This window comes from Bos taurus, chromosome 4 (assembly GCF_002263795.3).
Source record: "Bos taurus isolate L1 Dominette 01449 registration number 42190680 breed Hereford chromosome 4, ARS-UCD2.0, whole genome shotgun sequence".
Lineage (NCBI taxonomy): Eukaryota > Metazoa > Chordata > Mammalia > Artiodactyla > Bovidae > Bos > Bos taurus.
In genome coordinates, this window is record NC_037331.1 from 81,960,053 (window position 1) to 82,248,410 (window position 288,358).

Genomic DNA, 288,358 nt, shown 5'->3' on the forward strand with positions numbered 1-288,358 from the left:
CTGAGTGACTGAACTGAACTGAACCAGTTCCTGTATGTTATCATTTAAGTCAATAAGAAAAAGATCTATTTGCCAATGGAAAATGAGTGAAGAACAAGAGTAGAAAATGCAGAAAACAAAAGAAAATACCGATTCATCAGAAATCAAAGAAATATAAGTTAAAACAAAAAGTGAAATACTATTTTTCTTCCAACCCAGTTGATGATATTTTTAAGAAAATGATAATCTTGAATGTTTGGTTGCAAAGTATAAAGATTTCATACATAGGTTTTATGAATATAATTATGAGAGATGGGATGTACAAATAGACAGTGGCCAGACCTATACAAAAATAGAATTTTAACCGATAGCCTGCCCATGAAATCAACCCCTTTTCTAGCAGTCTTGGAAGCCAGGCTGCTGTAAATCAGACTTGTAGGCAGTCACATTGCCATCTCTAGTAATAGTCAGGAAGCTAAACAATAACTTCTGTAATAATTGGTCCAAAGTGTCCAAGCCTTGATTAGTAACTAACAGCTTCCTGAAGTTTTGTTTTTACTTTCAACTTAGAACCTGAAATGCTAAATACGCATCCCTAGCTGATCACACAGAATGCCCTACTTCTCATAGCCTGCTTATGGCTTCCCTTGCCATCAGCCTCTAATCAGGGCAGACCTGACGCCTTCCATTTTTTACACCATAAAGCTTTCTCACACCTCTGCCCACCACTGCTGCTAAGTTACTTCAGTCATGTCGGACTCTGTGTGACCCCATAGACGGCAGCCCACCAGGCTCCCCGTCCCTGGGATTCTCCAGGCAAGAACACTGTAATGGGTTGCCAGTTCCTTCTCCAATGCATGAAAGTGAAAAGTGAAAGTGATATCGCTCAGTCATGTCCAACCTTCAGGGACCCCATGGACTGCAGTCTACCAGACTCCTCCGTCCATGGGATTTTCCAGGCAAGAGTACTGCAGTGGGGTGCCATTGCCTTCTCCGACCACTGAGTCTCTGCCAAAACACAGATGAGGGTGGCTGATGTCCATGCTGGAGAAGGTTCTTTGGTTGTCTCTATTTATGTCTATATTGATACCACCTTTTATTATAGCACCTACCAACATTATGCATAGGAATGTTAATTAGATATACACAAAATGTGCAATAAAAAAGAGTTGATTAGGGAATTCTCTGGTGGTCCAGTGGTTAGGACTTGGGGCTCTCAGTGTCGGGGCCCAGCTTCAATCCCTGGTTCCCCGGTTAGGGAATTAAGATCCTGCAAGTCACACAGCAAGCCCCACCCCACCCTCCAAAAAAGAAGAGAGTTGATTATATAAACTATGGCATTTTCACAGAATATAATCTTAATGTGCAGCATTAAATCACATTTTAGAATAATAATTTATAATGTTATTGGAAAATGATCTTGAAGTTTGACTGAGGAAAGCAGATGACAAATCTTGATAGAATTTTTGTTTTATAGAGAAAGAAAGGAAGAGAAGGGGAGAGAGAGAGAATAAATATTTACAAGAAGGGAGAAATTGAGTGACTTCTGAATTTATTTAAAAATTTCTTTGGTATTTTCCCAACTATCTGTCATGATTATGCATTCTTTTTGTAATTAGAAACATGTTTCTTTAAAAAAAATCTAGTGTGGGGTCTCAGGGAAAATTACAATAAGCTGTATCTTAAGATGACTTCTGAAATATTAGAAGGGAACAGGTTTCAGTGGGTACAGGTTTTGAAAAATTAAGCTGCAAAATAAGTGGAGGATTACCAAAATTGATAAGAATAAAAATTACTTTATCTATTTGGGAGAGAAAGTTAAAGCAAGATTAATATCATAGCTCAGAAGTCAATAGCATAAGGTGGTGCAACTTGGCTTGTCACTGCTTGTCAAGAAAGACCTTTAGACTGAAAAAGGCAGCAATCTAAGAAGGAATGGAAGCTAGTGTTTGGGAAAAGATTATTTAAAGCATCATCTAATTAGAAAGGATAAAGGGGATGATTTTTTTTTTTTTTTGCTTTATCTTTCCACTTTGATTTTTTAAGTTTCTGAAAATTAAAAATACTATATTTTAATTAATTAATTATTTATTTATTTGGCTGTGCTGGGTCTTGGGATCTTTTCAGCTGGGGCATTCAAAGTCTTAGTTGTGAGATATGGGATCTCGTTCCCTGACGAGGGATTGAATCTAGGCCCTCTGCAATTGGGAGCATGGAGTCTTAGCCAGTGGGCCACCAGGGAAGTCTCTAGAAATACTATCTTATAATGGAAAATATTAAAGCCCCTCATAGTGTTTAACAATAAAATAGGTTATTACGAATCAAATGACTAAATTTATCAAGTTGGTCAACTCTTTCAGGCCTATACAACAAACATGTGAAACAGAGCCTTCAAGCCAGTGAACTGTTTACAGTACTAGGTCCTATAGACTGAGAATGAGATGCTGAGGCTTACTCTTACCTCCATAACTTGAAGCTGGAGAGAGTGACCTTATGATGGGAAAGAAAAAGTCACTTCTCCATAAAATGAAAGACTGTTAGTCTGAACATTTCTCAGACTTTAATGTACATACCTATCACATGGGGAATTACTAAAGTTCATATTCTTGTTCAGTATGTCTCTTGAGGGGCCCTAAGCTCTTTATTTCTTTTCCTTTTTTTAAAAAAATAATTGTAATATATAGTGAAGCATATGTAACTGTCCTGTAATTTCCAAGTCTCCTGTAATTGTGTTCCTTACTTCCAATATTTAAAAAATGAAAAAGCGAAAGTTTATTTATTTTGGGCTGTGCTGGGTCTTTGTTGCTGTGTGCAGGTTTTCTCTAGTTGCAGGGAGCCAGAGTTATTCTTCTCTGTGGTGCACGGGCTTCTCATTGCGGTGACTTCTCTTGTTGCATAGCACAGGCTCGAGCTGTGCTGGCTTCAGTAGTTGCAGCACATGAGCTCAGTCGTTGTGGCTCACAGGCTTAGTGAAATCTTCTCAGGCTAGGCATTGAACCTGTGTCTCCTGCATTGACAGGTGGATTCCTATTCACTGCACCACCAGGGAAGTCCCTAAGCTCTTTATTTCTAACAAGCTCCAAGCTCCAGTGTGATATGGATACTGCTGGTCTGTGGACTACACTCGGAGTCTCAGGGGATAGAGAACATTCTAGATAAGAGAAACCCCAAACTTTCATTTCACAGGAGAAAACTTGAGGCACAGAGGTCACATATGAATTTCATCTTGTTCACAGGCACAATGTGAACCTGTCAGCCTGAAGGGGCTTTCTTCCTCTAATTCATCCTGCCATATCTTTGTCATTTCACTTTCCAGTCTACTCCAAAGGAAACAGTATTATATATAATACTCATCATATTTTATCATAGTTAAGCCAGTACACCTAATGGGGAATAGTCTTGGGGCAGCCATTGTCTCTGAGGTTGAATGAGCAGAGAATTCTGCTGTACATTTTGACTACATCTTCAATCAAGCACATAACACCCTTTTTGAGGAAGAGAAGGAGGCTGAACATTCTGCATTCCAGAAAAGTAGTAAGACCAGGAAGGCCCAGAGCTGATGACCCGCCTCCAACTTTGCTTTCTTGGGCTGCCATTGGATGTTCTCCACCAAGAGGGTCCCCAGAGCAGAACCTGTGTGGCAAATGAGAGAAATGTGTCCCTTGGAGAGTTTGTGGAGAAGACTCATCCATCACACAGACCTAGGGATCTCCAGCCTTCAAGAAAAGAAAAGGTAGCATATATTCAGAATGAAATCAAAGAGCAGCAGCCCTGGGCAAGGAGCTGATTGTGACTCTCAGAAGATCTTTTCAATAATGGCTTTCCACTGATCCCCACCTCTAATTCTACCATCAACGCGGGGCCAAGTGACAGGGATATGGGAGAAGACTCAGCACAGCTGGCATCAGAGGCCAAGAGGGATTAGGAGGAAGACTGCTGGCCTAGAAGGAGAGAGAGAATCTAGCACCTCCCCAGAATTTTGAGGGTGCACATACTGTTGGAAAAGAAAAACAATTTTTTTTTACTTCTTTCTCTCTTTTTAAAGTATAATTAATTTACAATGATGTGTTAGCTTCAGATGTACAGAATAGTGATTCAGTTATTATATAATCATTCTTTTTCAGGTCCTTTCCCCTTACAGGTGGTTATTATAAGATATTGAGTTTGTTCCCTGTGCTGTACAGTAGGTGCTTGTTATTTATCTATTTTATATATAGTAGTGTGTATATGTTAATCCCAAACTCCTAATTTAAAGAGAAAAACAACTTTAGGAGAACAAGACTTTGTTCTGAATTTCAGTGGGGGTTTTCTCACTTATCTCCAGTATTTAGCCTCTCTTTTTCTGGAAGTGTTACTTGACCTCTCACCACAATAAAACTTAACAATACAACAAGAACACCCTAGGGGCAAGATAGTGGTTATAATCTTCTATTTTCCTTCCTAATCCTGAGCCTATGTTTCATCAAAGCAGAAGAGTTCAAGTACATGTATGGCTGAGATGCTTTGCAGTGCACCTGACACTATGACAACATTGTTAATTGGAGATACTCCAATATATAATCGGAGAAGGCAATGGCACCCCACTCCAGTCCTCTTGCCTGCAAAATCCCATGGATGGAGGAGCCTGGTAGGCTGCAGTCCATGGGGTCGCTAAGAGTTGGACACGACTGAGTGACTTCACTTTCACTTTTCACTTTCATGCATTGGAGAAGGAAATGGCAACCCACTCCAGTGTTCTTGCCTGGAGAATCCCAGGGACAGAGGAGCCTAGTGGGCTGCCATCTGTGGGGTCGTACAGAGTCGGACACGACTGAAGCGATTTAGCAGCCGCAGCAGCCAATATATAATAAAAAGTTTTTTTTTTTTTTTTTTTAAAGCAGAAGAGATTGCCAATTTGGAGAGGGTGTAGCCCTAGAAGTTTATGGGTGGGTCTATGTCCTAATGGAGAAGGAACAATTACAGTGTGTGAGGAAAGTCAGAATGGTAGCGGTCTAGGCTTATTTCTTTTTTCTGTGATGACTCTAATGGGGGCTTCCACAGCCTCTTCAGTTGGTATAAGGATCCTTGTGGGACTGAAAGTCCATCGTGAGTAATGAATGTTTGGTCCTGGGAAGTTTTGTGACAGATTTTAGAAACTTACCAAACTGGAAATGTTGATACTTAGGGTATGGAGTGCTTGGCTACATATACCTAGATACCATGGTGTTGGTGTGTTTTTATTCCCTGTGACTAAGTTATCAGCAAAATAGAAGAGGGACCCCCACAAAACTTGGAGGAAGAAGGTGGAACTAAGGCTCTTTTGGCACAGGGGAGAAGGTAAGTGTCTCAGATGATGTCACCTGGGGGTTGAGGAATCATGGGTTGAGCAGGTTACAGGGAGAGGTCTGGGAGGCAACAGAGTTCTGAGTCCATGATTTCCTACTAGGTCAGAGTTCATGCAGCACAAGAGTCAATAAGTACCGGGCACCCACCAGGTGCTGTCATTTGTGACATTGCTGTCATTTGTGACTACTGTAGATGCCCTCTAGTAGTTCCTACCTCCTGGAGAAGAGAGGAAAGAAGGAAATGCCCATCTTTGGACAGGATACTGCAGATTTTGAGGATTAGGAAGGAGCCTTCATAATGTCCAGAAAAATGGAGAGGGGATCATTCATTCTAAAGGATGGAATTAATACAGTGGTTTTACAGATTTTACCAAGGACAGATTTATATTCTATCTTGAATATTTACCCATGGAATATACTCAGTGAAAACTTAAATAATTAAACAATGGACATTGTTTAAAAGTTAGCATGTCCAGGTGCCAGAAGAGAACAACTTAAAAGTAGCAGCAAAGAGTAGGAGCTAAATATTTTTGGAGGATAAATTGTCTCTGGTTCTTTATTTCAAAAACTGCTTTGTATTCATATAATATACTTTTTTTTTTTTTTAAGCAAGGAAACTTTTAGATGAAGCAGGATTTGGTAATCACAGAGTCTTTAGCATCAGACAAAGCCAAATCCGAACTCTAGTTCTTTCCTTGACTGTGTGACCTTCGAGCCAAGGTGTTCCCCTCTATAAAATGGGAATAACAGTAAAGATTGCTGGGAGGATTAAATGAGACACTGCGCAAAACTCTAAGCTCAGGATCTGATATACAGCAAATATAAAATACTGTTATAGGGTAAGGGAGTTAGAGAAGGCAAGGTTCAAAAAAAGAAAGAGACCAGCACTTTACAGGAACAGATCACCTTTAATGAGACGAGAAGGGGCAGCAGTCAGATTAACGAGCTTCTGCACTAACCTAAGAAATGATTAAGTATATATAGGCATGTATGTGGAAAGTTACTGTCTTAAAGGGGCCTGTTCTTCTCCAAGGTTGTTCAGAGTAGTTATCTCTTAAATGGCTGGGCAAGGAATTCTGGAGATTGGCCAGAGACTGGACTGGCTGGGAGCTGGGCGTAATCAGCCTAATGTCCATTTTTTCTTCAAGTGAGAGAGTTCTTTGTTTTGCATAGAATGGTGGGGAGGACCTGGAAGGGAGTTTTAACTCCAGGCTACCTAGAGCCTTGCAACTTTTCTTCAACTATAGTAATGACGGAAACGATAAGATCGACGATGAAATAAATCGTAGCATTAACAATGGTTATGTTTGGATTCCCCAAAGCACAATTCCATTTAACCTGGAGAATCGGAAGCCGGAATGAAGTCCAGCAGGTTCATCAGCTAAAATAAATTTCTAGGCGCAGATGACGCTAAAACTACATTTCCCAGCATGCCCTGGGTTCCAGGGTCTTGTTTTCTCTCATTTCCGGGTGGATCAGGTGACTCCCCGGCTGCGCCATGGCGGAAGCAGAGGAGCAGGTAAGGGCTGCAGTTCCTAGGCAGGGGAATGGGAGGCGAGGGTGGGGCGATGGGGGCGTGAAGTGGTATTGCTGCGGAGGAGTGGGGCTGCTGCGGGGCCAGGCAGGCTCACGTGGGGCTGGGGTATGGCCAAAGTTCATTTCGGGGAGCGGAGAGGCAAGTGGGATGCAGTCTTTTGGACCGCAGGCGGAGACAGCGCCTCGACACACCCCCAGCATTTGTGGGGCAACCCTCCCTTTGGCTCTAGCCTTATGGCCTGTGTTCTGAGAAATTTTGGCTTGAAGGCAGCTTAGGCTCTCTCAGGGACTGGCTGCTTCTGGGAGGCATCACACCTGATTTGAGTTTTGAGGTCAGGTGACTGAGATTTAAGTTCCTTTCCACTCGAAGTAGGACTGAAAGACCTGATTTGCAGGTGGGCTAGGAAGGCGAAGTAGATGTGCTTAGGTTTGTTTCAGGTCTATTTCATTTGGGTACCAAGCTAGGTCAGTGTTGCATCTGATGAGTTTTACTTCGGGTCAATTTCATTTCCCTACAGAGCTAAGTCAATGTTGTATCTGTTGAGTTTTATTTTGGATCAGTTTCATTTAGTTACAAATCTGTTTTATCTGGCAGTGGTTAAGTGCATCAGTCAGGGAGCAAACAAATCTCAGGCTCTAGCGCTCGTTCCTTTTCTTAAAATGTGACTTTGGGCTAATTGTTTATAGTGATGGAGATAATTATAGTAGTCCTCATAGGGTGATTTAAGAAGGACTGGGTCTAACGCAAATTTAAAGTGCTTAGAAGAAGTTTGGCTCAGTAAAAGTTATGTGGGATAGTTGCTGATTATCAGCTGGCGGTGTTCAGCCTACACCTAGCAGTGTGACACTGGAGTTTAGGGAAAGATTAGTAATGGCAGTTGTTATTTTCATACAGGCAATAGTGGTAGCCAGACATTAGATGAAATGACAAAGTAACATCGAGTACCTCTCATCCCCCACATCCCCCACCCCCCAAAGGCAGGTCGGAATTTGGGAAAGTACCTTAAATTTCCGTTTCCAGTGTTATTTTATCTTGGCATTGTTTTTCCTTATGAATTAACAGGGCCATCAGTTTGCATAATTGCTTGTAAGCAGCGACTTGATGCACTGTCTAGTATCATATAGGAAGTTTATTTACTTTAAAAATTTACTTTGTACCATTTGCTGCTGCTGCTGCTAAGTCGCCCCAGTCGTGTCCGACTCTGTGCGACCCAATGGACGGCAGCCCATGAGGCTCCCCCGTCCCTGGGATTCTCCAGGCAAGAACACTGGAGTGGGTTGCCATTTCCTTCTCCAATGCATGAAAGTGAAAAGTGAAAGTGAAGTCGCTCAGTTGTGTCCAACCCTCAGCGACCCCATTGACTGCAGCCTTCCAGGCTCCTCCGTCCATGGCATTTTTCCAGGCAAGAGTACTGGAGTGGGATGCCATTGCCTTCAACATACTTCAATTACATAATGAAAATTGTCCTGTGTAATTTTCGCACATGCCAATAAATAATAAATTCGCCAAGGTAGAAATTAAGTTTTTGGGTCTTCATTATGTTAACAGATGAGTCTCCTCTGTACCCCTGGAGCCCCCTTTTCCATTTCAAGCAGTTTAGTAGGATATGCTTATTAAGCTCATGTAATTGCATGACTCACAGCTGGATTTGATGATTGTGAGATTGGTTTTCACACTATTCATCTCTCCTGTTAAAAAAAAAAATTCTGTGGCTGCTCTAGGTCTTAACTGTGGCACTCCGGATCTTGGTTGCAGCCTGTGAACTCTTAGTTTCGGTATGTGGGATCTAGTTCCCTGACCACGGCTCAGACCTGGGCTTCCTGCATTGGAAGCGCAGAGTCTTAGCCACTGGACCACCAGGGAAGTCCCTAAAATAAAAATTTTTGGTAGTTTCATTTAAAAGCGAAAAGCCAAGCTCCTACATTCTTAGATACAGTGTCAAGACCAGGGAGAGTTGTTCTTAGTGTTTACAAACTAGTATTTACTAACTAGTGTCTGCTATGGTTTTGTGTAGGAGTTTAGCCAAGCTGTTTGATTAAGAAGACACTTAGAAAGTTCATAGTATAGTAAGAATGGTTTGCGTTTTTATAGGACCTTCCAGTTTAAAGAATCGTCTCATGTTTCATTTGGTCCTTACAAAAGAATTCTGTTGATAAATTTTACTCTGATATGTAAGTCAGATCAGTCACCTCCTATGTTCCAAACTTTCAGGTGGCTGCCTATGCACTCTGGAAAAAAAAAAAAAGAGTCCTTAGGATAGTCTAGTTGCCCTATAGCACCTTATCACAATTGCTCCCCATTCTTGTTCTCAGACCTCATTTTCCACTATTCTCTTCCCTTTCTGTCACTCTGCATCAGCTACCCTGGCTTTCTTACTCTGCTTTCAACAAACTAGGCGTGTACCTGCCTCAGGACCTTTGCTCACGCTGCTCACTTTTTTGGACCTCAGATATTAACAGGACTTTCTCTCACTTCCTTTTTGTTTCTGGTGTTATTTTGTTTCTAGTGTTTGTTCTAGGTGCTATCTTTCTGTGTGAGACCTTCCCTGACCATTCTTCAAAACCGCCTTCTGTGTAATTTTCTCCTTAGTGCTCATGACCATCTGACATACTGTGTTTTTAAATCTCCTTTCTCCCCTCCCTATATTCTGTATATTTTTATATTCATTTTTATATATACTTTCTATGGAATGTAAGTTCCATGATGGCAAGGATTTGTTCATTGATGTATGCCTGACACCTGGAAAAGTGCTTGGTTCTCAATATGTGTTAAGTGATTGAATTTTACAGATAAGCACATTGAAATTCATATGCCTTAAGTAACTTGCCCAGGCTTGTGTCTATAATAAATCTCCAGTATTCTGTCTCCAACGCTCATGATTTTTTTACCAGAATACTCTGCCTTTTAAAAAGTTACTTAAGGGGCTTCCCTGGCAGTTCAGTAGTTAAGACTCCAAGCTTCCAATGCATGGGGCTCAGGTTTGATCCTTGGTTGGAGAACTAAGAACCCACATGCTATTTGGCCAAAAAACAGAAAATAGAACTTACTCTAAATCAACCTCTCCTCTTGACTTTTCTGAGTGTTGTATTTTTGGTGATGGCTCTTTTATCCCTCTTGATTTTAGGAAGAACCAAGAGAGTGGGATATATACTGAGTTAATATAACACAGTTCACAGACTCGCAAACTCAAGATCTCTTTTTGGGGAATATCCTGGCGATCCAGTGGTTAGGATTCTGTGCTTCCAGTGGGAGGCAGGGGTTCTGTCTCTGGTCTGGGAACTAAGATTTGCAAGCTGTGTCATGCAGCCAAAAAAGGAAAAAGATTAAAAAACGATCACTTTTTGGATATGAATGAACTTTTTTTAAAAAGTCATTGGGAAATCTTTGTTTATTCTGAGAATGGTTGAAGTGGTTAGTAAAAATAACTACATATATATTAGTTCACAGAAAGAGCTAATACCTTGCATTGTGCCTGGAAATCCTCTAACCAGCCATTTTACCTCTCGCCAAAATGATTTATAGTTGACCTTCGTAATCACAGATGCCTGACACTATTTGCCCATACTGTGCTTATGAGTGACATTCTGCCCGAAGTCTGGCTGTTTGTATGTTTGTGTATTTGTCTTAGCTCTACTGCAGATTGCTGAGTCCTCAAGATTGAGCACAGAGTTTACTCATGTCTGTATCTCTCACAGAGCCAGTGCTTTACACAGGTACTAGGTACTTAATAAAATGTTTACATGGATTTATTAGGGGGAGAATAGCCTTCTGAATTGAAAACATCACATTGTTAAGCTAGGTTCAAAGAATTTGTGCTGTTGTTTTACCTGAAAGTTTTGAAAGCTTTTCACGTGGATTGTAGGTTACATTTCCTACGTTCCTTACTCTGTCAACTCCCTGGGTACTCTATTTCCTCCCAACCAGCAGGGAACCTGGTCCATTAAAATACTTGGTCACTCAGATCATCTATTCTTTGACCAGATCAGAGAGCTTCTACACTGAGTTTCCCTCTGCCTTTTAGAAATTAGGGACATTCTCTCTGTACTGTAGAGCATTTTAGGATTATGAGATAGTACGTTGGTGAGCAGGTTTACCCTCATGTGATTGTGCCCTGTGTAAAAGTCAAAATCAAGGTGACAGACATTTGAGTGTCACAGGCTTCTTGCTTCAAGCCTGTAGCTTGGGGATTTTACTCCCCAGGATTCTTGTGAGTGTGAAATGAGATAAAGTATGTTACAGTACCAGATTGAAACAATTGGCTTGTAAATAGGACAATGATTTATAACCCTAACTTGGATTGGCTAAGTTGCAGACAATCTTCATATAGTTTGGTCAAGATAGATCTTTTAAAAGCACCTTTACTAATAAGTGGGCTTCTCTGGTGGCTTAGACCATAAAGAATTTGCCTGCAATGCAGGAGGCCAGGGTTTTATCCCTGAGAAGATCCCTTGGAGAAGGGAATGGCTACCCACTCTAGTATTCTTGCCTGGAAACCCCCATAGACAGGAGCCTGGCAGGCTACAGTCCATGGGGTTGCAAAGAGTTGGACACAACTGAGCAACTAACACTTTTCACTTTCACTTACTAATAAATAACTAAAGGAAAAGCAAAGCCCTGAACAAGAAGTTGCAAAAGCATAGGATTGGAGAAGTCTTTAGGAAACCCACTCTTTACCATTATGTAACAAGTATAGTCATGAATTAGCTCAGCCAATGACCTTGGTACCTTGTGAGTTTCTCCTCCCATCTTCCTCTGGCTTGGTTGGCTGGAGGCTGATGGCATCAGCTGATCATTAGTAGCCTCCCTGGCTCCCAGATTACCACCTTGCGGAGAGACCACTCATCAGATCTGGGTGGGCTTCTGTGTTTCATGCAGCTCCCTGCTCATGGCTACTCAGTCACAGTCGCCTTTGTTTCTTCTAGAAACTTGATCTTCCTTAGTGGGTTTTTTTTGTTTGTTTGCTTTATCAAATCCTTGTGAGTCTGGACTCTGATTTATACCTACAGCATCAGAATTTGTGAAGATGGAGTGGATACTAAATGAAGTCAGTCAGAAAGAGACAAATACCATATGATACCACTTATATATGGAATCTGAAACATGACACAAGTGAACTTATCTATGAAACAGAAACAGACTCAGAGACATAGAGGACAGGTTTGTGGTTGCCACGGGGAGGCAGGGGAGGGATGGACTGGGAGATGCAAACTATTATATAGAGAAAGGATAAACAACAATATCCTACTGTATATTACAGGGAACTATCTTCACTATCCATAATGGAAAAGAAAAATCTGTCAGTTCAGTTCAGTCACTCACTCGTGTCCGACTCCTTGTGACTCCATGAACTGCAGCATGCCAGGCCTCCTTGTCCATCAACTCCTGGAGCCTACTCAGACTCATGTCCATCATGTTGACGATGCCATCCAACCATCTCATCCTCTGTCGTCCCCTTCTCCCTCCTTCAGTCTTTCCCAACATTGGGGTCTTTTTCAATGAGTTAGTTCTTCACATCAGGTGGCCAAAGTATTGGAGTTTTGGCTTCAGCATCAGTCCTTCCAATGAATATTCAGGACTGATTTCCTTTAGGATGGACTGGTTGGATCTCCTTGAAGTCCAAGGGACTCTCAAGAGTCTTCTCCAGCACCACAGTTCAAAAAAATCCATAACTATATTCAATAAACCATAATGGAAAAGAAACAAACAAACAAACAAACAAACCATGGAGTGGATTAGCAAATATTAGCCAGTTCCCCAGACTGAGTTTAGATGGCTCTGATGCAAAGTCAGGTTTGGGATGGGGCCAGTAGGCACCAGGCGGGGGCAGTCCTCGAGGCTTTCCTTCATTTGCAGAGTGAAATGAGTGCAGCCGCTGAGCCTGGTGGGTGGAACAAGGTTGGTAACCTGCGTCTTCGGCTTCTGTCAGCTCCCAGGGTATCCTTTCATCTTACTCAGACAGCCTAGTCCTTGTGGGACCCAAAGCTTTCTGTAATGGAAGCTCTGTGCACAAGGATATCAAATACAATTCACACAAAATATTCCTCTTTCCGTGCCTTTGTCAGCTGTCGGAACCTGTTGCACTCTGTCGTCAGGCTCAGCCATGGCACACGGTGTGTTGGGACGGGAGAGAAGGTGGCAGGAAGTGTTGTGTGTTTCACGTCCATCTCCAGCCCTGTCTGGTTCTCTGGGGCCTGGTGTCTCCTCTGTTTCTTCATCCTGCAGAGTTTGGAGCTGGCCTTCCTCAAGCTCCAATCTCCCATTTCTCCCCCAGATTCTCTTCACGGTGCTTAGCAAACTATTCCCTCCAAATTGTGAGGATTTCACAACCTCGGAGGTCCTGGCTTATCTTTCTCTTCCTGGGCTGACCATCTGCTGAACCCCTCCTGGCCTCTGAGGCTGGTGTGCTGTATCTTCTTCCAGGCTGCTGTCACGGGGCCCTGATGGTGGGATCAGGGTTGAGGTGCATGGAAAGACCTTGTTGTGGGGCTCTTCCGAGCACCCAGTTAGCTCCTTCCCGGGGCTGCTGCTAGGTGGTTAACACTCTGTGTGAATCACTCTGTCCTTGTTTGTGCTGTCACCCCTCTGTCCCCCTTCTGTCACTGTCCTGTAGCCATGAGCTAATGAGCTGGAGCAAATGCACTTACTCTTATTCACAAGTGGGAAAGGAACATACAGAGGAGGTACAGTGTTACTGCCTTGGATTAGCAGCTTATTTATTTATTTTTTTTTAAGATTTATTTTATTGAAGTATAGTTGATTTACGGGCTTCCCAGGTGGCGCTAGTTGTAAAGAATCCGCCTGCCAGTGCAGGAAATGCAAGAAACATGGGTTCAGTCCCCGGGTCTGGAAGATACCCTGGAGGAGGAAATGGCAACCCAGGGCAGTATTCTTACCTGGACAATTTCATGGACGGAGAAGTCTGGTGGTCCCTGGAGTTTCAAAAAGTTGGACACCACTGAATGACTGAGCACCATAGTTGATTTACAGTATTTTACTTTCTGCTGTACAGCAGAGTGATTCAGTTTTATATACATATATATATATATATACTTTTTCATATTCTTTAACATTATGATTAAACATTTAACATTAAGGTACTATAGTTCCCTGTGCTATATAGTAGGAACTTGTTGTTTATCTCTTCTATATTTAACAGTTTGCATCTGCTAATCCCAAATTCCTAGTCCATTCTTCCTCACCCCACCCATACCCCAGCAACCACAAATCGGTTTTCTCTGTGATTCTGTTTTGTAGGTTAGTGCATTTGTGCCATATTTTAGACTCCACATGTAAGTGATTTCATATGGTATTTGTCTTTCTCTTTCTGACTCATTTCACTTAGTATGATGATCTCTAGGTCCATCCATGTTGCTTCAAGTGGCATTGTTTCATTCTTTTCTATGGCAAAGTAGTATTCCATTGTATACTGGTAGCATAATAGTAGAAGGCAGTGGCACCCCGCTCCAGTACTCTTGCCTGGAAAATCCCATGGATGGAGGAGCCTGGTAGGCTGCAGTCCATGGGGTCGTGAAGAGTCGGACACGACTGAGTGACTTCACTTTCACTTTTCACTTTCATGCATTGGAGAAGGAAATGGGAACCCACTCCATTGTTCTTGCCTGGAGAATCCCAGGGACGGGGGAACCTGGTGGGCTGCTGTCTGTGGGGTCGCACAGAGTCAGACACGACTGAAGTGACTTAGCAGCAGCAGCAGCAGCATAATAGTACTCCATCTCCTTTCATCCATTCATCTGTTGATGGACATTTAGATTGCTTCCTGTTTTGGCTATGGTAAATGGTACTGCTATGAACATTGGGATGCATGTATCTTTTCAAATTAGGCTTTTCATCTTTTCTGGATATATGCCCAGAAGTGCGGTTGCTGGATCATATGGCAGCTCTTAATTTTTTGAGGAACCTCCATACTGTTTTCCATAGTGGCTGCACCAATTTACATTCCCACCAGCAGTGTAAGAGGGTCCCCTATTCTCCACATTCTCTCTACAGAACCTTATTTCTTCTCATCGTGATCATCAGCAACCAGCTGTTGAATCCTATCCTTTGGGTAGGATAGTTGGAGACAGACAAAAGCCTTTGGGTTTATCCACAGTGAATTTAAAAGGATAACTACTAGGATCAGACAATTAATACTAGGAGAAACAGAGGCCATAGGAGGACAAATCTGGACCTTGTGGCCTGGACTCACTGGAGACAGTTCTGTGAGTGAGGTGAGGGCTAGGTTAGGCTGTGAGGAAAGTTTAGGATTTAGAAACAGCCAGTGAGTTTCTAACTTTTTTTTAGCCTCGCATTGGCAACATGGAAATGGAAGACATACAGTCCAGGCTGTGTTGTTAAAGCAAGATTGAAGGCCCTCAGCCCGACTGTACCTACCTCCTGGAGGTGCTTCCTGAGAATTGTCCTGTGGAGCATGCTTCGAGTTGGAGGAGCACTAGAAAGTGTGCAGAGTTGGGCTAAGGGCCTTCTAAGCAAGGAAGTGCTTCAGGAGGCTCGGCACTGGCATCACAAGCTCAAGGCGGGTGTGTGAAGTGGCCATGAATGGGACTGCCTGGTGTCAGGACTTTTGGGGTGTTGGTGGTGAAGTGCATTCTGTCTCCAGGACCATAGCTGCTCAGCCCCAACCGATGTTCTGTGGAAATGTGGATTTCAGGTTTATCTGAGTTTATGAAGTCAGAAATACAGATTTTTATGTGAAGGTCTTAAAAACACTACCTAGACCAAACAAAACACCTACAGTCAACATCCAGACTGCAAGTCACTCTTGCTCCCAATGACGTAGAGACTTGAGCATGTGATCTCTGGGTGAGAAGTCACCCAGTGTGCCTGGAGGGCCGTGGGTCTGTACAGAGAGTGGGGAGTGAGGCTGGAAGTGCACTGGGGGCCAGATTGGGGTGGGCTTCAATGATCTTGCTGGAGAGCAGTGACCAGTCTACTGTGTGTTTTGGGAAGATGATTCTGTCAGTGGTTGAGTAGATTCAAGAGGTCACCTGTCAAGGCAGTGAGATTTTTAGTTAATGCTGTTTGGACACATGATTAAGTTTAAGGGATTGATGTTCAAAAGAAAGGTAAAATGAAACAGTTGTTGACTTAGTTAGATTTCAGTCTGTTGCCCAGAACTTGTCCAACTATACATTTGTGTCACTAGATGCTTTCCAGCCCTTCGTTTTGGCTTCAAGCAGAGCAGCACATTTTTTTATTATGATAAGATATATATAATGTATACCATTTTAACCATTTTTAAGTGTAAGGAATCAGTGGCATTAAGTACATTCACCTTTGTGCAGTCATTACCACTATCTATCTCTAGAACTTTCTGTCATCACAAAACTGGAACTGTACCCATTAAACAATAACTCTCATTCCCCCGACATCAGCTCTAGGTAACCTCTGTTCAGCTTTCTGTCTCATAAGTGGAATACTGCGATGTTTGTCTTGTTGTGTCTGACATATTTATCTTAGAAGCTAGCACAGTTTTATAACTTACACTTTGATGATTTGAAGGTTGTTTGTTTAGTCTCTAAGTCGTGTCTGATATTTTGTGACCCCATGGACAGTAGCCCACCAGGCTTCTCTGTCCATGGGATTTCCCAGGCAAGAATACTGGAGTGGGTTGTCATTTCCTTCATTGGGGATCTTCCCGACCCAGGGATCAAACCCACATTGCCTTCACTGGCAGGCAGATTCTTTACCGCTGAGCCACCAGGAGTATGTGAAGTTAAAAAAAGAAAATGTTTGGAAGTCACTATTTTTCTATGTTCAGCCTTCTTCTTCTGGGTCACTGGGTACATTCACTTTAGATCTTCTCTAGCCTCTTTCTCTGGAGCATTGAGGCAGTGGGGCTTGATGAATGAAGGATGCTAAGAAATAACAGACCAGGCCAGTTCCTGAAGGCACTTATGCAGGGCTTTGATAGCATCGTGGGTAGAAGTGTCATTTTTTGAGGCCACAGCTCCGTTTGGGAGGTTCATGCTGATGCTGATGCTAAGTCTCTGAGTATCCTGAAATAAATGTTCTTTGTTGATACCAGCAGCCGCAGGAGGGCTGGAAGACTCAGATGTCTGATATTTGCATGCCTTAAGGTATTAGATTCTGCTTCTGCGTGGTTTCTGGTGGGAACAAATGTGTAATTTGATTTTGAGTTTTTGGATTGAAATTGCTGGTTGGGGACTTACGTTTTTGTTTTAATGACACATGTAAGTGGGATGTTTGTCCTTATACACCATGTTTATATTTGAATGGATCGCAAATTAGGAAAAAAATGTTTCCTTCGATTTAGTGTCAGTTTTGGAAAAGAGTAGTGAAGTGTTCCCTGAAAGTTCTAGAGATGGGAGATAGGAATCTTGCCGTGGCTTATTGGCACAACTGTCAAAGCCTGGTTTTGCTCATGCTAATAACTTAATGTGCAGAAACTGTCAGGGATGTTAGAAGTCATTTAAGTTCAAACTCTAAGTCTTTGCATTTTACTTTGGAGGGCATTAGGAAATTTCAAGATACTATGTGTGAAACATTTAGCATCATGAGTGATATATTATAGATGTTGAGTAAAGACATTAGAACAGTGACTATTAATATTAAGTGGAGTGTGTCTGTGTCCAAAATAGAAGGATCAGGAGGTCAGGTACACTAACCAGGGGATGATTAGTGTAGGGGAGAAGTAATTTAGAAGAGTCAGCTTGATCTATTTCATTAACTGTCTGGAGAACTGGCAAGCAATAGAATTAGATTTTTTATGTGTCATAGTTAGAGCTAAGAACAAAACATTGCTGTGGAAAGATCATAGCTCCAAGTTAATGAGGACTTTCTAATATTTAGATTATTTTGAAAACAAACAGGCTATATTAGGATATAGAGATGTTCACATTCATTATAGTTAATGTTATAACTACAATCAGATTCTTAATTACAACTACTATTCATCCCCATTTTATAGATGAACTTGTGAGCAGGGACTGTTCTGTCCACAAGGCTCTTCTGGAGGGAGCCTGCCACCTGCCAGGCTCTTAATGATTTTAGACACGTTAAATTAAAATATTTCACACACCTGGTGTCTGTTTATCCTACAGTCCAATTTGCATTGAGTGATACGTGCATCCACCTTTCTTTAAAATGTTCATTTGTTTGGTCTTGAAAAAAATTATTCTTTGTATCTAAAGTGTCCTACCCACCCCCCCTTTTTTTTTTGTCTTGTGAATGTCCTTGGCCCCCCACCCCACCCTTTTATGTCTCATGGATGGTTGAGAAATGCTTATGTTCACTGTCAGCATGTTAGTTGTAACCTTTTATTGCTATTGATATCTATAAGCACGTTAAGTAAATCTTCGTTTTGCTGACCTCTTTGAAGACGCATGGCATCAGCAGATTCTCTCTTTCAGTGGACAGGTGAGAGATTAGCGGGACCAAGTCCATTTTTCCCCCCTTTTGCTTTGTTTTCTCCAGAGCAGCAAGATTCATTGTTTAGCAAGAGGGAAACTGTTAAATGGCAGAATTTGTCTTCTGGTTAATGGTTTAAAGAGTGGATGTAAATTATACAGCTTGTTTGCGCAGTGCCTGATAAGGTACCACACTAGGGGAATTCTTTTGTAAAAGCTGTTTAAGCAAGACAGTAATTTTGACTCAGCCAGATTAATAACATAATAATTAATAGAAAAAGAGCTTTGAGCTTTGCTGTATAAAAATTGGCTTATGGACAGTTTGAAGTGGCAGTTGCCTCTTCCCTTCTGAGATCAGTAAAGACTGCTTTGCCAGACTGAGTTCCATCTTTAGTGAAGGAAGAGCTTTCTGGGTCCTCCCATAAGAAGTTCCTGGAGTCATTTGTTAAGCTGCTGACCTGTTGAGGGAGGTCACTGGGAGTGACAGATCCATGTGGACCCAGGATGACCATCTTAGCCCTGCAGGGTGTGGAGATGTCGTAGGAGTCTTGTAAAGAGTCAGACCATGTGGAGTTCTTCAAACTGGGGTTGAAGATTACTGCCAAAGAAGGGCAAATAGGTGTTGGTGGTGGGGACGTGGGGACTCTTACTCCTCGAAAATATTTTTTCTTCTTTTGTTATGTGTTCTAACCATTTTCCCCACTCTATGATTTGTAGGAAACTGGATCTCTGGAAGAATCTACAGATGAGTCTGAGGTAAGGTGGTGATTCAAGAGCATGGAAATTTCTAGCTGAGCCAACATCTTGAGCTGGTCATGCCTTGCTAAATGGAACATTCCCCGGGTTTGGGAAGGTAAGGTAGGTCATAGGTGATTAAACCTCAAAAAGGAATATGTTGGTCATCTTTTAAAGTATTAGATAGATTCATTTAAAAAATAAACGAGAAAAGGAGCAAAAAGTGTTTTCCTTATTTTGAACAATATTTTAATCCTAAGCGTGTTGGCAGTGAGGAAATTCATGCCAAATTTTACAAACTAATCTTGACAGTTAAAAACCTATTTTTAAAAATAACCATTGTAGGGTCTGCAGTATTTATTCTTTGTTCTTTTAATGAATATGATGTGCTTTTTAGTATAATTTCTGAATCACGGAAATGATATTTCATAAAAAGGGAAGTAGCTACTTAAAAACTGTTAGGGAGCTCAGTTGTAGTAAAGATTGTATTTTAAGGAGAAAAAGTAATATATAAAGGAAGCCTTTAAAAAATTTCTTCTCAAGGCTATGCATAAAAAAATAAGTTTAAGCATGCTGCTGCTGCTACTGCTGCTAAGTCACTTCAGTCGTGTCCGACTCTGTGTGACCCCATAGACGGTAGCCCACCAGGCTCCCCTGTCCCTGGGATTCTCCAGGCAAGAACACTGGAGTGGGTTGCCATTTCCTTCTCCAATGCATGAAAGTGAAAAGTGAAAGGGAAGTCGCTCAGTTGTGTCCGACCCTTAGCGACCCCATGGACTGCAGCCTACCAGGCTCCTCCATCCATGGGATTTTCCAGGCAAGAGTACTGGAGTGGGGTGCCATTGCCTTCTCCATGTTTAAGCATAACACTGATCAATTAGCTTATTAGTTTTATGAATGGACTAATAATAATAGTTACATTTTTTTTTTCTTATAGTATTTCCTTTGGCTCAGAGGACTATAAAAGTATCTATGATAACTTTTGGAAATCCACACCAATATGCTATTTAATATAATCTATTAAATTTGGACTGATATTACAGATAGTCTCTTTTATGCTTTGGGGAGAAAAGGTGGTCTTATACATATTCCTCTAGAGAACATCTTGCATATTATGCCATCATACATTTGTAGTTTTTCTGTAGAGTTGTAGTTCCTAACATTTTCACTACTAAAGATCTGTGATGCTGTTTTAATCCTGGTAAAGTGTAACTGAAATTACTTATAGATAGGATATAATAATTGTTGATTTTCAATAATGCATTGAAAGCATTTCAGAGCACCGTTTTTACTTTTGGAGAATTCTACTTAATTGAGAACCCTGTGTTCTGAGGATCACTAGTTCAGAATCCTACAGTGTTGGAGCCCTGTCCAGGAATTTCATTTCCAGGGTGAGCAGGATGTTGGCAGCTGTGTCCATCTAAATCTTTCCACCTGTATTTCAGGTATGAAATGATCCAGAAAGAGAGCAAACAAAAGAATCCGTAAGCCATGCCTCTAGCATAATTAGGCAGCAGGGAGCACTGTAAACTTCAAAATAAGTAGGGAAATAAATATTTGAAACCAATAGAGCCAGCTTTAGATTGACTGGAGCTGAGGATCAGATGGATGGAAATGAAGGGAGTGTGGCCAAGCCCCAGTGGTGGCACAAAACAAGGGGAAGTCATGCCCAGTCCCAAGTGGGGAAGTCGTGAGTACAGGTCTGAGCTTGGTGGATCTGAGAACTGATTGTTGAGAATCTAAAGGAAGGAGTTTGAAAATTCGTGAAACACCAAAAGTACAGTATTGGACGGGGCCACTTCTGCAGACAAGGGGGAGGCATTCCCTGGAGGTCTGGTGGTACAGGGAAAAGGAAAAAGCAAGAGATATCAAGGTGTCAGAAGCAAACAATATTGTACAATCAGGAGATTCACCTCTTCTCTCCACACCACCAGAAAAAGGATGCCACTTACTAAAGAAAATGTGGGACTTCCTTGGTGGTCCAGTGGTTAAGACTCAGCACTTCCCGTGCAGAGGGCACAGGTTTGATCCCTGGTCGAGGCACTGAGATCTCACGTGCCCCACACATCATGGGCCATGCCCAAAATTTAACAACAAACAAAATGCCCTTCCCTTACCAGTGTAACTAAGAAACCTAGTAAACCACCCAAACACCTCACCTCTCCCTGGGAGCACCTGATTATGCTGTCCAGGAACATCTGTCATTTAAAGATGATCTGAAATGGTAACATCCATACAAAACTGCTTACAGGATAAAAAAAGTAGTGAGAACCAAAAATTTTCCAAGAGAACACTGGCGTAACACTCCATCATAAGCTGAATATCTTGAAACAAACAAGCACACAAAAAAAACTATCTTAAACCAGAAATTTAAAAATCTCAGAATAGAAATGAACCAAAAACTAGGAAGTTAGGGAATAAAGTTAATGACATTTCAAGAATGAAATGGAAATAAAAGGTATTTTATTGTCGAGAAAACTGAAGCCCAAAAAGTAACCTGACAGTCTAATGTCATAGCTGCTTTGTGGGAGAAATGGGTTCAGATTCTGGTCCCCAGACTCTGGGTTCTTTTGGTCATCTTGCCTTCCAGCCATGGTGCCTTCTCAGGATGGTACCTCGGATTCATCTCTCAGCTGTGCTTCATACTTGCTATGTTACTTTGGGCATCGTGTCAATTCTTCCATTCTTCGGCTTCTTGATGTGAAAAATGGGAGTGACTGCTAACCTCGTATGGTTGTTGTGAGGATTAGAGAAGATTGATGTTTGCAAAGCATCATGTTTGGCGTTTAGCACGTGGGAAGCACTCTGGGAATATTAGTGATCTCCAGCTTCTATTTTAGCTATGGTGCTGGTGGCTGATTTTACAGCCTGGTGCTTCAACCTGAGGGCCTCGGAGAGTCTTCCCACACTGGCTCTAGGAAAGTGGTTACCATCCTAGATATTACCAATTCTAGTGAGTTTATGCACCAGCAGAATAGTTAGGCTGGTGGTAGAGCTGAATGAAGTCCTTGTAGCTATAGTGAGTTGGCTTGCAGTCCAGTCTTTGGAGAAGATTTTCTTAGATTTCTCACTCAGTTTGAACCACTTTCCACTTTTAAGATTGATATTGGTATTGACATACCACTTGATTCCCAGAGAATCTTTATTCTTCCTTTTCTGCCTCTGTCCCTTCTTCCCATTAGGGTTTTTTTTTTTTTTGTAAAGATGTTTTTTATGAGTCTTTATTGAATCTGTTACAATATTGCTTATTTTATGTTATTGTTTTTTCTGCCGGAAGGCATGTGGGATCTTAGCTCCCCCACCAGGGATCGAACCTGCATCCCCTGCATTGGAAAGCAAAGTCTTAACCACTGGACCACCAGCGAAGTCCCCCCTATTTGGTTTTGTAACTGTTAATTAAGCTTTCTCTTTTTGTACGTATAGGCTTTCCTTTATGAATAAGCATGTTTAAGTGCTCAGGTGATTTCCATTTTTGTGAACAACACTTAGTGTTTTCAACCATGTAGTGTAGTAATTTATTTTTCTACCACTTTTTGAAATGCTGCATTTCATATAAACTGGACTTTCACATTATAAGAAAACTACAGTGTTAGGTTATTCTGAAGTTCTTTTATTAACTTTTAATTTTTAAATTTTTAGTTGTAAAATATACATAAGACAAAATATACCATCTTAACCATTTTTAAGTATACAGTTCAGTATCACTGGGAGAAGGCAATGGCACCCCACTCCAGTACTCTTGTCTAGAAAGTCCCATGGATGGAGGAGCCTGGGAGGCTGCAGTCCATGGGGTCGCTAAGAGTCGGACACGACTGAGTGACTTCCCTTTCACTTTTCACTTTGATGCATTGGAGAAGGAAATGGCAACCCACTCCAGTGTTCTTGCCTGGAGAATCCCAGGGACGGGGGAGCCTGGTGGGCTGCCGTCTATGGGGTCGCACAGAGTCGGACACGACTGAAGCGACTTAGTCGTAGTAGTAGTAGTAGTCAGTATCATTAAGTTTATTCACATTGTTGGGCAGCCTGTTTCTGGAACTTTTCTCCACCAATACTTATTTTCCTTTTTGTTTTTGATAGTAGCTATCCTGACAGGTGTGAGGAGATATCTTATTGTTGTTTGATTTGCATTTCCCCCAAAATCAGTGGTGTTAAGCATCTTTTCATATGCTTGTGGACCATTTGTGTATCTTTGGAGATATATCCAGGTTCTTTGGCCATTTTCTGATAGAGTTGTTTGGTTTTTTTGGTTGAGTTGAATCCTTTATATATTCTGAATATTAACCCTTTTCAGGTATAGATATGGATATCAGATGGATACCTGGATATTAATGCCTTATTCAGTAGCTATAAATATAACTCAGCAACCTGTGGATAGCATGGATGGATAGATGGATAGCTAGCTAGGTAGGCAGGTATAGATTTGTGTGATTTACCTGTATTTGTGTGTGTGTGTGTCTGCGCGCTCAGTCACACCTGACTCTGCAGCCCCATGGATGGTAGCCTGCCAGGTTCCTCTGTCCATGGGATTTTCCAGGCAAGAATATTAGAGTGGATTGCCATTTCATACTCCAGGTGATCTTCCTGACCCAGGGATCGAAGCTTGGTCTCTTGTGTCTCCTGCATTCTATACCACAGCACCACCTGGAAAGCCCTACTTACATCCATATCTCTGTATATAAAAGATATTGGTAATACATAAAGAATATATATTAATATATGTATCCCTTTTTAATTATACGATACACAGATATTTAAACGTTTTCTCCCATCCCATAGGTCGGTTGCTATTTCATTCTCTGGAGTCTACCTTTGATATGTAGGCATTTTTAATTTGGATGTGATCCAGTTACCCCTTTTTACTTTTGTTTCTTGTGCTCTTGGTGTCACATCTGAGAAATCTTTGCCAAATCCAATGTAATGAAGCTTCCTCCTGGGTTTTCTTCAAAGTTCTTATTTTAAAGAGTTTGAGAAAAGAACACTGAATACTCAGAACTATCAGTATATTTTTCACTAATCTTGAAAACTGCAGCCAAATGAAATGAATTTGAGGTATGAAGTATAATTAAAATAATTGAAAGTGATATATATGTCAAGATGTCAATCTTTAAGAATTTTAACTTGTTCTTTACACTTAAAGTAGAAATGCAAAGCCAGGTTACAACCAAGATAGGAAGTAATGTTTATTTAATAAGCTACATAGTTAGGGGTCTTGCGATCATGTTAATAATTAATGGAAAATTTGGAAGATAAACTGATCCTCATATCTAGGATTTTTTTTGTTTTTAATATACAGTCATCTGTTTTTTCCATGTTGATATGATGAGCCAGACTATTTTTTGACAGTGTTTCTCTTGTAAAGTTTAACAGAAAAGTATATTATCTTCAAAAAGATTTCATTCTCATCTTGAAGCTCAAAGACCTTTTCAGTTTTTAGGGATGGATGGCTACTGTCGTATAGGTATGATATTTTGGATGATGTTACAGATTTTGGTTTATTCAACTAGTAGGGTAAGATACTGATTTCAGAATCTTTGAACTTATTTTTTATTCTGGAGATGAGAGGATTGTCTAGCTAATGTATGCATGACATTAATAATTTTGATAAAATTCCTGTTTTGTCATAAAATATATATTATTTTAGAATAATAAACATATATAAAATAATGTTAATTATGAGTTACATCCGTTTTGAAAAGTATATCAATTTCTGTGTGCAGAAATTTAGCTTCAAGCATGTTCATTACAACTTTGAATTATAAAAATTTGGAAACAGGCTAAATATCTAGAAATAAGGAATTGTATTATCTTTATAATTTAGAAAAGCTTTTTACAAAAATACCATGCGGGATAGTTGGCAAGCTCTTTTGGTCAGTGTTTAGATAGTAAATACTTAAAGCTTTGTAATCCGAGAGACAATATTGAAGATATTATGTAGGTATGTAACCATATAAAAATGTAAAAGCCCTTCTTAGTTTGTAGATTGTACAAAACCAGGCATCTGGCTGGATTTGGCCATGGACTGTAGTTTGCTAATTCCTGATTAGCATATCATCCAGTTTCTCTTCAACTTCCAAAGTGCACATATGATCATAGGGAAAAATACTACAAGGCCATGTTATCGCTGGGTCATGTGACTCTCATTTACTATTATAATCTGTCTTCATTTTTCTAAATTTTTTATAACAAATATGCATTACCTTTGGGGCTTCCCTGATGACTCAGATGGTAAAGAATCTGGCTGCAGTGCAGAAGACCTAGGTTTGATCCTTGGGTCAGGAAGATCCCCTGGGAGAGAAGGGGAGAGAAGGGAATGGCTATCCACTCCAGTATTCTTGCCTGGAGAATTCCATGGACAGAAGAGCCTGGCAGGCTACAGTCAGTCCATGGGGTTCTAAAGAGTCACACATGACTGAGCGAGTAACACTTATGTGCTTATGTATTACTTTATATACTTAACAAAACAATACAAGTATTCCTTTTTAACAAAACATATTAATGTCTATGCTGCTGCTAAGTTGCTTCAGTCGTGTCCGACTCTGTGCGACCCCATAGACGGCAGCCCACCAGACCCCGCCGTCCCTGGGATTCTTCAGGCAAGAACACTGGAGCGGGTTGCCATTGCCTCCTCCAATGCATGAAAGTGAAAAGTGAAAGTGAAGTCTCTCAGTCGTGTCTGACTCTTAGCGACCCCATGGACTGCAGCCTACCGGGCTCCGCCGTCCACGGGATTTTCCAGGCAAGAGTACTGGAGTGGGGTGCATTGCCTTCTCCCCTTAATGTCTATACATGTTAGAAAAGTCCATAGCAGTTGCTGTTATAGAACTTTTGGGTTGCAAAGGTATGGAACCTGACATAAAACTGTGTCCTTTCCTCCCTACCTCAAACTCAGACAGGGGAATTAGAGGAAAACTTTGGTTTATTTCTTGGCCTCTGTTATTTCAAGATTTTATGTAAGGCCAGAATAGTTTATACTCTAATAAACATTTTTTTTTCCCTGAGATTTTTTTTTTTAAGTGTTAAATTCTGAGATAATTGTAGATTCACTTGCCAAAATAAGAAGTAATACAGAGAGATTCTTTATACCACCTACCTAGTTCCAAAATGCTAACATCTTGGGTAACTAATATTGCACAATCAGATGTGATATGCTGTGAGACTGATATTGGTGCAGTCTTGCAAACCTTAATCAGATTTTACCAGTTTTTTGTGCATTCGTGTGTGTAAGTGTATATTTGATTGTGTGCACTTTTATCACATGTGAAGATGCTGTCACGATATAGAACCATTCATTACAGGGAGAAAAACAAGTTCCCTTGTAAGTCACAGCCACTCCCTCCCCTGCCCCCATGCCTGGCAGCCACTGTTCTATTCTCCATCTCTGTATGTTTGTCATTGCAAGTGTATTATACGGATGGAACCGTGCAGTGTGTTTATCTTTTGAGATTGACTTTCTCCTACTCTGCCAGTCTTGTCTTTTCCCTGGCATGATGAGAACATTTACATTGAAGGCAATTATTGACACATCAGGGCTTAAGACTGCAATTTTTTGTTTTCTGTTTGTTCCTGTTTTTCACTTCCTCTTGTTTCTCTTTTTTTGTTTTTTGTTTTTGTTTCTCTTTTCTTCCCTGTCAGTGAGTTGCTTGAACATTTTCCTGAAATTCTGCATTGATTTATTTATAACAGTATTTTTGAGTACATTACTTCGTGTGATTTTCTTAATGGTTGCTCTTTGTGTTAAAATATGCATATGTAACTGCTCACAGTCTGCTGGTGTCCTCAACATTGTAATATTTCTAGTCATGTGTGGAAACCTTACTTCCCATTTTTTTAAGTACAGTTGTCTTAAATATGTTTCATGTTCATTGAGCTTATCAGTTGGTATTAGACATTTTAATTCAAATATCAAATATGCTTTAAGAAGCTTATGAAAATAGGGATAATCTGCTGTGTTTACCCCTACTCCCACCCATTTTTATGTTTTCTTTTTAAAGTTCTAAACTTTTTTTCTGTTAACTTCTATCTTCTGTTCCTTCCTGTTTAGAAAACTTTCTTTAGCCCATTCTTTAGGGATAGATTTGCAAGACACAAGTTCTTTTAGTCTTTCTTCATCTGAGAATGTCTTTATTTCCCTTTCATTTTGGGGGGATATTTTCATCAGATATAGCATTTGTGGTTGATAGTTGTTTACTTTTAGAACTTGAGAAATTATGTGCCATTGCCTTCTGGCCTCTGTCATTTCAAATGAGAAATCTGTTGTTTGAATTGGTGCTCCCCCATAAGTCATGTGTCATGTTTCCCCTGCTGCTTGCAAGACTTTTTTTAACGTTAGTATTTAGAAATTTAATTAGGATGTCTCTTAGAGTGGATTTCTTTGACTTCTCTTCTTTGAAGTTGGTTTAGCTAATTGAATCTGTAGGTTTATGTCCTTTACCAAATTTGGAAAAAGTTCAGTCATTATTTCTTCAAATACTTTTTCAGTTTTATTCTCTTCTCCTTCTGGGCCTTTGGTAATATGAATGTTAATCCTTTTGTTATTGTTCACAGAGCCCTGAGACCATTCATTTTCTTCAGTCTGTTTTCTCTGTTTTGTTCAGATTGGATAAGTTCTGTTGATTGATCCCTAAGTTCATTAGTTTTATCCTGTCATCTCTGCTGTTGAACCCAAACATTGAGTTATTTGTTTTGGGTATTATATTTTCCAGTTCTAAAATTCTCATTTTTAAAAATAGCTTGTTTCTTTGCTGAAAGAGTCTGTCATTCCATTTGTTTTAAGAGAATTTATAATTGCTTGTTGAAGCACTTTTATGGGAGAAGGCAATGGCACCCCACTCCAGTACTCTTGCCTGGAAAATCCCATGGACGGAGAAGCCTGGTAGGCTGCAGTTCATGGGGTCGAAAAGAGTGGGACACGACTGCGTGACTTCACTTTCACTTTTCACTTTCATGCATTGGAGAAGGAAATGGCAACCCACTCCAGTGTTCTTGCCTGGAGAATCCCAGGGACGAGGGAGCCTGGTGGGCTGCCGTCTCTGGGGTCACACACAGTCAGACACGACTGAAGTGACTTAGCAGCAGCAGCAGCACTTTTATGATGGCTGCTTTAAAAATCTTTGCCAGATAATTCCAACACCTGATTCATTTTGTTCTTAGACATTTTAATGGAAGGCAGTATTTAAATTATGAAGAATCATCAGTCACTTCCATTTTTTTTTCAAGTTCACTTGTGACTTCCATGTGTCGTGCTCCTTGCTTTACATAGATTATTTAATTTTGACTGCAGTCCTATATTAGGCAGGATGCTGCAGTAACAAACAGTTCCAAAATTATAGTGGCTTAACACACCATAGATTTATTTCTGGGTAAAATCAGTGGTGTAGGAAAAGGAAATTGAGGTATTAACAATACAGAAAAAAGGTTTTTCCTATTTGTGGACCAGGTATAATGTGCTGTGGAAAACTTTGTTTATAAAGCTGGAAAAAAGCTGTTCTGCTTCATGGAGATACATATTTTTTAAACCCTGCTTTGAATAGGTTCTTGGTATATTGTTTATTTGGAAGTTTATTCCACCTTTTTGTAGGAGTTTATTGGGTTGTACAAAAAACTTTGCAATAGAAGCATCAAATTGTTAGCCTAACCTTTCAAGATTAAACTTGCACAGCAAGAAGAGAATAACAAGAGGGAAAACATCAGGCTAAATGGGGATAGCAAGGAAAGAGAAGAGCACCAAATGGAAATTGAAATGTAGTGAGGTCTGCTTTCTACTAAGTAAAGGGTTCCAGTGACCTTTTGTTATTCATGAATGCAACTGAATAGTGAAACTAAGACTGATTCTGCCTATAGTGTGTTTCTTTAAATTGCCTGTAAATTACATGAGCTGTGCCTGGGCCATGACATGTGATAACTAATTGTTAATTAGCGTCACTTCTGTCCTTATGATTTTGTTACCATTGTTAGTAAACCTGCCTTCTAAGTGGTGTCCATTTAGATCTGGCTCAGGTCTTCCAGATGTCACAATTAGGAGGCCTTGAATGTGTTAGCTGAATTAATTTTAACAAACCAGAAAGACTCACAGATAGCTGAGCCTATTTAAAATAAACCTATACATAGTTTATGTTGAATGAGGAATTAATTTTAAATGCACCTTCTGGGACATCTACCACAAGGAGAATTTTTTTTCAGCTTTGTTGACATGAAAACCAGTCATTGGGAGAAATCAGCAGATAGGTTTTTTAAATCAAAATGCATCACACAAAAAGTATTTAACCTGGTGGGTAGAACATTGTGAATCATTTATTGAAACTTAAATTGGTTCTTTACATCTATTAATTTTAATAAACAAATTGTCGCAACTAGTAACTGAAATGGTAATGTACCTTGTTATGAGATTGATTGGTGTGAGAAATGGAGCATGGGATTATAATATATCCTTCCAAATAGCCCTTGGATTAAAATTTTGCTTTTTCATTTAATGAGCTATTAATATTAACAGGTTCTGCTGATTATTGCATCATTCAGGCAAGGATAAACATTCTTTATGAAGCATATATTATAAAAATTATACATTTGGAAACTTAGTAGAAACTTTCCAGATGCAAGATTTGTGAATCTGTATTTCTGACGCTTGTTAGCGATTGAGAAGATGAACATGACTTTTTCTGGTATGGTACATATTTGAACAGAATTTATAATTTTACTACCTAAGGAGAAGAAGTTATTTTAGACAGCCAAGATGGATTGATTATTTTCTTTATTCAATGAATGTTTGAGTAGTATTATGTTTTGGATGCTAGGATATACCAGCACTTGATAAAGAAGGCAGACAACAAAAACATATATACCAAGTAATAATTAATGTGGTGGATAAAAATTAAATAACATTGGGTAAGCGGGCTGTGAAGTGGCCTGAGGGCTGTTGTTTTATCCTGAGCAGTTGGGGAGGCCTCCCTGATAAGGTGGCATTTAAGTAAATATTCAAGGGAAAGGTCTCCTCGATAAAAGGAAGAACAAATACCGTACCTACAAGTTGGGTCATGATAGAGGTCTTAGAGGATATGAGCTGGGCTGAAGCAGGATGGTAGGAAGTCTTGATTGAGAAACGCATGACCAAGAGCTAGAGTCTGAAGTCAGCTTATGGACTTTGGTTTTTACTGTAAAATCGGAAACCATTGGAGGGTCATTGTTTTAGTAAGATCACTTTGGATGATGTTTGAAAAAAGTCAGGGAGTGGTGGCAAGTAGGAAGCAGCAAGACCAGTTGGAAGGTTTTGGCAAAACTCTTGCTAGAGGTGATGTAGATTAGGGTAGTTTTAAAAAACATTCAGTGGTTCTTTATTTTTATTTTATTAATACTTATTTATTTAATTCTTTATTTGACTGTGCCAGGTCTTAGTTGTGGCATACAGGGTCTTTAGTTGTGGCACGTGAGATCTTCGGTTGTGGCATGCGAACTCTTGGGGCTTCTCTGGTGGCTCAGACGGTAAAGAATCTGCCTGTAGTGCAGGAGATCCAGGTTCGATCCCTGGGTCGGGCAGATCCCCTGGAGAAGGAAATGATTACCCACTCCAGTATTCTTGCCTGGAGAATTCCATGGACAGAGGAGCCTGGTGGGCTACAGTCCATGGAGTCACAGAGAGTCAGACATGACGGGGCGACCATCACTTTTTCTTTCATGTGAACTCTTAGTTGCATGTGGGATCTAGTTCCCTGATCAGGGATCGAACCTGGGCCCCCTGTGTTAGGAGTGCAGGGTCTTAGCCACTGGACCACCAGGGAAATCCCTCGTATATTTTTTGAAGTAGAGCCAATGGATTTCTTAACCGGGACATGGAAGTGTAAGTGAGAGAGGAATGAGGATGAATAGCTGGAACAATGGAGCTCTTGTTAATGGAGATAGGGGAAGTCCCTAGATAGCACTGGTTTTGTTGCTCAGGGTGAGTTGGTGGTGATGGTGGTAGTTGGGCAGGGTGGACAAATCAGAAATTCCATTTGAGGTGTTTTAAGTTGGAGATATCAATTAGACATCCAAGTGCAAATGTCAAGTAGGCAGTTGGATAAAAAAAGACTAGTGCAGGTCTGGGCTGAAGATAAGAATCTCTGAATCAATATCTGGATGGTATTTGAAAGTGAAAGTGAAGTCGCTCAGTCGTGTCCGACTCTTTGTGACCCCATGGACTGTAGCCTATCAGGTTCCTCCATCCATGGGATTTTCCAGGCAAGAGTACTTGAGTGGATTGCCATTTCCTTTTCCAGGAAGGAATTGAACCCAGGTTCTCCTGCATTGCAGGCAGATGCTTTACCGTCTGAGCCACCAGGGCAACTTTGAAATTGAGTGAGATCTCTTAGGGCATGAGGACAGATACATAAGAGACCTGATGTCTGGACTTAGGGGTACTCTAACTTTTTAGAGATCTGGTATATGAAGAGAAATCTTCAAAGGGGAGTGAGAAGGAGTAAGCAATAAAGTAGGAATAGAGCACTAGAAAGCAGTGTCCCAGAGGCCAAGGGAGGAATGCATCTCGGCAGAAAGAACGTGGTCAGTTATACCAGATACTGCTTGGAAGAGGAATAAGATGAGGTCTATGGCTTCACCCTTGGGTCTGTAAAGGTGAGCCCTTTGGTGTGATCCTTATAAGAGCAGTCATGGTGGCTCGTAGTGGGGAGGTGGTGTTAGAACCTATCTGGAATGGGTCCAAGAGAGAGTAGTTGGCAAAATGTCTCTGCTCAGAGAAATTCTTAGCTTATGTATTACAAAATGTTGATATTAAGAATGCTCATAAAGGACACATTTGTTTAGCGACTGTTTTTGCCTGTCATTAAAAGGTGTTCAGTAAGCATGCTGCTGCTGTTTTGTTATTTTTGTCCGGTTGTATACCAGCTACTTTCCAAAAGCAGGGACCCTGTCACCAAGTTTTCACTAGCGAGGTGCTTGTAAATGAACAAATGAATTTATCTTCACAACAATTACATGAAACTGGCACTGTATCGTTATTTAGAAGATGGTAAAACTAGGGATTTGAGAAGTCCCTTTGCAAAAAACAAGTAGCAGTGACCACCTCTGACTTCCAGACTCAAGCTTAGATCTGTTTTATCCCACCCTATGTCTTCAAGAGGATTGTGATTTTAATTTAGGGGCACGTAACAATAACTCTTTTAGTTTGGGGTTTGGCTTTGGGGATCCAGCAGCATAGTCCATCATCATTTTTATTACCTCTGATCCTTTTATTATTCTCAGTAATAGGCAGAATAATGGTAGCTAGAATAATGAAAATCTTCATCCTAATTCCTGGAAGCTGTGAACATGTTACATATGGCAAAGGGAATTAGGTTGCTAATCAGCTGACTTTAAGATAGGGATATTATCCAGGTGGGGATGAGTGTAGTCACAAGATCCTTACAGGTGGAAGAGAGAGGTAGAGAAGGTCAGAGTAATGTTATGTTAGAAGGACTCAACCTACTCTTGCTGGCTTTGAAGGTGGAGGAGAGAGGGGGGAACCCATTGCCAAGGAATGCAGGTGGCCTCCAGAAGATGGGAAGACGAGGGACCAGACTCTCGCCTAGAGCCTCCAGAGAAGGTTTTCCTGCTATCATCTTGATGTTAGCCCCATGGGATCTGTATTGAGGTCTGTTTTGGGTTGTAAGACAACAAATTAGTGTTGTTTTAAGCCGCTGAGTTTATGGTAATTTGTTACAGTAGCAATGGCAAACTAACACAGTAGATAATGTAATTGTATGATCTTATTCTCTTAGCACTTTTCATTAGTCTTTATTCTCAGAATTTGGGCAGTAAAATACATGCGGCAAGGGAGAACATACAGAAAACAGTTGTATTGAAATTGCTATTACTGTCGGAGCTGTATTTATAAAGACTTATCTTTTCTGATAATTGCTCGAAAATGTTGTTTAAATGATAATTCTACTTGACAGTTAGGGCCCAGTATTACCCTGTCAGGGCTTTAAGGTATTCTTTTCTGTGCAGGCTCAAGAAATGCTATAACAAATCTAAGTAACATGTAGATTTCTTATCATCCGTGAGCTATTTCACTTTGAGTACAACCATTTTTAAATATAGTGATTTACAGACATCCATGTTGTCATATTTCTTTACTTTAGAAAATGACTTTCTTCTCCAAAGACCTCAGTGGAGTAAATAAATCTCTCGAAATAGTATCAGAAGGTTGGGAGTGAGGAAACCCTGTATAAAGCTTAAAATTTTAGTCTGTTGTCATCATTTCCATCAGTGGTTGGGCATTTTTGAGATATTTGACCTGGGATGAGTTACTTTTGATCTTTATAAGCATCCAGGAGTGACTGTTGGCTTAATAAGGAGGGGACTGTAGCATTCCCTTTTACTTTCCTAATAACAGGTTTCACATTTAGGTATGACTGAAAACATGTTCGAAATGATGTGACCAACTCAACAGTAATCAGATCAGATCAGTCACTCAGTTGTGTCTGACTCTTTGCGACCCCAAGAATCACAGCACGCCAGGCCTCCCTGTCCCTCACCAACTCCCGGAGTTCACTCAGACTCACGTCCATCGAGTCGGTGATGCCATCCAGCCATCTCATCCTCTGTCGTCCCCTTCTCCTCCTGCCCCCAATCCCTCCCAGCATCAGAGTCTTTTGCAATGAGTCAACTCTTCACATGAGGTGGCCAAAGTACTGGAGTTGCAGCTTTAGCATCATTCCTCCCAAAGAAATCCCAGGGCTGATCTCCTTCAGAATGGACTGGTTGGATCTCCTTGCAGTCCAAGGGACTCTCAAGAGTCTTCTCCAACACCACAGTTCAAAAGCATCAATTCTTCGGTGCTCAGCCTTCTTCACAGTCCAACTCTCACATCCATACATGACCACAGGAAAAACCATGGCCTTGACTAGACGGACCTTTGTTGGCAAAGTAATGTCTCTGCTTTTGAATATGCTATCTAGGTTGGTCATAACTTTCCTTCCAAGGAGTAAGCGTCTTTTAATTTCATGGCTGCAGTCACCATCTGTAGTGATTTTGGAGCCCCCCAAAATAAAGTCTGACACTGTTTCCACTGTTTCCCCATCTATTTCCCATGAAGTGGTGGGACCGGATGCCATGATCTTCGTTTTCTGAATGTTGAGCTTTAAGCCAACTTTTTCACTCTCCACTTTCACGTTCATCAAGAGGCTTTTGAGTTCCTCTTCACTTTCTGCCATAAGGGTGGTGTCATCTGCATATCTGAGGTTACATCTTCATTTTTTGTAAATAGTGTAAAGCAAAGAGGTAAATTAGAAATGTTATGTTTATTCAATTTTATGTCTGGAAATAAGCTCAAAAGGGAGGATATGAATTATACAGTTTAAATTTGGAAACTGTAATACAAATAATAACATTTTTAGTAACTGATATTCACTGGATACATACCTGATACTGTGCTTTAACTCCGTACACAAAAATGAGCTTAAAATGGGTTAAAGACCTATATGTGAGACCAGACACTATAACACTCCTAAAGGAAAACATAGGCAGAACACTCTCTGACATAAATCTCTGCAAAATTTTTTCAACCCATCTCCCTGAATAATTGAAATAAAAACAAGAATAAACAAATGGGACCTGCTTAAAAGCTTTTGCACAGCAAAGGAAACAATAAACAAATGAAAAGACAGCCCACAGATTGGGAGAAAACACTTGCAAATGATGTGATTGATAAGGGATTAGTGTTCAAAATTTATAAACAGTTTCTGACTGGTAACAGTATCAAAACAAACAACCCACTCAAAAAATGGGCAGAAGACCTGAATAGACATCTCTTCAAAGAGGACATGCAGATGGCCAATAGGTACATGAAAAGATGTTCAGCACTGCTAGATATCAGAGAAATGCAAATCAAAACTACAATGAGATATAACCTCATGCCTGTCAGAATGACTGTCGTCAAAAATTCCACAAACAACAAATGCTGGAGAAGGGACTCTGTTGGTGGGAATATAAATTGGTACAGCCACTATGGAGAACAGTATGGAGGTTCCTGGAGAAGGCAGTGGCACCCCACTCCAGTACTCTTGCCTGGAAAATCCCATGGACAGAGGAGCCTGGTAGGCTGTAGTCCATGGGGTCGCTAAGAGTCGGCACGACTGAGCAGCTTCACTTTCACTTTTCACTTTCATGCATTGGAGAAGGAAATGGCAACCCACTCCAGTGTTCTTGCCTGGAGAATCCCAGGGATGGCAGAGCCTGGTGGGCTGCCATCTATGGGGTTGCAGAGTCGGACGCGATTGAAGAGACTTAGCAGCAGCAGCAGCAACATGGAGGTTCCTTAAAAAACTAAAAATAGAGCTACCATATGACACTGCAATCCCATCCCTGGACATATACCTAGAGAAAAACATGATTCAAAAAGATACATGCACCACAGTGTTCACTGCAGCACTACTTACAATAGCCAAGATATGGAAAGAACCTGAATCTCCATCAACAAAGAAATGGTTAAAGAAGATGTGGTATATATATATATATATATATGTCTGTGTGTGTGTGTGTGTGTGTGTGTGTATAAAATGGAAGTTTACTCAGCCATTAAAAAAGAATGAAATAATGCCATTTGCAGCAACATGGATGAACCTAGAGAGCGTTACATTGCCTAAAGTCAGAGGAGGAGAAATATGTGACATTCTTTAAATGTGGAAAGAAATGATACAAATGTGGAATCTAAAAGAAATGATACAAATGAACTTACAAAAAAGAAAGAGACAGACTTAGAAAACAAAATAATGGTTGTCAGGGGGAAGGGGTAGTTAGGGACTTTGGCAAGGTCATGTACACACTGCTGTATTTAAAATTGATAACCAACAAGGATCTATTGTATAGCACATAGAGCTCTGCTCAGTGGTATGTGCCAGCCTGGATGGGAGGGGGATTTGGGGAAGAATGGAGACATGTATATGTGTGACTGAGTCCCTTCACCATTCATCTGCAACTGCCACTACATTGTTAATCAACTATACCCTAATACAAAATAAAAAGTTTAAAGTTAAAAAAAAAAGACATGTTTGTTCAGTTTTATATCTGGAAATAAACTCAAAAGAGAGGATATGAATTATATAGTTTAAATTTGGGGGCTATACTACAAATATTGGTAATATAACTGACATTCACTGGATACATACCTGATACTGTACTTTGCATACATTTAATACGTTTGATTCTTACAGCAATTCTATAAGGTACATATTCTCCTCCTTTCATGAAAGATGAAGTAACTGAGGTTTTAACTAAGTTGCCCAGTACTCTAGGACTGTGCATGGTGGAATTGGCATAAGAAAACTGTATTTTGACTTATTTTGTGATTGGTCACTTGATTATGAAGTCCAGTAGGTTTTTAAATGATTTCTTTCCTTTCTTCCCCTATCCTTTGTTAACAAGTAACATTAGTGATGTATGGATGTGAGAGTTGGACTATAAAGAAAGCTGAGTGCCGAAGAATTGATGCTTTTGAACTGTGTGTTGGAGAAGACTCTTGAGAGTCCCTTGGACTGCAAGGAGATCCAACCAGTCCATCCTAAAGGAGATCAGTCCGGGGTGTTCATTGGAAGGACTGATATTGAAGCTGAAACTCCAATACTTTGGTCACCTGATGTGAAGAGCTGACTCATTGGAAAAGACCCCGATGCTGGGAAAGATTGAAGGCAGGAGGAGAAGGGGATGACAGAGGATGAGATGGCTGGATGGCATCACCGACTCAATGGACATGAGTTTGAGTGGACTCCAGGAGTTGGTGATGGACAGGGAGGCCTGGTGTGCTGCGGCTCATGGGGTCTCAAAGAGTCGTACATGACTGAGCGACTGAACTGAAACTGAACTGAACATTAGTGAACTTTACCAAGATTTTTTTTTTTTCCCCTTGGCTGCACTACAGAGCATGTGGGATCTTAGCTCCCTGATCAGGGATTGAACCCATACCCCCTGCATTGGAAATGCAGGATCTTACTAACTGGACCTCCAGGGAAATCTCTACCAAGATTTTTTTGATCATCCTTCTTTTTCATCTCTTACAACATCTCCTAGATTTTTTGCTTTCTATTTGAATACCTCCTTGAAAAATATGTGTCATAGTGGGAGTTTGTGCCATGAGTCTTCTGAGCCTTTGTAAAGTGCCCTTGAGGCATATCTACAGGCCAGGCCAGCTCTCTCTGTCTTGGCAAGACAGGGTTCTCTAAAGAAACAACCAATGGGCTATGTTTAGGACCAACAGGAACTGGGGAGGGTATGGGAGAAAAGAGGGAGAAATTTGAGAGAATTCAGGAGGATCTGAGAGAGACCAATAGGATCAGAAAGAGAGAGAGAAAAAGATTTATTGTAAGGAACTGACATGTGTGATTATGGATCTGGCAAGTCCCAAGACCTTCAGGGTGAGTCAGCAAGTGGGACACTCAGAAAGAGCCAATGTTTCAGTTCAAATCCTAAGACAAGAAAAAAGTCACTCACTTGGAAGGCAATTAGGAAGAATGTTTTTACTCAGTGAGAGGGTTTATTTATGCCTTCAACTGATTTGGTGAGGCCCACCCACCACCAAGTTTTCTATTAATATATATAGCGTTTGCTTTAAGGAAAAAAATTGGAGTATAATTGCTTTACAATGTTGTGTTGGTTTCTGCTGTGCAGCAAAGTGAATCAGCCACACATATACATATATCCTTTTTCTTTAATTTCCTTCCCGTTTAGGTTACCACAGAGCATTGAATTGAGTTCCCTGTATAGGTACATTAGGGTCTCATTAGTTATCTATTTTACGTGGAGAAGTGTGTGTATTAATATGTCCACCCCAGTCTCCTGAGCCATCCCACTTCCGTCTCCCCCTTGGTATCAATATGTTTGTTCTCTATGTCTGTGTCTCTATTTCTGTTTTGCAAATAAGTTCATCTATACCATTTTTCTAGGTTGCACATATTTCCACTAATACACAGTATTTTTCTCTTTTTGACTTCACTCTGTATGACATTCTCTAGGTCCGTCCAAATCTGTGTAAATGGTACAATTTTGTTCCTTTTTTAGGGCCAAGTAATAGTCCATTGTGTATATGTACCATATCCTCTCTATCCATTCCTCAGTTGATGGACATTTAGGTTGCTTCCATGGCTGGCTATTGTAAACAGTGCTGAAGTGAACATTGGGGTGTGTGTATCTTTCTGAATTATGGTTTTCTCCAGATGTATGGACAGCTATGAGTTTGCTGGATCAGATGATAGTTCTATACTTAGTATTTTAAGGAACCTTCATACTTTTCTCCATAGTGGTTGTATCAGTTTACATTCCCACCAACAGTGTAGCCGAGTTCCCTTTCTCCATACATTTATTGTTTGTAGAATTTTTGATGATAGCCATTCTCATGGGTATGAGGTGGTACCTTATTGTCTTCATTTGCATTTTTCTCTAATAATTAGCCATGCTGAACATCTTTTCATGTGTTTGTTGGCCATCTGTATGTCTTCTTTAGGTTACGTCTATTTTTTAATTGGGTTGTTTCCTTTTTTATATTGAGCTGCATGAGCTCTTTGTATTTTATGGAAATTAATCCCCTGTCAGTTGCTTCATTTGTAAATATTTCTCCCATTTTGAAGGTTGTCTTTTTGTTTTGTTTATGGTTTCCTTTGCTGTGCAAAAGCTTTAAAGTTTCATTAAGTCCCTTTTGTTTATTTTTGTTTTTATTTTCATAGGGTTTGCTTTATGATATTCTGCTTTACATTTTTACATTTACATTCATGCCTCAGATAACTGAACTATTTTCTTTTTTTTCCTTTTTTTTCCCTTCAAAACTTTTCTTCAAGAGTTTTGATATTACAGTTATGCTTCCCTGCTGGCTTAGCAATAAAGAATCCACCTGCAGTGCAGGAGAGGTGGGTTTGATCCCTGAGTCGGGAAGATCCCCTGGAGGAGGAAATGGCAACCCACTCTAGTATTCTTAACTGGGAAATCCCATGGACAGAGATACCTGGTGGGCTACAGACCACAGAGTCACAGAGTCAGACACGACTTAGTGACTAAGCATGCACATGCAGACTTTGGACTTATTAACTATTTAGTTTTCTGTTTTTTTAATGCATCTTTGCTTTTACCTTTATTTGTGTTCTCTGGTTGCCTGAAATTCTCACCTCCCTGCTACCAGTGTTTTTTCGGTCCTGTAGTGCTTAAAGCTGGGACTCTCAAACCTCCAGGAATGCGCTGTTCAGGTGTCAGCATCTTACAGTCTCTGCCTGTAGGAGGGAGGTGGAAATCGATGGTAGCCAGGGTTGAAGGTGCAGATGTGGAGAAACAGTGGGCAAAAACTGCAGTCACCGTCTAGAAAAAAACAGCCCCTAATGGGGGAGGCAGGTATCTGCTCTGTTGAGTGGGATAGGCTCTGAGTCACGAGCATGAAGCTTTGGTGGTTGTTGTTCAGTCACTCAGTCATGTCCAACTTTTTATGACCCCACGGACTGCAGCATGTCAGGCTTCCCTGTCCTTCACTATCTCCCTGAGTTGGCTCAAACTCATGTCCACTGAGCTTTGGTGGGAGAGCCTAAAGCATCTTTGTGCATTTTGTTCAGGTTAAGTTTTCATGAAAACAAGCCAAGATGTGTCATTAGTTCAAATTCATACTCACCATATGTATCAGCTTTTCCTTAATTTTGGTAATGGCTTATCTTAATTTTTTATTGCTATTTGGGGAGTTTATCTGTATCTGTTTCTTCATGGAAATTTTTGAAAAGCTGTCAGAGGCTTGTGTGGGAGTAGCTAGCCAGGTGTTTCTTTGCACCAGGGATAAGGAAAGATGCTTGAGAGGTATTTAATCTCCTTGCCAACAAACATAATCTCAAAACTTGTGGCACTTTTTAATGTAACAGTAAACCTGTAAATTATAAATCAATGTTAAGTTTTTCATGAAAATTGAATTTGTGGGACCTCTGTGGCTGCTGCTCCTATTTGCTACTGTTTCCCTCTCTTTGGTACCTTCCCCTGCCTACCCCCTCCCCCAGCTGTGTCTGTAAATATTTTACATAATATTGTACATAATTTAGGTAATCTCTCCTATTCCCTGCTGTGGTACGATTTGGATTTTCTTGTGTGGAAATTTAAATGAGAATGTCTCTGAAAAGCTTCTCACTAAACTCTGTCTGCTGTTACGATGTACTTGTGTTTTCACTGGTCTTTGTTAGGTACCCACAGTTTTGTTAGGTGAAGTTCAGAACAACGAATAGGCCTAAACCCTGCTTCTAAGGATCTTGTGATCACCAAGGGATATCGGGAAGAAAGAAAAAGAGGGTTATGTTGGATTTAGTGGCGGAAATTGTCCACCTGAATGGCATATCTTGAAGATTGGTCAGGTTATTCCATATGGCTGGAAGGAAATGAAAAGCTTATTTGCTTTTCTCATTCCCCAGCCCCCCCACTCTCTATATTCTTATCGCTTTCCCAATATAAAATAAATGATGGGAGTCGATCCTGTTTATGGTATGTGGCTTAGGGCATGGAAACCTTCACCTTATTTTTTTTTTCCTCCTTGAATTGAACATGAAATTCTGATACTACAGGGCAAAGGAGAGACCAGGGTTTATGAAGACTGCATATCTTGTGAATCTTAAGTAGACCTCTTCAATTATTAGAGGCTCAACTTTTTCTCACTTCCGTAGGCAAAGTATTGACAGGGGAAGAAGAGTGGTTTTGAGAGAGAAGTCTTAGTTTAGTAGATGTAAAGTTTTTGAAAGAATGTTGAATAATGGCTTGAAAATGTATCAAATACAGTAATTCTATAATAAATGAAATAATTATTTGTTTTAGAAAATTTAAAAAAATTGGCAGTAGCCATGGTAATTTTTTTTTTTTAACTTTTTGGCTGCCCAATGCAGTATGCTCGATCTTAGTTCCCCAACCAGAGATCGAACTCACACTCCTTGCATTGAACGTGCAGAGTCTTAACCACTGGACTGCCAGGGAAGTCCCATCTCAGTAGTGATTTTTAATTGCCGCCTTCTGTAATGGTCACAGCAACGCTGCGATGGAAGTCCTGTTATCACTCCCAGTCTGTATGTGAAGAAAAAGCTTAGGAGGATGACCATGATGTTTGTTTTTCTCATCTACCTCCCACGTGTGTATATGCATTTCTTTAGTAACATTTGGATCGTGCAAAGCAGGTTTTTATGACCTACTTATTCACCTAGTAAGACATTTTGAGAACCTTCCCCTTTGTTATCAAATCGTCTTTGAAAACAGATTTTAAGGTCGGTGTAATATTTAATCTTGTGAAATTTGTTTAACCTGGGGTTTCTTGACCTTGGCACTATTGGCATTTGGGGAGGGAAAATTTTTTGTTTTGGAAAATTGTCTCATCCATTATATAATGTTTAGCTTCGTCCCTGCCCTCTACCCACTAGATACCAATAGCATCTTCTCCGCCAACTCAGTTGTGACAACAAAAATGTCCGCAGACATTGCCAAGTGAGTGAACTGGGGGAACAACATTACCTCCGGTTGAGAACCACTTATTTAACCATATGTATTTTAAGCTTTTAAATAATAGTATATACCTATGAGTAGGCTCATTGAAATTTTCTATCTATATGAAAAAGTAGACCTATATCATCTAGAATACATTTATGAGCTCCTAATTTTAGCTACTTGTTTTTGATTAATGTTTTCAGTAATAGCAGTATTGCTTGAAAGTAAAAAACTTTAACAGCATTATTTGCATTCATATAAGAGTGTAATTGCTTGTCTGTCACCAGTCTGATGGAAAGGCATCGTGGGAGCTTTGACCACAGTTGTTTTATTGTAGATGAATTCCATTATCTCCATGTCACTTTCTTAAAAAGTTTGGTCATTGAGGCAGCTGTAATACCTTGTGTTATAAATGGAAACTAGAAGTTACTCTCTTGGCTTGTTTATGTAGTTTTCTTGATATGTTTTGACATTTTAGAAGGATATATGAAACCAGCTTTCCTACCAGACAGTCATCTTTTTGTGTAAATAAAATCGTCCTTTTGTAATAGCGCTATAACCTATAATAGTTAATAGTTGCACTTGCCCTTTTAAGGAGGTGGCATTCATTTGGGAAGGGCACAAATACAAAATCAATAAAAGTCCTTATTTCTCGATAAGTTTTGAATCTTAGTTATTCTTTTTTTGTACAGTTTTTCTCATCATAAATCTCTTTTTGTAGAAAAGTTTAAGATGATATGACATAGGTGGAGATGTCCTTTATTGGTGACATTACAGTTTCAAATAAATGTATTTGCATGATAACATATATATTTCTTGACTCTATATTAATTGTTGGTAAAAAGTTGATACAACTCCTGTTGTCGTGCAGAGTTCTATTTCTTAAAAATTGGTTAGTTGTATTTTTTGAGACCTCAAATTATGTGTTTTGATTGACTTACAGTATAATTTCAATTATGGTGATTATAATTCTCGAGAAAATGTTCTAGAGGAGGAAAGCCTTTATACCTTCAGACCAATAGCTGATGATTGATTTGCTTTTTATTAACACTTGGTTTTTTCCTGTGGAAGTTCAAGCTGCTCTTTTTTTTAGACAATGAGAATTTTGTTTTGTTTTTGAGGATGTTAGTGTTCCCTATTTTATCTAGCTTTAAAACATTGGATATTTATTAAAAGGAATTTGCCCCTGGTCAGATGTAGTCGATGACAAGAGATCAACGCACCCATTCATCTTATTAAAAATCCTAGAGGTTCAGCTGAGGTCTTTCTCATTGGTGAGTCTAGCTGAGATGAAGGGATCTCCATAGAGTGAGATTATAAATTGTCTAGGAGCACTCCACTGGTGATATTTGTCACTGGCTTAACTTGGATTTTGTAAACATAACATCTCACCCTTCTTGTATATCTACTATTGTTTTGTGGGAAAAGGAAAAAAAATAAAAACCAGAACAAGACAAAACTGTATTTTAACAAAGAACTGATAACCAGAAATAAAATTTTGAGTTCTAGATTCATAAAAGCTGTAGAAAATATAATGATCTTTCTGTTAACCGCTGAATTCATATGACACATTTTTTTTTTTTTTTAAGTAAAATTCGGGTCTTCATTTAGACTGTCACATTGTACATAAAATATACTGATGTGTGAAAGATGTGGTTAGTGTTAAAGCAGGATGAAAAATTGGTTATAAATGCCAGTTTTTTTCTTGTACAGAAAATTTAAATTATCAGATGAAAAGTATGATATTCTTGTTGGTTATATAATTCTAAGTTAGGTGATGGGATTTTCTCTATGTACATTGACTCTGTGGTGTTAGTAACAAACTGTTAAATAGTTTTTGAGACAGAAATCTGTAATTACCTTAGTCTGTTGTCCCAAAAGCGACTTTTTCACTTTCGGTTCAAAACTCAGTAAAAATGACCATGATAAGAAATTTATTTTCAGATGTTTTAGAATCCTACAGGATGATCTAAAGGACTTGTCTTTAATTAAAAGTGTTATCCAATTAGTGAAAGTCCATGTTATTTGAGAATTGATTCTTTTTAAAGAAAAGCTTCAGATTTTCTTGTATGAGTAAATGTCACTCTGTTCATACCTTCACTTAACTGCAAGTCAGGACTTGTACTGTGCCTCTGGGTTGTCATAGAAACGCAGTTAACTGTCATCTCAACTCAGACTATTGATGGTTTTATTTGTAGGCTTGCAAGATTATTAAAATTTAACAAAAATTATTGATTTGATTTTTATTAACACTGAGTTGTTTTCTGTGGAAGTTCAAATTGCATGAAAGTCTTTTTTTTCTGTTTAATTTTTTTTTTACAGTGAAACTCTATATTAAATCTACCTGATTTTTAAAATGTTTTTTATTTAAAATGTGATATAAAGTCTGCAGCAGTAGAATAACCTCTGCGAATTGTATTTTTGAATCACTTTCCATTTTCTTTGTTTACAGCAGGCAGAAAACACCTTAAAAAATTCACCTTTAGCCTGCTTTTAACTTAACATAAAAGATACCTGTCAGAAAAGCGTGAAATGCTACATCAAGTGCCTAATATTGGAGTTTTCATTTTATTTATGGTTTTTGAAGCCTAGCACGAATGCTTCAGTGAGCTGTGCTGTGAAAGTATTTATTTTTGTATACTTATGTGAGAGAAATTATTTAGTTTCCACTTATGAATAAGACAGGCAAACCTTATTTACAGTAACGTTATCTAATGGTCCGTGGTTGAGTGCTTTTATGCAAAATAGTCCAGAGGCTAGAATTAACTTTTCACATTGGATGCACATTTGATGTCCAGACTTGAACAACATGTGGCATCTTATTATAAAGACTAACATTCAGGATTCAATTTGTATTTAACACATTTACTTCAGAATGCACACATCATGCCTTGGCTACATTTAGTGTTAACTTTGTAATGATTTCTCTTTCTCGCTTGTATTAGATATATAAGTAGAAGTGTTTATTAGTTGCTTTTTGTAATTTTCCTATTTCTAGATTTTTTTTAAGACTGGGTTAATTAGCTATTTGATATTTTAACAACAGATCCTATTTGGACATGCAACAACTCATTGGGTTGAGGTGATTATTGTTAGTTCGTTTTTAAAGAAAGGTAGGGCTTTTAAGGAACCATGCACATACTACTTCCTTCTGTGGCTTTTAGTTCTTGGAGTTATTCTTAAAAAGTTAGTAGGTAGACCATCTCTGGTTTTACCACCCTTTTACTAAATAAACAACTACTAGTTTGTGTATACTTGGAGAAGAAAATTTAAGACAGTTCATCAGTAGACATGGAATATTGATTTTTTTATTAAACTAGGTTTATTGCTCTTAAAATTTTATTACTCCTCTTGTAGCTAGTCTGCATGATGCCCCCCGGTGATTCTCACCTCTTATTATTCCTGCCTTCATGTCCTCCCCTCCCATTGAATCATGGTTGGTCTGTATGATCAACATACAGGAATACTGTGGCAGCGACAGCATGTGACCTCTGAAGCTAGGTCGTATATAACCTTAGGGCTTCCACTGTGCATTCTCTTGCACCACTCACTGTGGGGGAAGTCTCCTTTGCCATATCCTAAGGACATTGATGCAGCCCTTTGGAGAAGTCCAGAAGAACAGCGACTGAAGCCTCTTGTCAACACCCAGCGCCAACTTGCCACCCATTTGAGTGAGCCATCTGGGAAATCATTACTCTAACCCCAGTCAGGTCTTCAGATGCCCAGCTCACACCTTGCCTTCAACCCCAGAAGAGATCTTGAATCTCAGGCACCCAGTGAAGCCACTTGTATATTGTTTACCCACTGGAACTCCATTAAATAGCACAGATTTACTGTTGTTTCAGGGCTTCCCAAGTGGTTCAGTGGTAAAGAACCTGCCAGTGCAGGAGACAGAGGTTTGATCCCTGGGTCAGGAAGATCCCCTGGAGAAGGAAATGGTAACCCACTCTAGTATTCTTGCCTAGGAAAGCCCACAGACAGAGGAGCCTGGCAGACCTATAGTCTATGGGGTCACAAAAGAGTCAGACCATGACTTAGTGACTAAACAGCAGTATTGTTGTATTAAGTCAGTAAATGTTGGAATAATATCCATCTATCTGTAACTAATGTACCTGCTAAATAAAGACATCTGACACGTTTCCTGTTGATCACAGTTGTAGTTTTTTGTAGGCATAAAAATCTTGGAGGTGTCTATTGTGATTTGTAGTATAATTTTCCTAGGAGTTTGGGGTAGTATATTAAATGAGGCATTGATGTTAGAGCATTCATAACTGAATTTGAATTTTAGCTTTGCTTTCTATCCACTGTGTATCTTAATGACATTACCTAAAATTTCTGATCATTAGTTTTTACTGAAATATCTGTAAAATGGGATAATGATATTTAACTCACCATAATCTTTTTTTTTTTTTTAAGTCAGGATGAAATGGGATATCTAGTGTTAAGTCTATAGCATAATGGTTGACATATCTCATTCTTTCAGTTTATCTAGAAATGAGCGCCTTTCCATGTGAAGTAGGTCTTTGCCCCAAGGATAAAGATTTCTGTAGGCATCTGAGTTCATAGTCTGTGTGTGATTGTTGATCAGTATTATAATCTTTAAGAAGTCCAGTACTTAACAGTCTACAAGTCATTTTTCTTTTATGTAATTTTCTTTTTACTGTGATGTGCCTAGATGTGATTTTCTTCATACTTATGTTGCTTCAGTTTGCAAAGTTTCTTGATCTTATGGGTTGATGTCTTATGAGTTTTGGAAAATTCTCAGTTGTTACCTCTGTAAGTAGTCTTCCTATCCCTCCTCCTTCCCATTTTTCTATTTTCCTTATCCTTGTGGGACTATATTGAAAAATGTTAGACCCTTTTCACTGTGTCCGAGAAATCGCACATAATTTTTCTGTATTTTCCGTCCATTTTCCTTCCCTGAGCTTCCCTTTGGATATCTTTTGACCTGTTTTCCATTTTACTAATCCTGTCTTCTGCTTTGCTAATCTTCTGTTGAACTATAATATTGAGTTCTTAATTTCAGTTATATTTTTCAGTTCTAAAACTATCTTTTGATTTTTTTTTTTTACAGATTGAAGTTTTGTGTTGAAATCTTTTTATGTATTTCATTCATCTTTTTAAAAAAACATACTTTATAATAATTAACATAATTACATTAAGGTCCTTTTCTGCTAAATCCAGTATCTAGGTCATCCAGGGGTCTGTGTTTTTGTTTTGTTTAACACAGTTTTTTTCTCCTTGATGTTTAGTCATTTGGTCCTGTCTTGTGGCACACCTGGTAGTTTTTTTTAATTGAATTCTTAGTACTGTACGTGAAGAATTGTAGAAGCCCAATAGTATTCTTTCTCTAAGGAGCCACCCTTTCCCTTACTGGACAGATAGGTTGGGGTTGTGTACCTTACTCCAGGCAGGGAGTAAACTGAGGCAAAGCTATAGACAGAAGTTTTGGGAAGCTCTTTGTGTTTGTGTCCTGGGGACCAGGAGTCCCAGATGAGAGGCTTTGGTGTTCACCAGGACCTCATCTAATTTTCTTCCTAACATGTCAAGGCAGTGAGTTTGCATTTTTGAGGCAAGCGTTTTTGTCTCCTGCTTTATGTAGTTTTGGAAATTAGCAGTTTTCTTTTGGGGAAAAGTGGCTGTGTAACAAACTCCCTTCTTTGCCTCTCTCTTCCACCCATCAAGCCTCTAGTCCCCATAAGTACCAGAAAGTGAAAGTGTTAGTCACCCGATCTTATCAGACTCTTTACAACCCCATGGACTGCAGCCCGCCAGGCTCTTCTATCCATGGAATTCTGAAGGCAAGAATACTGGAGTGGGATCTTCCTGACCCAGGGCTTGAACCTAGGTCTCCTGCATTGCAGGCAGATTCTTTACTATCTGAGCCACCAAGAAAGCCCAGAAGGTTTGCTGTTTTCCACACTTCCAAGCGTGGCCATCTATCTAGGCAGAGTCTCAGCCTCCTGTTGATAAATGTCTCCAGGAAGAAAATGACTATAGAATGCCAGCTGGCCTCTCCGTAGTTTCTCCACCACCTTGGAATCACACTTCTAGTTCAGACTGCCTCGGTAGCGCTTTAATTGATGCTTTAGACTGATATTGCTCTATATTTCATTAAACATTCCTAGGTATTCTGGGTGGGACGGTTGATGTACCTCAAACTACCCAAATGTTAGCTGGAAGGTGAGGACCACACAATTATTTTTGAAGGAAATGATGAGTAAACTGTTTTTGTGGACTACTCTTTTGGCCAGTTTTATTCTACCACAGTTATCACTATATGCATATTTCCTTCTCATTGTATATTGATGCAGTAAAATAAATATTTTTCTGAATCATTGTCATAATTTTTATAAGTAATCTTGATTTATTAATTCCTGGCCTTTATAGACAATCTAGATTCCGAACTTTGTAACTCTGAAGATTAAGCATGTCTTATGATGCTATATCAACAGTAAAATTGAACATCTAAAGTTAGTAATAACATGTATAGAAGATTAAGAACATTTTAATGTATAAGTAGGTTTATTCAGATGAGAGTCAACAGTGCATATTGTAACATAAACTAAGTAATAATATCCACTCATGGTTTCTCAGTTACTTAAAATTAATATTAAAATATTTTTATCTGAAGAGTAAGTATATACTTGGCTTTATATAAAATTTCTGATTTTCTTTCATTTTAATTTTTATAATTTTTCTAAGTAAAATGGGATATTCTCAAATCTGACAAAAATTCTTGCAATCTTGAAATACAGAATTCTAGTCTTTTGGAAGTTTATTGTATTCCTGTCTCATTGCTGTGTTTTATGTCCATGAGGGCACATTGACAAGTATTTTGTCTATGCACCTTTTATTGGCTTTTGCCCGAATAGTGGGACAGACAGTTTTGTATTTTTTTGATATGCTGAAGTTGATTACTGTCAACAGAAGGTACATGTAGTCCTCTTTCCAGCTTTCAGATTTATTCTGCCATTGAAGTTGTAGCAGTTGATAGGCCAGTTGGAAAAATGAAACATGAGAATCTTAACCCTTAGCACTGTAGTTGTGGTTGTTGACAGTCATTGAGGGAACCACCTCTGGTTCCACCTTACAGAGTGTGTTTTGAGTCTTTGACTCTTTCAAATATGTCCTTGAGGGCTGCCATCTCTGTTTTCCGTGCAGGAAGAAGAGAGTGAAGAGGAGCCCAAACTGAAGTACGAAAGGCTCTCCAATGGGGTAACTGAAATCCTTCAGAAGGATGCTGCTAGCTGCATGACGGTCCATGACAAGGTACGGTGGCCTGTAGAGGATGCTTCTGTAACTCGTTTCTGTTGTATGTTTGCTGATACTTTGAGGTCTGGTGCTTTGGGTGGTGGTTTTTCACAGTAATTGTGTCTCCCTGCCACTCTTCCTCTCTTCTTTCTCACCAGTGAAAAACTGAAACAACAACCAGAGATATTATATCGATGTATTTGTACACACACACCATCCATGTATCAAATAGTGTATCACCACACTGTAACAAATAGTTGATACACCATAGTGTATCAAATAGAAGAGGATGATGGTTGTGAAAGATCTGTGGCAAGTGATTCTCAGAAACTCTGGTACTTAATTCCTCAGATCTTACATGGTAGAGCAGGACAATGTTGAGATGAGAAATATTCTGGAGCTCATTGCTTTTGTAAGAGTAGAAGAGATTACATTGGAGGCCTTAGGAATCAATAGAAAGGCCCCAGATGATTTTTTATGTATTATATGAATGAATAAATATATTCCACATCTCAGTCTTCACTATAGAAAAGCCCCCCACCAACTTTTTAAGTCCAGACTAAGTACTATACAGGACCCTTATCCCATTATAGACCAGAACAATCCAGGACATAATTGGAATATTAGAAGCAAGGCATTCTCATCATTGCTCCCTTTTCCCCATGAGCTGTACGAGTGAGCCTTGGTACCTCCACTGAAGGCGGGCACTGGGCTCTGATCCACCTCCTGGTTTATCCCCTTCTTTCTAGCAGTATTGCCTCATCTATCTCCTTGCCTCTACCCAGTTCCCCTTTATTACAGATTTCATTCTCTTGTAAATAGATTCCTGCTTTCAGCATGCCAACAGGACCTGTGTTTTCTGTCTCGTTTTTCCAGAACCCTCTCCTTCAGCCCTTTTCATTTCTCTACCCTTAAGGCCACATTCTGGAGGCTTTATGTCTGTCCCTGGAACTTGAAGATATTTTGGGCAGCATTCTTAATCTTTTTATCCTTCAAGCTTTTGTGTTCATCTTCCCACTAACCCTGTTTTGTGACTTGATGGAGCCCTGATCTCTAATCCATTCTTCTTCTTTTCTGTCTCTGTCAAGTGGTCAGCCATTCTAACTTAAGTTTACCAGCAGATTCAATTCTCTAATGGCCCTGCTCTCAAGGACGCACCCCCACCACCCGCCTCAGCCCCACCGCCCCAGCTAAGCTCTCAGCTTAAAGTCAGTGCTTTAAGAACAAGGTCACCTGCCATGTGCTGGTACACCTTGCGTGCGAGGTGTACATGCCACTTAAAGGGCTGGTATTTATTTGTCCATCTTCAGCTCCTTCATCCCCAATCCGCCTTTTCGGCCACCATCCCTTCACTCAGACGATGATGTCATTTCTATTTCTTTAAGAGAATGGAAGCTATCCAGCATGATCAGCCTCAGTTTCTGGCTGTTTGCCCAGCTCATCCTTCCCCTCCCGCTTATGGTCCTTTTTGGCCACATCTGTCATTCACTTCATTTCATCCCTTCTCTCCTAGTGATCCATGCTGAATCATGGAACAGACAACTCTAGCCCCATGTAACCACTGATCTACTTTCTGATTCTGTAAATGAGCCCATTTTTGATATTTCATGCTTTTGTTGTGCAGTCACTGAGTCATGTATGACTTTTTGTGACCCCATGGACTGTAGCAAGCCAGGCTCCTCTGTCCTTTACTGTCTCCCAGAGTTTGCTCAAATTCAGGTCCATTGAGTCAGTGATGCTCTCTAACCATCTCATCCTCTGCCACCCCCTTTTCCTTTTGTCTTTAGTCTTTCCCAGCATCAGGATCTTTTTCCCAATGAGTGTGCTCTTCACATCAGATGGCCAAAGTATTGGTGCTTTAGATTCAGCATCCCAGTTCTTCCAGTGAAGGACTTTCAGTAAAGAGTATTCACTATACAGTGAAGAATATTCAGGGTTGATTTCCTTTAGTATTGACTGGTTTGATCTCCTTGTTGTTCAAAAGACTCTGAAGAGTCTTCTTCAGCACCACAATTCAAAAGCATCAATTCTTGGGAGCTGGTAGCTCTGTCAATAAAGAATCCACCTCAAGAAGATCCTGTGGAGAAGGAAATGGCAACCTACTCCAGTATTCTTGCCTGGAAAATTCCATGGACAGAGGAGCCTGGTGGGCTACAGTCCATTGATTTGCAAGGGTTGGACACGAATTAGTGATTAGGCCACGTCCTTCTTTATGGTCCAGCTCTCATATCCATACATGACTACTGGCAAAACCGTAACTTTGATTATACAGACCTTTTTCATCAAAGTGATGTCTTTGCTTTTTAATATGCTGTCTAGGTTTGTCATAACTTCCCTTCAAAAGAACAAGTGTCTTTTAATTTCATGGCTGCAGTCACCATCTGCAGTTACTTTGGGGCCTAGGAAAGTAAAATACGTCACCGCTTCCACTTTTTCCCCTTCTGTTTGCCATGAAGTGATGGGATTGGATGCTGTGATCTTAGATTTTTGAATGTTGAGTTTTAAACCTGCTTTTCAATCTGGTCTTTTCACCCTCATCAAGAGGCTCCTTAGTTCCTCTTCACTTTCTGTCATTAGAGTGGTATCATATGCATATCTGAGGTTACTGATATTTCTCCCAGCAATCTTGATTGCAGCTTGTGATTCATTCAGCCCGGCATTTTGCATGGTGTACCTTGCATATGAGTTAAATAAGCAGGGTGACAATATAGAACCTTGACATACTCCTTTCCGAGTTTGAACCAGTCCATTGTTCCATGTCCATTCTAACTGTTGCTTCTTGATCCACATACAGGTTTCTCAGGCAGGTGTGATGGTCTGGTATTCCCATCTCTTGAAGAATTTTCCACAATTTGTTGTGATCCACACAAAGGCTGGGGGGCTCATCTTCCATTGTCATATCTTTTTGCTTTTTCATGCTGTTCATGGGGTTCTTGCAGCAAGAATACTGGGGTGGGTTGTGATTTCCTCTTCCAGTGGAGCACGCTCTGTCAGAACTCTTCCCTATGACCCATCCATCTTCTGTGGCCCTGCATAGTGTGGTTCATAGCTTCATTAAGTTACTCAAGTCCCTTCACCATGATAAGGCTGTGATTGATGAACTGGGGATCAGTTCAGCTGAGTTCAGTCGCTCTTTCGTGTCTGATTCTTTGCGACCTCATGGACTGCAGCACACCAGGCTTCCCTGTCCATCAGAGCTCCCAGAGCTTGGTCAAACTCACCTTCATCGAGTCAGTGACACTATCCAACCATCTCATCCTCTGTCGTCCCCTTCTCCTGCCTTCAGTCTTGCTCAGCATCAGGGTCTTTTCCAATGAGTCAGCTCTTCACGTCAGGGGACCAAAGTATTGGAGCTTCAGCTTCAACATCAGTCCTTCCAGTGAATATTCAGGACTGATTGCCTTTAGGATTGACTGGTTGGATATCCTTTCAGTCCAAGGGATCCACAAGATTCTTCTCCAACACCACAGTTCAAAAGCATCAATTCTTTGGCGCTCAGCTTTCTTTATGGTCGAACTCTCACATCCGTACATGACTACTGGAAAAGCCATAGCTTTGACTAGATGGACCTTTGTCAGCAAAGTAATGTCTCTGCTTTTTAATACACTGTTGAGGTTTGTCATAGCTTTTCTTCCAGGAAGCCAGCGCCTTTTAATTTAATGGCTACAGTTACCATCTGCAGTGATTTTGGAGCCTAAGAAAATAAAGTCTGTCACTGTTTCCATTGTTTCCCCATCTATTTGCCATGGACTGATGAGACAATATGCCATGATCTTCATATTTTGAATGCTGAGTTTCAAGACAGCTTTTTCACTCTCCTCTTTCACTTTCATCAAGAGACCCTTTAGTTCCTCTTCACTTTCTGCTATTAGGGTGGTATCATCTGCATATCTTAGCTTATTGATATTTCTCCCTGCAGTCTTGATTTCATCTTGTGCTTCATCCAGCCCAGCATTTCTCATGATGTACTCTGCGTATAAGTTAAATAAACAGGGTGACAGTATATAGGCTTGACATACTCCTTTTCCTATTTGGAACCAGTCCGTCGTTCCAAGTCTGGATTCTAACTGTTGTTTCTTAGTTCAGTTCAGTTGCTCAGTCATGTCCGACTCTTTTCGACCCCGTGGATTGCAGCACTCCAGGCCTCCGTGTCCGTCACCAATTCCCAGAGTTTACTCAAATTCATGTCCATTGAGTCAGTGATGCCATCCAACCATCTCATCCTCTGTCATCCCCTTCTACTCCTGCCTTCAATCTTTCCCAGCATCAGGGTCTTTTCCAATGAGTCAGTTCTTTTCATCAGGTGGCCAAAGTATTGGAGTTTCAGCTTCAACATCAGTCCTTCCAATGAACATTCAGGACTGATCTCCTTTAGGATGGACTGGTTGGATCTCCTTGCAGTCCAAGGGACTCTCAAAGGTCTTTTCCAACACCACAGTTTAAAAGCATCAATTCTTCAGCACTCAGCTTTCTTTATAGTCCAGCTCTCCCATGGCTGGACTGGAAAAACCATAGCTTTGACTAGACAGACCTTTGTTGGCAAATAACGTCTTTGCTTTTTAATATGCTGTCTAGGTTGGTTGTATCTTTCCTTCCAAGAAACAAGTGTCTTTTAATTTCATGGCTGCAGTCACCATCTGCAGTGATTTTGGAGCCCCCCAAAATAAAGTCTGTCACTGTTTCCACTCCCAAGATTTGGTCCATTGGTCACTTGTTTTCTAAATATTTACTTTTCTTGGTTTAATTTCATGATATCTGTGGCCACTTCCCCCCTGACCCTCCCTAGATTAGTGTGCTTGTTTATTTAATGGCCACTTACACAGCTGTACCTTCGGTTCTATTTTTGCATGTAACTCACCATGTCCATAGTGAACTCATTTTTTTTTTTTTTTCCTCTTCCTTCCCTTGCATTTGTTGTTTTAGTTTCTCTGCCCCATTTGGTGGCAGCACCTAAGGCAAAGCTGACTCTCCGTTTCCACCCAGTCATTCCCTAAGTCCTGTTGGTTTTCTCACCATCCCTGCCCTTGCTGAGGTCTTCCACTTCTCCTCCCTATACTCGTGTACCTCTTATTCATTATTATTATTATTTTATTTGCTTTTATCTCTTTTGCCACCTAGTTGCCAGAATGCTCTGTGGAAAATATCAGTTCTGCAACTCAGGTCTGGTTTTCCTCATCTGCTAAGGTCTGAGCTCCTTCATGTGGTATTGATGGCCCTCTGAGATCTTGCCTCCTTGTGTAATTGTTCTGAAGTCTGAACACTTTCCTGCCACAAGTGTCATGCTCTGGCAGCAACCACAGGCTCTTCGTACAACATCTCTTCTGCCTGAATTCTAGTCCGAAGTCACCTGCTTGAATCCACGCCCGTCCTGAGCCAAGGAGCTTTTAGTTCTCCTCTGAACTAATGAAAGTGCCGTGAATCAATCTGTTTTCCTTCAGATTTGATTTCATCCTAATCCATTTATAACATTTTCTACTGAAATAATCTTCCAGGAATTCAAATGTGATTGTCTATTCCTCCATCCTGGAATTCTGTGTTGGCTTCCTCATGTCTTCATGATTTGGACATCCCCGCCTACCCCCCCCGCCCAACTTTGCTACCTTTTATCCTTCCATAATTATTCAGAAGCCTTCTATTAACCAACCTTGTCAGTCTCAGTACCTGCCTCCTCCCCTGGATGCTTCTACCATATAAAACTACTTGTAATTTTTTGACTTGGTCTTGCTTTTTCTGTGACCACATGCCTTTGTGCAAATTGTATCCTTGCTGCCGCAAATGGTCTTTACCACAGGCCTTCTCTCTCTGCCTTGGTGTCTGCTGTCTAGCTTCTCCTTCAGAGTTGACCCTTGAACAACATGGGTTTAGACTGGTTCAGGTCCACTTATACACAGATATTTTTTTCCAAATAGTAAATACTGAAGTACTACACAGTCCCTGGTTGGTTGAGTCTGAGGTTGTGGAACCCTTGATCTGAAGGAACCGTGGATATCCAGGACCGACTGTAAGTTATATGCGGATTCTCAACTGCAGGAAGGGTTGGTGCCCCGACACCTGCTCCCGTCTACCACTGTCTAAAGACCAACTATCTACTGTTGAAAAAAATCTGTGTATAAGTGGATCCTCCCTGTTCAAACCATATTGTTCAAGAGTCAGTTGTACTTGCATTTTAAGGATGCTCTTTAATTTTAATCAATTTTTTATGTCTGTTATTGAACCTTCATCATTTTAAGTCATGCTTGCTTATTGTCTAAGCATATTGTAGGTGTTTTGTGTATGTGTGCTGAATAAACCACAAAATGGATGAAAAGGAAAACAAAGTTCCTCTCCAGAGATCATGTTTCATTGACACCGTACTTAATCCAACTTGCCAAGGAGCCTGACAGTGGGAACTGTAATCAGACTAAGTTTGAGAATATGCACCCTATTTTTTTTTTAATATGGACCATTCTTTAAAGTGTTTATGGAATTTGTTACAGTACTGCTTCTGTTTTATGTTTCGGTTTTTTGACCCCAAGGCATGTGCGATCTTAACTCCCTGACCAGGTGTCAAACCCACACCTCCAGCATTGAAAGGTTCAGTCTTAACTACTGGACCGCTAGGGAAGTCCTGAGTACATGCACTCTTGATCTGAGGCCCATGTCTCTACTTACCAGGTTTCTGATCCAGTTGAGGGTAATTCCTATTCTAGCTCTGCTGTTCATTGACTGTCTCTGGGGAAGTCACATCGACTCTCAGAACTTATTTCCTCATGTGTAATTGTAGGGACTCCCTGCTCTAGTACTCTGAATACCGAGAAACACTAGGCGAAACATAAATATTATTATACAGCTGACCACACTTGAAACGTGCTGCTGCTTGTTTGTTTTGTAGTGTCCGAAAGACTGCTTATTTCTTCTATTTGTTTACTTAACAAAAAGTCTAATTATTCAAAGTGAAAGCAGTTATGTTAGTGGATGCTTCAGAAGGATCGGATGCCCAAATGATAGTTTCTGAGTCAGGTTTCTGTGTTTAAATCTGAAAGGAGCTAATTAAGTTTATTCTTTGTCCATGCTGGATTTTAAGTTCTCTTAGGTTAAAAGGAAAAAACATTTTTCAATAGTTACAAAAGTGCAAAGCTTTTCATGTCTGGAAGGAGGATCATATTTAAAAGATTTATATTGTTTGTGATTTGTGGCCATTTATGCATTTTTTTAACCTGTATTTCAAATAGTCAAAATCACTAGCAAATGAAAGTATGACTCATTAATAGCTTTTAAGGTTTAAATTTTTAGAGAACTATACAATTACCATATCAAATTTGATTGTTTTAAGAGCCCATAGTTATTTCTTTCTAAAAGAAAGCAACAGTAGTTTGTCTAATCCAAAGGATGAGATGTTTTTCTAAGCAAAAAGTAGCTTGTCATAAAAACCGGTCCATTTTTCCCCCAGAGATCTGCTAAAGTAATTATAGTTTTAGGTTGAAACTGTAACATTAAAATAATTCTTTTATATTTCCTATCTTAAACATTAAACGAAAGAAATTAGTGATTTTGAGAAAAAAGACGGGGGAAAGAATTCCTATTTGGATAAAGTACTCTGCATGGAACCTTTAAAATTTTGATAAAATATAATTGGAAGTTCAAGAATAGCCTTCAAAGAGGTATCAGAGAGTGACCCAGTATTAAAATATTTTAAGGATTCAAGCCCCTTAGTTTTTAGCAAACTATCAATAAATACAGTATTTATGAAGATAGTCAAATACCATCGAGCGCTTGGGTGTAGTGTGCTTTAAAACCCATTCTTGGACCACAGATGCCCCAGAATGAAGTATTGTTTGTTCGTAGCTAGTATTACGTGGTGTTTTTCTCTTCAGATATTGCTGGAGTGTCGCTACAGAGAAAAAAATCACACTCCTCTGAGCCCTCTATTTCTGATTAGAATGTTCTTTTGCTTGGGAGGAAACAGCCCTGTTTGGTTTAAATATTCAGGCTGCTCTCCCCACAGAGTTCCCTCTTTCCCCTTCTCTTTGCAGGGCCACGGCATCCTGTTTTCACCAGGCCCGCTGTCTGCCCTGGATGAGTAATCGGCCTGGCACCTGGTGCATTCAGGCAGGCCTGTGCAGCGGAATCGTCACACCTAGTTATGTCTGCACACCTGATGTTTTATTAACCAGTATTGATTTTTTACCCGGGGGACTTTTTTTTTTTCTTTCTGAAAAAAGGCAACCTTGCAGGAGTGAAAGGCATTGCAGGGGCTGAATTTCTAATGAACCCCTTCTTTTCCTTTTTGTGACTCTTTAATGTGGCTTCATAGTTTAAGCACCTGATCTGAAATTTCTTTTTCAGCAATTCCATTTCAAGAAATCCTTTTAAATCTTGACTTTCCGTAAGGTTATTTTTTCAAGATGGTGCTGCTTGACTGAAAATGCTCAGTAGTGCCTGTAAATCTGAGCATTTTGTTCTAGGTTGCGATGAGGCAGGTTCACGTGCAATGAAATACAGAGAATTTGGAACTCTTTGAGGACCTCTTAGAGAAATAAAAGGCAAGAGAAGCCTCATGTCTTATTTCAGGTAGTTCCTAAAGTTTCTTCTCGTTTCTTTAGGGTTAGTTCAAAGAATTAAGTAGCCCTGGGAGTTATGCTCTAGTGTTTTGTGTCATACTATGAATATGTATCTCAGCAGTTATTTGTGTGACAGAAAAGGATTTTTTTTCTTTTTTGCATTCGAAAATGAACATTGACAATATCTTACTTTGAGTGAGGTGTTCTAATGATGATAATATAAATGCATCAGAGTTTTTGCGTCTCTCAATGTGGCATGGATTTTCCTTTCTACACAAGAATACTTTGTTGTGTGTGCATGTCTGTGTGTGTGTTTGTTGAACTTAAATAATAGCACAGATTTACACATTTGCCGTAAATGAAGGGGAGTTTCTTAATCATTCTCTTCAGACGCTGAGTTAACCATAGGTTGAGCGTGCTTTCACAAATACCTTTTAATTTGCTGCCTCAGTCCATCAGGCACTGTGTACAGACTGCATGCGCACCATGCAGTCAGTTGTCAGCAGACGTGGGTCCTCATGAGTCATTCTGACAGCTAGCTTGCACGATCACAATAAAGTAGGCCCTGTTCTGCGATTTCCCTGAAGCTGGAAACAAGCCTTCTCGAAGGAATGTGTATCTTCCACGGCATTGCAGATCACTTACGCATTAAGTGTCTTGACTTTGCAGATGGTTTAATTGCTAATTGTATGGATGGTCCATTAAGAAAATGACCCCTCTACCCCTCTGTTCTTCTTACAGTTCTTGGCACTGGGCACACATTATGGCAAGGTTTATTTACTTGATGTCCAGGGGAACATCACTCAGAAGTTTGATGTAGTAAGTATCCAGTATAAAATAATGTGTGAACTGAATTTCATGCTAAAATTTGTGCTTTGGAATATTTGTTTTAGCCATTTGTTTTAAGAGCATAAAGAAAGGGTCATTATCAGTTAAATCTGAGTGCTAAGAGTTCTACTCTAAACTTTATAGCCCATGCTAAAAATTTTAAAGGTGAACTAAAAAAGAGAGAGGTCTATTTATAGGTATATACATACACACATTGTGTATTTTCATTGGTATCCTCTATATAAATCCTTTTAAAAATGTATTTTTTATGAATCTGTTTAATTGCAGATCTTTAGATAATTGTAGCCATCTATTTGGCTTTAAATGGAGCATTTAAAATACCCCTATGTGTGTTCATTTTAAATTGTAACAATGTGGGATATCTAGGTGGATTGCTATTAAAAGAAAAAATATTACTTTTATTGGTGATACATGGTGCTGATTTACATAGCCAGGGGTGGGGTGGGGTGGGGGCATTGTGGAATCCTTGCAGTGTGAAGCCCCTCATTTGATGACTAATGTCAGTTGTAAGAACATGCACCATCATCTTCTCCAGATGCCAAATGTAATTGAAAATTGATTGATCACCTTGATGATTCAGTTTATCTCTTCTAAATATATAAAGCTAATATTTTATGTGAATGTTTTGAGGGTTGATCTCTTAGGGAATTATATTGATTGAAAGAGAAGACCCAGGCTTTTTATTTAACTGTGATTTGGAATCACCGAGGATGAAAGCAGTGTTGAATTTGAAGCTTCATTTTGGTGTTTAAGATGGGCCTTGAAAGTATCAAGTATCCAAGGCTGTGAGAATGTGAACCTTTGGGATTAAAAAGGTGATGATTTTAGGGAGCAGATATTTCTTTTGTGGAGAAAGACTCAGCACTTGTTGAAAGATTCATCATGAGGAACTGGTATAGTTTACGAAGGAGACCACAGTTTCTAAAGCTGACACACTGTATATGAAAGGTTTCAGGGTGCTTTGTTTTGCTTTAAGAGAACCACAAATAATGAAGGAATCCTTGGAATTTTTGGAATAGTCCAGGGAGAGAAATTGGAGAAGGCAATGGCACCCCACTCCAGTACTCTTGCCTGGAAAATCCCATGGATGGAGGAGCCTGGAAGACTGCAGTCCATGGGGTCGCTGAGAGTCGGACATGACTGAGCAACTTCACTTTCACTATTCAATTTCATGCATTGGAGAAGGAAATGGCAACCCACTCCAGAGTTCTTGCCTGGAGAATCCCAGGGACAGGGGAGCCTGGTGGGCTGCTGTCTATGGGGTTGCACAGAGTCGGACATAACTGAAGGGACAGCAGTTAGGGAGAGAAATATGCACTTTCAGATTGATGTCCATGCTGTCCAAGGGACTCTCAGGAGTCTTCTCCAGCACCACAGTTCGAAGGCATCAATTCTTTAGTGCTTTGCCTTCTTCATGGTCCAGCTCTCAAAATCATATGTGACCACTGGGAACACCATAGCCTTTACTATACAGACCTTTGTCAGCAGAGTACTGTCTCTGCTTTTCAACACACTGTCTAGGTTTGTCCTAGCTTTCCTGCCAAGAATCAAACGTCTTCTGATTTCATGGCTACAGTCACCATCTGCAGTGATTTTAAAGCCCAAGAAGAGGAACTCTGTCTCTACTTCCATGATTTCCCCTTCTATTTGCCATGCAGTAATGGGGCCATATGCCATGATCTTAGGTTTTTTTAACATTTAGTCTTAAGCCAGCTCTTTCATTCTCCTCCTTCACCTTCATCCAGAGGCTATTTAGTTTCTCTTCACTTTCTGCCATTAGAGTGGTACCATCTACATATCTGAGGTTGTTGATGTTTCTCCCGCATATTTTGATCCCAGCTTGTAACTCATCCAGCCTGGCATTTCTCATGATATGCTTAGCATATAGGTTAAACAAACTGGGTGACAGCAGATAGCCCTGTGGTACTCCTTTTTCAATCCTAAACCAATCAGTTGTTCCATACAGGGTTCTAACTGTTGCTTCTTGACCCACATACAGGTTTCTCATCCATTAAAACATGAGCTGGTGCTGGGCAGAGCTCTTTTCACTTTGAAGAAAAAGCTTGCTTGGGTGCTGTCTTAAATTTCCAGCTCCAGTTTAATGATTCTGTTAACACTCTGCTTCTAAGTAAGTCTTTTTAATATTGTATAGAAACGACTTGACTCCTAAGGTTCACAAGACAGACACCGCTGGTTTCATGGCCAAAAGAGAAACCAGGAGAGACGCTGTAGGAGTTTATTCATGTTTCCTTCCTTCCTTCCTTCATGTAGGCTTCTTGTCTGCTCCCTATAAGCCTTCAGCTTTATCTTCTCTGGTGTTAGTTTTATGTCAGGTATATTCTACATCCTTTTCCAGGTAATTCCTGGTTCTCTGTATTCAGTCCTGCCCATATGACATCTTTGAAATTTAAGTTCTTTATAGCTTGCACTTATTTTTTGGTAGGAGAGGAAGATGGTTTGGTGTTCTTGCTGTAGAGAAGTTTTTCATGAGCCCCTGAGTCTGCATGAACCATTATCGTATTAGGTATATGACTTTGAGGTGACAAATTTCAGAATGTCATATTTTGAAAGGAGCCTTAATCTTCACCTTCTCATCTCAGATGAGTTTTCTGCTTTGTTATTTTATTTTCCCATTTCTGATGATGTGGTTGCTTGGGGTGGGTGGGGCTCTGTATCAGTGCTGTTGAAAAAGCATTCAGTTCTAAAAACACCATTATGGCTTTAATTTGTAGATTTTATTTGCAATGATTGCCATATTCAATCAAGAATGTTTTCTTCATTTGAAATGCAACAAGAGTGAAGCAAGTATTAAAAAAATTAGTGAATTACTTCTAGGTGAAAGTAATTTAAACAAATTAAAATTAGATAAAATAATATCTTACACTTGCATAACACTTTTTTTATTTTCTCAAGAACTGTCTCTTTAACCCATGCATTGTATTTATAGTTTTTGATTGAAGTAATGAAGCAGTATTCACAATTCTCATCTATTGATAGGGTTTTGTTTGGGAGAGGATGGGGACATAAAAGAATCTTTATTTTTAAAAGATTTCCCAAGTGATTCTGCTATTTGTATTGGAATAGAGTCATTGCATTAGGTGCTGTATAACTTTACTTTAAATGTATATGATATAAAAGAAGAAATAACTAAACAAATCATTCTGCATGTTGAAAGTGATTTGCTTTCCCATTAATATTTCAGGAGAAATACTGATTAGTAGGTTAACTCTACAAAAGCCAAGCAAATGGCTTACTAATGACTTAGCAGTTCCACTCCTAAGTACACATTCAAGAAAACTGAATCCAGTGCCTATGTCCCCCCAGATATATATGTGTAGAAGAATGTTAATAGGTTAATTTGTAATAACTCCAAACTAGAAACAACCCAAATGTTTGTCCATAGTAGAATGGATAAACCAATGATGGTATATTCTCAGTGATTAAAAAGAAGAAACTATTGCAACATGCAGAAACATGAATGAATTTTACTGTCTTACTGTTCAACCAAAGAAGCCAGACACAAATGTGTACATGTTGCATGATTCCATTTATGATGATCAAGAGAAGGCAAAAATCACACTATGGTGATAGAAGTCAGATTATGATTTGACCTGGGAGAGAGCACAGGTAGAATCTTCTGAAGTATTAATAGTTGTCTCTATCTTGGTGGTTTCCCAGGTGTGTACATGTGTAAAAATCACTGAACCACATATCAGAGATTTGTGCACTTTATTCTGTGTGAGTTATATACCTCAGTAACATGCACATGCACTGGAGGTACTCCACACGTGTGTGTCTCTCTGACCTTGAGCGGTGCTCAAATTATCCTTTGCCTGTTGAAGCAAGCTTTTCCTCTGCTTGTTTCTAAATACCAGCACATTTTCCAAGTTGGTAGCTTGTTCAGAGATCTTTATATAAATGAATCACACCACTGAGATTTTTCTTACACTGTATATTCTTCTATCATTACATGAAAAGGTTGATAGAGAGGAGCCTGTGCTACCCACCCATCTGTGACTCTTTGTGGATCAAAAGTGAAAACCACCAGGGTGATGGTTTATTTTGCATGTTGATGTTGAGATTTCAATACATCTGAAAGGATACTCATTAAAATGCTTTAGTCACATGTGTGTTTTTAAAAGATTTTATCCCTAGGTATAACTTTATATTAATTCAGATTGAATTGATAAAGTTCACTTTTACTTAACTCACAGATTAAAAATTAAAATAGGCCTAGCTTCTCAGGTAAAGGGCTCAAGTTGCTTACAAAATTGCCTGCTTGAATATGGATCAGATCATATTCTCCTGAGTAAAAGTTGTCTTAATTGCTTACACAGTGTATGACATATGACTTCAAAATCCTTAGAGAATCTCAAATTCCTTTTAAGTTCCCACATGGTGTCCATACCCATATGATGTCATTAATCATAGTAGTTACTTTCTCTTTAATAGCCTTCTTAACTGTATTAATTTGTTGTTGTTGTTTAGTCTCTTGGTCATATCCAATTGTTTGCGACCCCATGGACTGCAGCACGCCACGCTTTCCTGTCCTTCACTATCTACCAGAGTTTGCTCAAACTCATATCCATCGAGTCAGTGATGCCATCCAACCATCTTGTCCTTTTCTCCTGCCTTCAGTCTTTCGCAGCATCAGAGTCTTTTCTAATGAGTCGACCCTTTGTGTCAGCTGGTCACAGTATTGGAGCTTCAGTTTCAGTATCAGTCCTTCTAATGAATATTCAGGGTTGATTTCCTTTATGATTGACTGGTTTGATCTCCTTGCAGTCCAAGGGACTCTCGAGAGTCTTCTCCAACACCACAGTTCAATTAGGAATACTATGAAACAGCGAGCAAATCATTAAGTAGGAATACTTACTTTGAAGCAATGAGCAAATTATTTTTGGAGCCTTATTTCACGCATTTTAAATCTTTATTCTTCTAAGTGTGCCAGATGGAGAGCAAAGAACTCTACTGACCAAGCAAATCTCTGCTCTTTAGGTGAAGGCTCTTTTCTTTGTTAAAAATAGAAAATGCAGAGGTTTGCCTCTCATGGCGCCATGGTAGGAAACATTAGTTAAGGACCTTTAAAGTGGATGGTTACAAAAAGAAAGGGATCGGAAAGCAAAGTAAAATTGAACAGCCTTACTGGGAAATTTATAAATATAAAGTTTATCTCTTGAAGAAATGGGCTCAGGGTTCTCTTTGAACTCCATGTAGCAGAGTCTATTGGTATTTCTATTCCTGTTTCTTGTTGTTGTTTAAAATTTTTTTTAACAGAGTTGATTTACAATGTTGTTTTTCAGGCGTACAGCAAAGCAACTCAGTTACACACACACTCACATATATATGTATATATATTTCTTTTTTGCATTCTTCCCATCATAGGATGTTACAAGATATTGAGTATAATTTCCAGACCTATATAGCTATAGAGTAGGTCTTTTTTTGTTATCTATTATATGTATATACACACGTATATATAGTAGTGTGTATATTTAAATCCCAAACTCCTAATTTATCACTCCTTGCCCCTTTGGTGCCTGTGTTTCTTGTCTGTGTCTGTGAGTCTATTTCTCTTTCTTAAGTAAGTTCATTTGTGTCTTTTTTTTCACATTCCTACATACAAGTGGTGTATTATTTGTCTTTCTCTGGTTTACATCAATTAGTATGATAATCTATAGGTCTATGTATGTTGCTGCAAATGGCATTATTCTGCTCCTTACTGCTAATATTGGTACTTTCTTTTGATCACATGAAATTAAAAACCTAGATTTCTGTGAAAACTAGCTCACACTGCAGTAACTTAACACCCCCCTAATCGAAAAAGCAAGAGAGTTCCAGAAAAACATTTATTTCTGCTTTAGTGACTATGCCAAAGCCTTTGACTGTGTGAATCACAATAAACTGTGGAAAATTCTGAAAGAGATGGGAATATCAGACCACCTGACCTGCCTCTTGAGAAACCTATATGCAGGTCAGGAAGCAACAGTTAGAACTGGACATGGAACAACAGACTGGTTCCAAATAGAAAAAGGAGTATGTCAAGGCTGTATGTTGTCACCCTGCTTATTTAACTTATATGCAGAGTACATCATGAGAAACACTGGGCTGGAAGAAGCACAAGCTGGAATCAAGATTGCCAGGAGAAATACCAATAACCTCAGATATGCAGATGATACCATCCTTATGGCAGAAAGTGAAGAGGAACTAAAAAGCCTTTTGATGAAAGTGAAAGAGGAGAGTGAAAAAGTTGGCTTAAAGCTCAACATTCAGAAAACGAAGATCATGGCATCCGGTCCCATCACTTCATGGGAAATAGATGGGGAAACAGTGTCAGATTTTATTTTTGGGGGCTCCAAAATCACTGCAGATGGTGATTGCAGCCATGAAATTAAAAGACATTTACTCCTTGGAAGGAAAGTTATGACCAACCTAGATAGCATATTCAAAAGCAGAGATATTACTTTGCCAACAAAGGTTCGTCTAGTCAAGGCTATGGTTTTTCCTGTGGTCATGTATAGATGTGAAAGTTGGACTGTGAAGAAAGCTGAGTGCCGAAGCATTGATGCTTTTGAACTGTGGTGTTGGAGAAGACTCTTGAGAGTCCGTTGGACTGCAAGGAGATCCAACCAATCCATCCTAAAGGAGATCAGTCCTGGGTATTCTTTGGAAGGAATGATGCTAAAGCTGCAACTCCAGTACTTTGGCCACCTCATGCGAAGAGTTGACTCATTGGGAAAGACCGTGATGCTGGGAGGGATTGGGGGCAGGAGGAAAAGGGGAGGACAGAGGATGAGATGGCTGGATGGCATCACTGACTCGATGAACATGAGTTTGGGTGAACCCCGGATTTGGTGATGAACAGGGAGGCCTGGCGTGCTGCAGTTCATGGGGTCGAAAAGAGTCGGACAGGACTGAGTGACTGAACTGAACTGAACTGATAGTCATTGTTTAGATTCTTTTCCCATGTAGGTCATTACAGAGTATTGAGTAAGAGTTTCCTGTGCTATATATAGCTTGAAAATTTTTAAGGTTTGTGGAATATTTCGTGCACTTAGGTTGTACCAAATTATATTCCCACCAGCACTGGGTGAGAATATGTCGGTATGTCTCATCAAGTTGCATTGACTGTCATCATTCAAACTTTCTTTGCCACTTAAATTTCTAGAAAATGGGAATTAATTGATCTCAGGTATACTTTTTTTTTTGGTTACTAATGAGGCCATGTACTTTTGAGAATTGTTAGTTCCTAAGTGAAGAGGAACTCAAAAGCCTCTTGATGAAAGTAAAAGTGGAGAGTGAAAAAGTTGGCTTAAAGTGCAACATTCAGAAAACGAAGATCATGGCATCCGGTCCCACCACTTCATGGGAAATAGAATGGGAAACAGTGGAAACAGTGTCAGACTTTATTTTTCTGGGCTCCAAAATCACTACAGATGGTGACTGCAGCCATGAAATTAAAAGACGCTTACTCCTTGGGAGGAAAGTTATGACCAACCTAGATAGCATATTGAAAAGCAGAGACATTACTTTGCCAACAAAGGTTCGTCTAGTCAAGGCTATGGTTTTTCCTGTGGTCATGTATGGATGTGAGAGTTGGACTGTGAAGAAGGCTGAGCACCGAAGAATTGATGCTTTTGAACTGTGGTGTTGGAGAAGACTCTTGAGAGTCCCTTGGACTGCAAGGAGATCCAACCAGTCCATTCTGAAGGAGATCAGCCCTGAGGTTTCTTTGGAAGGAATGACGCTAAAGCTGCAACTCCAGTACTTTGGCCACCTCATTCGAAGAGTTGACTCATTGGTAAAGACTCTGATGCTGCGAGGGATTGGGGGCAGGAGGAGAAGGGGACGACAGAGGATGAGACGGCTGGATGGCATCACTGACTCGATGGATGTGAGTCTCAGTGAACTCCGGGTGTTGGTGATGGACAGGGAGGCCTGGCATGCTGCGATTCATGGGGTCGCAGAGTCGGACACGACTGAGCGACTGATCTGATCTGATCTGATCTGATACTTTGTCAGTATGTATGTAAACTTCTAAATTGATTCATAATTTAAAAGTTCATTGTTGTCAAGCAGAAATAACAGCATTGATCTGGGCAACTCATGTGATGTCTCAAAATCAGAAGTCACCAACAAGTCAAATTTAGTAACTTGCAAATAAATCTTTCATTAGCTTGAGTGGGTTATTTTACCTTTCCTTCACTTTCTTTATAAAATGCAGAGTATAGTCACTCCCCTGATTTATGTGACTATTTTAAAGATTCTTTGTAAAATAATGTATTGTAAAATATGTAGTGTAAGGATCAGTCACTGAGAGCCCTTAAGAGGAGTGGGGTCAAGTCAAGAGACTGACTGCATGACATTTATGGCACTTACTGAAGGAGAGCTGTTACTTTTGAATTCATTTGTATGGTTGGCTTTCACCCTGTTCTGTAGAACAGGCAAACATGCGAGAGAGGGAGGAAGCGAAGGAGGGGGGAGGCACGAAGGAAAAAAAAAGAGAAGGAAGGGAAGATGCCCTTGCTCTTATCCACTAATTTGCTTCTTGCTCTGTCAGATCCCTTTTTGTTTGGGGAGCAGACATCTTTTATCATTGGGCTCAAGTAGGCTTACTTCCTTGAAGTTTTAAGAACATGTTTACTTATGTAACTTGGTTCTGCAAATGGATCCCAGTGCAGCTCTAGTGAGTTGACTTCAGGAGTTTCTTTTCAGTGTAAAGACATTGCAATGTGGTCTCCAAGATACTTCTTTCAAGAACTGTTGAGAGATGACAGTCTACTTGGGAGATGACTTAATGGAGATTTGATAAAGTAGTGATTGTACACCAGAGAGCATTAGAACAATAATTTCTGTGGTAAAAGTAGAGGTGAATTTGTGAAGTTTTAAATGGTCTTTCTTCATCTTATGCCTGAAAAGGAACTTGGGCATTTTCTATTTGGTTAATAACTTGGTCTCAGTCATTTAAACTATTTGTACTGCCCTTTTGGGATAAGTGATTTTTTTTTCCCCCAACCTGTGAAAACACAAAGGCTTTACTTTCTCAGAGATTGGTTTTAGATAAAGAGAATGCATCAGCATCCCTGTGCTATTATTAAGTCGCAAATAAAAGTGAGAAGAATAAGAACATTTGTACTCCTGACAGGCTTTTCCTTTATCATTGATGGTTTCGTTGACTTGATATTGAGAAATCAAGTAAAGATACCTGGTGAGATAGATGTTCAGATAGCTCTGTAGTCATCATGAGTTTGCATTGTGTTCACCTTTCTAGAGCAGGTTTTGTTAATGAAGTTTCTGCTCATAGGTGGACTAGCAGTGACATAGCAGACTCTTAGGACCTGGACAATCTTAAGGGATAAGCCTTTCAGACTTAATTTTAAAGACTAGTGATATGCTTATTATTCCTTTTCTAGTTACAGTAAGTCCACTACACACGAATGAGTTCTGTTTCAAGAGTGCATGCGTAAGTCCAACAAAATTAGCTTAGGTTCCCAACTGACACAATTGTCTACATAGTGCTGGACTGTAATAAGTTTATAATACTTTTCACACAAATAATACATCGAAAACAAACACAAAAAAGGTTTTAACTCTTACAGCAGAGTACCTTGAGAAGTACAGTGGTACAGTACTGTACGTTGTTCTCCCACATCATGGCCTGCACTGTATCCACACTGCCCTTTGGCTCTCGCTGGAATGTGCTTTCCTGTCTTTGTGGAAATGCTGTGTCCTTCCCCCTCTGTGATACTTTCCTGATGACCCCACTCAGAAGAGTCCATCCTTCATATTCATTCAATGATGTCTTCTTATTCCTAGCCAGCATTCTGTAAGGATGTGCAAGGGGTATAAAGAATAATAAAACACAGCCCCTGTTCTCGGGTTGAATCAGTTGTGGAACTAGTTACATAAACAACCATCTGTAATCTAAGGTGTTAGATTGTGAATTAGAGGTGTGTGTGAAGCGCTGTGGTCCCAGACTTCGTACACAAACACCTTGAAGGCAGGCCTTGTTTGTTGTTTGACTCTATGTATCATGTGAAGGTTTTGCTGATAAGCCAGTTGCTCTTTTGCGAAGTGCATTTATTAGTGAGTTGTTGTTTTGCATTTTACCCTTACACTAAACTGATGACTTTGCACTTCTTTCATGACTCTGCTTTCCTTTTTTCTTTTCTTTTTTTGGCTGCACAGTGCGGCTTGTGAAATGTCAGTTCCCCAACCAGAGATTGAACCTGGGACACAGCAGTGAAAGCCTGGAATCCTAACCATTAGGTTACCAGGGAATTCCCTCTGCTTTCCTTTTTTTTTTTTTAATTTTTATTTAATTTTTTTGGCCACATCATGCGACATGTGGGATCTTCCTTTCCCTGACCAGTATTGAACTTGCGCACACTTCAATGGAAGCAGAGTCTTAACCATTGGACCACCAGAGAAGTCCCTGCTTTCCTTTTTCTATCACTCCTTCCTTTGTATCTTTATTGGGAACATATGTAAACAAGAAAACTATTGACTCAGGTTAAGACAGACTTCACACATTATATTTCACTATTCGAAAGCTATCAGTTGTATTTCTTTTCAGGTCATTTATATACATAACAGATGTTAATTCCTTCAATAGTGGCTTTCCAGTAAAACAGATTGTTTTTATGGTGGCATCACAGCTCAGCATAGTGTCTGGTACAGATACCAGCAAAAGAAACTGCTGGCTCCTTTGGCTGTTGCTCAGACCGATTTACCTAGAAGCTTCTGCTAAAGTTTTCCTCCCTCAACGTGCGACATTTAGTGTTGTAGACAGCCAGGCAAGTCATCACAGGAAGACTGCTCCAAGGTGTCTTCTCTCAAGTGTTAAGCACAGGGGCATCACACGCTCTGGGGAAGACAGGCTCCGGCTCCAATGTGCTACTCGTCCCTCTCACTGTTGGGGTCCACTGCAGCTTTGTTGTATTCCCGGAAGGTCCCTGTATAAACATGAACAGTGTTCCAGTGATTTGCCAGCTTCCTAAGGGCAAGGATCCCATTTAGCCTGTTTATGACATGCCCCTGACATCTAGGACAGTTCCTTGCAGGTGAATTAAGGGAAATGTGGACCAAAAGGCTGTTTTTGCCTTTTATTGAAGTTATGTTTTAATTGGTGCCAAGATCGTGACTCTCTGTCTTGGTTACATGTTGTGTGCAAGCCAGCCTCCTCCTACTCTTGTGGCAGGGAATGTGGCTGGCACGGGCAGAAGGTGAAGTTTAACAAAAGGAAAGCAGCTCTAGGAATCAGCAGTGTGCCCGCTTCTTAGGAGGCAATCCCTTCCAAATCCTCCCTGTGCTTTTAAAGGTTGTTAGGATTTAGAAAACGAACATGTATCTAGTAAGTCTTCTGCAGTGGCAAGGCCATTCGTGCCCCCACTGTGCTGAGGCTGTGCGTCCAGCAGGTGAACCCTGAGCCTGTCGGGAGCCAGCCACATGCATCCGTCGCCACAAGGTGGGGACAGCAGTGGGCCTTGAGGTGTCAGAGGAGGTTGCAAATGGTCCTTGTAAATTGCCAGCATCCGAGGCACACCCAGTGTGCTCTTATGGGGGCAGTGGTTAAGAATTCTTTTTGGAGAATATTTTTCAAAGGTCAGAAAAAATATATTTAGGAATGTTTTGTGAACAGCAGGACTGACTTATCAACAGTCTTATAAATGCAGAGAATTTAACCTTAAGTGTTCACGTAAAACAGTGGTAACAGTGGATGGACAAAATTCTTTTCAAGCAAGGTAACTCTTGTTCAAAACTATTTCTCATTCCCAGATGATTTTTATTTCTTTTGGATGATGTTCAGGATATCAGAGTTAAAATTAAAGAGTTCATTATCTAAAAGGATAATTTGGTTATTTGATCATTAGAATCGAAGTTACATTTAAGTGGAGAACTAGAGATAATATATATTTTTTCCTATCAAACAGTATTCTTCTTGTGGAGGTTATGAAGGCTATCCAGTGATAAGTGTAGACAGTGGACTTTCCATATGTTAATCATTTCCCATTATTTACATAAATTCTGTAGCATCAAGGGAAAGCTGTGATGAACCCTAAAGTTACTTGAAGCACTACAGCAAGTTCAAAGTCACTGTGAGAGAGAAATCATCTGTAGTTCAATAAATGGTGATATTTGGGGACTCTTTTTGTGCTCTTGTATTAGAAGTATAGCAGACCTCACCTAACATAACAGACATGTAATTGTTTCATATTATTAAAATAAAGTATTGGTACTCTCAATATTGACTAAAATGTAAGTTATTCAGGTAGTTTTCACTGCGAAATGCTTGTATGAATAGGCTGTACTTTTAAAAAAAAAGGAAATTGAGGTATAGTTGATTTACAGTGTTGTGTTTCAGGTATACAGCAAAGTGATTCAGTTTTACATATATATATCTATCCTTTTCCAGATTCTTTTCCCTTATAGATTATTAGAAAATATTGAGTATAATTCCCTGTGTTGTACAGTAGGATCTTGTGTGTGTGTTTTTTAACTTATTTTATATATGGTAGTATGTGTATGTTAATCCAAAACTCCTAATTTACCCTACCCTCCTTTCCCCTTTGGTGACCCTAAGTTTGTTTCATATGTCTGTAAGTCTATTTCTGTTTTCTGAATAAGTTCATTTGTATGTGTGTATGCATCAGTCAGTTCAGTCGGTCAGTTGTGTCTGACTCTTTGTGACCCCATGGACTGCAGCACGCCAAGCTTCCCTGTCCATCACCAACTCCCGGAGCTTGCTCAAACTCAGGTCCATCTAGTCTGTGATGCCATCCAACCATCTCATCCTCTGTCATCCCCTTCTCCTCCTGCCTTCAAACTTGCCCAGCATTAGGGTCTTTTCCAGTGAGTGAGTTCTTCGCATCAGGTGGCCAAAGCACTGGAGTTTCAGCTTCAGCATCCATCCTTCCTATAAATATTTAGGACTGATTTCCTTTAGGATGGACTGGTTGGATCTCCTTGCAGTCCAAGGGACTCTCAAGAGTCTTCTTCAACACCACAGTTCAAAAGCATCAATTCTTCAGTGCTCAACTTTGTTTATAGTCCAACTCTCACATCCATACATAACTACTGGAAAAACCATAGCTTTGATTAGACGGACCTTTGTTGTCTCTGCCTTTTAATATGCTATCTAGGTTGGTCATAGCTTTTCTTCCAAGGAGTAATCATCTTTTAGTTTCATGGCTGCAGTCACCATCTGCAGTGATTTTGGAGCCCCCCCCAAATAAAGTCTTTCACTGTTTCCATTGTTTCCCTATGTATTTGCCATGAAGTGATGGGACCAGATGCCATGATCTTAGTTTTCTGAGTGTTGATTTGTAAACCAACCTTTTCACTCTCCTCTTTCATTTTCATTAAGAGCCTCTTTAGTTCCTCTTCACTTTCTGCCCTAAGGGCAGTGTCATCTGCATATCTGAGGTTATTGATATTTCTCCTGGCAATGTTGATTCCAGCTTGTGCTTCATCCAGCCCAGCGTTTCTCATGATGTACTCTGCCTGAAAGTTAAATAAGCAGGGTGACAATATATATCAATATATATGTTTTATTAATATATAATAATATAATATATAAATATAATCTATGCATATTTATATATATTAATATTTATATATATTAATACATATATATTTAAATCCCACATGTGATATCATATGATATAGCTTTACTTCATTCCCTCTGCTTCATTGAGATATAATTGACTTAATACCTAAATTTAAAGTGTACCATGTTATGCTTTGATGTATGACTTGATACCTATATATGTTGTGAAGTGTTAGCACAGTAAGATTAGTTAACACATCCTTCACCTCACTTCATTGCTGTTTTGTTGTCCTTGTCATGATGAGAACATTAAAGCACTACTCTCACAGCAGTTTTCAAGTGTATAATGCAATATTGTCACCTGCAGTCACCATGCTGTACATGAGATCCCTGGAACTAACTTATCTTGTAACTAAAAGTTTATACCCTTGACTAACATTTCCACATTTTCCTACCCACTGGCTTCTGCAACCACTGTTTTATTCTATTTCTATGAGCTCATTGTTTTTAGATTCCATGTATGAGTTTTTATCTTTGTCTTTCTGACTTATTTCACTAAGCATAATAACCAGAAAATCCTTCCATGTTGCTGCAAATGGCTTTTTTTTTTATGGTTAAGTCATATTATATATAGATACACATCACATTTTCTTCATTCATTTATTTGTTGGCAGTCATCTAGGTTGTTGCCATGTCTTGGCTGTTGTAAATAATGCTGAAATGAACGTGCAGGTGCAAAGATTTTTTCTCTTTGAGATCCTTATTTCATTTCCTTTGAATATATATATAGAAGTGATATTGCTGAATTTTATGGTAGTTCTATTTTTAATTTTTTGAGGAATCGCCACAGTTTTCCTGACTGGATGTACAAATTTGCATTCCCACCAGCTGTGTGCCAGGGTTCTCTTTGCTCCACATCCTCATTAACATTTGTTATTTGTCATCTTTTTGTTAATAGTCCTTTGAACAGCTGTGAAGTGTTACCTCATTGTGGTTTTTATTTGCATTTCCCTGATGACTAGAATTGTTGAGCACCTTTTCTAGTACCGTTAGTTATTTGTATGTCTTTGGAGAAATGTCTATTCAAGGCCTCTGCCCATTTTTGAATCAACATTTTTTTTTTCCCCAGAGTTATTGTATGAGTTCTGTATATATTTTAGATATGAACTCCTTATCAGATATTTAGTTTGCAAACATTTTATTCCATTCTTTAGGCCATCTTTCATTTTGTTTATTTTCTCTTTTGCTGCACAGGAGCTTTTTAGTTTGATGTAGTCCCACTTGTTGACTTTTGACTTTATTCTTGTGCCTTTGGTGTCTTATCCAAAAAAATCATTGCAAAGACCAATGTCAAGGAGCTTTTCTGTGTTATTTTCTTCTAAGAGTTTTACAGTTTCAGATATTATCCTTAAGTTCTTAATCCACTTTTGGGTTAATTTTTGTTAGTGGTATGTAAGAGTCCAGTTTCATTCTTTTACATGTGAATGTCCAGTTTTCCTACCATTTACTGAGGGTAGTGAGTGTCCTTTCCCCATTGAATATTTTTGGCTTCCTTATCAAATATTAGGTAACCTTATGGATGTGGATTTATTGCATCTTTTCCATTGGTCTATGTGTTTGTTTTTATGCCAGTAATTCTACTGTCCTGATTACTATGGGTTTGTAATACAGTTTGAAGTGAGCTTCCCTGGTGGCTCAGCTGGTAAAGAATCCACCTGCAACATGGGAGATCTGGGTGTGATCCCTGGGTTGAGAAGATTCCCCCAGAGAATGAAATGTTTACCCACTCCAGTATTCTTGCCTGGAGAATCCATGGACTGTATAGTCCATGGGGTCACAAAGAGTCGGACATGACTGAGCGACTTTCACTTTGAAGTCAGGAAGTGTGATGTCTCCATTTCTTTCTCCAGATTGTTTTGACTATTCAGGGTCTCTTGTGATTTCATTTGAATTTTAGGAATGTTTTTTTCTATTTCTATGGAAAGGGATGTACTTCTGAAGGTATAAATTTATAAAAGATGATCAGTAGCTGTGGAATAAGGGGTATTCCAGCCATGTTATTATGCAAAATTTTCAATGTAACTTATATGCAGCTATGCTACAGTTCATCACCGTCCCTTCTGTTTATTCAGAGTAGAAAATAAATGACTTTTTCTCAAATTGGAATGAATTGCTAGTGATAATTAAAGCATTGTCCCACATCTGCAGAAAGAGCAGTTTCTATAAAGACTGAAATACCACTTCAAGAACCTCAAACAAATGTAGATATTAAATCTTAGAGAGGTAGGGCTATTGTTAAGACTTAATAAGAAGACACCGTTCTTGTATAGTCATTTCAACTATGAAATATAGTAGGTACCACGAGGAAGTGACTGCTATATGTAAGCCATCAGCTTCTCTTCAGCTTTTAAAGTCTGATGTTGAATATTGAAAACCTCAGATCTTGAAAGAGCAGGGGTGCGTTAGAACTTGACTTCCCGTTGAACTTTGAGGCTTTACCATTCTTTAAAACTTCTCTTATCCTTAGGAAAATAACATTATAGCAAAATTGTTTTGAGTTTTTATCTGTCCTGTTCTTAATTAGTTTTCTTCCTACAGAGCATTTGTTTATTTAACCTGTTTTCTGGTTCAGAGCCTCACACTTGGAAAGACTGGGGTTCTTATTCTTTTGGCAGCGTCATCAAGTTCTTCTGTGCCAGCTGCTGGGCTTAAAGTAGATTTCTGTGGGAATTCCCTGGCAGTCCAATGGTTAGGACTCTGTATGAGGTTCTGGGTTCAAATTCTGGTTGGGGAACTAAGATCCCACAAGCCATGTGCTGTGGCCAAAAATAAATAAGTGAATTTCTGCTCTCTGGGAGCTCAAGTTAAGTGCTGGAGGCAGACAACAAAGTGAGTTATTGTTGTGAAGTAGGCATGCTCTGATCGAGAGAGGTAGAAGGAGAGGACTTATTTTCAGTTGCTCCTGTGGGGTGTGAGGGAGAAGGATGGGTGTTGGATGACCAGTAGGCTCAGGGTCATTTGCTGAAAGTGAGATACAGAAGGCGGCCATGGTTCTGCAGATGCTTGGTTGGCATGGAGCTGAGTGTAGTTGTTGAGTTTGAGTCTATCACTCTAAAGGGAGACTGGAGAGAGGTGAAGACAGACACTAAAGAAGAACTATAGCCAGGGAGCATGACTGAAAGTTGTGATCAGAAAGGCAAAACAGAAACGAGGAGTGGGTATATATGGAAGCCAATGGAGGTGAGTTGCAGATGCCAGAAAGTCATGAGGACCGAAGGACAGCCACTGACTTTGAAAGCTGGGTCTATGTTGGTGACCTTTCCATAAGCAGCTTTGGTGACAGCATTCAGGCAAAAAACCCTTTACTGTGTTAGTGAATGAATCAACTGAAGGAGTTGAAGGGAGTAGACAGTCACTTTTTTCATATACCTTACATGATTGGTTTCTTTTGAGGGTCTTCCTTTGCTCATCAGCTGGCATAAATGGCAGCCCAGCATGTGGTATTTCCCACATCCATGCCTGTGAGAAATGGAAAAGAGGTACAAATAAGGCAGTGAGCCAAGCCTTTTCATTGGTGAATGATTGTGATCAAATTTAAATATATAATTAAAAAAGCAAAACAGTAACACTGTTACTCTTGTATTTTGTAGATAAGTTCTGGACTCTTCTTAGGTGGTTATCATAATTCAATTCTAAGCGTACTTATCGAACAATCTATATGCCTCCAACTTTAAATATCTTTCCTTGCTTCCGAATGGAAACGGGACAGGAAGAGAAGTCACTGACAACACAGTGGTGACGCTCAGCTGTTCAGTGACAGGAGAGGAGAGTCACCTAGGGAACTGATGTGCACCTTTGACGTATAGGCTGGTGAACTGGACCAGAGAGTGTGTAGGTGCCGTCCTGTTCATTATCTGCCCCTGGTGTGAAAAACATTAAATAACTCTACCATTTAAATGAAGGTCATCATCTAGCTTTCTGGCAATTAATTCAATAATTTAAATTCTGATGGTAACTGAAATTTCTCGTCTCCTAATTTTTATCTGTTATTTTAGTGTTTTTGCATTATTTTGTTTCAGTCCTGAACCAGTGTTTTATTGTATGTTTATTCATTATTGTTACTCTTTTGTTTTTGTTGTTAAAGATTTTTAAGATCTTCATTTATTTCATTTAAATTTTATTACTTGGATACGAAGTCACTTCAGTTATGTCTGACTCTTTAACAACCCTTGCATTGTAGCCCACCAGGCTTCTCTGTCCATGGGATTCTCCAGGCAGGAATACTGGAGTGGTTTGCCATGCTGTCGTCCAGGGGATCTTCCTCACCAAGGGATCAAACCCACATCTCTCAAATCTCATGCATTGGCAGGCTTGTTCTTTGCCACTAGCATCACCTGGGAAGCCCGTTTGTTACATACCCAGAATTTATTTTTGCTTCAAAGTCAAACTTCGTCATTTTTTCTAGGATTTTTTTCAGTCTCTTGCCCTAGCCTTTGTCATATGTGTGCACTTAGGATTTAAAGTTTTTTGATGGTTTCTCTTCCTCCCTCATTTTCTTAAAGGAAAACATACTATATTTGTATCTCCTAAACAACATACAGTGGGTTCATGATTATTTAGCCTTTTATTTTTGTAATGTGATAGATAAGAATGATGTATTTTGGTTTTGTCCCAAGATTATAAGTAACATGGAGTCCTTATCTTTTGGTTTGTTTACTGTGTTATTCAACAGTGCTTTATAGCCCATGGTGGTAGGTTGAACAATGGAGAAGGTGTGGTCCTCATGCTGAGGGAAGAGAAAGTTGGAAGGAAGCAGTGGGCAGCAGGGTCATTTGTCACAGAGTGATCAAGCAAACTGAAGCTGAAAGGCCTCCAAGTGCTTCAATCCCAGGAAGTTCTTGGTGGCCTCAGGAGACCTCTTGGCAGTAATGATGGGCCGGGCCAGTTGCCATGGCGTTTAGGAGTGACAGGGACATTGAGAGGATCTCCCAAGGAACGGGCTGGAGCCTTTAAGCCTTCTCTTTTACTTTTACTGAAGCTGTATGCTGAGATTTTCGAGAAAGCTCCACACAGGTTCTCCAGCTTCAGTGTTGCCTCTCTTTGTTTATTCCCCATCTTGATTGGAAGGATTTAAAGCGAACCTAGAGATGAAATCTAAGAGCAGCTAAGAAGATCTGAGAGTTTTTAGTTAAGGTTAGGCCCTTCTGCATTTGCAGCAACATGGATGAACCTAGAGAGATCATACTAACTGAAATAAGTCAGAAAGACAAAAAACAAATACCACAGAATATGACTTATATTCCGCAATGTAAAATACAATACAAGTGAATTTACCTGTGAGAGAGAAGCATAGAGAATATGCTGGTGGTTACCAAGGGGAAGGAAGTGGGAGAGAGATGTATTGGGGAGTTTGGAATTAGCAGATGCAAGCTATTATATATAAAATGGATAAAAAAGATCCTGCTCTATAATATAGGGAGCTGTATATTCAATATCTTGTGATACAAACATAATGCTTGTTCTTTGAAAAGAACATGAAAAATATATGTACACACACATATATGAGTGTGTGTGTCTAACTGAATCACTTTGCTGTACAGCAGAAATTAACACAGCATTGTAAATCAACTATTCTTCAATAAATTTCTTTTTTAAGTTAGGCCATCTAGCCATAGAATAAGTCCACCAGAAAATAAATGTTTCTCTTGCTTCCTTTTGTTGTGTAGATGTGTAGAAAGCCCACAATTAGGTGTATTTTGCAGAGACTTCTTAAATCCAACTGGAGGTCTGGCTTATCACAGGGTGTGTCCTCAGGGGAGAGGAAAATCAGCAGTAAACTGAGCTCTTCTCAAGTCTGAAAGGACACATGTGCTTTTCACATGTGTGATGGAGGGCAGCTTGCTTGCTCACGGTGACTGAAGAGCATGGAGCTGCGTGGGCAACCCTGTGGATGTTGCCATTGCTGAATAGTGGGTCTCCGGGAGAACGTAAACGAAACCCCATCTTCTGTTTCTTATTCTTTCCAGTCGGTGTCCATGGGGATGCAGCATTTGTGAAGGAATCAATTATCCATTTGTTAGTCAGAGGAGCCTTACCAATTATACATTAGCAGATTGATTTCTGAGGTTCACGTTGGGGGACCAATAGCTTAAGGTGGGATGATGAGGAGCATCGGGGGAAAAGAAGTGGCCACAAAGAACACCATTAAAAGCAGCTTTTGAAACGACCGTGAATTTATTCCTAATTGAAGAGCTGACATAATCCATACTAAGTGTATTTATTTCAAGCCTCGTACATTAGGTAATTGATTATCACATGAGGCGGACATGCGGGTGATTTTGCCTTTTCTTTAAATTTAAGACCTTGGGACCACCTGTCGTGGACTTGGCTTTAGAAGGTATGTGCTGGTCCTGGGCCCCTCCTGTTTCCTTGGGCTTCTTTTTTTTTGTTCCATTAAGGAAACATTTTCGTATGTTCTATGGTGTCAGCTTGACGTTATTGATTTTTGAACCAACTCACTTATATTGTCCAGAATTCCAAACATGTCTCCATTAGGAATAAAATTGTAGCTAATGGAAAATACAGCTGAGCCCATTTTTCTTTGGTCTGTTTTCCCTCTGGTTCTGTAACCTTGTCCACATCTATTCCAGTAGTCTATCTTTCTGCAGCATACTCCCTCCATTATATGTATAAAGCAGGCAGATGGAAAAAATCAGCATTGAAGGAAAGCTGAATCTTGCACTCCTGGTTTCCTCCCATATCCTTTCTTATTCCTGTTGTGTTGCTGCTGCTTATTCCTAGTGTTTAGAAAAGACAGATATACATGAGGCATTTGTTCCTGAGTGGAATGATTATGTACCGTTGACAGCTGTACTATTGAAATCTTGTTGTTTATTCTTTATTAAATGTTATGAAACTGTTATAAAAACTAACATGCACAGTTTACTGCTCCAGATAAAAATATATGCTGCAGGTCCCCCAAAGGATGGCTTTAACAAGTAAGATTAATTGTGATTTCTTTTTGTTTTTAGATTCATGGATTTACTATATAATAATTTAAAAATATTTATCTTTTAATTACAAACAAAATAAATATTTGTTGTAAAAAATCAGCAGGGACTTCCCTGGTAGTCCAATGGTTAAGACTCCGCACTCCCAATGCAGGGGACACGGGTTTGATCTCTGGTTGAGGAACTGAAATCTCGCATGCACTGCCACCGCCCACCCCCCCCAAATCAGCAAAACCTAGAAAGGAACAGTATGTCAGCATTCAGATAGAAGTAATGCTAATATTTTGGGAAATCTACTTCTAGACACACACACACACAGATATATATATATATATATTTTTTTTTTTTTTAAATTACAAACAAAATAAATACTTGTGAAAAATCAGCAGGGACTTCCCTGGTAGTCCAATGGTTAAGACTCCGCACTCCCAATGCAGGGGACATGGGTTTGATCTCTGGTTGAGGAACTGAAATCTCGCATGCACTGCCACCGCCCCACCCCCCGCCCCTCCAAATCAGCAAAACCTAGAAAGGAACAGTATGTCAGCATTCAGATAGAACTAATGCTAATATTTTGGGAAATCTACTTCTAGACACACACACATATATATATATATATATTTTTTTTTAATTACAAACAAAATAAATATTTGTTGTAAAAAATCAGCAGGGACTTCCCTGGTAGTCCAATGGTTAAGACTCCGCACTCCCAATGCAGGGGACACGGGTTTGATCTCTGGTTTAGGAACTGAAATCTCGCATGCACTGCCACCGCCCGCCCCCCCAAATCAGCAAAACCTAGAAAGGAACAGTATGTCAGCATTCAGATAGAAGTAATGCTAATATTTTGGGAAATCTACTTCTAGACACACACACACACACACACACACACACATACATATATATATATGTCTATATATCTATATATACACCTGTAAATATAGTAGTGATTTGATCCCTGGGTTAGGATCCCTTGGAGTAGGAAATGGCAACTCACTCCAATATTCTTGCCTGGGAAATTCCATGGAGAGAGGAGCCAGTGGGTTGCAAAGAGTTGACTACAACTGAGCATGCATCCATTTATAAACATTAGATCACATAGCTGAATTATAAGCTTTGAATGCATAGTCCTCTAGGCTCCCAAGTCTGCTGAAGACTTCTGAAACCAACTGCAAGTTCTGGGGGTTCCTAAATCCATCCTCATGTTTCATAATTAGTTAAAGGCCTCCCAGAACTCACTGAACTCTCTTTATAGTGGGGGCTACTCTCTCTGAGTAGCCCCCACTGTAAGACATAACTGTTAGCTATGTAGGTGTGGCATAGATGACTTCCTAGAAGCCAAAGGGAAAGAACAGACCTCTCTTTGATCAAAGCCAATTTTTTTTTTCTATGTAATATTTCTTTTTAGACCCTGATGCTGGGAAAGATTGAGGGCAGGAGGAGAAAGGAACAACAGAGGATGAGGTTGGATGGCATCACCAGCTCAATAGATATGAAAGTGAAAGTGAAAGTTGCTCCAACTCTTTGCAGCCCCATGGAATATGCAGTCCATGGAATTCTCCAGGCCAGAATACTGGAGTGGGTAGCCTTTCCCTTCTCCAGGGGATCTTCCCAACCCAGGAATTGAACCGAGGTCTTCTGCATTGCAGGTGGATTCTTTACCGGCTGAGTCACCAGGGAAGCCCCAGTGGACATGAGTTTGAGGAAACTCCAGGAGACGGTGAAGGACAGAGAAGCCTGGCTTCCTGTTCTGCAGTCCATGGAGTCGCAAAGAGTCGGACATGACTTAGTGACTGAACAACAACAAACTTACTTAAAAAAAAAAGATCATTTAGATGTCTCACTTTTAGAACTATAGGTAATTTCCATTTCTCAGTGTCTTAAAAGAGAGATCTGCTATGGAAAGCATATTTTTGCAAAATAATCTTCATTCTTCTTCTTGGTTGTAATAGGCAGTGCATATTTTAAAGAATATTGATACACATTGCTAAATGATCTTCCAGAGTTTCTCCAAATTTGAATTACTACTTCCAGTGTAGGAGGAGTGTCTATTCTTGTGCTTCCTTTCTAAAACTAAATATTTGGAAAAAATCTTTGTTGATTCCCTGGTGGCTCAGAGGTTAAAGCGTCTGCGGGCAATGCAGGAGACCTGGGTTCGATCCCTGGGTCGGGAAGATTCCCCTGGAGAAGGAAATGGCAACCCACTCCAGTATTCTTGCCTGGAGAATCCCATGAACGGAGGAGCCTGGTGGGCTATATAGTTCACGGGGTCACAAATAGTCGGACACGACAGAGCGACTTCACTTCACAGGTGAAATACTTCACTGCATTACTTTGCATCTGTTGATTATTACTGAGGTTGCCTATTGTTCTGTTTATTTATAGTTTTTCTGTTTCTTTTGTGAGTTGTCTATTTACTTGGTTTGATTTATGTGAGGAAAGAGAATCCAGATTTCTTCAAAAACTATAGAGTATTTTAAAATGTACATAAGCTGCAGAATTGTTTGCAGTGTTCATGCTAAGGGATAAATGTCCCTAATCTATAGTAACCTGTTGTGAATCAATTTTAAAATTATGGACACCCTGATAACAAAACAGTTTCTTCCTCTGGCTTCATGCTTAGAGCATATAGTTTAAGACTGCAGTTTTTATGGATATGTTAACTGGCTTCTCTTTTCAATTCTATTTGAAATGACCTAAGAAATAGAAAATATTTGTATTCTTGTTTTAAAATAAGGAAGGAAGAAGGGAGTAAATAAACATGTGCTAAATACCTCATCTTCTAAATGAGTCAGTTAATACAGTTGCATTTATTTGAGGCAGGAGGAGGAGACATAATTCAGGTATTATAGTAATTTTGAAGATAATCACTAATAAGATGAAAATAGAGTAAACACATCTAAATTCTTTGATAGACCAAGAGAAATGAATTTGAGTAATATAACAAAAGAATAATAATAAACTAGAGAAACATAATTTTTAAAACTATAAAATAATGTAGCAACTGCTGCTGCTGCTACTGCTGCTAAGTCACTTCAGTCCTGTCCAACTCTGTGCGACCCCAGAGACGGCAGCCCACCAGGCTCCCCTGTCCCTGGGATTCTCCAGGCAAGAACACTGGAGTGGGTTGCCATTTCCTTCTCCAATGCATGAAAGCGAAAAGTGAAAGTGAAGTCGCTCAGTTGTGTCCCACTCTTAACTAAGACAGCACTAAATGGGCCAGGTATTCTATTAATAAAAGAAAAAAAGGTTTATCTTTGAAGAACAAATATCCTATAAGCTGATGGGAGTAAAACATAAAAATTTGATCAAAAATATAAAAAGTCAAGCAAAAATTAAGCATCCTGTCAGTAAAAATGTGAGAAAAAAACGAGTTTAAGGCAAAAGATCATTAACCAGCAGAAGGCATACTGTATTGATGGCATATACAAGTTAAAAGGAAAATATAACAATTAGACTCTTATTTTGCCAAATTTTAGGTCATCTAATATCTAGACGAAGATGTATTTGCAAATCAAAGAGGAATGGACAAAAGTACAATTGTAGTGGGAAGTTTTTGAAACATTTCCGTCAGTCTTCTCTAGATAAAGGAGAAAAACATAAATAAGAATGTATAGAAATAAAACAATATATGCAACATGATTGAAAATATATGTATTTTGAGCTCCAAGATAGAGGATATGAATTACTTCAAAATGATGATATCTTAGGTTTCAAAGAACAACCAATTAATTTAACAAAGACACAGATGCAAACTACATATCTGACCATAATTTTAGTCACAGTAGAGTTTTTTAAATAATTTGATAGTCACATAACACCATCACTATCCTTAGAAATGAAACAAAACAAAATACTTTTCTCAAAGGGGGTTATACTTATTATAATTGCACAGTATTTTCTGGTCTCTGATTTGTAGCCATTGCTATACCCAAAGGCAAATACAAAGCATTTGCTTATTTTATGATTAACTAATGAGCAGTTACAACTAATGGGCAATATATTAACTCCAGGAAATTAGAGTAAGGTCAACAAAATTGTTCTAAGGCAAAAAGGGAAAATTAGTATGGAATAAGAGTAGAAATTCATAAAATAGAAAACATTAAAAAATAAAGCAAATTAATGGTAATATTGCATATATTAAAAGGTCAATACAACTGATATATACCTGATAAGGGAAATCAAAGAAAAAAGGAAATAAAATATTAATATGCATGATATCACTATGTATATATTGTCATATTTCCAAATGGTAAAAAGAATAGTACCTATCTCATAGGTATGGGGTATTTGATCTATGAAGATCAAATGATGTAATATTTAATACAACTGTTAGACTAGAGACTGATGCATAAGAAGCAGATAGTAAAGATTTACTTAGTAGTAGTGCTAGTTCCATTACTACTTACTAGAAGTAGTATTAATATCATTGGTATTATTAAAATATTGTAAGAATACAAAATAAAAATATTTTATCATTAAGAATCTGAAATACACAGTTTTCTGGGAAAATATAAATGACCAGAATAGAATTAGTGCATTTGAGTAGCTTGACAGTTATGGGGGGAAATGTAAACCAAGAAATAACCCATTAAAGGCATAGATCCCAGACATTTTCATGAGCAAATTCTTTTAAATTTTATTTAGAAATCTTGGATGTTTGCTTTTATTTTGAAATATAACTCTTTAAAGTACACTTTAAAATGCTCAGTAGAACAAATAGTAATAAAGCAAGCAATCTTATCACTACTGTTCTGTCAAGAATAGACTGTGTGATCCCTTCTCCCACTTCCATGCACAGTACTCTTGGAAGGATCTGCTGTATTGACCTTTTTGGTAATAAATGCTTAGCTTTTCTTTTTTGTTTTATGTCCTCTGTGTACACTCCCTGGACACTATCCTCTGTGTACACTCCCTGGACACTATGGTGCTGGTGCTGCTGCTGCTGCTGCTAAGTCGCTTCAGTTGTGTCCGACTCTGTGTGACCCCATAGATGGCAGCCCACCAGGCTCCCCCGTCCCTGGGATTCTCCAGGCAAGAACACTGGAGTGGGTTGCCATTTCCTTCTCCAATGCGTGAAAGTGAAAAGTGAAAGTGAAGTCACTCAGTCGTGTCCGACTCTTATCAACCCCATGGACTGCAGCCCGCCAGGCTCCTCTGTCCATGGGTTTTTCCAGGCAAGAGTACTGGATTGGGGTGCCATTGCCTTCTCCAGGACACTGTGGTGTAATTTTGCCTATTATTGTAGGTTATGTAAATGGAGTCATATAGTACATATCAGGAATGAGAAAATCCTGCTGACTGTCATTGCTACTCCCAGAATAAAACAAAGCATGATGAGACCTCCGAGGGGAGACATAGGAAACTTTATTCAGAGACGTTAAAGAAGCCTAATAAATGGAGAACTGCTCCATGTTTATGGATTAGAAGAGTCAATATTGTAAAGACAGCAAAAGGAGAGTGCTGAGCATTTCACCTGAAGTGAAATTGAGAAAGTTTTATCCTAACATGCTAAGAATTTTTACCATGAATGAGTGTTGAGTTTCATCAAACACTTTTTGCATCATTGCAATGATCTTATAAATTTCTTCTTGAGATGATCTTATGATATTCCTCTTTTTATTTTATCAATGCAAAAATATGTTAATTTTCATATGTTACATCAGCCTGGTATTTCTGGAATAAAATTGTCTATTCTATATATGCTGCCTTTATTAATATTTTCTTTAGGATTTTTCCATTTTTTTTTTTCATGAGTGAGATTTACTTGTATTTTTTTCTTTCTTCTAACATCCTTTGTTGAGCTTTGTTGTTGTAAGGTTATGCTGTCCTGGTAAAATGAGTCAAGGAGGATTTTCTTTTTATTCTGTTCTCTGAAAGAACTTGTGTATGATTGAAAGTTTGTATTCTTTGAACTAAGTAAAATACATAGTAAAATAGTGGTAAGTTCTAAGGAGAAAAAATACATATAACAGCGAAGGAGCTATGAAATGTTTGGGCAGAGTGTTGAAACTTCAGCTCCAGTGGCCAGAGAGTATCACCAACAAGATGATTACCAGTGAATAGTTGGCAGAAAGCATTGGCAAACAAATTCAGAGATTCTAGGGCTGGTGAAACAGCAAGAAGATCATTGTGGCTGGAGGAGAGAGAACACGGCCGAGGGAGGATAAGGCCGGGCTCTAGCCATAACATTTCAGACTGTTGGGTCATAGTGAACACTTTGGACCTTATCCTGAGATGGGAGGCCATCGGAGAGTTTAGAACAAAATAATCACATTGTCTGATCCACCTATTAACAGCATATACTCTGCTAGTTTGTTGCATTTCTAGGGGATTTCTAGGACAATTAAGGCAGAAGTGGGTCTACTAGCTAGGAGACCATTACAGTAATTCAAACAAGGATGATGGTAGCTTGGACCATGATGGCAGCTATTGGGGTGGTGAAAGTGAGGAAATTTTGTTTGAAGAGGTAGGAATTGCTGACAGATAATAAGGTAAAGTCTGGAAGAAAAGAGTCAAGAATGGATCCAAAGTTTTTTGTCTTGAGCAACTAGAAGAATATATCAGTCATTACTACAGATTAGGAAGACATCAGGAAGAGCCCTTTCAGACAGGAAGCCCTTTCAGAAAGGAAGATCAGACTCATGATTTGGGATGTTTTAATTGTGAAGATCAGCTCACAAGTAAACTGTTGAGGCCTCATTTTCCTTATCATGAGATGGAAATAACCATTTTAAACTGACTGCTTTCCTCAAAAGTTGTGAGGATCAACTAACATGTATGTCAGGTTTTTTTTAAAATACAGTACAATTCTGAGAATCTTAGCACAGGCTATGAGCACAGAGTACAGAAGAAGTGAAAGAAAACAATTTGACAGATACATGGGGAGAAAATATACTTCTGACTGTATGGCACCCCACTCCAGTACTCTTGCCTAGAAAATCCCATGGATGGAGGAGCCTAGTAGGCTGCAGTCCATGGGGTCGCTAACAGTCAGACACGACTGAGCGACTTCACTTTCACTTTTCACTTTCATGCATTGGAGAAGGAAATGGCAACCCACTCCAGTGTTCTTGCCTGGAGAGTCCCAGGGACGGGGGAGCCTGGTGGGCTGCCGTCTATGGGGTCGCACAGAGTTGGACACGACTGAAGTGACTTAGCAGTAGCAGCAGTAAGTTGTACAGAGAGCCTTGTGAAGAAGCACTGCGTCTCAGTCTTGTGGACCTGGAATAACGCTGTCCGTAGAACTCTATGAAATGATGAAAACATTCCATGATCTCTGTGCTTTCTCATACATTATCTGGTAGTCACATGTGGCTTAAGTGCTTGGCATGTGCAGGCACAAGTGGGGAAATGAATTTTTAACTGTGATTGACTTTAACTGATTAAACTTTCTGTATAGTCACATGTGGATAGCGTCCACCACATTGGTCAGGACAGGAAAGCTTGGCAGTGATCGTGTTCTGGGCACCTATTAAATTACAGTCTGAGGTAGGTTATAATCAAATGTCAATTAAGTTACAGTCAGAGGTAGGTGGGGTTTATATTTGCCAAGAGTAAAATGGGTATTAAATTGTTTGATGAACAAAAGGTCAGAATCAGAAAATTAACAGGAGGTACTCAGGAAACAACGTATCCAAAGGAGACTGTCAAAGCCAGTCATTCAGACTCATTGACCAGAAAGAAGTCTAGACATACCAGCCTCAATGCTTTCTCAGTTCAGCTTTTGTTTTGCATCTTCTTTGCTGCCCATCACAAAGTTCTCTTCACTGCTCTCAAGGTCAGAAACTCTGGCTCTGTTATTCTGTTGTGAATCTCATCTGGGATTGGTTTATTCTCTTGTAAATGGATCAAAGATCTGTCTTCAAAGTCTTTTCCTTTTCTAACATTTTAGGAACTTTTAAGGAGATAGCTTAACTTTCATGAGCTGCATTTCAGGAGTGAATTCGAGATCAAAGGGTTCTATAGCCAGCTGTCTCCACCTGTAATGTGGGAATTTCTCCTAGCATCATCAGTCCCTGAGTGGCCTTTCGAGGTCTGGGAATCTTGGTCTGGCCATTACTTTCTAGCTCAGAGATATTTTCCAATAAGCATGGAACAGTCAATTTGGTGTATTTCCATTTTATTTGTATGCACTAACCAGCTTATTTTAAGGTTAGGTATTTTGGGAAACTAATTTGCAGGCTTATATTGTAATGATGAAGGCTTATTTCTCTTTTCATGGTTAATTTGTTCTATCATGTTTTGTGAAAGGTGGTTGGATACTGTCACCGTTTAAGAAGAAAAAGGACTTTCCTGGTGGTCCAGTGGTTAAGACTCTATGCTTCCAATGCAGGTGGCACAGGGTTGACCTCTCGTCAGGGAACTAAGATTGCACATACCACTTGTTGCATTCAAAAAGAAAGAAATTGCAAAAAAATTAAAAAGGAAAAGAAGTGCTTGACATTTTTTTTAACTGTTTTCATCATTTACTGATTTTGACTTCCAGTTAGAAAATCACCTTTGTGAATATTATAGTGAATAAACAGCTGGCTAAATAGAGAACTGGAAATCTGTGTAAAATATTAAATGTACAGTGTGTTTCCTATTGGGAAAATACATCTAAAGTAGAATGCCTAATTCCTGTCTTCACAGATTTTTAAATTTGAGATTACTCCAAAGATTGGAGGATGACAGAGTTAGGATATGACAAATTAATATCAGTTAGACCCTGTGGATTTCCCCCAGAAAGTAATAAGCATGAAGTATAAATAAAAAGTTGATTTTGTAATTTATAAGAGAAGAACAAATGAATTGGCTGGTAAGCCAGATTAAAACAACTGATTTTAGAGTTGCTAATTCAAAAAGACACCTGCATCCCAGCATTCATTGTAGCACCCTTTACAGTAGCCAAGACATGGAAGCAACCATGACATCTATCAACCAATGAATGGATACAGAATATGTGTATATACATACAAAAGAATGTTACTCAGACATAAAAAAGAATGGAATAATGCCATTTGAAGCAACTTGGATGGACCTAGAGATTGTCATAACAAGTAAAGAAAGTCAGAAAGAGAAAGACCAATACCATATGATATCACTTATATATGGAATCTAAAATATGATACAACAGAAACAGACTCATGGACATAGAAAACAAATGTGTGGTCACCAAATGGGAAAGCAGCTGAGGGAATGGTACATTAGGAGTTTGGGATTAGAAGCTACACACTATTTATTATACATAAAATAGGTAAAGAACAAGGTCCTATTGTATAGCACAAGGAACTATGTTCAATATCCTGTAATAAACCATAATGGAAAAGGATATGAAAAAGTGTGTGTGCATGTGTGTATAAAACTGAATGAATCACTTTGCTATTCACCAGAAACAAGCTATACTTCAATTCTTTAAAAAGCTAACAGTTTTCATTACATCATGATTTTTATTTGGGATTTTTGTTCTTTGAATGAATTTGGCTAGGGAAGAATTATAGGACTCTGGAGTAAATAGAACAGAATAAATAAAAAGGCACATAGCAAGTAAGAAAAATACCATTTTAGCTGGACTTCAGAATGCGAAATAGGTAATTTGGGGAAATCTGAGGTTTCTCCCCTTATATGTCTGGGAACAAAGCTATACTTTACCATTTTCATTTGCAAAAGCAAACTATGTCTTGGACTCATACATCTAAACTAATAGCTTGTATCATTTACATTTTACAAAGAGGTGAAACATTTGGCTTCTGATACATAAAAATGTTTTTCATGTTTGTTTGTTCTTTTTTTTTTAAATAGAGTCCTGTGAAGATAAATCAGGTTAGCCTGGATGAAAGTGGAGAACACATGGGCGTGTGTGCAGAGGATGGCAAGGTATGGGGATTGCCTGATCTCATGGAAAGCGCTGCTCCAACCCCAGGGGCTGTGATGTAACCACTTCCAGGGTCTCAGAACAGCACTGCACTTACTGGGTATCTGCATTCGGAGAACCTTGATTATTCTTTTTGGGTATCGGACTTACTCCTGATCGCTCATAATTAAAGTAAAATATATTTTGCGCTAATGTGCCTTAAGGAAAAGTAATTACAAGAATGTCAATAATGTAACTAGTATTAAGCTGATTAACAACTGTGGCAGGGGGACATGTCACCTTAATCATTACTGGCGTGCCACTTAGACTTCAGCGACTGGTCTGCAGTTCCTGCAAGACAGTGGTTTAATGCCTTTCTGCCATAAATCCACAAAATTGGATTTTGTGGGCATGATTTCTGTGGGCCGGTGGTTTTCATTTTCACACAGCAGTTATGAATGTTTCTGTTGAATTATAGAATCTTTTGATAAGCAGTCATAGTTTATCAGAAGAATAAAGTGTCTTGGAATAGCAGCATTAAATAAATGTAAAATCAATATATGTACAGTTTTCTAAAAACCTGGCCCCCACTTCCTCAACCAAGGACATACATCATTTGTGTGGTATATAACTAACAATTATCAGTGCTTCTTGCTGATGTTGAGCTGTGACATTTAGTGGTTGTGGTGATTGATTTTCCACTTACAAGAATGTCTTTTTTGTTTTTCAGTCAATGGAAGGCTTTTCTAATGTTGCTTTGCAATGATAAAATTCAAATGCACAGTGTATTTAAGCTACTCTTCTAAAATAACAGTTTAAGAAGAGAATGCATTAAGAATCATTACAGAACCTTACATATTCTTGTCTGCATACAGCAGATTTCCTAATCTAATTTTATGTTTCTTTATGTGATCTAAATTCAATGGTCCATTAGGATGAGTAAATTAAAAACAGTGTACTCAGTGTAAAAGATTTATACCCATTTAATCTGTTAACAGAAGAAAAATGAAGTCTTCTTGACATACATGAATGCATTTTGATGTATCTAAGCCTAATGTTGCCCAAAGAGTCTTTTGAAAGTCATTGGAACACTTGTGCTTTTCAAAAAGCACTATCAAATTTTACAGTACTTGCTGAAATTCTGAAATGAACCAGACTGTCAAAAGAGCGATAAGGGAAGAGTTGGTTTGTGCGGAAATTGAGAATTATCCAAACCGTTGAAACATTTTGTATTGATAATGAAAGATTATCTCCATTTTTGTTTTCTGAAAGGTAAGGGGGAATTCCTTCTGGGTTAATACCAATTTAATTGTTGAAGGAGAATATTGTTTTTGAATTGTAAGAGAACTTTTAGTAAGCTACTTCATCTAAGAATTTTCAGAGTTCAAATTTTGAAGAATTATTATTTGATAGGATGAAGTGGGATATTTTAACTACTGTGTCTGGTGAATAATGAGATAACCCTCAGATATCTCCTGGTGCACTTCTTGGCAAACACCTCTGTTTTCCTATTTTAGTCAGATTTGTAACTGTCGTATTTTGCTGTAGACCCATGGTGCATTTTTTTTTTAAATAACTTTCTTTTTGGCTGGGCTGGGTCTTCGTTGCTGCATGGGCCTTTCTCTAATTGTGGCCAGCAGGGGCTGCTCTCTAGTTGCGTGAAGCAGCCATTGTGGTGGCTTCTCTCGTGGTGTCAGGGCTCGGTAGTGCATTTCCCAGGCTCTGGAGCACAGACTCAGTAGCTGTGGTACACAGGCTCAGTTGCTCTGTGGCATGTGGGGTCTTCCCAGATCAGGGATTGAACCCGCATTGAACCCGATTGTCTCCTGCATTGGCAGACAAATTCTTTACCATTGAGCCACCAGGGAAGCCCCCATGATGCATTTTAAAAAATAGTTTTTTCATATATTTTACCAGCATTGATAGACTTGAAAAGAAATATTTCAGTGCACATAGTTAATGAAACCTAGCCCTCACCATGGGTTAGTCAGTATTGTGAAAACTGAGGCGGTAATAATATAGCATGATCTGGTAAACTGGTTAGTAATGATAGCAATGTAAAGATTATTAAAAGAATCAACTCCAGACATCTAGATCTCGTGCATCTTTAAATGGCTGTTGTGGTTTTTCTTTCTTTAGTGTGTTAGGATTTCTAGAAAAATCATTACCTTCTATTTCAGAGATGACTCTTCATATTTGTATTCAGTTTTAAAGTCCTAATTCTAACAGTTCTTTAAAATTTATTCTGTTTATTCAGCTGGTGCTCATTTCTAATCTTTTACTTCAGGACTTTTTTTACCTTTGAGTTCCAAATTTTGAAATACAGTCACACATAGAATATGGGTGTTACTGGTGTACCTTTTTAGGTAACTTTCAAGATAAATACATACAAGGTTTATTTTCTGATCTCTTGCCTGTGTTGTCTTCATATATAAACTAGAATTAATTTAATATAGAATTCTGGGTTGAACTATTTTCTCTCAAAGCTTTGGAGACCCTGCTCTCTTTTGTCTAACCTTTATTTTCATAGATATGTCAGAGGCCAGCCTACTTTGTTCTTTCACAAAACCTGTTTAAATTTTTTTTGTCCTGCCTTGGAGCTCAGACTCATCATAATAACAACAACAATACCAACAACAACGAACAGCCCTTGTAATTCAGTTTGCTAAGTTAATGTCTTGTTCAGGTCTATTTTCATTCATTTTGTCTGAAAGAGAGTTAGTCCTTTTGATCTATATACTGAAGTATTGTTTTCATTTCAGGAAAGTTGACTTCAGTCCTGATTTTGATTATTGCTGCAATTCCACGTGTTTTCATTTCTTCAAAGAAACTCAATAATACTGAGGCTGGAGGCGGTATCGCACAGAGGCTAAGAGATTCGCTTTGCACTGCACCTGCCCAGGCTCCATTCCCGCTCTTGCTCTGTTAGGTCAGGGATGTTCCCTGACCCCCAGCCCCCTCCACGGACTCAGCTGGGCAGTGGGCGCAGTGCAAGGCCTGGATGGGGATGTGGCAGAGCCGATTTGGGGTGTGTGGGAAATTCTCAGATCTTTCTGCTTTATTTTGATAACCCTTTTCTTAAACATTGTAGTCTGGCCTCTTCCCCTCCCACGCTGTAGTCACCCTTCTCTTTCGACAATATATTGTGAGAAACCTTGGCCATGTTTTGTCACACAGACACGCAGACACACACATGTGCTTTGCTTTCTCATGGTTTTTATCATCTCATTTCTCCGAAGTCAGGGAGAGTTTCTCTTCTTGTTTGGTCCCTTGGCTGATGTGCTTTGCTTCCAATGTCCATGTTGCTTTCTGGAGTAGAGTTTTATTCTGTTGGGCCATCTTAATTTTCCTGAACTCTTTCGATCTCTCCCAGCTCTTTTCATGTCAGCCTGATCTATGTTTAATTTTCAAAACCAAAATGATGACTTCTTGTGTCATGAGAAGTCTTAGCTCTTAGCGTATTAGAGGTCTTAGGAGTATTAGAGATCAAATGGCTGGGAGTGGAATTATCCTGCCACGCTTGAGCTGTGTGTTGTCAGCTAAGTGATTCAGCCCTCTCTGGGCTTCAACCTGTTTTCCTCCTCTGTAAAAGGGGGTAGTAATGATTATTGCTGTGTTAATCATTAGGGGAAATTAGTTAGTTGATATGTGTCAGTAGTTTGGAATAGTATCTGAAATAGAAGGTACAGGTGGTGATTGTCAGTAGTTATCATCATCACCATCCTTTTCTTCTGCTCCAGATTCATAGAGGTCTCTTGTTATTGAAGTCAACAGTCTTGTAGTTTTTGTTGTTATTGCTGTTACTGTTAACACTAGCCCCCTCCCCACCCTATACCACTTGGCCTATGGGATCTTAGTTCCCTGCCGAGGGATCGAACCCACATGCCCTGAGTAGAAGAACAGTGTCTTAACCACTGGACCACCAGGAAAGTCTCTATTAAAACATTTTTTTTAAAGCATGGTTTTTCTCCCTTGGAGACCTTGAAATTGTGTTCTGCCTCATTCTTCTTATAGATCCTGTGTATGTTTTTGTTACTCTTGTATCCATTCCAAAACAAGGAGACAAGCTCTTTCTGAACCTCAGTTAGCAAACAGATCCAGTGTCCGCTTGCTCTGAGCCCTGCTTGTTATCCTTCTTGGTGTCATCCTGCTGGGTGTGGCAGAATCACACATCAGTTCCACACAGGGTCCAGTTAACAAGCCCCATTTCCTCTGCCTGGAAGTATCCAGTGCAGGCAGCTCCTCCAGTGAACTGGGAGCCTTGCCTATCTTCTCTCCTGGGTCTCTAACACCCTCCATGGGTGGAGAATAGGAAAACCTGCCGTCTCACCTGTGAGGGTTCCTCCAGCCAGACAGAATTACAGCTTATGTGTTTACTCCTGTTTTAATGCTTGACCAGTTGCTATTGGGAAGCTTGGGTTGGGGGTCTGTTATAATGAAGTACCAGCTGAGAGAGTTTCCTGGCCCTCCGGCCGCCCTCCTCATAGTTTCTCTGTGTCAGATGGCCTGCCACCCAGTGTTCTGGTTGGCAGATACAGAGAAGTCTGTGCTAGAGTAGAGACATAGACACCTTCCTGATTGTTTCATGAGGGTAGTAGGGTTTCTGTGTTTCTGCCGGTAAATGCATAGCACATACCTTCTGTGGTCCTCATGTCGCTCTATGGGTTTGTAGTTAATGAGAAATACTCTAGGACTTGGCAGTAGATTGACTATAAGACAGATTGTTCTGAAGTTTCTTTTTCTCATTAGGTATTTTTATGACAAGTTGGGAGAAGTTGTCAGGGCTGCTTTAGGAAATACCCTTATCAAAAGGATCCTTTCAATTTTAACCTTTAAATAAGATTCTTTTCTCCGGCAAGATCTTCCTAAAAGCCAGATCTCTCCAGGCAATCATTCAGTGGATTTCTTTTCACAGTGTGATACTCACTGAGAAAATTTTAAAAAAGAGGAAATGAATGAGAATCATTTTGGGTTTTGTTAGCTTTAGTAGTATAAGTTGTGACTTACTAGTTTGGGTGTCACATTAGTGAAATTAACCAAAATAGCAAAGGTTTTACAATTCACCCTGTTTATACTGATATCAAGTTTATTTTGAGACATTTCAGTGTTTTCCATCCTGAAAGACAAAATAAGGACAATTGAGGAAAATGTTTCTCAGTTAAGCATAGAAATAGAGACTAACCTAAGAGGGATTTCCTTGGTTGTCCAGTAGTTAAGACTTTGCCTTCTACTGCAAGGGGTGTGGTTTTGATCCTTGGTCAGGCAGCTAGGATCCCGCATGCCTCGTGGTCAACAAAACAAAACATGGAAGTGAGGCAGTGTTATAACAGATTCAATAAAGACTTAAAAATGATCCACATAAAAAATCTTAAAAAAAAAAAAAGACAGTGAGAAACACTAACCTAAGAGTTGTAGTCTTGCTTGCTGCCTTCAGCAAACACCCCTCAGGTCTCTATAGTGGGTACTGTAGTGACATTTTGCTTCTGACTAGTTCTCAGGGGCAGTTCTGAGTGTCAGCCTGTTTGCTAAGAACTTGATGACTTGTTCTCTTATTCTACTTCCTTCTTCAGTCAGTCAGTCAGTTCAGTTGCTTAGTTGTGTCCAGCTCTTTGCGACCCCATGGACTGCAGCATGCCGGGTTCATCACCAACTCCCGGAGTTTACCCAAACTCATGTCCATTGAGTTGGTGATGCCATCCAACCATCTCATCCCCTGAAGTCCCCTTCTCCTCCTGCCTTCTTACTCTACTATTCCTTCTTACTCGACTATTATATCTTCATACGAATTCATGATTGTTTTGTTGTTGGATTCACAATTTTTACCCCTGGAAATTTGTATTTTAGTTTTCCCCATAAGGTTCACAATATTTCTAATATTTTCTCACTTACTGATACCTCAGTCTTTTTTCAGCAGTCCCATATTCGTTTGTTTACAGCTCGTGTACTTTTTCCCACAATAAAAGTCACTTAACTTTTGTTCTTCAAATCTATCCTATTATAGGTAGAAGGAAGTTTGTCCATTTGAACCGAATAGTCTGCTGCATTTAATTTCAACTTCTGTGGTAGAGTTGTCTAATTCATAGCCTGATATTCCCTTTCACTTTATTTTGGCGAATATTTGAGGCATTTGAATTTTTTTTCAGTCTTGCTTTTCTTACACTTCATATGCAAAGGTATCTTCTTTATTTACAAATTTTGGACTAGCTCCCATAATGACGGTATATAGAAGAATAGAGCATGGAATAGTCTTCCTGATTTTTAACGACTTTAGACGAGTTGTTTGTTTTGGTGGCTCAGTGATAAACAATCCGCCTGCCAATGCAGGAGACATGGCTTCATTCCCTGGAGGAGGAGGTGGGAACCCACTCCAGTATTCTTGCCTGGAAAACCCCATGAACAGAGAGTGGAGCCTGGCAATCTACTGTCCATGAGGTCACAAAAGAGTCAGATGTGACTCAGTGACTGAACGTCAACAAAGGTGTTTGCTTTCATCCCCAGCAGTCTTGCTATAAGGGTCAAATGAGGGGGTGCAAGATTTTCAGTCCTAGTTACATACCATGAATTACGAACCTTTAAAAATACAGTTTTAAAGCTATTTCTTCTCATTTTGAAGTCCATAAGGATGGTTTAATTCAGAATAAAATTTCTTAAAGAACCAGAATGATACTGACCATTTCAATAGAGACCTTTTTCAGAAGATTATTTCCCTGCATAGCTTGAGAAAACTGAGAAATGGCATCACTTCTTTGAGGAGATGTTATCAAAATACACTTTCCCATTGGAGTCTGAGTCTCACACAGTTGTAACCAAGACTTCCCCATAGGTTAAAATGGAATCAAATTACAGCTAAAAAAATAATAATAAATTTAGAGCTCAGGGGAACATTTAGACATTTCTAGATAGAAATTGACCACTATGAGTGAAATAAATACGTCCACTTGAAAAAAATATATATTTTATCCCACCAAAAAATTTAATTTGTCGAGGATGGGGTCTGGCTATTAGTATCCAAGGATCTTCCAATCAGAACTACTGAGGTAAGGTGTGTGGAAGCATTTTGAGGTCCAAGTTATTAGTCGGAGTATAAGATGTGACACAGGACCATGTTGTGATATAGTTGGAGTGAATAGAAGTAGCTTTATGTTAGAAGAATATAAACTTCCTGGAGTACCATGAATTTCTACTGATGTAATTTTAGTAAGTTGACCCCCTTGTTCATTTAGTCTGTTAAGATCCAGGTGACATAGTACCTGTCTTACTTTGAGCCTGTTTTCTTGGATTCTTTGGGCTCATTCACATTCAGCTTCTTGGGCAGAGTAAAACTTTGCATATAATATTATTCTTTTGAGCTTCTCAACCACCATTTTATAAGAAGTTCAGTGTACCCTGTGCTTAACTGCTGAGTCGCATGTGACTCTTCACAACTTCATGGACTATAGCCCGCCAGGGTGCTCTGCCATAGAATTTCCCAGGCAAGAATACTGGAGTGGTTGCCATGCCCTCCTCCAGGGGATCTTCCCGCCCCGGAGTAGAACCCATGTCTCTTGCGTCTCCTGAGTTTCTAGCTGGATTCTTCAGCAGTGAGCCACCTGGGAAGCCCCCTGGTGCCTGCACATTTCTGTAAAACATGAGCAATGCCCTCTGAGCAATGAGCAGCATGGTGGTAGTGGGGCCTTCATGTATTTGCTATGTCAAGAACACATTTTATCAGACTACCTCAGAGTAGATAATATCCCCTTGACATTACATTCTACGATGTGCTATTCTTGGAACCCAAACAGCATTCTTGGCCTAAGAGTATAAACACACACACACACAAAAAGAGTATAAACACAGGAGTCACAAAATGAGTGGGATATTCTAAAGATTTTATATTTTAGTGAAAGAACATATCTCCCCAGAATGATAATATGAGTACATTTTCCTCTTGGAACTTGCACAGATGAACCACTCACAGCTTACTAAGATGAAAACAAGATATTGAAAGTCTGAAAGGTTTTATGTCTATTTAAAAAATGAATTTGTAACGAAATACTTTCTCATATAGAGCCATTGGACCCAGATAGCTTCACTGGTGAATTCTTACAGAAGTTAAAAGAAAAAAATAACACCACTTTTTTCTAGAGACTAGAAAAAGAGTGAACACATCCCAAGTGTTGGGAAACAGATCTGAGTGCCCCTAATAGCTGGTTCCAAGTGTTTGAGAGCTCCTGGAATTCTTATGCTTTGCTGGTGAGAGTGTAAATTGATCAGAACAACTTTGTGAAAATGTTCAGCTGTCTATTAGATGTCAACAAAGATATAACCTGCAGCTCAACAATCCCATTCTTCATAAATGGATATGTGAGTGGACCAAAAGATTTGGAAAGAGTGTTCATTATAGCATTATTCATTCAGTTCAGTTCAGTCGCTCAGTCATGTCCAACTCTTTGCGACCCCATGGACTGCAGCACTCCAGGCCTCCCTGTCCATCACCAACTCCCGGAGTTTACTCAAACTCATATCCATTGAGTCGGTGATGCCATCCAACCATCTCATCCTCTGTCGTCTCCTTCTCCTCCTACCTTCAATCTATCTGAGCATCAGGGTCTTTTCAGATGAGTCAGTTCTTCGCATCAGGTGGCCAAAGTATTGGAATTTCAGCTTAAGCATCAGTCCTTCCAGTGAATATTCAGGACTGCTCTCCTTTAGGATGGACTGGTTGGATCTCCTTGCAATCCAAGGGACTCTCAAGAGTCTTCTCCAACACCAACGTTCAAAAGCATCAATTCTTCAGCACTCAGCTTTTTTAATAGTCCAACTCTCACATCCATAACATGACTACTGGAAAAACCATAGCCTTGACTAGATGGACTTTTGTTGGCAAAGTAAAGTCTCTGCTTTTTAATATGCTGTCTAGGTTGGTCATAACTTTTCCTGCAAGGAGTGAGTGTCTTAATTTCATGGCTGCAGTCACCATCTGCAGTGATTTTTGGAGCCCCCCAAAATAAAGTCTGCCACTGTTTCCCATCTATTTGCCATGAAGTGATGGAACCGGATACCATGATCTTAGTTTTCTGAATGTTGAGCTTTAAGTCAACTTTTTCACTCTTCTCTTTCACTTTCATCAAGAGACTCTTTAGTTTTTCTTCACTTTCTGCCATAAGGGTGGTGTCATCTGCATATCTGAGGTTATTGATATTTCTCCCGGCAATCTTGATTCCAGCTTGTGCTTCTTCCAGCCCTGTGTTTCTCATGATGTACTCTGCATATAAGTTAAATAAGCAGGGTGACAGTATACAGCCTTGACGGGCTCCTTTTCCTATTTGGAACCAGTCTGTTGTTCCATGTCCAGTTCTAACTGTTGCTTCCTGACCTGCATATAGATTTCTCAAGAGGCAGGTCAGGTGGTCTGGTATTCCCATCTCTTTCAGAATTTTCTGGAGTTTATTGTGATCCACACAGTCAAAGGCTTTGGCATAGTCAATAAAGCAGAAATAGATATTTTTCTGGAACTCTCTTGCTTTTTCGATGGCAATTTGATCTCTGGTTCCTCTGCCTTTTCTAAATCCAGCTTGAACATCTGGAAGTTCATGGTTCACGTATTGTTGAAGCCTGGCTTGAAGAATTTAAGCATTACTTTACTAGTGTGTGAGATGAGAGCAGTTGTGCGATAGTTTGAGCATTCTTTGGCATTGCCTTTCTTTGGCATTATTCATAATAGCCTCTATTTGGAAACAACTGAAGTGATCAATGGAAGGTGGATACACAAGTGGCAATGTACTCATACACTGAAATTTTATACGGCAGTGACAAAGAACCAGCTCCTGCCATATGTACGTAGCAGTGTGGATAAATATCAGAAGGAACATATCCATTGAAAGAAGCCAGTGAAATAGTTTATGATTCTATTTATATAAAATTCAAACATCAGCACAGCTTACCAAACGTGATAGATTTTGGAGGAACAGTTAGTTTGTGAGGATGTAAATGAATGGAAAGGAACACAGGGGAGCTTCTTGGGTTTTGCTTCTTGACATGGGTGGTGGCTACAGGGGTATGTTCATATCATAAACATTTGTCAAGCTCTGAATCTATGATCTGTACCCTTTATGTTAAAGTACTAATTGCTCAGTTGTGTCCGACTCTTTGTGACCCCATGGATTGTAGCCCGCCAGACTCCTCTATCCATGGGATTTCCCAGGCAAGGATACTGGAGTGGGTTGCCATTTCCTTCTCTAGGGGATCTTCATGTGCAAGGGATAGAACCTGGGTCTCCTGGATCACAGGCAGGTTCTTTACCATCTGAGCCACCAGGGAAGCCCCTTTATGTACATTATACAATTGAATATTAAAGTCAGCTGCTCAGAGGAAAGATTAAGATGAAACAATTTTAAGGGAGACACTGATAAGTAGAAAATTAAATCTTACATGTATACGTTCTCAATAGATTCAGGATAAGATGGTAAAAGAAGTGCAATTCTTATCTCTTGCGACTTTGATCTGCTCAGCTGATTTATATATCTGTGACTCAAAGAAGAAGCTCCTTTTTCCTTCAAGGAAAGGAATAATAATTCCTTTAGAAGTAGCCTATGGAAAATTCATTAAAAAGTATTAATAACCTTTCATCTCTGTTTCATTTTTTAAAGCTGACATCTATTTAACAAAATAAATTTGTGATGGGCAAAGGGAACTCTGTCCATGAGATGCTGGTAAAAAAACTTAATTGCAGTGGTATAGTCTCACACTGATGGAATTGTTTTCACTGGATATTTAGTAGAGATTACAAAGACCTTAGATTACTAAGTACTTGACTTTCGTTGATAGTACGTGTTGTCACTGGCTCAGCAGCTTTCTTTGTTACTGTCACGGTGAACTGACAGGATCCGCTTACTTTTTAGGTGCAGGTGTTTGGACTGTATTCTGGAGAAGAATTTCATGAGACTTTTGACTGTCCCATTAAAGTAAGTATTCAGTAAGTTTTTACTTTTTCAGAGGATTTTTCTCAACAAAGGCAGTAAGAAAACTAATACTTTGAGCACTACCAATCTTGCATTAATTTTGTCAGTAAGCATCCATCAGTCAATGTACTGGATACTATTTGATGCCTTGGAGGTGCACAGAATGTATATTATGTGACTGTGACCTCAGTGTATCCTCCAACTTTTGTTGTAGTGGGTGAGATGATAAACACACACTGTGTGATTAAAGACTCAAATCACACAATCTGTGATTAAAGACTCAGAGGTAAAAACAGTGTTGAGGCTAAAACTGAGAGGAGTTACTTCTAGCTGTTCTTGTTAGTGATGGTTCCCATAGATGGATTAATGTTTGACTGGGCTTTAATAAATGGACAGGACAGAGGGAGAAAGCTGACTTCCCATGCAGAAGAACAGTATAATATAAATGAAGAGGCTGGAAAGTTCAAATTGTGTTCAGGAAGTGGCAAATAGTTGAGTATAGATGGTACATAAAATACTGACTTGGCAGGAAAGCTGCATGGGCAGATTGAGGTGGCTTTATATTTAGGCTAAGAAATTTGTCTGGTAGATAAGGAGAAATTATGGAATGCCGAAGAGCAAAGAAGTGGCATAAAACTGAGCTAAGCCAAAAGCAAAGTAATACAGCAACTGTATTCAGTATAGATGAGAAGGCTGACAGGCATGAGGCAGAAGGCCAGTTTTAGGTGATAGTTACTGTAGTTACAGTGGCTGTTAGAGTTGTCAAGGAAGAGGTTGTTCCGTTTTCTCACGTGTTTATTCAAACGTTTATTGATCAACAGGTAAAAGAGAGATGGGATCTGATAGAGGTTTTAGAAAGCCAGCCCTGCCAGAATGCAGGGGTATGCAAGCAAGAGAGAGGTTGGGGGCAGGAGACGATTTAGAAGGCTAAGCCATATCCTAGACATGGTGTTACAGGAGCTCAATGAAAAGAAAGATAGTGAGTATTCAAGATGGAGTAGCAGTCAATGAATTGGAAAAGCCTGGAGGAGGTAGGTTTAATAAGCTTTGGTGATGACTGCAGGAAATGAAAAATGGAAGAGCTGAGGGTAAATCCAGGTTCTTGCTTTGGTAATGGTGTGTGGAAAGGCTGTCAGTTGAAATAAGAGATGGTTTGAGGCAGGATGTTGCTAGTTTGGTCTGGAGTCTAGATAACAGTTAGAGACATAGCATCCAGTGGAAATGTTATGGAGGTTTTGGAAGTATGAATGTAGAGCTCAGAATGGAGATTGGCCCTAAAAATCACAAACTGGGTGGGTAGCCAGCTGTACTTAAGCTGAGTAAGATGAAACCATTTTGAAAGTTATCATCCAGTTAAAGATTAAGAAGAAAAAGACTGAAGGTCAAATTCGGAGCACTAACTTATTTTGTTTTTTAATTTTTTAAATTATTTCTTTTAGTATCACTGTGGTGGTTTATCTTATTTATTTATTTCTTTGGCCCCACAGCATGGGGGATCTTAGTTCCTCAACCAGGGATCAAACCCATGCCTCCTGCATTGGAAGCATGGAGACTTAACCACTGGACCTCCCTTGTAGCACTGATTTAAAGATTCAGGCAGTGGGAAGAAAAGATACCAATGAGGGATCTTAGAAGAATTAGGAGGATTGGAGGAGAAGCCAAAAGAGAGAGGGTTTCCAGAAGGAAGGAGCGAGCAGCACAGAAAAGGCAGTGTGGAGCTACCACGAGGTAGGGACAGGAGCAGGGCACTTTATTTGATAATTACGAGCTCCTGGCGACCTTAATGAGGAGGGTCTCGGAGGAGGCTCACTATGTATGAGGGAGTAAATTGGAGATAAAGAAGTAGAAACAAGCAAGGTAGACTCTTCTTTCAAGAAACTGTGTGATGTAGAAGGGAGTTCATTTGATAGATGAAGAAAGAACCAAAGTCCAGGAGGATTTCTCCTGGTCATGTTTAGGTTGTTGGTATTAAAAAAAAAAAAAAAATCATAGGGAGAAAGATCCAAAATAAGCAAAAGGGAATACTTAGTGGGGCGGCTCTAAGGGATGGGATCCATCATGTAGGGATGAGGGAGGGAAACCCTGGATGTGAGTCCTACAGCCTCTGCTGGTGAGACCAAGCCAAGTGTCACTAAGTTGGGCAGTGAAGGCTCCGCAGTCAGGGGCAGTGACGTGATGGCCTTGGTTTCTTCTTGGTGGGGAAGAATGAAGGGTAAGGTTATGTGGTTGAGGGCACAGACATGACTGCACTCGCAGTTGTGATCTAGGACCATGCATTATAAGAAAGCTAAGAGGATCCTCAAGAAAGATTTTAAGAAAATGTAACGACAGAATGTGTAAATGATTCCATTGGTATCCAGGATGGATTAGACAAGTGTGGAAAGAAAGAAGGGCTAACCTGGAAGTGAGAAATGGTTAGAGAAATGAGGAGTCACATACTAATAAATGCCCTCAAAATGACAGGGTAGGAAATGGAATCTATCCCACTGGCAGATGGAGATGTGTTCATTAACTAATAAGAATAGAAAATGTCTTTAGTTGAAGGTTTGTGGTATAGTTGTGTCAGTTTTTTTAATGTGTAGAAAGAATTCTGTATGTTGGGCTGGAAAAATAACACAGTGTGTTAGTTGGTGATAACGTGGGTTTGGGGATAAGAAAGTGAGGAGGCAGGGTCTTTGCAGGCTGGCAGCCATGTAAGGGAGCCCCGAAGATGAGCTTATGCTGAGCGCAGCTATCAGACTCTGAGAAAGCCACTGACAAATGAAACGATGATGACAATGATGGGGCAGCCTTGGGAGAAACCTTTGTGAGCGGTTGTAGGAGATTGTGGAGAGCAGGTGATAACCAGGGGCCCAGGAACTGACGGTGGAGGTAAAAGGGAACTCAGCTCAGTTCTGCAGTGCGTTGTCTTTGCCACTGATGGAGTCCCACTCCAGACTGTGAGGCTGCATTGCAGCCCTCGTTCCACTTGGGAGGCATCCTGACAAGGAAATAATCTAGATTTCTTCTATGAAATGTCTTCAGTTACAAACGCTTGTGACATCTCGCTCCTTGATTACCTTCATTGGCTGCCTCTAAAGGGGAGAGCCCACTCAGAGGGTCCTACTCAGCCAGAACCTACAGCCGTTCACTCTCATCTTTTAGCTTTGACCTGACTTCATAGAAGAGAAGCTCTCACACCAGAGCAAAACTCGCTCTCCCTTGGTGCAAAATGTTCCCTGAATAGATTACTTCCTACCTAGACACCAGGTTGATTTTTCGATCATGTTGCCTGTCATGTACAAGGGGCTTTCATTCTGCTCTGCAGCCATGACTCCTAACCAGTGACGTGTTGGCTCCCTCTTCCTTGCAGATCATTGCTGTGCACCCGCATTTTGTGAGATCCAGCTGCAAGCAGTTTGTGACGGGAGGGAAGAAGGTAAATGCTGCATGTTGATGTCACAGGCAGTCTTTGAGGGGTTCTGTTTGCTCTTTAATTTATCTTTAATATTTTTAATGTCTGACTCTTCATTTGGAGAAAGTTTGAGAAAGCCCAGTGTAGTGAAATAGCAAGACCATTACCTCTTGGGGGAGGTGTGGCCTCAGTGCTTGTCGGTGGCATCCCTTTGGAATAGGTGCAGGCAAAAACAGATGTTACTCAAACTGTTTGCTAGCCTATTGAAATATAGCCCCTTCCACACACAAAAAAAGAGGTAGCATTTAAAAAGTAAGAGCAAGTAACTAGTCATTTTTTTCCGCTTGTCGATAATCTCTTGCAAGTCTTGAGAAAGTTTTAGAACAATCATGGCTCTTTTTTAAATTTTATATTTTAATTTATTTTTGTTGGAATATAATGTGTTAGTTTCTGCTGTACAAGGAAGCGAATCAGCTATTTTGTTGTTTAGTCACTAAGGCATGTCTGACTCTTTTGCAACTGCTTAGACTTTGTGTTTACATATATCCCTTCCCTCTCAAGCCTCCCTCTCCCCCACCCGCATCCCGCCCCTCTAAGTCAACACAGAGCACCGAGCTGAGCTTGCCATGGCTCTTTTTTAGTGACATGTTCCTAGCATATTTTATTATCTTAGTGCTATTTAAAACATGAGAAAGTAAAAGAATTGTTTTATACATTGACATGTTTGTGGATATAGCAGATTCTAAAATGAAAGAATCTTTCTGCTTATGCTGCTGCTGCTAAGTCGCTTCAGTCGTGTCCGACTCTATGCGACCCCAGAGACGGCAGCCCAACAGGCTCCCCCACCCCTGGGATTCTCCAGGCAAGAACACTGGAGTGGGTTGCCATTTCCTTCTCCAATGCATAAAAGTGAAAAGTGAAAGGGAAGTCGCTCAGTCGTGTCCGACTCTAACGACCCCATGGACTGCAGCCTTCCAGGCTCCTCCATCCATGGGATTTTCCAGGCAAAAGTACTGGAGTGGGGTGCCATTGCCTTCTCCATCTTTCTGCTTATAGAATAAATTTTTTTTCTATTTTTATTCACCAGTGATTTTTTTTTTTAATGATAAAATGTTCCCACTGTCCTAGAACTCTGAACGTTGTTTCCTATCCAGTTTAGGGCTCAGTGGAGAGCAGGCTGTATGTGTTTATTTCTATACCAAGGTATAGCTATGGAATAGATACTTCGAGGCTTAGCTACCAAATGGTTTTGAGTGTTTTGTGGTAGTTATCTGTCCTTTTCACTTGGACTGTTGCTTCATAGAATGATAGAACTGCATACTAGTTGTTAGCATTTTTCAAGCACTGGTTTTAGCTCCACGTAATGGTTAAGTAGCAGGTCCTTTAGATTCCAACAGCATCTCAAGGCACAAAACCAAGATTGCATCAGCTCTGATTTCTGTTTGAGAACCACCTCTTTTCATCCCCTCCCCAGCACTTACTGTCATCCTTAGGCCCTAGCAGCACTAACCTCACACAGAAATGTCTATGGGATTGTGCTCAGTTGCTCAGTCATGTCTGACACTTTATGACCCCATGCATTGTAGTCCCCCAGGCTCCTCTGTCCATGGAATTTTCCAGGTAAGAATACTGGAGCAGGTTGTGATTTCCAACTCTGGGGAATCTTCTCAACCCAGGGATCCAATCCATGTCTCTTGTGTCTCCTGAATTGGCAAGTGGATTCTTTACCACTGTGCCACCTGGGAAGCATGTATGGAATTAGTCAGTAGAAATTGCAGATTGAAGCTAACATTTTCTATTTTAGATCTGCAGCTGACTTACTGCTAGGAAAAAATAACTACCTTACTTGTCTTTGTTGATTTCAGGAAAGAGTAGCTTCAAATTCTTCTTGATAAAGTATTGATATTTCTGTAGTAAACACTTTTCTAGTTAGAAAATTTTATGGGATACAGAGCATGAATTCACGTAGCTATAATTTAAACCCATGCGTTTTTATTTAAAACTCATTAGGGATGAAAAATGCCAAGTCACTAGGTTTTTTGTTTGTTTTTTTTAAGTGGCCTAAACCAACACACTTTCATTATCTCACAGGTCAGAAATTTAAGAGTGGCTTTCGTGTACGGTCTGTTTTAGGGCCTGTCATGAGATTTCTGTTCAGATTTTGGCCAGGGTTGCACTCATCTGAAGGCTTGACTGGGGTTGGAGATTCTGCTTCTAAACTGTCTGCTGCCTTCTTAATAGCAATCCCTCATAAAATGTTGATAACTTAAAATATTGATAAATCATTTTGGTTTAAGTATTTTCCAAGTGAGGATGCAGTTTTGAGTTCTAGCTTTCCAATTCCAGAAGTTCGAGACTTTAGAGTTGTCCCATATATTTTCAAGGTATTGGTATGAAAGAACATATTAGAGATAATATGAATGATGTCCACATGGACTCAAACTTTGATGGTGGGAGTTTCTGTATAGATTTGAGTTCTTAATAGTTACCTTGTTGGTATAGTTTAATAATTGGTTTTATACTGTGAAGGGTACCTATCATCTGATATAATTTGCCAGAGTAGTTTTTTCTACATGAATGTCTTGTCAACTTGCAAGATGCCTAAGTTAACTGTGTCAATAACGTGTTCATCCTTCTACGTAGCATTTGACATAGCTTACAGACATCTGTAGAAAGGACCAAGTGAATGTAACTCTTTGGGCTGAAACTTCTAGAGTAGTTGTAACTCTTTGGGCCAAAACTTGTTGAGCAATTGTATGGATAAGGAAGTAGTCCAGGATCCAAGTGCAGGTGAGGTCACATGGGAAAAAGTTGGAATTGATACCAAGATTACATTGTGATAAGTACTAAATAAGTAGAATTCACTGAATGCTGAACAGGCAAGAACATCAAAGATTTGGGTCATCTCTTTGGTTATCACTCTCTGCTTGACAGGTTTTTCTGTGTTCAGTGTTCTAAGAGGAAGCTTTCTCTTTTCTCCTGTTTTCCTGTTCATGTCTCCAAAAATGCATGTAGACATTTCTTCCCAAGCACAAAAGATGCTTAATTATGTACAGATAAAATAAAAACAGTTCAAGTTATCTGGTGAAAAACTTGATATTGTTGAGTTAGAATTTCTGGCTTAAAATAGTTTAAAAGAAACACACACCAAAGGGTTAGTATGTTGTATAAAGGACTTAGGTTATTGAGCTTGATGAAAGTATATATGTGATATTCTGACATGAAGAATCATAGGATTTCACATGTCAGTGTAAGTGATATTGTCATGTCTTCTTATTTTAATAGCTTTATTGATATATAATTTGCATATCATAAAGTTCACCAGTTTAAAGAGTACAATTCAAGGACTTTCCTGGCAGTCCAGTGGATAAGACTGTGTGCTTCCACTACAGGGGTTGCAGGTTCCATCCCTGGTTGGGGAACTAAGATCCCATATGCTATGTGACACAGCCAAAAAAAAAAAAAAGTACAATTCATTGGTTTTAATATGTTTACAGAATTGTGCAACCATCACCATAATCCAGTTTTAGAGCATTTTCATCATCCCAGTAATGAAACCTTGTCCCCATTAGCAGTCGCTCCCTAACCCCTTTTCCCTGCTTCCTAGCCCCAAGGAACGGCTAACCTGTTTCAATTCTTTATAAATTTGCCTACTCTGGATGTTTCATGTAAATTCTGGATGGTTTCCCTGGAGGCTTATGTGGTAAAGAGTCTTCCTGCAATGCAATCGACCTGAGTTTGATCCCTGGATTGGGAAGATCCCCTGGAAAAGGAAATGGTGACCCACTCCAGTATTCTTGCCTGGAGGATTCCATGGACAGAGAGCCTGGCAGGATAGAGTCCATGGGGTCACAAATTCTGGATATTTCATGTAAATTCTGAATAGTTCATGTAAATGGAATCATGAGTACATGACCTTGTGTCTGATTTTTTTCATTAGTTTTCTAGGTACATCCATGGTGTAGCATGTATCAGTATTTCATTCCTTTTTATGGCCAAATTATCTTTCATCGTATGGGTATATCATATTTTATTTAGCTGTTTATCAGTTGATGAACATTTGGGTTGTTTCTATGTTTTGACTGTTACGAGTAGTGGTACTGTGAACATTCACGTACGACTTTTTTATGGGGTCATGTGTTTTAATGCCTCGGGTGTAGAATTGTTGGATCATATAGTAACTCTGTGTCGAACACTTTGAAGAACTGTCCAGTCATTTTCCAAAGTAATTGCACCATTTACATTCTCGTTAGCAATATGTAAAGATTTCACTTTCTCCACATTCTCACCCTCATTCATTTGTAGCTGTCTTTTTGATTATAGGCATCTGGTGTGTGGAAAGTGGTGATGTCTCAATGTTTTGATTTATATTTCCCTAATGACTACGGAGAAGGCAATGGCACCCCACTCCAGTACTCTTGCCTGGAAAATCCCGTGGACGGAGGAGCCTGGTAGGCTGCAGTCCATGGGGTCTCGAAGAGTCGGACACGACTGAGTGACTTCACTTTCACTTTTTACTTTCATGCATTGGAGAAGGAAATGGCAACCCACTCCAGTGTTCTTGCCTGGAGAATCCCAGGGACGGGGAAGCCTGGTGGGCTGCCGTCTATGGGGTCGCACAGAGTCCGACACGACTGAAGCGACTTAGCAGCAGCAATGACTAAGTTTGTTGAGCATCTTTGAGTGCTTGTTGGCTATTTGTCTATCTTCTTTGCAGAAATGCCTATTCAGATTGTTTGTCCGTTTTTCCATTGGGCTATTTGTCTTTTTTCTTTACACATTGTAAATTTTTTTTATATATATTCTGGATTCACTTCTCTTGCCAGTATGTGATTTGCAAATATTTGCAAATATTTTCTCCCAGCCTTTGAGTTGTCTTTTCACTTTATTGCTCGTGTCATTTGAGGTGCAAAAGCTTTTAATCTTGCTGAAGTGCCATTCATCTGTTTTTGTGTGGCATCTTTGTTTTGTGTGTGTGTGTGTGTGTATGTGTGTGTTTTGATGCTTGTGCTTTTGGTATTGTATCTATGAAATCATTGCCAAATCTAAGGTTATTAAGATTTATGCTTGTGTTTTCTTCAAAGAGTTTTATAGTATGAACTTTTAAATTTAGCTCTAGAATCTACCTTGAGTTAATTTTTGTGTATGGTGTAAGGTAGGGGTCTGAATTCATTCTGTTGCATATGGATATCCAGTTGTGCCAGCCCTCTTTGTTGCAAAGACTGTTCCTTTGCCATTGTCTTGGACCCTCTGTCAAAAATCAGTTAGCCATAAGTGTTAGAGTTTATTTGTGGACTTTCAATTCTGTTGATTTGTCTATCTATCCTTGTGCCAGTACCCTTTTTAGTTTTTAGAACCACAGATTACTTATGGGATGACAAATTAACTCCTTTTAAAACATTTTGATTTTGAGTTCTTTACCTATAAAAGCCATTTTTATACCATCATTCAAAATTCTGAAAATAACAAAGGCTGTGGGAAAAAGTTGAACCCTCCTACACTAATGGTGGCAATGTAAATTGGTGCAGCCACTATGGAGATAATATGTCTGTTCCTTAAAAAACAAAATAGAGTTACCATATGATCCAAGATCCACTCCTGGGCATATATCTGGAGAGAACTATAATTTGAAAAGATATATGTACCCCAGTGTTCATTGCAGCACTATTTATTCTACAGTAGCCAAGATATGGAAGCAATCTAAATGTCCATCAACAGGTGAATGGATAAAGAAGATGTGGTGTACACACACACACACACACACACACACACACACTGGAATATTATTCAGCCATAAAAATAATGAAATAATGCATTTGTAGCAGCAAGGAGCTACCAGAGATTATCATACTAAGTGAAGTAAGCCAGACAAATATAATATTGCTTATATGTGGAATCTAAGAATATAATATGACTGAACTTATTTACAAAACATAAATAGACCCACATTTGTAGAAAACAAACTTATGATTACCAAAGGGGGAAAGAAGGGATAGATTAGGAGTTTGAGATTAACAGATACACACTACTATATATAAAATAAACAACAAGGACCTACCATATAGCACAGGGAATTCTACTCAACATTTTGTAGTAACCTGTAAGGGAAAAGAATATGAAAAAGAATAGATAAATATATATGTATAACTGAATCACTTTGCTGTACATCTACTTCAATAAAAAATAATTAAAGGGCATTACAATTTTTCCTATTTATGTTAGAGGTTTAAGAAACATTACTATGTAAATATGCCCTCTATTCGAGCTTTCCAAGTGGTGCTAGTGGTAAAGAACCTCCCTGCCAATGCAGGAGATGTAAGAGAACCAGGTTCAATCCCTGGGTTGAGAAGATCTCCTGGAGAAGGGAATGGCAACCCATTCTAGTATTCTTGCCTGGAGAATCGCATGGACAGAGGAGCCTGGAGGGCTACAGTTCATAGGGTCCCAACGAGTCGGACATGACTGAAGGAACTTCACACACACGTGCCCTTTATTCAGGAACTTGTAACATACAAGCTATTGACTGATGTCTCTGGATTCATTAAAGTTTATTGTGTAAATATGTATTTAGTGAATAGTAAAAACTAGTGTTTATTTAGTAAGTTATAGTGACTTCTTTGTATAGAGTTAAATAACTAGAGATTGCCAAAACGTGCAGAAGCTTGGTGTGCTTCGCAGAAATCTCTGGAAGGATTTCTTCCTTCTGTATGTGTATGGTGTGCACTTTGGAAGATCACCTACACTACATGGTTTTGGAATTAATGTGTTTTGTCTGTTTTAAAATAGATTTATTTAGTTGCGATTATTTCAGGGAATATTTCTGATTTCATTAAGGAATGCACCTTTGATTTTAAAAACTAAGAGAAAGGCTTTTGGAAGGTGACATTAATAAAGAGATAATATTGTGAAAAAAATTTCTTTTTAAGGTGTTAGCAAATTTTTAGGGGAAATTGATTTTTTTCTTATAACCGAGTTATGGCATTTTACACCCCATTCCAGTACTCTTGCCTGGCAAATCCCATGGATGGAGGAGCCTGGTAGGCTGCAGTCCGTGGGGTCTCGAAGAGTCAGACATGACTGAGTGACTTCACTTTCACTTTTCACTTTCCTGCATTGGAGAAGGAAATGGCAACCCACTCCAGTGTTCTTGCCTGGAGAATCCCAGGGACCGGGAGCCTGGTGGGCTGCTGTCTTTGGGGTTGCACAGAGTCGGACACGACTGAAGCGACTTAGCAGCAGCAGCAGCAGCAGCAGCATGGCATTTTATACCTTTGTAATTGAGAAAAAAGTCAAAATCTTCATTGGCCTAATCACAACTCTGATCATTCCAGCCACAGTTTGCAACCAGTGCCACAAACAAAGCAGAACAAGTTTAAAGAGTCCAGCATTTAGCAAATGGTGATAACCTTGCACTAGACCTCCCTGTTTAGAGTAGATGGCAGATCATATGACGGAAAAAGAGCAAAGACAAGTATCATGTAACTGAGAGGTTAATTTGATCTTTAAAAAACAGTGAAACAGTGACTAGCCAAATGAAGGTGTAATGTGGAATAAAGGCATTCTTAACCCTTAAGAATACTGATCTTCTCTGGACTGACAGCTAATTGCATCTAGGAATTATATGTCAACTTCTGTAAACAATGATGAAAGCTACGCAACTATCACAGAAGCAAAATAGGAACGATGGATGTCCTACAGAGAGAGAATCTTGATGTCATTTCATAAGAAAATTTGATGGAGATTTTTAATTGAAGATTTTAGTTAATTTGATGGGAAAACTTAGTTACTGGGCAAGGGGTAAACATTTTTTAAAAAGTAATCAGAACATGCATTTCAGAATAGTTCCACAGACTAGTCACGAAGGGAAAAAACCAAAAAACCTGAAACTGCAGTTTGACACAGTTGTTGATATTTCCTTTTTAAGGTTCTAGCTTCTTAGGTCTTTGGAGATAGCTCCTTATCCACCTGGGACTGGAAAGAGGAGGCAGTAGTTCTGTCTGGCATAAACTTTTATTTTAGATTTTCAAGGTAACTTCTTAGTAGTTGAATGCCATAGCTGGATTTATGGACTCCAGTGCTTGACACATGAGCATAAAAAGCTTATTCTAAATTCTGTTTTGTTTCCATGTTGAAAAAAGAAAAGAAAAAGCACATCTCGTAAGAGTGCCATTGGAGAGAACTTTCAAACATGTGAATCGATGGATTTTTTTTAAGTGTAAACCTCCTTGTGTAGCAAGAATTTTAATGCATGAGCACAGAAATGAGGTATGTCTTCTAGAAATACGTCTGCCAAGCAGATCTTGTCTGGTTTGTTTGCTGTTTTTTTAATTGCTCAACTTTCTCTGTCAGCAGATAAACTTGAGCTCCCTATGACCTTTACCTTTGAACTCTGAAATACACTTCATAATAACTGATTCTCCTCCTTTGACAAATTATTAAATTGTCGCACTGCTGTTTGCAGCGGAGTTCATTTTTAGAAAAGAGGTAGTCAGCTGTTTGGCATTGCAGTGAACTAGAATGAGGGGACCTGGCCGCAGGGACAGCTTGCTTTGTAAGCTGGGAAGTGTCAGTCAGCAAACAAGGCAAGGACCTGCATGCATGAAATGAGAAAAAGCGCTTCACTATTCAGGGCTAAAGGCTCCTGGCAGATTTTACCTGAAGGACAGAGGTAGAAGCATCAGCTAGCTTCTCAGTGTCCAAAATGATCAGCAAACAACAAATTGCATGTTGGATTCTTTTTGGAAGAAGATACAGTGGAGCAGTTTTTTGTAGTAATGCGAATCTTTTTAAAATTCCCATAGCCCAGTAAATTCCTATGACCATTAAACGTGAAATGTAGTGTTAGGTGTTAGTCGCTCAGTCATGTCTGACTCTTCACAACTCCTTGGACTATAGCCCACCAGGCTCCTCTGTCCATGGACTTCTCCAGGCAAGAATACTGGAGTGGTTGCCATGCCCTTCTCTAGGGGATCTTCCCAACCCAGGGATTGAGCCCAGGTCTCCTGCATTGCAGATGGATTCTTTACCAGCTGAGCTACAAGGGAAGCCCAAGAACACTGAAGTGGGTAGCCTATCCCTTCTCCAGGGGATCTTCCTGACCCAGGGACTGAACCCAGGTCTCCCACATTGCAGGCAGATTCTTTACCATCTGAGCCACAAGGGAAGAGTCCTTCCTTATGTATTTGCTTATCTCCTGGTCAGATGGAAGCTGGAGTTCTTGGGGTCATAAAAGATCTTTTTTAATTTTTAAAAAGTTTATTGAAGTATTGAAGTTGATTTGCAATGTAGTGTTAATTTCTGCTCTACAACAAAGTGATTCTATTATATGTATTCTTTTTCATTATGGTTTATCAACAGGATATTGAGTATAGTTTCCTGTACTGTACAGTAAGACCTTGTTTATCCTGAAAAAGTCTTTGACGTCAGTTACACCACCCAGTCTGCTGACCAGTGGATCTAGAGAACGATACTTCTGCAGGCATTTTGATGCTTGATCTTAGGCAGTTTTCTACATGCAGACTTTTCTCACACATCACTTTTCAGGCAACCACCAAATTTATGTCCCAAGTGGTTGCACATAGAACCATTGTAAATAAACACCTTCATCTCTTCTAGGCATGGTGTTATAAATTGTGGTTCCATTCCTAGAATTCATCTCATGCTGTAAGCATACCAAAATTGATTAAAAACTACTGACTAATAGGAAGTAAAACACAGTGTAACCTTTACAAATATTTCTTAGGTATGTAAAACCCAAGTTGTAAACAGCTATATTGTAAAAGTATATTTTGGTGGGTTTTCCACTGTGTACTGAACTGGTTGAAGCTAAAATTTTAAATCCAGGGCTTAAAAATAGAAATCACTTTCAATATCAGTGACAGATGTTTTTCCTTGCTTTCAAAATTAAGTTCATCCATCTCAAACATTAGTTGCTTTTTTGATGTCAGTATGTAGAGCTCCCAACATCCGGGAAGATGGATCCATGGCAACCGCATTTTCTTAGTCGTCCTCGTTTCATAGCCATCAAAAACCTGGTGAGAACAGAAGCCTTTTTTTCTTTAATGAGTTCAGCTAACTTTTCCGTGTGTAATATTTCCATATTGTTTGCAGCCCTTCCTGGATTCGGATGTTAAGCTTACCATCTGTCTTCCTAGAGTAATCAAACCATCCTTTGCTCCTTGCTCAAAATACCTTCCTTTGCATGTTGAATCCTGTTGTTGTTCTTTAATATTTGGAGTAGCTATTGCCTGTGCAATATTACTGTTGGAGTAATTTTTCAGGCCTTTGTCATTAAGCATTTGGGGATTCCCGCCCCTCCATTATAAGTTAGTTTGTTTCCTGTTAGTTTTCTAATTCGTTTTCAGCCAGTATTCCTCTTTGATGTTTGTAACAGTGCAGATTTGAACCCACTCAAATTCTAATGGTAGTGTATGTGGTAGCGAATAGCTGTGTCAGTGCCGTGCAACCCTAGATCTCCAGGAACATATTTGCAGGGTGTGAGGAAGAGGATGTGTTAGAAGGAGGGTGTTACAGGATTTGGGCTGTTGTTGAGAGGCGGTGTGGCGAGGCTTTAAAGAAGTAGGACTTTGCGCTGGGTCAGGTGCTGTCCGGAAGCAAGAGTTTTTCCACCACTGGGTATCTTAATACATCATATCCAGAAGGAGGAAAGATAAAATCAAGGCTAAAGACATTGGCAAAGAAGCAGTCTTTCCTTTTAGCCAGGATAGGGAGGTGTTTGTTCATTTATGTGGCTTGGAAAATGTTGATATTTTGTCCATGCTCAGATGTGATTATGGAGTGGTCCTGTTTTCCTCCTCATCTTATGGTCACAGGGCCTTGTCTTATGTTGGCGTTCTGTGAAATTGTTTATATTTACCCGGAGAACACCAAGGCCCTGCTCTGAATGACAGACCAGCTCCTGCATGCCAGCTTTTTTCTCTTTCTTCATTGTGACAAATGAAATGCCCAACATTTGCTAAATGGTTTATTGAGGTACTTTATGAAAATAATACACTATTTGATTCCCCTTTCTGGTAGAAATATAAATGTATGATGTAGCAATTTCATGGAAAGCTGTATACCAGATTATTAACAATATTAATATTATTAACATGTTATTAATAATATCTGAGCAAGATTATTTGTGTTTTTTCTGGCCTTCATTGGCATTTATTTTCTGCCTTTTTTTTTGTAGAAAACATGCCTTTTATAATAATAAAAAGCAATAATAAAAGAATGTATAAAGTAATCTCAACTATTTGGCTCTCTTTTCAACTTAGCATTCTAAATCATATGAAATTCCCTACATTATTGAAGTCTAATCTTAGCTCAGATGTTCTTTACTGATTATGTAATTTTCCATCCTGCAGGTCAATTTAATTTTCTTAATCGGTCTCATATTATTGGACCATTAGATTGTATCCCGTTTGGGGTTATCATAAATCATGCTGTATTGAAGTTAGAAATCTTTGGGTATGAACTTTTGTTTGTGCTTCTGAATGTTTTTCTAGCTCTCATTCTTAGGATTAGAATTACTGGGTCAAAGATTCCGAGTATCTTTCAGGCTCTTGATACATATTGCCAAGTAAAGGTACATTCTAGAAAACATACTGATTTATACCAGCTGTGTGTTTTAGAGGAGCTGTTTTACCATATCGACTTGCCAATTTGCTATACGTAGAAAGAGACTCCATTATTCTATTTTGTAACTTCCTTGAATGATTAGTGATTTTGAGCATTTTTATTTACTAGTCACTTATATCCCTTCCTTTGTGATTTCTCTGGTTGTATTCTTTGCTCAGGGCAGCTTTTAATATTACCATAGAAGCCAGGACAATGACGACTGTCCATTTGATATTTATTGTCAGTTTGAGCGCAATTATTGCTGCTTACTGAATAGCCTGCAGTCTTTTGTCCAATTTTAGCTAAACCTGGAATAATTATTCTTGTTCTAGGGAGGCATTATATAGGAGTTATAATGATACTTTTGAGTAGATGCTGAACTGTGTACAAAGAAGATGAGCATATTCTACTCCACAGATGTATCTGCCCCTAGATTGTCTGTCCTGCTGCTTCCTTGAAGGCTCTTAAAAACAAGCCACCGTGTCCAGTTAAAGGCAGGTTCATTTGATTTCGTTTCTTCTGTAGGCAGTGTTCTGATCTTTACTTTTTCCCCTTTTGCTTCATTTTTTTTTTTTTTCCATTGAAGTATATAGTTGATTTGTTGTTGTTTAGTTGCTAAGTTGTGTCAACGTTTTTGCCACCCCACGGACTGTGTAGCCCACCAGGCTCCTCTGTGCATGGGATTTCCAGGCAAGAATACTGGAGTGGGTTGCCATGTCCTTCTCCAGGGGATCTTCCCAGGAGGAGCCACAGGAGCTCAGGTTTGATCCCTGGGTCAGGAAGATCCCCTGGAGGAGGACATGGCAACCCACTCCAGTATTCTTGCCTGGAGAATCTCATGGACAGAGGAGCCTGAGAGGCTACAGTCCATGGGGTCACAAAGAGTCAGATATGACTGAGCAGCTGAGCACACATAGCTTGCATAGTTGATTTACAGTATCATGTTAGTTTCAGATGTACAGCACAGTGATTCCATTAAATATCTATGTGTTTATATATGTGTGTTTGTGTGTGTGTGTATATGTGTGTGTGTGTGTGTATATATATATATATTCCATTTCAAACTCTTCCATTATAGATTATTACAAAATATTGAGTATAATTTGCTGTGCTATATGGTAGGTCCTTGTTGGTTCGTTTTGCTTTAATTTGAATTGAGTGAAGCGCTTGTTCACATCCATAAACCTGTGTGTTCTTGTGACTCTTCCTGTTATTCAAGACTTAGAAGTTTTGTATTTCTTTTTCATAATCTCACTGTGCAAAGATCTCTTCCTGAGTCATCTGTGATTGAGATTATGTGTAGTTAAAATTAGAGATTTTATTCATCACACAGAACGTTCATTCAAGTTGCATCACCCAGTGGATGTCTATTCTACTGGGGAAGGGGTCCAACCTTGAACCCAGTACCAGGGAATAGATCCTCAGACAGCTGCAAACTGAAAAACAAACTCAAGATTTTTGATTTGAACAACCAGCTCTGTTAAGTGTTCAGGATCCACATGGAAGGCTGTTTGTTACTTTTTAAATGCCTCATTCTTTTCTGGAATCCCGTTTGCAGTTGTGAGTTGCGTGTGCAGAAATTGCAGGTTGCTAGTTGGAACAGGAATCTTCCTCACATGCTGGCTACAATTGATTGCTAAACCCATATAGGTGGGCGGGTAGACATAGATCTCTCTCTCTGTCATCGCTAGGTTTTTGCTCTGTTTTTAATATAAAGGAAATGCTCCTAAGTGGCACCTCTTATGTTTAACTTCTTTGGTTCACACTGAATTCATAGCTTGGATTTCTTGGCTACTAAATTGACTGTTACTTTATGTTGATATGATGTTTTTTTTTAATTTTAAAGCGTATTTCTGGTACATAATTTACACAGGATTAACTAACTTCAAGAATTTGTCAAAAACCTGTGTTGCTTTTCAGTTGTATTTATTCAGATACTGCCTGGAAGCAAATGGCCTGTCACATGGGCTCTGGAAATCCACCTGTGTACAAAGACTTTCTCTGCTAGCAACATCTGGCCTGTATTGAACTGCTTTTAATCAGGCTAACCCACTTCTCAGGAAAGGAGACGGATGGACTAGAACTTGTGCAGAAAATAACCACCGAATTTAAAGCAGTCATATATTTAGGAAATCCCCATTTTCTTCTTACATGATGTGAGTTTTTTCTCAGTGATGGTCAGGAAGGCTGTGTGTTTTAAACTTCAGTACTGAGCCAAAGCAGGAAGCAATATAAAGGTGTTCTGTGCTCTGCAGGCTGATGCTTTTTGATCATTTCTGTCTCCATCTAGATTCAAGACTCCTGTCTGCTGCCAGCCACCACCCCAAGTCTTCTCCATGCTCACCAATTTTTTTTTTTTCTCACTTGCCTTCTTGACTTCAGTTTGATCCCCAATCTCTTCCGATCTTGGATTTAAAAATCCTTCTGTGACAGGCATTCTTATCAATTATTGGCCCTTTGTTTTTACTGGGACAGTAAAATATTTGGCATGTTCTAATTTGCTGGATTTCATTTTGCTCTCTCTATTTCTCTGTCATCTTGAGCTCCAGTATCTTCTCTGATTAAGCATTTATCTCTTAGTCTGTTTTCTCCAAAGCTGTCTGTCCTTTCTGGAGGAAACACCTTCATCCATGGACTCAAACCCCAGCCTCAGCAAGCAGTGTTGCTGGTATTAGGGAGCCCAAATGACTCAAATGATTTATATACTTGGAAGAGCACAAGATGATTAAAAAAGGTCCAATCATACTCCTTTCCCTTCACCAGGGAAGAATGGGTGATGGGTAATGATGGGTGTTAGGCTACCAGAATCGGCAGCTTTATTACAGCCCCATAGGAATCCCAGCCTGTGTGTGGGAGATTCTGGGATGTGGTATAAGAAAGTACTAGATAGATTTATCAGCACAAAACATAGGAGAATAAAGTATATTGCTGAGGATGTGAGGGCTCCTACTGAAATATAAGTACCAAGAGTGCTGACTGCCAGAATGTGGATTTATGGGAGATAAAGCCCTAAAATACTTTCTCCAACAAAAAAGCAGACCTCTTGGAAACAGTTTTTCCTCTCTCTGTACTTAGCTCCCATTGAGCTTAAATTGCTCTCAGTATTGTGATAATGACAATTCAATATTACAGGATGTGGAAGATGAACCAAATAAATTAACCAGCTGCTTTTAAGGGTAGTTCCCTCAATGGCTTCCCCTCTAAAATGCTTTGTAGAAGATTCGTGCTCAGTAGGTCTCTAGGCAGTTTTATGGCTGGAAGAAAGAAATGGATTTTATTAAATGTCAGTGAAATACAAGCAGGTAGTTTTGTGGTAGTTAAATTAGCATAGAGTGTGTGTAAGAAAAGCAGCTTATCATGCCTTAAATCGCAGAAACAGAACTTTCCTTGGCCTTCCTGCCAGATGATGCATTTCTGCCTGAAATTCCCATAGATTAGGATGGAAAAATCCTAACCCCTCCTATCTGAAACTGCAAAATGTTATCCATCAAATGCTGCATGTAAAGCGTAATTTTATTTGGAGAGTTTCAAAGGACAGTAATGGCAATAATTTTTTAATTTCTAGCTGACATTTAAGATTTTATACTATGTATGGACTAGAAGATAGGACTCATGAGTAAAGGGTTGAGTGAATTGGGAATTTGGGATTGACATGAACATACTGCTCTATTGATAGATAAATATATAACCAATAAAATAGGTAACCAACCAGGACCTACTGTGTAGCACAGGGAATGGTGCTCTCTATTCTGTAATAACCTAAACGGGAAAAGAATCTGAAAAAGAATAATAGATGCATATCTATAGTTGAATCACTTTGCTGAAACTAATGCAGCATTGTTAATCAACTGTGCTTTAATATAAAATACAAGCTTTTTAAAAGAATTGAGTGGAGTGCAGAGGGAAGACAGAAAGAAACACTTCATGGGATCAAGCCGGTAACATAGAGGAGAAGGGCAGGCTGAGTATGGGGAGGACAGGAGAAGTGGTACTGTGACGTTCCAGAGAGCTTTGTGCAAGCAGACAAATCCATTCCAGGGCATCACTGCTCAGACCAAAGGGGAGACCAGTGGACATCCCTGAAACCAAGGAGCCGCAGTAACCTAAACCAGAGAAGGTCCCGCCTTACAGTCCATAGTGTCCAAAGAGTCAGACATGGCTGAAGTGACTGAGCACGGCACAGCACCTTCAAAGGACTTTTCAAATTTATGACAAGTTGTGCACAAGTTGTATCCTCTGACACTGAGCAAAAGGAAAGAGACCAACATTTTAGGAGTAGGACATGGCATCAGTGTACATGAGCCCTTTCTCAGAGTGTGCGGATGTATTCCTTGGATGAATCAGTCCCAGGGCCCTTTCGTTTAGATGTGTGAATGAGGGCAGATGCCTCTGTGTCTGAGATAGGGCACTGCTGCTGCTGCTAAGTCGCTTCAGTCTTGTCCGACTCTGTGCGACCCCATAGATGGGAGCCCACCAGGCTCCGCTGTCCCTGGGATTCTCCAGGCAAGAACACTGGAGTGGGTTGCTATTTCCTTCTCCAGTGCATGAAAGTGAAAAGTGAAAGTGAAGTCGCTCAGTCGTGTCTGACTCTTCACGACCCCATGGACTGCAGCCTACCAGGCTCCTCCGTCCATGGGATTCTCCAGGGAAGAGACATTGCCAGCTAAAGACGGACCAAATGACTAGAGGATTTGGGAATTACACAGCTCTTCCCATAGCAAATACATTGTATTTTTGGACAAGGAAAGAAGGAATGACTTTTAGACCCAGGAAAAGCCTACTCAGTATCTAATATTTGTTATTACTTGTGTATCTAGCAAAGCATCTATAAGATTTGGTTTCTTTCCCTGATACATTTGCGGAGATGAGTAAACACAATGTTCTCAGTGAACTAGATCTAATGTGGCACCCAGGATCCCATGACTCAGAACCAGTATTTGACTTAACGAAAGAATTCTCCAAAATAATGATCTTTTCTAACATATTTAAGGCTATTTGTTTAGAGATCTTCTCTTAATTTTCAAATATAAAGGTAAGGTGATGAAACTACCACTATTTGAAAGACATGAGAAAAATAATATGAATCGTGTCTAAAAGTGTAGTGGAAATGAGTTAAAACAACTGGTTTGCAGAAGCTAGGACATTAGCTACCCACCCGCCCCCCTCTGCTGTTTTTGAGCACCCATCAGTGAGTCAGTGACATCAGATAGGTACTCCTGATGCCGTATTATAAAAATAACATTAAGGGACCAGCCTCTTTGCTCCTAAGATTCGTGTCAGGGCAGGATACACAAGGTTTGTTGTAATAGGACTCTGGAAATTCAGACTGAATTCAATATTCTCTCCTTTCCTTCCTGCCCTCTGCTGGAAGTTTTCCTTGGAGCCAGAGCAGGAGACAAAGGGAGGCCGGGGCCCAGCAGCCTCAGATCCCTCCCATTGCAGAAATCACACTGACCGCAGCAGAAAGGATAAAGTGGAGTGACCTTGGCTTGGGTGGGAATTGCAACAAGATTTTATTAAGAGTTTTCTAAAAGAAGTTAGTGTTTTATTTAAAAATTAGATACCATATATGTGAATTCTCACCCAAAGATAGGGGACCACAAATAGTCTTTTCACTCAGTTCCAGTGAATTTTTTATTTTGTTTTATTTCATATTTTCCCCTAAATTATCTTGACTGTTAAAATTAGAGGATTGACTTTCATCCTCGTATCTATTGATGAAGAATAATTCACATGTGCTATGTAGAATAATTATTAAAGAGGAATAATACAAAATCACTTGTCCTCTTTCTGGAGTGATCTCTTTGTCTTTCAGGTTTTATATATGGATACACATTCATATTTTATTTAAAAGTCATTGTATTTAATCTGTTTTGCAATCTGCTTAATATGCTCTGAACATCTTTTCCTGTAAATAAGTGTCCATATTTAAAACACACACACATATACACACACCCCCCCATGTATACACAGACATGTCCCTCCCTGCAATGTCTGACCTTATCATTTTGGTTCATCTTTGTCAATTTTTCTTTCCTTTTTCCTTCACCTGTCAGTTCTGAGACCACTGCTCTACTGTTGGGGGTGTTAATTAAAAAGAAAAAGTTTTAGTATCTAGCAGGGCAGATCACCCCCCACCCCCAAATTGCTTAATTAAAAAAAATTTTGTTGTTATCACGCATTTTCAAATGAGTCCATTGCATTTTAGAAGCTCTAGAAATAATTCCTTTGGGATTTTCTTGGGGTGTGCATGAAAACCGTATGTTAACTTCGCAAGACTTAAGCTCTTCAGTGAGAATTCTGAGTCTTGTCATCCAGGTACACGCTGTATCTTTCCATTTATTTTGCTCTCCTCCTCTGTCCCTCAGTAAAGTATTTTTGTTTTCCGTGTAGCTCGTACACACACATCTGTTTTCGTTCATTATTAACTTTGAGAGCTATGGACTCACCCTTGTTTACAACTTTGATTGCATCTCCTAAAGTTTAGGTTTGTACTATCTGTATTTTCATTTTCCAAGTGCTCTGGCCGCAGTTTGATTTCCTCTTTTACCCAAGGATAGAGAATATTTTATTTTTTTATTTCCATTTTTTCCCTCTTGTTTTGCTCTTATCCTTTGTTATTAATTTCTTGCTTTATTTTCTTGTCACCTGAGAATAAAGAGAATTATTCCCGAAGTTCTTTTCTGTTTTACGTTATGTCTCATTCAGGTGGTGGTAGGAGTAGGAGATTTTTTCTTATTCCCTAGATAAGTTTTATTGTTTTCAAATCCTGAATTTTTCCAGTGTTTTCTTCTTTTTTTTTTTTAATTTTATTTTATTTTTAAACTTTACAATATTGTATTAGTTTTGCCACAGTGTTTTCTTCTTGTGAGCTCATATTTACGAGACGTGGCTATGAAGTTGTCCATAGATTTTGTGAGAACTTTTCCAAATCTTTTACTCTGGACAGTGGTGGGAGAGCTTTTATGTTTTCCATTTTGCTGAATTGGAACATAATTGTCTGTTGGGAAAATGGATACAAAAGAATGCATTGGGTTGGCCAAAAAGTTCATTCGGGCTTCCTGTATGATGTTACAGAAAAATCCAAATGAACTTTTTTGGCCAACCTAGTAATTACCGGCGCAGCAGAGAAGTGCTGCATTTTAAAAAATAAGAGAACAAAAACAAAACTTGTTCTCTGTACTTATTAAGGCAGGTACTGCCTACCTCAGTAACGGGCATAGTTGCCCTCAGGAGGCCCTCTCCAGTCCCAGCCTGCCTGCTTTTTCCTTCCAAGCTGTTTCTCTGAGCAGCGGCCAGCGTGGCAGTTCAGGTGTGCTGTTGCCAGTGCTGATCAAGGACCCTGTGTCCCTGCCTGAGATTTCCCCTGTGGCCCCCTCAGCCCCAGCCCCCACTGCACTGTGGCATCCTGCCGGGCTCTTTCTTGTAATGAGTCAGCTCACAGCCTTCACCAGGATCCTCCTTCTGTTATGTTTTACAGAACTTCTAATTTGAAATTGAGAGCTTATTTAATTTTCCTGACCCAGTTGCAGACTGTTGCCCTTTTAATATTCAATTGGCCATTTCTTGGTGGGTATTGGTGAGGGAGACGCCTTGCCCTGCATCTCCATGCCTCTCCCACTGGCCCTCCAGCAGAGCCGCCCTTCCAACAGGTGCTGGTGGAGCTCTCCCTGGCCCTGCCCACTTTTTTTTACAGTCCCTGTCACCTGACTGAGGCCACTGACGTGGGGGACGACAGACCTTGTGGTCTTACCAGTTCCTCATGTTGAATACAATTGTCAGTAGCTACCTGTCTTTAGTGGAGCGTGACCTGATGTGTGGTAGGAGCCATACTCTCGAGCTTTCACCTCTGATCCCCAGTTTCAGACCTGTCCCATCACAAAACCCCGCACACACTCAGTGACCGCCTTAGCGCTGTTCTCTGCGTCATGACCCAGGGGAGAGGCTGAGTCACAGCTGGAGGCCGTACCTAAGGGTCGCTAACTGGAAGCAGGCAGTCTTGATGGTGGTGGGAATTTCTTAGAACCTGGGCCAGTCAAGATGGCTTTGAAGATCACTGAGCATGTAGAAGAGATCTATCCTGTGTGTATCCGATGGGAACACAGGACCACATGTCTTTAGTAAAGTTCTGCCTCCAGTCTCCAGTAAGGATGTTGTAAGGCTGCCTGCACTTGCATGGATGACAGAGAACTTTAAACATTTCTGGTATTTTTATGAGACTAAACTCAGCTTATTTATGATGATGGCCACTTATTTAATTATAACTCCCCCTCACCTTTTGTGTGTGTATGTGTGCCCCTCTGGCTACTGAGAAAGATATATAAAAATATTAATAATGTGAATTTACTTTCTGTTACCTTTTTTTCTTCCTTTTTTGGAAGTGGGGTATTATCATTGAAATTGACACTTTAATAGGAATTTTAAAAAGTCCATTAAGGAATGCTTTTAAAAAGATAACTGTGTTTCAGAATTCTATGTCTAACTTACATATTTTAAGTTGTACATTGTATAAATTATATATGTTGTATGTATTGTTATATATTGTATAAAGGTCTTTTCTTACAGGATTTAAATTGGATATAGCAAGAAAAAATTTTTGATTCCTTAATAATGTGTGGTTTCTAAAAGAACTACATCTCTGTGTAGAGGGTTTGACCAGTTATTTTTGGTCATAAAATTTATTCAACATATTTTTTTGATAGGTAGCTATTCTGAAATTCCTGTAGAAGTTAAATTCTAAAGCACATTTCTCTTGTGACATGAATAATTACTCCTCAAGTCATTGTTATTTTTCTTGAGTTAAATGAAAGACAGACCCTTTCTAATCATTGCAGCTGAACCTGTGGCTAATCTTATTTTCAGAGAAAAGTTCTAAAGTCTTGATTTCCCAAATTACTAAATAAATTAATTCTGGTCAATTACTTGAAGAACTTTCTGTGGTAAAAATCTTTTGGCTACTGTACATGCATTCTTTTTTCTCTGACTTTTGGTATTTTGGTGCCATCTTGTGGCTGGACTGTGTAATAACTTCAATACTGAAACATCTTAAACAGTGTCCTCCTGGACAGGATCAGATAGACTGGGAATACTTTCCAAAATGCGAATCATGTACCACTATAAGTCTGTATTTAAAGTATTGAGAGTCATTTGTTTGTTACTTGGATTTGTGGACACAGCGGGAGGAGAGGATGGGACGGATTGAGAAGGTGGTGTCGACATACAGACACTATTACGTGTATGATAGCTAGCCAGTGGGGACTTGCTGTGTAGCACAGGAGTCCCAGCCTGGTGCTCTGTGATGAGCTAGAGGGGTGGGGTCGCGGCTGGGCGATGGGAGGCGCATTCAAGAGACAGGGAATATACGTATACGTATGGCTAATTCATGATGTACAGAAGAAAATAGCGCAGCACCGTAAAGCAATTATCCTCCAATTAATTATTTTTTAAATTTGTTTGTTACTTGTTGAATGTCCAGGCAAAAATAATAAGGAATTTACCATATGGCTGTTGGTTTTTAAAATTCTGTTTTTATGATATTTGCCCCTAGTTGCTGCTGTTTGAACGATCTTGGATGAGCAGATGGAAGTCTTCAGTTCTGCATGAAGGGGAAGGGAACATAAGGAGTGTGAAGTGGAGGGGCCATCTGATTGCCTGGGCCAATAATATGGTAAAAGTGCATTTCTGTCTCTCTAAGGCTTGTTCAGTGCCAGAAGGATGGCCAGAACCAGAGGGCTGTGACAAAGGGTGGGGATGCCACGCCTCCCACCACCATTTCTGAAAGGTGCTCATGGCTATTGATATCATACCCGGAAGGGTGAAGAAATTAGATTGCTTTTGGCTTTCATCAGAGAGTAATTTCCAACATATCCTGGACTCTATTTTAGAGGAAGAAACCCGAGGCATGGAGAATAGCCAAGAAAATGAAAAGGCATCTTAATAATGGAAGGGCTGCAATGGGAACATGGTTTTGAAAATACCATTTGCCTATTAGCCAAGGGCAAGTGCCAGTCGATATGAAACAAGGGCAGGATATTGCTGATTTCTTTTACTCCCAGAATAATCACTGACCCAAAATAGGCCTGCCTTTGAAAAAGTGGGTCCTAATTTTTGATGCTTCGCTTACCTCAAGTTTAGTCGATACGAGTTAGGGCGAATACAAAGTTTAAAATTACCTTTAGGACATCTAGCATAACTATAGCTTTTGGAATTTTGACGTACAATTTAGCAAGTCTCTGCTATTCCTTTTTTTATTTTGTCATGCTGCAACGTCATATGAGCTCTGTTCCCTGACCAGGTATCGAACCCAAGCCCCTTGCATTTGGAAGTCCCCAGCTATTCCATTTTGCATGGTAGAAACTTCCCGGAAGCTGCTGTGCTAGTTGGGACTTTTCCTACGTCTTCTGGGTCACAGTCATGGTCAACAGATGTATGGCCTCTTGGTTTATTTTCATTTAGCTGCTTGCTCAATGTTTCTTGATTTCAGTACTTTAAAATGTCAGGTGTAGTTTTCTTTACTTAGTGGGTTTTCAGATTCAAAGCTTTTCTGAAAAGCAAATCCCATCCTTCAGGTGTAACAATACATATGTAAATGTTTCTTGTCTGTCATTTTGGAAATGTAGTTGCTGATTCCTGTACATTTACCATTTGTGTTGCTTGTGCCATCTGCTCATAAAATCTCCTTTGCCTGAAAAGAAGGATGGAGGTTTCCTTTTGTTCTGGGTTTTCACGGGATTCGTGTGGAGTCGGAACGTTTCTGTGGTTCCCAGTGGGACCCAATAAACACTGTCAATACTTGGCAGTGCTCGTTATCACTGCTGTATAGCAGTGGCCATTATTAAATTTCCTTTCACTTTCCTTCTCTCGAGTGCAGGATGCTTAATGCTACTTTATTTTCCAGGGCGTGAAGATTTTTGACATCACCTCAAAGCAGAGAATCACGAACGTGCCCCGGGATGATATAAGTCTTCGCCCAGATATGTATCCCTGTAGCCTCTGCTGGAAGGACAATGTGACGCTGATCATTGGCTGGGGGACGTCTGTCAAGGTGAGTTTACTTGTCTTTCTCATCAGTCCATGTTATAGAGCTACTGATGATGGTCCAAAGGAATGAGTTCCTTTGTGTGTGTGTGTGTGTACCGTTTCTGAAGTCCTTATTAAATCTGTTATGGCATTGCCTGTGTTCTCTGTTCTGGTCCCTTGGCCCTGAGGCATGTGGGGTCTTAGTTCCCTGACCAGAGATCAGACCCGCACCCCTTGCATTGGAAGGCCAAGTCCCAACCACTGGACCTCCATGGAAGTCCAGGAATATGAGTTCTTGAATGGCTTCTCAGAGCCAAAATATTTTCACCTGCATATTATGGTCATGGGATAAGTGTGAGTTTTCAGGTCTGTCCTTTCTCATGACCTTATCCGTGTTCAGAATGGTGTAACCTTTCTGATCTTTTTTAATTTCCTGTAACCCAGTAGGCCTTAGCTGTTTATGGAATATGCATTGTGTTACTGGTTCACTTGGGTCCCTTTCTTTATGTTTCCTTCCATTTCCCTTAGCTTTGATCCTGAGCTGCTTCAGTAGAACTGATGGTGGGAAAAGAAGGTTGAAATGAAATCATCCTGCTTGCTTGCTAGTAGTTTGGTGGAGTAAAGGCCCAGGCTTATTATGGACGATACAACTTGGGGCTGTTTTGTCACATATATAGCCTGCCTTTTATATGCCTGGGTAGATGAAGCTGTTCTGCAGAACGAGGCCCAAAGTCCATTCACCCTTATTTCGTACCTAGTAGCACTTGTCTTATATTAGGTATTTCAGAGCAAAAGTTGTTTGTTTCCCTTTAAAAATATATACCTTCATCTAAATAAAGTAAAACTTAGCTGAGATAAAGGTGTTGTAAGAAGATATCCCAGCAGTAGTCTAATGGAAGGGCTCAGGCTGTAGAGTCACACGGACCTGAAATCCATTCCAGTTTTCCCACTGAACTTCCTGTGTGACCCTCTCTAAGCCTCACTCTCCTCATCTGCAAAATGGGAGTGCTGATAGTTCTCACATCACACATTTTGGGGCAGTTTAATGAAGAACTTAGTATAGGATCTGGCATACCGTGTGCAGGAAATATAAGCTGTCATAGTTACGTCAGAAAATTCCAGAAAGGTCATGAAAGAGACATGGCTGTTGAAAATCCCTCTGTGAAAAAGAAAACATAAAAATTATTAATGTGGCGATTGTTACCATCAAAATAAGCATTATTAGTTTAAGGTAGATCTAGTTATGATTCAGGTTCTCTTTTTTAGTAGAACATGTGGTAATTGTTTCCATGTGTTAAATGAACACAACAGTCACGTTTAAGGTAATAGGAAGGAGGTTGTACCTCAAAGTCAAGGACAAAAGAGGGCTTCTCAGTCTCCCTATCCCAGTACTGATCCAGTAAACTGATGTTCTGGATAGTTTTTAAGTATCTTAAATAGACCAAGTGGCTTTTCCCCTTGTTTTAAAGTTGGGACTTCCTTTTCTTTTCTTTTTTGGTGAAAGGAAAGGGAAACTAGCCTATTGGGACATGAAAGAAATTCAATGATTGCTTCTGGAAATGCTTCCTCCACTAGGTGAATTATGGTCCCCAAGATAGCAATCTTGATTCCCACCACCTATAAATGTTTCTTTATGCGGTAAAGAGCCGAGCAAAAAGATACGACTAACTAAGCCTCTATAGATGGGGAGATTATCCTGCATTGTCTGTTGTTGTTATTCAGTCACCAAGTTGTGTCTGACTTTTTGCATCCACATGAACTGCAGCACCCTAAGCTCCTCTGTCCTTCACTCTCTCCCGGAGTTTGCTGAAATCATGTCCATTGAGTCAGTGATGCCATCCAACCATCTCATCCTCTGTAACTCCCTTCTCCTTTTGCCTTCAATCTTTTCCGGCATGAAAGATTTTTCCAATGTTTTTCCAATTTTTCCAAGATTTTTCAGCTCTTCGCATCAGGTGGCCAAAGTGTTGCAGTTTCACCTTCAGCATCAGTCCTTCCAAGGAATATTCAGGACTGATTTCCTTTAGGAATGACTGGTTTGATCTCCATGCAGTCCAAGGGATTCTCAAGAGTCTTCTCCAACACCAAAGTTCAAAAGCATCAATTGTTCAGTGCTCAGCTTTCTTTATGGTCCAACTCTCACATCCATACATGACTACTAAAAAAGCCAGAGCTTTGACTACACGGACCTTTGTTGGCAAAGTAATGTCTCTGCTTTTTAATATGCTGTCTGGGTTGTTCATAGCTTTTCTTCCAAGGAGCAAGCATCTTTTAATTTCATGGCTGCAGTCACCATCTGCTGTGATTTTGGAGCCCAAGAAAATAAAGTCTGTCACTGTTTCCATTGTTTCCCCATCTGTTTGCTATGAAGTGATGGGACTGGATGCCATGGATCTTTGTTTAATGAATGATGAGTTTTAAGCCATCTTTTTCACTCTCCTCTTTCACTTTCATCAAGAGGCTCTTTCTTCACTTTCTGCCATTAGAATGGTACCATGTATATCTGAAGTTGTTGTTATATCTTCTGGCAGTCTTGATTCCAATTTGTGCTTCATCCAGCCCAGCATTTTGCATGATGTACTGTGCATATAAGTTAAATAAGCAAGGTGACAGTATACAGCTTTAACCTATTCCTTTCCCAATTTTGAACCAGTCTGTTGTTCCATGCCTGGTTCTAACTGTTGCTTCTTGACCTGCATTCAGGTTTTTCAGGAGACAGGTATGGTGGTTTGATATTCCCATTTCTTTAAGAATTTTCTGCAGTTTGTTGTGATCCACATAGTGGATCACAAAAAGACTTCAACATAGTCAATGAAGCAGAAGTAGATGTGTTTCTTTTTGGAGAGAGGGGAGTTCCGTTTGCTTTTTCTGTGATTTAGTGAATGTTGGCAATTCGATCTCTCGTTCCTCTGCCTTTTCCAAATCCAGCTTGCGCATCTGAAAGTTCTTGGTTTATGTACTGTTGAAGCCTAGCATGTGAATAATGCAATTGGGTGGTGGTTTGAACATTTTTTGGCATTGCCCTTCTTTGGGATTCGGATGAAAACTAACCTTTTCCAGTCCTGTGGCCATTGCTGAGTTTTGCAAATTTGCTGACATATTGAGTGCAGCACTTTAACAGCATCATCTTTCAGGATTTGAAATCGCTCAGCTGAAGCTATCTTTGTTTATAGTAATGCTTCCTAAGGCCTGGTTGACTTCACACTCCAGGATATATGGTTTTAGTTGAGTGGCCACACCATTGTGGTTATCTGGGTCATTAAGACCTTTTTTGCATAGTTCTTCTGTATATTCTTGCCACCTGTTCTTAAAATCTTCTGCTTCTATCAGGTCCATACTGTTTCTGTCCTTTATTGTGCCCATCTTTGCATGAAACGGTCTCTTGGTATCTCTAATTTTCTTGAAGAGGTCTCTAGTCTTTCCCATCCTATTGTTTTCCTCTATTTCTTTATATTGTTCACTTAACAAGGCTTTCTTATCTCTCCCTGCTATTCTCTAGAACTCTGTATTCAGTTGGATATATCTTTGCCTTTTCTTCTTTTCTTTTCTCTTCTTTTCTCGGCTACGTGTAAGGCCTCCTCAGACAACCACTTTGCCTTCTTGCATTTCTTTTTCTTGGGGATGGTTTTGGTCACCACCACAAGCCTCCATCTATAGTTCTTCAGGCACTTTGTGTACTAGAGCTAATCCCTTGCATCTATTTATCACATCCACTATATAATCATAAGGGGTTTGATTTAGGTCATACCTGAATGGTCTACTTTCTTCAATTTAAGTCTGAATTTTGCAGTAAGAGGTCATGATCTGAACCAGTCAGATCCAGGTCTTGTTTTTTTTTTTTGACTGCAGAAATGTACATTGATCTATCAGTTCTACCTCTAGGAATTTATCCTAATGAAACAGAAGTCCAAACGTTGTATACAGGAGCATGTTGATGCATTATTGCTGGCATCAGAAAGTGATAGGAAGCAAAAAACTACTGTCTAAAATAGGATTGACTAAATTACAGTTCATTCATGTAATGAAATACTATAAAGATATTGAAGAATCATGTAAGGATATTTAAATAGCACATTAAACTATTTGCAGTAATTTTAGGTTAAGAAAAGTAGCTTCTCCAAAAGTGTGAATTGTTAATCGTGTTCAGTTTGTTCTGGGACAATGTATGATTTGTTTTTTCCCCTTTGGATTTTCTGTATTTTAGAAATTTTCATGTTGTAGGTACACTTAGGGATACAGCTATAAAATAATGCAATAAATGTTGTCTAAAAGAAGTTTGTATAGGATCAGTACTTATGACTCAGTCTTTTTTTTTTAATTGAACTGTACTTGATTTACAATGTTGTGTTAATTTCTGCTGTACAGTAGAGTGAGTTAGTTACACACATGTATATATCTACACATATTCTTTTTCATATTCTTTTCCACTATCATTTATCGTAGGTTATTGAGCATAGTTCCCTGTGCTATACAGTAGGTCCTTGTTGTTTATTCATTCTATATGTAATAGTTCGCATCTCCTAACCCCAGACTTCCTATCCTTCCTTCCACTTGTCCCCTCCCCTTTGGCACCAAGTATGATAATCTCTAGGTCCATCCATGTTGTTGCAAGTGGCATTGTTTCATGCTTTTTTAGGGCTGAGTAATATTCTATTGTTTATATGTACCACATCTTCTGTATCCATTCATCTGTTGATGGACGTTTGAGGCTTAGTCTTAAACTGGATGGCTGAACTATGTAAATTTTTCTCAGTTCTTATTACAAAATAGAGTACATCTCCTTTAGAAAACACAGCAAAAAATAATCATAAAATATCCATAGTCTTATTATTATCCTAAAACATCCACAGTTAACACACATATGTGTTATGGTCTGTGTGTGTGTGTAGATATATATACACACACACACACATACATATGTGTGTATATATATATATATATATATATATAAAATAAATATATAAAATTTCTATTCAAACTGTATACATATAATTTAAGATATGAGTTGGAAGACTTTCTGTAAAAGGCTGGTGGTAAAGATTTTAAACTTTAAGTGAAGTAAGTGAAAGTTACTGAGTCATGTCTGACTCTCTGCAACCTCAGAATTCTTCAGGCCAGAATACTGGAGTGGGTAGCCTTTCTCTTCTCCAGGGGATCTTCCTGACCCAGGGATTGAACCCAGGTCTCCCACATGGCAGGCGGATTCTTTACCAGCTGAACCATAAGGGAAGCCCAAGAATACTGGAGTGGGTAGCCTATCCCTTCTCCAGCAGATCTTCCAGACCTAGGGTTTCCTGCATTGCAGGCAAATTCTTTACCATATGAGCTACCAGGGAAGCCCTTTGCCTGCTACATATTGTTTCTGCCGAGCAATTTCCTTTTTATTTGTTTTTCCTTCCCAGTCTCCCTCCTCTCCTTTTCACTTTTTCAAACCTTCAAAAATGTAAAGATTATTTTCAGCTTACAAGTTGTAAAAAAAATAGACCAGAGGCTAGGCTGTAGTTACCATCTCTGATTTAAATTATGTAATACATTTATTTTAATGAGCTTGAGACAAAAAGAAGAGCATGTGACACTTTTGCAAAGTAGTATTTAGCAACAGTGAAATAAATTACTAAAATGTAATCAGAAACACTAGACCTATGTGGGCATTGCCCAGACTAGCCATTGGGCATTTGGGGCTCTATGCTTTTGCTGGAGTTTTATTTGGATGATGATTGAAGGATTCTGTCAATAGAGTTGCAGAAAATGGGTCATTGGAAACATCTTAAAACTATATTCACTTCCTTCTTTTCTTTGTTCCTGAATAAAACTTTATTGGAGAATAATATGTCTGGGACCTGGCAGCATGAGAGTAGGGCTCCTCAGGTGACTCAGTGGTAAAGAATCTGCTTGCCAGTGCAGAAGAAATGTGAGTTCGATCCCTGGGCTTGGAAGATCCCCTGGAGTAGGAAATGGGAACCTGGTCTAGTATTCTTGCCTGGAGAATTCCATGGACAGTGGAGCCTGGGGGCTACAGTCCACGAGGTCACAAAGAGTAGGACATACCTGAGCAACTGAGCACACCATGTTGGAGGATATAAGTAAAGGTTGCTGTATGTCACTGAAATTAATTTCTATCACTTAAGTCATAGGGTAGGATGTGTGCATCCTGTCTTCAGTGCTACATGGCTAGTTTAGCAAAGTACCATATAGTGAATGAGATGTGATGAAGAGTTTTCTATCACCTGAATAAAAATGACCTTTGGCTTTCCTTTCTAGATATGCTCCGTGAAGGAACGGCACGCCAATGAAATGAGGGACTTGCCAAGTCGATATGTTGAAATAGGTATGCCTTCTGTGGTGTAAACCTTCAAAAGAGAATCCATGTTACGAGGGGAGTACCTAAGGCCATGTTCTTCAGAGCTCACCATTGGCACCTTGATGAAATAAATCAAGAAGCTTTTGAGTTTTGAAACTTGGCTGTAGAGACCTTTTGTCCTAACTCTATTTCAAGTTTTTAACAATAATTTTGTAGTTGGCTTTGACGTTAAATAAACATGGGTTTGGGGTTCTGGTTCTATTATTTAAATTACCTACACTTTGGACAGATGTCCACGTGCCTCAATATTCTCATCTATGAAATGCAGAAAAGAATATGCATCCCATAGGTTGTTTGTGAAGATTCCAAGAGTCCGTGCACAGCTCATAACACAGGACTCACACTTGGTCCTGATTCCTTATGCCTTCTAAATATTTACTTTCTTCATCACTGGTCTGGTCCAAGCTGCCATGGTCTTTTGTCTGGATCACTGCAGCAGACCCTTAACTGGTTCATCTCTTTCCACCATGAATTACTGTGTGCTAGTCCCCCCACTGCAGTCAAAATACAGATCAGACAGTGTCACCACTCTTCAGTACCCTCCCAGTGTTCTTAGATAAAGGTGAGACTCCTTAAGTCGACCATGGGGATCTGCACTGGCACTCACTTGCCTTCCTAACTTCAGCTCACAACAAGTGTCTCTTTGGTCTCTGTGTTCCAGCCACACTGGCTTTCTTCCACCCACCCATGCTGCTTCTGTGCTTCTTCCCATCTCTCTAGAATGTTTGTCTTGCCTCCTTTTGCTTATGGATCCCTTATCACCTTTAATTAAACCTCAGCTCAAATGTTGCTTTCCTGGGCAAGCCCACTGGCCATCCCTCAGCAGGTCACATCCCCCTGGGATGGACATGTAGCATTTCCCTTTCTGAATGTTGTTTGAGTTGCAGTGATCATGTGATTATGTGGTGCATTTCTGTCTCTTCCATCAGACTGTAACCTCCTGTTTTTGCTTAGTGTTTGTTTCTCAGGGATCTGGCACCATGCATGACACATGGTAGGTAGAAAGCAATATTAGGTTGGATAAATCAGACTCTGGGAAACAAGTATGCAGGAAAAGTATGCCAAGGGGGCTATGCTGCTACTTATATAAGTTTTATGACCTAGTGCCAAAGTTATTCATACAGAAAAAGTGAAAACTGACTGATATTTGTCAATTAAACAAATAGAATAAAAACTCTTTTTGTATTATTTAGTACTGAACAACAGAAGACAGTTTTGTGGCAAAAAAAAAAAAAAAAAGGTTTGCCATGTTATGTGTCAGGTAAATAGTTTGTTTACCCATTTGGATGGGAGAGGAGGAATATACATTTGATGGGTTGTCATAAACAGGGAGAAGCTGAGCTAAATCATTTGCACAAGACTGTATTTCTACAAACAAAGATATTCCCACCTGGCTAATATGTAACATTTAAATATTTTATACTTGAAGTCATAGATTGATGGTAGGGTTTTGATCATTGTAGTTGTTGTTTGCCTTAGAAGGATAAATGAATATATAAATTCACAGTTTGGATTACTTGGGGTATGGACAGTATAGGTGTATGCAGAATATAATGGTACTGAGAAAAACTGAGTAACCTGATAAAAAGGCAGAACTAGAAGATAAAGATAGTTATTTCAGTCTTTCTCCTGTTCTGTCTCTCCTGTGCCCACCAGTGAAAAACCTGAAAGTCTCAATGCTGTGTCCCGAGAGATAAGTATTAGAATATTTTAAATGCAGGTAGATAGAAAAGGGCAATAACTGTGGGAATTTTAGGATGTAAAGATTGCCTGGAAGGCATGAAAATGTAGCAGTGCCATCTTTTCTCCTTACTTGGTGTTATTGCTCAAGCACTAGGTATGGGGTATTGTGCTATGTACTACCTGCTTTAGTCCACTTTACCACCACAGCAGCCCTTTGAAGGTCAGGTAGTAGTCGTCTTATTCTATAGATGAAAAAAACTGAGGCTCATGGTGGGAAATAACTCACCCAAGATCTTATTGCCGTGCCATTAAAATGGATAGACTCTAACCCCATAGAATGACCAAGCAAGGAGGCCAGGCAGTTTGCCAATTCCTGTCTGATCTTGATAAGTACTTTAATGTCCCTGAGCTAGACTTCCTTCACTTGCAAAATGGAGATTAGGGACTTCTGTAGTGGCCCAGACTTCCACTGCAGGGGGCACAGGTTCTGTCCATGGTCTGGAAAATAGATCCCATGTGCCTCATGGTGTGGCCAAAAGAAATTTTTTTTTAGTAAAAAATAAAAAGAAATAAAATGGAGATGATGAGACCTACCATTCCAGATGGCTGGGAGAATTAGGTGTGATGTAAGGAAAGTCTGCAACACACTCCGTGGCATACAGTAGATGCTCACTGAACCACAGTGGTTATCATCACTGTGTAGACTTTCATCCCAGCTCCTCAACTGCTAATAGCTACAGCCCTGGGATCACATTATTAAAGTGTAGTTCATCTGTACTACAATTTCCGTGAAATAGACCATCTGCGGGTACCAACAATATCACATTACAGACATTTTACTACTATGGTTAGTGGTTAAGTACCATTTTTTTCCCCTCTTGAGAGCAGACCTTTAAGAATATAAACCATTTCCACAGCAGGAGGCAAAGTGGTTTGGATAAGAGTCCTTGACTAGGATAAAGGAAAAGAGAAATATTAGTGGGTTTGGATTACAATTTGCTTTAGCCCTAGACATTATAAGCCACTGTTCTTTACTAAATGAGGTGAAAATGGCATTGAGATGGAAGAAATGTCTGTGGCTGTACATTCCTTAGAAGCCAGATGTTTATAGCACTTCCTTACAAGGCAGAATCTCAAAAACAATGTAGAAGTTATTCCTCTCAATAAGATATTAATGTATTCTTGTAAGTGAAAGACAATATTGAGAGTAAATATGAAGCTTACTGGCCAGTCTTGAACCCATGAAGACATAAGATTACTTAAGACTTTTTAGATGTCATTTATTCTTCCATATTACATTGTTAAAAATAAAATATGTTGTGGTCCATGACTGCTTTACTTATTTTAACTTAACTTGGTTGTCTTGTCACGGGACTCCCTAACCCTCTGGTACTTTTCATAATAAAATGTTGGGGGAAAATATTCAGTACAGAAGAATTAGTAGATTATAATCAAACTGAATTCTAACAGAGCAGAAAACCATACTGGGCTAGATACTTAAGCACAAACACCCTGAACTGTCCTGATTCTCATTGAGATTTAGACACAGAGATGAAACTTTTCACCAAAGTCATCCTTGGTCCTAATGGAATGATAATTGGGAGCTGATATTATGTTTTTGGGAAATGGATCCAATATTGATGTGTCATTTGGGGGGCATCTCCTGTCAGGGGCAGATAATTTACATGCAAGGAATTAACGATTAACTCCCTAGTCTTGATCTCGTGTGGAAATTTGTTTCAAAAAAATAATAAGGGAAAATCTATATGGGAAGCTATGTAGAATGAGAGGAGCCAGAAAGATAGGGAGAAAAGCAAGGGACATTTTTTCACTTTAATTAAACAGAATCCATATCTTTAGTTGACTATATGCTGTGGCTCTGTTTAGTACATTGTTCTATTTGCAGCCTCTTGATTGGGGAAACGGTGATTTGGAAATTGAAGGGCTTTTTGCATGACATAAGAGAGCTGTGAAATTAATACCCTTCTTAGATCTAACTGTCTCTGTCTCCAGCCACCTGTTAGCGTTCTGACCCAGACACACAAGTTCCAGCAGTGGGACAGTTCTGAGCATGAGAGTAACAAGGGTTATCTCCATGTCACAGTCTCAGCAGGAATCAGGATAGTTCAGGGTGTTTTGCTTACGGGTTTAACTCTGTGTGGTTTTCTGTTCTCTTAGAATTTAGTTCGATTCTGTCTATTAATTCTTCTCTTCTGCTTTAATTTTTTCCCAACAGTTTATTATGACAATTATTAAACATACAAAAAGTAAAGAATTTGACTGTGGGTTCCTATTTACTCACCTCCTCGATTCTGCAATTAAGGTTTTATTGTGCTTGTTTTATTACTTGTCTGTTCCTCTGTCCATTCCCCCTCTTCTTCTCTCTCAGTGCTGGAGGCTCAAATGTTTGTTGCAAGTAGAATGAATAAATTTTCTTTACAGTAAGGAGTGGTAAGAAATCTGAAGCACCTGAAGTAAGAAGCGTATTTTGTTCATTTTATAATCCCCACCACCAGGCACATGCTGCATGCATTACAAACAGAATTTCATTTAATCTTCATGATGATTCCAGTGGAGGGGTTATTACACCATTGTACAGGTAAAGAGGCTGAGGTTCAGAGGGATCGAGTAACCTGCTTAAGATGATGACTTCAAAAGCAGAGAAGGCAGCATCTGAACCCAGATAAGCCTAGTTTCAAAGCTGTTGCCTCTAACTACTGTGCCGTGCTTTCTTCCCTGCATGCCTTCCGCCTAACCCCTGCCCTCATTTGCAGCCAGAGTAACTGATGAAAAGCAGTTTGCTCTGGGCACTCAGATACAAACCATGGGGTAGAAATTCTGTGAAGACTCTTTAAATATGCCAGTGAGGATGTCTGCTTACCTGTTCTTCAAATAGCCTGATAAAATGGAAATGCAGTACATTTGTTTTTGTTTTATTTGGCTTCAGTGAAGTGTCTCATTTAGAAAGCAGAAATGTTATATCCCCTTATTGCATTCTGGGACTGACAGCCCTTCATTATTTTCTCAGAGAACTCTAGAACCTAGCTGCCTTGCATGGCTGTCAAAATTGTTTCTGAGGAAAGGGAATCACATCCAGACTGGGATGTGATTCTTGCAGCCCTTTGAAAAAGAGGAAAAGCTCTTATGTGCGCTTTCCTAGTGTTCGACATAAGTTTAGTTGGTGCATCAAGGTAGTTTTGGAAACTTTTGTGGGGGTGCAGGTGGTTAGGTCTCTGAATTTTTTTATTTTGTTATGGTAAAAACACTTTGCATGAGATCTACTGTCTTAACAAATTTTTTAAGGATATGATGCATTGTCATTGCTGATGTGTATAATGTTGTACAGCAGATCTCAAACTTAATTCATCTTGCTTAACTGCAACTTTATGTCTGTTGATCAGCAACTCCCCATTTCCTCTCCCTAGCCCTTGCAACCACCACTTTCCTCTTTGATTCTGTGATTTTGACTATTTTAGGTACCTCATACAAGTGGAATCATGTAATATTTGTCTTTCTGTGACTGGCTTATATCACTTAGCATAATATCCTCAGAGTTCATCCACGGTGTTGCATGTTGTTGCAAAATTCTCTCTTTTTTTGAGGCTGAATGGTATTCCATCTTTAAGCATTGCTCTGTGGATAGACATTGGGTTGATTCCATATCTTGACTGTTGTAAATAGTGCTGCTATGATCATGGGAGTGCTAATGTCTCTTCAAGATCCTGATTTCAGTTCTTTGGGATTGATACCCAGAAGGACGATGCTGGAACATATGGTGGTTCTATCTGAAACTTTTTTTGAGGAAACTCCATACTCTTTTTCATAATGGTTTTACACTTTGCATTTCAACCAACTTTCTCCACATCTGTACCAACACTTATTTTTGTTTGTTTTGAAAATAGCCCTTTTACAACTTAAAGTATAACTATTTGGTTTGAACCTTTTGACCCAAGTTCTTCGAACATCCCCTGGTCTATGGTGTAAGTAGTGTGTGGTCAGCTTCTCATTAAATCACTCAGCATTGGTGTTTCTTTGTGAGTTCTGGAGTTTAGTATATGAGATAATCACATCTGCTTAGCTTTGATCACAGTGATCACAGTGTGTACTGAATATTGATTCGAAAATATGAAATTAAATTGAAGGCTTAACTTGTCTTAAATGGCTTTGACCTATGTGTAATATTGGTTCCTGATTTGGATGTTTTAGTAATTTTGTCCTTTAGCCATTTCCTTCTGTTTCACTCCCCTATATTATACCTTGTCTGTAACTTGCTGACATAAAGCATAGTAAAGTCACTTTTGCTTTAGTGCATCAGCTTCATATCAATCCTGAGGATGTTGAAATGTGATTTCCAAATATATTTTCTTGAATCAGTGGTCACATTGACAGAGTGTCCAAATTTCTCAGAGTCTGTGGACATTATATCCAGTTATGAAATACTAATATCTGGTGACTAAAGGGTCAGAGTCTCTTGGGAATAAGGAGCTATCATAAAGGGACCTTGATGCTTTTCATATGTGAATATAAGACAATGGAAGATAATTGTTCTTATTGATAAATTGCTTAAAATTTTCTTTCATTTTTGAAGAATCATAGAAACCAAAATTTATTGAAAGGTATGTCCCTGGTGGTCCGGTGGTTAAGACTTCACCTTCCAATGCAGGGGCTGTGGGTTCAATCCCTGGTCAGGGAGCTAAGATCTCACATGCCTTGCGGCCAAAAAACCAAAGTGTAGAACAGAAGCAATATTGTAACAAAGTCAATAAAGACTGTAGAGTCCACATTAAAAAAAAAAAAAAAAAGCTTTAAATAAAATTATAGGATATCACTTTATTTAGTTTCAGTGAAGATCCCGAATCCTTCTAGGTCACATCTAGCTAATGGGCATTTTGCACCAGCAAAGGGAAAACAAGAACCCAAAATAAAAGTCAGCACATGTTCTCTGTGCTTCAGTGCACGGAAAATGCCAAAGAAGGGCTCGGCACCCTTGCCGCATGCAGCAGAAGTGGCAGCAAGTTGTCAGACCCCTCACTTTTCCCGTTCCAGCTAACATGGTGGAACCTTAGCACCTCTGTGGGCTTGTTTATGTTTTCTAGTGTGACTTATATCTGGGGAAAGTAAGAGTTCAAATTCCTGCTTTTATTGCCTTCTACTTATGTGACTTTAGTCAAGTTACTTATCATCCCTGAGCTTCAAGTCCCTTTTAAGATAAGTATAAAGTTATCATGGTGAAAAAAGATCATATTTGTAATATATTCAGCATCCTGCTTGTCAGCAATGTTCATTAAATGGAAGCTATTATTAATATGACTGTTATATTTTGTTAGTGAGAGAGAACAACAGTAGTTTCTTTTAACAGTCAGAAGAGTAAAACATTCGTGTTTCATAAAGTCAATTGAAAGAGAATGGGGGAAAGATATAAATAAGGATTTACTAAATTATTCTGAAAAGGTTAATACATCTCATAAGACAGCTCATAGGTACACATAATAAGACTATTTATTATTCTTTAGGGTTGAAGGCAATGATATTATTGAGATAAACTAGTTGTGAATTATTTGGAGGATGATCTTTTTATCCAGACCCAAATAAAATCTTGATTTTTATTTTTGACAATCTAATACACATTAGTTTTTAATATTTTTTTTTGCTGTTATTTTTATTTTTTTATTTTATTTTGTTTTTTTTTACATTTTTTTTTCTTTTTTAATTTTATTTTTAAACTTTACATAATTGTATTAGTTTTGCCAAATATCAAAATGAATCCACCACAGGTATACATGTGTTCCCCATCCTGAACCCTCCTCTCTCCTCCCTCCCCATACCATCCCTCTGGGTCGTCCCAGTGCACTAGCCCCAAGCATCCAGTATCGTGCATCCAACCTGGACTGGCATCTCGTTTCATACATGATATTTTACATGTTTCAATGCTATTCTCCCAAATCTTCCCACCCTCTCCCTCTCCCTCAGAGTCCATAAGACTGTTCTATACATCAGTGTCTCTTTTGCTGTCTCGTACACAGGGTTATTGTTACCATCTTTCTAAATTCCATATATATGCGTTAGTATGCTGTATTGGTGTTTTTCCTTCTGGCTTACTTCACTGTGTATAATAGGCTCCAGTTTCATCCACCTCATTAGAACTGATTCAAATGTATTCTTTTTAATGGCTGAGTAATACTCCATTGTGTATATGTACCACAGCTTTCTTATCCATTCATCTGCTGATGGGCATCTAGGTTGCTTCCATGTCCTGGCTATTATAAACAGTACTGCGATGAACATTGGGGTACACGTGTCTCTTTCCCTTCTCAGTGTGTATGCCCAGCAGTGGGATTGCTGGATCATAAGGCAGTTCTATTTCCAGTTTTTTAAGGAATCTCCACACTGTTCTCCATAGTGGCTGTACTAGTGCATTCCCACCAACAGTGTAAGAGGGTTCCCTTTTCTCCACACCCTCTCCAGCATTTATTGTTTGTAGACTTTTGGATCGCAGCCATTCTGACTGGTGTGAGATGGTACCTCATAGTGGTTTTGATTTGCATTTCTCTGATAATGAATGATGTTGAGCATCTTTTCATGTGTTTGTTAGCCATCTGTATGTCTTCTTTGGACAAATGTCTAGTTCTTTGGCCCATTTTTTGATTGGGTCATTTATTTTTCTGGAGTTGAGCTGTAGGAGTTGCTTGTATATTTTTGAGATTAGTTGTTTGTCAGTTGCTTCATTTGCTATTATTTTCTCCCATTCTGAAGGCTGTCTTTTCACCTTGCTAATAGTTTCCTTTGATGTGCAGAAGCTTTTAAGGTTAATTAGGTCCCATTTGTTTATTTTTGCTTTTATTTCCAATATTCTGGGAGGTGGGTCATAGAGGATCCTGCTGTGATGTATGTCAGAGAATGTTTTGCCTATGTTCTCCTCTAGGAGTTTTATAGTTTCTGGTCTTACGTTTAGATCTTTAATCCATTTTGAGTTTATTTTTGTGTATGGTGTTAGAAAGTGTTCTAGTTTCATTCTTTTACAAGTGGTTGACCAGATTTCCCAGCACCGATTGTTAAAGAGATTGTCTTTAATCCATTGTATATTCTTGCCTGCTTTGTCAAAGATAAGGTGTCCATAGGTGCATGGATTTATCTCTGGGCTTTCTATTTTGTTCCATTGATCTATATTTCTGTCTTTGTGCCAGTACCATACTGTTTTGATAACTGTGGCTTTGTAGTAGAGCCTGAAGTCAGGCAGGTTGATTCCTCCAGTTCCATTCTTCTTTCTCAGGATCGCTTTGGCTATTCGAGGTTTTTTGTATTTCCATACAAATTGTGAAATTATTTGTTCTAGCTCTGTGAAGAATACTGTTGGTAGCTTGATGGGGATTGCATTGAATCTATAAATTGCTTTGGGTAGTATACTCTTTTTCACTATATTGATTCTTCCAATCCATGAACATGGTATATTCCTCCATCTATTAGTGTCCTCTTTGATTTCTTTCACCAGTGTTTTATAGTTTTCTATATATAGGTCTTTAGTTTCTTTAGGTAGATATATTCCTAAGTATTTTATTCTTTCCGTTGCAATGGTGAATGGAATTGTTTCCTTAATTTCTCTTTCTGTTTTCTCATTATTAGTGTATAGGAATGCAAGGGATTTCTGTGTGTTGATTTTATATCCTGCGACTTTACTATAGTCATTGATTAGTTCTAGTAATTTTCTGGTGGAGTCTTTAGGGTTTTCTATGTAGAGGATCATGTCATCTGCAAATAGTGAGAGTTTTACTTCTTCTTTTCCAATTTGGATTCCTAATATTTTTTTAAATGAAGTTTTTTTCATGAAAATTTTTTGAATGAACATTTAATGAAATGTTGTTCTCTCACGTATAACCACTATTTCTGCCCTAAACAGGCATATATAGTCATGATAATTGCTATTGTTTCCATGCCCATCTCCTCCCCTCTGGGAATAAATTGTCCTGCTCTGTACTCTTTGTTGCTTTACACCTATTTCCATTCTTGCATAGCACATGGAATTTTAATTATTTCTTCAGCTTCTAGACTCACAGTCTCTCTTAAGTCAGAGGCAAACTCATCTTCCTGATGTTTCTAGAAGAGTATCTTCTTGTGCTTAGTAATTCCTTATTCAATTAAGTTATTGATAACCCTCAGAGATATAAAACTCAAGATACAAGAAGTCTCTGTCTTATTCATTTTTATTTCAATCAGACGCAGTCATTCAGAAACTTACAGCATGTGCACTGTTGATGGCCCAATGATAGTATGTGTTTGTGACTATAATCCTGGCCCTGGCTTATATCAAGTTGATATCTAACCCTGATACATTAACATTTTGTGCTTGGAGGATTCTAGGAAGATGTAGTTGTGGCTGCATAATTTTTCCATCCTCCTGAGTTCTCCCAGAAAAATGGAACAACTTGATCATACAACCAAAAACCCATAGACAATATTTACAGCAAGGTAGCCCTAGGAATGCCAACATGCATGCAAATGACAAAACCCAGCAACAGCCACAGGAACCACTGCGGTTCCAGAATTGGTGTGAGAGATGGCAGAGGGAGCATGGGGGCTTCTAAAGAGAACCCCAAGAGAATGCCAAAACAGCCAGTGGGTGTTTTCTAGAAGAGACCCCAGGCCATCTGAGAGGTCTGGGTGAAGTCCTGCAGTTAGGCTGAAGAGTTCAGACAGCTGAGCAGCCCACAGAGTTCTCACAGTTGAGCAGCCAGTGCTTCCTGCCAGGGCTGGCTTTATGCAGGAGGATAAATCCCAAGCAATATGAGCAAGAAGAAATGAAAGAGAGATTATGCCATTGTGCTTAGTCATGTCTGACTCTTTTGATCCCATGGACTGGAGCCTGCCAGGCTCCTCTGTCCATGGAATTCTCCAGGCAAGAAAACAGGAGTAGGTTGACATTCGTCCTCCAGGGGATCTTCCCAATCCTGGGATCGAACCCTCATCTCTTGCATCTCCTGCATTGGCAGGCAGATTCTTTACCTTTGGGCCATCTGGGAAGCCCTAAAAGAAAGAGCAAGTCCAGATGAAAGCCAGGAGGGGACAGAGCCAGAAAGCAAGGAACCACTTTTAAAACTACATGAAAACTCTGAATGAGGGAACTCTTCAAGGTTAGAAGAGTTACCCCAGTTCCTGCCTTCTCCCAAGAGATCAGTGACTGATTTTATCTAAAAACAAGCACTGAAAAAGTACAAAGCTCAAATCCTCTGCTAAGGTTTAAGAAAAAAATTAATAAGAACAGAATAACATCCTTAGCAATGAAAGCATACCAGACAGAAACACCCACAAAATAGATCACAACTGTAATTTACTGTTTCATAACAAGCTACAAGATAGTTGAAAGAAGTTACAGGAGACATGGAAGAACACCAAAAATCAGAATTAAATTTCAAATGAGATGACAGAATTCAGAAAATACTTATAAATTAAAAAATTATTTCAGAAATAAAGGTTAAACTGGAAGGAACATGGGAGCAAATATATGCAAAGATAGTACTGTAAGAGAAACGGAAGAGGAGAAAGATTTTAATCACAAATAAGGAGTGTGTATAAAATAACTAATGAGAACCTACTGTATAGTTCAGGGAACTCTACTCAGTACTCTGTGGTGACTTAAGTGGGAAGGAAATCCAAAAAAGAGGGTGTGTGTGTATATGTGTAGCTGACTCACCTGTACAGCAGAAACGGACACAACAGTGCAAAGCAACTGTTGTTCAGTTGCTCAGTTGTGTCTTACTCTTTGCGACCCCATGGACTGCAACATGCCAGGGTTTCCTGTCTTTCACTATCTCCCAGAGTTTGCTCAGATTCACAGCCATTGAGTTGGTGATGCCATCCAACCATCTCATCCTCTGTCATCCCCTTCTCCTCCTGCCTTCAATCTTTCCCAGCATCAGGGTCTTTTCCAGTGAGTTGGCTCTTTGCATCAGGTGGCCAAAGTATTGGAGCTTCAGCCTCAGCATCAATCCTTCCAATGAATATTCAGGGTTGATTTACTTTAGGATTGACTGGTTTGATCTTCTTGCAGTCCAAGGGACTCTAAAGAGTCTTCTCCAGCACCATAATGAGAAAGCATCAATTCTTGGGCGCTCAGCCTTCTTTATGGTCTAACTCTCACGTCGGTACATGACTACTGGAAAAACCATAGCTTTGACTATGCAGACCTTTGTTGGCAAAATGATGTCTCTGCTCCTTTAATGTGCTGTCTAGGTTTGTCATAGCTTTTTTTCCAAGGAGTATATTAATATTTAGGGCTTCCCTGGTGGCTCAGACAGTAAAGAATCTGCCTACAGTGTAGGGGACCCAGGTTCATGCCCTTGGTTGGAAAGATCCTTTGGGGAAGTAAATGGCAACCCACTCTAGTATTCTTGCCTGGAAAATCCCATGGGCAGAGGAGCCTGTCAGGCTACAATGCATAGGGTCACAAAGAGTCAGAGACGACTGAGTGACTAACACACAGACAGGTTCGTCATAGCTTTTATTCTAAGGAACAAGGATCTTTTAATTTCATGACTACAGTCACTGACTGCAGTGATTTTGAAGTCCAAGAAAATGAAGTCTCTCACTGTTTTCATTGTTTCCCTATCTATTTGCCATGAAGTGATGGGACTGGATGCCATGATCTTAGTTTTTTAAATGTTGAGTTTTAAGCCAGCTTTTTCACTCTCCTCTTTCACCTTCATCAAGAGGCTCTTTAGTTCCTCTTCACTTTCTGCTATTAGGTTAGTGTCATGTTCATATCTGAAGTTATTGATATTTCTCCTGGCAATCTTGATTCCAGCTTGTGCTTCATTCATTCTAGCATTGCGCATGATATACTCTGCATAAAAGTTAAATAATCAGAGTGACAATATACAGCCTTGATGTACTCCTTTCCCAGTTTTGAACCAGTCTCTTGTTCCATGTCTGATTCTAACTGTTACTTCTTGACCTTCATACAAAACTGTACTCCAATAAAAATTGAAGAATTGAAAGGGAAAAAATATTTTTGATTAAATGATAAATACTGAAGATGGGCAAAGGTAGTTTAGCCTGCAAATAAGAGTCCTGGGAAACAAAACAAGGAAATGGAGTAAATACCAGAAACAGTAATTCAAGAGAAATTTCCTGAAACTAGTTTTAAAACAGATACAAAATAGATATAAAACCTAGAAACTGTAAATTAAAATAGTACAGTGTGTATATGAAAAGTATAACCCAAATGCATATCATCAAGATATACCTGAGTAAAATTACTTGATTTTTAAAGACAAAAAATTATAGGGTATCTGGACCCTATAATTGGACCCTGTGCTGTCCAATAAGGTAATTACTTGCCACTTTTAACTATTAAGTGCTTGAAATGTGGCAGATGTGGGCTGAGATGTGCTGTGTCTAGGATTCCAAAGACTTGTGTGAAAATAAAAGTAAATTATCTCAATTTTTTTTATGTTTTCGCTTGAAATAGTTGTATGTTGATATATTACAATAAAATATTTTTTTAAATTTCATCTCTTTTTACTCTTAAATATGGCTACTAGAAAAACTTACATGTATAAGTTATGTTTTTGTCTTAAGTTAATACTCTGTTGAATAGCACCGATCAAGATCTGAAGCTTCTCTTCTAGATTGGGTCTGTATAGAATTGCCCTCTTTCTGGATCCAATTAACTCCTTGAATACAGTTTTTATGTAAATAATCCTTCTGAATCTTTCTTTCTCCTTCTCTCTTATTCTGCTTAGAATCTCTTCTTTTCTTGCATTATTTCTTACAGCACGTCTAGGAATGCTTTATCCTCCTGAATAAAGTAGAGCACAGTGACTCTTTATCTCCATCAGGGTGAAAGCTGTGCAGCAGCTGTCATGTTGTCTTCACTTGAAAGTGGAAGTCTTAGTCGCTCAGTCGTGTCTGATTCTTTGTGATCCCATGGACTGTAGCCCACCAGGGTCCTCTGTCCATGGGATTCTCCAGGCAAGAATACTGGAGTAGGTTGCCATTTCCTTCTCCAGGGGATCTTCCCAACTCAAGGATGGAACCTGGGTATCTTGGCTTACTTCCACCATAATTCAGGGACCCCAGAGCAGTTCCTGCAGGGCCCTAGAACCATCAACTCACTTTCTACACCTCCTTGATCTGCAGTATAGCTACTGTCTTTTGTGGCTTTCTCTAGAAATTCTGCATTTTTCTCTTCTTCCCCCTTGCTCCCCAGCTTTTGCTTTCTATTTTGTCTTAGTGCTTTCCAACAGAAGTTGTCTTTTTTTTCTTTATGATTTATCTTTTTCAGATAATGGAAAGATTCTGTGGTATGAGAACCATAAACCACCTATGTTCAAACTATTTTCCTTTAATGAGTTTTTTTTTTTTTTTCATTAAAATTATGACAACTCTTGGAAAATATATTTCAGGGAAAATAATTAACTGAACTTTGATCAGTCTATAGAAATTTTGAAATAGAAAGGCAGTAATGACATGAAGACATTTTATAAATTTGGTCGATAAACAGTACATAATTTACATACGTTCTTTAGAAGAATAAATGTTACCATCCAGTGTTTCTTTCTCTAACTCTCTTCATTGTTATCTGTTCATTTAGAATATTTCTTGTACTTCTCTGTTCGTTCTGACACCACTGTTTCTAACCAGCCCTTCAAGGATTTAGCATTAGTATAAAGAATACACTGAATCGTGATGGATCCTAAAACAGTCCTGTTCTGTTACCTTAGTAAGTAGTAAAACAGAACCCCATGGTTCATCCTAAAAAGTCATTTTTTTTTTTTTTTTGCTGTTTTTATTTTTCTTGGCCACATTATGAGATGTGGAATCTTAGTTCACTGACCAGGGATCAAACTGGTCAATCCCCTGCACTGGAAGCACAAGAGTCTTAACCTCTGACCTTCAGGAAAGTCCCTGAAGTGTCTTTTTTTAATGTAGAATAACTGTAGACCTTTCCCTAAACTAGGACCTCAAACTAGGATGTGAATCCTTTTTTTACATGATACCATTACTAATGGGTATTCATGGAGATGAATTTCTAAGTGGTAGAATATTCAAAGCTAAGAAAAGCAGCCACTATTTAAGAATTCTTAAATTATAACTCATAGTGGGTGTGACTGTAATTGCAGTTTTGTTTTCCATAAGATTTCTGTTGATTTGAAATCATTTTAATAAAATGAAAAGAATTACTTGAATTACAACTTTTTCTGAATGGTGGTAACTTGCTTAACTGTGCCTCTGGAAATCTTAACAATGCTGTTTTTATATACCACATCTTTTCTTCATAAATAACATTTCTTTTTGTTTTTTTTGTTTGTCATTTAGACACCGCATGTCATTTCTACCTAAATTATTACTAATTTTCTGTTAGTAAGTATAGACAGCTTTAGCTCTTAACAAATAAGCATTTGCGACAGTATCTGGAATTGAGGGAAATAGATATCTGCTTCTTCACATTATTGCCTTGTTTTGTTTAAGAACATCTTAGATATTCTATTTTGTTCTTAATTAAATAATAGGAAACTTTATGCATTATTAACTCAATTCAGTCTTAACCCAAGCTCTTGACAGAAATCAGGATGTAGAATTATTTTCTAACTTTTCTGTTCTATGTCTTATGAGTCATGCATATATATCAAGGCCTTGATGTGCATTTGGTTACCTTTAGGATGGATACTGTCTGATACTTCTTGGCAGTGAGGCTAACAGCCCATTTGGCATCTCAAGTGGGGAGAATACCTCATTCACCCACAATTTCTTAGATGTTGCTTTCCCACGGGTTCCTGTTTCAGAGAGGCACCCCAAAGGCTCCATGTGAGTCCCGTGAAGCAGTCTCTGTGGCACCTCTGACTGACTGATCTTCACCCAAATTGCTGGTAAGGGAACTGGATATGGAGCATTTCAGTAATGGAATGTGATTTAGTAAAGAAGAACACAAGTCCCACTCTACTAAACAGAGTTTAAGCAACCTCAGGTGTACTGGCATCCAAAACCTCCTGTTAATAGGCCTGTATGTCTTCAAGAATATGAAACTCACACCTGTCTGGTCATTAGGTCATGTGTGGCCCCACACTGATCAGTAGCATCTGCACATTCCAACCCTACTCTGTCCCTGCTCACACGCTACATTCACACATAGCACTGGGGAAACTTCTTCACAACCTTCAGTGTCTGGCTACACAATGGACATGCTCATCTCTGAGCATGCTTCATGTGAATATTTATCACATTAGCACTTTAGCAAAACTCTTTTTAAGTGGCTGGGTAAGAATATTCAATTCCAGTTCAGAGGTTGAGAAGAAAAAGTGTCCATGGCAGAGCTGCACAATTTGGACTTACACCATCTGGTTCTGTTCAGGGCACCCTGACTACCTATGTGATCCAACCAAGGACAGAGCTTAAAAATGTTATCCTTTTCATATTTATGTTGTTAACTGTTTGTGTGCATGCTAAGTTGCTTCAGTTGTGTCCGACTCTTTGTGGCCCTGTGGACTGTATCCTGCCAGGTTCCGCTGTCCATGGGGTTATGCTGGCAAGAGCACTAGAGTGGGTTGCCATTTCCTTCTTCAGGGGATTGTCCCAACCCAGGGATCAAGCCTGCGTCTCTTAAATCTCATGCACTGGCAGACAAATTCTTTACCACTAGCGCCACCTGGAAAGAGACATTAACTATTTTTGTTTATTATCCTGTTTCATTTTGGTATGAAAATTAAATTTTGAAAACAGTCGTATAAGGAGTAGGCATTAAAGATAAGCAGAGTCAAGTAACACTAAGTGATTTATGAGGAGAATGGAGAGGAGGAAGAAGAAAAATTCACTAACCCCTCATTTTATTTGTATTATGGGTTTATTTCTACTCTGATATCTTTATTTTATACATGAGAAAAGTTATATCAGCAGAAATCAAAATGAATTGTCCATGTTTAATTTAACTGCAGTTACAACTCCGATTTCCTGACTCCATGTTCAATATTGTTTCCAGTATGCTACACTGAGTTCTCCTGGTTTGGAAAAGATGGCCATTTTATCATAAAAGTTAACTAAACTTGAAGCAGATACCACAGAACTGTGGATAAGAACTGAATCAAGAAATTCTTAGAAAATGTGATGTGTTCAAATGAGAGTTTACTCCCAAATAAATCTTAATCAGTGCAATGTATAATTCATGGAAGAGTCTTTTCCTGGTACTAATACTGTATCAGTTAGCTTTGCTGTATAACAAACCATCCCCCAAATTAGTTGCTTAAACAGTCATTTGTTATAAATAGTACAACAGCTAGTCATTAGAATCATACTATAGTAGTATTTGTACTTCTACAATTGAGCTGTCTGTAAGATCTTTGTGGTTTATTGTAATTAAATCTATATTCTTAGGTGATGCAATAGAAGAAATAGAACTAAGTTTTAATGACTGTTTTTTAAAAGAAAAGAGAAATTTCTTATTTTCTCTGACCTTTATTTAATACTGCAGAATTAGCATCAGTTTCATCATCATGTTATCTGTATCTACACTTTTTTATTTTAGAGTTTAGATAAAATGATTATTAAATGTTAAGAGTATTAATAGTTTCACAATTACAAAGAGCTTTTCTCATGACCATAATGCCATGGTAATGCCCTAATTGTGAAAGACTTAAATTGGTGTTTAAATTATTTTAGAAGTATTTTTGTCATTAATAGTATTTTTTATTTAAAATATTTAATTTTTTAAATTTAAAATTGTTACTGAATAATTTAGATTGGATTTTATGGATTTCAAAGTGTCTTCATGGGGCTTAACTCTGTCATTTTTAAACTAACAAGGTAATGTCACTTTTCACCATTCATACTTACTACTGTTGTTGAGTTTGCTTATTGTTTGTAAAAGAATTTTTCAAGTGTAAGTTCCCAGATATCTTTTTCTGATACTGATTATCATCAAGAAAGTATGTTTATCTCTGTCCCCTTTATGTTAAATTTCTAAAATGAGTCTATTCTGCATTCATAGTAGATGTGTTTTTTTCCTTTGCTGCTTTTTGCTGCTATTAATGGTGAATCTTCTCTCCCTTTTGTTTGCAGTGTCTCAGTTTGAAACTGAATTCTACATCAGTGGACTGGCACCTCTCTGTGATCAGCTTGTTGTACTTTCCTACGTAAAGGAGGTTTCTGAAAAAACGGTAATTATTTTTACCTAAAATACAATGGGAAGTGCAGGTTCATCTGTAGCATTTTCCCCTAGATCTTGTTGCCATGGAAGAACTCAGATCCAGCCTTAGCAGAACTTCGTGACCTATAAAACAAGGGCAGAGATTACCCTGCAGACTTAATGTATTTACCTTTCAGAAGCTCCACTCCTTGGTTGCCTTTGTTCCTTTTGCCAAGCAAAAGGGAGTCTCTTTTTTTTCTTTTTAATTTTTCTTTATTTTTTTCCATCTCTCCTGGTATTTCAGTCGAAAGGAATGAAGGATTTCCTCTTGCTGAAAGGCGAAGAAACTAAGCTGACTCTGTGCATTAACTGAAATGACAGCGATGAAGTTGATCTGCAGCATCAGCAGAGGTCCCTGTGGTTAGAGTGAATTACCGAGAGGGCAGTCCATTATTTCCTGTGGTCCAGACATACTTGTTTACTTCCCAATGGCCTAGTGATTCTGAGTAGCTTGATTCTTGCTTGGAAATTAGATTCTTGCTAAGTCTCAGTTATCAGTGCAAATGATGGTATGAAATGCATAGCTAATAGGAAGCAGCAGAGAATCAGCATTTCATTATACATGACTTTGGAATGAAGCCTGTTATAGGGTCCAGTGGAGGGCCCTGCATACTGAGTCTTTCTTTGAAGCCTAGGTCGGCTGCATTCCTAGTTTGTCTTTATTGTCAGAGTCCAGAGGTCCTGCTAGGAAGGGGCTAAGGGTGACTTCAGGGTATAAACAAGGAGAGATTATTGTAAAGGATTTTCTTTTGGATGCTGTGTATAAAAGAAACACAATTGATCATCTAGCCCTCTACAGTGAGTGGGTTCCCCTTGTCTGTGTTCTCTCCCCTTTTTCAAACAGCAGAGAATAAAATGGGGAGAAAAACCCTGGGAGTCCCAGTTTTGAAGTGGTAGCTGCTCTCCAGCATTCCTCTGAGCAAGCTCTTGCATCAGGAAGCCATCGCTATAGTAACCTGGAGCTCTGGGTGCCGATGTTGCTAGGCAATGGGATGCTGCAGACTTAAGTGAACACTCAAACCTGCTAAAATCAATAGGACTGGCTTCTAGCCCTGTGCAGGACATCAGTTTATTATTATTTTATTTATTTATTTTTTTGAAAAGAAAGAAAAGCAGTGGCTCCTGAGGGAGTAAATACAGTGCTTTTTGATGAGGAGTGTGGGGAGGATTGAGAATGTGATTGAAAGACATAAGGAAAGAGGCAGTAAAATGAAAAAGGGAAAGCCTAATAAACCACTGACCAAAAAAAGAAGGAAAGGAAGGAAACCTTTGCTAATAAAAGAGAATATTGGAAAGGAGTAAAACCCAAGAAAGGCCAACCTCAAAGAGCAAATTAGAAAATGGAATTTTTTTCAGAGGAAGAAGTGAACGTCTTAGAGATGTTTTAAAAATGTGTGTGTTGGTGTACATAACTCTTCGTATTCTGTACCACCAAAGGACACCTGAAATCCTTCAGCACAAAATGAACTGATAAAATTAAGGCAGAAATAGTAAAGAAGCATGCTTGGGGCCAACTATGCCCTCCCCACTTTTCATATCAAATAGACAGGTTAAATGCAACAGTAAACAAATTTTTTTCTACCAGGCTTAATGTTACTCCAGCATATTTTTCCCATCATATCTTTGACCTTCATGCCTGTCCCCAAATGGTTGTAGTGATAGTTACAAGTTCCTCTGTGTTGCTGTATTTTGAGGAGCATCATTCCATTCTCTGTGCATATGGCTGTGCAGTCTCCCATCATTATTTATGGTGCTTGTGACCTATTTCATTTCGTTGATATAACCTAATCTATGAAGCTTAATGTTTTTTTTTTTTCATTCATTAATAAAGCGCATATGTGTTAAGAATGGTGCTGCACATGCAGTATCAAAGATCAGCCAGACCAGGGACTTGCCTGGTGGGCCAGTAAGATTAAGACTTCACCTTCCAGTACAGGGGGTGTGGGTTTGATCCCTGGTCAGGGAAGTAAGATTCCACAGCCAAAAACCAAACATAAAACAAAAGCAGTGTTATAACAAATGCAATAAAGACTTAAAAAAAAAAAAAGTCAACAGGACCAAATTCCTGCTCCCTGGAAGTTCACACATAAGCAGGGCTGTTTGACCAGTGAACAAAAGTTGTAAAATAGTGAGAATATGGATTTCTCACCCATCATTTTGCTGATGGATTTCTTACATATGAAGGAACTGTTTATATGGTCTAGCCAGGTGGTTTTCTTTTAACATTGTTTGGTTCAATCTTTTTTTCTGTTTTTGATTCTGATTTTGATTTTTTTTTGGTCATTGTTAACAGCTGTTAATGTTTTTAAAAATACTCAAATCTTTTTTTTCCTTTTTTGTTGTTTTCAAATTAAGATATTTGTCATTTCTCCACAGATCTGATCAATTATCCTGTATATTCACTGGGGTTTTTTCTTCCACCAGTTGACCTTTTGCAGTTGTTTGTTAAAGTTTTGAATGCTTTAAACGTATGAAATGCAGTACTAACCTAATGGTTTCTCAGTTAACCTAACAAAATTGATCAAAGGGATCTGTGAGGCTTACTGCTTTATTGAGGGACCTTGGAGATTCAGGGGTCGTTCTGGACTTCTTTCACGCTGCTTCTTTCATCTGCATTCTCTGTACAGTGCCACACTGCATTAGCTCTTGTTGCTTTGGAAGATAGTCCAAGTACATGTTTCATGCCCCTGTGCTGAATACCCAGAGAGCATGAGCTTTACGGTAAAACAAACTTGATTGCAAGTATAGTCCCAGTTTTTCCACAAATCCCAGTCTTACCATTTACTTACATAACTTTAACCTCAGTAAATTTTTTGATCCTCAGTTCGTTCCTCTGCAAAATGAGGAACAATATATCCCAAGGGTGATTTAAGGACTCAGGAGAGTAATCTGTAGATAGTCACCTACTAAGCTAGTGGAATTGTCATAGGCCCTCATTAAAGCATATTTTCCCCTTCTGTCTTGGTCCAGAACTGCAGAATTGTAGTCACCAACCTCATGGGGTTATCTAAATTGAAATTAATGAAAATTAAATAAAATTCAAAACTCAGTTTCTCGGTCATAGTTGTCACCTTTCAGGTGTTCAGTAGCCAGCCGTGACTGCTGACATGGTACAGTGCTGTCTATTCTGTATATCTCATTACAATATAATACATACATACAATACATACAAAAGGTCAGAATAAACCACTGCTGAAGCTATCCACAGCTGCTGGTGAGAAGAGCTAATATCTGCCAAATTTATCAAAGCAAGGCATTTAATAATGGCTACCTAGAATTAATTTCAGAGAAGGCAGTAGCACCCCATTCCAGTAGTCTTGCCTGGAAAATCCCATGGATGGAGGACCCTGGTAGGCTGCAGTCCATGGTGTCACTAAGAGTCGGACACGACTGAGCGATTTCACTTTAACTTTTCACTTTTCATGCATTGGAGAAGGAAATGGCAACCCACTCCAGTGTTCTTGCCTGGAGAATCCCAGGGACAGGGGAGCCTGGTGGGCTGCCGTCTATGGGGTCACACAGAGTCAGACACTACTGAAGCGACTTAGCAGCAGTAGCAGCAGAATTAATTTGTATCATTTATAGAAATGTAATTCCAGTGAGCCTTTCTTCCTTCCCCAGGAAAGAGAATACTGCGCCAGACCCAGATTGGATATCATCCAGCCACTTTCGGAGACTTGTGAAGAGATTTCTTCTGATGCTCTCACCGTGAGGGGCTTTCAGGAAAATGAATGTAGAGATTATCACTTAGGTGAGAGAGATCAAGGATCTGACTCATGTGATTTCTTATATTTGTTTTTTCCCCTTCACCTGAGTAGCACAACCAGAAGTTTAAATCAAGGTGTTGAAAGGCTCTTAGAGCTAATCTGGACATGTTGAAAATTAAGACGCCAAGGCCCAGAGATGCTGGAGAACTTGCTTGAGTTCCCAGAGCAGAAGGGAGGGGTAGAGATGGGGCCAAGACCAAGGTAAGGAAGCTTTGTGGTCTTCATTCTTACATTTGGTCTCCTGTCCTAACTAATGTGACACCTGACTTACAGTGATGTCAAGCAGCATGGTTCTGTGGTTGCCATATCACTCGGGTGTACTCTGGGTTGGCAGAGAAATTGTCCTTCTGTGGCTGAATGCTCAGAGCTTGAAAGAGTGTATGGTACATACTAGACTTTTGCTATTATTTGTCGAGTAGATGAATGAATACATTTAGTCACCGCTTGGAAATAAAAGGAGAACCATTACTCTGTAGTCATACCAGGGGCATCTGTATTTGCAGTTCATTTCAGTTGCTCAGTGGTGTCTGACTCTTTGCGACCCCGTAGACTGCAGCACACCAGGCTTCCCTGTCCATCACCAACTCCCAGAGCCTGCTCAAACTCATGTCAGTTGAGTTGGTGATGCCATCCAACCATCTCATCCTCTATCTTCAGTCTTTCCCAGCATCAGGGTCTTTTGGTGTTACTCTTTTCTTGAAAAATACATTGATGAAAAAATAGAACAGCTTTGGCTGTTGAGACAATCTTTCCTTCTTTAAAAACAATTAACATATTTTGAGAGTATTGTCAGTTATTTTGGTCAAGAGAAATGAAGAAATATCCTATATCTGAGTTTTCTTATATGAAGCCCTTGATCAACTGGGAAATGGGAGTGTCTGTTCTGGACTTAGAAAAAAGCAAATATGACTCACAAGAGAATGCATCCAGTCGAGGTATTTCTCCTTAAAGCAAACTTGGCTGCACACTTAGAAACCCTTTCGAATAGATTTTATAATTGAATTCTGCGGGAAACCCTTACCATCGGCATTGTGCACAACATGCTGCAGTGATAGATGATGTCCCCAGGCCTTGGGGCATCTGTCATTTATGCTTTAGATGGCCTTGACCTTGATGAGGAGGAAACATTTATCGCCAACTGTAGGGCGTAATTGTTCTGTAAAAATAGAACAGTGCCGTAAATGCCCATCAATAAAGTTTATATACAGTAGATAAATTATATATAATAGACACCAAGAATTTTCAACACTTTCAACTGAGGTCAGAATGTTAATTATGAAACATAATTTTTAAGCCCTCCTTACTTCTTTAAAGATTTTTTGGTATTTCCTCCCACCCTCCTTCCTTCCTTCTCTTCTTTCCTTCCTCCCTTCTCTTCTTTCCTTCCTCCTTCTCTTCCTTCTTTTTTGTTTCAAATTTTTTTATATGTAAATATTTTTTAAAACACTGAAATAGATTCTGACATTCTCACCTCTAGTCTCCCACCCTCTTCAAACACAGCCAAACACATGTATTTTAAAGGTAGGAGAGTTTTCCACTCAGTCTTAAAGTTGGGTAGTCTAACCAAGTCCTCCCAAACCACTGCCAAGGTTTCTCCTATTGAGTCACCCAAGTTGTTCCTCTCTTCTCTTATCTCTAGAGTACTCAGAAGGGGAGTCACTCTTCTACATCGTGAGTCCAAGGGATGTTGTTGTAGCGAAGGAACGAGACCAAGATGACCACATCGACTGGCTTCTTGAAAAGAAGAAATATGAAGTAGTTTTGCTTTTACTTTTTTCAAAGTATTGACAGATCAGTAACATAAAGAGGATAAAAGCATTTTTTATAATAAATCTTTCATGCTGGTCAACTAGAATGCTCTAAGCTAATAATATGTGGGAGGCTAATAACTTTCCACTATGGTTTTCAGAAATTAGAGGGAATAAAGATGGCAGGGAGGTTGACTGGCTTTACTGGTCAGTGGAGGAAGAGTTGGCGATGGAGGCAGGGGGTAGGTTAAATCCAGCCTACTGATGTGTTTATTTGGTGGTTTTTTAAGGAAAATAAAATTGAGCTAGTATTTCAGGATCAACTATTTGAATATTTTAGTGAAATAATTTATCTTGTGCTTAGTTCATTTATACTGTGCTTAGTTCATATGTAAAAATAAAGCTATCAAATTATACTCATTTAGGATGGTTTGAACTGTCTTTTTAGATAAAATGATGTTGTCCACTTCATTGAGTATTGGGTCAGACTAGTTTGAGTATAATGTCCCATCATGACTTTTTTTTAAAAAAGGGAAAACATTTTAATTGCTGCAAAAGCACCATTGTGGTGGTTTAGTTAGGGAAGCTCTCTGGAGAGGCTTATCTGCTAGTTAGCTAAAAAACAAAAAATAGTCCACTTATTTGGTGCTTTAAGTTTGTAACCACCTGACATGATTTGAAAAGAAATGTTTTTATTGAATAATATATAAACTCTTTGGAATCCAAGTATTGATACCAGTTGATAATATATAAACTCTCTGGAATCCAAGTATTGATACTCCAAATATTGGAGTCCAAGTATTGATACTTTATTGTTATTGATATTTAAAGGTTTAAATATCAACCTTTGTTACCTTGATAGCTTTGAATCCAGTAGCTTCTTAAAGAAATAAATTAGGGTTTCAAACAGTTGTGGTAAACTAATCATTGTAAACTTAATAAAATAAAAATAGAATCAGAGATTTTCAAAATCTTATTGTAGTTATACCTACATGTATGTATATAGGTTACATTTTATGTTTCATAAAGGAAAAGTGCCCCGCGGTTAAACATGTCAAACAGATTTAGAATGACAGATGGATTTTTTTGTTGTTGTTCTTTGAACCTAGGAGATTTTGTTGTATTTTAATTTGTGTCTGAAATGTGATTCCAGTATCCTAATGTGGAAATGAATTCACATGGAAATAAGAGAAGTCTTCATTTTGGTTGACTGCTTTTGTTTCAGTTTGAATTCAGTGAGGTTCACTCAACCATAACATTAAAAATTCCTGTGCTTGAAGCAAAAGCCATGGGAAAGCGGGGCTTATTTATGTAGCCCATAACTTTAAAACATAATAAATATAGTGTTTATAACCTCAATATCTTTCTTTCCTACCCGCTCCCTTTTTTCCCCCTCCTCCTTTGTCATGCTTTTGTAAACATAGGAAGCTTTGATGGCAGCTGAAATTAGCCAAAAGAACATTAAAAGACATAAGATTCTGGTAAGTATATAATTTTACTATTTGAAATATAACTTTACCTTTCAATAAGTTATGAGACTGCAAGTAATTTGAGAACAGATTCTTCCTACATTTTGAGAAGTTATTTCCCATGAATTCTCTAGCCTGTGAGGTCAGAATATTTCATTTTATTAGATCAGTTTCTGCTTGTAAACAAGAAATTTGAACACCTGCTAGGAGGCAGTCTCAGGTAATTTGGAAACTGGATTTATAAATACCCTTTAAATACAAAGCTTTCCAGTTATGTGTGGGGAAGTTTCTTTAAATTGTAGGTAAAATCACATTATCATGAAATTTATCAAGAGAATAGTTTCATAAAGCTAGATTGCTTCCATGTCTCCATTAAGAACAGACCCAATTTATTTTGTTATGGTGACTAATCTAGGACATCAGATACATTTTTATTACATTTTGGACTCTGGAAAAATATTGTGAATAAAAGACCATTTCTTTGCTAACTGTGACAATGAATGTGCGGATGAAAAGCCAGAAAAGAAATGGTATTCTCTGAGTGTGAAAGATCTCTAGAGATCATCTAGCCCAGGACCCTGGCTGACAAATGCAGATTAGAAGATTAGTCTTTTGTGGCTATTTGGGTTCCAATGCAGATTCCTTTTCCCTGCACTTTCCCACCTTAAACTTCTGTTTAAAATTCTTCAAAATAGCCTAATTCTCAAAGAGTATACAAAGAAAATAACTCAGGAACTTATTCATTGACAATTGTAGAGAATAAGGAAGAATCTAGAAATGGAGTAGTCCTGCCAGTACAAGTGTATAATTGAAGTAAGCAGGTCAAAAGTAAGACAAGCTTAGCTAGTCAGTTGTGCATTGGATTTGGTAACATGAAAGTGACAAGTACATTTTCCGTACATGTATTATTTATTCTTGACATGCTTTGCAGAGTGAAAGTGAATAGGAGATGATGAAGTCGAGTAGAATAGAGACTATTAGGCTTGCTGCAAAGTGGAAAAGATTCAAGACTGCAGGTGGGGACTATGACATCATGGACAGGTTTTGGTAGTCCTGGGTATTTTGTGTAAGAGAGACATTTAACATGCTTATAAGGGGAAAGAGAGAAAATCAGGTTAAGGTTAAAGGAACACAGGGAACAAAGGTTGGACAAGTTGACTCTGCAAAGGAGGCATCTCTTCTCTGAACCTGTAGACTCACTATAGATAGTGTGATCTGTGATTTTCAGAGAAATAAAGTTAGTCACCCTTTCTTCATCCTGTAGTTCCAACAGATTTGGAATATGATTTCCTACGTAGTCCTTAAAGTAAAATTGAATCAACTAAGAACTTTGGGTATTTCCTTTCACTCTTGAAATGGGCATGTCCTCTACATTGATCATGCCTGGATATTTCCTTCCTGGGACAAGGCAAGCAGAGAGAAATGGGCTTCTACCATTTCTGCCATCTAGGAAGAAGTTCCACAAAAGATTTTTTTGTACATAGAACTTAAAAATCTAAGTTTTTTTTTTTCTTCTTCTTCTTTTTTTTTTTTTTTTTTACATATATTGAGTTAAGCTTCTAATGCAGATGCTTTTGCATGGAACTAATCTTTCTTAAGAGTCAGTTCAGTTCAGTTGCTCAGTCGTGTCTGACTCTTTGCGACCCCATGAACCGCAGTACGCCAGACTTCCCTGTCCATCACCAACTCCCAGAGTCCACCCAAACCCATGTGCATTGAGTCGGTGACGCCATCCAACCATCTCATCCTCTGTCATCCCCTTCTGTTCCTGCCTTCAAATCTTTCCCAGCATCAGGGTCTTTTCAAATGAGTCAGTTATTCGCGTCAGGTAGCCGAAGTGTTGGAGTTTCAATATCAGTCTTTCCAATGAACACCCAGGACTGATCTCCTTTAGGATGGACTGGTTGGATCTCCTTGCAGTCCAAGGGACTCTCAAGAGTCTTCTTCAAAACCACAGTTCAAAAGCATCAATTCTTCGGCATTCAGCTTTCTTTATAGTCCAACTCTCATATCCATACATGACCACTGGAAAAACTGTAGCCTTGACTAGACGGACCTTTGTTGGCAAAGTAATGTCTCTGCTTTTTAATATGCTATCTAGGTTGGTCATAACTTTCCTTCCAAGGAGTAAGTGTCTTTTAATTTCATGGCTGCAGTCACCATCTGCAGTGATTTTGGAGCCCAGAAAAATAGTCAGCCACTGTTTCTACTGTTTCCCCATCTTTTTGCCATGATGATGGGACTGGATGCCATGATCTTAGTTTTCTGAATGTTGAGCTTTAAGCCAACTTTTTCAGTCTCCACGCATTCCAGTTAACTAGGAAATTCCTTCATTTCATTTTCCTTAGGACATCGGCTTGGCGTATATAAACCACCTGGTGGCAAGAGGAGAGTATGATATAGCAGCACGGTAATCAAGATTTTTTCACAACTATTTGTTAATATAAATAGAATTGAGCCATATTAGCAATACAAAGAAGTCATTCTTTACAACTGACTTTTTTTTTTTTTACATTTTTCTAACGGGTAGTTTTGAATAGTAGTAGTTTTAACCACAGAATGAATTGATATATGTTATTTACCCACCTAATGTCTCATTTTTACCAAATGAAAAATATTTTTCTCAATGAAAGAGGTCTCAAAATACATGAACAGTCTGAGATTTTACCCATTTTATAAGACAGCTTGGAAAAATAGTCTTCAGGCCTACATTTTTGTTCCCTGATTTAGGGAAATGTGTTTCTTTGATGTGTAAATCAAAGTTTTATTCATACATAAACATTTTTTTCCGTATTATGCACTGAGGTAGAATTCTAATGTTCTAAAGACTGATTTTGTAGTCCATTATTTAAAGCCAGTGAAGAATTAGTTTAAATGGATACTTGTAGGTATGATGGTATTTTTTCAAGGCATAAAGGGTCCCCAAACTATCAGCATTCATCTGGTTAAGTAGGAAACGCAGAACAGGAAAATCATTGGGAAAACCCTTATCAAAGTCTTCTGAATGGGATTCATCTTTATGTATAAGTATTTGGTATTTTCTTGATTTCCATCAACTCACATGCAGTCAAGTGAGTACCAGTAATAAATACCTTTATGTTCATTGGCACTTGAGATGGAAATTTGTCAAAACTCTGGGAGAAGAGATTTATCTAAACCACTGGGGGAAATGACTGCTTATTCTGTCTCTGTTTATTTTCTTTATTTATACTTTCTTTCTCCCTGGGATGTTTTTTACAACCAGCAAATGCCAGAAAATTCTTGGGAAAAATGCAGCACTCTGGGAATACGAAGTTTATAAATTTAAAGAAATTGGACAGCTTAAGGTAAGCAAACTTTATTTTTAACTCTTAATTTTTCTATGTAGTATATTGAGGGCTTCCCAGACAGCTCAGCAGTAAAGAATCTACCTGCCAGTGCAGGAGACTGTGGTTCGATCTCTGGATTGGAAAGATTCCCTGCAGAAGGAAATGGCAACCCACTGCAGTATTCTTGCATGGCAAATTCTGTGGACAGAGGAGATTGGCAGGCTACAGTCCATGGGGTCGCAAAAGAGTCAGACATGACTTAGTGACTAAACAACAATGACAACAATATTAATGTTGAAATGGAAATAAAATTAAGACAGTAGTAATCAGCTCTTTATTGGGAAGCAAGTACCATTTCAACTAGAAAGAAAAACTTTTAGAAATTAGTTACAAAACAGGAGCCTGTTTCATATTTTATGTCCATAAAATATATATATATATATTTTACATATACGATATGTTCACTTTTTTATGTCCCTCCAATTCCCTCAGTGTTTAGATGAAGTTTTAATGTTCTTTTTAATGAGTATGGAGAACAGGTATGGTCTTATCATAGTAGATTATAAACAGAAGGCTTTTTTCACATGTTCTGAATAATTAATGCATTTTCCAGTATTTTACTTACTGGAAGATAGACGAAACATTTTGACCAGGTAGCTCCAACAAATAATTTTGATATTTCATTTCTTTAATCTTTCAATTTAGTGTGTAACATCCAAACTAATCAGTAAAGTGTTCCTGTGCCTGTAGGTATGTGTGAAACATTTTCACTTCTCAGTTTTTGTGAGCCTTTTTAGTGCTGTCCTAGAATTATGAATATGCTTTTTAAAACTGCAGTTATTCAGCTGGCCAGCCCTGTGCCTCATCCTGCCCTTGCCCCATAAATATAAGTCTTCTCTGGAAGACCCTCCAGGACACTTATGGTCATGTTTATTGGGCCAATCCTAGAGGGTCTTCTCCAGTCCTGTGGCCATTTTTACCATGATGGCTCCATCACTCAGAACTCCGTATGAATTCCATATCTGTGTTGGAACTTTGTGGTGGCCATTTTTCCTTGTGTGTACATACTGCTGATAATGGTCACTCAAATTAATGTGAATCCATTCTCACCTAAGCATGGTCTTTCTCCTTTCAATCTGTGTGTATGACATCACAGTATACCTATTTATCCATGTTTAATAGCCACTGTCCTGATGAGAACATGTAACTTACCTCCTCCTCCTGTTTAGTTGCCAATCCTTGTCAGTTTCATATCATCAGTATTGATTGGGCCTTTTCTCCTCCTCCAGTACCACTGCCTTAACTCCCACCTGAGCTCTTGCAAGGGCCTTCTGGTAGATCTGTGGACAACCCTAACCCAGAGTGAACATGTTAGTTGCTCAGACATGTCCGATCCTTTGTGAGACCTCATGGTCTCACAAGCCTACAAGACTCCTCTGTCCAGGCGAGAATACTGGGGTGGGTAGCCATTTTCTTCTCCAAGGGAGCGACCCAGGGATCAAACCCAAGTCTTCTGCTTTGCAGGCATATTTTTCACCACTGAGCCATAGGGGAAGCCCAACCAGGAATTAGCTATTAGAAAAAATAAGCATGTTCCTCTCATCCCCACCTGCTGAAAGTATCAAATCCAGATTCCTTTCATGACCGCCCTCAGCTTTCTCTCGAGCCTCATCTCCAAACCGTGTTGACCTCCCTGCATGCATAGTGGGTGCACATGGTGCCATGCCTTTACCCATGCTGTTCCCTCTGGCATCTGTCACTTCTGCTTCAGTCTCCAAGATCCACCTCTCCACAGCTTCCTGTTCATCCTTATTTCAAGACATTTAGCACACAATTGGCTGTTTAGATATCAGCATACTTCCCTCTGAGGCTGTGAGCTCCTGGGACAGTGCCCCAAGCTCTGGGTCCCCAGGACAGAGCATGGTGAGTGGTAAGGTAGTGTACTGCAGAGCTATTTTCAAGTGTTTGGAAATTGGAAACTTTTAATACATCACTGAGAAAGCTAAAAACGCAAGATATATTTCCCCTTAATTTCAAAACATGAATAGATGTCATGTAACTTCTGTGACATTCTCTCTTATAACTTAGATTTTCGTTAATTCATCAAGAAGAAGAGAGAAAGTTTACTTAACAGAGTTAATTTTTTTGCTTCAAATTTATTCATACATGTAGACACCCCATATGTACTTTTAAAAATATATTGTATTATAAAAAGAGCTTATTTGAATCTTTTATCTTCATAATATTTTTCCAAAGTACTCTATTGCCTTAAAATTTAAAGTAAATGTATACTTTTATATTTGCTGCCTATTGCAGTACAGTTTTACTTTGCTACTTTTTAAAGTTTTTTTTTCTTTCTTTTTCTTTTCTTAGGCGATTAGTCCTTATTTGCCAAGAGGGGATCCAGTTCTGAAACCACTCATCTATGAAATGATCTTACATGAATTTTTGGAAAGTGATTATGAGGTATGACATTCTAACATGGTCGTCTTGTTTTCAGTGGAAAATGTTAAGAAATCTAGAAAAATAGCACAGTGGAGCAGCTGATTTAAAGGCAGCAGCTTTGCAGCTTCTGTGGTCGATGAAACTGGGGGTACATACACTCTGATGACAATTAAAAATACGTACACCTTGTTAGAGAAAATGTCTAATCTGTGGACATTATGAAGATTTATTAAAGCTAGCTTCTTGATAGAGCTAAAGGAAAAGGATCAAGTACCATTTGGGGGTTTTCAGAGATAGAATAGCATCTGCTAACCATGCTTCTAACTACCCTGAAGAATGTAGAACTTTCTGAAATGCAGAACTTTGCCAGAGGAGGATCAGAGAAGTTGGGAGGCAGGAAGGAAATTGGAAGTGATCTGTTTGCTTATTGATTAAGGAGGAAACTAGTGCTTAAATTGCTTATCTGCTGTATACTCTGTACTTTCACTTGCCTGTTGTGATGTTATACTCCCAACATTATATTAGTAATATCCAATTTTACAGAGAACTAAAGATTAAAGAGAGAACTTACCCATGGCCGTATATAATAGGCATGCCTAGGTTTGAATTTAAATTTGGTGTTTGCATGCACCCAAAATGGACTTTTTTTTTCCCCGGCCATGCCATATGGCTTGTGAGATCTTAATTTCCTAACCAGGAATCAGGCCATCAGACCTGGGCCCTCGGCAGTAAAAGTGCAAAGTCGTAACCACTAGACCGTCATGGAAGTCTCCCAAAATGGATTATAATTTTTAAAGTTGTTCCTTTAACACACATTTATTCGGAAAATCTGTTTCATGCCTACTGTATTCCAGGAATGTGCTAGGCATTAGGCATGCAGGTGTGAATGAAATGATGTGCATTTAGCAGTAGCTCATAGTCTTAGTCACACCCAAGCATGTAAACCAGCAGTTCTCAACAGGGGCAGACACCCCCCCACCCCCTCACTCGCCCAGAAATACTTGGTGATGGAGACATTTTTAGTTGTCATGACTGGGAGATTGGTAACACTGTCATTTAGTAGGTAGAGGCCAGCAGGATGCTGCTAAACATCCTTCAATGCACAGGACAGCTCCCTATGACAAAGAATTCTGTCCTTAAATGTCAGCAGGCCTGAGGTTGACAAACCCCCAAGGTAAACAGATAAATTATTACATCATATGCCAGGTGCTCTCATAAGGCTGTCCACGAAATGCTGTGGGAAGACTCAGCCTTCTCCTGCTTCTGACCAGAGGGAAAGATGAGATTTCTGGTGGGCAGGTTCCAGGCAAGGCTGGTAAGTTCTGCTGCTGGGACAATCCATTCCCTGGTAGATTGCAGACCATGGGCTCCTCTTCTCCAGCTTCTGTCCAACCTTCACAGTCTTTCATGAAAGTGGTGCCATCTTCAGCTCCTACTAATGTTCAGGAGCCTAACCCAGTGATCTGTTTTCATTTTTGGTACCTCATAGCATGTTACAAGTTGTCCTTGCCTTCACACATTCTGATGTTACGTTTTGAAAATAAGGAAGACTTTATTTACAACTTTCCTCCTTCCCACAAGAATGTGTGGTGACTTGCAGAAAGGTTAATAGAAATAGAAAGAGGCAATCGGAGAGGGCATGAGAAAAAGAACTGTGTTTTGAGTGCCTACTCGGGCACTTTTTTAACCAATTACTGAGTCCATTTAAAGAAGTGTAATAATGCAAATACTACATTCTCACTCTGAGATTATTTTAGAGCTTAAGATCTAAAGGGATTTTTAAGATTGTAATCCTTTAATAACACAAGGACTTGTTCAGTTACTGTCAGCCAAGTGTTCCTGGATATGTTCAATTCAAGCATTCTGATGCCTGCATCACCAATGTAATTCTTTTACTGTTATAAGCCTGTATTTTTATCATAGGGAGGGATTAAGTGCTTCAGTATGAATTAAAACTGAACAAAATATTTATTAATTGTGCATACTAATGGGACAATTTATTCATGTTCTTTTCTTATTAGCATGTGTTCTAGTGTCATGATCCAGTCTTCCCTCCCGGCCTGGATCTATTCCTTTCTAGATCTGTACAGAAGAGTTTATGGTAATGGTGTATGCCATTTATTCTAGGTTCTAACTCATGCAGTCTAGGAGCATGGTTCCTATTTATTTCCTATTCAGTTCAATTCAACACATCTTTAGAACCTACCATGGTCGAGGACTGGGCTGAGTACTCATTTGGATCCAAGAGGAAAACACAGTCCCAGCCTTCAGTGGATTTACAGACTGGTTGCTAAGTTGCTAAGTCACTTCAGTCGTGTCTGACTCTGTGTGACCCCGTAGACGGCAGCCCACCAGGCTCCCCCATCCCTGGGATTCTCCAGGCAAGAACACTGGAGTGGGTCCCTGGTGGCTCAGACAGTAAAGCGTCTGCCACAATGCGGGAGACCCGGGTTCGATTCCTGGGTTGGGAAGATCCCCTGGAGAAGGAAATGGCAATCCACTCCAGCACTCTTGCCTGGAAAATCCCATGGATGGAGGAGCCTGATAGGCTACAGTCCATGGGGTCGCAAAGAGTCGGACACGACTGAGCGACTTTACTTTCTTTCTCCAATGCATGAAAGTGAAAAGTGAAAGGGAGGTTGCTCAGTTGTGTCCGACTCCGCGACCCCATGAACTGCAGTTTATCAGGCTCCTCCATCCATGGGATTTTCCAGGCAAGAGTACTGTAGTAGGGTGCCATCGCCTTCTCCTACTGGAGACACTGTATAAATAAGCTTCAAGTAACTAGAAAATATGTAAAACAGGCAGAGTAATGTGTTATATAAAAAAATGAGAGATAGTTATTGGTTGTAGTTATTGGAAAAGGTTTCTTCAGTGAAAAAAGACTTGTAATGGACTGTTCCTGTTTCTTTCCAGTATGTTCTGAGTACCTAGAATAATTGTCATAAATATTCCATCTTTGTACACCTTCCCAAAAAAAGAATTGTGAGTGTTCTGTGAAAATATGGAAAGAATATGAACTTTATTTCAAAATATGAGGGATGGTACAGGGAGGGAGGTGGGAGGGGGGTTCAAGATGGAGAACACGTGTACACCCGTGGTGGATTTATGTTGATGTATGGCAAAACCAATACAATATTGTAATTAGCCTCCAATTAAAATAAATAAGTTTAAATTAAAAAAAACAAAAAACAAAATACCAAAGCTTAGTATACTTGTCCTCTTTTTAAAGTAATGTAATTTAACAATAAAAAAAGAAATTTTATTATTTGTGTGATTCTCTTACAATTCATTATTCAACCCTTATTTTTTTCCAGAAACTTTTAAATCCTATATCATTAAAGGTATCTTGTTGATTCATATCTGGAAAACTTTTGACTGTGAGTGGAATAAATAAGCAAAACTTAAAGCTTATAGATTTTTTTTGCTGTATGTTTTAGGGTGTCTTCCTAGTCATTTTATTAAGAAGTTTATGAGTAATTTGATTTTGTCATAAGCTCTTGTAAGTAATTCATATTTTAGCTCCCATCATTCTTTCATGTTTAGTTTTGAATCAAACTGTCATGGACTTGATCAGATAGCAGTGTTGTGTAGCAACACTTGATCACACATAATGTGGATGAAAAATAGTACTAAAGGTCAGATTAAAAATATAAGAGGCTTCCCTGGTGGCTCAGTGGTAAAGAATCTGCCTGCCAATGTAGCAGACACAGGTTCAGTCCCTGGTTTGGGAAGATCCCACATGCCACGAAGCACGAGCCACAGCTATAAAGCCTGTGCTCTAAGCCCGGGAGCTGCAGCTGCTGAAGCCCGAACACGCTAGAGCCCATGCTCTGCAACAAGAGAAGCCAGCGCAAGGAGAAGCCTGTGAACCGCCACTGGAGAGTAGCCCCCACTCTCTGCAGCTGGTGAAAAGCCTGCAGCAAAGACTCAGCACAGCCAAAAATAAAATTATTTTTTAAACACTGATAAAAAATATAATAAAAAAATATATGAAATTAAAAGTATTTTCTTGAAGGTACTGGTGCTTCATGATTTCTTTGTATGGAGTTTCTACTGAAACTTTTTAATTTTTAATTTATAGCCTACCAGAATTAAATAGTTAAGCATTGCTTCATAATATTAATAACAGATATATAAGCATGTTAAAAATGGGGTGATTTTTGTGGCATTTCGTTTAATGAGTAGTCCTTAACCTTTTACTTCCTATGATGGGCACCAAGGGATTCTCTTACTTTGCCACTGAATCCTGATAGCTCCCTGATAACTGTGTCTTCTAATTATTAATAAAGGCTTCAGGGTAATTTCATCAGTATTTTTCGTCATATTTAATCAGAGATACATAAAATCAATTAAGCAGAGAATAGCCTAATGTGAAATGTGATTAGTGTTTATTTCAGTTTATGTTGGAGTCGTCTCATTTTTACTCATGCAGTGTGACCGGTCATTTTGTCTTATTTTCATTAGAAGTTGGGAGTGCTGCAAGGCTATTAACTGAATCAGGAAAATAAAAAAGGAGCCAAGCTTTCATCTTTCCCTAAATAGTATTATTCCTGGTCTCAGGGCTACTGAGAATTGCTAGTATTGGGGTGGAAATCTTGTCAGGACATTTTTCTTTTAATCTTATAAATTACAGAGTCTTAAGAAAACAGAAACTTGATCCTTTGTACTTGATCCAAAGTATCATTTTGATTCAGAGAATATTTTAATGTTGTGATTCAATGGTTTTATAAAATATATCCTCTTTATTGAGTGAATCTCCTTCCCAAATCTCACAGATCAAACTGTAGTCATGGTCACATGAAGGAAAGTTGCAGTTTGAATAGAAAATACACAGACTGTTGTTTTGATATCTTGCCATCCTTCCCAGGGGATACTTGAGTAGAAACTGGACTTGAAACTATATTCCTGATTCTCTTATGATTTTTCTTCTTACCAAATCCTAGTACTTGACAGAAGCAAATTCCACCATGCTGTTTCATTTCTAAGTATCATTTAAACCAATTAAAAGTATTTCTAAGTATCATTTAAACCAATTAAAAGTTCAGTAAGGCACTGAAGTAAAGTGCTAGTCACTCTGTTGTGTCTGACTCTGTCCTGTCTGACTAGCCCACCAGGCTCCTCTGTCCATAGAATTCTCCAGCAAGAATACTGGAGTGGGTTGCCATTCCCTTCTCTAATAGATCTTCCTGATCCAGGGATTGAACCCTGATCTCCTGCATTGCAGGCACATTTTTTACCATCTGAACCACCAGAGAAGCCTCATTAAGGCATTCATTGAGTTATTTAATATTAATAATTTTTTCAATGTGAATATTTTTATTTCTTCTGCTATCTATAGAAACATTTAAGGTTTTTGGTTTTGTTTTTTTTTCCCCCTAAAAGTTGCCAAAGATCAGTAAGTAAACTGCTCCCTAGTACTTTGAGTTACAAGGGCTAAAATTAGGGATCAGCACTGCAGAGGCTGTCCAGGACACTGGCTCACAGCACTGGAAAGCTCTGGAGACAGGATCCATAGCACTGGAGACAGGATTCAATCAGGGGATCTGGAATTTTCTATGAGAACCACAAATTTTGAAATCCAGAAAGAGGGTAAAAGCAGGGGATAAAACTTGAACCAAAGTCCCAAATCCCTAAACAAAACTAGAATTAGAGGCACCCAGTGGAAGGAAGATGATAACTTGCTGAACGTGGGATGCGGGGTGATTCCACCATGGGAGCAAAGCCACCACCTGCACAGTGCTGGCTGCACAGCTGACTTAGACAGTATCTGTAAGATGTCAGAGAATGCCTTCCAGGTGTTACCGTTAGTCCACAATGAGGAGAGAGCAAGTAGACCTAAACTCTGTGCAGTGGTGCCTAATGGAAGGACCCCGGGGCCTCGCTTCCTCATGCATTTCCTCCAATAATAAGAGCAGGGATGGTTCTGCCCGCTTCCCTTTTCAGGAATGGCCAATGGAAATGGATATGTGGTCATTCTCTGCCTCCCTTGCCACCACCAAACCCATAGTCTGAAAATTGATGATATGTTTATGGACCAATGTTTTCATCATAAATGGTTTTGTGTGTTTTCCATGAAACTTTCAGGCATTGTTTGAACTCATGGGATTGCTTTCCTTTTTAAAGAGTGTTCTGTTTTTCCCCCTCGGTTAGGGGTTTGCCACGTTGATCCGAGAATGGCCGGGAGATCTGTACAACAATTCAGTAATAGTTCAAGCGGTTCGGGATCACCTGAAGAAAGATAGTCAGAACAGGACCTTACTTAAAACCCTGGCAGAATTGTGAGTATATTTTAATGCTTTTTTTTTCCCCCCCAAATCAATCGTCATGAAAAGTATTCATATTTTAGCTCTGGCAAACTGAATTGGGAGAATGCAAGTTTGTATGTACCATTTTCCTATATTCACTGTTAGTAAAAAAAACTTTTCGTAAGCCTCCAGTGTACAGCTAGAAGGTAAGGTAAGGGAAATGTGTGAGACTGTACAGTTGTAATTTATTTCCCAGAGGAGAGGAGCTTTGGTCAGCACCATTTGGTGGAGGCAGTGGTTTGGGGAGGGAAGGACGCCAGGTCTTAGACTACTGCAGCGAGTCATTTTCCCAGTGAGGCTCTGGTTTCTGTCATTCTTGGGTCTGCAAGTTAGTAAACTTTTCAAACTGTAGACTCTTTATAAGATTACTGGGGGCAATTCCGTATGGGTTGGTTTTCATGAAATTTCTTAATCAAGAACTGAGTGTAGTGCCTGGCACTGAGTCAGGTCTCAGAATATGGAAGCTTGATCAATGCTTTTTGTATTTTTGGGCACTTTAAGTGACTCGGGCTTTGTGCTAAATGCCTGAGATACAGACAGATAAGGTACCCCTGTGCCCTAGGACCTTTGATTAGTGAAACAAGAAGCACACTGTAGTTAATCTCAGAAGACCACCTTGCTTCAGTCCCTCCTCACACTCCCGCCATCTCAGACAAACCCTTCTGTCACTCTTACCTCTTTTGCCCGCGACCAGGAAAAGTAAACCCAATGACCTAGTATCAGGGCTGTTAAGACTTTCCACCAAAGGAGTTTTGTCTGTGGCACTGAGTTGGAACACTAATGGTTTTCTTCTGGAAACATTGTTCTAGATTTCCTTGGATTCTTTCGTTACTAACACTAATAGTACTGATAATTCTCTAGTACTAATAATGGACCCAGTGCGGCTTAGCATCAGTTGGCCTTTAGGAGCTGACTTGCGAAATTAAGCAATGTGAAAAACATTGTTTCAACACAAAAACACATTTGAATTTTATACAACCTCCTTACAGATAAGCTTTTGGAATATCACCCATCTGTCAGCTGACTACTGTTTGTAAGAATTGTAACTTTCTATTACTAGAATAAGAATTTCCTTCATTTGGGGGTCATAATTTCTTTGTATATGGATTTCTCTAAAACATTTTGAGAGTTTTCTGTAGGAAATTAGTTTTTGTCAATATTGACAGACTATTGACAATAGAATATTTTCAATTTCCTAAAATTTTCTCAAGGTTCTGAGAAAGAAATACTTCCTGGTCACATATAGTTCAATCCCAAGGAACACTTTTCTAAATAAAGTTAATTTTTCTCTCTAAACAAGTGTTTCAGTTTTCATTAAAGTAAAACATGATTTATTGAATATGTCTTCATGTTTTATTAGAAGTGTTGATGAACATTAATGTAAAACCTTTGTCTTACCAGGTACACCTACGACAAAAACTATGGCAATGCTTTGGAAATATACCTAACATTAAGACACAAGGATGTTTTCCAGTTGATCCACAAACATAATCTTTTCAGTTCTATCAAGGATAAAATTGTTTTATTAATGGATTTTGATTCTGAGGTAATGTTTTTCTTTTTTTAAGATTTATTTTTTAAAAAATTTTATTGGAGTATAGTTGATTTATGGTGTATGTTAGTTTCAAGTGTACACAAAGTGAATCAGTTATAATGTGTTTCTTATTTTACTACTGATAAATTATTTGTGCTGTCCCAAGTTTTTATAGACATTTGTCCACATGCTGGAGTAGTTAATAAATCACATAACCTGTTGTATGCTAACTGTTCAGAACACTCTGACCCTCGCCAGATGTTCCTTTAGTAGTTGGCATTCAGGACTCCTTTAGCTGATGCAGTTTTTCTGTAAAAGCAATCATAACTTGATGTGGAACTTTTAAAGTTGTGTGTATGTGAAGTAATTTTTTTGTTTTTTAGTAAAACAGGTCATTGTAATTCATAGGAACAGAGAAACTAGCCATATGCTTTAGCTCATTCAATCCTCTTAATTGTATGTCCCAGAATTCAAGCTGTAAGTAAACTGTTCTGGTCTGTTTGTGGCACTTTTATTCTTTGGCATTCACAGCTTTAGCATGTGGAGTTTCCATTGGTCTCAGATGACAAAAAGATAAAAAAGAAGATAATAAAGTGCATTTGAATAGTGGGATGTTTGTCTAATGACTTCCCTGGTGGTAAAGACTTCAGATGGTAAAGAATCTGCCTGCAATGTTGGAGACTTGGGTTTGATTCCTTGATCAGGAACATCCCCTGGAGAATGGAATGGCCACCCACTCCAGTATTCTTACCTGGAGAATTCCACGGACAAAGGACCCTGGAGGGCTACAGTCCTTGGGGTCACAAAGAATCAGACACGACTAAGCAACTAACACTTTTACTTCTGTCTGATGAGGGCACCCAGCCTCCACATCTCACAGTGGGTCTTGTACAGTGATAGAAATTGTATGTATTTTAAAAAAGAAAGTTAATGCCAAGTGCTAGTGATGAAAAGAAAGTTTCATAAAATACAGTAGCTGTTACTCGAAAAGTTGAAATTTTAGAGTAGAACACTTAAGGTTCCAAAAAGGTTACTTGGACTTTTTAAAATTTTATTTTACTGTATCTGGGGGTATTATGTGCTATATTATATATTATATTATTTGCTATATTATATATCTATTACATGCTGTGTATTAGACTTCACACACTTAAACTTAATTTAAATAGAAGCTAAATCTACTTTTTCTGAAAGATGCTTTTAGCCCATTTTTCATTCTGAAGTCCTTAGGGAGTACAGATTTAAAAATAGTGCAGTTCCTAGGAAGTTCAGGTGCAGAGATTCTGCTTCTCTGGCAGAAGATGATTAAGGGGATGAGCAACTTATATAGAAATTAATTTTCCCATAGCCAGTCTCCCCTTATGACTGACCCACCCTTCATGTATCTCAAGAGCTTATTTTGCATATAAAGCTGTAGACAAAAGATGAATGAGTTCAAATTCATTGCTATTCAAGGGCATGAACTCAAGGAATCACGTAACTTTCTAATTAGAAAATAACTTAAGGGTAATCTCTTCCAACATCCTAATGTTTCAGAAAAAAAATGCAGCAGACAGGTAGACAATGTAACAGAGTCAAGAACAAGACCCAGGGACTCTGTATGAGGCTTAGTCTGGTGGGTTGTCTTCCCACCGCCTCTTGTTACAAACACTAACTTGTGTTTCATGAATGATAAAGGTGGCTAAACTCAATTCTGTAAATCCATAAGCTTTACACTGTTATGAAGCTTCAGGTGTCTTTTTTTTTTTCCCCCTTCTGTGTCTTATCCTCTTCTCCACATAAGACCAGCTCCTTTTATCTGTGCAATCTGTAAAGGGACTCCATCAATATTCACGTGGCCAGAAAGAAAGCTCTTTTTTGTGATACTGGGAATATAAATGCTTTGTATTGTGAGTTGTAGCACAGCATCATTTTATGTTGTATGCAAAACACAGAGACCGCAGAGTGAAACAGATTTTAAAATACATTTAGAAATATCTCAAGAACCATTCTAAAGCTAAGAACCCTCTTATCCATGTAAAACAGGCCCTCTGCCTTTCATGGTGATACCATATATAACACATTATGTTCTGTGTTCTCTTTTTCTGTGGCAAATTTCAGTGACTGGGTATTTTTTCATATTGCAGAAAGCTGTTGACATGCTTCTGGACAATGAAGATAAAATTTCAGTGAGTGCCTTTATATGTATTGAAACAGATGAGTGTCTGAGACCACTATCACCATAAAGAAGAGAGATGTTTATCAGATAATTTCACAGCTGTATTTGTATCCTCATAACTCTACATTTAATTTTTTTTCCTATAGATTAAAAAAGTAGTGGAAGAATTAGAAGACAGACCAGAGTTGCAGCACGTGGTGAGCATGACAGTCCTTCTCTTTTGCCCTTTGATTGAATAGAGCAGCAAGTCACCTTCCAGTGTTGGTTTGAGAAGACTGGAGTGAACACAGTATTCTGTAATTGTTATAATGCAGCAGATGATCAGAATCCAGACTAGGAATTAATAACAGATCAGGAACTTTAACTTTGACTCAAAATTGAATTGTGATTAAAAAAAAAAAGTTATCACATTTTTGTATTATCAAACTATGCCTAGGAGTAAACAACTTCCTTCTGTCAATTGAAGAAAAAAAAAATACACACCCTGAAAGTTGAGAATTATGTGTTATTGAGCACATACAGAGAACTATAGCCTGGGAGAGCAGCCTCTTAGATAGTGCTAAGGGACTGTTCAAACAGGTCAGGGGAGCCAGGATGTATAGCAGTTTTTGCTGGGGAAAAAAACAAAAATATAGTGAAATGTCACAAGAGTATTGCTAACCACAGACACAGAAAACAAACATCTCAAGTTAATGATTTAGTGCCTTCCTTTGTATAGGAAGATGGTAGACTCTGGGCTCATTGAAATCATCCCTTAGATATGCATCTTAACTGTCCAGGGCCAGAGTGTGTTTTTCTCCAAGCTGACTTCCCCTCAGGGTGCACTGTTGGGTTGGCTGCAGGGGCTTTATGGGGTTGATGGTGGGCAACATTCATTATTTACAAATGGCAGGTAGTGTTCTTTGTCCACACTTCTCTAGTTACCATTCAATATAATTATGGCATCAATTACAGCCAAGCCAGTTCCCTGACTCTACACCAAAGATACCAAGTTTTCCTGTTAAGGAAACACCACACAGCTGTTCCATGTCCAGGACCACACAGAACACTCACAGATCAAGCCTCATTTTTTGACAGAGCCTGTGCCTTCTTCTCTTATGTGGTCGTGTGGTGGTGCCATTGGGCCCATTACTCTAGATTTCTTCTGTTGGGGGGCTCCTTTGATTCTCTGCATTGCTGTCATCATGGGAGCAAAACAGGAAGAGATGTTTTTCTATGTCCTTTCAAAATGATGCCAGAGAAGTCTTCAGTGAAAATAGGGGTTGTTCCCAGTAGGCCTGTGAGCATCATATAAGACTGTTGTGTCTGTGCGCACCTCTTTGCACCCCGGGAGGAGCGTTAGGAAATAGAACATTTATAAGTCAGTTTCATGCACTGAAGCTTTTGAAGACTCCAGTATAGGAAAGTGAAGTGACTTGGGGGGAAGTTGTCCCTTTGTTTGCTCAGTGGTTTTCTGAATGCTTTTTGCTCTGTTGTTTATGACTGAAAATCGCCAGATTATCTGCTTACCGAAGCAAGGTACCTCTGTGCGGGTCATCATGGAATTTGTTTGCAAAGCAGTGATTTCTGGCTTCCTTCAGCCGTGAGACAGGACTACAGGCGGCAGGTACCAAGTGACAGTGTCAGTAGGGCAGTGGTAGAACGGTGGCGGCGCTCACACGGAAGGGGCCCATCGTCTCTGTCAGGCAAAGTGATGTCTCTATACGTTTGCCCCAAAGATGTGACAGAACCTTCTTAATCCGTTTGCACCTCTGGGAAACCACAGTGTGTCAGTTCTTACAGTGACGCCATGCCAGTGGAGTGGCCGGAGTCTTCATCAGAGCAGGGACTTCTCTTGGCCTCCCCCAGTTCTTGCCTGAGAGAGAGGGAGCGGTTAACCCAAGGAGGGGGTTCTCAGTGTGCTTGTGTCCTGGTTAGGCTTATTTAGTGACCATATACGACAGCAAGTGTCAGGCTCCAGCAACTTCATTCCCTGTCACAACTTCAGGGCAGGCTCATGCTCTGTGTTGAGGAATCAATCCAATCAAGGGGGCAGATGCACTGATGCACTTGGTGTGATGAAGTCGTCCCACCTCAGGTGGGTTCTAGGGTGTTTGTGTCCATTTAACATGAACTAAACATTGAAGAAAGTAGGGAAAACCACTAGACCATTCAGGTATGACCTAAATCAAATCCCTTATGATTATACAGTGGAAGTGACAAATAGATTTAAGGGCCTAGATCTGATAGATATAGAGTGCCTGATGAACTATGGAATGAGGTTCGTGACATTGTACAGGAGACAGGGATCAAGACCATTCCCATAGAAAAGAAATGTAAAAAAGCAAAATGGCTGTCTGGGGAGGCCTTACAAATAGCTGTGAAAAGGAGAGAAGCGAAAAGCAAAGGAGAAAAGGAAAGATATAAGAATCTGAATGCAGAGTTCCAAAGAATAGCAAGAAGAGATAAGAAAGCCTTCTTCAGCGATCAATGCAAAGAAATAGAGGAAAAATACAGAATGGGAAAGACGAGGGATCTCTTCAAGAAAATCAGAGCTACCAAAGGAACATTTCATGCAAAGATGAGCTCGATAAAGGACAGAAATGGTATGGACCTAACAGAAGCAGAAGATATTAAGAAGAGGTGGCAAGAATACACAGAAGAACTGTACAAAAAAGATCTTCACGACCCAGATAATTAAGATGGTGTGATCACTGACCTAGAGCCAGACATCCTGGAATGTGAAGTCAAGTGGGCCTTAGAAAGCATCACTACGAACAAAGCTAGTGGAGGTGATAGAATTCCTGAACTATTCCAGATCCTGAAAGCTGATGCTGTGAAAGTGCTGCACTCAATATGCCAGCAAATTTGGAAAACTCAGCAGTGGCCACAGGACTGGAAAAGGTCAGTTTTCATTCCAATCCCAAAGAAAGGCAATGCCAAAGAATGCTCAAACTACCTCACAATTGCACTCATCTCACACGCTAGTAAAGTAATGCTCAAAATTCTCCAAGCCAGGCTTCAGCAATATGTGAACTGTGAATTCCTGATGTTCAGGCTGGTTTTAGAAAAGGCAGAGGAACCAGAGATCAAATTGCCAACATCTGCTGGATCATGGAAAAAGCAAGAGAGTTCCAGAAAAACATCTATTTCTGCTTTATTGACTATGCCAAAGCCTTTGACTGTGTGGATCACAATAAACGGTGGAAAATTCTGAAAGAGATGGGAATACCAGACCACCTGATATGCCTCTTGAGAAATTTGTATGCAGGTCAGGAAGCAACAGTTAGAACTGGACATGGAACAACAGACTGGTTCCAAATAGGAAAAGGAGTTCGTCAAGGCTGTATATTGTCACCCTGTTTATTTAACTTCTATGCAGAGTACATCATGAGAAACGCTGGACTGGAAGAAACACAAGCTGGAATCAAGATTGCTGGGAGAAATATCAATAAACTCAGATATGCAGATGACACCACCCTTATGGCAGAAAGTGAAGAGGAACTCAAAAGCCTCTTGATGAAAGTGAAAGTGGAGAGTGAAAAAGTTGGCTTAAAGCTCAACATTCAGAAAACGAAGATTGTGGCATCCGGTCCCACCACTTCATGGGAAATAGATGGGGAAACAGTGGAAAGAGTGTCAAACTTTATTTTTCTGGGCTCCAAAATCACTGCAGATGGTGACTGCAGCCATGAAATTAAAAGACGCTTACTCCTTGGAAGGAAAGTTATGACCAACCTAGATAGCATATTCAAAAGCAGAGACATTACTTTGCCAACAAAGGTTCGTCTAGTCAAGGCTATGGTTTTTCCTGTGGTCATGTATGGATGTGAGAGTTGGACTGTGAAGAAGGCTGAGCACCGAAGAATTGATGCTTTTGAACTGTGGTGTTGGAGAAGACTCTTGAGAGTCCCTTGGACTGCAAGGAGATCCAACCAGTGCATTCTGAAGGAGATCAGCCCTGGGATTTCTTTGGAAGGAATGATGCTAAAGCTGAAACTCCAGTACTTTGGCCACCTCATGCGAAGAGTTGACTCATTGGAAAAGACTCTGATGCTGGGAGAGATTGAGGGCAGGAGGAGAAGGGAACGACAGAGGATGAGATGGCTGGATGGCGTCACTGACTGGATGGACGTGAGTCTGAGTGAACTCCGGGAGTTGGGATGGACAGGGAGGCCTGGCGTGCTGTGATTCATGGGGTCGCAAAAAGTCGGACATGACTGAGCGACTGATCTGATCTCTGAAACATTGAATATCGATTTCTGACTTCCGTGCAATATATTGATAACCTTGCTACTACTCCTAGTTGAAAGTGAATCACTCACTCCCTTGAAGGTTCATTAACTTTTTCAGACAGTCAGAAAAAGAAATCAGCTATGAAAATGGGTTCAAAACACCTGACTCTTCTGGATTTTTTTCACTTTTTGAGGTCCCCAGTGGAGGCAGCGTTTCATGGCAAACACAGATCTCAGTAAAACTTCAGGAGAGGAGATTTAGAAAATATGAGAATTAATTTAGCAGTTTCTACTGGAGTTATTTTGAGAACATGTTCTTGCTCCATGATTCTACCCCCTTTTATATAAAGGATGAGAATTTTTACAATCGAGAAACACTCATCAAGCTTTTTACTTCTGAGGTGAAGCAGATGATGGTGGGAATATTAACAGCTCCTGTCATTAACATTTCTGCAGTGCCTCTTACAAGCCAGGTATGGTTCTGAGTGATTTACAAATGGTAACTCATTCAGTCCTCACAACTGAAGATTTTTGCCAATAAAGAAACTCAGTCACAGAGAGGTTAGTGACCTGCCCAGGGCCACGTGGTTGGTAAGAGGCAGAAACAGGTCACTCGGGGCCATCCTAGGAAGGACCAGCACCTCCTTACTCTTGCCAAGGTGTCTCCTTTCCACTTCCCCTTCACCTAGAGATTTTTCCCAAAAACTGCTTTTCCACCAGCCTGTCTGTGGCTGAAAATAGCAATGTTGAACAGGTATCACTTCCATATTTTAATATCCCTCATTTGTTCCTTTGATCTTTTTAGTATCTGCATAAGCTTTTCAAAAGAGACCACCATAAGGGACAGCGCTACCATGAGAAGCAGATCAGCCTTTATGCTGAATTCGACCGACCCAACTTGCTTCCATTTCTCCGAGACAGTATCCATTGCCCCCTTGAAAAGGTGAGTCCCAGATGCCCCGGCTCAAACGCTGCGAGGTGAGAGTTGTCATTGTTGATAAGCTCTGGGTTCTTCTAGTCTTCTGTCTCTGCTCGTCCATCCTCATTCAAGGGAAAGACTGGCTCTTCAGGCACGAGGTTTTGCCGGGCATTCTATCACAATGGGTGGTCCTATCAGATCAGATTTTGGTAAGGACCTCAAGTATCTCTAAGCCAGGTTTAACTGGGATAAAGGTCTCATCTAGGATCTAGGACTCTATCAACCATAAAACACTGTCCAGAGTCTGATGCATTTACCAGCAAAGTCAGCCTGGGAGGGGGACATGGACCACTCAAAGCCAGAGGCAACTGCCCCAGTCAGGACTCCAAGTTGATGCATAACTTCAGTCCTGCACCCTGTGTGCTTTAAATACCCACATGATGTACTTTTCTATTTCTCTGTCACACTCAATTCCATTTTAGTTATAATGTAGTTAACTGTAGTTATAACTACAGTTTCTAGTCTCTCCCACCATCCTATAAGTTCTTCAAGGAAAAGGAGTTTGTTTCACTGATTCTCATAAACTCAGTAGCCAGCCACACATTAGACACTTAATGTTATTGCATGCCAGTTGAATGAATGAATAAATTGATATCTACAAGGTTCTAGTTAGGGCTGAATATGAACTAGTAAGTGTTATGAGCTTGCTGTTTCAAAATAAACTACAATACTCACCATGTGTGTACTAGAAACTGGGTGACTGAAGACCCTCAGTTTTGTTTCCATGGTTCTTCACACCATCTGCAATGCTCTCTACCATCTACACATATCTTCCTAAATTCAGATGGTCAGAGAGCAAGTACTTTCTACCATCAGCCATATGTAGCAACAAAACAAAGTATTTGACCTGTAAGAGACACTTACTAAGAAGTTGACTTGACAACACACAATTTTTGTGCAATCACAGCTTTTCTAGTTGCTTCTTCAGCCCATGATGATTAACTTCAAATGTGTTGAATTTACTGTGAACCAGTTTCAGCTCAATGGATTTTCTGAATCTACAATTAAAAAAAAAATCTTGCCTGCATATTAGTTTATGAAAAACATTAACAGTTTATGTTTGGGCCCTAAGGCTTTTTCTCAAGAATAAATTTGGAAACACATCATCTTAGAAAAGCAAACGTTCCTCTCTTTTCTCACTTCTGAATCTATAATCTAGAAAAAGAGGGAGAATCTTAATCTTTGAACTGTGCCCCTGTGTTTGTGCCTCACTTTGAAGGAAACATGTGTTTCCAGGCAGACCTGGCCTTGTCCTGTTGACTCCTCAGCCAGAGCCCCACACACGAGGGTGATTAGCACCCACCCAGGCATCCTTCTTCCCCTTCACTGAACACTGTACAGAGGTTCCATGTGGATTCCAGTATGTCCATGTCTGGAACATGCTTTCAACCCATTTGGTTTACAGTTTTCCAGTCCAGTAGTGTTCAATGGAAAGCACACTGCTCTGACCACAAAGGCAGCATCAGAAATTCTCATCTCCACACATGATATTTGTAATACAGAGAACTCACCTGGAGCATTGTGTGGGCCCTTTGGAATTTTTCTCTCTGAGCTACTGGGAAAAATCAATTGCATATAAGAGAATTCAACACAAACCTGAGAATAATTATGTTTGAAGTAGTTTTTTTTTTTTTTTTTTTAAGATAACTTTCAGTGGAAGGAGAATTTGGAACAAAATGGATTTGAGATAGTAATGGTTGAAACATGTCACTATAATCAAGTCATTAGGCTTTCATGTTAAAGATTTTTGAGACATCTTTATTAGAGATTATCTCTGCTTGAGACTCCATTGGGGAAGTCTGTATATTTGCAAAAAATATACAGTCCTTGCTCAGGTACCTCAAGCCATCTTAAAGGAGATTTTCTTGACTTTAATTCATGTAGCATCTCATTCCTTTCTCCCTAGAAATAATAACTGTGCACACTGCGTTTCATCTTAGAAACAAATTCCTTTTATGTTTACCTGTAACATAGAAAAACTACTGATTCATAAAAACCTAAGTAGATTTCCCCCCAGTCTAGAGCCATAAGACAGCATGCTGAGCCTTAGAACCTGAGTCTCTTAACTTTGGGTCCTATATATTTTCCTCTGTGGTAAGGAATCACTTTTTTCAGGTTTAAACAGTTAATTAAAATAACAGCAACAGCAATAGTAATAAAGATATTCCTCAATATTGCAAGAATTGTGAGAGACATCAGTTTTTAAACTGTTCATTCTTCTGTCATTTCCAGGTGTGGTCATCAGGTCCTAGTTTTCATGTTTGCAAATCTGATTTGCTTGTGCCGAGAATAGTTAAAAGCAAAATATTAGCTTTATCATTAATACCTGAATTTATGGTCACTCTCATATCTAATTGCATTCACAAGGTGGCAGTATATATGAATCTGGAGGAATAAAGTAGGAGATGCATAGTTTATTAATTTTCCTTAAAGAAAAATAAGACTGTATAAAAGATGATGGGGTCAAGACTATGTAGAAATCATTGTAAAACTGATACAGTAGATAGGGCTGATAAAGTTTCCATTAGTTAACCCCTACATTTTTAAGTGTTACTTTACATTAAATAAGGAAAGGAAAAATTTGAATATTATTTTTACATCATTTTTTACTCAATTTTTGTTATTATTCTGTCTTGTCACTTGTTTTCTGTTATTCTCCTTTTTTGCACACGTGCATGTATATATGTCCTGTTGGCTTTAAAAATCTTAGTTTAGCTACTTTTTCCTCTAGATGGAGCACTATTGCTCGGGAACATTCAAGAATCTAAAATAAGCAAACATGCTTTTATGCTTTGTGTATGTGCTCAGTTGTGTCCAACTCTTTGCGACTCCATGGACTGTAGGCTGCCAGGCTCTTCTGTCCATGGAATTTTCCAGGCAAGAATACTGGAGTGGGTTGCCATTTCCTACTCCAGAGGATCTTGACCCAGGAATCAAACCCAGGCCTCCTGCGTCTCCTGTGTCATCCATGTTTCCAAGAGCAGTTTGGACGAAAGGATTAAAAATAAGAGAGCAGGGTGTTCTCAGACCCAGAAGCCGCCCTCCCACATTTCTGGTTCATCCCCATGGTGGGTACTGGTCACATAGCTCTCCTACCACCCGAGAGGCCTTGAGGTTTTCGTTCTGGGCAGTCACTCAACCACCTATAATCTTACTACTATAGAAGAAATGGACAGCGGATACTAGGGAGCATCTCGCCACATCACTTTTTAAATTTTTGTTAGAGAATTGTTGCTTTACAATGTTGTGTCGATTTAAGCTATGCAGCAAAGTGAATCAGTTATACATATATCCCCTCTTTTTGGATTTCCTTCCCATTTAGGTCACCACAGAGTACTGAGTAGAGGTCCCTGTGCTATAAAGTAGGTTCTCATTGGTTATCTATTTGATACATAGTGTAAGTTGTATAGAAATGTCAATCCCAGTCTCCCAATTCATCCCACCTCCTTCCCCCATTGGTGTCCATACATTTGTTCTCTACCTCTGTGTGTCTATTTCTGCTTTGCAAATAAGTTCATGTGTATCATTTTTGAGATCCCACACATAAGTGTTAATACGACATTTTTTCTTTTTGACTTCATTCTGTATGACACTCCCTAGGTCCGTCTATATCTCTGCAAATGGCACAGTGTTCTTCATTTTTATGACTGAGTAATATTTCATTGTATATATGTAATATCTTTATCCAGCCCTCTGTTGATGGACATTTGTTTCTGTGTCCTGGCTGTTGTGAATAGCTGCAGTGAACATTAGGGTGCATGTATCTTTCTGAGTTATGGTTTTCTCCAGGTATATGCCCAAGAGTGGGACTGGTGGGTCATATGGTAGCTCTATTTTTAGTTTTTGAGGAACAGCCGTACTGTTCTCCACAGTGATGGTATCAATTTACATTCCCACCAGCAGTGCAAGAGGGTTCCCTTTTCTCCACACACTTTCCAGCATTTATTGTTTGTAGATTTTTTGATGATGGCCATTTGACCAATGTGAGATGATACCTCATTGTAGTTTGATTTGCATTCCTCTAATATGAATGATGTTGAGCATCTTTCATGTGGTTGTTGGCCATCTGTATATCTTTTTTGGTGAAATGTCTGTTTCTAGCTCCCCCTCATTTTTTTGAATGGGTTGTTTTCTGATGTTGAGCTACATGAGCTGTTCGTGTTATTAATTTTGGAGATTAATACCTTGTGGGTTGCTTCATTTGCAAATATTTTCTCCCATTCTGAGGGTTGTCTTTTTGTTTTGTTTATGGTTCCCTTTGCTGTGCAAAGATTTAAGTTTAACTAGGTCCTATTTGTTTTGTTTTAATTTTCATTATTACTGTTAGAGGTAGATCAGAAAAGATCTTGCTGCAATTTATATCAAAGAGTATCCTATCTTTTCCTCTAAGAGTTTTATAATGTCCAGCCTTACAGTTAGGTCTTTGATCCATTTTGAGTTTATTTTTGTGTATGGTATTGGGAGGTGTTTTAATTGCATTCTTTTACATGTAACAGTTCAGTTTCCCCAGCACCACGTATTGAAGAGACTGTCTTTTCTTCATTGTATATTCTTGCCTTCTTTGTGATAGATTAGGTGACCATAGGTACATGGATTTGTCTCTGGGCTTTCTATCCTATTCCTCTGATCAATATTTCCATTTTTGTCTGCTACATAATTTTTAAAGGAATTGTGTGAATAATCAAATTAGTGGTGTTTCTTGCTCATTGTGGCCTTCAGGTTTTCTCATTTAAATGATTGTGTACCGGGTGGCTCAATGGTAAAGAATCCACGCCAGCAAGAGCCCCTGGAGAAGGGAATGGCAGCCCACTCCAGTATTCCTGCCTGGGAAATCCCATGAACAGAGGAGCCTGGTGGGCTACAGCCCATGGGGTCCCGAAAGAGTTGGACATGACTTAGTTACTAAACAACTCTAAAACATTGTCTTAGTTTCATTCCAATTCTAAAGTGTTATTTTTTTAAATGGAGTACAATTACAGTGTTTCTGCTGTACCGTAATATGAGTCAGCTATATGTATACCTGCTCCCTCTTGAGCCTCCTTCCCACCCCAGCATCACCATCCCACTCCAGGTCATCACAGAGCGCCAAGCTGAGATCCCTGTGCTCTGCAGCAGCCTCCTGCTAGCTCATTTACACGATTGTGTATATACGTCAGTGCTGCTGTCCCAGTTCTTCCCACCCTCCCTTTCCCTCCTCACCCCCATGTCCACCAGTCCATTCTCTACATCTGCATCTCTGTACCTGCCCTGCAAATAGGTTAGTGTGTACAGTTTTTCTAGATTCTATATATATGCATTAATAAGATATTTTTCTCTGACTTCACTCTGTATGACAGACTCTTGGTTCATCCAGATCACTACAAATAACCAGTTTCGTTCCTTTTATGGCTGAGTAGTGTTCAATTGTATATACGTGCCACATCTTCCTTATCCATTCATCTGGTGATGGACATTCAGGTTGTTTCCATGTCTTCACTATTGTAAATAGTGCTGCATGGACATTAGGGTGCACATATCTTTTCAGTTTTCCTCCCACTTTTGACAGATCCTTGAACAGAGTTTTCTTCTAGACCCAGTAAGCCAGCAATAGAAATATTCCCACCCCAGTGTTTAATTCTTTATGCAGCAAGTATTTACTGCTCTTTACAGGGAACATACAGCTGTGAACAGTAGTCCTTTCCTGGAGCTTAGACCAGTGCCATGAAGAAACCTCAAGTAGCAGAAAGAAAGAAAGCTTTGTGGGGAAGAACCTTTGTTTCAGCATCTTGCTTTCTGCCTTCGCTCTGGAATGTTCTGCCTCAAATATGTTATCAGTTAAATTGTGTGGAGTCCAGCACCTCTCAGGGAAATCTGGACAGCTACAAACAAAACTTAAAGAGGCTTATTTACTTCTGCTTTGTTTTTAAAGGGAGACATTGGAAAATTCTTTCAAACTTGTATGTTTAAGTGACTGTAGATATTTGTTTTTATATGATAACACATAACATTTTTACCTTGCTTTATTTGAAGGCTCTTGAGATCTGTCAACAGAGAAACTTTGTAGAAGAGACGGTTTATCTTCTCAGTAAGTAGCTTTGATTCATTTTGGTCCCCATAAGCTAGAGTGGGGTGACAACGTGATATAAATTTTCCAAGAATGGACATAGGTTTCAGACCAAAGTAACAGAGGTTAAAGCCTGTTTTATATAAGAATTTAATATTTGGAGAAGGAGACTTCATAGCTCAATAAAGAAGGTAGCATTATTTAATAAATGCTACTGAGATAATAATTAGTATTGTGTAAATCAAAATAAATTGTGGATGGGTTGACAAATTTGTTTTTTTTTCTTTTTCTGCTTTTCATCAGAAGGAAGTCAGAATCTGAGAGACCTGGTTTCAGATTCCAGATTTGCCATTTAGTAGCTATATGATCTTGGCAAGTGACTAACATGTCTGTCCTTTTTTATAAAATTGAAATATTAATAGAACTACTTCCTCAGATTATAGTGATTACAGGAAGTAATTCATGTGAAGCACTTAAGTGAATACTCAGTACAAAGTAAATACCTAGTAATTAGGATTTATTTTACTAAGTTACAGTTGTCATATAAGGAAATACACTTTTTGTCATGGCTATCAAACTGTGTAAACAAAGTGAGATGTGGTTTCTCTTAAAACGTTTAATTAAATTATCCTAAACGTGTTTCTCACATTGTTCTAGGCCGAATGGGTAACAGCCGAAGTGCCCTGAAGATGATCATGGAGGAATTGCATGATGTTGATAAAGCGATTGAATTTGCCAAGGAGCAGGACGATGCAGAACTCTGGGAAGATCTGATTTTATATTCCATCGACAAACCACGTAAGTAGAAAACCCATCTGCCTTCATAACTTCTTTCTCTCCATTTAGCCAGTTGTGTCTAGAGTAAGAATCATCTCAAGATGCACTGAGTTAAAAATATGGTGAAGTATCTATAATAAAAATAGGTCATGTATATAGTAAAGATTTCCCAAACTCTCCCTATACAGGAAGTCTAGAGCCTTAATAATTCATGTTAGCTAGCTGAACTTGATAAAGAACAAGTGATTGACATGATATCAACTCTGCTCCCATGAAGCATAGTTTTACCTACTGCACCCAAATGAAATAAAAGATTCTGGTTTTGTTTGTACACAGTGGGCATTTATTTTGAAAGTGTATAGTCTAGCCCTTATCAGTTCTCTTTATGGAAACCCATAACCATTACTGGACATGGACTATATTTGGAGGTTTGCTACGTAGCATCGAGCCTCTCTCTCCTGCCTTGTTTTATTTGCTGCCTCTCCTTGACCATCTGCTTGGGTCTCCCATTTTGGAAGGAAACAAATGAAAGTCCTCTTTTAAAGATATAGATATGATTCAGAAACTAGCAGTCATGGTTTAAAATCTCTCCCTTCCCCCTTTTTATTTTTTGGTCAGAAGGTTTATCTATTTCAAGATTTTCAAGTTCTAGAAACCACTGTTACAGTTTTTTTTTTTTCTGAGATACAAGAGGGTGTTATTCAGGTTCATTACAGATTAAGGTACTTCGAGAATCTAGTTTAGCATAATAGAGTAGCAGTTCAAAGATCCTACAGGAGGTAGAGTGGTAATGAAGCACGCTTAGAACCTGGGCCTACCCTGGCTTTGATTTGGGGTTCAAAAATTGCTAGTTGTGTGATCCTGGACGAATTCATTAACCATCCTATTTTTTCCTTTTCCATAAAATGGGAACAAAAAACATTGCCACCTTGCAGAATATTGGAGAAAAGTATATGATAACTGCACCATAGTATATTCTCAATAAATATTAGTCACTTCTCTTTGACATCACAAACTGTGTTCTGAAGTAATCATTTGTTCTCCAATTCATTTTCTTTTTAAATCTCTTCTCATTTAGCTGCTTCTTAGAGAAAAGTAAAGAAGATTAGTTCTTGGGAGGATTTAGAAGTTCAGATGGTTTTAACAGTTACTAAAAGGAAATAACTTTTGCCTACAATTACATCCATTCCATTGCTTGTATGTTGTTTTCTGTGGTGTCCATAGCATTTATCACCGGCTTGTTAAACAACATTGGCACTCATGTTGACCCGATTCTACTAATTCACCGTATTAAGGAAGGAATGGAGATTCCTAATTTGAGAGACTCCTTAGTTAAAATTCTACAAGACTACAATTTACAAGTAAGTATCCTTTCTTGAATAAGTGGACATTGCTGAGTAAATTGACTGACTACATTTCTAGGGTTTATTGTGGACATCCATTCAATTTGATAGTCACATTGTACTTAGGCCCAGATATTTGGAACATTTTTCAAATAAAGAAGCTACAAATAGCACCCTTTAAGGAAGCATACATATTTTGTATCCATCCCCCGATTTTCTCTCTTTGTGAGCAGGCATTCTCACATTTATAGAGTAAACTTAGCATGGCCTTGGAGCGTGTGGGGGAGTGTTACAGTGGCTTTTAGATCAGACCACCTGAACCATTTTGAAGTAGAATGAGCATGTGTCCATTTGGAGAAATTAAAAAAAAAAAAAAAACCAACTTTTTGTTTTCCTTGAAGCCACTTAGTATCGTATTGCCTGAAAGATTTTAAAATACAGAATTTTGTTTTACCTTTTGTCTGTTTTTCTAGAGTATTACAAGTTTAGTACCCTCAATAATTCAGAATTTGTGATAAGAGCCGTAGAACTCATTATCTTTATATAAATAATTAACATGCCAATCACAGAGCATCCTGATCTTTTCCTTAAAATAGCCTCTAGCAGTGACTGTATTTCGGAATGCTAGTAGCGTCCAGAGAACTTGAAACTATTTAAAGCACATTTCTTGAAAAATTCAGACTGTTCTTTCTCTAGCTCGTTTGGAAATGAGTTTTTGGTTAAATGGGGATGAAATTGCTTTCCTGGAGACAGAGATTTTGCAGGTGGAGCCAAAAGACAGGGCTGTGGGGAGAGAAGTGGTCTCCAGGGTAGGAAAGGGGGAGCGTGTGATGAGGATTTGCACAGCACCCGTTGAACTTGGAGTTCAGGTCAGAGACTGGGTGAAAAGCAGAAGAAAATGAGGAAGATCAGTGGTATCAAAAAGAAAAATAAGAAATGCCAAGGACTGACAGAGCTGGAGGGCCAGGAGCCTGTGGCCAGGGAGGAAGATATTGTTAAACATTTCCAAAGGAGTCTTTGTGACCGCGTTCAGAAAGTACAGTGATGGGAGAGGTCATGGGAGTGGAATTAGTCAAGAAACTGTGAGGGTAGGAGTTGTCTGGTGGGCCCAGAGCTGTGAGCCAGGGTCCAACTTTCTCCTCAAACTAGGAGTTAACATCCAATTAAGCTGACTGGCCTTACTGGATAACTCAGCTTTAAGGAGAAGAGGTTTTCCTGAGGGCGGATGTGACAAAACTAGAAGCCTTGGCTTAGAAGGCTTGTGGGAAGTTGGCATCATGGGAGAGAAACGAGTACTTGGTTTAGGCAAGTAGGAAAACAATCTCTTCTGCAGAAACCTTCCAGAGAAATAAGCATTTGTTTCCAGTGGAATTTGGAGGCCTGTGGGTGACCCAGAGAAAGATTGCTGGAGGAAGGAGAAAGGCCAGGAAGGAAAGGGAAATGTAGGAAGGGGTTACTAGGTGAGGAGAGGTGACAAGGAGGGGTTTGTGCTTTGTGCAGCTCTCAAGGGATGCAGAAGAACCGTCCAGACCGGAAATGAGTCACTTCATCCTGAAGCATGAATTTGGCGTTAGGGAGAGCAGTTCCAGTGTCAGACCCTGTAAAGCCCTGGACGTGAGTGAGCTTGACAATGATCTGTAGCTCCTCGGCTCTCAACACCCCGGGTCTGCCTGGAAGTTGCAAATTCCAACTTGTCAAGAAGTCATTTAAGTGTCTCTACACCTCTGCCCCAAGAAAGGGGCATAATAATTGCCCCCTTTGTCCTCCAGCTCTCCTGCATGAAGCCTAGCCTCTCAGTTGAAAATTATGCATTACTTTTTTCTCAGCCTCTACAGTACCTCCAAAAACACCTAATAGATCCCTCTTCCTAGGCTCTTTCCAGAGAACCAAGCTCAGGGGCACTGCTAGGTCTCACTGCTCATTAATGTTTTATGAATATATTTGCATAGTTCTGAATCAGCCAGGAATAAAAATTATTAGGTGCAAAGTGAATTCCGTCTAAAAAATTAGCCACTAATCAGCTGCTAAGTCAATATTTTATCCTTTTCATTTTTAAGTGAGAGCTTTTCCTTAAGATGTGTAAGTGTGCAGCCCCTGGTGTATTAAAGAGGCTGGGAGTTACTTTGGCCGGGGGTCCAAGGTAGCCTGTAATACCCCAACCATGGGGAGGGGCTTCTGGGACAGAATGGGAGGGACTCATGGAGAAAGGGGCAGGGTCTGTGGAAACGGCTGCATCTGTAGTCTTCTCTGGACCTCAGACATCTCCTTGGAGGATGCACAGAGAAAATGCTCTATTGGGACAGGTTGTTCAGAGTTCCAGGAGGTACTTCCTGCTTATATATGAAAAGTTTAGAATTATTTTCTATGAAAAAGGCTGCTAAGTCACTTTGGTCGTGTCCGACTCTGTGCGACCCCGTAGACTGCAGCCCACCAGGCTCCCCCATCCCTGGAATTCTCCAGGCAAGAACACTGGAGTGGGTTGCCATTTCCTTCTCCAATGAAAAAGGATACTTCTTTTCATTAATGACTTTTTATTTTCTTTCCCTGACAACCTACTGGGGATCACTATAAAAGTAATTTGAATCTATTTATAGAGCAGTCTGAATTTTCTAGAAAGGTTTCACATACTTTTAAAATTCTGTCTAGTCTTTTTTGTTGTTGTTTCATAAAACTATGGTTGATTTTTACATGTTTTAACAGGCTAAAAAATTTCAACTCTGACAATGACATCCAAAAAATTTAGGGGAAATTTTGCAGGTCCATGAATCAGCAAGAATCTGGACCCTGTTATGCCTCGGGGCAGGGAGTTGAGGGGAATGACCTTGGGAGACATTAAGAACCATTCAGTAAAATGTAGGAAACTGTGGTCAGGTGTTAGACACAGGTTATCACAGGGCTTCTCAGCACCTTTTTTGCTGATTTGCATTGGTAATCTAAGGCTCAGATTTATAATTCAGTGGACAGAATTTTACAACTTACTTGGTACTGAAAGTGGTTTAGGGGAGGACTCCTCAAGTGAATTGCTGTTTGGAAAGAGAAAAGTTAGAAAGTTGGGAGGAGAAAACTGAACATCACTTTTGGTTTTAAAATTTCATGTTTTCTAAGATGCAACAACTTTTCTCAGTATCATGTCTAATTCCATCTAAATGGAATTAGAAGCTGACAGATAAGCTTCAATTGTCTATGACATCATTAATGTTAAAGAAATAATTAACCACAGTATTGATGTTTAACTTTTTTTTTTACACATTTGTATACTTTGTTATATTGTTAGCATGTCAGTTCAATAGAATTTCAAAGCTTCCTGAAGTAAGATAAAAGTAGCCCTTATCATACTTCATAAACTTAAAATGTTTCTAGGTCTGATTTCAAGGACAAATAGCATTTGTTTTGATATTAGTTACTTACAAAACAATATATAATGATATTTCCATTTTTACAAGAAACCGCAATTTCCAAATTTTTATGCTGTGTTTTATATTTGTAAAAAATTTTATTTCTTGTATTTAGTGGGTTGGCCAAAAAGTTTGTTCAGTTCTTCTGTAAGATGTTATGGAAAAATCTCAACAACTTTTTTGGCCAACCCAATATTTAGCATTTATATCCACTTCTCTTGCCCTTCTTTTTTTTTTTTAGAGCTTATTTAGAATTCTTAAGCGTCCTAGCACCTTTGCTTTTGAACACTTGACAGTCATTTATCTTTACAATGGTCCTTAAGGAACTCTCATCTCTATTTTATTTATAAGACGACTTGCATTTCAGAAAGTTTTGACTTACCAGTCTGGGAAGGTGATGAACTGGATTTGGACCCAGACCTTCTGACTAAATCTTCTGTAGTCCTCACTGGTTGTCCCATTGGTCCCGGGAGATGCAGTCATTATACGGGCAGGTTGCAGCAGGAATATATAGGATTGGCCTAGAAGATGAACCCGTAGCCTATTGTCTTTAAAGAGCTGTGCGCATGATGTTTGCAGACCCAGACTCTAGTCCCAGCTTTGCCATTAAGTCTGTTGACCTTTGGGAGGGGTCCGTAAACTTTCTGGATGTCAATTTTCCCATTAGGTTAAATCAATATTTGTTAAGCCTGGCTGTACACCAGAATATTCTGAATTTTTTAAAGAAAATTACTTAGTTTCTGGTACCACCCCAGATCTGTGGGAGAAGAACAGAGAGCAGATCCTTAGACCACCCTGGTGTTTCTTAAACACTCAGCATTGTACTGGATTCTGCATTGACATTTAAGAGCCTAGAGATTAGATGGGCTCTAAAGAATTTCTATCAAATTTTCAAGAGGGTCCTTTCATAAACATGTCTTTCTATAGCAAATGCAGCTGCATAGCATTGATGTAACATTTCTGTGGAAATCATCCATAATACTTATTTTGGAGTCTGTAATAAAGTAGCTTAGATTTTTTTCCATATAACTTTTTTACACTTGATCTTAGCCAAAATGCCAAGAAGCGATCAGTATATGTTTTTTAATGCTGTATGTTTGATTGCTTATAGACATATTGATTTAAATATTTTGAGTGCCTACTGTGTTAGATCCCACCTGGATAGGTACTCACAGAGCCTCCACATATTATCTCACGGACCAGGAAGTGAGCAGAATGCAGCCCTTTGCTTGAGCAGCTCTTGAGCTGAATGAATATTCCTAGGAGAAGCAAAAAGCTTTAACACTTCCATTTAAATTTCACACATGTACACACACAGTTAAATAAATAAATGACTCCAGACATCTGTTTATCCAAGTTCTTTCCCCATATTTACTTTTTCTGTAATCTCCTGTAGAGGCCTCCCAGGTTGGTAAAGAATCCACCTGCCAATACAGGAGACACAGGTTTGATCCTGGGTCAGGAAGATCCCTTGGAGGAGGAAATGGCAACCCACTCCAGTATTCTTGCCTGGAAAATTCCATGGACTGATGGGCTACAGACCACAGGGTCACCGAGTCAAACACCACTGAGCACACATGTACACAGTCCCCTTTGCCTTTATCATTTCCTCATAGGTCTCTACTTTGAAATCCAGAGACAAATGAAGAGGAAACAGTGGCTGCTTTCTTACGTTTTCTTGGTCTCACATGGGTTTCAACTCACCGTATATAAGCTCGTAATTTCTTCTAAGAGATAGTTTTTAATATTCTTGAAAATAAAAGTTATATAAACACTTAAGATAAAATCTATTTTTTCCTTTAAAATTATTTCTGTTTGGCCTCATCACATAGGTGCTTATGACAACCAACTATAGCTTCTCTAATCACTTAGTTACATGGATACTTTATATCATTTTTTCAACTCCAGCCTGAGAACTTGAGTCTTTCTGTCTTATTTCTCTGCAGTTCATCTTTGATAATAAACCTGACAAAAGGCAAAGCTTTTTTCAAATAGAATTTAAATGCCATTGCGTTGTGATTTAAATGGTGGGTTAGACAGTGGGTAAAATGGTTTCCCAGCCTAGCTCTGGTCTCATATCAGGGGTTTATGAAGCCAGGTGACTATCTCATGTGCCGTGCTGACGATAAGCACTACAGTACAAACAAGACAGTGTCAGCAAAAAGTCCAACATTCAAAGAGTCTTTTAAAATAGAAATTTCAGAAACTTGGCAGCCTTGTATGACGTTTTTTTCCCATGGCAGCTCTTTCTAACGAACCATAATAACCTTGCTGATGTACACTCTTCATTCTCCTGTGTAAAAGGTGAGCCTGGTGCTTTGCTTTTGGTTGGGATCGTTATCAATGATGATTAACTGCAGAGAAATAAGGAAAAATAGGGAGAATCTAAAGTTTGTTGTTAGTTTTCAACAGCTACTTCATAAATACATTCTTAATTAATCTTACAGTAGAACAAAGTATGCTTGTAACAATTATAGAAACTGCAACTGACTTTGAAACATTTTACTTTTGATTGACACTATTGGTGTTAAGCTTTTATTTTAGTATTAGAGCAGCTAGATATGTTTGGTAATAAGTTATTTTTAAAAAAGTTTACCAACATCAGTATTTTTTAGATCTTCTCTACTGTATTTTTCTCTTCTTTCTGTATGCTTTCGTGACATCTGTTAAAGTTTGTTTTCTTAAATGAATCTGAAAAATTCAATTTCCAGCAGCATTTTGAAGAATAAAACTGCATAGGCAGTTTCTCAACGTAGAAACAGTAAAGTCATGTAGTTTCCTCTTCATCAACTCTCGAAATGGTGGGTGCAGAACTTTGGGCATCACTTCTGTTTTCATGGCTCTTTGCCCTCATATAATGAGGGGGAAGCCCTTGGGCTGCATGCACCCAGCACCGGTGCTCCTTGGGATTGAGAGGAAGACGTGTTATCACAGCCGATCCGGGATGGAGGACCACAGTTGGCCGCTTCCAGTTTCCTTCCCTGATGGCACGAATTGAAACTGTGTGAAAGGAGAACAGCCACAGCGGTTTCAGAATCGAGAGTGACTTTGATGTGAAGAAGGGCAGGATGCTGCTGTGTCATGACCCAGAGCTGGGCAGCAGGGAGGTGGCGATGTCTCCATCGTGTGAATTTGCATGGAGCCCCACGGAACCATGTGTGCTCAGACCCATTGGGCCAGAAGAAGATGACATGGATGCTGCACCAGAGCCTCCCAGAAGGCCTTGAATGTTTTCCTCTTTGAAAAGCAGCGAGTTCTAGTGAAAAACAACATCTGGCTTAAGCATACCTCACACAGCTTCTCCCAATTTCCAACACAATACCTACCCTCCAAACCCAAAATGGAAGCTCACAGTGTGGCCAGAAGAACTGGTTTACAAGGGAAAGGAACCATCTGTCCCTGACCCCACATGAGAACAGTAAGAGGATTCTTCCCCATATTTGAATCTTTTTAAGGTGGTTTTTCTTTTATGTTGTGTGCATTAGATTCTGCTTCGTGAAGGCTGTAAGAAGATTCTCGTAGCCGACTCACTGTCCTTACTCAAGAAGATGCACCGAACTCAAATGAAAGGCATTCTGGTTGATGGTGAGTAAAATGGAAAGAATCATATTGGAACTACATGCCTCGCTTTCAGACAGGACAAAGAGAAACACTGTATAATCCCAAGTGTAGAGTAAGTCCCCTACATATGTTCCAAGAGCACATTCGTAAATCCAACAAAGTTAGCTGAGGTATCAACTAACATAATCGGCTGTGTAGTACTGTACTATAATAGGTTTATAATGCTTTTTCACACAAATCATACATAACCACCAAACCCAAAAGTAGACATTTTAAATCTTACAGTAAATTACCTTGAAAAGTACAGTAGTGCGGTACAACAGCTGACATCCAGGGGCATGTTTGCATCTCTGAAAGTTCAAAACTTGAAGGTTCGTATGTAGGGGACTTACTGTGTGCGTTTCCTTGCAGAGGAGAACATCTGTGAGTCCTGCCTTTCCCCTATTCTTCCATCAGGTAAGATGGTTGGGTGGAGGAAAAAAAATCCCAGTTATGTGTTAATGATGAGCAGAGTTAAAGTTTTGAAGTTAGCAAATTACATTTTATAAAACTTCTGGGGTAATTCAGCCTAGAGAAGAATTTCAGCCATATCCCTACTCAGTTGCATGCTGGTGCTGCCAATTCCTTAGGGGTAAGGTTCCCAAGTTTTAGAGTGAGTCTGCATCTGTGGGTAGGCTTGTTAAAACTGAGATTGCTGGTCCCACCAGCAATCACCCCCTGTAGGAGGTGATTCAATAGTTCAGGGTGGGACCCAAAAATCTGTATTTCTAACAAGTTCCCATGTGATGTGGATGCTACTGGTTCAGGGGCCAGTCTTTAAGAACCACTGCCTTAGTATAAAACAAAACAAAATGAAAACTTACCGTCTACTTGTTTAGATTCCAAGGTAGAAGAGCCATATGTATACTTGGGGAAAAAAATTATAGGTAGCTTTCACTTTTCTTTAAACTTGTCATTGCTGTGTGGCTTTAGGCACCCGAGTTATCTCATATGTATTTCAACGGAAATGGATACTCACCTTTTAATTGGAAACTGTGGTTCCTTAAAAGATGTGCACGTTTGTTTATTTGTATGTAGATATATATATCTATCACCAACTACAATCAAAGCATTTTAGGGACTTCACTGGCGGTCCAGTGGCTAAGACTGTGCTCCCAATGCAGGGGGCCCAGGTTCAATCCCTGATATGCTAAGGCTAAGGCCTGGCACAGCCAAATAAATATTAAAAAAAAGAAAGAAAAAGCATTTTACATACGGCTCATTTAGGATGTGTTGGGCTTCCCTGGTGGCTCAGATAGTAAGGAATCCACAATCCGCCTGCAGTGCAAGAAACCCAAGTTTGATTCCTGGGTCAGGAAGATCCCATGGAGAAGGAAATGGCAACCCACTCCAGTATTCTTGCCTGGAGGATTCCATGGACAGAGGATCCTGACGGGCTACAAAATATGGAGTTCCAAAGAGTTGGACATGACTGAGCAAACAACACACAGGATGTGAAAAGAGAGGTTTCCATATTTTGAAGTAGAAATTAAAGCAGTTTTTGACATGCTAAGAAAATGCTTCATATGTGTAAATTCAACATGGAGAAGCACTACAGGACCTAGTTTGTGTAGCATTTACTTTGCTTTGAGGGATTATTTAATAGGGCAGGAGTACAGGAAGTCATTCCACTTGGGGCCTTCTGTAGGGCAGGAGCACAGGAAGTCATTTCACTTGGGGTCTTCTGTAGAGGTTTGGATTTTAAGTGCTTATGTTAAAAATTGCAGTGGGTTATACACATATCCAGGGCTTCCCAGGTGGGGCTAGTGGTAAAGAATCCACTTGCTGATGAACGAAACATAATGAGACGTGGGTTCGATCCCAGGGTTGGGAAAATGCCCTGGACCAGGGCATGGCAGTCCACTCCAGTATTCTTGCCTGGAGAATCCCATGGACAGGAGCCTGGCGGGCTACAGTCCATAGTGTTGTACAGAGTCAGACACCACTGAAGCAACTTGGCACGCATGCATACACATACCCATTCTTTTTCATGTTCTTTTCCATTGTGGATTACCCTGGGATAGTGACTGTAGTTCCCTGTGCTACACAGTATGATCTTGTTTGCTGTAGAGCAGAAATTAATACAACACTGTAAATCCACTATAATAAAAAATAGAAAAAAAAAACTGTAGTGGGTGTAGGAAAAGCAGAGAGCTTTTGTAGTGTTTTAGTCCATGTTTTAACGGAAGGAAGCCACGTGCACCTGCACAGTATAGTCAGATTTCTAATTTAATCTGTTAAAGGTTAAATCTTATTGGAACTCAGCTGGCTACACGGAGCAGGAGCAGATGAGGTGCAGTGCCCAAGCGGACTTACAGCACAGGGCAAGGTCACACCAAGGATGTTAGCCCAGCTCTGCCCTGAAGTCAGTGAAGGGTCTTGGCAAACGCAGACGCTTTCAGGCAGAAAGCATCCGTACAAACCACAGAATCCACTTCCGTATGTGGTGTGTCACAATTGTGTACACAGGGCTGGGGGAGGGAGAACCTTGTACAGTCACATACACATGCTGATTTTTTTTTTTTTTAAACAACAAATGCTGTTGCCTTGCCATGAAATCATCCCCAGTGTGTAGCTGCAGTAACTGATTGGGAAGCCAGGCAGCTAACCGGGGACCCCAGAGCAACAGGACTCATGCCTGCCCTGTGTTCAGCCACGCCGCCTGGCTGGGATGCAGTTGTAAATTAGCAATCCTCCCAGGGCAGCTTCTGGCTGGAAAATGAAACTGCTGTTGCCCTGAGCTCTTCTCTCTTCCCTGCCCTCTCCCCCTAGACGCAGCAAAGCCCTTCAGCATGGTGGTCTTCCACTGCCGGCATATGTTCCACAAGGAGTGCCTGCCCGTGCCCAGCATGGTGAGTGGGTGGCTTGGCCACCACCAACTTGAAAGCAATTGGTGCAGCCAGAGGGGTGTGCTCAAAATGATAACCATCCTCTTATGACATCCTCTGGTTCAAAGTTATAACCTTCATCTGTGTCTCACAGTTTGTCACATGAGAAAAAGTGATGAGCCTGTTTCTCAAACGTAAAACTGCTTAGTACACAATACTAAACATTATAAAAGCATACTCATGTATGTAAATTTGTTCAGATAAAATCGATGACTGTTGGGCTCCAGAGATGTGAACTACAGGGAGAACCATATTTTACTGTGTCTGACTTTCTCACCCTGATTTCTGTATCACAACACTACTGTTTTTTCAGTGTCAAGGCGGGTTCCCTGGGGTGCCCCTGGGTAACATTTGGCTCGTCTTTCTGTGGGGAGTCCTTTGAGTCCCAGAACAACAGCTGGTCTATACAGAATCCTGTGTGAACCAGCTCTACCCTCTGGGGAAAGGAGCGACATCGCATGGCCTCCTCCCCATCCTCCACCAGTGCATCCCATCTGGATATGATAGTAGAAGGAGATGATCTTTTTAAAATTCTGCATTTTTACTTGCGTTTTTTAGACCTCTCCCGCGCAGTTCTGTAACATCTGCAGTGCGAAGCACCGGGGACCAGGAAGTGCCATTTTGGAGATGAAAAAATAGCTTGGTTCTGTTTGTCAGCCTCTTCCTCGCCACTCTTTGAGGACTGCTTTTGCAGCAACAGAAGCTTTTGTTGACACCAGTGCTGTTACGAGATTCGTACATGTTTAGATTATGCTTAAGAAGTGCTTCTGCATCTTCTTCTACTAGATGTTTCTCTTTGCAGTTGATAAAGAAGTTAGGGCTTTCCCCAGCCATACCTTGAAAGATGTGCATTCACAGTCAGTATTTTATCATTTATTTGTTTGACTCATTATTTAGGAAGAGAAACTGAAGTCTTGGAGTTGGAAGTGACATTTCAGTAAAACTGTCCAGCCATAACATGGACTGCTGAGAGTTGTCCCAGATGGCTGAGTGCCGTACCACTGAGGCTGTCAGGCAGCACCTTGGACCTTGTTTTCATACCCTCTGCCAGCAGCCAGTCTCAGATTCTGGGTTTGGCTTTTTTTTTTTTTTTTTTCAGTATGTCATCAACTGTGCTTACCTTCCTAATTGGCATTGAATGAAACATTGTGCGTATTGTCATTGACTATGTGATGTCTGGGAATAACAAGAGCAGCCTGATGCCATGCAGTTTCATGTTGACTGATGACATGTTCTCTGTGTCCTAAGGACCAGCAGTGTCTGCCCTGGCAGGCACTCAGCGTTTGCTGATTGAATAAATGTCAGCTCTTCCCACTGTGAAAGACTCACTTTTACTGGGTTGTACAACTTTAATCAAGCACTCTGGCACCCTCATAAGGAATGGAAGAGAGTTTCAGCACCTAGAGTGTGAGGGAGTGGGGGTGGGTGTCGCTAGCAGGGAGGATAGGAGTGATGCTGTGGAATCAGAGAGACATGCTCAGGAGAAAGGCGGCTGTTACTGGAGGATGGGCATGACAATGTTTCCTGTAGCCTCCTTTGCCCTTGTAGAGCATAGCATAAAACAAAGGGAGAGAATTCAAACTTGTGCCTATGTCTCATAGTTACTGGTTTCGTTTCCTTGGGCTACATTGCCATCCTCTAACCAGTGAAAAACACATATTCACTGTCCCTGCTCTCTTTGTCCCAAAAAAGGGAATAAATGCAGCTTTCTGTGTCTGCCTTTTTGGGGAGAGGATGGGATGCTAATGCCTACCAAGCACATACCAACTACTGAACCTGGTACAGTCGTTCCCATGAGCAGCATCTCATTTCATTCTTATAGGACTCCCCAGACTACCTCCTGACCCCAAGAAGAAGATATTATATCCCCAGGTTTACCAGCAGAGAAATCAAAGTGCAGAGATGTTATCACAAAGGTGACTCTCTCACTTCAGAGCTGGGCTCTGCTTTAAGAAATCACATGGCCAAGTTCAGAGGAAATGCACAGTACATTTTTTTGCACTAGAATTAAAAAGAATATTAAGTAGAAGACAACAGACTTCTCTGGTTAGTCGTAAATATTTAGAACTAGAAAGTGTTAGAGGTTACTGTCAACCCTCTCAGTATTTCCGTATTCCAAGACTAGGGATATCTCTGCTACAGTGCTAGGTTTTACTTTTAACCAGAGAAACTCTGCCTTCACAAAAAAAAAACCTTACAAGTGATCCCAATTTGAAACATAGCTGAAAAGCAAAGCTACTCCACTTATATTTGAGAAGAATATAGTTGCTGACTTCAAATTTCATGTCCTTTCCTTAAAAGGTTTCCTTAGTGTGAAACCACTAAGTTCAAAGTTATTTTGTGGTAACAGTTTTATTTTTCTTTTGTCTTTAGCCAAAAAGACTTTATACTAGTTTAATTATGTCCATCTTTGAAAATTTTTGAGGCGTTCTTAATAAAAATGTAATTGGTTGTTCTAGTGCTAAATGATCTGTATTTAATATTATGAAAACAAAAAATTGAGCAATCATGTTTATACTAGTTTAAATATGTCTGAGAATTTCTGAAACAGTCTCAATAGCTTTTAATTTGGTGGTTCTATTGCTATAATACATATATTTAATATATGAAAACAAACATCGAGCATCCATATCATGTCAGCAACTGATAAAAGCACTTTGCATGTATTATCATTCATATGAACCATATGAGATAGGCATTTATCATTATCATCAGTTTACAAATGGGGAAGCTGGGCACATTTTAAAGTTTAAACTTTAAAGTTTAAACAATTTGTCTTAAGGTCAAGGAGCAGGCAGGGGGTAGAGCTGGAAGTCAAACCCATGCAGTCACCCTTCAGAGCCCCATGATCTTCACCAGTACCTATTTGATCTTTAAAAAAAAAAAAAAAGTATTTGACCTGTTTTAGTCAGTGTATAGAAAACAAAATCTGCTATAGGAGCAGAAACAGATTTATCATGAAGTATGGAATAGCTTCCAGAACCACCGAGAAGCTGAAGAAACAGACAGGAGGCAGACCTTCCAGGAATGCCTCACCCGGCCCCCCAGAACTGGCTGCCAGGGCCCTCACACCCAATCCACCTCCGTAAGGGGATGAGCTGCACAGAGCAGTGCAGATCGTTCTTTTCAAGTAAATTTTCTATAAGTAAAAGTATACACATTTCTCAGTGTCTTTTCAAGTTCACTCTGAGTAGCACTAAATAAGGAATGTTATGTATGTACCTATTTGTGCAAAGAGACATTTCTGTGTGCTAAATATCATACCACTTGAACCTGATTATCAGGACTTGGGCTCGATAAATTTTAATCAAGACTAATTTTGATACAAAACAGTAACTTTGACTTCACAAACACTCCTGAGTGTCCTTTTATAAAATCTAGAAAGAAATGCCCATCTCCTGCAATGCAGGTTTAGGGCTGATGAGAAGCAGTGTGATGTTAGTAGTGAAGGTAATGCAGGAGAGAGAAAGAAACACTCAACGTCCAGAAGCAGGAACCCCAGAGGGAGCCAGTCCCCAGGCCGTTCTGTACATTCACCCAGAACAATGGTGCTGAAATAAAAACATGGTCACGTCATTTCTCTAAAGCATCTAATGCCTCATCTGGGCCTTGGCTGACCTCTGTCCACACTGGCATTGGTGGAGATGCCATCATTCCCATAGCCTTCTATCACCTGCATCTGTTGCCAGCATCTCTTGTGATGTGTGCAGAGCCAGCTGATCTCTGGTCCTTGGACCTTGAATTGACCCTGCTCTCCTGACCACCACAGCTCTCCCAGCCCCCAACACATCTGTCTACCTTGTGACTCTGGAAAACTCATTCAACTTAGCCACTGAGGTAGTCTTTCTTTGTTGTTTCCGCACCACACCCAAGAGAGGGGGTAGGTGGCAGGAGGGTGAGAAGATTGGGCATTCAGTTTGCAAGACTCACTCCCTCTAAAAGAAATCAGTGAATAAATGCAAAAGAAACAAAAGAGACCATAGCAAAAATCAAGAAAGCCAAAAGTTGGTTCTTTGAGAGGATAAATAAAATTGACAAACCATTAGCCAGACTCATCAAGAACCAAAGGGAGAAAACTCAAATCAATAAAATTAGAAATGAAATGGAGAGATCACAACAGGCAACACAGAAGTACAAAGGATCACAAGAGACTACTATCAGCAACTATATGCCAATAAAATGGACAACTTGGAAGAAATGGACAAATTCTTAGAAAAGTACAACTTTCCAAAACTGAACCAGGAAGAAATAGAAAATCTTAACAGATCCATAACAAGCACAGAAATTGAAACTGTAATCAGAAATCTTCCAGCAGACAAAAGCCCAGGTCCAGACGGCTTCACAGCTGAATTCTACCAAGAATTTAGAGAAGAGCTAATACCTATCCTACTCAAACTCTTCCAAAAATTGCAGAGGAAAGTAAACTTCCAAACTCATTCTATGAGGCCACCATCACCCTAATACCAAAACCTGACAAAGATGCCACAAAAAAAGAAAACTACAGGCCAATATCACTGATGAACATAGATGCAAAAATCCTTAACAAAATTCTACCAATCAGAATCCAACAACACAGTAAAAAGATCATACATCTTGACCAATTGGGCTTTATCCCAGGGATGCAAGGATTCTTCAATATCCACAAATCAATGTAGTATACCACATTAACAAATTGAAAAATAAAAGTCATATGATTATCTCAATAGATGCAGAGAAAGCCTTTTGACAAAATTCAACATCCATTTATGATAAAAACCCTCCAGAAAGCAGGAATAGAAGGAACATACCTCAACATAACACAAGCTATATATGACAAACCCACAGCAAACATTATCCTCAATGGTGAAAAATTGAAAGCATTTCCCCTAAAGTCAGGAACAAGACAAGGGTGCCCACTCTCATCACTACTATTCAACATAGTTTTGGCCACAGCAATGAGAGCAGACAAAGAAATAAAAGGAATCCAAATTGGAAAAGAAGAAGTAAAACTCTCACTGTTTGCAGATGACATGATCCTCTACATAGAAAACCCTAAAGAGTCCACCAGAAAATTACTAGAGCTAATCAATGAATATAGCAAAGTTGCAGGATATAACATCAACACACAGAAATCCCTTGCATTCCTATACACTAATAATGAGAAAATAGAAAGAAATTAAGGAAACAATTCCATTCACCATTGCAATGAAAAGAATAAAATACTTAGGAATATATCTACCTAAACACTGGGACAACCCAGAGGGATGGTATGGGGAGGGAGGAGGGAGGAGGGTTCAGGATGGGGAACACATGTATACCTGTGGCGGATTCATTTTGATATTTGGCAAAACTAATACAATTTGTAAAGTTTAAAAATTAAAAAAAAAAAAAGAAACAAAAGACCTATATATAGAAAACCATAAAACACTGGTGAAAGAAATCAAAGAGGACACTAATAGATGGAGAAATATACCATGTACATGTATCAGAAGAATCAATATAGTGAAAATGAGTATACTACCCAAAGCAATCTATAGATTCAATGCAATCCCTATCAAGCTACCAACGGTGTTTTTCACAGAGCTAGAACAAATAATTTCACAATTTGTATGGAAATTCAAAAAACCTCGAATAGCCAAAGCAATCTTGAGAAAGAAGAATGGAACTGGAGGAATCAACCTGCCTGACTTCAGGCTCTACTACAAAGCCACAGTCATCAAGATAGTAATGGTACTGGCACAAAGACAGAAACATAGATCAATGGAACAAAATAAAAAGCCCAGAGATAAATCCACACACCTATGGACACCTTATCTTTGACAAAGGAGGCAAAAATATACAATGGAGAAAAGACAATCTCTTTAACAAGTGGTGCTGGGAAAACTGGTCAACCACTTGTAAAAGAATGAAACTAGAACACTTTCTAACAGCATACACAAAAATAAACTCAAAATGGATTAAAGATCTAAATGTAAGACCAGAAACTATAAAACTAGAGGAGAACGTAGGCAAAACACTCTCCGACATAAATCACAGCAGGATCCTCTATGACCCACCTCCCAGAATATTGGAAATAAAAGCAAAAATAAATGGGACCTAACTAAAATTAAAAGCTTCTGCACAACAAAGGAAACTATAAGCAAGGTGAAAATACAGCCTTCAGAATGGGAGAAAATAATAGCAAATGAAGCAACTGACAAAGAATTAATCAAAAATATACAAGCAACTACTGCAACTCAATTCCAGAAAAATAAATGACCCAATCAAAAAAATGGGCCAAAGAACTAAATAGACATTTCTCCAAAGAAGACATACAGATGGCTAACAAACAGATGAAAAGATGCTCAACATCACTCATTATCAGAGAAATGCAAATCAAAACCATAATAAGGTACCATTTCACACAGGTCAGAATGGTTGCTCTCCAAAAGTCTACAAGCAATAAATGCTGGAGAGGGTGTGGAGAAAAGGGAACCCTCTTACACGGTTGGTGTGAATGCAAACTAGTACAGCCACTATTGAGAACAGTGTGGAGATTCCTTAAAAAACTGGAAATAGAACTGCCATATGACCCAGCAGTCCCACTGCTGGGCAAACACACTGAGGAAACCAGAATTGAAAGAGACACGTGTACCCCAGTGTTCATCGCAGCACTGTTTATAATAGCCAGGACATGGAAGCAACCTAGATGTCCATCAGCAGATGAATGGATAAGAAAGCTGTGGTACATATACACAATGGATACTCAGCCATTAAAAAGAATATATTTGAATCAGTTCTAATGAGGTGGATGAAATGAGCCTATTATACAGAGTGAAATAAGCCAGAAAGAAAGACACCAATACAGTATAACAACACATATATATGGAATTTAGAAAGATGGTAAAGATAACCCTGTATGTGAGACAGCAAAAGAGACACAGATGTATAGAACAGTCTTTTGGATTCTGTGGGAGAGGGTGAGGGTGGGATGATTTGGGAGAATGGCATTGAAATGTATGTTATCATATGTGAAACGAATCGCCAGTCCATGTTCGATGCATGATACTGGGTTCTCGGGACTGGTGCACTGGGATGACCCAGAGGGATGGGATGGGGAGGGAGGTGGAAGGAGGGTTCAGGATGGGGAACACATGTACCCCCATGGCTGATTCATGTCAATGTATGGCAAAACCAATACAATATTGTAAAGTAAAAATATATATATATTAAAAAAGGAAAACAGAAAGTGAGGTCCTTCTGGTTTCAGAGCTTCTGCCCTCTCTGCAGGGTCCATATGTGTCGCATCCCCACCTGAGAACCCAGTCCTGAGACACAAAGCAAGGCACCCTCTCAGCTCTCCTCTCCCTGAGCCTGTCTCCTCCTCCTGCTTTACCTCGGTTCAGCAGAATACTTCCTTACTAGGGCAGTGAAACTGCTTCTCACAAGATCAAGTCTGGTTTTTGCTGTAAAACTTTGAGTTTGGGTACTCAAAAGGCTGAGGCTGCTAAACTCTTGACTCTAAATTTTTAAGAATTTATTTTGGAACTCCTCCTACTTTGCTGTATCAACTCTGCCTTTCTGTGAACACGGAAACAATATTAGAAGGCCCAAGGGGGAGAACAACCCATAGTGGTTCCTATATCAAAGTATCATGCACCAATTCCACTTTGTGTCTGACCTGGAGTATGGACTATGAACTCAGTAAAGAAAAAGGAACGTATTGCCACATCTTTCCTGTGGCAGAGTGACACAAAAGAGGCACTTGAAAATGTGTGTTCAATGAGTGAAAGTGAGCTTAGTCTTCCTCCCCTGTTCAAGATAGAGAGATATGTATTATATATATATAGCATTCTATGACATGGGTGGCATGGCTTGTAAATGTGAACCTCTCCTGATGGATGTTCTCATTGTGGACATGCTGTCATTTCACCTTATATTCCTCCCTTGAGAGCCTTCCCACCAGCATAAAAAAAAAAAAGCTTTGCCTCCTTCTCAAAGTTCATGCCACCTGAAACCTCACCTTTGAGTATCCCCCCTCCTCTGTGTCCACATCCAGTCCACCATCTTTTCTCACCCTCACACCATCTTTTGCATTCTCATTGTCACTCTTTCACTCCCAGATCCTGACTAGCATCTGGATGAGTGACCCCCTCAAATAAGTTGTTCCTGAAAGGGAATAAATCTCTTATAATCTCAAAAATCATGCTGCAGAAGGGACACTTACTAAATGTCCCTTGATAGACCGAGCAAGATATCGTTCTCCCTCTGGGTGTGGAGTTCTTTCCTTAGGAAGGAGTACTGGAAATATGACAGAGAGTGGAGAGAGCCTTGCTAGCATGGGTAACTCCTGTGACTCATCTTTCTTGAAACTTGTTGGTTCCATGGATGCACCACTATCTATAGTTCTCTATTCATACTATGGCTTTCTAAAAATGAACCTTCACTGATTAAAAAAAAAACAAAAAACAGTTCATACAACTCAGTAACAACAACAACAAAACTCAATTGAAAAATACTCAGAAAACTTAAATCAATATTTTGCCAAAGAAGACATAGAGATGGCCATTAGGCACATAAGATGCTCAACATCACTATAATAGAGAATAACACAAGTCAAAACTATAATAGTTACTATCTCACTCCAGTAAGAATTGCCCTCATGAAAAACTACAAATAACAAATGGTGGAGATGGTGTGGAGAAAAGAAAACCCTCCTACACTTTTGGTGAGACTATAAATTGGCACAGACACTATGGAAAACATAGGTGGGTTCCTCAGAAAGCTAAAAATACAATAACCATATGATCCAGTAATCTCACTTCTAGGGATCAGTCAGTCAGTCAGTCACTCAGTTGTGTCAGACTCTTCATAACCCCATGGACTGCAGCACGCCAGGCTTCCCTGTTCATCACCAACTCCCACAGCCTACTCAAACTCATGTCCATCATGTTGGTGATTCCATCCAACCATCTCTTCTGTCGTCCCCTTCTCCTCCCACCTTCAGTCTTTCCCAGCATCAGGGTCTTTTCAAATGAGTCCGTTCTTCGCATCAGGTGGCCAAAGTATTGGAGTTTCAGCTTCAACATCAGTCCTTCCAATGAATATTTAGTATTATGAAAACAAACACTGACCATTCACTGTGTCAGGCACTGTTGAAGCACTTTGCATGTATTATCATATCAACCATATGAGACAGGCATTATTATCATCAGCCTCATCATTTTACAAAGGAAAATCTGGGGCACTTAAAGTTTAAACAATGTGTCTAAGGTTAAGGAGCAAGCAGGGAGTACAGCTGGAATTCAAACACATGCAGTCAGCCTTCAGAGCCCCGTGATCATAACCAGTGCATATTTGATCCTTTAAAAAAAAAAAAAGCTCTTTTTGAACCTGTTTTTGGTCAGTGTATTGAAAACAAAATCAATTCTAGTAGCAGAAAGTGATTTATCATAAATATCAAAGAGCTTCCAGAATCACTGAGAAGGCTGAAGAAACGGGAGGCAAAGCTTCCAGGAATGCCTCATCCAGGCCCCCAGAACTGGGCTGCCAGGACCCTCCACCCCAACTCCATCAGGGGACAGGCTGCACAGAGAAGTGTGAATCATTTTCAAGTAAACTTTATATAATGAAAGTATACATAGTTTCTCAGTTTCTTTTCAAATTCATTCTCAATAGCAATAAATATCCTATGTGTAGGTATTTGTGTAAGGAGACATTTCTGTGTACTAAATATCACACCAGTTGATCCCAGTTTCTCTTGTCAAGAGTAGGCTATTGAAATGGCACCAGTTTTTATAAGAAACTCTAATTTTCATTCCTGAACACTTATTCCTAGATGTGAAACTGTCACTTTATAAAATCTAGAAAGAAATACCTTCTGCTTTTCTCCCACAATGCAGGTTTGGGTTTGATGAGAAGCAGTATGATGTTAGTAGTAAAGGTAAGGCAGGAGAAGGAAAAAGCTTCCAGAACCAGGAATCCAGGAGGGAGCCAACTCCCAGGCCTTTCTTAACCTTCACCCAGAACAGTGGTTCTGGAATGAAAACACCATCACATCATTTCTCTAAACTCTCAGGAACCCCTCGCCTTGCATGTGAAAGGACTTTTGGTTTTTGGCTTGACCTATGCCACCCACTGCATTTCACTTTGCAGCCTCTCTGACCATCATGACATTAACTTCAGGTGCCCCTCACTTTCTGTCTATGTCCTTCATCCTACAACACTGCTCAATGTGACTCCTCGCTCACTCTGACCTCTGCAGATGGTGGGTAGGACACCTCTCACTCGTCCTCATGGAACACCTAGGGCTCCATCTTTGTCACACTACGCTTGTCTCTAGCAAGCAGCATCTGCGTCCACAAACTCAAGTCTGAAAAGAAAGAACGCTTAAGTCTTTTCTTGAGTCCATATTCTACCTGGTAGCATACATTTTATGTTAGTTCATTGTTAACTCAGATGAATCACGCTTTTCTGAATTTTTTAGGGAGCTCTTCTCTGCTGGTTGTCTCTGAGTTTAGGGCTGGTGGTGGGCATGGTCTCCATCTGTCCAGTAGCAGTGAGGAGGCATCCAGGCATCACTGTCTCCTGTCCACACTGGCACTGGTGGAGATGCCATCATCCCCACAGCCTTCCATCACCTGCATCTGCTGCCAGCATCTCTGCTGTCTGCAGAGCCAGCTCGTCTCTGGTCCTTGGTCCTCATCCTGAGTCTCTTCTTCTGACCACTAAGCCTCTCCCAGCACCCCCACACCTTGTGGCTCTGGAAAATTCAGATTTGCCCAATGAAGTCATTCTCTGTGGCTTCCTCACCACATCCAAGAGGGTGATTAGTGGGGGTGGGGAGAAGGGTTGGAGAAGGTGGGCATTTGGTTTGCAAGACTCACTATCTCTCAAAGGAAACAGAAAGTGAGGTCCTTCTGTTCTGAGTTTTAGGCCTCTCTCCAGCATCCATCTGTGCCACACCCTGACCCAAGAACTCACTCCTGGGGCACAGAGCAAGGCACCCCTTCCTTTTCAGCTCTCTTCTCCCAGAGCCTGTCTCACCCTCCTGCTTTACGTCAGTGCAGCGGAACACTGCCTTATTGGCGCAGTGAAACTAACTCTTATATAATCACATCTTATTTTTACTGTAAACTTGGGTTTGGGTACTCAAAAGGCTGTTGTTATTGTTCAGTTGCTCAGTAATGTCAGGCTCTGCAACCCCATGGACTGCAGCAGGCCAGGCTTCCCTGTCCTACACTATCTCCCGGAGTTTACTCAGACTCATGTTCATTAAATCAATGATACCATCCAACCATCTCATCCTCTGTCACCCCTTTCTCCTCTTGCCCTTAATCTTTCCCAGCATCAGGGTCTTTTCCAATGAGTTGGCTCATCACATCAAGTGGCCAAAGTATAGGAGCTTCAGCATCAGTCCTTCCAATGCATATTCAGGGTTGACTTCCTTTAGGATTGACTGGTTTGATCTCCTTGCAGTCCAAGGGACTCCCCAAGAGTCTTCTCCAACATCACAGTTCAAAAGCATCAATTCTTTGGTGCTCAGCCTTTTTTATGCTCCAACTCTCATATCCATACATGACTACTAGAAAAATCATAACTTTGACTCTACAGACCTTTGTGAGCCAAGTGATGTCTCTGCTTTTTAATATCCTGTCTAGGTTTGTCAAAGCTTTTCTTCCAAGGAGTAATCATCTTTGCAAACTATTGATTCTGTAAATTTTTAAGAATCTCTTTTAGAACTTTTGCTTCTCTGCTATATCAGCCCTGCCTTTCTATGAACAAGGGAACAATAGCAGAAATTACAAAGGGGAAAACAACCCACCATGGTTACTACATCAAAATATCATCCTGCCAATTCCACTTATGTGTCTGTCCTGGAGTGTGGACTATAAATTCAGTAAAGAAGAAGGAACATCTCTTGTTCGTCTTTCCCATGATAGAGTGTCACAAATGAGGCACTTCAAAATGTCTATTGGATGAATGAAAGAATTGCCAGTCTTCCTCTCTTGTTCAGACACACACAGAGATATCCTTTTTTTATATATAACGTTCTGTGACATGAGTGACATATCTTGTAAATGTGACCCTCTCCTGATGGATGTTCACATCACAGACATGCTGTCATTTCACCTCCTTGTATTCCTCCCTTGAGAGTCTCCCCACCACCATGAAAAAAGCCTCTTTTGCCTCCTTTCTACCATCTCAAGTTCATCCTAGCTTCATAAATGAATACCCCTCTTCCTCTGTGTCCCCATCCAGTCTTCCATCTTTTCTTGCCATCACTCTGTCTTTTGCATTCTCATTGCCACAGTTTTGAACCCAGATTCCTAATATCTAGCATCTGGATGGGTTATAAGTGATTTCTTCCCAATTTTCATGCCTCCAATATCCACAGTTCTCTGATTTACTCTGTACCCAGCTACTACATTAATCTTTTTTCTAGTCTGATCCAATCATGTTCCCAGATAGTCTACTACTCACAATGCTTGAAATTTCTTCTGATACATCTTTATCCAAGTCTTCACATCCGCTCTTCCACCTCCTCATCAATTCCAGGTCCACCCAGCCTTCAAAGTCCAACTTAATGTCTTATCTCCATGTCTTCTTCCCCAACATACTCTGTCCCCAACCTAAAGCAGTTTTCACTCCAACCTCCAATACTGTGGCCCAAACACAACAAAGCTATTTATTGATGCATTATCCTGTATATATGTCTTATCTCATCAAATAAATTGTTTCTCATAGGAAATTAACATCTTAGAACCTCCAAAGGTATATTACAGAAGGGACACTCACTAAATGTCCCTTGATAGACTAAGCAAGACTTCATTCTCCCTCTGGGTGTGAAGTTCTTTCTTTAGGAAGCAGTATTGGAAATATGGTAACAGGGTGAGACTATAGAGAGCCTTGGTAGCTTGGGTAGCTCCTGTGACTCATCTTTCTTGAAACCTGATAGCTCCATGGATGCATCACTTTCTATAGTTCCCTGTTCATGCTGTGGCTTTCTAAAAACAAACCTTCCTATTCACTGACTAAACCCAGATAGTTTGGATAAACAAACAACACATACAACTCAATAGTGAAAAAACAAATTGAAAAATGAGTAGAAGATCTAAATAGATATTTCTCCAAAGAAGACATACATATTGCCAGCAGGTACATGAAAAGATGCTCAACAGCACTAATTACTAGGGAAACGCCAATCAGAACGATAATGAGGTACCACCTCACAGCAGTCAGAATGGCCATCATCAAAAAGTCTGCAATAGTATTAAGGTCCCTCACAAAGTTAAAAATAGTTACATAATCCAGCAACCCCACTCCTGTGCATATATCCAAATATAACTATAGTTCACAAAAATACATACACCCCTATGTTCATAGCAGCATTATGTACAGTAACCAAGACATGAAAAAACCCAAAATGTCCATTGATAGATGAATGGATAAATATTTGTTGTGTGTGATTTGGTGTGTACACATACATATATATGAAGTGGAATATTACTCAGCCATAAAAAAGAATGAAATGCTATTTGCAGCTCCATGAATGGGCCAGCAATTACCATACTAAGTGAAGTCAGAAAAAGACAAATACCAGGTAATGTCACTTATATGTGGAATCTAAAATATGATACAGATGAACATATTTTGAAACAAACAGACTCACAGACATAGAGAACAGACTTGTCACCAAGATAGAGAGGGTGTGAGGGAAGGAAGGATTGGGAGTTTGGGAATATCAGTTGCAAACTAGTGTATATAGCATGAATAAACAACAAAAGTCCTACTGTATAGCACAGGGAACTACATTCGGTATCCTATGATAAACCATATGGAAAAGAATATGAAAAAATATATATGTATAACCAAATCACTTTGCTATAGAACAGAAGTTAATACAACACTGTAAGTCAACCACACTTCAGTAAAATATAATTTAAAAAACACACTGGTAAGGTCTTTAGCTCCAGACCCTATAAATGCCTGAATAGGTCAGATCATCACAGGTTACGATATTCAAATGAATTAAAAGTAAAATAAAGGGACTTCCCTGGTGGTACTGTGGATAAGAATCTGTCTGCTAATGCAGGAACACAGGTTCAATCCTTGGTCCAGGAAGATGGCACATACTGTGGGACAGCTAAGCCCGTGTGCCACAACTACTGATCCCGTGTGCCACAGCTATTGAAACCTGTGCACTCTAGGGCCATGAACTGCAACTCCTGACACCTAGAGCCTGTACTCTGCCACAAGACAAGCCACCACAATGAGAAGCCTGCACAGCACAACAGAGTAGCCCCAGTCACTGCAGCTAGACAAAGCCCGTGCAAAGCAATGAAGACCCAGCCCAGCTGAAAATAAATATAAATGAAATTTAAAACTTTTTAAAGTAAAATATACTTTTCTAAAATGAATCTAGCTTTTTGTCCCAATTATTCTCAGTAGCCTCTGTCTTCCCTTTTGCTTTGGTGTTGGCACATCAATGATACGTTTTCAAGATTCTGTCAACTTCTCTTGAACTAGACTGTAGTCAGATACTTTGTGCTTCACAACCAGAGAATTCTGAAAATGAGATGGGCACTATTAGAAACTACTCCCAGCCAACAGGACCCTGCCTGGCGACCTCAGAATTATGTCATCTTCTCAATGACTTACAGCACTACTGGTTCAATCCTACATGTAACAGAGGATGAAAATAATGTTTAACTTAAAACTGACACTAGGTTCTGCCCCCCTAGGGGAATTGTGTATGTCATATCAGTTTTAAAAAGAAATATTCTGCTCACTTCCATGTGTAAAGACTTGGGGGGTGTGATAGAAAGCTTCAACACCTCTTCCAATTCCTTGCCACAAAGCAGAGCAAATCATTGACTTGTTAGATAGTGAAATTAGCCCAGAGCTCTATTGAGGATGCAGATCTGAGTGGTTCTGTTTTCTGAAGTGAATGCAGTTGAAAGGGGAGGGTTTTAGGGAACAAGGTGACCAAGCAACCTGGATGCTCAAAGCACTTTTAAGCAAAGGAAACTTTAATATTCAATTTTAGGAAAATCGATACTGGATCATTTCATCTCCCTGAAATATTAAGTAAAGTCTAGTACATAAACAATGCATCTGTGAACAGTTTTTAGGGAACAGAGAGGAGCTGTGTTCTACATCTAAGACTATGAAGAACAGAAGTAAACAGTGGCCAGAGGCAAGAGCTTGACTTACCTGGGAACAGGAGTTCAGACCCGCAAGTGACAAGAATTTAAGAACACTGAAATGTGCTGAAATGATGGCAGAAGACTGGCCTTCCTAAAGGAAATGGATAAAGGCCTTGAGACAATTTATATAAATGTCACAGGACAGACTGGGTGACCACAGCTGTGCTGAAGTCCATATTCACATCTATATGGACAAAACTTGCCTATGGGGAAAAGAGAACCCTCCTACACTGTTGATGGGAATGTAAATTGGTACAGTCACTTTGGAGAATAATATAGAGGTTCCTTAAAAAACTAAAAATAGAACTAATAGATTCAGCATTCCCACTCATGGGCGTATGTCCAGAGAAAACCATAATTTGAAAAGATATATGCATTCCAATGTTCATAGCAGCACTAAATAGCGAAGCAATGGAAGCAACCTAAATATGTCCATCAACAGAGGAATCCATAAAGACGTTATACATACATACATACATACACACACAATGGAATATTAGTCATAAAAAAGAACAAAATACTGCCATTTGCAGTGGCATGGGTTGACCTAGAGCTTATCATACTAAGTGAAGGAAGTCAGACAGAAAAAGACCATTACCATATGATATCACTCATATGTGGAATCTAACTTTGTAAAGTGATACAAATGAACTTATTTACAAAACAGAAATAGACTCACAGATTTCTAAGACAAATTTATGGCTACCAAAGGGTAGACATGGGTGTGGAGGGCAGGTAAATTAGGAGTTTGAGATTAACAGATATTTATATTTAAGTGGATAACTATTCAATACTCTCATAACCTATAAGGTAAAAGAATCTGAAAAAGAATGATATATATGAGTAACTGAATCACCTTGCTGTACACCTGAAACTAACTCAACATTGTAAATCAACTATACTTCAGAAATTTTCTTTTAAAATTTGGCTATAGAGTAAGTACAACTTTAATAATCTCTTTGCTAATTTTATTTCAAAAACTATGTACATTTTGTCACTAGGCTTTTATTCTAATCCTGACAATGTATCATATTTTGTAGGCACATCTGTGCATTCTGGTCTCTTCAAGATTGTTTTCCATCATGTTCTGTGTGCAAGGAAGAGGATTTGTAGATGGTGAAAGGAATTCACAAATGATAGAAGAAAGTTGCCTTGTAATATTTAAGAAGTATGCCAACATGATGTAGACTGCAAAAATTTAAAATAAAAGAAGTATGCCAAATTTTAATGGAAATGAAATGCAAAGTTCTTCAGTTATGTGCAGAAAAGTCGTTTGTACCAGGATATATCAGGAGAGACCTGGTTAGTCATCCAAATGAAAAGAAACCTCAAGTTAAAAACAGATGCATTTTGGTACTTCCCTGGCATCCTGGTGGTTGGGACTTCACCTTCCAATGCAGGGGGTACAGGTTCAATCCCTGGTAGGGGAGCTGAGATCCCACATACCTTGCAGCCAAAAAACAAAGACATGAAACAGAAACAGTATTATAACAAATTCAAAAAAAGACTTTTAAAATGATCGACATTAAAAAAAAAAAAAAAGGTATATTTTGCTCTAAAGTTAGACCTAGGTTTTAATCCATGGTCTGTTGCTAAGAAACAATTTGGGAAAGTTACTTAACATTTCTATGCCTCAGTTGCATCTACTTTGGAGGATGTCGAGAGCATTAAGTGAAGTGATGCATAATACAGTTTCAGCTAATACAAGCACAAGGAAAGCAACTAGTATGTTGCAAATGCTTCAGAAATGTTCGCCTCCAAGATGGCCCCTGTGATTCCCACCTTTGCCAGGACCGGCATGTGTCCAACAGAATATGGCAGAGTTGATGGCACCTCACTCAAGGTTAGGTCATAAAAGACACTGGTTTGACACCACTTGCCTTGGGGAAGCCAGGTTTTGAATGGAGAGGAACACCTGGTGAGAAACAAAAGCTCACAACCAGCAGCATGTGAGGGAGCCTGAAGTGATTCTTCAGCATCAGTCAGATCTTCAGAGTCTGCAGTTCCAGTCAACAACTTGATTGCAAACTCTTAAAAGACCCTGAGCTAGAACCAGCCACCTGACCCACTTCTGGATTCCTGATCTCAGAACTGTATGAGATCATAAATGCTTCTTGTTGTACATTGCTAAATTTGGGGATAATTTGTTATGCAGCAGTACCTAACTAACACCTAGTCCGCTTGCTGTTGCTTTCCCACAGATAAGGACCATCAGTGACTGCTAAAAAGAAATCTAATGTGATATTTTCATGGACTATTTGTTCTATTCACAGAAAGCAGCATTCTCTGTTCTCCATGTAAGAGTATTCTATTTAGGACATTAAAAAAATTTATTTATTTATTATAATTGAAGGCTAATTACTTTACAATATTGTGGTGGTTTTTGCCATACATCGACATGAATCAACCACAGGTGTACATGTGACCCACTGTCCCAAACCTCTCTCCCACCTCCCTCCCCATTCCATCCCTCTGGGTTGTCCCAGTGCACCAGCTTTGAGTGCCCTGTTTCATGCATCGAACCTGGACTAGTCATCTGTCTCACATATGGTCATATACATGTTTCAATGCTATTCTCTCAAATCAGAACATTTTAAACGGATTTTGACAAAGTAGCGAGGAGTAGCTGGAAGTGTGATAGACTTTGAAGTCATATTATTTAAGGTACAAGTGAAGGAATTGTTCCAAAGATGTGAAAATTGAGGGGTGTGCTGATTTGCAAGATTCACAAGGATGTCACATGCAAAGAAGATACATTCATGTTGCTACAGAAGTCCAACTGCTGAAGTTAGTTGAGTGAATGAGTTAGTTAGTTAGTGAGCAATGTAAACTCAACCTAAGATAACAGTCCAGTGCTCACAATGGAAGAACAGATGCCTATGCCCCTCTCAGTGGGGTCCTCCTCTGGTAGAGAAGGGCTGGTTCTGACAAGGGCCACAGCTGGCTGACTGCCAGGCTGCCTGTTAGAAGAGTTAGTCTATAAAGCCCCTTTCCAATCTAAGCATATCTAAATCCCTCTAGAAACAGCAAATTTAATCAGTTTCTCTCACGCTCTGTTATTTTTATGCTCAGATCCCATGCCCATCTGTCGTGTGTCTAAATACCCACATCTATGGCTGGCTTATTAATTCAGTGTCACTACAGGGTCCTTACTCCCATCCTCCCTCTCAAAATTCACTTGTCTCTCCCATCTGACCATTTTGCTGCTTCCTTTTATTTTTTGCCAGTTTAATGTATACTCTTTGCTTATAATAATGTACAGGAGGCAATGAACAAAACCATCCCAAAGAAAAAGAAAAGCAAGAAGGTACAGTGGTTATTTGTGGAGGCTTTACAAATAGCTAAGGAAAGAAGAAACATGAAAAGCAAGGGAGAAAGGGAAAGGTATATCCAACTAAATGTAGAGTTCCAAAGAACAGCATGGAGACAAGAAGGCCTTCTTCAATGAACAGTGCATAAAACTAGAAGAAAACAACAGAAGGGGAAAGACTAGAGACCTCTTCAGGAAAATTGAAGATATCAAGGGAACATTTCACCTGAAGAAGGGCACAATAAAGGACAGAAATGGTAGAGACCTCGTAGATGCTAAAGAGATCAAGAAGAGATGGAAAGAATACACAGAAGAACTGTATAAAAAAGATCTTAATGAACTGGATTACTATGAGTAATCCACTCATACAGCTGGACTGGATGAGTTACAAGCTGGAATCAAGAAAGGCGGGAGAAAAATCAACAACCTCAGATATGCGGATGATACCACTCTAATGGTTGTACTATGATGGTGTTGTCAGTCACCGAGAGCCAGATATTCCAGAGAGCAAAGTCAAGTGGGCCTTAGGAAGCACTACTGTTAATAAAGCTAGTGGATGTGATGGAATTCCAGTAGAACTATTTAAAATCCTAAAGGATAATGCCATCAAGGTGTTGCATTCAATATGTCAGCAAATCTGGGAAGACCCAGCAGTGGCCAAAAGACTGGAAAAGGTCAATCCTCATCCCAATTCCGAAGAAAGATAGTACTAAAGAATGTGCTAACCATTGAACAATTGCATTCATCTCCCATGCTAGTAAGGGCATGCTTAAAATCTTGCATACTAGGCTTCAGCATTATGTGAACCAAGAACTTCCAAATGTCAAAGCTGGTTTAGAAAAGAAAGAGGAACCAGAGATCAAATTGCCAACATTCACTGGATCATCAGTTCAGTTCAGTTCAGTCGCTCAGTCATGTCCGACTCTTTGCAACCCCATGAATCGCAGCACGCCAGGCCTCCCTGTCCATCACCAACTCCGGAGTTCACTCAGACTCACGTCCATTGAGTCAGTGATGCCATCCAGCCGTCTCATCCTCTGTCGTCCCCTTCTCCTCCTGCCCCCAATCCCTCCCAGCATCAGAGTCTTTTCCAATGAGTCAATTCTTCGCATGAGGTGGCCAAAGTACTGGAGTTTCAGCTTTAGCATCATTCCCTCCAAAGAAATCCCAGGGCTGATCTCCTTCAGAATGGACTGGTTGGATCTCCTTGCAGTCCAAGGGACTCTCAAGAGTCTTCTCCAACACCACAGTTCAAAAGCATCAATTCTTCGGCACTCAGCCTTCTTCACAGTCCAACTCTCACATCCATACATGACCACAGAAAAAACAATAGCCTTGACTACATGAACCTTTGTTGGCCAAGTAATGTCTCTGCTTTTGAATATGCTATCTAGGTTGGTCATAACTTTCCTTCCAAGGAGTAAGCGTCTTTTAATTTCATGGCTGCAGTCACCATCTGCAGTGATTTTGGAGCCCCCAAAAATAAAGTCTGTCACTGTTTCCCCATCTATTTCCCATGAAGTGATGGGACCAGATGCCATGATCTTCGTTTTCTGAATGTTGAGCTTTAAGCCAACTTTTTCACTCTCCACTTTCACTTTCATCAAGAGGCTTTTGAGTTCCTCTTCACTTTCTGCCATAAGGGTGGTGTCATCTGCATATCTGAGGTTATTGATATTTCTCCCGGCAATCTTGATTCCAGCTGGTGTTTCTTCCAGTCCAGCGTTTCTCATGATGTACTCTGTATATAAATTAAATAAGCAGGGTGATAATATACAGCCTTGACGAACTCCTTTTCCTATTTGGAACCAGTCTGTTGTTCCATGTGCAGTTCTAACTGTTGCTTCCTGACCTGCATACAGATTTCTCAAGAGGCAGGTCAGGTGGTCTGGCATTCCCATCTCTTTCAGAATTTTCCACAGTTTATTATGATCCACACAGTCAAAGGCTTTGGCATAGTCAATAAAGCAGAAATAGATGTTTTTCTGGAACTCTCTTGCTTTTTCCATGATCCAGCAGATGTTGGCAATTTGATTTCTGGTTCCTCTGCCTTTTCTAAAATCAGCTTGAACATCAGGAAGTTCACGGTTCACGTATTGCTGAAGCCTGGCTTGGAGAATTTTAAGCATTACTTTACTAGCATGTGAGATGAGTGCAATTGTGTGGTAGTTTGAGCATTCTTTGGCATTGCCTTTCTTTGGGATTGGAATGAAAACTGACCTTTTGCAGTCCTGTGGCCACGGCTGAGTTTTCCAAATTTGCTGGCATATTGAGTGCAACACTTTCACAGCATCATCTTTCAGGATTTGAAATAGCTCAATTGGAATCCCATCACCTCCACTAGCTTTATTCGTAGTGATGCTTTCTAAGGCCCACTTGACTTCACATTCCAGGATGTCTGGCTCTAGATGAGTGATCACACCATCGTGATTATCTGGGTCATGAAGATCTTTTTTGTACAGTTCTTCTGTGTATTCTTGCCACCTCTTCTTAATATCTTCTGCTTCTTTTAGGTCCATACCATTTCTGTCCTTTATCGAGCCCATCTTTGAATGAAATATTCCCTTGGTATCTCTCATTTTCTTGAAGAGATCTGTAGTCTTTCCCATTCTGTTGCTTTCCTCTATTTCTTTGCATTGATCACCGAGGAAGGCTTTCTTATCTCTTCTTGCTATTCTTTGGAATCACTGGATCATAAAGTTAGGGAATTCCAGAAAACCATCTACCTCTGTTTCATTGACTGTGCTAGCCCTTTGACTGTGTGGATCATAATAAACTGTGGAAAACTCTTAAAGAGATGGAAATACCAGACCATCTTACCTGTTCCCTGAGAAACCTGTATGCGGGTCAAAAAGCAACAGTTAGAACCCTGTCGGAAACAACTGATTGGTTCAAGATTGAGAAAGGAGTACAACAGGGCTGTCTGCCGTCACCCGGTTTGTTTAACCTGTATGCTGAGCACATCATGAGAAATGCTGGACTGGATAAGTTACAAGCTGGAATCAAGAAAGGTGGGAGATAAATCAACAACCTCAGATATGCGGATGATACCACTCTAATGGTTGAAATTGAAGAGGAACTAAAGAGCCTCTTGATGAGGATGAAGGAAGAGAGTGAAAGAGACGGCTTAAAACTAAATATTAAAAAAAAAAAAAAAAAAACCTAACATCATGGCATCCGGCCCCATTACTTCATGGCAAATAGAAGGGGAAAATGTGGAAGTAGTGACAGATATATTCCTCTTGGGCTCTAAAATCACCATGGATGGTGACTGAAGCCATGAAATCAGAAGATGATCAGAAGTCATGAAATTAGAAGATAGTTTCTTGACAGGAAAGCTACGAAAAACCTAGACAGTGTGTTGAAAAGCAGAGACATTACTTTGCTGACAAAGGTCTGTACAGTCAATGCTATGGTCTTCCCAGTGGTCACGTATGGCTGTGAGAGCAGGACCATAAAGAAGGCAGAATGCCAAAGAATTATGCCTTCGAACTGTGGTGCTGGAGAGGACTCCTGAAAGTCCCCTGGACAGCAAGGAGATCAAACCTGTCAATCTTAAAGGAAATCGACCCTGAATACTCAGAATGACTGATGCTGAAGCTCCAGTATTTTGGTCATCTTATGCAAACGGCCAACACATTGGAAAAGTCCCTGATGCTGGGAAACATTGAAGGCAGAAAGAAGAAGTTGTCAAAGAATGAGACAGCTGGATGGCATCACCGATGCAATGGACATGAACTTGGGCAAACTTCGGGAGATGGTGAGGGACAGGAAGGCCTGGCGTGCAGTCCATAGGGTCACAAAAAGCTGGACATGACTAGGTGACTGAACAACAACAAAGGCAAAGATTTAGGTTCAAAATATGAACTGTCATCCATGTGAACATTCAGGAACATGACTGTCTTAGTCAAGTTTCTGGATTGCAAGTGGGGGAGGTGTGCCTGAGCCACTGTGACTCTGGTGAGGCCAGTGCTCTATGAGAAAAGGAAACCTCACACAGCCCAAGGAGACAAGGCTGACTTCCTGGAGCTGGTGGCACCCACAGTCCACTTCCCCAGTGCAATCCAGAGAAACACACCGGGGAGCTTAGGAGAACCCCTGAGTGCCTGGAATAGCTTTACCATGAGCATCGGCAAGTCCCAGTATTTGAGCTGGTGCTTTAAGCTACATTTTCACACATTGCTTCTCAGCTGTAAATAGTGTCAGCCAGAGTGGGGGGTCACTCCCCTCAGTGAGTGATACTGGGGAGAAAGTGATGGCAGATAGGAATGGGGGTACCCTCCGAAGCCTCCTGACTATTTCCTACCCATCCTTCTGCTTAAACATCACTTCCCCAGAGTTGCCTTCTCTGCCTTTCCAGGTAAGGCTGGCTTCCCTGATAAGTGACTCTGTAGCAACCTGGACCTTCCCAGAGACTTTTGAACTCCTGAAGTTATTTAATTATCCATTTGATTCCCATTAGACTATTAATTCCTAGACAGCAAGGAGTGTCATTAACTCAGTGTCTATCCCCAGTGCCTAGTTGAGTGCCTGAGATTTATATGAAAGACACTCAAATTCACTGACTAGTGGGACAACAGTAGAGTTAACTCTGCATCAGCTACAGTCTGCTCACCCCAGATCTAGCAGCTGCAGGTGGCCCTGCAGAACCTGATCTGGCACAATCTTCATTCAGTCTCTCCTTCTCTCTGTTCAGGTGGTCAAGTGTAGCACCATCCACAGTGTGATTTTGAGAGAGTCCAAAGAATCAGGCATGAACCTCTCTGAGCTGTAGGAGGTTAAAGGAGGGTCAGGAGGTGGATGGTGTGGTCACTCACTTAGAGCAAGACATCCTGTAGTGTAAAGTCAACTAGGCTGTAGGAAGTATTACAAGCTACTGGAGGTGATGGAATTGCATCTGAGCTATTTAAAATCCTAAAAGATGATGGTGTTAAAGTGCTGCACTCAGCATGTCAGCAAATTTGGAAAACTCAGCAATGGCCACAGGACTGAAAAAGTCAGTTTTCATCTCAATTCCAAAGAAGGGCAGGGCTAAAGAATGTTCAAACTACCAGACCATTGCACTCACTTCCCATGCTATTAAGGTTATGCTCAGAATTCTTCAAGCTAAGCTTCAGCATACTTGAATGGAGAACTTCCAGATATACAAGCTGGGTTTTGAAAAGGCAGAAGAATCAGAGATCAAATTGCCAACATTCACTGGATCCTAGAGAAAGCAAGTGAATTCCAGAAAAATGTCTACTTCTGTTTCATTGACTATGTGAAAGCCTTTGACTGGGTGGATCACAAGAAACTGTGGAAAATTCTTAAAGAGATGGGAATACTAGACCATCTTACCTGTCTCCTGAGAAACCTGTATGTGGGTCAAGAAGCAATACTTAGAACGTTAGAGGGAACAACTGACAAATTCCAAATTGGGAAAGAGTATGTCAGGGCTGTATATTGTCACCCTGTTTAACTTCTATGGAGAGTACATCATACGAAATGCCAGGCTGGATGAGTTACAAGCTGGGATCAAGATTGCTTAGGAGAAATATCAACAACCTCAGATATGCAGATGAAACTACTCTAAAGGCAGAAAGCGAAGGGGAATTCAAGAGCCTCTTGATGCGGGTGAAAGAGGAGAGTGGAAAAAGCTGGATTAAAATTTAGCATTCAAAAAACTAAGATCATGGCATCCGGTCCCATCACTTCATGGCAAATATAAGGGGGAAAAGTGGAAGTAGTGACAGATTTTCTCTTATTTGGCTCCAAAATCACTGCAGATGGTGGCTGCAGCCATGAAATTAGAAGACCCTTGCTTCTCGGAAGGAAGGCTATGATGATGCTAGGCAGCATATTAAAAACCAGAGACATCACTTTGCCGCCAAGGGTCCAGTCAAAGCTGTGGTCTTTCCAATAGTCATGTACTGATGTGAGAGTTGGACTCTAAAGAAGGCTGAGTGCTGAAGAAGTGATGCTTTTGAACTGTGGTGCTGGAGAAGACTCTTGACAGTCCCTTGGACTGCAAGGAGAGCAAACCAGTCAATCCTAAAGGAAACAAACCCTGAATATTCATTGGACTGATGCTGAAGCTGAAGCTCCAATACTTTGCCCACCTGATGTGAAGAGCCGGCTCATTGGAAAAGACCCTATCCTGGGAAAGACTGAAGGCAAAAGAAGAGGTAAGCAGAGGATGAGATGGTTGGATGGCATCACTGCTTCAATGGACATAAACTTGGACAATCTCCAGGAGATCGTGAAGGACAGGGAGGCCTGGTATGCTGCATCCATTGGGTCGCAAAGAGTCGGGCCTGACTTGGTGACTGAACAACAGGAGGTAGAAGAGGCAGAAAAGGAGGAGGAGGAAAGGAGAGGAAGATGGGTAAGGTGAAGGAAGACAGAGGAAAATAATATTGGCCTTTCAATTGGGAAATCCAGATCTATAGAGTGTAGTGAAGAGATCAGTATCTGGTGAGCTGTGATACTCTAATGATAGAGCAGTTCTATTAAAGGTTCGCTTTCCTTAAAATTGCCATTTTCCAGAACCCCTGGCTTTTCTAGGCCCAGAATATGTTAGAATTTATCTCTCTTCTTTCCGTGCCCACTTAGTATCTAGTACACATCTTTGGCATAGCACATCATCGCTACTGAAGTGTCCATCAGCTCCAGTGGAATGGGACCTCTGGAAGCCAAAACTATGTGGTACACGTATGACTGTCCACCGGGAATGGACAAGAACTCTCTGAAGATGACGACAGTACCAAAGACAGCTGGGTGTGTTCTGACTTTAGATGACCCTTTATTCAAGGCTGCCCCCTCAAAGCACAATTAGGATGTTCTGCCACATTCACTTCTTTCTTCCAGGCACATATACTATCTCATGTAATTATCATCATAATCCCATGAGATAAGTGCTTTTACCCTCATTTTACAAAGATGTTGGCTGAGACCCAAAGGAGTCAGAATGACTTGCCCAAGTCAGACAACATCAGAGTCAGAAGCAAGCTCCCCATTTTCATATTGTATTTTTAATTTCTATTCACATGCCTCCCTGTCACAGGAATAAAATGCAGAATGAAAGATGAAGAATGTTCTGTGCTTCACTTCCAACAAAGGATTTTAAACACAGTGCTTCTCAATATATGTTTGGGTTCTTTTTTTCAATTCAAATATTCCAAAGGGAGCTGATACAGCTTTACTAAGGGCTGTCACTGTCTAGTCCTCTCATCTTGCTAAAAGATCGAGAAGCAGAGCCAGACAGAAGAATGATTTGACCTCATGGTCATCCAAAAATTATTCATGAAATGGCCACTTTCCCCAGGGGCACCATTTTGACTAAGGCACAGTATGGAAAACCCACAGAGGAACCAAGCTGCTTGGTTTTAGCTTGGTTTCTTCTCTGCACCTCCATCCTGGATGAAATATCTTTGGTTTCATGCCATATAACCTTTAGATGACCCTGTTTTTAAGGCTACACCCTTAATACATGATTAGCATACTTTTTCAAAATTGCTGGAAACATATTGGATTACAGTTTTCTTCCCAAAGTACCTGAAGTCTCTTAAATTCATTTAATAGAGAAAAATGACTTTAATAACCTTAGCAGCTGGTCACTGGCAGTAGCCACAGCTCAGATTTTATGAATATAATTTTTATCTGTGGCCTCAAAAAATGAATGGAAACTTCATTTTTCTCCAGTAGCAAATGGCAAAGTTTCTGAATGGAAAACACATATCAGCCTCAGGAGAACTGAGCTAAGGTTTTGCCAGAAAGTCTGTTAGAGTCCATTGGAGGCACAGCTAAGAGGAAAGAGAGACCCTCTTCCAACAGTTTCAGAAAACTCTTTGTATTGATTCTGATTGGCCCAAAGTGGTTCATAGGCACTCATATGGAGCCACCAGATGGGAGTCAGTCCCATCCAAACCACAATGATTAAGAGTGGGGAGAAGTCTGGCTCAGGAGGAAGCATTAAAGTGAATACATTTAAGTAAACTGCATAACCCCCATTTACCAAAACAAAACAAACTCCAAGAATTTTCCACAATCTACATCTCACATTTATAAAACTACTGCTTCTGTGTGGCATACAAGGCCATAGAGTTAAAAGAAAAGATGAATAAAACAGTCCCTGACCTTAAGAAACTATAACTAATCAGTGTCTGAACCGATCAGGTGAAGACAAACCTCCATACAGTCCCTAAAGCAGAGGAAATCTAACACAGGGAAGTAGTGACAAAGATGATCTAAAGATTAAAACAAAAGAAAGAATGAGCGAGACTGGAGAGGCAAACAGGCAGTAGGGGAGAGACCCACAGAGGAGAAGCTCCTAAGGGCACAGCACTGCAATCCCCGAGGCAGGTGAGACAAACTGGTTTGCAGTGAGAAAATTACAGTCAGTTCTGCGTGTGCTGAAGCAGTGCTGCACTGGCCACAGTGGGACTGCTGACAGCAGCTGCTAGTCAGAAAGCACCCCAGCACTGCGCCGTGTCACTATTAGCACTGGACTCTCCATCACCCTATCTATATCTATGGCTAGGTCACTATCGCACTGCTCTGAATATCACTGTATGTCAATAACCAGATCTCTATCTGTATCACACAGCACTACATCACTATAGCAGCACTTGCAACCACAAGCAAAAGCAAGCTGTCACCAGCACGCCCACACTGTTGGAGCCAGAAGTTGGACATTTTTTCTCTTACTCCTGCCTTCTGATCTCTTCATGATGTTTTCTACTGGCAAGACATATAAGAATCTGGCCAACAGTAGGGCTGGGTGTGGCATCGCTTGGGTCCCCAACGGCCCAGCCAGGTACATGCAGACACCAGCTCTTCCCCTTGGAGCTCTGACCTGGCAGGACTCCGTTGAGCTGTGCCCTGAGCCAGCTCTGGAAATCTCACCCGCCTTTGTGCCTTGATCCATCAGAATGCAGATGCTTACCATTATAAGAAGACTTTCTGCAGGGCCCAGCCTGCCAGCACCTTTGACTGTTGCTTTGGCACCTTTACTATATTCTCAGCCCTGTTGCCTCTGCTAAAGGAACTTGCCCAGCAACACCCGGTCCTTCTTGGACTGTGGCCCAGACATATACTTTCTATTTTTTATTTTTCTAATTTTATTTTTTTATTCTGTCATTTTCCTGCTGTTTTCTGCTTATTGTCTGTTTGTCTTGTTTTTATTTTTAGTTGTTTTTTTTTTTTCTTTTTTGCCATGCTGTGTGATTTGTGGGCTCTTGGTTCTCAGGCCAGGGGTCTAGCCTGAACCCCTGTGGTGGGAGCACTGAGTCCAAGATGCTGCAATAATAGAGATCTTCAGGTCCCAAGGAATATTAATTGGTATGTGTGCTCCCAGAGGTCCTCATCTCAGTACCAAGACCTGGCTCTGCCCAACTGCCTGCAGACTCCAGGGCTAGATGCCTCAGGCTGAACAACCAGCAAGACAGGAACACAGCCCTACCCATCAGCAAAAATGAGATTACAGAGAAATATGTTTTAGATGAAGGAGCAAGGTAAAAACAAATAAAGATAAATAAATTAAGGGGAAATAGGCAAACTACCTGAAAAAGAATTCAGAGTAATGACAGTAAAGATGATTCAAAATCTCAGAAATAGAATGGAGACAAAGATCAAGGAAATGCAGGAAATGTTTAATAAGGACCTAGAAGAGCTATTGTTTAGCTCATCAACAACAACAACAACAACAAAAAAAACCAGTGATGAACAACACAGTAACTGAAATACACTAGAAGGAATCAATAGAATAACTGAGGCATAAGAACAAAATGTAAGTTGGAAGATAGAATGATGGAAATAACTGCTGAGCAGCAGAATAAAGAAAAGAGAATGGAAAGAAATGAGAACAGACTGAGAGACCTATGGGACAATATTAATGCACCAACATTCAAATTATGGTGTCCCAGAAGAAGAAAAAGAGAAAGGGTCTGAAAAACTATTTTAAAAGATTTTGGTTGAAAACTTCAATAACATGGCAAATGAAATAGCCACCCAAGTATAAGAAGCCCAGAGTTCTACACAAGATAAACCCAAGGAGAAACATGCTGAGACATATAGTACTCTAACGAAAATTAAATTCAAAGAAAAAATATTAAAAGCAGCAAAGGAAAAACAACAAAAAACACACATGGGAAATCCCATAAGGTTATCAGCTGATTTTTCAGCGGAAACTCTGTAGGCTAAAAGAGACTAGCAGGATATATTTAAAGTGATGAAAGGGAAAAACCTACAACAAATTCTACCCAGCATGGATATTATTCAGATTCAACAGGGAAATCAAAAGCTTTACAGAGAAGCAAAAGCTAAAAGAATTCAGCACCACCAAACCAGCTTTACAACAAATACTAAAGGAACTTCCCTAGGCATGAAACATAGAGAAGAAAAAGACCTACAAAAACAAATGCAAAACAATTAAGAAAATGCCAGTGGAAACAGACTATTGATAATTACCTTACATGTTAATGGAGTAAATGCTCCAACCAAAAGAGACAGACTGGCTAAATGGATACAAAAACAAGATCTATATATGCTGTCTCTAAGAGCCACACTTCAAACCTAGGGACACATACAGACTGAAAGTGAGGGGGTGGCTAAAGGTATTCCATGCAAATGGAAACTGAAAGAGAGCCGGAGTAGCAATACTCACATCAGACAAAATAGACTTTAAAATAAAGACTGTTACAAGAGACAAGGACACTTCATAATAATCAAGAAATCAATCCAAGAAGAAGATAGAACAATTATATTTATGCACTAAACATAGGAGCACCTCAATACACAAGGCAAATGCTAACAGCCATAAAAAGGGAAATCAACAGTAACACAATAATGGTGGGGAGGGGGGGCTTTAACACCCCACTTACACCAATGGACAGATCATCTAGACAATAAGAAAACACAAACTTTAAATGATACATTAGACTAGATAGACTTATGGGTCATTCCATCTGAAGGCAGTAGAATACACTTCTCAAGTGCACATGGAATAGTCTCCAGGATCAATTGTATCTTGAGTCATAGATCAAGCCTGGGTTAATCTCAGCAAATTGAAACTGTATCAAGCATCTTTTTCAACCACACTGCTATGATATTAGAAATCAATCACGGGGGTGGGGGGAACTATAAAAAACACAAACACATGGAGGCTGAAAAATATGCTACTAAATAAAAGACCACTGAAGACATCAAAGAGGACATCAAAAATATGTGGAAATAAATGAAAACAAAAACACAATGACTCAAAACCTATGGGATGCAGCAATGCAGTTCTAAAAGGGAAGTTTATAGCAATCCAATACTACCTAGAGAAATAAGAGAACTCTCAAATAAACAACCTTACCTTACACCTAAAGTAACTAGGCAAAGAAGAACAAACAGAACCCAAAGTTAGTAGAAGGAAAGAGATCATAAAAATCAGAGCAGAAAAAAATGAAATAGAAATTAAGAAAATAGCAAAGATCAATAAAATCAAAAGCTTGTTCTTTGAAAACATAAACCAAAATTGATAACATTTAGCCAGACTCATCAAGGAAAAGGGAAAAGACTCAAACTGATAAAATTAGAAACAAAAAAGGAGAAATTACAACTAACACCTCAGGAATAAGAAGGATCATAAGAGACTCTTACAAGAAACTATATGCCAATAAAATGGATACCCAGAAGAAATGGATGAATTCTAGAAAGGTACAACCTTCCAAATGAACCAGGAAGAAATAGAAAATATGAAGCGATCAATAACAAGTACTGAAATTGAAACTGTGATTAAAAATCTCCCAACAAATAAAAGTCCAGGACCATGTGGCTTCACAGTGGAATTCTACCTAATATTCAGAGACGAGCTAACACAATCTTAGCTAATACAAACCTTAGGAAGGAATACACCCAAGCTCATTCTACAAGGTCACTTCACCTTGACACCAAAACTAAAGGTATCACAAAAAAATGAATATTATAGACCAATATCACTGATGAACATACATGCAAAATTTTTCAATAAAATACTAGCAAACAAAATCCAACAACACATCAAAATGATCACACACCATGATCATGTGGGATTTATCCCAGGTATGCAAGAATTTTTCCATATATACAAATCAATCAATATAATACAATATATCAACAAATGGAGATCATAACATACATGGTGATCATAACAAACATTATGATCACCTCAATAGATGCAAAAATCTTTTGACAAAACTCAATATCCAATTATGATTAAAAAAAAAAAAAACTTCTTCAGAAAGTGGGCATTGAGGGAAAGTGAAAGTGAAGTTGCTCAGTTGTATCCAACTCTCTGGAACCCAAAGACTGTAGCCTACCAGGTTCCTTCGTCCACAGTATTTTCCAGGCAATAGTACTGGGTTGGGTTGCCATTTCCTTCTCCAGGGGATTTTTCTGACCCAGGGATTGAACCCGGGTCTCCCGCATTGTAGGCAGACACTTTTACCGTTTGAGCCACCAGGGCCATATATGACAAATTCAAAGGAAACATCACTCTCAATGGTGAAAAACTGAAAGCATTTCCTCTAAGATCAGAAACAAGACGAGCATGTCCAGTCTTACTACTATCACTCAACATGGTTTTGGAACTCCTAGCTACAAAAATAAGAGAAGAAAATGAATTAAGAGGAATCCAAATAGGAAAAGAAGAAGCAAAACTGTCACTGTTTGCAGATGACATGATACTATACATAGAAAATCCTAAAGATGCCACCAGAAAACTACTAGACAATGAATTTGGTCAATTTGCAGGCTACAAAATTAATACACAGAAATCTTTTGCATTCCTATAACCCTAGCAATGAAAGATCAGAAAGAGAAATTAAGGAAATAATCCCATTTACCATTGCAACAAAAACAATAAAATACCTAAGAATAAACCTACCTAAGGAGGCAAAAGACCTATACTCAGAAAACTGTAACAGATACTGATGATGGAAATCAAAGATGACACAAATAGATGGAGAAATATACCATGTTCTTGGAATGGAATAATCAATCTTGTGGAAATGACTATTCTACCTAAAGTAATCTCCAGACTCAATGCAATCTCTATCAAAGTTTTCACAGAATTAGAACAAAATATTTTACAATTTGTATGGAAACACAAAAGACCCTGAATAGCCAAATCAACCTTGAGAAAGAAAAATGGAGCTAGAAGAATCAACCTTCCTGACTTTAGACTACACTACAACGCTATAGTACTCAAGACAGTAATGGAATCAACCCCAAAACAGAAATATAGATCAATGGAACAGGACAGAAAGTCTAGACATAAACCCACACGCCTCTGGTCACCTAATCTATGACAAACGAAGAATATACAAGAGAGAAAAGACAGTCTCTTCAGTAGGTGGTGCTGGGAAAATTGGGTAGCTACACGTAAAAGAATTAAATTGGAATACTTCCTAACACCATACACCAAAATAAGCTCAAAATGGATCAAAGACTTTAATGCCAGGCCAGAAACTATGAAACTCTTAGAGGAAAATATTGGCAGAACACTCTTTGACATAATCTCAGCAAGATCTTTTTTGACCCACCTCCTAGAGGAATGAAAATAAAAATAAACAATTGGGACCTAATTAAAGGTAAAAGCTTTTTCACAGCGAAGGAAACCATAAACAAGATGAAAGGACAACCCTCTGAATGGGAGGAAATATTTGCAAATGAAGCAACTGACAATTTGTATTAGTTTTGGATTAATCTTCAAAATATACAAATAGCTCATGCAGCTCAATACTAAAAAAAAAAAAAAGACAAGACCCAGTCAAAAAATGGACAGAAGACATGAACATTTCTCCAAAGAAAACATACAGATGGCCAACAGACACATAGAAAGAGGCTTGACCTCACTAATTATTAGAGAAATACAAATCAACACTACGGTGAGGAATCATCTCACACTGCTCAGAATGGTCATCACCAAAAAATCTACAAACAATAAACGATGGAGAGGGTGTGTAGAAAAGGGAACCCTCTACACTGTTGGTGAGAATGGAAACTGATACAGCCACTATGGAGAACGATATGGAGGTTCTTGAAAAATACTAAAAATGGAACTACCACCTGACCTTGCAATCCCACTCCTGGGCATATAGCTGGAGAAAACCATAATTTCAAAAGATACATGTTCACCAATGTTCATTGCAGCACTATTTATAATAGCCAGGAAGCAACCTAAATGTCCAACAACAGAGGAATGGATAAAGAAAATGTGGTGTGTGTATATATATATATATATAATGGAATATTACTCAGCCTTTAAAAGTAATGAAATCATGCCATGTGCAGAGACATGGGTGGACCTAGAGACTATTAAACAGAGTGAAGTAAGACAGAAAGAGAAAAACAGTATCATATATTAAAGCATATATGTTGAATATAGAAAAATAGTACAAATGAACTTATTTGCAAAACAGAAAAAGAGACACAGATGTAGAGAACAAACATATGGACACCAAGGGGTGAAGAGGAGAGTAGGGTAAATTGGGAAATTGGGATTGACATATATACACTGCTATGTATAAAAGAGATAACTAATGAGAACCTACTGTATAACATGAGGGGAGGTACAATTTATATAACATATAGTAAGTTAACCTTAAAAATGCATTCTGATATACATTAGGTGCAGACAAATACTGTTTGACTCCACTTATATGAGGTACGTAGAAGAATCAAATTCATAGAGTCAGAGAAATATTGGTAGATACCAGGGAACGGAGTGTCATGATGGGGAATGGAGAGATAGCATTTAATGGGGTCAGAGTTTCAGTTTAGGAAGGTGAAAATTTTGGTGGATAGATGATGGTTCGAGTTGCACAATGTGAATGTACTCAGTGCCACTGAACTGTACAGTTGAGTATAGTTAAAATAGTATGTTTTATATTATGTGATTTTCACCATAATAAAAAATATTAAAAAAATAAAAATCCTTAAAGAAAAAGAACCTGTCCAATAAGAGAGCTTAGGAAATGTAGATTGTAGACATCCAACCCAAAGTATATGAGCTTCCCAGGTGGTTCAGTGGTAAAGAATCCGCCTGATAATGCAGGAGCAGCAGGAGATGCACGTTCAATCCCTGGGTCAGGGAGACCCCATGAACAGAAAATGGCAACCAACTCCAGTATTCTTGCCTGAAAAATGCCAGAGGAGTCTGGCAGACTACAGTTCATAGGGTCACAAAGAGTCGGACATGACTAAGCACATGTGCACACAACCCAAGTTATAGAGGGCAGATGTGGGGCTGAGAGATAACACTGAGATCATTTAGGATGGATGATGGAACAGCATATACCCACAATATTGGTCTTCAAAGAACTATTGCTCACCTTTAAAAGACTGACATTCTTTGGATGGTAATCAGTTCAGTTGCTCAGTCGTGTCCAACCCCATGGACGGGAGCATGCCAGGTTTCCCTGTCCATCACAACTCCCAGAGCCTGCTCAAACTCATGTCCATCAAGTCAGTGATGCCATCCAGCCATCTCATCTTCTGTCATCCCCTTCTCCTCCCACCTTCAATCTTTCCCAGCATCAGGGTCTTTTCAAATGAGTCAGTTCTTCTCATCAGGTGGCCAAAGTATTGGAGCTTCAGCATCAGTCCTTCCAATGAATATTCAGGACTGATTTCCTTTAGGATTGACTGGTTTGATCTCTTTGCAGTCCAAGGGACTCTCAAGAGTCTTCTCCAACACCACAGTTCAAAAGCTGTGGTAACTGGATGATTGTAAATACAAACACTCATTAACAGTAACATCAACAAAACAAGAGAATGGAGAAGATGACCAGAACAACTCTACTACTAGGATTCCTGAACAAGACATGTTGATTTCACCCTAAAGGCATAAATCCTGTGGGCATGGTCTCTGCCCAGTCAGGGTGATCTTTGAGGTTGGAGAAGGAGATGAAGACAGGGGTCCCAAGGCTCTGCCGAAGGGAATCAGTTTCAGTGTTAGCAGGTCAATAGACTTGGCCAAGACAGAGAAATCATTCTTAAGCCCATCATATGCCCGTTTTTAAGATTTTTGAAACATATTGTCAAATTGCCCTCTGGAAAGACTCTCTTCAGCAGTGTTTGAGAACATGAATGTAATCTTAGTGATTAGTGGAGCTGAGATAGAAAACTGATTGTTTTGGAAAAGCCAAGGGAAGCCTTTTGAATCTAGAGGTGTCAGAGTGGCAGGAAGGGAGTTCTGGGGAAGAGGGAAAGGCTGTCCTTGGGATTGGAGTCACATCACTTACCTCTTAACCCAACAGCCACGTAACAACATGGTTTATTAAGGAGACTTTTAACAGTCAAACAGAGAACTTTGTAAGCTGAAGGAAGGTCAAGATTGTTGAAGAAATCCTCTGACACAGTCTGTTGTCCTGACAACTGAGAGTTAAAGCCATTTCAGGCAGCTCCTGTCCATTCATCCAGGAGCCTTCCTGATGGTGAAAATCAGACTGCAAGCCTGTCCTTGGACACAGCTTTCTTTTTTCCCCTTGTTCCTGCTTCAATTTCTAATAAAAAAAAGAAGTGCCAATTTCCTCATAAAAATGTGTTCTAATCTTTTTCATTTCCCGAGCAGATTTTTCTACACAGAGCCGGTTGTTAGGATATCAACTTTTAGTCTTGTTAATGTTATGTTTATTTTTTGGTGTGACTTTGTCATGTTACATGAAGCTGTTAACCCAAAAGAGACTTTAAAATTTATAAGCGCCACAAAAATAGTTGAGCACGGCAGTAGGTCCAAAGAATACAAAAAGGATTAGGACATGAATCCTGCTTTCCAGAAGGTTAGACATTCCTCTAAATTTTCAGAGCATATAATCAACTAAGATCAAGTTTAAGAAAAAAAGAGTCAAACAACCCAAGTAAGAAACAGATAAAAAATACAAAGAAGCAATTCACTGAAAAGCAAAGATAAATGGCAAAAAGTGAGATAGAAAAAGTACAACCTCACTAATGCTAAGGAAATGAATGAAGTATGCCAAGGCTGTTGGCAAGCGGACAGGGAACAGATACATTTTATAAACTGTAGGTTGGTGGTGTAAATTGATCGCAGTTTTTTAGAAGGTAATTTGGCAATATTAATTAAAATTAAAAATACATACAACCTCATGCAGACATTCAACTTGTAGATATCCATCCTAGAGAAATTCTCACACCTGTGAACCAAAAGCATGGCCAATGATGCTCATTGTAAATGTCAATCAGTAAAGGCCTACATAAGCCATGGTTTATGCCATGGAATTCCAGAGCACAGCCTAAAGGTTATGGTGGACCAATCTCTATGACATATTTTAAACTGTAAATGGGAAAGCTGCAAAACTGTACAAACAATATGGTTCCACTTACGTACAAGAAAACAAAGCAATCATGTTCTTCAGGTACATACATTAGCAGGTAAATGCTGAGAAATAATGGCAGTTAAGTTACCTCTGGGGTGGGGAGAGGCCCTGGGGAAAGAACTAGAAAAGGGATTGTTTTTTGGCTGTCTGAGTTGTTTTCATAGGAATGTATATATTCATTACTTGGGTGACTAAAAAATAACATATACCAAATTTTAAAAGGATCAGCAGCAGGATATGATTCTTACAGTAATGAATTTCCTTCTATCAGTACAGAGGTTCTATTTCTTTGAACGTCTCCTTCTTGAAAGTAAATATTCCTATGGTTCTGCATCTTCTAATGCATAGTATGTCCCTCAGTGTCTTACCTGACTAAGAAAGAAAACACTCTTGCTAGTTCTTCCAACAACAGTTCAATTCCAAGTTCACCCTGACCTGGAAAGACTCTGTTGAGTGCCACTGGTAAGTAAGTGTGTTTCTTAATGACTCCAAAGGAGAATATCAGCTACCATTTTGAGGTGTTTAGGTACTTCTGTGACTTTGTAGTCTTGCTTAATAAGGTCAAGATACTTTTGGAATGAATCTTCCAAGGCATTTTCTCAGAGCCAACTCAAGCTGTGGATTTGCTGTATCATCAGGCTTGTGGGTGATGTACTGTTTTTAAGAAGGCGGTAAAACTTGGCTTGCCTTCTTTTCAAAGGCGTGATTTTATTTTCTCAGTCTGTGTATTTTGTGACCAGTAGCTGGGAAAATTACTAGGATCAATGCTTTTAAAAAATAGTTTAATTTTAAGCTAAACTAAGAAAGAAAATAAAATCATGTTTCTGTAGTCTTTTCAAGAAGATAACCTAGAAAATGTTACACAGGCAAGATCACAATATGAACAATGTGGTCTTTCCTGAAAAAATCTACAGAAGATCTACTAAGGGGGAGGAGAGGATATCCATTCCAATAGGTTGATCACAGATACGTGTCTGTGATCGTTGGATGTAAAAGCATTTTGCAGTGGTTTTGGGGAAAATATTCACGGCGGTTCCTCTGATCTCAGCATCTGGGTATCTAAAGTCTTCTGTTTGCTCCAAACAAATTCTAAGTTACTTTGTCTGCTTGCTGTCTTTTACACTTAGGTACCTATCACTTTCATTGACAACTATTTAAATAAATTACAGGAACACTGAAATACATGCAAAACAGGAAGGGCCACCAATGTTATACTTGGGACAATTTATGGTCTGGGAAAGTCCTTAATTCTCTGCCTTCTTCAAGCACTTCATGGATAAAGGGACTTAAAGAAAATAAAGAAAGAGAAAAGAATTATTAGCAAATATTATTAAGTGACTAGTACAGTGTATCTTGCATACTTTTTTACAGTATGACCACCTGGGTCTCTAGGGTATGGCAGAGGTGATCAAGATTAGGTCATAAAAATGCCTTGCACTTACATGTCGTTCTTTTAAAACTTACCCAGGGTGCCGAGAAGGTCCTGACCACACACACAACAAAACACCTCTGCCTAAGGTGGCGGTCCAGACAGCAGCTCCACCTATGGTCCCAGCAGAGAGCCAGCATCAAGCACTATAAACATGAATGGGGAAGGCTTCAAGGTGACTCCAGCCCCAGCTACCATGTGAGTGCAATATCAAATGAGAATGACCTTGCTGAGCCCTGTCAAACCCAAGCACTTAAGTGTAAAAAAAAAAAAAAAAAAAACACAATAAAATGATTGCTATTGTTCTGAGCTACTAGGGTGTTTCTTTTAAGTAGTAATAATTACACTTAAGCAATTATTATGTGGCAGACACCATTCTGCATTATACACACATTTGTCATTTAAACTTCACAACCACCCTATTATTAAAGGTGAGACCAGGGAGGCAGACAGGTAAAGGAATGCTGCCTAGGTCACCCAGCTGGCGTGAATCTAGGTGAGTCTAGAGCCTAGACTCACCTTCAAAAGGTACAAGATGAGCCTGCAAGGACCTGGGAGGTTGTCTGGTCCCTTCCCCTTGTTTCAGAGTGGGCAATGGCTTGTCCAGCCTGCACAGCCAGCGCAGGGCACTTTGCCCTGTAGCAGCCCAGGGGAAAGACACACTGGGAACAGAAGCCACGGTTCTAAATCTCTCTTCATCACTGAGGACTGATGGAGCCTCAAGTTATGGCTCATTGCTGGGTCCTGGCCCTGGTCGATAAAAAGAGCTTGCTCTAGTTCTTTTTTTGTGTAAGGATGGTCAAATAGATACAACATCTCTAGATTGCAAAAGACTTTCCTGACCTTTCCAAACCAATCGATTTGACTTGGCACTGGCTTCACAATAGCGAAGACGTGGAAACAACATAAATGTCCATCAACAAATGAGTGGACAAGGAAGATGTGGTCCATATATACAATGAAATACTACTTCACCATAAAGAAAATGAAATAATGCCATCTGCAGCAACATGGATGGACCTAGAGATTATCATTAACTGGATAAGTCAGAGAAAGACAAATACCATATGCTATCACTTGTATGTGGAATCCAAAATGTGACACAAGTGAATTTATCTATTAAACAGAAACAGAGTCATAGAGAGCAGACTTGTGGTTGCTAAGGGGGAGGGGAGGCGGGAGAGGGACAGAGTGGGAGTTTGGAATTAACAAATGCGAACTGTTATATATAGAATGGATAAACAACAAGGTCCTTCTGTATAGCACAGGGATATTAAATATTCTGTGGTAAATCATACCAGAAAATATTTTAAAATAATGTATACATATGTACAACAATCACTTTACAGCAGGAATTAACACAGCACTGTAAATCAACTATAACAAAAAACTTTTTAATTAAAAAATAAAACACTGCCGGCAAGAGTACATTTTAACCTTTTTTAAAGTGTGCTATTCTGTGACATTAAGTATATTCTCATTGTTCTACAATCATCACCCACCACTCCTCCTCAGAAATTTTTCATCTTCCCATTTGAAACTCTGTACCCATTAAACCTAACTCCCTAGTTCCCCTTCCCCCAGGCCCTGGCAACCACTATATTACCTTCTGTCTCTATGAATTTGACTCTTCTACTCTTGCCTGGAAAATCCCATGGATGGAGGAGCCTGGTAGGCTGCAGTCCATGGGATCGCTAAGAGTCAGACATGACTAAGCGACTTCACTTTCACTTTTCACTTTCACGCATTGGAGAAGGAAATGGCAACCCACTCCAGTGTTCTTGCCTGGAGAATCCCAGGGACAGGGGAGCCTGGTGGGCTGCCATCTCTGGGGTCGCACAGAGTTGGACACGACTGAAGCGACTTAGCAGCAGCAGCAGCAGGGACCTCATATAAGTAAAATCATAGTTTTTGTCCTTCTGTGACTAGCTTGTTTCACTTGGCATAAAGTCATCAAAGTTCATCCATATTGCCAGAGTTTTACCCTTTTTAAGAATGGATAATACTCCATTGTGTTATATACCACATTTTGTGTACCCGTTCGTCTGTCAGTGAATGTGTGTGCTATTTCCACCTTTTGGTTATTATGGGCTTCCCAGGTGGTTCAAATGGTAAAGAATCTGCCTGCAATGCAGAAGACCCAGATTTGATCCCTGGGTCAGGAAGATCCCCTGGAAAAGGGCATGGCAACCCACTCCAGTATTCCTTGCCTGGAGAATTCCATGGACAGTCTGGCAGGTTACAGCTCATGGGACTGCACAGAGTGACACGACTGAGCAATTAACACTTTGGTTATTATGTGTGATGCTGCTATGAACACCAGCATACAAATATCTAGTCAAGTCCCTACTTTAAACCTTTTAGGTATATATCTAGAAGTGGAATTTCTGGATCATAGGTGAAGTCAATGTTTAGTTTTTTGAGGAAGTGCCATAATATTATCCTCAGTAGCTGCACCATTTTACATTTCCACTAACAATGCCCAAGTGTTCCAATTTCTCCACATCCTTGACAACAGTTGTTGTTTTATATTTTTGTTTTCATAAAAGCCACCCTCATGAATGCGAAGTGGTATCTCATTGTGGTTTTGATTTGCATTTCCCTAATGAGAGCTGCCAGAGAAGGTGATGGCACCCCACTCCAGTACTCTTGCCTGGGAAATCCCATGGACAGAGGAGCCTGGTAGGTTGCAGTCCATGGGATCGTGAAGAGTCGGACATGACTGAGCGACTTCACTTTCACTTTTCACTTTCCTGCATTGGAGAAGGAAATGGCAACCCACTCCAGTGTTCTTGCCTGGAGAATCCCAGGGACGGGGAAGCCTGGTGCGCTGCCGTCTATGGGGTCGCACAGAGTCCGACATGACTGAAGTGACTTAGCAGCAGCAGCACCAGCAATGAGAGCTGCTAACTTCTAGGATGATTAGTTACACAGAAATATATAATCAGAATATTAATTAATCACATTTCTCTTAAGCACTCTCTAGGATAGAGAGCCCTGCCTGTATAGAAATAAGTTATTATTCTAATCATTCTAGAATAGTCTCTCACTTATTCTTCATATGTCTGTTGTTGTTTAGTTGCTAAGTTGTGCCTGACTCTTTTGCAACCTCATAAGTCTATGATTGCAACCTATAAGTCTAGATTTCCAGGTTCCTCTGTGCAAGGAATTTCCCAGGCAAGAATACTAGATTGGGTTGCCATTTCCTTCTCCAGGGGATCTTCCCAACCCAGGGATCAAATCTGTGTCTCCTTCATTGGTTCAGCAGATGCTGAATGTTTTTGTCTCTATTTGCAAAAGAATGCTTGAATCCAGCCTACTTTCCAACCTACTATGGCTGTTGGATTTAGTGTTTCCATGCAGGAATTCCTCCTTAGTATTTTCTTTATGATTTTGCAAATCTTAAGAAAAATAAGGCATAAATTGGGAAAATGGAAAAAGTATTATAATCCTGTGATGGTTAAAGCTTAATAGTCAACACAAAGATGTATTGTTTCAAGGAACTCCAGTGGCATCAAAGACAGGAAGCCTTGATCTGAGAATCAAAGGTTAAGGGCAGCATTTTCAGGAACCAGGACTGGAGACTGGAGGAAAGAATTTACCATCTGACGAGACAGTCTTACTTGTAGCTGTTGCCATATTTACAAACAAGTGTTTGTGGTCCTGTCTTCTGCTAATGAGTCATTCTTGCAAACAAATATTTATACACATGGTATACTCCATATAAATCCTGAGTCGGATTCCAAGAAATAACAAATTTTACAAGCAAAATAAATTCTTAAATCAGCAGTTTTGACACATGATTCTGTCTAGTGTGTTAATCTCTCTAGGAGATCCAAACGTTTATTCGAATACTGCTGCTGCTGCTGCTAAGTCGCTTCAGTCGTGTCCAACTCTGTGCGACCCCAGAGATGGCAGCCCACCAGGTTCCCCCGTCCCTGGGATTCTCCAGGCAAGAACACTGGAGTGGGTTGCCACTACCTTCTCCAATGGATCAAAGTGAAAAGTGAAAGTGAAGTCGCTTAGTCGTGTCTGACTCTTAGCGATCCCATGGACTGCGGCCTACCAGGCTCCTCTGTCCATGGGATTTTCCAGGCAAGACCCAACCATATTCACTGTTTTCCAGTGAACATATAGCTTACAGTTCTCTGTAAATGTTTTAACAGAAGAAACACAAAGAGAAAAAGATATTAATGTTGCCAATGGGAAATTAGAAACATAGATATCTGAATCAGCAAAGCAACACAGATTATAAATTTTGACGGCAAAGCTGAAATGAAGACAAGTAGACAAAATTGTTTCATTGATAAAGGAGAATAAGTTCATGTGAAGCAGCAGCTACCTTAATGCCCAACCTCAGGATGCTTTTGGGTGCACTTACAGCAGTTCAGCCCAGTGTCAAGGGGAAAAGAAAGAATCTTCTCTATGTCTGGGATATCTGTCATGAAAGAAAGCTCAAAGCCATAGGATAGGGCAATGGCACTTTGTACTGATATGTTTACAATTTTCATTTTAAGAATGGATAACTGTTAGAAATTAAATATGATGTTTCAAGTTGTATAAGTGATTTCAGCTGGCATTTATTTTATATTAATAGCTCCATCTTATAATGCTTTTATTATCAGGTGTCTATATCAGGTAGGGATCATTTTTACATGTTATTGAAATATATCTTGTCATAATAGATTAGTTGGCAGGGGAAAAAATGGTTCATTTACTACCATATCTTTTTTTAGCATAAAAGGGAAACTTTAAATATACAACATGACAGAAAAATGAGTTATCATTTATTATCATGCACACTCATTATTACTTTAAAACATAAATAGAGTTTGGATGGACTTAGAGACTGTCATACAGAATGAAGTGAGTCAGAAAGAGAAAACCAATTATATATATTAATGCATATATGTGGAATCTAGAAAAATGATATAATAATCTTATCTGAAAAACAAAAATAGAGACACAGACATACAGAACAAACATATGAATACCAAGGGGAGAAGGAAGGGTGAGGGGATGAATTGGGAGACTAGGACTGACATGTATACATTACTACGTATAAAATAGGTAACTACTGAGAACCTACTGTTCAGCACAGGGAACTCTACTCAGTGTTCTGTGGTGACCTAAATGGGAAGGAAACCCAAAAAAGAGGGAATATATGTATATGTACAGCTGATTCACTTTGTTGTACAGTAGAAACTAAGAGAACGTTGTCAAACAACTATGAAAGTGAAAGTCACTGTTGTGTCTGACTCTTCCCAGACTGTATAGTCCACAGAATTCTCCAGGCCAGAATACTGGAGTGGGTAGCCTTTCCCTTCTCCAAGGGATCTTCCCAACCCAGGGATCGAACCCAGGTATCCTGCATTGCAGGCAGATTCTTTACCAGCTGAGCCACAAGGGGAGCCCCAAGCAACTATACACCAATAAAAATCAATTTAAAAATTAAAAAATAGGGCTTTTTGGAAAATACCGAATAACTTATGATTTGGAGAATTCATGAAAATTTCCAGGAATTCCACCTTCTTGTTCACAAATGCCAAAGATTAACCTGTTGGGAATTTGGAAACACCACTTGGACTACAGCAACCCCTCTTAACTGGTCTTGCCTTAATTTTTGCTGCATTTTATCTGTTGCTGTTGTTTTTTAGTCACTCAGTCCTGTCTGACTCTCAGTGACCCCATGTATGGTAGCCCATGGAATTTTCCAGGCAAAAATATTGAAGTAGGTTGCTATTTCCTTCTCTAGGGGATTTCCCCCACCCACGGATTGAACCGTGTCTCCTGCTTGGCATGCAAATTCTTTACCACTGAGCCAACTTTATCTGTGCACCTGCTACAATCAGAAAAGCCCATCAGATATCCAGAGATATGCACATCCATTTCCTGCTTAGGATCCTCAGTAGCTTCCCACAACATTTTTGCTCACATATCCATATCTGCATAAAATTGTTTAGAACTCAGCCCAATATGGGCTTCCCTGGTAGGTCAGCAGGCAAAGAACCTTTTTACACAACAGGAATACACAACAAATGTAAAAGGTAACTTTTTACATCCCACCAAAAGTGCACTCAGATGGTAATGAATCCCGGGTAGCTCAGACAGTAAAGAATCCGCCTGAGGGAGACTTGGGTTCAATCCTTGGGTTGGGAAGATCCCCTGGAGGAGGGCATGGCACCCCACTCCAGTGTTCTTACCTGCAAAAATCCATGGACAGAGGAGCCTGGTGGGCTACCATACATGGGGTTGCAAAGAGTTGGACACAACTGAGCATGCCACTCACTAAAGCATGCCCTGTTGCTAATAAACTTTTCCAGCTGCATCCTGCACAAAGCAGTGAGCCTCTGGAAATCTGGGGCTATATTTCATCCACATTTGCAGCCCTGTTATCAGACATGAGGTCTGATATAAGAAAAAAAACTCAATAATTTGAATACATGTCTAAGCAATTTAAAGAATAGTTTTGTGACCTTTAGTATAGATTGACAAGGTTGTTAGGCAAATAAATCCTTATAAACAACCATATGATAAGTTTCTGCTTAACTCTGTCTATATATACACAAAAAAATGTCATCACACAAAATACAAACTCTCCCAACCCTTCATATCATCTCTCTGCTCACTGTTGAGAAGTAGTGATATGGTTAAGCAATCAGATTTTAGAATGTCCTGCCATGGTCTTATTATTTGCTTAGCTGCAACTTTTCCAAAGTTATACAACTTCTATGAACCAGTTTCTTCCTCTGTAAAACAGAGGTGTTGATAATATCTGCCTCTTAGTTGCCATGAGGGTTATGAAGCATTTAGAGTGATCATGGGCATATAATTACTGCTCAGTATATGTTAATTCTTCTCATTTTTAGAAACTACTCCTGGCAGGAGTGGCTCTCAAGCTGCATAAAAATTGTGGCATCTGAGTGGTTCCTCTACCTTGGAGCCCTTTCTGTCTCTAAACCCCATCTCTGAGCAATCACTTCCACTCTTATAGCTTCAATGATCATCTTTTGTTTGCCAGTTGCTCTAAATTCCATGGGGCTTCCCAGGTGGCTCAGTGCTAAAGAATCTGCATGCAGTGCAGGAGATATGGGTTCAATCCCTGGGTTGGGAAGATCCTCTGGAGAAGGGAATGGCAACCCACCCCAGTATTCTTGCCTGGAAATCCTATGAACAGAGGAGCCTGGTGGGCTACAGTCCATGGGGTCACACAAGAGAAGGACATGACTTAGTGACTAAAACAGTAACAACTAAATCCCATGGCTTAATTCGTGCTTTCAGCAGCTAGCTCTCTGAAACTTCAGACACACATATTTGAATAGCTATTTGAGTAGATAGATCTACTTTGCTCAATCACTTCAAACTCACCATGTCTAAAACACAAAGAACTGAACAAGGACAGAAAAAAGTGATAACCAGAAGGAGACATGGACTGGAAAAAGAACTTGTTTCAGATGGGAAAGGCTAGAGCATTTTTAATGCTTGCAAAAAAGAGTCAAATTGAAGCAGTGGCTAGAGGAATTTTCCTGCTGTTCCAGTGGTTAAGATTCTACTTTCCAATACAGGGGATATGCATTCGATTCCTGGTAGGGAAACTAAGAACCCATATGCTGTGCAACATGGCCAAAGGATAAAAAAAAAAAGTAAAATTAAATTTTAAAAAAGAAGTGGCTAGAGACATAAGAGACAAACAGATGCAATACGATGAAGGAGGAGGCATGAGTCAGTCTGGAGGACAAGCAGAGGAGGTGGCTGTGTGAGGAGAGGGGATATAGATCAACCAATATAGGGAGATGCAGGAAGGTGACTGAGTTGTGCCCAGAGACCACTAGTTTCTTTGAGGGGGTTGACAAAAAAGACATTGTTTGCTATTTACAGAGTAGGGGAAAGGAGAGCTTGAGGCTATATTCAAACTCTGAAGATTTTACATCACTGCCAAAGAATGGAAGACGAGCTGCCAGGCAAGGCTGGGTGAGGATCCCCTTGAGGTCAGAAAACACAAGTCTCTACCTACTGCTCTGCGAGGCTGTGTGACTTTCTCTGTAGTCAGGCTGGAGATCAGGACAGTGAAATAGAGAGGTGGGTCATTAACAGAAAGGTCCATCTCATCAAGGTTATGGTTTTTCCCATAGTCATGTATGGATGTGAGAGTTGGACTATAAAGAAAGCTGAGCACCGAAAAATTGAAGCTTTTGAACTGTGGTGTTGGAGAAGACTCTTGGGAGTCCCTTGGACTGCAAGAAGATCCAACCAATCCATCCTAAAGGAAATCAGTCCTGAGTGTTCATTGCAAGGACTGATGTTGAAGCTGAAACTCCAATACTTTGGCCACCTAATGAAAAGAGCTGACTTGGAAAAGACCCTGGTGCTGGGAAAGATTAAAGGTGGGAGGAGAAGGGGATGACAGGATGAGATGGTTGGATGGTATCACCAACTCAATGGAGATGAGCTTGAGTAAACTCCAGGAGTTGGTGATAGATAGGGAGGCCTGGCATGCTGTGGTCCATGGGTTCGCAAAGAGTCGGACACGACTGAGGAACTGAACTGAACTGATAGGCTCTTAAAGAACTACACACAGAAGAACTCTACAAAAAAGATCTTCATGACTCAGATAACCACAATGGTGTGATCATTCACCTAGAGTCAGACATCTTGGAATGTGAAGCCAAGTGGGCCTGAGGAAGCATCACTATGAACAAAGCTAGTGGAGGTGATGGAATTCCAGTTGAGCTATTTCAAATCCTGAAAGATGATGCTGTGAAAGTGCTGCACTCAATATGCCAGCAAATTTGAAAACTCTGCAGTGGCCAGAGGACTGGAAAAAGGTCAGTTTTCATTCCAATCCCAAAGAAAGGCAATGCCAAAGAATGCTCAAACTACCTCACAATTGCACTCATCTCACACGCTAGTAAAGTAATGCTCAAAATTCTTCAAGCCAGGCTTCAACAATACATGAACCGTGAACTACCAGATGTTCAAGTTGGATTTAGAAAAGGTAGAGGAACCAGAGATCAAATTGCCAACATCTGTTGGATCATGGAAAAAGCAAGAGAGTTCCAGAAAAACATCTATTTCTGCTTTATTGACTATGCCAAAGCCTTTGACTGTGTGGATCACAACAACCTGTATAAAATTCTTCAAGAGATGGGAACACCAGACCACCTGACCTGCCTCTTGAGAAATTTGTATGCAGGTCAGGAAGCAACAGTTAGAACTGGACATGGAACAACAGACTGGTTCTGAATCGGGAAAGGAGTACACCAAGGCTGTATATTGTCACCCTGCTTATTTAACTTCTATGCAGAATACATCATGAGAAATGCTAGACTGGATGAAGGACAAGCTGGAATCAAGATTGCCAGAAGAAATGTCAATAACCTCAGATATGCAGAGGACACCACCCTTATGGCAGAAAGTGAAGAGGAACTCAAAAGCCTCTTGATGAAAGTGAAAGAGGAGAGTGAAAATGTTGGCTTAAAACTCAACATTCAGAAAACTAAGATCATGGCATCTGGTCCCATCACTTCATGGCAAATAGATAGGGAGACAATAGAAATGGTGACAGAATTTATTTTTGGGGGGCTCCAAAATCACTGCAGATGGTGACTGCAGCCATGAAATTAAAAGACGTTTGCTCCTTGGAAGAAAAGTTATGACTAACCTAGACAGCATATTAACAAGCAGAGACATTACTTTCCCAACAAATGCCTGTCTAGTCAAAGCTATGGTTTTTCCAGTAGTCATGTATGGATGTGAGAGTTGGACTATAAATAAATCTGAGTGCAGAAGAATTGATGCTTTTGAACTGTGGTATTGGAGAAGACTCTTGAGAGTCCCTTGGACTGCAAGGAGATCCAACCAGTCCATCCTAAAGGAGATCAGTCCTGAATATTCATTGGAAGGACTGATGCTGAAGCTGAAACTCCAATACTCTGGTCACCTGATGCAAAGTGGTAACTCATTTGAAAAGACCCTGATGCTGGGAAAGATTGAAGACAGGAGAAGAGGATGACAGAGGATGAGATGGTTGGATGGCATCTCCGACTCAATGGACATGAGTTTGAGTAAACTTCAGGAGTTGGTGATGGACAGGGAGGCCTGGCGTGCTGCAGTCCATGGAGTCACAAGGGTCAGACACGACTGAGCAACTGAACTGAACTGATAGGCTCTTGGAGCCAAAGTGAGGGATAAGATAGTTTTGACTGGAGCATAGTTGACAATGGGTAAGACCAAACATATGGACACTGTGATGAAGACAAAGAGAAGAGAAAGAAGAGTGCTGGGCTGGGAGGATAGGAGATTTTGGTTGGAGAATGGGGTGCTTGAGTCACAGTGTTCTAAGATGAGTAATTACAGGTAAATGCAAGGTTTATAGTGTGGCCTTGGCAGCAGGTAGCTGAAGGGATCTCATTGGAGATGGGTATGTGTGTTGTAGCCATTCACCAAGACATTGAAGAAAGATGAGTAGGCATCACTGGGGGTGTGATACAGAGTCATGGAATCTTCCTCCTGGTATGGAGGCTGAGGCAGCCATTTGCATTGGAGAGAACTCCTAGGAACATGGATGGGGAGAGGATGAACCAGAATATGGAGGGAACATGGAAGAGCTGATTCTTGGGTGTAGAGGTATGTATTTGTCAGGGAATTGGGGTGGTTAAAGAGTGCACAGAAGGAAGATTCAGGAGAGTAGAAGAGAAGGGTTAAGGAGAGAGAAGAACAAGGCAGGTTTGGGTTTCTATGAGGTTGATGGCTGTGGGAAGCAGGTTAAAGGGCTCCCCCATCCTTCTTGTGAAATATTTAGGTTGGTGTGCTTGTATGCATGCTTAAGATGACAAGAGTGTCATAGGTTCTATTGGTGAAAGCCAGTAGGAAGAACATATTTCCTAGGAACACAGAGAGTCAAAAAATCAGAACATTTTTGGCTGGAAAAAAAAGGCATTGTTTATCCAAGTAAAAGAAAGAGGCAGAAAAAGAAACAAAACCCGTAACAGTGAGTGGTGTGGCTCGTGAGTGTGACTCACTGACTTAATATGTTTTCAGCTATCAACTGAAGTAAACCACACAGAAAGATCAAAAACTGAAAAAAACGTAGTAAAGAATTATCTGGTGTATATTTGTCTGTGGATATTTGTAAGCACATATGTCCCTTTATGGGATTTACTCAGTGTAGGGGAGAAAACCTATATTAAATTGCTATCATGGCAGCCTAATTTTGAAGTCACCATTAATAAACATTTCTACAGGATTTAAGGAGAGAGTGCCAAATAGTTTATTTCCCTGATTTTTTCTCACTGCTTAAAAATGATATGTCAAATCATTTATCCATCTCTTAACACCACTTTCTCTGGAAACTTCATTATTCTGAAATGGATTTGTTGCTTAAATCAATGACCTAGCCATAATTTTTAAAACATTAGATATAGCTGTTTTTGTGATGGCTCAGTGGGTAAAGAATATGCCTGCAATGCAAGAGACACAGGGGATGCAGGTCCAATCCCTGGGTTGGGAAGATCCCCTGGAGGAGGACAACCCACTCCAGTAATCTTCCCTGGAGAATCCCATGGACAGAGGAGCCTGGCGGGCTGTAGTCCATAGGGTTGCAAAGAGCAGGACATGACTGAGCAACTAAACACACATGCATTCTTCTCTTACTACAAAATGTATACATGTTCATTTTTTTAAAAATAATTTAAAAAATAAAATCACAAAAACTGCCCATAATTATAACACCTAGTGGTAACCATTATTCACAACTTGGAGTCAATTTTGCTAGTTCTCCCTGAGTAGGTAATTGGTTTTCCAATTAGCTTTATTTAGTGATTCTGGTGCCTGCAGTGCAGGAGACCTGGGTTCAATCCCTGGGTTGGGAAGGTCCCCTGGAGAAGGGAAAGGCTACCCACTCCAGTATTCTGGCCTGGAGAATTCCACAGACTGTATAGTCCATGGGGTCGCAAAGAGTCGGACATGACTGAGTGACTTTCACTTTCACTTTCAGTGATTCTGGCTGCCCTCTGTTTTTCCTTTTTAAATTGGAGTAAGAAAGAGATGGGAATACAGACCACCTGATCTGCCTCTTGAGAAATTGGTATGCAGGTCAGGAAGCAACAGTTAGAACTGGACATGGAACAACAGACTGGTTCCAAATAGGAAAAGGAGTATGTCAAGGCTGTATATTGTTACCCTGCTTATTTAACTTACATGTAGAGTACATCATGAGAAACGCTGGGCTGGAAGAAGCACAAGCTGGAATCAAGATTGCCAGGAGAAATATCAATAACCTCAGATATGCAGATGACACCACCCTTATGGGAGAAAGTGAAGAGGAACTCAAAAGCCTCTTGATGAAAGTGAAAGTGGAGAGTGAAAAAGTTGGCTTAAAGCTCAACATTCAGAAAACGAAGATCATGGCATCCGGTCCCATCACTTCATGGGAAATAGATGGGGAAACAGTGGAAACAGTGTCAGACTTTATTTTTCTGGGCTCCAAAATCACTGCAGATGGTGACTGCAGTATTATACAGAGTGAAGTAAGCCAGAAAGAAAAACACCAATATAGTATACTAACGCATATATATGGAATTTAGAAAGATGGTAACAATAACCCTGTGTACGAGACAGCAAAAGAGACACTGATGTATAGATCAGTCTTATGGACTCTGTCGGAGAGGGAGAGGGTGGGGAGATTTGGGAGAATGGCATTGAAACATGTATAATATCATGTATGAAACGAGTCGCTAGTCCAGGTTCGATGCACGATACTGGATACTTGGGGCTGGTGCACTGGGACGACCCAGAAGGAGGGTATGGGGAGGGAGGAGGGAGGAGGGTTCAGGATGGGGAACACAGGTATACCTGTGGTGGATTCATTTTGATATTTGGCAAAACTAATACAATATTGTAAAGTTTAAAAATAAAATAAAATTTAAAATAAATAAATAAATAGCTCAGCTGGAAAAAAATAAATAAATAAAAGATGCTTACTCCTTGGAAGGAAAGTTATGACCAACCTAGATAGCATATTCAAAAGCAGAGACATTACTTTGCCAACAAACGTCCGTCTAGTCAAGGCTATGGTTTTTCCAGTGGTCATGTATGGATGTGAGAGTTGGACTGTGAAGAAGGCTGAACACCAAAGAATTGATGGTTTTGAACTGTGGTGTTGGAGAAGATTCTTGAGAGTCCCTTGGACTGCAAGGAGATCCAACCAGTCCATTCTGAAGGAGATCAGCCCTGGGATTTCTTTGGAGGGAATGATGCTAAAGCTGAAACTCCAGTACTTTGGCCACCTCATGGGAAGAGTTGACTCATTGGGAAAGACTCTGATGCTGGGAGGGATTGAGGGCAGGAGGAGAAGGGGACGACAGAGGATGAGATGGCTGGATGGCATCACTGACTCGATGGACATGAGTCTGAGTGAACTCCAGGAGTTGGTGATGGACAGGGAGGCCTGGCGTGCTGCAATTCATGGGGTCGCAAAGAGTCGGACACAACTGAGTGACTGATCTGATCTGATGATTGTTTTACAATGTTGTGTTAGTTTCTGTTGTACAACAATGTGACTCTACTATATGTATACATATGTCCCCTCCCTCTTGAGCCCCTGGCTGTCCTGTCTTATTGTGACACTATTGTCATAGCACTCTATTTAACCTAGTATAATGAATCCAAGGCCTCAAACACGGGGCACTTAGGACCCTCTGGAAATCACAGATGGCGGACAACTACTGTAGCCCCATGTACTGTGTCTCATGTCTCTATGATCTAATACCAAGAGTGGGCACAATACGTAGCTCTAAGTGGACACTCCCTGCTTGTTCAGTAAATGAGTAAACTTTTTCCTTTGCTTCGTGTTCTACTTTTCTTAACTAAGTTGACCTAGCATGTTGCAATACAGGATGAATGTTTCTGAATACAAAAAAGAGAGGATCATTATCACTTTGAGAACAAATGGAGAAGATTAGAATGAAGTCTTTAGAACTCTCAGCAGCCCCATTTCCCAAAAGTGTTTCATGGAATATCAAGCTGAGAGAACAAGGGCCTTTGTGGTTTGGTAAGTTTGAGAAATATTACAAGCTCTCCCCCATTCCTTTGGTATTTTGAAAATCATATTAGTATATTAAAAGTCCATGAAAGTGAAAGTGTTAGTCACTCAGTTGTGTCTGACTCCTTGCAACCACATGGACTGTAGCCTGCCAGGCTCCTCTGTCCATGGAATTCTCCAGGCAAGAATACTGGAGTGAGTTCCCATTTCCTTCTCCAGGATAACTTTCCAACCCAGGGATCAAACCCGGATCTCCTGCCTTATAGGCAGAGTCTTTACAGCCACGGAGGCCCTTCAAAGTCCCTACAACTGAGCAAAAAAAGACATCTGTGTCACATTTAAAAAAGAGAGAGAGAAAAGATTTTTTATGTGGGCCATTTTTTAAAGTCTTTATTGAATTTTTTATAATATTGCTTCTACTTTATGTTTTGCTCTTTTGATCATGAGGCACATGGGATCTTAGTTCCCCAACCAGGGAAAGAACCTGAATCCCTTGCATTGGATTGCAGTCACTGGACCTCCAAGAAGCTCCAACTTTTCTTTAATAGTGGAGGCAAACAAGCTAGAAAAGAGTCTGATAGCCACACAATTGGGGACAGAAAAGCCATGGGGCTAATGAGCGCCAGACACCTGCTCCGTTGTGTGCCCCTCTACTTGTGGGTCAGAGAAAGCTCCCTATAGCTCCCTCTTCCCACCCTAAGTGCTCTAGTACATTGTAAGACTCAGAGGGAAAGGTCTAAAATTGGACCAGCCTGAGAAAGTTCATACAGTTCATGTGCCATCTTAAGATCCCAGGCTTCTTGCCAGCTGGTTCTCATGCTGGTCGTTCCTTAACTGTGTTCCATGGAGAATGAAATTTTGTACAGGGAACAGCATCTGAGGTCAAATATAAAGGTCTTTCTATTTTCCATGGACATTTGTAAACGGTCACCTCCTCCCCCGCAATATTTGTGAGAGTCTCGGCTGCAATATAATTTATATAAGATGCCACAACTCATGAGGATTCATAGAACAATTGTGGAACATTCTATCAGTTGTCACAGAAGTTATCCACACCCATGGATTTTTTAAATAAATTTCAATTTTCTCTAGAAAGTGCAAAAATTAAAAAAAAAGTTTTCCACATTTAGTGAAAATCTTTCTATCCATGGTACATCTACTGGCCTTTTTAGTCAGAGTCACTAGACATCATTTAACTTTGTCATAATTATATATACCAGGACTGACTGGTGAAAGCCTCCAGCCACTGAGGTCCCCAAAAAGGAGAGACAGTCTGTCGTGCTGGTGAGGAGCCCAGGTTTCAGAAGGGGACACCTGCATGTCATCCTAGTTCTGCCACACATAACCAGTGGGTCTTGGGATGGTCTACTTCACCTCTCAATGCCTCAGCTTGTTCCTCTATGAAGCAAGGATGGTAATGCCTACCTCCAAAGGTGGTGATAGGGCTTGAAGATGCTGGCATGGAATAATCCTTCAACAGATGATAAGTACCATGGCCTGTGTGCTTCTGGATGTTTTTAAGATTTATTTTGTTTCCCTTCCTTTTTCTTTTAAGATCAGAAGCAGTCAGTTTGCTGCTTTCTGTCCCCGAGGCCTCCATCTGTAGTGGGATCTATCATTCACAAGGGTTCCAAACAACCTGAACATTCTCTCCATGTTTGGATAGTTTGCCACATGGGAAAGGAAAGCCTGCCTTCCCAAGGTAGACCCTTAAAAATGCTATAGTCTGCCAATCAGATGCATCCATGACATGGCCTGGTTAGAACCCAGGATGGGCCTGTCTGAAGCCCGTGATCACTAAAGTCAACTAGGTACATAGGGAATAGGAAAGATGCTCAGTCCTTGACTTAGAACAGGTGGCTTATTCCAGCCATGCAGAGTCTGCTAAGATGTGGATGCACTTCTCCAATTTGTTTTCCTAGTTCCTACAATTAGATTATAATAGTTCAATCTCCAGCAAACTTGTTCATGCTAATCCCTCCAGGGTCACATATGGCCACCCATCACACTCAGCAGGGAAATCCCTCCAACCTCTCTCTTCCCAGGCCCTAGAGAAGCTCATTTTAACAGGTTCCCTACCACTCACACCCTTGGTGTGAGCACAGGGCCTGAGCACAGTTTCTGACTCTAAGATTCAGCTCCACTAGATTCAGCCAGAAAGGAGAGGAATCCCTCCAGATTGAGAGAATTGGAGACACGTGCTTGGTGATGGCAGAGTGGCTGATAGCTGGTCTGCTCAACAATAAAAGCTTGAAAACAACAATAAACCCATCAAAACGAAACAAACCTGTGTAAAGGTATCAGAGAGCAACTAAGGTAGTCAGGACCTTGGAGAGAGAAAGGCAACACTCAGAGGTGAGCTGGACCTCTTCCAGAGTTTTAATCTGCAGAGCATTTACTCATTCACAGTTCAGGGCAAAGAGATCCAACAGAGATCAAGGAGCTGACACCATCTCACCTGAATGCGGAGACCTAAATTGGAGCTCAGGTCAACCAAGGCAGCTAGGAATTGAGGAGCCAAGATCCTGGAGAAAAGGGAACTGCAGAGAAAAGGACTTCCACAACTGCATGGAAATCACCACTGAGGCATCTGATAACTCCTTAAGGTGTGCACTGCAAAGTGTGATACCACGAAGACCAACACAGCCATTCTAGAAAGCACAGTCTAGTCTAATTAAATATACACACACCCAATGGTAGAGCAACTGGTAACTAATGAATAACTAAAGCAACAACAAAAAAATACAAGTGAGCATGAAGTCTTCTGCAGACTGATGAGCATGATTAAACGCAAACTTCTGCAACTAAACTGTACAGAAGAGACAAACTATAATAGGAACTTAAATTATAAGGTATTTACCAAATGGAAAAAAGGAAATATAAAAGATCAGTATGAAGAAAACCAATGTACAGAGATACATGAATAATTGAATAAATGGAGAGACAACTCTGATTTGTGAACGTGCTGTGGTTAGTTGCTCAGTCATGTCCAACTCTTTGCAACCCCATGGCCTTTAGCCTGCCAGGCTCTTCTGTCCATGGGGATTCTCCATGCAAGAATACTGGAGTGGGTTGCCATGCTCTCCTCTAGGGCATCTTCCCAACCCAGGGATCAAACCCAGGTCTCCTGCATTGTGGGCGGATTCTTTACCATCTGAGCCACCAGGGAAGTCCACTGAAAGGTTTAAAATGATAAAATACCAATTCTTGCATGGAGGGAGGAATTAAGATGGTAGAAGGGTAGGATGTAGAGCTCTCCTCCTACTACAAGCATACCAAAAACACATGTACAAGTGGAATTAGTACAGAGTATCTACTGAACATTGTCAGAAGACTTCCAACTTCCATAAGGGCAAGAAAACCTCCATGTAACTGGGCAGGGCAAAAAAAAAAAAAGTTTTAAAAAAAGAGAGAGAGGAAAAAAAATAACCCAGGATGGCACCTGTGCCACAGGGAGGGGACTGTGAAGAAAGAAAAGTTCCTTAACCCTAAGATGTCCCCTCATTGGCAAGGAGATCAGCCTGGACAGAGGGAGAGCTTTGGAGTCTCAAAGAAGTGTTCAGCAACCAGTTTTTGGAAACAAAATGGATAATGACATGCACAGTCAGTACCACCACCCTGAGCTCCACAGCCTGAGATCACCTCCACCAGTGTCAGCAGGGCTGGGTATGAAGCTCAGGCTTTAGAGGTCAGATCCAGGGAGAGGAGAAGCGTTGGCTGCATGGAGACAGCTTGAAGAAGCTGGACTGTGGTTAACTGAGAGTGCACTTGGAGGAAGCCTGGGCCTGCCAGACAAGCACTGTTGTGGGGTGCATGAGGAGAGGGGAAGGACTGCTCTAAGAGCTTTTTCCTCCCTGTGCATGCTCTCAGGCAACAGGACACCATATACATGAGCTCTGGGAGTGGGTGCAAGCTTAATCCATCATCGTGAGCTCCAGAAGTCAGCACTGGTACTGGTACAGAGTCAGCACTCAGCCAATGCTATGAGAAAGAAAGAAAATGAAGTTTCTCAGCCATGTATGACTTGTTGTGACCCCATACTGTAGCCTGCCAGGCTCCTCCGTCCATGGGATTTTCTAGGCAAAAATACTGAAGTGGGTGGCCATTTCCTTCTCCAAGGGATCTTCCTGACCCAGGGATCAAACCCAAGTCTCCTGCATTGCAGACAAATTCTTTACTATCTGAGCCTTCAGAGAAGCCCTGCATTTAAAGCAAGTAGAGAAGCAAGAACAAACAAAACCTGGGTTAGCAGAAGGAAAGAAATCACAAAGATCAGAACATAAATAAATGAAATAGAGACAAAGAAAACAATAGAAAACATCAATGAATCTAAAAGCTGATTCTTTGAAAAAATAAACGAAATAGATAAACCTTTAGCCAGACTCAAGGGAAAAAAAAGATGGCTCAAATGAATAAAATTAGAAATTCAAAAGGTGAAGTTACAGTGGACACCACAAAAATACAAAGGATCATAAGAGACTACTACAAGCAACCATATGCAGATACAATGGACAACCTAGAAGAAATGGACGAATTCTTAGAAAGGTATAATCTTCGAAGACTAAACCAGGATAGAAATAGAAAACATGAACAGACCGATCAAAAGCACTGAAATTGAAACTGTGGTTTAAAAACACTCAACAAACAAAAGCCCAGGAACAGATGGAGTCACAAGCAAATTCTATCAAACACTTAGAGGAGAGTTAACACCTATCCTTCTGAAAATTTCCCAAAAAATCTCAGAAGAAGAAACACTCCCAAACTCATTCCACATGGCCACCATCACCCTGATACCAAAATCAGACAAAGATACCACAAAAAAGAAAATTAGAGGCCAATATCACTGATGAACATACAGACATCCTCAACAAAATACCAGCAGACTAAATTCAATAATACATGAAAAAGATCATACATTGTGATAAAGTAGGATTTATCTCAGTGCAAGGATTTTTCAATACCCACAAGTTAATCAGTGTGATTCACATTAACAAACTGAAGAATAGAAATCATAGGATCATCTCAATAGATGCAGAACAAGCATTTAACAAAATCCAACACCTGTTTGTGATTAAAAACTCTCTAGGAAGTGGGCAAAAAGAATCTACCTAAACATAATAAAGACCATATATGATTAAACCATGGATGATATCATTCTCAATGGTGAAAAACTTGAAGTATTCCTTTAAGATCAGGAATGTGACTAGGATGTCCACTCTCGCCACTTTTATTCAATATAGCTTTGGAAATCCTAGTCATGGCAATCAGAGAAGAAAAAGAAATGAAAAGAATCCAAATTGGAAATGAAGAAGTAAAATTGTCAATGTTTGCAGATGTTATATACTATATATAGAAAAGCCTAAAGATTTCACCAAAAAACTAGTGCTCAGCAATGAATTCAGTAAATTTTCAGGATACAAAATTAATACATAGAAGTCTCTTGCACTCCTATACACTAACAATGGACTTGTATAAAGAGAAATTAAGGAGGCAATCTCATTTACCATCACATCAAAAATAATAAAATACCTAGGAATAAGCCCAGCTAAGGAATCAAAAGACATGTTCTCTGAAAACCATGTCACTGATGAAAGAAACTGAAGATGACACAAATAGAAATATATACCGTGTTCTTGGATTGGAAGAATCAATTTTGTCAAAATGACTATACTACTCAAGGCAATCTACAGATTCAATGCAATCCCTATCAAAATACCAATGCCATTTTCACAGAACTTGAACAAAATCTTTTAAATTTGTATGGAAACACAAAAGACCCTAAATAGCCAAAGCAATCATGGCGGGTGGTGGGGAACGAAGCTGGAGGAATCAGACTCCCTGATGTCAGACTATACTACAAAGCTACAGTCATCAAAACAGTATAATACTGGACAAAAACAGACATATAGGTCAGTTGAATTGGATAGAAATCCCAGAAACAAACCCATGCACCTATGGTCAATCTGTGACAAAGGGGGCCAAGAGTATACAAGGGAAAACAGTCTCTTCAATAAGCGGTACTGAGAAAACTGGACAGCTACATATAAAAGAATTAAATCATTCTCTAACACTATATAAAAAAACAAATGCAAAGCTGATTAAAGATATACATGTAATATCATATACTATAAAACCCCTACAGGAAAACAGGCAGAACACTTTTTGACATAAATTGCAGCAATATCTTTTTAGACCAAGCTCCTAGGATGATAAAAATAAAAGCAAAAATAAACAAATGGTACCTAATTAAATGCAAAAGTTTTGCACAGCAAAGGAAACCATGAACAAAGTGAAAAGACAACCTCAGAATGGGAGAAAATATTTGCAAGTAAAGTCACCAACAAGGGCCTAATCTCCAAAATATACAAACAGCTCATGCAGCTCTATATTAAAAAAAAAAAAAAAAAAAACCCAGCCAAAAAATGAGAAGTTCTAAATAGACCTTTCTCCAAAGAAGACATACAGATGACCAAAAGCACATGAAGAGATGCTCAGCATCAATAATTATTAGAGAAATGCAAATCAAAACTACAATGAGGTACCACCTCACACCAATAAGAATGGTCATCATCAAAAGTCTACAAACAATGTTGGAGAAAAGGGAACCCTCCTACACTGTTGGTGGGAATGTCAATTGGTACAACAACTATGCAGAATACTATGGAGATTCCTTAAAAAACTAAATAGAATTACCAGATGATCCGGCAGTCTCACTCTTGGGCATACCCAGAGAAAATCATAATTCAAGAATATACTTGTACCTCAATGTTTATTGCAGCACTATTTATTAATAGCCAAGACATGGATGCAAGCTAAATGTCCATTGACAGATGAAGGGATATAGATGTGCTACATGTACACAATGGAATATTACTCAGCCATAAAGAGAATGAAATGCCATTTGCGGCAACATAAAAGGACCTAGAGATTTATCATACTAAGTGAAGTAAGTCAGAGAAAGACAAATACCATATGATATCACTTACAAGTAGAATCTTAAAAAAAAATGATACAAATGAGTTTATTTACAGGACAGAAACATACTCACAGACTTAGAAAACAAATTTATGGTTACCAAAAGTGAAAGGAGATGGGGAGGGATAAATTAGGGGGTCGAGATTAACATACACACACTAGTATATATAAAACAGATAATCAACAAGGATCTTATAGCACAGGTTTCCATGGTGGCTCGGTGGTAAAGAATATGCCTGCAATGCAGGAGATGTGGGTTCAATCCCTGGGTTGGGAAGATCCCCTAGAGAAGGAAAAGGCAACCGACTACAGTACTCTTGCCTGGAAAATGCCATGGACAGAAGAGCCTAACAGGCTACTATCCATGGAGGTAGCAAAAGAGTCAGACACGACTTTGTGACTAAACAACAAACAACTGAATAGCACAGGGAACTCTACTCAATATTTTATAATAAACTCCATGGGAAAAGAATCTGAAAAAGAATTGATATATATGTATATATAACTGAATCACTTTGCTGTTCACCTGAAATTTACATAATACTGTAAACCAACTGTGCTCCAATATAAAATAAAAAGTTAAAAATGATACCAGTTCTTTCCACAACAATCTGTATAACAATTCCAACTGAAATCTTTAAAAAAGATTATAAATCTTGATAAAAAATAATTCTAAATATAGAAGAATAAATCTGTGAGAATATTTAGATAATGTTTGAAAAAGAAAGTAGTGAAGGTGAACGGTCCCTAGGAGATATTAAAATGCACAATAAAGCTATAATAACAGGAGTAGATAGTTATATCACTAGAACAGACTAGATGCAAAAAGGTTTAAAGATATAAGTGTAAACAAGACTTTAAACACAAACCCTAAAGGTAGTATTATGTAGATCATTATTTACATATATTATGGTTTCATATTTTGTAACATAAATTTTGATCAAGGAGTGAGCTAGGAATTAAGCTTTACTTTCCCCAACAGTTAGCCAATTACTGATGATCCTTATCATATACCGATTTCCTGTGATTCATTCATTTCCTGGTCCTTTCCCTTTACTATTTTAACTGCTATAATGTCACACATTTTTATGTGCAAAGGTCAAACTCATCTCATTATTTTTTATTTTTATAATTTCTCCCATCTATTCTACCACTATTCTTTTTTATGACCTTTTAAATTCTTTGATCAAGTCACAGAGTTTTTTGTTCACAACTACATTCATTGATATATTTGAGAAGATGTGATCTCTCTACCATGTTGAATCTTTGCATCCAATTAGAAGATATACCTATAGTTTTCTTAAAGCAGATATATTCTCAAAATTAGGGACCAAATATATATTTATTAATTGTATTATTCAGCTATAATTTTTATCTGTATAAGCTGTTAATGTCAAGAAAATATTTAAGTCTTAGTTTCTATGATTATATTTATGTCACATTCTCTTTACATTTTCAGCAGCTTTTGCCTTAAAGGTAATCTTTGACTTTTTACATTCGATTTTCATAAAAGTTGAACTTATATAAATTTTTAAATGACTGATTCCTCTCTATCAGCTCTGAGGTACTGAATTCAGACTTGCTTACATGACGTGACCCAAAAGCTCTCTGAGTTATTTATTTCCCAGTGGTGGGACCTGTTGGTGCATCAATAGACCATTTTTAATATTGTTACTATTTTGTTGTATGAGGCTTGGTGTGCCTGCACAAATCTCAAAGTCCTCAAAGACAGGCCTGCTGCTCTCTTTCAATACCACTTCACCCTTTCTTAGTTCTTCTGAGTCATCATTTGGTGGGCTGAAGTAAGACTTTGTATTAATTGCATTTTGTCCTTATAATTTTATGAAAATAGCTGAAACATGGAAACATAAATGGATTGGTGCTAGTGATAAGAATAAATTAATTTTTTACAAATGTAGAAAACAAACTTATGGTTATGAAAAGGTATAGTAGGGGGGTTGATAAATTAGCAGTTTGGGATTATCAATACAAACTACTATATATAAAATAAACAACAAGGACCTACTATATAGCACAGGAAACTATATCAATATCTTATAAAAACCTATAATGGAAAGGAATCTGAAAAAGAACAGATGCATGTATAACTGAATGACTTTGTTGTACACTTGAAATTAACACAACATTGTAAATTAACTATACTTCAATTTTACATCATGGAGAGTTTTTATAAATAGGTGTAGCATCTCCATACTATATTATGAATACAATTATTCTATGTTTAAAAATTTTAATGTTTCAGTCAGTCAGCTGGCTACATAATTTGTAGTGTACAATGCAAGTAAAAATGGAGGTTCTTTGTTCAAAATTATCAAACATTTTAGGATGGCAACAGCAGAATATAAACCACATGTGGCTCTTTTAAGCATGAGGCTTGGTATATACATCTATACAAATCTTAAAGTCCTAAAAGACAGGCATGCCACTTTTTTAATACCACTTCATACCACACACACTTTTTTCATACCACTTCACCCTTTGTTAGTTCTCCTGATTTATCAATCGGTGGGCTGAATTAAGACTTTGCACCCAACCTGGGCAAAGTCCTGTGGACCCTCAGATTCCTTCCTCACTCTTCTCCTACTTGCTCTGAGCTATTAGAGGAACTCTATCCTGCAAGATATTTTTTCCAGGTTCTTGAGTCAGCTGGTTTTCATCAAGGTTTTGCTAATGGCAGATAGAGAAAAAATTGGAAGGATGAAGGAAAGTAGAAGTAGATCTCTCTTTCTCTGTCCATTTCGACAGCATCCAAGGCACCAGCTCCCCAGGAGTCTCGGATACAGCAGTCCTCCCACATCTACACGGGGTACATTCTAATACCTCCAGTAGACGTCTGAAATTGTGGATAGTGTGTGTACAGGCTCAGTCGTGTCCGACTCCTTGTGACCCCATATATGTGTAGCCTGTCCAGGCTCCTCTGTCCATAGGATTCTCTAGGCAAGAATACTGGAGTGGGTTGCCATTTCCTCCTCCAGGGCATCTTCCCGACCCAGGGATAGAACCTGTACCTCTTATGTCTCCTGCGTTGGTTAAGCAGAGATTATTATAATCTCTGGATTATATAGTATATATACACTACGGAAAAGGCAATGGCACTCCACTCCAGTACTCTTGCCTGGAAAATCCCATGGACGGAGGAGCCTGGAAGGCTGCAGTCCATGGGGTCACTGAGGGTCGGACACAACTGAGCAACTTCACTTTCACTTTTCACTTTCATGCATTGGAGAAGGAAATGGCAACCCACTCCAGTGTTCTTGCCTGGAGAATCCCAGGGACGGGGAAGCCTGGTGGGCTGCCGTCTATGGGGTTGCACAGAGTCGAACACAACTGAAGTGAAGTGACTTAGCACATATATATACTATATACATAATATATACTATATATATATTATATATATAGATGTATATACTATGTTTTTCCCTATATGTGTGATAAATTTTAATTTGCAAATTACACATAGTAAGAGACTAACAATAATGAATAATAAAGCAATTATAATAATATACTGTAATAAAAGTTGGACTTCCCAGGTGGCGCTAGTGGTAAAGAATCTGCCTGCCAACACTGGAGACATAAGAGATGCGGATTTGATCCCTGGGTCCTGAAGATTCCCTGGAGGAGAGCATAGCAACCTACTCCAGTATTCTTGCCTGGACAATTCCCATGGACAGAGGAACCTGGTGGGCTACAGTCCATAGGGTCACAAAGAGTGGGACACGACTGAAGCAACTTAGCACACACACATAGGAAATTATGTGAATGTTGTTTCTCTCTCTCAGAATATCTTATTGTACAAATCCAGTGCCTTTTCCAATTTAACTAAGCACTTACCATACACTGTGTCCATAGCTTTTGAAGTTTGAGCTGTGATAGCAAAAATAGCACAGATTTCTTTCTCCTTCACAATTTCATGAATAGAAGATGCATCCTCAACATAGATCTTAGCAACCTCAGTGTACAATTTTTTTCTTTCCTTATTAAGTCAAGAACTTTCAACTATTCACTTAAAGGAAGCACTTTAGGGCTTCTCTTTGGCATTTACCAATTGTCAGGATCCCTACTCTTGCTCTTTGGTGCCATTTTAAAGTAAAATAAGGGTCACATGAACACAGGCACTACCATACTGTGATAGTAGATCTGATAACCCAGACAACTACTAATAACTATCAGGCGGATATCCCGCACAAAGAAATGTTTCAGGTCCTGGGTGGGACTGGGAAAAATGGTTTGAAATTTCATCATGCTACTCAGAACAGCAAGCAACTTAAAACTTAAGAACTGTTAATATACAAAGAACTCATACGATTCAATATATAAAAAATTCCAAGCAATCCACTCAAAAAAATGGGCAGAAGTAGACATTTCTCCACAAAAGACATACAGATGGCCAACAGAAACATGAAAAGACGCTCAACATCACTAATTATTAGAGAAATGCAAATCAAAATGTCAACTAAAATTAGCACTTGCCATTTACCTCTATAAGGATTAAATCACGTGCTGCTGTAGCTGCTGATTTTCAACACCCCCTGAAAGGAGTGCAGGGTAGAGAGCAGAAATGACGCACTCTGTGCTCTGGAAAAAACTGTCAGGACAGGTCTTCAGAGAGTTAGATATTTTCAGGAGCAAATTTTATGAGCCAAATTCTTCTATCTCCTCATATCTAAAATCCTTCATGGTGACATCTGCTCCTCATGACTAGCAGTAACCTTCTGCAAAAGTATGTGCTTGACTGCATGTATTCCCCCTTCACCAAAGTCACATATATACTGACCTCCCCCCACTACCTCTTTGGAGCAGTTTGTCAGAGCTGTCTGAAATGCTGTCTCTCAAGCTATGGTCCTCATTTTGCCCCAAATAAAGCTTAACCGGCAACTCTGGCAAGTGAATTTTTAAAAACTGACAAAACCTACAATGACACATCACCTCACACTGGTCAGAAGGACCATCACCAAAAGGTCTACAAATAATAAATTCTGGGGGGGGTGGAGGGGAAAAGAGTCAAGATGGTGGCTAGGGCAGACTCCGAGTCCACGTCTCCCCTTGCCTAAGACACTCACCATGCTGGGGGGGGACCTTCCATAGCCAGGCTGACAGAAGGGGTGACTAGGTACCAGGTAGGGAGGAGGTGGGGGAGGTTACGGGCAGGAGACTGCAACTGAAGGGCTGCTGGGGGTTGGGGGGCAGATCTGGTGCCAAGAAAGACATATTTGCTTGGCAGGGAGGGGAGGGATCCTCAGCCATCAGAGGATCAATTATAGGAAGCCCCTGAGGTTTCCCATACACCTGGCCCTGGGGAGCCTCCTAGGGCACCGGGCCTGGTCCTCCACCCTTGGGGGACCCTCTGTCCTTCTGGCCAAGCTCTCTGCCCTCCTGGGCACCCTCTGTCTGGATGGGTCCTATGGGCATGAGGAGGTGGGGGAAGGAGAAAAAGCCAGTCCAATGGGGAAGACTCCTTTGGGGTTTGAAGGGTTGGGGAACTACCTGAGGTTCCCCCACCCACTCAGCCCCAAGGAGCCCCCTAAGACTCCTGAGAGCCCTCCATCCTTCAAGACCCCTCTCCACCTTCTGGGACCACCTCTGTCTTTCAGGACCCTCTCTGCATTCCAGGTTCCCCTGGTCCTCTAGGGCCCTCTCTTCAGCAGGGACCACTCAGCCAGGATGGGTCCTCTAGATGTGAGAGGGAGGGAGGAGGAAGAAAAAGGCAGACCAGCTTGGGGAGGCTCCCATCGGATTCGAGGAGCAGGGAACTGCCCTGTGTTCTGCCCACCCGGCCCTGAGGAGCCTCCTGTGGGCCCAGGCCTAGCCCTCCACCCCCTGTGGCCCCGCCTCCCACTTAAGCCCCACCCTTCACATGCAAAGTTTTTCTTTTTTTCTTTTTTCCTGCCTTTTCTTGTTGCTGTTGTTACTTTGTTTTTTAGGGGGATTTTGTTTTTTGTTTTTTTTTTTTTTACTATTTTCCAGTGGAGTTCAGTTTTATCTTCCAGGGGTTGTTAAACACATAAGCTTATTTTCCCTACTATTTCTATAAATTTTCTAAACTTATTTTTTACGCTTCATTATTATTCTACTCCCTCTTATTTTTATTTTTTATTATATATATATATATATATTTTTTTTTTTCCTTCTCTTTCTTTGCTATTGGGGTGTGGGTTTACCATCTAGGGGTTGTTTCAAATATACTCTTAATTCTAATTTGGGGCTTCCCTCCTAGCTCAGTAGGTAAAGAATCTGCCTGCAATGCAGGAGACATGGGTTCGATTCCTGGATCAGGAAGATCACCTGGAGAAGGAAATGGTAACCCACTGCAGTATTCTTGCCTGGAGAATCCCATGGACAGAGGAACCTCGCGGGCTACAGTCCATGGGGTCGCAAGAGTCGGACATGACTGAGTGACTTTCACTATTCTAGATTTACTGTACTTTTAATTTTTGTTATTTTTCTGCACCTTTCTTTTCTTTTTATTTCTGGGCCCATGGCTTGTGGGATCATGGTTCGTAGGCCAGAAATCAGCCTCTGTGGTAGAAGCACTGAGTCTGAACTGCTAGAGTAACAAAGAACATCAGGTACCAGGGAGTATTAATCCATGTGGGGTATCCAGAGGTTCCCATCTCAACACCAAGACTGAGCTATACCCAACTGCCTACAAACTCCACTCCAAACCTGAGGCCAAACTAGTAAGACAGGAACACAGTGCCACACATCAAAAAAAAAAAAGATAAAAAATGTTACAGATGAAGGAGCAAGGTAAACATCTACAAGACCAAATAAATGAAGAGGAAATAGGCAACCTATCTGAAAATGAGTATAAAGTTATGAAAATAAAGATGTTTTCAAAATATTAAAAATAGAATGGAGAAAATACAAGAAACATTTAACATATTTAACAAAGTCCCAGAAGAAATAAAGAATAACAAACAGCAAGGAACTACACCATTACTGAAAATAGTCTAGAAGGAATCAATAGCAACTACTATGAGCAACTACATGCCAATAAAATGGACACCTTGGAAGAAATGGAAAAATTCTTGGGAAAATACAACCTTCCAAAACTGAACCAGTAAGAATTAAAAATCATGAACAGACCAATCACAAGCACAGAAATCAAAACTGTGATTAAAAAAAAAATCTTCAAATAAACAAAAGCCCAGGGGCAGATGGCTTCACAGGCAAATTCTATCAAACGTTTAGAGAAGAATTAATACCTATCCTTCTCAAACTCTTCCAAAAAATTGCAGAGGAAGGGATACACCCATGCACATTCTAAAAGGTCACCATCACCCTGATACCAAAATGAGACAATTTTACATAAAAGAAAATTACAGACCAGTATCACTGATGAACATGGATGCAAAAACTTCAACTAGCAAACAGAATGCAATTATACATTAAACGAATCATACACCAAGATCAAGTGGGCTTTATCCCAAGAGTGCAAGGATTCTTCAATATATACAAATCAATGTAATACATCACATAAACAAATTAAAAGACCAAAACCGTACAATAATCTCAATAGATACTGAAAAAGCCCTTGACAAAATTCAACACCCATTTATGATAAAAAAGAAACTCTTCAAAAAATGGGCACAGAAGGAACCTACTTCAACATAATAAAGGCCATATGTGACAAACCCGCAGCAAACATTCTCAAAGGCAAAAAATGGAGAGCATTTCCTCTAAAATCGGGAACGAGGCAAGGGTGCTTACTCTTGCCACTATTATTCAATATCATTTGGGAAGTCCAAGCCACAACAATCAGAGAAGAAAAAGAAATAAAAGGAATCCAGACTGGAAAAGAAGTAAAACTCTGTTTGTAGATGACATGATACTATACATAGAAAACCATAAAGATTCCACCAGAAAATTAGAGCTCATCAATGAATTTAGTAAAGTTGTAGGATACAAAACTAATACACAGAAATCCCTTGCATTCCTACACACTTATAATGAAAAATCAGAAAGTGAAATTAAACAATTCCATTCACCATTGCAACTAAACGAATAAAATACCTAGGAATAAACCTACATAAGAAGACAAAATGACTGTATACAGAAAACTATAAGACACTGATGAAGAAATCAAAGACAACACAAAAGATGGAGAGATATATTATGTTCCTGGACTGGAAGAATCAATGTTGTGAAAATGACTATAGTACCCAAAGCAATTCAGTGCAATCCCTATGAAATTACCAATAGCAGTTCTCACAGAACAAAAAATTTCTTAATTTGTATGGAAACAGAGAAAACTCTAAAACAATCTTGAGAAGAAGAATGAAACTGGAGGAATCAACTTACTGACTTGAGACTGTACTATAAAGCAATAAAAATAAAGAGTATGGTAGTGGCACAAAATCAGAAATATAGACTGGTGGAACAAGATAGAAAGCCCAGAGATAAACCCACACACCTATGGGCACCTTATCTTTGAGAAAGAGACAAGAATATACAATGGAAAAAGCACAGCCTCTTCAATAAGTGGTGCTGGAAAACTGGATACCTACATGTAAAAGAATGAAATTATTTAGAACACTTCCTAATACCATACACAAAAATAAATTTGAAATGGATTAAAGACCTAAATATAAGGCCAGAAACTATAAAACTCTTAGAGGAAAACATAGGCAGAACACTCTGACATAAATCACAGCAATAGCCTCTGCGACCTATATCTCAGAGTAATGGATATAAAAAATAAAAACAAACAGGTAGGGCCTAATTAAACTGAAAAGCTTTTGCACAACAAAGGAAACTATAAACGTGTCAAAAGACAACACTTGGAATGGGTGAAAATATTTGCAAATTAAACTGACAAAGAATTAATCTCAAAATTATACAAGTAGCTCATGCAGCTCAATACCAGAAAAACAAACAACCCAATCAAAAAATGGGCAGAAGATCTAAGCAGACATTTCTCCAAAGAAGACACACAGATGGCTAACAAACACATGAAAAGATGCTCAACATCTCTCATTGTCAGAGAAATGTAAATCAAAACTACAGTGAAGAATCACCTTACATTGCTCATAACGGTCATCATCAAAAAATGTACAAACAATAAATACTGAGAGAAAAGTAATCCTCTTGCACTGTTGGTGAGAATGTAAATTGATACAGCCACTATGGAGAACAATATGAAAAAACTAAAAATAGAACTACCATCTGACCCAGCAATATCACTCCAGGGCATATACCCAGGAAACCATAATTCCAAAAAACACATGCACACCAGTGTTCATTGCAGCACTATTTATAGTAGCCAGGACAAGGAAGCAATCTAGACGTCCATCGATAGATGAATGGTTACAGAAGTTGTGGTACCTATATACAACGGCATATTCCTCAGCCCTAAAAGGAATGCATTTGAGTCAGTTCTAGTGAGGTGGATGAACCTACAGCCTGTTATACAGAGTGAAATAAGTCAGAAAGAGAAAAATAAATATTGTATGTTTGTTTGGAAAACAATATTATAAACAAATTAATGTTTATGTATGGGATCTAGAAAAATGGTACTGATGAATCTATTTGCAGGGCAGAAACAGAGATGTAGACATAGAGAATGGACTTGTAGACACAATAGGGGATGGAGGGGTGGGATGAATTGAGAGAGTGGCATTCAAACATATGCATTACCATGTGTAAAATAGAAACTAATGCAACTTTGGAAACCAATTATACTCCAATAAAAAATAATAAATGAAAAAAAGCAGTCACTAAAATCACTTAAAAAATGAATCACCTGAAGGACAGATTTCTGGGCCCCACCTGCAAAAAACTGAAATCAAAGTGTCTTTGGTAGAGCTCTTGAACTTGATGTTCTCACAAGATCCCAGGGAATGCTGAAGCTGCCAGTCTACAGACCACACTTGAGCAGCATTGTTCTGAGAGTTCAAAATTTCCTTCAAGAATTCCTATGCTTCCGTTCCCTTCATTGCCTGCCACATGCTCTTAAAGAGTAGAACTGTATTTTGACTTCTCCTATAAGCAGATCTTTGGCGAAAACCACCCTTTGCAGGAAGCCCCTTTTCTTGTCACTTCTGCAAAGCTATATTGTACCTAACTTTTAAACCAGGCACCACTATGCTCTGCTCATCTCTAGCCCAAGCACATCTTTCAAATCTTTTGATCACACAACACTTTGCCTAACTTGTTGTTTCTCTCTGTAGATTCAAAGATGTAGAAATGAAAAATAAGTAATAGATGACCAGATCTCTTCCCTAGCTTCCCCTTCAATAATCTCATGAACAAAGTGTGTGATCAAATTGTATGAACAAGATCACAAGGACTTTCCCAGCAGTCCAGTGGTTGGGACTCTGTGCTTCCAACTACAGGGTGCTCAGTTTCAATCTCTGATCGGGAACTAAGATTACTGCATGCTGGTTGTGGCTTGGTGGAAATTTTTATAAAGTTACAATGCTATAGAGGAAGATCACAAGAAGTCAATGAGCCTTCAGTTACTGGGGGTCAGTGAAACTCTGACCCTGATCTTAATGACTGAGATTACTCCCATTGTTCCCTTTAAAACTTGCATCCCAAGCAGAATCTTCAGAGATGGTTTTAGGGGGGACACTGAGTCCACCATTTCCCCCGATTGCTGGCATTCCGATTAAAGGCAGCTTTCCTTTCTATCAACGTTTCTGAGTTTTGATTTTGTAAGCAGTGAGCAGCAGGTCCCAATAACACTCCTTTAAAATGGTCAGAAATAAATGATCTATTAGCTATTAAAAAAAATTTTTTTTTTAATTTGGCTGATTCAAGTCTTTACAGCATGTGAGAGCTACTTCCCTGACCAGGGCTCAGACCCAGGCCCCCTGAAATGGGAGTGCAGAGTCTTAGTCACTGGACCACCAGCAAAATCCTATCTATTAGCTATTTTTCATAATTTTGAGACATTTAGAGAAAACATGTGGTGTCTGAATAGACAAAGTTCTCTGGACAATGAGTTAAAACTTTTGTTCATTTATGTGGGTTATAAGGAAGTACTTTTCAAAATTTTCAGCAGCTTTTATTTCCTTGTTTAAAAACAGTTAAGTCATACTCACTGGAGAAAATTAGGAACACAGAAAACAGAGAAACAGGAAATAAAAAATGTCCATTATATAACCATCTGGAAATAACCAATCCTAACATTTTTGCCCACTTCCTTTCTATATTTTTCTATGTATTTTAACTTATTGAGAGAAAAACTATATAACTCAATTTTGACCTTACATTTTCCATAGAAAATTTTAAGTATATTTTCCAAGTCAAGTGGAGAGATCTGGCAGAAATATAACTATTTAAATGGCATTAACTAAAGTTTGTTTGATTACACTTACTGTTCCAGTGTAATTATTAATGCTGCATTTTTTAACACTCAAAAATGTTTTACTGGAAAGAAAGGGAAATAAAGTTGGAGGGAAGATTAGATATTAATGGGGAGGGGTATTATGGGAAGTTTAAATTTGATTGAAGCAATGAAAGTAAAGCTTTATATTACTTAAGGTTTTAGGATACTATAAGAAAAATAAACGTAACTTAATTACAAAATTTTGGAGGGGATAGGGGAGAGGAGAGAGAAGTAGTAAAGTCAGTTAAATCCTTATGTTGGATGTTACTCCACATGGAACAATAGCATCAAATGAATAATGCCCAGCTATTCTCTAGGTCACTCACCTTGACATCCTGGACAGTGAAGTCATTAGTGGACGTGATGGAATTCCAGCTGAGCTATTTCAAATCCTAAAAGATGATGCTGTTAAAGTGTTGTGCTCAATATGCCAGCAAATTCAGAAAACTCAGCAGTGGCTACAGGACTAGAAAAGGTCCGTTTTCATTCCAATCCCAAAGAAGGGCAATGCCGAAGAATCTTCAAACTACCAGACAATTGTGCTCATTTCCCATTCTAGCAAGAGAATGCTCAAAATCCTTCAAGCTAGGCTTCAGCAGTATGTATACCAAGAACTTGCAGATGGGTTTATAAAAGGCACAATAACCGGAGATCAAATTGCCAACATTCATTGGATCACAGAGAAAGCAAGGGAATTCCAGAAAAACATCTACCTCTGCTTCATTGGCTATGAGAAAGCTTTTGACTGTGTGGATCACAACAAACTGTGGAAAATTCTTAACAAGACAGGAATACCAGAACACCTTACCTGTTTCCTGAGAAACCTGTATGCAGGTCAAGAAGCAACATTTAGAACCAGACACAGAACAACTGACTGGTTCAAAATTGGGAAAGGAGTATGACAAGGCTGTATATTGTCACCTAGTTTATTTAATTTATATGCAGAGTACATCATGTGAAATTCTGTGCTGGATGAGGCACAAACTAGACTCAAGACTGCTGGGAGAAATAGCAATAACCTCAGAAATGCAGATGATACCACTCTAGTGGCAGAAAGCAAAGAGATGCTAAAGAGCCTCTTCAGGGTAAAAGAGGAGACTAAAAAGTAGGCTTAAAACTCATCATTCAAAAAACTAAGATCATGACATCCAGTCCCATCACTTCATGGCAAATAGATGGGGGAAAAGTAGAAGCAGTGACAGATTTTATTTTATTTTCTTGAGCTCCAAAATCACTGCAGATGATGACTGCAGCCATGAAATTAGAAGACACTTTCTCCTTGAAAGGAAATCTATGACACACCTAGACAGTGTATTAAAAAGCAGAGACATTACTTTGCTGACAAAAATCTGTATAGTCAAAGCTATGGTTTCTCCAGTAGTCAGGTACGGATATAGGAGTTGGACCAAAAAAAAGGTTTAGTGCCGAAGAATTGATGCTTTTGAATTGTGTTGCTGGTAAAGGCTCTTCAGGGTCCCTCGTACAGCAAGGAGATCAAACCAGTCAATCCTAAAGGAAATCAGTCCTGAATATTCATTTAGTGATGCTGAAGCTCCAATAATTTGGCCACCTGATGCAAAGAGCTGACTCACTGGAAAAGACGCTGATGTTGGGAAAGACTGAGGGCAGGAGGAGAAGAAGGGGACAGAGTGAGATGGTTGGATGGCATCACCAATTCAATGGACATGACTTGGAGCAAACTCCAGGAGATAGTGAACGACAGGGAAGCCTGGCATGCTGCAGTGCATGGGGTCACAAAGACTTGGACACGACTGAGTGACTGAACAACAACAACAAATTCTATAAAACTTTTTTCAAAAGCTCCATGGCAACCCCACCCTCTCACTGGTACTTTTGGACTATTGTCTAATCTGCTTCTAGACAATAGACTCTCTGCCACAGTTACTGCAGAATAATCAGCAGTTCTACCCACAAATTTGCCAGAAATTACCACCATCTCACATTGTGAATTTCTTTCTTCTCCATTTTACACAAGTAGTATGTGTACTTGGTGAAAGCTAGGTTACACATTGGTCCCCCACTACAAGATAGTCTGGAAAATGTAGGTGTGCTTTTATCAATTTCTAGCTTCTATAATATGGGAAGGCAATAGAAGAGTTGATGTTGAGTGAGCCAATTTGCAGTTTGCCATAATCTACCTTCTTAAATAATACCCGTTGACAGTATTTTTAAAAGTTTTCTGTACTCTGATATTTCACCAAAGAGCCGAATAATAAACTCCCATCATTGAAATAGACAACCCCCACCCAAAGTACAAATAATGCATATATACAAATAGAAAATTCATAGCATAGAAGGCATAAAAAAGGTAAATGCTGCTTATTATAGCTCTTTTCCATCCCTTCTTCCTGGATGAGTTATCTATTGCCAAGAAACAAATTTACACCCACCCCCGCCCCAAAACAGCAACTTAACAAAACACTTATTATCTCAGTTACTGTAGGTCAGAAATCCAGGTGCTGCTTAGCTGGTTGTCTCTGGTTCTAGATCTTTTGGGCTGTGGTCAAGCTGTTGACAGGACTTCAGTCTCATCTAAACACTCAGCTAGGGGGAGATCTTCTTCCAACTCAGTCACATGGTTGCTGGCAGCATTTAGCCCCTTACAGGCAAAGGACTGAGGGCCTCAGTTCTCATGGGCTGTTGGCTGCAGGCTGCCCTCAGTTGCTTACCATGTGGGCTATGCATAGGGCAGCCCACAACATGGCCACCAGCTTCCCTTCCGGCGAGCAAACAAGAGAAAGCAACAGAAAACAGCCAAGATGGAAGCCACTGTCTTTCTATAACTTCATCGGGGAAGCGATATCCATCACTTCTGCTGAGTTGTACTTACCAGAGGTAAGCAAATACATTCAGTCTACATTCAAGAGGAGGGGATAACAGGAGACTTCCCTGGTGGTCCAGTGGCTAAGACTTCACTTTCCAGTGTAGGAGGTACGTATTCGATTCCTGGTTGGAGCTAAGATCCCACATGCCTCTTGGCCAAAAAACCAAAATATAAAACAGAAGCAATATTGTTTAAAAAAATTTCAATAAGGACTTAAAAAGAGATAGGAGGGGAATAACACAAGGGTTTGAATCCCAGGAGGTAGCTTGTCTCAGAGGATGTCCATCACAGCTCATTTGCCCCTCACAAACTTCTCATCCAAAAAGTAATCACTGTTAATAGTTTCTTATGAGTCTTTACAGAGGAAAAAAATTGGATTTCAATCAATTTTCCAAAATTAATCTGGAAGTGTTCCAACAGTCACTGCTAAGATTTAAATGTCAACCATTCCTAAGTGGCATAGAAGTCATCCTCTTAGCCAAGGAGACCAGATGAGCATGGAAACACGCAGCTTGTGTTCAAGCAAAAAAGATAAACAGTATGGTAATTGTAATATGGTCAAAGTGCCTGAACGTGTGTTTACGTTTTCACAAATGAAGAAAAAATTCAAGCGTAGAACATATGGACAATGCCTCAAGAGAAGGTTTTGAAAAATAAATTTGCTCAGAAAATGCCTCCAGCTCTGTGTCCATAGAGCTGACGGCGAAGTGGTGTGATGCTCCCATGATACAGGTTAACCTGACATACAAATGAAATGAATGTGTCTGCTCCTCAGTGGTACCCGCTCTGGCCTCACTCAGAACTTATGGCTAGCCCAGCAAAAGGAATGTTATTAACTCCCCTTAGAAATGAAGAACTGTAGCTCTGAAATGTAAGTGACACACTGAAGTTCCAACCCAAGGGTCTCTGCTCTTCCCACTTCATTCCTGAGGTCTGTTTCAGCCTCTCCCCACCTTTACTGATGCCCACACTACTCCACAGCTTAACTAAGCAGACGCAGCTACAGGCTGCCTAGGGGAGAGGTTCCTCCTACAAGAAGGACATCTTTCTGTTGCTGCCTACCAAAACTTTTCCTATGTAAAGAAGGATTCTGGAAATTAGAATTATATAATTCCCACTTGGTCCCAATCAACCTATATCAGTGATGCCTCACAAGGTCTCTCTTGCTTACAGAAGCCGGCAAATATTTAGAAATCATTCTCAAGCTGTGTACACTGCAGCAGGACACTGGATTCTGGCTTTTGTCCTATTTGAATTTAAATGAAGAGAGCAACTAAAAATAGATACATGTCTCAGCTATTTGGAGAAGAAAATTAGGCAAAAAATAACACTTGTAGACAATGTCTAAATATGATGAAAATGCATGTAATTATGTTGAGAGACTGCTGGGAATTAGAAAGTACTAGAAGCTCTGTGATCTAGAAATTTGAGGTACAAGTACTAGTAAAATCTAAGGTCTTAATTTCAACTTCAGGATTAAGCATTCATCAAGCAATTATTTATTGAACACTGTACCAGGCACAGGAAATGCAAAAATAAATAAAATTATCTTTGGATTCTAGGAGTCTACAGAAGCAGAATGAGAAATGATCATATATAATAATTATAGTACTGTTAGGGGTGTGTTGTTTAGTCGCTAAGTCATGGCTGACTCTTTTGCGACCCCATGGACTGTAGCCCACCAGGCTTCTCTGTCCATGGGATTTCCCAAGAAAGAATAGTGGAGTGGGTTGCCATTTCCTTCTCCAGGGGATCTTCCCAACCAAGGAATCAAACCTGGGTCTTCTAGACTGGCAGGCAGATTCTTTATCACTGAGCCACCAGGCAAGCCCACAGTACTGTAGAGGTGGCATTTATTTCCAAATTTGTACATTTTCATATGAAACTTCCATTACATATCATCAGGCCTTTCTCCACCTCTCTCCTTTTCCCTTCACTGGTACCCAGGCTAAGGGTAAATTATCTGATGGAGAATTTTGAAGAGGAAAATGGACTTGGCTTCTTTCTCTCTCTCCTCACCCTACTTCTACTCTTAAGCTCTCTGACACTCTGCTTAAAGGTAGGTCCCGCCCCAAATGAAACAGTTTTACTCAGACAGCAAAGTACAGTCATAAGCCAATATGATCACACACTTAGCGTCGTCTTCCAAGATACAGTCTATCAGTGATAGCTTATAGTAAACAATGTTGGATTCGTGATCTCCGAAGATTTAGCTTCTGGACCAGGGACCAGGCTTGATCACTCAAGAGCTTTTGTGTAGAAGAGTTTTATTAAAGTAAGAAAGAGGCAGAGAAAACTTCTGACACAGACATCAGAAGGGGTATGGAGAGTGCCCTCCTCACTAGATTATTACAATAAATCAAAAGAATGTCTCAAGTTTGTGAAAATTTTACCAGACCCACGCCCACAATTTACTTTCAGGATAACAGAATTAAAACTTAACAATAGAAAGATTCTACCAGACCCACTCCCATAATATACATTTTAAGATATCAGGATTAGTCAGAAGGTTTTCAGGAAGGAGACACTCTCAAGAAGGGTACAGATCAGATCAGATCAGTCGCTCAGTCATGTCCGACTCTTTGCGACCCCATGAATCGCAGCACACCAGGCCTCCCTGTCCATCACCAACTCCCGAAGTTCACCCAGACTCACATCCATCGAGTCAGTGATGCCATCCAGCCATCTCATCCTCTGTTGTCCCCTTCTCCTCCTGCCCCCAATCCCTCCCAACATCAGAGTCCTTTCCAACGAGTCAACTCTTCGCATCAGGTGGCCAAAGTACTGGAGTTTCAGCTTTAGCATCAGTCCTTCCAATGAACACCCAGGACTGATCTCCTTTAGAATGGACTGGTTGGATCTCCTTGCAGTCCAATGGACTCTCAAGAGTCTTCTCCAGCACCACAGTTCAAAAGCATCAATTCTTCGGTGCTCAGCCTTCTTCACAGTCCAACTCTCACATCCATACATGACCAGTGGAAAAACCATAGCCTTGCCTAGACGGACATTTGTTGGCCAAGTAATGTCTCTGCTTTTGAATATGCTATCTAGGTTGGTCATAACTTCCCTTCCAAGGAGTGTCTTTTAATTTCATGGCTGCAATCACCATCTGCAGTGATTTTGGAGCCCCCCAAAATAAAGTCTGACACTGTTTCCACTGTTTCCCCATCTATTTCCCATGAAGCGATGGGACCAGATGCCATGATCTTAGTTTTCTGAATGTTGAGCTTTAAGCCAACTTTTCACTCTCCTCTTTCACTTTCATCAGAGGCTTTTTAGTTCCTCTTCATTTTCTGCCATAAGGATTGAAAGTGAGTTCAAAGTTAAACTGAGTTGTTTGTTGTGTAATCATCAGTTCTGGGTTTAAAGAAAAAAAACGTTTCATGTGATTAAGACTAAGGAATGTAGAGGGGGAAAGCATTTGTCCTTTCATCCTCCTCGAGAATTCCAGACCCCCATCTCCTCCTAAAAGGAGATCAGTCCTGAGTGTTCATTGGAAGGACTGATGTTGAAGTTGAAACTCCAATACTTTGGCCACCTGATGTGAAGAGCTAACATATTTGAAAAGACCCTGATGCTGGGAAAGATTGAAGGTGGGAGGAGAAGGGAATGACAGAGGATGAGATGATTGGATGGCATCACCAACTCAATGGACATGAGTTTGGGTAAACTCCGGGAGTTGGTGATGGACAGGGAGGCCTGGCGTGCTGCACTCAATGGGGTCACAAAGAGTTGGACACAACTGAGTGACTGAACTGAACTGATCTTTTCCTCGGGAACCCCAGATCACTTTCTCCCAAACAAGGACCCCAGACTTCTTATCAACCTGCCTAGGAATTGACTCATCAATAAATGGGACTGAGATTATATATAATACATATTATATATATTTGTAAATTGGAAGTAGAGGGTTTTAACCACTGAACCACCAGGGAAGTCCCCCTTGCCTAGTTCTAAGAGAGACACATAGGAAATGAAGATCAAAGTATCAGCTCCATGATGAACATATCTATATCTATATTTTTTACAGTTTCATGAAATTTCATTATTGCATACCATCATGTAACAAGTCATGTAACATCACATTTCCATCATGGAGCTGATATTTCGATCTTCATCTTGTTTCCTATGTATCTCTCTCAGAACTAGAAAAGGAAAAAAAAAAAAAAAGAACTAGAAAAGGGGGACTTCCATAGTGGACCAGTGGTTAAGACCCTGCACTTCCAATGCAGGGGCCCAGGTTCCAATCCTTGGTTGCGGGAAATATGATCACACACACCATGTGATGCAGCCAAAAAATAAACTAAAATTTAAAAAATAAAATCGAGATATTAAAGAATGCTCTAGACAGCGAGATGAAGAACTGAGGAAGAGAAATATTACTGTAACACATCAAATTTTTAAAAAAGGACATCTTGATATCATCTTGATATCTTGAGTTTAGATATCAGATATTATTCCCTATAGGCTTCCCTGATATCTCAGCAGGTCAAGAATCTGCCTTAATGCAGGAGGACATGAGTTAGATTAGGAAGATACCCTGGAGAAAGAAATGGCAATCTATTCCTTCCCATTCAAGCAACCCAGGATTCTTGCCTGAAAAATCCCATGGACAGAGGAGCCTGGTGGGCCACAGTTCAGTGGGTTATAAAGAGTCAGACATGACTAAGCAACTAAGCACAGCATGATTAAGTACACAGTAAGTATAATGGAGGGAGAAGGCAATAGCACCCCACTCCAGTACTGTTGCCTGGAAAATCCCATGGATGGAGGAGCCTGGTAGGCTGCAGTCCATGGGGTCGCTAAGAGTCAGACACGACTGAGTGACTTCACTTTCACTTTCCACTTTCATGCATTGGAGAAGGAAATGGCAACCCACTCCAGTGTTCTTGCCTGGAGAATCCCTTGGACGGAGAAGCCTGGTAGGCTGCAGTCCATGGGATTGCACAGAGTTGGACACGACTGAAGCAACTTAGCAGCAGCAGCAGCAGCAAGTATAATGGAGAAGACTCTTGAGAGTCCCTTGGACTGCAAAGAGATCCAACCAGTCCATCCTAAAGGAGATCAGTCCTGGGTGTTCATTGGAAGGACTGATGCTGAAGCTGAAATTCCAATACTTTGGCCACCTCATGCAAAGAGTTGACTCATTGGAAAAGACCCTGTTGCTGGGAGGGATTGGGGGCAGGAGGAGAAGGGGACGACAAAGGATGAGATGGCTGGATGGCGTCACTGACTCGATGGACATGAGTCTGAGTGAACTCCGGAGTTGGTGATGGACAGGGAGGCCTGGCGTGCTGTGATTCATGGGGTTGCAGAGTCAGACATGACTGAGTGACCTAAATGAACTGAAGTATAATAAGATCATGGCATCTGGTCCCATCACTTCATGGCAAATAGATGGGGAAACAGTGGAAACAGTGAGAGACTTTATTTTGGGGGTGCTTCAAAATCACTGCAGATGGTGACTGCAGCCATGAAATTAAAAGATGCTTGCTCCTTGGAAGATAAGTTATGACCAATCTAAACAGCATATTAAAAAGTAGAGACATTACTTTGCCAACAAAGGTCCCTCTAATCAAAGCTATGGTTTTTCCAGTAGTCATGTATGGATGTGAGAGTTGGACTGTGAAGAAAGCTGAGTGCTGAAGAATTAATGCTTTTGATCTGTGGTGTTGGAGAAGACTCTTGGGAGTCCCTTGGACTGCAAGGAGATCCAACCAGTCCATCCTAAAGGAAATCAGTCCTGAATATTCATTGGAGGGACTGATGCTGAAGCTGAAACTCCAATACTTTGGCCACCTGATACGAAGAACTCATTTGAAAAGATCCTGATGCTGGGAAAGATTGAAGGTGGGAGGAGAAGGGGACAACAGAGGGTGAGATGGTTGGATGGCATCACCAACTCAATGGACATGAGTTTGAGTAAACTCCGGAGTTGGTGATGGACAGGGATGCCTAGCGTGCTGCAGTCCATAGGGTCACAAAGAGTCGGACTGACTGAGTGACTGAACTGACTGATGAAGTATAATATGTGTGGTAGGACACTAAGATGACACTATCTCTTCCCATTGGATATCTAAGGATCTCACAGTACAGTCCCTGGGGCAAGATGTTTAAATAATGTGGACTTATTAAGGCAAGAAAAACAGGAACGAATATGCTAAAAAGATAAGTAAAATTACTCTGCATGGAAGTGTGTGTCATGGTAAGAAAATGAAAAAGTCTCTGTGGCCTCAGGTTATGAAGGGTTGTGAGGAGGGGAAGAATGGAGTTGAGGTTGCACTATACAGATGCAGAGCTCTCTACAGATTTCTGTACCTACCCCAGGATGCAAGCCTTTGAGAGGGAGACCACTAATTGCTATGGTTTTTTGTTTGGTTGGTTTTTGGTTTGTTTGTTTTGGTGTCATGTAGCTTGCAGGATCTTTAATCCTCAACCGTGGATTCAACCTGGACCATGGCCATGAAAGCCCCAAATCCTAACCACTAGGCCACCAGATAACTCCCTATTTGCTGTTTAAAGAACTGCTTCAGATACCTTGCATGCACAGTCAGCTTCAGGAAGCGCTGTCTTTCAAGCTAAGAAGTTTGAACTCCATCCTACTTGTAAAAAAGACACTAGAGGATGCAGACTTCAAACATGTCTGTAAAGATAACTCTAGTAGGGCAGTGTGGAGAGACAAAAGATGGGGTAGATTCTTGGTATATTTTGTAGGAAGGGGAGACAGGGCTGAGTGACTGGATATGAAAGTGAAAGTTGCTCAGTTGTGTCTGATTCTCTGTGACCCCATGGACTATTACAGTCCATGGAATTCTTCAGGCCAGAATACTGAAGTGGGTAGTCTTTCCCTTCTCTAGGGGATCTTCCCAACCCAGGGATTCAACCCAGCTTTCCCACATTGCAGGCGGATTCTTTACCAGCTGAGCCATCAGGGAAGCCCAACTGGATATGAGGGTAAAAAATTTGCTTGCTGGAGAAGAGGCAGAAGTGACTGGAGGGCTCTAATTTGGTCAGTAGAGGTGGAGGGGTGCCTGAAGCAAGTATTTTGTCCCATATTTCTTGTGTCTCTTTCCATCCCTGTACTCATTCATCCACATGAAAGGAAGAGTGGCTGATGTCATTGGTCAGAGTCTGATACTCTTTGAACTACGCTTCCTTCTTGGGTGAGGTCACTGCATGGAACAATGCTGCATGTCCCCCTGTTCTCTCGGTTCCACCATGCCTGGGTGACGAAAGCAGACCCATTTCTCAGTGGGCTGTTTAGAGAAAAGAGCCTTTTAGATTCCAGAGAGAACAGCAGTTGGAAGAAGTCCTGCTTGATTTTCCTGGCCTAAGCCACAGTTTCCAATTAAATTTTAAGGATTTGACATGTGGAATCCATAGGGTAACTAATCCCCATTCATTTCAGAAAGACCAAAGTCATGTTATATCCTATCTGGTTTAGCCTTTGTCCTAAATATTTCTGTTTTAAAAGTAGTGGTAGTAACATTAAAGTAAGCTGGGATGAGTTTGGCAGACTATCCTTTGTACATCTGTTGGCTACTGTGGTTTCATTTAGGAATGAGTGATTTACCTGAGCAGTGAGCATAGCTTTCAAATTAATGTAACAGGGGAAAGCAAATCTGACTCCATATTGGATCTGTTTCTTCCCTGGTAGCTCAGCCACTAAAGAATCTGCCTGCAATTCAGGAGACCCAGGTTTGATCCCTGGGTTGGGAAGATCCCCTGGAAAAGGGAATGTCTATCTCACACCAGTATCCTTGCCTGGAGAATTCCATGGACAGAGGAGCCTTGGGGCTACAGTCCATGGCATCACAAAGAGTCAGACACTATTGAGCAACTAACAAATTTTGTATTCTATTGGTTTTGCTACAAATTTATCACTAAAGGGATGTTGCCTATAGCTTAAAGTACACATAATGCCCATCTCTGATAACTCTGCCTCCCTTGCCTAAGTTTAAGCTAAAATACCTTTGTTTAGTTCACAGGAGACATTCTGACCAGGCCTACCTGTAAATGGCTGTAGAAATTAAAATAGCTCCTCCAGGGTCTGGCTGGAACCAGGAAACATGCACAATGACTTATCACCCTTATTCACTTAAACTCCTTACCTCCCTCCCTTTGCTCTATAAAAGAAATTAGCATTCAAACCCAGGCAAGATGATTCCTTGGAACACTAGTCCATCATCATCTCCATCTGCTAGCTTTCCAAATAAAGCCACTATTTGCTGCCCCATCCACTTGTCTCTTGATTTATTGGCTTGTCATGTGATGAGCAGTACGAGTTTGGACTCAGTAACAATCACCTTGGAGAGACTGCAGGAGGAAGAGTTTTCCTTCCTGGTTCCAGTGTGGCTCTCTCACTCCTGGAAAGTGGACTTTATCCCCCTCACTTTCTTCATGCCAGATGCCTACACCATGCTACTTTCTCTAGAGTGTATTTGCCATATGCTTTCTGACTCTCTAAACTCAAACACGGCAGTGTAGCCAAAGACATTGTAGACCTGTGTCCTAGCCAAGGTTGCAACCCCCGCCCCCTCCTCTCAGCTCCAACTATGGCCACACATGTGGTCCTAAGGAGTTGGTCATCTAATGAGCAACTGCTTGATCTTTATCCCATCCATGGATAACCCCAGCCCAATATGGTTACACTGGACTCCTGCAGAGGGTAGCTGCTTCAGTCGTCTTCAGCATCAGGGTCTTCTCCAATGAGTCAGTTCTTCCCATCAGGTGGCCAAAGTAATGGAGCTTTGCTTCAGCATCAGTCCTTCCAATGAATATTCAGGATTGATTTCCTTTAGGATTGACTGATTTGATCTTCTTGCTGTCCAGGGGGCTCTTAAGCATCTTCTCTAGTTTCCTGAGCCTCCAAATAGAAGATGTGCACTCAATGCTAGCCTCTGTGTCTGCTTCTGGGGGAATCCAACTAAGAGATAATTTTTTTACTGGATTAATGTAAATACAACTCCTGTTTTTATGTAGATTGTTTTCAAAGTCTTTATTAAATTTGTTACAACATTGCTTGCTTTATGTTTTGGGTTTTTGATTGTAAGGCAGATGCGATCTTAGCTTCCTGACCAGGGTTAGAACCTGCATCTGCTGCAATGGAAGCATGGAGTCTTAACCACTGGACTGGCAAGGAAGTTTTGAATACAACTCTTGATGCAGCACAGAGTCATGGCAAAAAAAGCAATGTTCTTACTAAATTAAGAAGCCTGTGCAGCACATAATTCACAGTTGCATTCAAACACCTTGCAATTAAAATAGCAGCTGTACCTGTCAAATTTTTAAAATACTTTATACACACACACACACACACACATATAATATGTAAATCTGAACTGCATTTTTTTGGTAGAAACTCAAAGTCAAAACTAAGAACACTGATGAAGGGCAATACAAATTTTTTCTCTACTGCTTATCATCAACTGAGTTTAGAGATGTTTGCTGCTGCTGTTGCTGCTGTTTAGTTGCTAAGTCTTGTCTGACTTATTGCAACCCCATGGACTACATACAGCCTGCCAGGCTCCTCTGTCCCTGGGATTGCCTAGGCAAGAATACTGGAGTGAGTTGCCATTCCCTTCTTCAGGGGATTTTCCTGACCGAGGGATCGAACCTGTGTCTCCTGCACTGGCGGGTGGATTTATTACCACAGAGCCACCTGAGTAGCCCAGAGATGTTTGAGTCATTGAAAAATTACTTTGTGAATCAAATTCAGTGTCCTGCAAATGGTATTAAACTTTTGTGTGAGTAATCTATAACTTGTTTGCACTGTATTCAAAATGTTAAACAACTGTAGTCTTTAAAATCTCAATATTCAACTTCTTTTTTTCTAATTGCAGTTTGAAAACAATACTTGCAGACAGGAAGTTGTTGACACTCACATCTACTAAAGCTACAGAGGAACTGAAGAAATTGACAATGATAGGCCAAAGGGGATATAAGATTTAATTTTGAGGTTCTGCAAATATACTTTGGAATAGCTTAGTTTGTAGATAGAATGTATTACTTTTGCAGCATCTAAATTTGATTATCACTGTAAAGAATCACAGATACAAATTAGTTTTTCCAGTGAAAATCAGTTCTGATAGGTAGCAAAAGAAAAAACAGATAAACTATACCAAAATTAAGAACTTCAGTCCATCAAAGGACACAACCAATAAAGTAAAAAGGCAACTCAAGGAATGGGAGGAAATATTTGTAAATCATCTGACAAGAGGTTAATATCTAGACTATACAAAACACTCCTACAATTTAACAACAATAGAAATAAACAAACCAATTTTAAAATAGGCAAAGGACTCAAACAGACAGCTCTTAAGAGAATATATAAAAATGGTCAAAAAGCACATGAAAAGCTGCTCAGTATAGACCTAAGCAGACATTTCTCCAAAGAAGACATACAGATGGCTAAGAGGCACATGAAAAGATGCTCAACATCACTAATTACTGGAGAAATTAAAATCAAAACTACAATGAGGTATCACCTCACATCAGTCAGAACGGCCATCATCAAAAACTCCACAAACAGTAAGCGCTGGAAAAGGTGTAGAGAAAAGGGAACCCTCTTACACTGTTGGTGGGAGTGTAAAGTGATATAGCCATTAAGTCCCCATAGTGGAGGTTTGTTATAAAACTAGAAATAGATCTATCCTATGATCCAGCAATCCCACTCCTGGGCATATACTCAGAGAAAACCATAATTACAAATGATACATGCACTCCAAAGCTCATTGCAGCACTATTTACAAGAGCTAAGACAGGGAAGCAACCTAAAAGTTCATCAATAGAAAAATGGATAAAGAAGATGTGGCACACATCAACAATGGAATATTACTCAGTCATAAGAAAGAATGAAACTGCCATTTGCAGAGATCGTGGATGGACCTAGAGACTGTCATCCAGAGTAAAGTAAGTCAGAAAAAGAAAATCAAATATTGTATATTAACATGTGTATGTGGGATCTAGAAAACTGGTACAAATGCACTTATTTGCAAAGCAGAAATAGAGACACAGACATAGAGAACAAACATATGAACAGCAAGTAGGGAAAGGGGCTGGGATGAACTGAGAGACTGGGATGGACATATATACACTACTATGTATAAAGGAGATAACTAGTGAGAACCAACTGTATAACCCAGGAACTCTACTCAATGTTCTGCGCTGACAAAGGGGATATATGTATACATGTGGCTGATTCAGCTTGCTGTACAAGCAGAAACTAACCCAACACTGTAAAGCAACTAAAAAAAAAAAAAAAAAGATGCCCAACGTAACTAATCAACAGGGAAATGCAAACACAAATCACAGTGAGATACCACCCCATACCTATTAGGACAGCTACTATCAAAAACAAAACAACAGGTATTGGTGGGGATACCAGAAGACTGGAACACTTATGTACTGTTTGTGGCTGTATAAAATGCTACAGCCTCTATGGAGAACAAAGTGGCAGTTTCTCAAAAAACTGAAAATGGAACCACTATATAATCAGCAATTCCAGTTCAGGATAATACTTAAAGGAATTTAAAGTAGCGACTTCAAGACATATTTGCACTATGTTCATAGCAGTAATATTTACAATAATCAAAATGTGGAAGCAAACCAAGTATCCATTGGTGGATGAATGGGCAAACAAAACGTGGTATATACGGCAGGATAATAGTTCCATATATATATAAATGGAATATTATATGTATAATATATATAAAACAGAATATTATCCTGCCCTAAAAAAGCAGAAAATTCTGATACATAGTACAACATAGATGAACCTTGAGGGCATTATGCTAAGTGAAATAAGCCAGTCATAAAAGGATAAATATTGTATGGTCCCACTTGTGTAACTTATCTAGAGTAGTCAAATTTAGAGCCAGAAAGTAGGATGGGGTTACCAAAGTCTGGAGGGATGGGAGAATGAGGAGCTATAATTTCATTGGTACAGAATTTCAGTTTTGCAAGATGAAATGAGTTCTGCAAGGTAGATAGTGCTGATGGTTACACCACAATGTGAACGTACTTAATGCTACTGCACTCTACTCAAATAAAATTAAAGAGTATTTTTCTTTTTATTATAGCTTTAAATATATATTAAGCACAAACAATTATACATATATTTTAGTTTTAGCTAAAAGTAAATCTGGAAACATTTCAAATTTCAAATATAGCTTCTTCTAGCAGGCAAAATATAAAGGAAGTATATGTAATAAGTCTATCCTGTATCCTAAAAGTCTGTGTTCTATCCTATTTTAAAAAATAAAAATACTTGTGAGTTGTGTTATCCTTTAAAGTACAAGAAAGAAAAAAAAGTTTGGTTATTCATTCAGTAACTTTTTGAATTCCTATAGATGCTAGGTTTAACACCTAAAAATCAACTACAGATAGTTTCTTCTTTGAAAGAACGCACTTATGCCCAGAAAAAGTTAAAATACATTTTTTAAATGTCTATAAAAAATGGTTAAGATGGTAAATTTTATGCATGTTTACTCACAATTTAAAAATGTCCAAAAAACTGTTAAAGAAACTGTGAATGGAAGCAAGAGATAAAAATTCTGAGAATATTTGAGTTGAAATATTTACAAATATCAATATAAAGGAAATTAGAATTTAACATTTTCTCCATTGAGCAGAATTTCTTCTACATTTACTTGCATGTTATATATGTAAAAATAATATTTTTTAAAATTAAAATATAGACAGCAGTATGTAGAGAAGAGCAAAGTGAAGGTGTGAGCAATTTTAAATTTACTAACCATAAAATGTACATTTGAAGATGATTACTGGCAAGTTTTTTGAAAAAAATATTTAAATCATTTAAAATAGTAAGTTTTTCTCATAGTCTCTTCAGCACGTGGTGTTGGGAAAGTTAGACAGCTGCATATAAATCAATGAAGTTAGAACACTCCCTCACACTATATAGAAAAATAAACTCAAAATGGTTTAAGCACTTAAATACAAGACATGAAACCATAAAACTCATAGAAGGGAACACAGGCAAAACATTCTCTGACATAAATCATGCTAGTGTTTCCTTAGGTCAATCTCCCAAGGCAACAGAAATGAAAACAAAAATCAAAATGGGACCTAAATAAATTCACCAGCTTTTCCACAGCAAAAGACACCATAAATAAAATGAAAAAACAAGCAACAAAATGGGAAAAAAAAACTTGCAAACTATGCAACCAAGTGCTTAATTTCCAAAATATACAAATAGTTCACACAACTCATTATCAAAAAAAAAAAAAAAAAACAACCCAATTGAAAAGTGGGCAGAAGACCTAAATAGATATTTCCCCCAAAGAAGCCATACAGATGACAGGCACACGAAAAGATGTCCAACATCATTAATTCTTACAGAAATGCAAATCAAAACTGCCACCTCCCACTGCTCAGAATGGCCATTAAGAAGTCTGAAAATAATAAATTCTGGGGATGGTGTAGAAAAAAGGGAACCCTCCTACACTGTTGGTAGGAATGTAAATTGGTACAGCCACTATGAAAAACAGTAAAAAAGCTAAAAAGAGAATTGTCATATGACCCAGCAATCCCACTCTTGGATATACAACTAGAGAAAATCATATTTCAAACAAATACATGCACCCTTAAGACTTCCCTGGTGGCTCAGATGGTAAAGCATCTGCCTACAATGTGGGAGACCAGGGTTCAATCCCTGGGTCAGGAAGATCCCCTGGAGAAGGATATGGCAACTCACTCCAGTACTCTTGCCTGGAAAATCCCATGGATGGAGGAGCGTGGTAGGCTACAGTTCATTGGGGTCGCAAAGATTTGGCCATGACTAAGCGACTTGACTTTTATGTTCATAGCAGCACTAATTACAATAACCAAGACAGAAACAACCAAAATGTCCTTCAACAAATGAATGGGCATAGTACATATAGAAGATGTAGTACATATATACAATGGAATATTACTCAGCCATTAAAAGAATGAAATAATGCCAGTTGCAGCAACATGGATGGTCCTAGAGACCATTATATTGTAACAGGGCCACGAGGCTAATACTGTTTGATGAATGATTTCTAAGCAAAACTGTTTTTCTCTTCTCCCTCAGTTGCTGGGAACTAAACTCAGCATTCTTTGTTACTGATTAATGTGGGCAGACCTTCATGCTGTTTTGCTTGTTCCTCTTATCTTAACCCCAGTTGCAAGACTTTTCTTTACACTTGCTTCTTCTAAGAATGGTTGATTTTAAGATGCTGGTTGGCTACCCACTTCAATTATTGGCAAATCAATAGATTTCTTTTTCCTTTACTCTCAATACTGTGTTCTCATTATTCTCATCAGCATCAGGGACAAGGACAGAATTTTCAGTAACAATGCTAAGTGAAGTAAGTCAGAAAGAGAAAGAAAAACACCATATGATATCACTTATATGTGGAATCTAAAATACAATACAAATGAACTTATCTGTAAAACAGAACCAGACTCACAGACATACAGAACAGACTTGTGGTTGCCAAGGCAGAGGAGGGCGGGGAAGGAACAAATTGGGTGTTTGGGATTAGCAGATTCAAATTATTATATATAGAATGGATAAACAATAAGGTCCTACTGATAGCACAGGGAACTACATACAATATCCTGTGATTAAACCAAAATGAAAAAGAATGTATATATAACTGACTCACTGCTGTACAGCAGAAATTAACACAATATTGTAAATTAACTATACTTCAATAAACCAAATGTTTTTCTTAAAGTAAGTTTTTCTCTAAAAATAGAGTTATCATATCACCCAGATATCCCACTCCTGGGCATATATCAAGAAAAGATGAAAATTCTAATTCAAAAAGATACATGCATCCCTAAGTTCACAGCAGCACTATTATAATAGCCAAGACATGGGAGCAACCTTGTGTCCACTGACAGAGGAATGGATAAAGATATATACAATGGAAAATTACTCAGCCATAAAAAGGATGAAATGAATGTATATATGTATGTATAACTCAATCATTTTGCTTTACACCTGAACTATATTTCAGTTTTAAAAATTAAAATAAAAAGTAAATAAAAAAGCTTTTCAGAAAATTATCAGTGACAGAGAAAAAGATATGCCTGAATAGCAGATTAAAGTAAGTAAATAGGTATCAGAAATAATTATTTTGCTTACATTATTTCAAAGGCTTAATAAAGAAGGTGTTGTAAAATTTGCTTTAATGGACATGGAAATGTTACTATATTTTGTAGAGAAAATTTTACTTTTTCTTATTTTATTTTTTAGTGATTTTTATAAACTCTTAAAAAAAAAAGTATGTATTTTTTTGGCTGTGTGGGGTCTTAGTTGCTGTGTGGGCTTTTCCCTGGTTGTGGTAATCCGGGGCTACTCTCCAGTGTGGTACTTGGGCTTCTCACTGAGTGGCTTTTCTTGTTGCAGAGCACAGGTTCCAGATGAGTGGGCTTCAGTAATTGCAGCTCCCAGGCTCTAGAGACCAGACTCAGTTGCTATGGAACAGGGGCTTAACTGTTCCACAACATGTGGGATCCTCCCCCATCAGGCATGAAACTCATGTCTTCTGCATTGGCAGGTGGATTCTTTATCACTGAGCCCATCAAGGAAGCTCAATAATTTTTTTTTAAAAAATAGTTTTTGTAGGACTATTTCAGAAATCTATCAGCATCATAAAATCTGTTGAGGACCAATAAATAAATATTTATTTCGAATTATATGATTCATTCCTAGCAGACTTTCTCAATCTTGAAAATATTCAAGCTTAGATGATAAATGGTATACTTAGCTGTTGATAAAGGGAGTATTAATATTTGATATTTCCCAGCAGTCTAATGTTTAAGATTCCACATTTGCAAAGCAGGAGGTGGGGTAGGGGGTTCGATTCCTGGTTGGAGAACTAAGATCCTATAAGGCATGAAGCCAAAAACAAAGAAACGAACAGAAACAGAGAGCTCTGTATGCTTTCTGTAAGGGGAATGACCTCATTTGAAAGAGTGTGGCTGGGTTTACTTGATAATTTCAGAGGTCCCATTTTACAGGGATGTATTGCTTGAGTTAACTTTCACTGCAAAATCTTAAATAAATAGAAACATAGATAAACAAACTTGGTATTTCCCTATCTGGTTGTTAATCCTCAGTCCCTCCACAGAAGTCACTGTAGAAAAGGAGGAGAAGCAGTGGTCGTAAATGTGATGCATGGGTGCCAAGCCACATGAGGACACTGATGAAGCAGTGTTCAGAGACCAGTGTTCTTTCTGGAAAGGCCACATCTCCTTGTGACTCCGTGCATGTTGATGGCTTGGCTCAGGCTAGCATGCGTTGATTGGGAATTCTTTCAGTTCCACTTATGGCTGACTTCAGAACAGTCGGAGCCTCCAACACTGGGGGGAGTGTTAGCTGCCTATCACTTGTAGGCAGCTGTGGGGAGAATGCTGTTTTGCTCTCACAGCTTGTTTTCCCCTTTCATCTCTTTCTTAGCGAGGACAGCAAACAGGGACTGTAAACTGCAGAAAGCATCCACGTTCCCCACATCCCTCGGGGGCCTCTGGTTCATGAGCTCCGGGCACAGGCAAGTGATTCTGGATCCATATTCCCAGACTGTGTATCCAGAGCCACAGAGGCAACCATGGCGTGACTAACTTCTTGGATTCATGCAGCTTGTGAAGTTCCTTGGATTCCCTACCTCTCCCTTACCGTGTATCATCTTCACTTTGGGTTGCTAATTATATACCTTTGATTCAGTTTCAGGATTTCATGACCCAAACTGTGGTTTCAACTACAGCAGGTAATAGAATTTATTTTACCAATAAATAAAATAAAGATACCTGAGGACCTTATGCAAGACTGCATTACCTGAGTTAAGGCAGATTCTGATAGATTATATTATTGTAGGCCAGATAGTCTAGCTTTCTTCCTTAGATGCTTCTGCAAGAGTGTTATACATTCTTACACAGGAGTGGCCATGTGACTCGCACTGACCAATGAAATAAGGACAGAAGTAATGTGTCTACATACTAAGCAGGAGCTTTAAGGGCCAGTATGTGGGTTCTCCATGTCTCTTCTCTCTGCCACAGCAATTGCCAATATTTCAGGTAAAGGCTGCTCTGCTAGCCTGGGTCCAGAATGAAGATGACATGGAGCAAAAACCATAATAATGTGTCACAATAAATAGATAATGTGAGTGAAAAATAAACCTTTATCACTGTGAGTCACTAAGATTTGGAGTTGTTTGTTACTATTGCGTAACTTAACCTATCCTGAGTCACACATAAATATTATAAAAATCAAAGGCTAGAAATAAGTCTAGGTGCACATGGATATTTTGCTTATGGGAATCTCAAAGAAAAACAGGATGAAAAATGGAATACAAGACAGGCAGAACCACAATACTGTAGTCCATTATTGGACTAATGTAGTCCATCTAACCCAGGCTTAGATAGGTTAAATGTTGGAGTCATGCCATTCTGGGTAAAATTGCCTCATTTAGATAGATAGGAGAGCAAAGCTGTGCATGATTTGTTTGGGAAATAGATGTTTAATAGACTCAGAACTTGGCACATTTATATTTCTTATTGTAGAGAACCCCATAAGATAAATTATAGGTGACTGTGTTAGGAAAAGAAGTGTTTAAGCCCAAAAACAAAGAGAAAGGAATAAAAAGCTCCCCAGTATGGTGCAGTTTTCAACCTACATGTGGTAGAGGGGAAACAGGACTACTGTACAAGCCAGTTAGATTTTAAACTCTGCCCAGTCGGTTTGAAAAGGGTAGAAAACTGTTTAAGGAATAGGGGCTCTAGAGGTTTATTCCAATATTATAATAAAAGAAGCATCAGAAAGAAAGCTTTTTACTGCTACAGAAGGCACACAAGTTACTCTAAAACTAGAATTTAAAAATTTGATACAAACAGCTCATACAATTCAGTGTTACAAAACCAAACAATTCAATCAAAAATATATTTATATATGGGCAGGTGTCTCAGGCAAATGATTCAACATCACAGTAATCCAAGTCTATGCCTCAATAACTGACACTGAAGAAGCTGAAGTTGAACAGTTCTGTGAAGATCTACAACACCTTCTAGAATTAAAACCGAATTGGAGTGCAAAAGTAGGAAGTCAAGATATACTTGGGATAACAGGCAAATTTGGCCTCAGGGTACAAAATGAAGCAAGGCAGAGAACATTCTGGTCATAGTAAACACCCTTTTCCAACAATCCAAGTGATGACTCCACACATGAACATTACCACATAGTCAATGCCAAAATCAGATTGATTATGTTCTTTGCAACTAAAGATGGAGAAACTCTATACAGTCAGGAAAAACATGACCTGGAGCTCTCTGTGGCTAAGATCATGAGCTCCTTTTTGCAAAATCCAGGCTTAAATTGAAGAAAATAGGGAAAACCAGTAGGGCATTCAGGTATGATCTATATCAAACCCTTATGATTACACAATGGAGGTGATGAATAGATTCAAAAATTAGATCTGGTAGACAGAGTGCCAGAAGAACTACGGACAGAAGTTTATAACATTAAACAGGAGTTAGTGACAAAACCATCCCACAGAAAAAGAAATGGGAGAAGGCAAAGTGGTTCTCTGAAGAGATTTCACAAATAGCTAGAGAAGAGAAGCAAAAGGCAAGAGAGAAAGGGAAAAATGTACCTAACTGAATACAGAGTCCCAGAGAATAGCAAGGAGAGATAAGAAAACCTTCCTAAGTATAAAGAACAATGTAAAGAAGTGGAGGAAAACAGTAGAATGGGAAAGATGAGAGATCTCTTCAAGAAAACTGGAGATATCAAGGGAACATTACATGCAAGATGGGCACAATAAAGGACAGAAACAGTAAAAACCCAACAGAAGCAGATGAGATTAAGGCGGCGGCGGCAAGAATACACTGAAGAACTATTCAAAAAAGATCATAATGACCTGGATAACTCCAACAGTGTGGTCACTCACCTATAGTCAGACATCCTGGAGTGTGATGTCAAGTGGGCCTTATGAAGCATTACTACAAACAAAGCAAGTGGAGGTGATGGAATTCCAGCTGAACTATTTCAAATCCTAAAAGATGATGCTGTGAAAGTGCTGCATTCAATACACCAGCAAATTTGGAAAACTCAGCAGTGGCCACAGGACTGGAAAAGCCAGTTTTCATTCCAATCCCAAAGAAGGGCAATACCAAACAATATTCAACCTACTGTAGAATGGCCTTCATTTCATATGCTATTAAGGTTATGTTCAAAATTCTTCAAGTTAGGTTTCAGCAGTATGTGAACTGAGAATGTCCAGATGTACAAGCTGGGTTTCAAAGAGGCAGAAGAACCAGAGATCAAATTGCCAACATTCCTTGGATCATGGAGAAAGCAAAGGAATTTCAGAAAAACATCTACTTCTGCTTCAATGATACACTAAACCCTTTGACTCTATTCAGTTCAGTGCAGTCGCTCAGTCATGTCCGACTCTGCGACCCCATGAATTGCAGCACGCCAGACCTCTCTGTCCATCACCAACTCCCGGAGTTCACTCAGACTCACATCCATCGAGTCAGTGATGCCATCTAGCCATCTCATCCTCTGTTGTCCCCTTCTCCTCCTGCCCCCAATCCCTCCCAGCATCAGAGTCTTTTCCAATGAGTCAACTCTTCGCATGACTCTATAGATCACAACAAACTGTGGAAAATTCTTCAAGAGATGGGAATACCAGACAACATCACCTGCCTCCTGAGAAACCTGTATGTGAGTCAAGAAGCAGTAGTTAGAACCAGACATGGAGCAATGGACTGGTTCCAAATTGGTAAGGAGACCGTCAAGGCCATATATTGTCACCCTGCTTATTTAACTTATATTCAGAGTACATCATGCAAAATGCTGAGCTGGATGAAGCACAAGATGGAATCAAGATTGCCAGGAGAAATATCAACAACCTCAGAAATGCAGATGATAATACTCTAATGGCAGGAACTAAAGAGCCTCTTGATGAAGGTGAAAAAAGGAGAGTGAAAAAGTTGGCTTGAAACTCAGTATTAAAAAAAACTGGTCGAAACATTTCATGACAAATCGAAGAGGGAAAAATGGAAGCAATGATAGATTTTATTTTCTTGGGCTCCAAAATCACTTCATATGGTGACTGCAGCCATGAAATTAAAAGACACTTGCTCTTTGGAAGGAAAGCTATGACAAACTTAGACAGCATATTAAAAAGCAGATACATCACTTTGGGCAATGAAGGTCTGTATAGTCAGAGCTATGGTTTTTCCAGTAGTCATGTATGGATGTAAGAGTTGGACCATAAAGAAGGCTGAGCGCCAAAGAATCG

The 288,358-nt window shown here is 39.6% G+C and overlaps 1 protein-coding gene across 2 annotated transcripts; it reads left to right on the plus strand.

Moving 5' to 3' along the window:
* Positions 1-6,779: 6,779 nt before the first annotated feature.
* On the plus strand, positions 6,780-233,159 carry VPS41 (VPS41 subunit of HOPS complex). Of its 2 annotated transcripts, none has more exons than XM_059885622.1 (29): positions 6,780-6,822; positions 18,945-18,983; positions 48,567-48,674; positions 57,938-58,015; positions 88,388-88,462; positions 99,320-99,382; positions 102,732-102,797; positions 123,943-124,062; positions 125,293-125,439; positions 131,676-131,742; positions 149,503-149,600; positions 153,251-153,380; positions 155,036-155,151; positions 156,569-156,625; positions 158,962-159,023; positions 159,858-159,939; positions 162,295-162,387; positions 168,520-168,647; positions 170,076-170,220; positions 172,335-172,376; positions 172,513-172,563; positions 177,386-177,523; positions 183,569-183,623; positions 184,260-184,400; positions 185,604-185,740; positions 192,603-192,702; positions 193,090-193,134; positions 195,490-195,569; positions 232,890-233,159. In XM_059885622.1, exons 1-29 carry the CDS (start codon positions 6,802-6,804, stop codon positions 233,142-233,144), a joined length of 2,739 nt encoding a protein of 912 aa, XP_059741605.1. In that variant the 5' UTR covers positions 6,780-6,801; the 3' UTR covers positions 233,145-233,159.
* The last annotated feature ends 55,199 nt before the right edge of the window (positions 233,160-288,358 follow it).

Excerpts from the sequence above, each read along its gene's own strand:
- VPS41 (XM_059885622.1), top strand. The coding sequence starts at position 6,802 with ATGGCGGAAGCAGAGGAGCAG. Across the intron at positions 88,463-99,319 it reads TGTGTGCAGAGGATGGCAAG|GTGCAGGTGTTTGGACTGTA; the intron begins GTATGGGGATTG and ends CTTACTTTTTAG. Across the intron at positions 153,381-155,035 it reads ATGTAGAGATTATCACTTAG|AGTACTCAGAAGGGGAGTCA; the intron begins GTGAGAGAGATC and ends TCTTATCTCTAG.